Below are 272,729 nucleotides of genomic sequence, written 5' to 3'. Positions count from 1 at the left end.
CCGTCCTGTGAAGCCCCTCCCAGACCCCAGACCCACAGAAGCTGTGAGATGATAAAGGCTTGTCATTTTAAGCCCTTTGGGGTGACTATGTCTGGGGTGACTTGTCACGCAACAGCAGATAAGCACTCCTAGAACAGACAGACCCTGGTGGTATTGCAGGTTTGGGTCCTGACCTCCCCAATAAAGCAAATATTGCAAGAGAGTCACATGAACTCGTTTTGTTTTCCGGGGCATATGAAAGTCATGTTCACACTCTAGTCTGTGAAGTGTGCAGTAGTGTGATGTCTAAAATCAACGCACAGACCTTAATTCTAAAATCATGATGTTGGAAGAATAGCAGTGATGGGCTTCCTCGACAAAGGTTTGCCACAAACCTTCAATCTGCAAAAAACGCAGCGTCAAATTTGAAGCGAGGGTTTGTACAGGGACAGGAAGTCCAGGGCTGCACGCAAGGGGACTGCGGGAGGGCGTGCAGGGAAGACTGAGTGCCCAGGGTCGGAGGTCACTGCACGCGAGGCCTCTCGGCCCTGGCGGCCGGCTCGGCGCTCCAGTCTCACTGGGTTCCTCTCACCGCAGGGCTTGGTGGGGCTGCAAGGTGGAGACCCAGAGTGACAGGACACTTGTGCACATCACCTGCCCGGGAGGAGAAGAACCAGAAACGCCAGGGCACCAGTCCTGCCTGCCCGCCCCACTGTGTGGGTTTGGCTCATCTCCCTGGGTCCTTGCGAGCCTCTATCTCTTCCATAAGCTGGAGAACTTCCCGGGCGCTGGCCAGGCAGCGTGGGGACCCGGGCTCCGCCCTGCGAGCTGGGGGTCCCTCGCTTGGCGTCTGCCTCTCCGCCTGCTCCTTTTTCTCCCTCTGGAGCTCCGTAGCCTCCCCTGAATCTCTACCCAAGCATCTCATCTTCTCCCCTGTGACCTTCAAGACCGTCCTGCAGGTCTCCATGCTGATTGCCTGCTCTCGACGGGACCTTGAGTCCGAGGTCCAGAGTCATCCTGGGCCAGCGATGCCTGCCCCTCTCTGATCACGGGCTCTGCGGCCTGTCTGCCTGCAGCCGTGTCTCCTGGAGCAGGTGCTGCAGCGTCCTGACCAGGCCTCCCTCTGGACACCCAGCGCCCAGCGTCCCCCTGGGTGACTCTAACCCTGAGGAGGGCAACATTCGGGAGCTCAGGAGGCGGAGGTGCCGCCTCCTAGGGGGCCGTGTGTGGGGCAGGCTGTCTGCACCGGACCCGCAGCTCAATGAGCAGTCCTGCCCATGCGACGAGATATCCGCCCCACCCACCGCGTGCCCACCCACACCCAGAATCCGTTACCAGCCCCATCCTAGTTGGCGCTCAGGCTCAGGCACCGGTCAGGGGCCACCCTGGCCTCGCTGCTGACCCTGGTTCTGGCCGAAAGTCAGCAGGGCTCCAGTGGGCCCTCCCTCACCAGATGGTGGGCTTCCAGAATCTTCCAGGGCTGGGGGTTGGGGGAGAGGTGGCACAGACTGTTTCTCTTTCCTAGTGGCCTCCAGGCCCCTGCTATCAGCTGGAGACCCTCACGGATCCCAGACAGCCCAGCTCCTTGAAGACCTGGGTCTGGGGTCTGATGAGGGAGGGCCAGTGGGCTAGGTCCAAGAGAGTTGGGGTTGGGCCACACGAGGCCAAGGCCACAGGCCCACAGCCTGACCCGCAGGGGTTAATGGGCCTGGCCGCCTGGGGACAGCTGTGGGATCTCCTCCCCGCTCCCCGGGACCTGGTTTCTTCGGAGACTCGGCAGGCAGAACTGTCGCCAAGCAGAGCCAGTCCCCGGGGCCTGGTGCCGAGCAAGCAGCGGGCAGCCCCAGAGGTGGCTGCGGGAGGCCTGTATCCCAACCCCAGAGCCACTCTGCACCCGTGGCAGGCTGGCTGCCGGGACACAGGTCGGCATGTGGGGTCGGGACTCGGCCCTCGGTCCAGGCCCGGCACTGACGGGGCCCTGCTCCCAGCTCTGACCCCCCGGGATGAGGAGGTGGAGGAGGCCAGTCTGACCCCAGGCGGAAAGGGGGACCGCTCCCACAGAGCTGCGGACCTACAGCGACGGGCACTGCAGACTGGCCACTCTTCACCTGGTGGGCACAGGGCTCCCTGGGTGCCTGGCCTATGGAGGGAGTGCCCGCTGCCCAGGATGGGCCAGACCCCGCACGTCAGCCAGCACAGCCCCACCAGGCACCTGCCTGGGGCCTCAGACCCTCATCCAGGCTGCCCCTCCCCAGACTGGCACCTCAGCACACTTCCACCCCCCACCATCCTCTCTCGGCTGTGCAGCAGCAGGGACCTGGCCAGACCCGCAGCCTCTGCAGGCCTCAGCTGGAGCCAGTCCAAAGGTGCTGCCCGCTTTCCTCTCAGGGAGCCCCCAGCCTCCGAGCCCGCACCCCGAGCCCTGTGCTGCCTCCAAGCCTGCAGCCCCACAGACCCAGGGAGGCCCAGACCGTGTTTGGTGACCGGAGCCCGGAGGACAGTGAGGAGGCTCCCCTGGTGCCGTCAGGCTGGGTGGGGAGCAGGCGGGTGGGGGCGGGGGTTGCCGGGAGGGGCCAAAGCCTTGCTAGCGAGGAGGCTCGTTCAAGGCTGCTGCGGGGCCGGGGGGCCCTGGGCTGCTCCTGGACTTCACGTCCACTCCCCACCGGCCGAGGTGTGACGCTGCTCCACACCCGGGCCAGCAGAGGCACCGCGGCGGCCCAGCCGGTCTCGGGAGACGCAGGGCCCCCGCTGCGGCCCCCGTGAGCCTTCCTTAGTCTGAGCTTCCTCACCGCGTGGCTGACCCCTGATGGCCCACCTGGGAAAGGACCGGGTGCTGGTGGAGGCAGGCGGAGGGGCCTGGCAGGGCAAGGGCCACCCTGGGGCACAGGGGCCATGCCATCCGGGCTGCCCCTCGCAGCCCAACCAGGAGCAGCGGAGGCCACGCTGCAGGTGGAACGAGCCCCACCGTCCAGGAGGGGATGCTGGTGTGGCTGGCGGTGTAAGCTGGGCCTGGAGAGGCACGTGGACAGGCCTGTCCCTACCCAACCTGGCACCGGGCCACCCGGGCCAGGCCTGAGTGGGGAAGGGGGCTGGCAGCAGGTGGGGAGGGTGGGCAGGCTGCACACCCATGTTCACACGCGGGCGTGCAGTCTCCCCCGAGCCAGCAGTGTCCTGTGAGCTCCCCCCAGACCCCTCAAGGTCACGGGGTCCCCCCCAGAACGTGGGGGGGCCACTGGCACTGCCCACGGCCACGCCCTGACGGCCAGGAGGGGCCCGGTCCTCCCTGCTGCCGGCTCCTCTCTGCATGCCCACCTCTAGGGACACCCTGCCGGGCTCCACCCACCAGCCCCGCCCCACCAGTCACATGGCCTCACGCCACCCTGCCTCTGGTCTAAGTGCTTTGGGACCGTTCTCCCCCTGACCTTGTCGCAGCACAAGAGGCTTCTCCCCTGACCTCTTCTTTCTTCAGCAGCGTCAGAGTGGTGTTCAGGTCTCAGTTTGGAAGCGGCACTTTGTCATTTCTAGCAACCCCACTCGTTTCTCTTCAAATCCGCTCAGCAGGGTGAGCGGGCTTGCTCGAGCACATCCAGCAAACGGGCTTTGCGCTCTGGGTCCGGGAGTCCGAGGGGAGCCTGCAGCCGGCCAGGCCCCTGACAGCTCTGCTCCAGGGCCTAGGGCGCCCTGCAGGCCAGGGTCTAGACTGTGGTCTGTCCGCCGGCTTGGGCAATCACTCACAAGTAAAGCGCTCCAGGACAAAAGGCGCCGGTGTGGTTTCTCCCAGGCACCTGGAGTCCCAAGTTACATAAACACAGTGGAAAAGGAGCCTGGAAGCTGGCGATCTTCCTGGTGGCAGCAAGCGCTCCACGAGCATGAACTGGCGTAAACTGTGACACAGTGAGCAGCCTCACTGGCATGGAGCCAGCCCGGCCCACCGCCCCGAGGCCGCCGGGCTGAGGTCTGATTCGCCCAGCCTTAGGAGCCAGGAGCCACGCACGGCCTCGCCCTTGGGCTGTCAGGCTTTGACCTCATTCCTTGAAACCCTGACAGCGCTTCATTGCTAAGCGACTTGACGCTACTGACGAAGCTCCTTCCATGTGTTCTCAGCTCAGATCAGAGGCAAAGCGCCTCCCTCGCCCCATTTCCAAGAAGGCATCTGTCAGCCGCATGGACACCCACGTGTTCACAGACGTGGGGGACCCCAGGGGCATGGGTCCCCCGCGTGGCCCGCCCCCCGGTTCCCAGCCCCCATAACTCTGCGTAACACAGGAACAGCACCTGAAGAACAAGGGAGGCCAAAACGTTTAAGTTATTAAATCAAATATACAGAGTGATTCATTTAATATGTACATATGTACAGAAATGCACTTTCACGAGGAGGGGCAGCCAGGGCCGGCAGGTGGGCAGCAGCCAGGTGCCCGCGGCAGACGTTGACAGTCGCGAGGGAGAGGCTGTGAGAAGGCACTTGTCACAAGCGTCAGTACTGCCGCCGCCCCGGGGGACGGAGCAGTCAGGAAGGGCACTTCTGAAAGCACAGTTGCGAGACCTCTGGAGCGAGCGTTGCGGGCAGCGCAGGCGAGGACGGCAGGCCGGAGGGGCGGGTTGCCCGCTGTCTTGGGCTGTGCCGACTGCCACAGGCCCCACTGGCGACCTCCAGCCCCACTGCCACCACAGGCGCCCCCGACAGCCGCGGGCCACGCCAGAAGCCGTGGGTCCCACCGGCTCTTTGGCCTGGAGCCACGGCGAACCCAGATGAGGGATAAAGGAAGATTCTGTAAACAGCGCACCGCCTCCGGGACAAACGTCCACGGACCTGGGGAGGACGCACCCCTCGCTGTCTCCTGCTGCACGCACACGCGGCCCGCGGGAACGTTACAAAAATAGCAACTCTCCAAGAACACGCCACTGTTTTCCGCCTGACAGTTATCGAATAATTTATACAAGGCTAAAGAAATGTAGAAAATAAACATTTGTTTTTTTGCTTTTGGTGTTTTTTCTTTTTTACACAAAATAAACTATGCACACGGCCTCGGCCTCCTGTGGCCCAGCGGGTGGCCTGGCACCCAGCGAGGGGTCCCGAGCCCTGGCCCGGTGGGCGGCCGCCGTCCTACTCCCGGCTGGTGTGGTGGGCAGTGCCGATGCCACCAACCACGCGGTTGTCCACCTTGGGGCCTGAGGCCCAGCGGGCTGGCCGCCCGGGCGAACAGCCAGGGTCTTTGGTGAACTTGTGCGCGAGGAACTTCTCGGCCTCGGGGGACTCGTCGTCCCCACGGCCCGGCTCCTCGTCCTCCTCGTCCTCCCCGCCGCCCGCCGGCCCGGGCAGCGCCTCGCCCACCCTACGCGGGGGCGGCGTGAAGTTCTTGCAGGGGAACAGCATGTCCTTGGGGCCACCAGGGCCGCCTGGCCGCTCGATGGGGTTGCGGATGGGGTTGAGCGGGGCCCACTGGTTGTTGGGGCCCTCCTCCCGTGGCAGCCGGCTCCTCTCCCGCTCTTTCCTGCGCTTGCGGGTCCACCACACGCAGATGACCACACACGCCAGACACAGCATGCTGAACACGCCGCACAGCACCGTCACCAGCAGACCTGGGGCGGGGGCACCGTCAGGGGGCCAGATGCCTGGTCCCTCGGCTCGTTGGGATGGGCAGGGCCCCAGGATCGGGGCTGGGAGGTGGGGTGGGCTGGGAAAACTTCGCTGGCAGGTGCAGAGGAGCTGCCGCATCCCCTGGGGTGGACGGCCATGGGGCAGGGTGGGCAGAGGCCATAGCCCTGCCCCTCCGAGCCCAAAGGAACCCCACCCGCTGGCCCTGGACCCGCGCAGCACGCCCGTCTCACTCACCTGTGGCCGTCTCACTCACCTGTGGAGGACCTGCCCATGACGGCCGTCTCCACCTTGACCTCGGTGACAGCCAGCAGCAGCGAGCTATTCCCCCGCTGTGTGATGGCAGCCACAATGGCGTGCGCTGCACTCTGGATCAGGCTGCTGTCTGGCAGGTCTCGGGCTGGGCTAAAGGACTGCGGCAGAGAACAGTGCTGAGGAGCTGCCTGCGAACTCAGCTGGGGCCTGGGGGGCCTGGAGGAGACTCACTGGAGGAGGACTCTGGCAAAGGCTAGGGGTGCCCTACGCTGGGCAGGCCATGGGGATGTGGCCATGGGCTGGTCTGCACTCCCACAGACCCCGCTGCACCTTGGCCCTTCGGGGGGTCCCAGCCCCAGTCGGCCACGCCCAGAGCACTGAGGGGGCCACAAACCCTCAGCTGCCCTGATGCTGGCCCAACTCACCTCCACCAGGCAGCCCCTGCCAGGCCAACTCCAGCACCCAGGGAAACCACTCTGCCCATCCCCCTTCCCTCCCCACGCGTCCCGAGCCACAGCCTCGCCCAACCCCTGAGGTGCCGACTCACACCCCAGAGGAGCACGTTCACAGTGGGACCTGGGGAAGGTGGGGCGGAATAAAGGTAGCCGCCCACCGGCCACACTCACCAAGGCCACCTCTACCGCGCTGGCCTCTGAGGGCGGCCGGTCGCAGAGCAGCACGAGCAGGCGGTCCCGGGCTGCAGCCCTCGTGGCCGGCAAAGCACGGATCCCGGAGCAGATGGCGCCCACGGTGGTGCCCTGACAGACGGCGGCACGTGAGCAGGGGGCAGTTACCGCGGCCCCGAGGATATCCACCCCTCAATGTGCGGTGGGACGCCCCGATGGCCTGTCTGGGGGACCAGGGACCCTGGCTTCCCACGGCGGTCCTCAGCCCCACCCAGAACCCAGACGGCCTCCGTGGGCAGGGCCGGTACAGAGACCAGAAGGCCTTATGGGCAGAGATGAGGGCAGGGTGAGAATGCCCAGAGAGCCGCGGGCTGGCCCCAGCCTCCCAGGAAGGCTGCCTGCAGCCCAGGCCCTGGGAACGACTGGACGAGCGGGCATCTCGGCCCGGGCAAGCCCCTCCCGGCCATCCCCGAGCCCAACGCTCCATCTCATCCAACTACACGCAGGCCCCCAGCCTCCCTGACCCCACGGGGCTGGGCGGCCAGCAGGGGTCTCGAGCCATCTGAGTAGCCACAGGAAGGAGGCCAGCGATCAGGGCCCTGCTCCCTCCCCCTGGCGGTGTCCAGTGGGTGGGCCACTCACCTGGGGCACCTGATCGCGGTTGAAGCGCAGGGTGAGGCGGGCACAGTTGTTGTCCAGGTGGCTGGAGCGCGGCTGGCACGGGGTACTGGGCAGCACGGGCTCCTCTGCACCACACACCCCCCAGGCCGCACAGGGTGGCTGCAGGCACTGGCCCGGGGCCTTCTCCAGGCATCGCTGCCCCAGCGGGCACTGGGTGCTCAGGGCATCCGGCCGGCCAGCCAGCAGGCAGGGCCTCTGGCCACACCACACCTGGGGGCACACGGCCCCACGCGGGGAGAAACATGCCGCTGGTCACGAGTCCACGGGGAGAGAACACCCGCCCCCAGGGCCCCCACGGTGAAAGGCCCTAGCGGAGCAGACAGCTCACGTCCTCTGGGGCCAGGCTCACCCGTCCCCCTCCCCCTACACCATCCCAGGCTGAGCAACAAGGTCGGGGGTGAATGACAGGGACCGCAGGCCTGGGGCGTGGAGGCATCAGACCCGGCAGGGCGGTAGGGGCACGCAGGGTGGGCAGACAGACCCCACACCTTGCTGCAGTCCCGGTGGCCATCCAGGCAGCGGCAGCTGTTGCAGTCCTCCACCCAGGAGCTCCCGTGAGGGAAGGGCACGCCCTGCGACCAGCAGGACCTCCCGAACACGATCACTGCAAGCGGGAGAGGTGGGGGCACCGTGGAGGCCAGGCTCCCCCGGACTCCCCAGCCCGGGCGTGGCCTCGCTGGCGGCGTCCCCCACCTACCGTCCTGACACCGCAGGCCGGATCGGCCGGGCGGGCAGCTGCAGCGGTAGCCGTTGATTTCGTCCACACACGTGGCCCCATAGGCACAGGGTGAGGACTGGCACTCGTCGATGTCTGCGGGACAGGGGCCAGGCGCGGCGTCAGCGAGGCGGAGGCTCGGGCAGCAGGGCCTGAGCGGGAAGAGCAGCCCCGGCCAGCCTGGGCCCCATCGGGCCTCTGAGCTGCGCCTGAGACCGCCGTCACTGTCACCATCTGCCTCTGGGAGCCAACGGCCAACCCAACCTGGGTCTGCCCTGGCGGGGTGCCCCCCAGCTACTGCTGGCGGGAAACAGACAGTAGAACCGAGGCTCAGATTGAGGCGGGAAGAGGCTGTGACCACACTGTGCCCCGAGGTCCACGGACACGAACGAGCCCAACAGCTGCCAGAGTGGGGACCCTGCAGCCCTGCCCACCCGGGGTGGGGCCCCCAGCCCCTCACTGATGCGGCAGTCGGGACCCGCAAAGCCAGGCGCACACTCGCAGCGGAACCAGTTGACGCCGTCCACGCAGACGCCACCGTTGTAGCTGCAGGGAAGAGGGCGAGGGTCAGGGGGCCCGGAGCAGGCTAGCCCCTCAGCCAGCCCACCACCGGGGGTCGGGGGGCCCGGGTCAGGCCAGCCCCTCAGCCAGCCCACCACCGGGGGTCAGGGGGCCCGGGTCAGGCTAGCCCCTCAGCCAGCCCACCACCGGGGGTCAGGGGGCCTGGAGCAGGCTAGCCCCTCAGCCAGCCCACCACCGGGGGTCAGGGGGGCCCGGGTCAGGCCAGCCCCTCAGCCAGCCCACCACCGGGGGTCAGGGGGCCCGGGTCAGGCCAGCCCCTCAGCCAGCCCACCACCGGGGGTCAGGGGGGCCCGGGTCAGGCCAGCCCCTCAGCCAGCCCACCACCGGGGGTCAGGGGGGCCCGGGTCAGGCCAGCCCACCACCACCACTCACCAGGGCAGGGGGTTGCAGTCATTGGTATCTGCGTTTGAGGAGAGAGAGGACGGTGAGCCTGGCACTCCCCGCCCAGGCACCCGTCCGTGCTGGGTCGGGGGCGCCCCAGGTACGCAGGGAGAGCAGGCGGACACCGTGCTGTCTACACCAGTCTGCCGCGCCCAGGCTGGAGGCTGTGGGACCAGCGCTGCTCTGGGAGGACAGCCCGTCCTGGAGGCCTGCGCGGAGGGGGGCTGTGCAAGCAGGACAGTGGCTGGCAGGAGACAAGCAAGGGCCAGCCCCAGCAGGAGGAAGCTTGGGGGAGTCAGAGGGGTTCAACTGGGCTTCCGCGGCCAAGGAGTGGGTCGATGGGGCAGCGTCGGGGGGCAGGACCAGGAAGCAGGGAACAGGGTGGGCACCCCCCGAGCTCACTGTGGGTGCAGGTGCGGCCCTCCCAGCCGTCCCGGCAGATACAAGAGAAGGAGTCACCACTGCCCACACAGGTACCCCCATTCACGCAGGGGTTGGGCAGGCAGCTGCTGTTCTTGGCTGCAAAGGGATCAGAGAGGGGAAGCAGGAAGAGAAGGAAGCGCTCTCACCTGAGCCAGGTAGACCCAGGGTCCCCACCCCAGACCTCCGGTCCAGACAGTGGGGCAGACCCGGGGTCCCCACCCCACACCTCAGCCCGGACAGTGGGGCAGACCCGGGGTCCCCACGCCCCGGCCCAGACACTGAGGGCAGGCCCGGGGCCCCAGCCCAGGCCTCGGTCCAGGCAGCCTGGGCCTCCTCACCGACAGTGCAGGTGCTGCCCTTCCAGCCGGGGGCGCAGGCGCAGCGGAAGGTGTCCCCGCTGTCGTAGCACGTGCCGCCATTGCTGCAGGTGTAGGCGTCACACTGGAACTCACCTGTGGGCACAGAGCCACTCAGGGGGTGCCCGGAGAAGTGGGTGGCGCCCCGGCAGGCAGTACAGTCCCTAGTGCAGCCCCCAGGGTGGCAGGGCATTGCGGGCACTCACGCGAGTGGCAGGTCTTGCCCTTCCAGCCGTCGTCGCACACACAGTAGAAGTCGTTGACCAGGTCGAAGCAGCGACCGCGGCTGTGGCAGGGATCGGGGAGGCAGTCGTTGGGATCTGGGGGCGAGGACGCCGGTCAGCTGGGGGGTCCCCGGCGTTCAGGGAGGGCCAGGGAGAGAGAGAGCGGGGAGGGGGCAGAGAGGGAGCGTGCGTATCCCTCTGCCCTCCCCGCATGCCGCGTCCCAGCCAGCGGCTCAACACGTGGAGCCAGGAGGGCACGGCACATGGTGTGGCGCGCTCAGCTCCAGGAGGCACAGGCCCTACGGCCGAGGGCGGGGCAGCACGGCCCACTCACTGGTGTCACAGAGCTCGCCCTCCCAGCCGCTGGGGCAGAAGCAGCGGAAGGCGTCCACCTGGTCGATGCAGGTGCCCCCGTTGCGGCATGGCTGGCCAAGGCAGTCGTCGATGTCTGCGGGAGGCAAGCGTGAGCTAGGGCCCCGGGCGGCCGGCCCCCTCCCAGCCCTGGCCCACAGCCACTTACTCTCGTGGCAGTAGGTACCCGTGAAGCCACTGTCGCAGACACAGGAGAAGTTGCCCCCGGGCTGGCTGATGCAGTGTCCGTGGGGCCCGCACACGCCAGAGGGGCCCGCGCCGGCCACCCTGGTCCCTACCTCGAACCCGCAGCCATCGACCACTGCCACAGAGACAAAGGGGGTCAGCCCTGCCTCTCAAGGACACGGCCACCCCTTGCCCCACCTCTCGCCACAACCCAACTCCTTCGGACCCAGCCCACTCTGCATCCACCCACTTAGGCCCCGCCCCTGCTGCACCAACCCTCGCAGGCCCCGCCCACCGCCCACCACCCGAGGCCCCACCCACCACACTAGTCTCTGCAGGCCCCGCCCTCCACACCCACCCTTCCAGGCCCCGCCCACCGCACCCACCCATCCAGGCCCCGCCCACCGCACCCACCCCTGCAGGCCCCACCAGGACAGGGTGCCCGGGGCTCGGAGCAATTCTTGCCGCCCATGTCGTCGGGGCAGGCACAGTAGTAGTCCCCCTCCAGGTTGTAGCACCGGGCCCCGTTCTGGCAGGGGCTTGGCTCACAGAAGTCGATATCCACCTGTGGGGTGGGGGCAGCCATGAGGGTGCTGCTGGCACCAGACGATGGGCCAGGGCTCATGTCCCTCCGACCAGTCCCGAGACCCAGGCCCCACTCAGACCAGACAGCCAGGCCTCTGCAGCCGGAGCCTGGAGGACTGCCCAGCTCAGCCTGTCCGGACCCCTGGCTGGACGGAAACACCTGGGCGGGCCAGGCCCCGCCCCCGCCCCGCCCCGGGGCAGCCCTCTTCCGCGGCCTCCTGGGGCGGCATCCGGCCTTCGCCCCTCCCACTGGCAGGAAGGCCGGCTCCCGGCCACCCCTGCAGTCTCCAGCGACGCCTTGAGCCCCAGCTGTGGGTCCTTCTGAACTACCCCAGGCTCCAGGGCACAAAACAGGACCTGGCGCTCACACCCCGCAGCTCACTCCTCTCCCGGGTAAAGACAAAGCAGGTCAGCGGGGGTGGAAGCATGAGCCTCTCCTCGTCAGCACCCCCAGCCCACCCCAAGGCCCCTCTTTCAGGGGCCCGCAGACTCCACCCCATCAAGGCCACCTGCCCTGCATCCGCAGTGAGAATTAGCCAAGGCACAGGGTAGCCAGCGGACCTGCCAGGCCTCCCGGCCACCCCACCAGGAGGGGCTGGTCCTGACAAGCCGGGACCCTACGCCTCTCCCCCGGCCCTGCCCAGTCAGGCAGCCAGGACTCTGGGGCTGGGGTATCAGTCTAGTATTAAGCCTGGGACACGCTGCAGGGCCAACCCCCAGCGTGGCCCCTCCTTGTCACTCGATGGGCCACCTGTGGTAGCCGCTGGGACCGAGGGGCAGACAGCACATGCGGGCCTCACCTCGCAGAGTGGCCCTGAGAAGCCCTGGGGGCAGTGGCAGCGGAAACCGTCGACCAGGTCCTCACAGACGCCACCGTGGCAGGGGTCGCTGGCACACTCGTCCAGCTGATGCTCGCAATGCCGGCCCCCGAAGCCCCGTGGACACACGCACTGGTAGCCATTCACCAGGTCCTGGGGTGGGGGGGCAGGGCAGGGGGTGAACCCCCCATAGCCACCCTCAGGCACCTGCAGCCCAACGCCTGCCCGCCCGCTGAGTGTGCAGGCCCTTACCTTGCAGGTACCGCCGTGCTGGCACTGGCCCCGACAGTCGTTGATGTCTGCGGGCAGAGGCGCAGGTCACAGCAGGGCCTCCCTGCCCCCCAGCCCTGCCCCCTATGGCCCGCCCACCCATACTGACTGATGTGGCAGTTGGCGCCCTTCCAGCCCGGGAGGCAATCACAGTAATAGCCACCAATCAGGTTTTTGCAAGAAAAAGCATTAAGGCACGGCTTCCCTTCACACTCATTGGCGTCTGTGAACGAGACAAGGGGGGCGATGGGCCCGCAGCCCCGGCAGCACACGCAGCAGCCGCCACAAGCACAGCACACAGCCATGCACACGCGCCCCGGCCCGCGGGTCCCCTTACCCAGCTGGCAGGTGGCCCCCACCCACTGCTCCGGACACACGCACTCAAAGCCATCCACCTGGTCCACGCACGTGCCCCCCGCCGCACACGGGTTGGAGGCACACTCGTCGATGTCTGCAGACAATCAGGGGGAAGAGCAGGGGTGATCGCGGGGGCAGGAGGGGGCAGCCGGCCCCCGGGAAGGAGCATGTGCACCCGGTCTTCCCCTCTCTCCTCTGCAACCCAGCCCCACGGGGATGGGCCGCCCCACCCGCCCCGCCCTCCTGAGCCCCGGATGCAGGCTGGGCCCCCCAGACAGCCTGGGGCGGGCGCTCACCCAGTGCACAGGTGGGCCCGCTCCAGCCCGAAGGGCAGTGGCACTCGAAGCCCGAGGGCACCTCGTGGCAGGAGCCCCCATTGGCACACGGGTTGGAGGCGCAGGCGTGCTCGGCTGCATGGGGAACCACAGGGGTGGGTGTGGCAGCCAGGCCCCCTCCTTCCACAAGGGCTCCCCCGCGCCGGCCCCCATCGCGCTCAGGCCGGAGGAGTGGGCCCAGCTGTGGCCGCCCTGACATACCCCGCTCACAGTTCCTGCCCGAGTAGCCGTCAGGGCAGGCGCAGCGGTACTGGTCAGGCTCCGCATTGATGCACGTGCCCCCGTTGGTGCAGGGGTGGTGGCTGCCGCAGTAGTTCAGGTCTGGGGGCAGACGGGGTGCTCAGGGGACAGGCCTCAGCCCTCACGCCCACCCTCCTGCGGCAGCCCGCCGGCCCCGGCCCCCGGCCCCTAGCCCCAGCCCCCGGCGCACCTTTGTTGCACAGCAGGCCGCCCCAGTTGGTCTCACAGGTGCACTGCCAGGGCTCCACGCAGCTGCCATGCACACAACCCGGGTACGGGACGCACTCGTCACAGAACCTGCCCTGCCAGCCGTAGCTGCACCTGGGGAAGGCAGAGGGCCAGGAGGCCCCGCGTGTGACTGCAGACCCCGCGAGCGGGGGCCACGCCCAGGGTGGCGTGGGGACATGACGCAGCATCACATGGGCCCCCGGGGCCAGCGGCCACAGCCTTTGAACTGGAGCGGCCCCACCCGCACGTCACGGGCAGTCCCGGCCGCTGGCCACGCACGGTCAACTGCAGCTGTCCAGTCACTCCTCATGGAGCTATTTTGGGACACAGCGGAGCGGGGCCCCCAGAGAAGGCGCCAGGCAAGGAAGGCTCTGCTGGGACCCCGGGAATGAGAGGGCCAGGTGCTGCCAGGGCCGGCAGGATAGCGGGCACAGGCCTCTTGCCACTGGGAACCCTGGGCACAGACCTTGCCTGTGACTCAGAGGCAGTCACTCTCTCCCCACGAGGCCCCAGCAGGGGCGTGTCTCACAGACGGGGACTCTAAGGCCCGTGGGCTGTCCCAGGCCAGCCCCGTGAGAGGCCAGATCCAGGGCACTTCCTGACCCAGGAGGAATCACCCGCTCCCTGGCCTTGAGAGACCTCTGGGCTCTCAGGCTGTGACCCCGGGAGCCAGCCCTGCCCGTGCTGTGGGCCAGCATCCTCTCCGGGAAGTCCTTCAGGAGGAGGCACAGAGGGACGCTGTGGCCATCAGCACCGCCCCTCCAAGAGCCCAGAGCCCCAGGGAGAGAGAGAGGCCAGCGCCCTGTGCTCAACGCCCCGGGGCCCACCCGGACTGGACCCCCAGGGGACCCTCCCAGCACTCAAGGGTCCTGTGGGATGGGGTGACGTCCACACCATCACCCGTCATGTGGGTTTATTTTTGTAAAAGGGAAGAGGCACAGCCCTTCCTGGGCTGCCCCCGACCCCCCGGCACCCAGAAGGGACACTGGTTGTGCAGGACAGGGAACCAAGGCTGCCGAGAGGGACTCAGCCGGCTGGACGCACGCACAGGGCGGGGGGCACCGGCCTGGGCCCCACACACCCACCCGGGCCCCCCTCCAGGTGAGAGGGGTCCCCCGGGCGTGCTCTCAGCCCTGGGTGGGGCCACCTCTCCAGGCCCCCACGGCCCCAGCTTTCCTGGCCTGCAGCTCCAGCAGCTCGGGGAGGAGGCGGCAGGAAGGCACGGCCATCTCCGCAGCATCCGGTGGGGGTTGTCCTGAAACCTGAGCCCAGGGCCACCAGCAGCAGCTGGGCCTCACCCACGGGGCCAGAAGGAGGCGAGTGGGACTCACCTAGGGCCCTGTCTGGGGAGCCCTGTGTCCCCCACCGCCTTCCCGCAGGCAGTGGAGCACCAGCCTTCCCCCTACCGCGCCCCCCCAGCCCTAGTCACTGGCCACCCGGGGCCAACGGCTCGGCCCCAAGAGCTCAGTGCCTAGGGTCAGGCCGGGCCCCAGCCCTGCCACGCTCACAACCCGGCAGGGATAAGTCTGTCAGACCCTGGCGCTCACACCCAGGTCAGAGGGCAGGGCTGCAGGAGAGGCCTGCCCCAGGCAGAGAGCAGCCCTGCACCCTGTCTCCCACATGGAGGGTGCTCCTGGGGTGCCTGCCCCTCAAGACGGGAGCCCGCAGTGGGCCAGGCCCCCAGGCACCTCTCAGCCCCACTGCTCTGAGACCACCACTCAACTCAGCTCAAACCTGGCAGACGGAGTGGCCGGGCGGGTGAAGCCCTAGACACACCCCCCTCCCCATGCCGGGTCCTGGGGCAACCTGCCTGCTTCCCTACCCGGGACTGGAGGATTCGCTCCACTTACCCCTTCCCAGGCCACAGCCACCGTAGGACGAGCAGAGGGTGCCCCCATCCTGGCTCCCAAACACTGCCCTCCCGGCCAGAGTCAGCGGGGCAGTTACAGAACTTCCCTGCCCAGCGCCCTTATTGGAAAACGTACCCTGTCCCCCAAAGGGGATCCTGACCAGTCAGACCCAAAGTGCAAAGGAGGCTTCACACACACCCTGCTCCTCTGTCAACTGGCAGCCCCCCCGAAGGGCTTCACCCCCGAGGGCATCGCCTGGTCCCCGGGGCCCAGCTCCCAGGCCATCGGCGAGCACCCAGCACCCACCTGGCTCCCACTCTGTAGAGAGCCCCGCTGCCGGCCGTCCCCACCCTCCAGTTGCCCCCACCCCTTCTGGCCCCCGCTCCTCACCTCCCACCCCCTGATCCCGCCCAAGCCAGCGGCGATTCCACTGCCCCCTCAACCAAGGTCCGCTGCCCGGACCCCTGGCTCCCTGGTTCCCTCTGAACCCCTGCCAACCTGTCCAGGACCCCCTGCCCCTGCCAGTTCCTTGTTGTCCACCTGCAGAAGCAGGAGCCCCAACCGGCTCCCCGTGACCCGCCCGCCCTGCCTGTACGCACAGGGCCCATGTGCGTCTCGGGCCAGGCCTTCCCCCACAAACCCAGGCAGGGTGGGCAGCACTCCCACGTCAGCAGCCACTCTCTCCCGCCCACTGTGCCTGGGGCCGCCCCGTGTCAGTGGCTCAGGGTACCGAAGGCTCGGGGCCTTCGAGTCCCACTCTCCTACCCCAGGATGCCTGCGAAGGCGGCCCCCACACCCCCACCCGCACCGGAGAGCAGCTTCTGCCTCCTGGCCCAGCCCTGTGGGGCCTCCTGACTCCCCCATGCAGCAGCTGCTCCGGTCTTTGCACCCCACTGCACTCAGCTCCAAAGCTCACAGCAGCCCTCTTCTCTTCCTGAGGCTCCCCCCAGGCCCCCACCCGTGAGCACCGCCCTGCACTGCCTGTCCTGGGACGGCTCTCAGCCCAGACCAGCCCACCCAAGGTTCAGTATGTGAAGCGGCCCTGCCCACCAACACTGGCCTGTGCCCCGGGGCACACTCGGGCTCTAAGGGCACATGCGGCTTGCACCAACGGTGAGCCACACAGGAGCAGGGCCCGTCCCACTCACGACGGCTGTGTGCAGCCAACCCTGCGCGGGAGCGAGTGTGTGCACACTCAGGAGGCAGAGGAGCTGGTGCCAGGCACTCACCTGCACTCCCCAGGCACGGAGCATCCCCCGTGGAGCAGGTTGCATCCTTGTTTACAAATGGCTGCAAACAGAGAGAGCAAAGACACCCCTGCAGCGGCCACACACCACCCCGCGGCTGTGACCCAGGCCAGGGGGCAGCCGCCCCGCACCCACAACACCCACACGTGGCCCTCCTGGGCCCCCCGTGTGGCCCCCACCCTCCGCGCGGCACCGCGCACCCTCCTGGCCCCCCGTGTGGCCCCCACCCTCCACGCGGCACCGCGCACCCTCCTGGGCCCCTGTGTGGCCCCCACCCTCCGCGGGGCACCGCGCACCCTCCTGGGCCCCCGTGTGGCCCCCACCCTCCGCGGGGCACCGCGCACCCTCCTGGCCCCCCGTGTGGACCCCACCCTCCGCGGGGCACCGCGCACCCTCCTGGCCCCCCGTGTGGACCCCACCCTCCGCGGGGCACCGCGCACCCTCCAGGGCGCCCCCGTGTGGCCCCGCAGCCTCCGCGGGGCACCGCGCACCCTCCAGGGCGCCCCCGTGTGGCCCCCACCCTCCGCGGGGCACCGCGCACCCTCCTGGGCCCCGTGTGGCCCGCACCCTCCGCGGGGCACCGCGCACCCTCCAGGGCGCCCCCGTGTGGCCCGCACCCTCCGCGGGGCACCGCGCCCTCCAGGACGCCCCCGGCGCCCCCGCGGCCCCGCTGCTCACCCTGCTTGCACTCCCTGCCCATCCAGCCGTCCATGCAGGCCTTGTTGCCATACTGGTCACAGGTGTAGTGGCCAAAGAAGTCATTGCGGGGCCGGCAGAACTTGTTGCAGGTGGCGCTGTAGTAGTTCTCGTCACAGCGCACGCGGATCTTCAGCTCCAGGTGTGCCACGTGGCCGCTGAAGTGCAGGCTCTTCCAGCGGTCCTCGGGGTTGATCATGCCCGCGTGTGATACCCGATCGATCAGCAGCTCCTCTTGGAGGGGGAGCGGCAGTCAGCTGGCACAGCCGCCACCCCCCAGAGGCACACGGCCCGAGGAGCCAGCTGGCCCCGCGGCCTCAGGCCAGAGCTGGGACAGCAGGGCCTCGGCCGGCACTACAGGAAGCCCAGGACCCGGCGGGGGGGGGGGGGGGGGACCTCCCGCCTGCGCCCCGAAGCCAGCCTGTCCTGCCCCTCGCGGCCCCGCCCCGCCCCTGCTCCTGGCAGGAACCACAGCACTCACTGCTCCCCTGCCTCTAGACAAGCCTCCCTGGGCCCGAGACCACTGACCCGGCAACCCAAGGGCTGGGCCTCCCTTCAAGCCAAGCTGCCACGTGGCTGGAGCTGGCAACCACGGTCACGGGGTCTCCCTACACACATGTACCAGTTTAGGAGACGGTGCAATAAAAGGCTTAGGACCCTCACCCCGCAGCCGCAGAACAGCCAAGCCCCTCCCAAGGGCCTCGCTCTGGGGAACCTGCTGCCCAGGCAGCCTGGGCCCGCGCCCACCCGGCTCCACTGACTGCTGCTCCCCGCCCACCCCCCTGCGTTCCCACGGCATCTCCACCGCTGGGACCCAGGTTGGTCTAACCCAGTATCCAGCTGCCTACCTGACACTGCCCACACGCAGCGTGTCCTAACTGTGCTCCGGCCCGTCCCATAACGGCTTCTCCGCCCCGTGGCCACCCAGTCAATGGGCCCCGGGCCTCAACCTTTGGAGTGAGCAGAACCCCGCAGGCTGCCCCTGGTCCCAGCACCCCCAACTGCTACGCACAGCTCCCCACCTGTCTCCATCCTAGCCCTGCAACCCACCCTCCACACGGCAGGCTGAACAACCCGCCTCAGAGAAGAAGCCGGTGTCCTCACAGGGGCCACGCAGCCTCCACGAGCTGACCCTGGCCCGCTGACCTCCTGGCTTCCCCTCCCCCTGCCCATGGGCCCTGGGCTGTTGGCACTGGCTGCTCCCTACCTGTCCACAGGAAACCTCTGCCCACCACCACAGGCCCTGCGGACTCCGTGCAAGGCAGGCCAGCCAGCAGCTAAGCCTCCAGGGAGGCCCACTGAACCCTTCACCAGGGCAGAGAGGGGCCCCCACAGCCAGAGAGAGCTCTTGGCGCTGACCCACCCCACTGAGCCACGGCCGGCCCCCAGAACACCAGCCCTGGGCCTGGGTATCAGCAGGAGGTAACGGGAGCGCCAGGGACGGCCCAGGGGCGAGCCCTCGGGGAGGACGCAGGCCCCTCGTCAGAACACAGGTGAAGCGAGGGCAGCACGAGCAAGTCCTGAGTGCAGCAGAGCGTCCTGGCAGCCAGGGCGAGAGGGGGCCGCACAGAGACCCACAGGGCAGAGGCGGCTCCCTGCCCGCTGCGCGCCTTCTGCCCCAGCAAGCAGAGGACCAGAAGCCTGGTCCCTGTGAGGGGGGAGGCCCTGCAGGCAGCCCCCCGGGGACCCGCAGGGGCTGACTCACCATCCGGGGTGGTGTCGTTGTCCCAGTCCCAGGCCTCCACAATGAGGGTGAAGGAGCGCTGTGGACGTGGGGAGGGCGGGTCAGGCTCCTCCGCCCACCCCAGCTGGCCCAGCCCCCTCCTCCATCTCGGCCGAGACCCTGAGATGACCCCCCGGAGTGGGGATGCTGCCCCTTCCAGGTCACAGAGGCTCAGGGGCCTGGACTCCTGGCTCCTGCAGCCTGCCGGCCAGCCAGACCAGGCCAGGATGGAGGTCAAGCCACAGAGGAGACACAGCGACCAGCTCGGGGCAGCAGGCAGAAGGTGGGCATAGCCGAGCGGCCTCAGCCTGAGGTCCCCGGGTGGGCTGGGGCCAGAGGGGGTCGTGTGGGAGCCCAGGGTCCTCCGAGCCCGCTGGGAGGGTCAATGCCCAGTCACCAGGCCACAGGGGTGACCTGGGTGGCCCAAGCACTGGAGCTGCCCACGGGACATGGTGAGCTCACAGCGAAAGGGAGCTCAGTTGTGTCCGAATCCTTGTGACCCCATGGACTAGACAGTCCATGGAAGTCTCCAGGTCAGAATACTGGAATGAGTAGCCTTTCCTTTCTTCAGGAGATCTTCCCAAACCAGGGATCGAATCCACGTCTCCCACATTGCACGTGGACTCTTTACCAGCTGAGCCACCAGGGAAGCTCACAGTGAAGGTCCAGGAAAAGCGGCCCACTTCACAGATGGGGAAACTGAGGCCCAGGGACGGCCTGAGGCAGCCTCAGCAGTGCTTGCTGTGCCCCAGGCAAGGGATACGGTGAGTGACAGGGTGACATCACTGAGCAGCCCAGGACCACCGTCTGCCCTCCCCCACCCCACGAAGACCACCAGGCACGTGCAGCGCCTCCCCTACCGACACCCACCCTGCCCGGGTCTGCCTCCGCCCAGTCCAGGAGCCCCCGTGGCTCCGCACCCTCCCTGCAGGGGACCAGCCGTGTGCGCCCTGACCACCAGCCCCAGCCTGAGCCACACTGGCCTGGGGCCCCCAGGATGGCCTGCTTCCTCCCTGAAGGGGCTGCGCGGGGGACTCTTCGCACCCTCCGTGCCCCGTCTCCCCAGCCCTGTGGCCTCCTGCCAGCGCCCAAGCCCAGCACCCACCCCGTCCACCCCCGCCCTGCCTTCCCCCAGTCCTACCTGGGGCTGCCAGGCACACCCAGCCCCCCCAGAGCCCCACTGTCCATGCACGGCCCCTCGGGGACCCTCCTCTCACCCCGGCCCACGCTGCCGGTTGTGCTCGCTTCCTGCCCCCCCAGTGACCAGCCTCAGGGCCCAAGGCACACGTGCCCTCTGCACCTCTGCAGCTGCCCCTGCCCAGAGCCGCCCACCCCAGCAGCTGCCTCCCAGCACCCCCGGGTGACCCCAGCACCTCACCCCCACCAGAGAAGATGGGCAGGAAAGAGAACGCCATCATCCAACCCTTCTAAACCCCATCCCCATGGAGCCGACCCCAGGCTCTGAATCCCACCCCCGAGGGTCCCTGAAACCCCTGCCTCCCTGCTGTCAGCACCCGCTGCCAGGCCAGTTGGCCCAGTCCAGGCTGCTCGCCTCCTTCAAGGGTCCCCAGCAGCCACCAGGGCCTCCGCTCCCCCGTCCACAGGAGCCCTGAGGACCCTCAGAGCTCTGTTCATGTCTCCCCCACTACTCAGAGCCTTCCTGGGGCTGTCCATGGCTCCTGCACTCCCCACAGGCACCCAGCACACCCCTGCCACCGAGCCCTTGCACACACAACGCCCTCCCTCTGCCTGGAATGACCCCTCAGGCCAGCCTTCCCTGGTCAGTCCACTCCCGGGTGCAGCTGGAGTACCCAGCTCCTCCCCAGCAAGCACTCACTTCACTCATCCACCCATCCACCATCCACCCATCCACCATCCACCCATCCAGCATGCACCAGGTACAGGCCTGCCTCTGGGGCAGTGGATGGGTGTGAAGCTGCTGCAGGAAATGGGGTCAGGGTAGGCTTTGTGGAGGGGGCTTGGGAGGAAGCATCTGAGGCAGGGGGACCACAGGCAGGGCCTTTGGCTGGAAGAGCAGCGATGCGGGGAACAGGTCTCAGGGTCAGACTGCAGGGCCGCTGGCCCCTGTGCCAACTGTGGTGCCAGCACTGAGCAGAGTGGGTAGCTGCCAGGTGGGTGTGACTGAGGCCAGGGGTTCCTGTGGCTTCAGCGGGCATCCTGGCCAAACGGGCCATGAGGGAGAGTGTGGGAGGTGGCGGGGCAGGGCCCAGGGCTGGAGTCCCCGCAAGGCAGGCCGAGGAGCGCCCCAGCCCCAGGGTGCCCAGCCCACAAGGCGTCAGAGCCCACCTCCCGGCACCTGTGCTTCGGGAAGCAGGGAGCTCCTCCCGGCTCCCAGGAAACCCCACGCCAGCCACCCAGGTAGGGTTACCGCCACCTTCGCCAGCACCCGGGGCTCCGGTTACCTGCCCCTGGGGGGACGTGCACCCGCCCGCCCGCCCACCCACAAGGGCCCCGCCGCCCGCCAGCTGGGCTCCTGCACCTGGGCGGCAGGGAGGCACCGGGGTGGGGGTGGGGGAACCTGAGCTGGGGGGTGGGGCGCCAGGCCTCTGCCTCCTCCCGGCTGGCCTCCAGGACTCAGTCTCCTCTCTGGAAAGAGCAGCCTTCCTTCCCAAGGTCGAGCCTCGTGGGCCACAGGCCGGCCGGGCTCTGTTACCCAAGACCCTACAGAACAGGAGGCCCCCTGGCCAAGTGCAGCTGGGCTGCCAGCCTGCCCAACCTTGAGAGGCCCCCCAGCCTGCTGGCCTTCGTCCCTCTTACAGAAAGCCCACCCCACCCTGCCTGCGCCAGAACTCCATCCCAACCACGGCTCCTCCTGGCCCACCCCCAAGGCCAGGTCCTGACCCGCGGTCTGACCCTCGGAAAGGCAGCCCCAATGGCATAGGGCGAACACGGGGCCCGAGGCAGCCCGGCCCAGGGGGCAGCACTGACTGCAGAGCCCGGGACCGCGGGCCCCACCTGCTTCCTCTCCCGCAGACCCCGTATCCGAGCCTGGCCCCCCGTGGAGCAGAGCGGGGACGCGGCGCCAGGAGCTCTCAGTGAAGATACGTTTCCTGAAACCTGAGCTTTGTAGAGGCCCAGGTCTCTGCCTCCACTGTCACCGTGGGGGATTGGGGGGGCACCTCCCCGCAAGCTGCTGGGCCCGGGGGGGCACCACGGCAGGAGGACTGGACCGCAGGCCTTCCCCACGGGAACCCGGACACCCATGCTCCGCACCGGGGACTGGCCAGGCTGTGCCTGAGCGTGCCCAACCAGTCCACTGCAGCCAGCAGCCCACGGCCGGCCAGCACATCACACACACTGGACGGGACCGCAAAGTCGAAGATCAGACAGACCCCAGTCACACCGGGGTGTGTGACGGGGCCTGGGGTCACAGACCCTGGCTCAGGCCTGAGGATTACAAGCGTTTGTCTCCACCAAGAAGCCCCTCGCTGGCCCAGGCTGCCCTCACCCAGACACGGCCCCTGGGAGGGTCCCCGGAAGCCAAAACCCCTCCAGAAGCCTGGACCCCCCCAGTGACCTCCCTCTCGCCACTCTCAGCTCCGCCCTCGGGGCCCAGGGACAAAGCCCCAGCCTGTGTCTGAGTGCCCACTGGCTGGCACTGCCCATCTGGGGCCCCTCTTGGCTCAAGAGCCCCACCCTGCAGCCCCAGTACCAATGCCTGGGCCAAGACCCCTGACATCCGAGGCAGGTGAGCCCCCCCTGAGCAGGACCCTGGCCCCTGGCACAGGAGGGAAGGGAAGGTGAAACCCCATACCCCGTACAAAAGAGGCAGCAGCCCTAGGCACGGCGTGGGGAAGGGGCCGGGGCCACCTTCTCCCCACACCAGCCGCAGCTCCTCAGGGGGCAGGGAGCACATGGAACACACCGTCTCACACCGTCAAGGGCAGCCCCCAGGGTAGACCCTGGCCCAGGCCACTGTGAGAGGGAGCTCACGCCAGTGTTCGCATCCCACCAGGCCTCACCCTTGGACATGCAGGTCCTTGACTGGCCCAACTCCCCTCCCAATCCCTGACTGCAGCGCACCTCCTAAGGGGCTCTGGCCTGGCCTTCCACGAGCCGCCGCAGCCTGCCCGGGCCACCAGTCACCCCGCAAACCCACAGTGCACACACCAGGATGGGGCCTGAGACCCAGGGGCCAGGTCCTGGGGTCTTGGAACCAGAATGTGAGCCAAGGAGGCAGGCATGGCCTCCGGCTGGGCAGCAGGCCCTCAGTCAGCGGGAGGCCCCCAGGGCCACACTGCACCTCCATTGGCCAGGCCCCCCAGACCCTCCCGGGCCGGTGTAAATCCCCAGTAGCCACTGACACACCCAAGGAGGGCACACACACACGTGATCAAACATGGCCTCCACTCTGTTGGCTACGAGCCAGCCGCCAGGGCCAACCGGGTATCATCCACCTCCTGGGGGACCAGTAGGACACGTGGGGGCATCCGCGGGGGGATCAGGAGAGGAGGGGAAGCCCCACACCCAGTATTCCCTCACCTCCCCTCACCCAAGACCCTGGACACACCTCTGTCCAGAAAGCTGAGCCCAAGTCCAACTCAAAGCCACAGAGAACAGACAACATAGGGAGTCCGGAGCCTGTGCGGCCAAGTACGGGGTGCAGAGGGTCACCCAGCCTTGCATGGGGCAGCGGGATGCAATGAGCAGGCAGCGGGGGTGGGGGTCAGGCCTGGCTGAGAGTCGCTGGAAGGGCTAGAGAGCGCAGAGCCCAAACTAGGTCCTGCTCCGCCCTCTCCAAGGCCAGGGCCAGGCACAGGCCGGCTCCCTGCACTCCTGGATCCCCAGCCGTTTCCAAGGCCCTGCTCACACAACCTGCTCCAGGGTCCTGGACAGCAGCCCCCGTGCCCTGCCCTCTCACATGAAGCCCCTGAGGCAGGGCCCAGCCCCCTCCTGGGTCCCCAAGGCCATAGTGGGCACACCATGTTCCACACTCGCTCCAGCTCACGGGATGGAGCTGGACTTGCAAGGGGCAGAGGAGGTGCAGCCACAGGGCCGCTGCCGGCTGAGCGGAAATACCATGGCACTGGCATCACCGCATGGGCCACAGGCCCGGCAGCCAGGCCACGCTACCCGTGGGGAGGGGGCAGACAGGAGCGGCCCCCCAAACGCACAGCTACCCCGCTGTCCCACCCCTACCATGGGCTGGGCAGAGGGCGGGGACCTGGCCCAGCACCTGATCCCCGGTCTACAGGCCCCTGCCTAGGAGACTCGGGCCTGCCCCGTCCCATTCCACGGCTGGCCGGCCGGTGGGACCAAAAGCACGAGGGACACGCGTCGGCCCGCCACATTCCTGCAAGGCCTCCCTACCCCCACGCCCACGGTTGCCAACTTGAGCAGAAAACACATCCTCAGGTAGCGATTTCGAACTGCGCTGGCCTGAGCCCAAGCGCAGATGACAGGCTGCGGGCCCTGCTCAGACCTGCCTGCAGCCCGCTGCGGGGGCGAGGGGGCTGGGCTCATCCCAGCGCCTGGGGCCTCCCAGCCTGCCCCTGCCTCCTGCCTGTTCCACCCCAGGGACACACTCCCCACCTGCGGCCTGGGGGTCCAGGGAGACCGCAGAGGCCCCAGGTACGTGGGGGCAGGGCTGTGGCCGGGGGTCAGGAAGCAGGGGGAGGGGATAGCAGGTAAGGCCTCCTGGCCCAGGATACTGAGAAGGTGCCAGCACGGGGCTCAGAGCTGGGGGGGTGGGGGTGGGGTAAGAGGCCAACCTCAGCCTGGTTTCAACCCCCAGTCTCTTTTAGAACCACGGCACCAGGTGGACATGTTCTTGTGGGCTCCCAGTGGTTGGTCCAGCCAGAGGTCCTTGGTCAGAAGGACAGTCTCTCAGTCACAGCCTGGCACCCTGCTCTGGGCACTGTCCACACACAGACACACCCGAGCTGCCCGGACCTGCCCCTGCACCCTGAGACCCCACTTAGCAGGGGCCTCTCTCCTCCCTGCCCCCACCCAACTCCCTGCACGCAGCACAAAGACCCGAGAGGCCAGGCTTTGGGCCACAATGGGCAGCAGGAGGCCTGGCCTGCCGCAGCCCCCACCCACCGGGGCCCAGGACAGCCCACTGAGACGGACCGCATCCCTGCCAGCATTCCCAGGCCCAGGGCTCCTGTCTGACAGGCGGGCCTCAAGCTCCTTCTCCAGATAGAACAAAACCCAAAACGCAAGACAGGAAGGTGCTTAACTGAGAATCACAGCACCAAGGACCCTCGAGGCTGGCCCCCAGGGTCTGGACCAGGGGCAAAGGCTGCCACCAACTCACGAGCACGAGGTCCCTCGGTCCCCCGCCCGAGCAGCCCCCCACCCCCACCCCCCGGGCATCCAGGAAACGGCAGGGCGGGCGCAGGCTGGCCGCTGTCCCGGGCGGCTCCGCCGGGGCCTGCCCCGGACCAGCCCCAGCACGCGCGGCGCACATGCCTGCGCGGCCTGCCCCGGCCCGAGGCGCCCGGCCGCGCCTCCGCGCCCAGACAGACACGCGCAGGGCGACGCAGGCACACGCCGCGGGCCGCCCCGCACGCGGGCCCTGCTCACCCCGCCGCGCCGCGACCCCCGTGCGCCCACGTGGCCGGGCGCGGACCCCGGGGGCAGGCGCCCCCTGCCGGCCCCGCCCCGCCGGGCCCGGGCGCGCGCGGCTCGCCCGCGGAGCCGGGGCCGCAGGTGCCCGGGGGCCGGGGGGCCCTGGAGGCCGGGGGCCGGGGGGCGGCGGGCAGGGCGGGGCCGGGGGCCGGGCGCCCGGGGAGGGCAGCGCGGGAGGAGCAGCACCTACCGGCCAGGCGAACTGGAACGGGATGACGACGAGCCCGGGGTCCTGGTCGCCGCCGGCCCGGGCCCGCGCCCGCGCCCGGTCCCCAGCGGCGCCCGCCGGCGGCAGGTAGAAGGAGTTGCCGCCCAGCACGGGCGTGGCGCCGTGGCCGTAGCTGCAGGGCCCCGTGGGCGTCACCTTGGCCTGGTACTCCTTGAGGCACACGCGCACGTACGTGTCGCACTCGTCGTGGCCGCAGCCCCCCGCGCGCGTCGTCCGGCCGCCGCCGTCGCAGCAGGCGCCGCTCAGCAGCTCCCCGTTGGCGTTCCGCAGCGCGCTCAGCTGCAGCTCGAAATAGCCCATGGGCCGCGCCGCCTAAAAATAAGGCGGAGGGACAGCGCGGGGAGGCGCGGGCCGGGGTCGCCCGCCGCGCGCCCCGCCCCCGCCCGCCGCGCCGCCCCGAGGGCTTCCGAACCGCGGCGCCCGCGGGCGGTGCCGCCGCCCCCGAGGGCGGCGCGGGGCGCCCCGTCCGCGCCCCTGCTCACCTGCACGCAGAGCGCCAGCAGCAGCAGCAGCCGCCGGGGCAGGCGCCCCCGGCCCCGCGCCCGCATCGCCGCCGCGACCCCGCCCGCCGGCCCGCCGCCGCCGCCGCCCCTGCGCGCCGGGCCCCGGCCTCCCAGCGCCCGCGCGCCCGCCCGCCCTCCGAGCGCCGGCGGCAGCGGCAGCAGCAGAGGCGGCGGCGGCGGCGGGCGGGGTCGAGGCGGCGCCGCGCGGGCGCGGGCGGCGGGCGCGCGGGGGCGGCGGGCGCGCGGGGGCGGCGGCGCTCGGGCTCGCAGGCGGCGGCGCTCGGGCCCGACCCGGCTCCCTCCCGGCGGCGGCGGCGGCGGCGGCGGCGGCAGCGGCGCTCCGGGCCTCGGCTCTGCGCGCCCGCGCTGCGCTCGCCCGCAGCCGACAAGTTCGGGCCGAGACTGACAGCTCGCTCGCCCATTCGTCACCCGCGCACCTGCATATGCATGAGGGGCGGCGCCGCGCCCCGGGGCGGGGCGGGGGGGCCGGGGCGCCCGGGATTTAAAGGCGGCGGAGGGCGCCTCCTGTCAGCGCCCCGGCCCGGCGCGCGCCTCGCGGGGCGCTCGGCCGGAGCCAGGAGCGCGGGGCCCGGCGCCGCGACGCGGCCGCGCCTCGCCGGAGCCCCGCCGGGTCTCCGGAGCCAGGGGGTGGGGCGCCCCCTGAGGTCACCGCCGCGGTCCCCTCCCACCGGTGCGCCGCCGCCGCGCTCCTCGCGGTCCCGGAGGAGAGGCTGCCTCCTGCACAAATCGGGGCTCTACCCTACTTGCGGCGGGCGCGGCCCTACTACGCTCCCCCGCCCCCGGGAACGCCCCCCCCGCCACTCCTGCCGCAGCGGGCGCTGCTTCCCCCGGACTCCCGCCCCCGCCCCACTGCCCGCAGGTCGGAAGCCACAAAACTAACGCTCTTCTGCGCGGCCCGTGTCCACCTCTACTCTGGTGGCGGGGTCGCCAGGCCGTACTTTCGAGGAACGCCCGGGATGGGGGTCGTGGTTTGGGCGCGGCCGAGGAGGGTGCGAATAAAGGACGGTGGTGCAGGCCCCAGAGGACACAGTGAAGGCCGCCCAGAGAGGCTGCGGCCGCTGTCCTGGTCGCCAGGCCCCCGCGTCCCACGCCTGTCTTCGCCTTATTGCCCTCTGCTGGAATAACCTCGCCTCACCTCCACGCAGTCATGCCAAGGCTCCGGGTCTCCAAACACCCCCTCCTCTCCGCCAAACAGGGTCCCGTCCAAGGCTGGAGATCACCTTGGCCGTTAGGGATACCGCTTTGGTCCAAAGGGGTTTTCCCGCCCAACCCCGGTGGCAACTGGGCTTTCTTCCATCTCTGTCTCCTCCCGCAAATTTGCCCGCCGCACTGGTTTCACTGCCCAGCCCGGGGGGTCCAGCCCCCAGGAGCCTAAAGAGCTGGGCCTGACTGCTCCCTCCAAACACCCATCCCAGCCTCTCTAGGCTGGAAGGGGGCAGGACACAAGCCAGGCCCTGCCATGCACAGCGACCCCCACCAAATAAGGGAATGTGAGCGCTGTTCAGAGCCTTCCAGTTGCTTCCAGGGCAGCGGTTACCGCCTGTGGGGGCAGGGGGTTCATGGAGAGAGGCTCCCCCCACCCCACCCCCTGCTCTGGCCCAAGGGCAGGGACGGAGTCCTGCAGGCCCCAACAGGGACGAGCAGCCCCCAGCACCATCCCAGGGACAAAGCTCCATCCTGGCCCTTGCCCGCTGCCTTACCACCCACTGCCCTCTAGCACTCACTCAAACCGTGAGCAAGGTGGACACAGCCCCTGCCCACCCACCGTGAGGGGTTCCCAGTGGGGCTGGTGGAGTGGGCAGAGAACTTAAGTAACACAGAACAGCGAAGTGTACTGAGTGTGGCACGTGGGGTACTGCCCAGTAGGCCTGCCGAGACCCTGTGGGCAGGCCAGGGCTGGCCAGGCATAGTGGCTGCAAACAGCACATGCAAAGGCCCTGGGGCTGAGGGGGAGGACTTGTGGCCTCAACAGAGCAGGTGAGGGGCCTGGGGAGGCTGGAAGGGGTGGTGAGCGCTGGCTGTGCTGGGCCGGCCTGGCGAGCCTTCCTGCGAAGACTGACGGGAAGTCACAGAAAGCAGCTAAGCGGGGTTGGGCTGCACATTTGTGACTTACATTGTCACAAAGATCCCTGGCTGTAGGGGGGAAGGGCAGCATGGGGTGAGGTCAGACAGGGAGGCCATAAGCAAATGACAGGCGCCGGTGGCCTGGCAGGGTCCTGGCCATAGAGGGGCCGAGGGGGCAATTCCGGCCCAAGTGAGCAGTGGAATCCAGAGAACAGCACCCCCTCCTGCCCTCTGTGCCCCTCCCTTGTCCACCTCGAAGCTTCCTGCCAGCGGCCAGCTGCAGGAGAAGCGGACGGCCGGGATGCGACCCGGGGCGCCGTGGCTGACCCTGGCGGCCAGGCCGAGGTTCCCAGGAGCTGCTGCTCTAGGCAGAGGCCCTGCCCTGCTCGGGGCTGTCTTGGCTCGAAGGTGGCAGTGAGGGACGCTTAGCCCACCTCCAGATTCCAGCTCAACCTGCCAGGGTGCGGGGCTGCCCCGGGGCCCAGGGAGACCCCACCCGCCCTGCAACACAGGGAGACAGGGGTCTGGCCACTTCTGCTTCCACCCAGGCCCTTTGGGAGCAAAGCGGGCTCCCTGCCTCCCTACCCGGGGTACCCCCTGCAGGCCACAGACGCCCTTCATGGTCCCCTCCCCTCACCCCCTGCCTCCCAGGAGCCACAGCCTGGACATAATGGACCCAGGAGAGGCTGAAGGCAGGACGCTGGCCGCTTGAGGGAAGGGGCCAGGACTGGGGCTGCGGGGTGGGCTATCCTCCTACAGGGGTCCCCTCCTATGGTGGCGGGGAGAGCCAGAGATCTGAGACCCAGAGACAGCCAGGCTCCCGCCTCTTCCAGGAAGACCCCGGCATAGTTTGGGGCTCCCTGGGTCACACTCCTCTCAGTGTCCCAGCCCCACCCGCCCCCTAACCCAAGGGTTCCGTCTCTGAGCCCCCTGCCCCAGGGGCCCTCCAGGCAGACTCTGGGGTGGGCGTCACTCTGCACCAGACAAGGCGCGTGTGGAGGGGGCGCGGCTCAGCCTGGCCAGGCTGCTCAGGACCAGGCTGGGCACCGGCTGCCGGGCATGTGGACAGAGCCGGTGGGGCTGAGTGAGCTACTTCCGCCCGTGTTTTGCGGTGCTAAATATAGTGGCCAGGGAGGGGAGTTTCCGGTTACAGCCCCCCCCACTGCCGGGAAATCGATGCCAGCTCCATTAGGCCTGGCGGTGCCTGCTGACCTGCCTCAACGGGCTGCCGAGCAGAGTGCGGGGCTGGACCGCACCCAAGGCCAGGGCCCTGTCCTGCCAGGCTGAAGCCTACGTGCTCCCCAGGGCAGAGGGCCCCCAACCCCACCCAGGGTCCAGCAGAGGCCCCTCTGAGTGGGCAGGTAGTGGAGCTCAGGAGGTGGGCAGCGGCGGATGGAAGTTGTGGGCAGGGTGGGGCAGCCCCAGGCTGGGCAGATGCCCTGCCTCAGACTCTCCAGATGTCCTGGCCCAGGGCCGCCCTCAGGGCCCCTCTGACAGGGCGGTACTGGCGCTTGGGACCCCAGCATGGCACCACCCCACCGGCCCCACACCCAGGCCTGAGCACCCCCACACAGCACCCCGCTGCTGGGCTGGGCTCTTGGGAGACCCCACCCGGGTCACCCCACCTGGATCACAGCCGGCATTTGCATATAGGTGGTGCTGCCTGAGTGGGCCTCCTGGGTGCAGCCACCCCAGGGCGGCCCCAAGGGCCAGACTCGGGGGCCACGGGCTCTGAGCTGCTCCTGGAGGGGCTCAGCCAGACACGACCCCCAGACCAGCAGGAAAGAAAGTGCCCGCTGCGCAGGGCGGGCAGGGAGCACAGGAAGGCAGGGGGACCTCAGCTCGGGAGCTGTCTGCTCCTGACAGCAGGGTCTCAGCAGAAGCCAGAGGCAGCGTGTCCCCACTTAGCGTCCCCTCCCATTCCAGCCAGGGCCCAGTCCCCGGTGACACTGGGCACAGGGCATGCAGGTTCGGAGCAAAAGTTCCTGGTCACCCGGGCCCCCAGTCCCGACCTGTCTGTCCGGAAGGATCTCCTGGACACTGACCTCTGCAGGGTCAGTGGACCATGACCCACGCTGCCCCCATCATGTCCTAGGGCATCACCCAAGGGGCTGACCAGAGCATTTGGGGGCCTCTGGGGAAGGGCCAGGCCAGGCCACCACCCTCACAAAGGGGCGAGCCAGCCTCCCTCTAGGAAACCTCCCTGGCCCTCTTTCCCAACTGACTGCCCCGCCACGCCCGCACACGCCCACGCCCACGCCCACAATGACCACACACTCCTCACAGAGGCCCCAGTGCATGCCGGAGGCCCTGCTGCGACCCCAGGCGCTCAAGGGCAGCTTACGTCATCCCTGACCCCCGGGTGGGGGTTCTATGGGGCCTGCAGGCCAGCCTGCACACAGGTCAGCAGGTGCAGCGAAACTCATCACCAGGGCCACAGAGCTACTGAGGGGGGTACCGGCCCAGTCCCGCTCAGGGAGGGAGGACCCAGGAGCAGGGAGCACGCACCTCCGGGCCTGTCCACAGCCTCTCCTGACGTGACAGCCGCTGCCCCCCAGGGCCACAGCTCCATCCACGGCCTGGTGCCCAGTGGGCCCTGAGTGCTCGGCCTGGCTAACCCTTCCCTGCCCCCAAGGGACGGCCTGACCCGACACCGTCTTCCCGCCTCCCCCCACCAGCCAACGGCACTGCCCAGGCCTGGCCTAGCCCTCTGCCAGTGGCCAGCTCCCAACCGCCCCCCGCACAGCCTGCAGCCGATGCCTCTGCTCGGGGAGCTGAGGGGCTTTCATGGAGACCTCGCCCTGCCCTGCCCCCCAGCCCAGCCCGGTCACAGCTCAGAGTCGGTGGACAGAGACGAGGGCGATGCCAGCCTTTATTGGGTCTGCGGGGCTCTCACTGGGCACCCAGCCCAGGGGCCACACAGCTGAAGAACCACCAGATGCCAAAGATCACGCCGAGGGTCTTGGGAACATCTGGGTCGTCCGCAAAGGCCCGGGCGCCATCCAGGGGTAGGTGCACCACCTCAATGAGCTCTCCCTCCTCAGCCAGGCCCCCACCCGGGCCGCCCTGCTGGGCGTCCGTCACCTCCGTGTAGAACACGTTCTGGCTGGAGCCCGGCAGTCCCACGCCAGACCTGCAGGTTGAGACAGCATGTGCTGAGGGGTCCACTCCGGCCCCGCTGGCCACCCCTGCCCCTTCCACAGTCCTCTCCCATCCACCCCTTCCAGCCCCTGGCATTCAGGGTTCCAGGAGGCGCCCGGGCCCCCAGATCCCCATGCAGTACTCCCTCGAGTGTGGGGGAGACCTGGGGACACGCTGGATGTGAGGAAGCTGTGACTAAGGTTGTGACTTGCAGCTGGTTGCATTAGGTCAGGTGATGAAGGGGGGATTCTGCAGACGCAACTAAGGGGCCCAACCAGGGGGATTTAAGTTCATAAAGAGGGGGATGATCCTGGGCGGTTGTGACCTAATCAGGAGAGTTTAGGGATCAGTGATGGGAAAACTCAGAGAGACACCTGAAGACAAAGCAAGCTGCCTCGCTGCTGCGGGAGGGCCATGGACCAGGGTGTGTGGGGGCCTCTGAGAGGCCGAGAGCCAGCCAGGAGACAGAACCCACAGGAACGGCCACGAGGAGCTGCAAGAGGACGCAGAGCCCCGGACCAGACTGCAGAGTCCAGCTGATGCCTGGCCTCAGCTCGTCAAGTCCCCGAGTGGTGGGCCAGGTCCCCGGCAGGCAAACGGCTGACCCCAGGCAACCACGCGGTAAGGATGTGAGTGCTTGACAGGTGGCCCCCGCCCTCCCACGGGCCCTGCCGCTCTGCCCAGGCTGGACCAAGCCGGTCCTCTCCCCACCCGGAAGAGCCGGTCCACGCCCAGGGCTCCGGCCGTGAGCTTGCGTCTGTGAGCACTCGCAGGGTGGGGTGTCCACTCCAGGCTGGGGCTCACGGTGGGGGTGGGGGGGTGAGGTCCCCAGGACCAGAGCTGATAGGCTGGGGGGGTCGTCAAGGACTCCCCTTCCTTCCTGGGTGGCGGCCAGGAGGGGGTTGCTGGCCCCAGGGAGGGGGATGGGCAAGGCAGAAGGCAGGGGCGCAGACCGGGCCAGCAGAGAACAGCAGTGGGTAGCCATGGTGACTGCCGGCCTTGAGGACTGGGTGACGGACAGGCTGGCCTGGACTCCAGAGGGAAAGGGCCCAGCACAGTGTGCAGGGGAGAGGGCAACCAGCGGGTGTCTGCGAAGTCCAGGGGATGAGGCGGACCCTGGGTCCCACTGAGGCTAGGCTGAGGCCAGCCAAGGCCTGCAGGGTGGAAGAGCTCCTGGGACACAGGGGCAAGGAGCAGAGGGGCTTCCGTCCCCTCCCCAGCTGTCCCACCCCTGCTGGGGCCACGCCCAGACTGACCTCACCCAGCTGCTTCCTCCGCCCTCCAGCCCCTTATCTCCCCCGGACCCTTCCTGAAGCCCATTTCCGCCGGCGGCCACAGCCTGGGCTTTGATGGAAGTCGCCGTCTGCGGGGTTTCCAGGCCCCGTTTCCGCCGGTGTGTGGAGACCGGCGCCAAGAAGAGTGTGCCCTGCCAGGCCAGCAAGGCCTCCCCCTGCGCATTCAATCACTCCCCCAGCCGCGAGACCTCAGGCAAGCGCCGGGCTGCTTCACCCGGGATGGGCAGGGATGCGGCCAGGGTCACAGACGGAAGCCGTGGGCCTGGCCACGGGGCTGTGTGAGCTCAGTTCTGGCTCGTCTGGCTGCCGTCCGGCTCCTGGGGTGAGGAGCTGCTCTGGCCTCCTCTCCCCCACCCAGGCCTGCCTCCCCACATCCCTAAAATGCAGTCTGAGTTGACCAGCTGCTGTCCAGAACCCTCCGTGGCTCCCCAGTAACGTCGGATCATGGCTCAGAGGCTGGGCTGCTCGTCCCCCGCTTTTCCATGAAGCGCCCCTGCCAGGCGTCCACGCAGACTCAGCCCTTCTGGGGACCCCCACCCTGCCCCCAGGGCATGTCCATGTGCCTTCCTCCTGGCCTGCCCGCTGGTTCAATCCCTACCTGAAGTCAGGGCCCCTAGATTCTCTCAGCCCCTAGACCGCCAGCCCAAAGGCTCAGAGACCAAGTGGCCACTGGCCAGGCGCACAGAGGATGCCTGCAGATAACTGAGGCATCACCCAGCACGTCTGACCCTGGGGTGCAGAAACCCCGCCTAGAGCGTGGAGGCGCCAGGCCCTGCTCCATCTCCTTCCCAAGACTGAAGGCCAGGGACTCCTGGCTGGGCCGAGGCCCCACCCCTTTGGAACAGGCAACCGGGGGCTGGGGCTCAGCTGGAGACCCTGCAGGCTGCACTGCGACCCCTCCCCGGGAGTGCAGAGCTCCAACCCTGGCCCAGGACTCAGCCCTGCCCTCACTCCTGAGCCACTGTCAGAGCCCTCTGTGACTTACCCCCACCCCCGGCCCCGGTCGCCTAATCCCACAGGAAGCAGGGGCATCTGTGAGCAGCAGCTGCCACTGGAGCCGGCCACACGGGGGGGCCACAGGGTGCCGCAGCAGGGGCTGGGGGCCACAGGGGTCCAGCGGGGCCACAGTGGGGCCGGGGCCTCGGGCACTGGTCAACCTTCCCCCAGCCCAGAGCTGCAGAACAAGGTGAACTCACTCTGCTTGCACAGCCCTGGGGACGAAGCGCTTGCCGCCCTCCGGTGGCCTGTCCCAGCCTGCCTCCAGGGCTGTCCGACCACCGGCCACGCTCCCAACCCCACTCACTTGTACGAGGTCACCTGGCGCAGGTCAGAGGGCGCCAGGCGGTAGCCGCACTACTCCCAGGCCTCTTTGCAGGCCACCTCCTCCAGCGAGAGCCTGGGCTGGTCCAGGAGGCCGGCGCACAGCTCGTAGGTGACCCCCGCTGAGCCAGGCAGAGCCACCTGCAGTGCCCGGGGGCCGTCCTGCTCCACAGCGGCCAGGGACCCTGGGAAGAGACGCTCCACCTCACCAGCGTACATGGCTGGTGGGGAAAGGCAACCACGTCACGGCCTTTGGCAGCCGGCTCCACAGGACCAGCTCCGGCCAGACCCCCTGGCAGGGCTTTCTCCCAGAGCCCCTTCCCAGGTCTGCATGCTGACACCAGGACCCCAAGGGACTGAACGTGAGCCCGCCAGCCTCCCCGCCCCCAACCTCACCTGGCGGGAACTGCTTCACCAACACCAGGCTCCTCCGGGAAGAGTTGAACACGAGGATGGTCACACTGGGGGCGGGGGTACCGAGCTCAGCACAGAAGCACGCCCTCACCTCGCCGCCCTCCTCCAGAGCACTGGAGGGTTGGGTCCCTTGCTCAGATGGGCAGACTGAGGCCCAGGCCAGGTCAGAGCTCGCCAGGGTCACACCGCCAGATGAGGACGTGGGCCTCCTGTGTGTGCAGGTGGCAGGAGTGGGAAGGACACACTGGGCAGCTGGACAGGCTGCGGGTGGCAGCAGCTGAGGGTGCGGGAATGAAGGGACACATGGACCCTGCTGGCCAGTTATTGCAGCCACACTCCCAAAGCCCTGCTGCCCCCGGCCCACGCTCCCAGCGCTCCAGGGCGAGGGCGCCTAGGCGGCCCGCCCGGGGCCCCTCGGTGAAAGGCAGGGAGAGCGGGGGCGCTCAGAAATACACAGGGGGCTGCGGCTCCATGCCCCTGGGTCCCATGTCCCTGCCAGCCTGGGGCTTCCCTGGTGCCAGCCAGTCAAGGCCCTCACCTATCGTGAGTCTTCACGAAGTCCCACGACTTCTGGGTGCCATTCTGGAAGAGACCGGGCAGCAGTCAGGGAGTGCTCCAGGGAGCAAGGAGGCCCCGGGGACCCACTGAAGAGGCTCCTCCCAGGGAGACCAGCAGTGGCCTAGGCCCCCCAGGAGCCAGGAGGTGCAGCGGGTGGGCATGGGGGTCCAGGGCAGCCGGGTGCTCCCCAGGAGTGACGAGAAAACTGGAGTAAGCAGTGGGGAGCTGCGGAGACGCTCGCTGTCACCCAGGCCGGGAAGGTCCACGGGGTGTGGCGGGCCCTGGACGGGGGAGTCCCGAGTGAGTAGAGCAGAGATCAAGTCTTCACGGCTGAAGCTCCCTTGGGCGCCTGGACAAAGGGCCACGGGAGGGCTGGGGGGCCACAGGAGCAGTTGGGGGATGTGCCGGCGTCCGGCAGGAGCTCGCCCTGTGGATGGGATGACTCGGGGACTGGACTGGACGAGGGACCACCCTCTCCCCAGCCTGGTTTCAGCCCTGGGCTGCCTTTCCCACGGCCTGTGGTCCTGCTGCCCTGTCCCTCCCTTCCGCCGCCCTGCTCCCCTGTCCTGGGCGCCCTGCCCCGTTGGCTCACAGGGCTCCAGGCGGCACCCGGTGAACAGAAGGCAGTGCAGAGCCGGGGCCCGGGCCGCCAGGGGCAGCCAGAACTGACGCCAACGCAGTCCCAGCCGGCAGGAGGCATGAGGGGCTAGGACCTTGCCAGCTGGGCCGTTCCCCCTGTCCCTCAGCCCTCCTCAAAGAGGTCTCTGAGGATGGGGCCGGCCCTGGAGCCCGACAGCCCAGCCCTATGGATACCCGTCACCAGCTTGCTTAGCCCACTGCCCTTCAGCCACTGGTCCAGCCTTTGCCCCCTGTCCAAACCACGAAGTGGACATGAGCCTGAGCACCAGAGACAGAAAGTACAGCCAGGGCTGCAAAAGACAGAAGACACTGAGGAGCAGCCTTTGTGAGGACTTCCTGGAGGAGGTGGCACTGCACCAGGACGAAGGACTTCCTGGAGGAGGTGGCACTGCACCAGGACGAAGGACTTCCTGGAGGAGGTGACACTGCACCAGCACGCACAGAGAAAAAAGGGCCTTCCCTGCAGGGGGACCTGACAGGCAGAGGCCCACACGCTGGTCTGAGGGGAGATGGGGAAACTGGGCTGAGCTTGGCCTGGAGGCAGGAGCGTCCTGACGGGGCAGCAGCTTTGGTTTCTGGGGGGAAGGAGAGTTGACGTCCCGTGCTGTGCTGGCCGGGCTGCCCGGGAGGCCGTTGTGAGGCACCACCCTCAAGGGGCAGGCCTGGGCCTGCCTGCAGCCTGGCCACCCCAGGGCCGGCCACCTACCAGGAGGGGTTCCAGGGAAGGCCTGTCCCCAAGTCTGCCAAGTGCAGGGCTGTTCCCTGCCTCCCTCAGGGTAAGTGTCACCCTGCGTTGGTTTCAGGTACTCTCTTGGATTAAGAGCAGAACATCGGTCAAACCTGAGATCCAGGCAGGGTGGAGGGGAGGGTTTAGAGAGGTTCACGGAGGCCCGGGCAGCCCCTCATGCAGGACCCCCACCCAGGTAGTCTGGACCCAGGCTGGGCTCATCTTCATGGCACTGGGAGGGAGGAACAAGACTGGAGTGTAAACACAGCCCCCTCCCCCTCAGAACCACAGGGGTGCCCTGCCTCTGGATGATCAATCTATCCTTCCATCAGATCTCCCCTGGCATAGCGGCTACTGAGCAGTTGCAGAAGCCCCTTGATGACATTCACCGCCCAGCCCAGTATCCCATGGCCCCCTGCCTGTGCCCACTGCAGCCCACCACCCACATGGGCTCAGCTTTGGCTACCAGCACCCATCCACCTTTCACAGGAAGTGGGGGAGGGTGACACAGCCAGATGTCACAGCGGTCAGGTGCCTGGACCACCCTGTGCCCACCTGCTGCCCCCAGAGCCCTGGCCCCTGGGAGCTGTGTGGCCACAATCAGGCATCCTGGTGCCAGGCCAGCACCAGGGACAGGGCGGCAGCCTCCATGTCCCTGGACTCTGCCCTCACCCCACCCCAGCTTGTGCCCCAGGCCGGTGCTGCCAGCCTGGGTCCAGCCTCAGGACAGGACTCCCTGTCCCCTAGGGCCAATGGGACAACAGCAACGGGCGGGGCGTGCTGCAGCCTGTCTCAGGCTGGGGGTCAAGAGGGCGTCATAGTTTGGAGAGAGGAATGGGCCTGGACAGGATGCTGCAGGCCAAGGGCAGTCAGGCAGAGAGGGGGCACCAAAGACCCACCTGTCCTGACAGGGGCACCGATGGGCCGCACAGACCACGCTATGGCGTGCAGTCCTCACCTGGATGGCACGGTGGACTCCAGGGGAGCTGCGAGCAAAGGGTGGGGACCAAAACTGGACAAACATGTGCTTCCTGTGAACCTACTCCATGCACGGCGCCAAGGGCGGCAGCCGTGGTACCACACTGCCTCCCGGGGAACGGGGAACGGCAGGAGGAGGTGATGCCCTGGGGGGGAGCCTGCAAGGACTGCAGGTGGAGACACGGAGGCGGCGTCCTGGGGAGGAAGCCCACCTGGAGAGGCTCTCCAGTGCTCACCCCCGTCCTCACTCCATTCGCCTTCTTCTGCCCAGAATGGAGAACAGCACCTCCAGGAAGCTTGCCGCAATATGTCCCACCGCAAAAAGGGCCGGGGCTCAGCAAAGCCTCTTTGGAGGAATGAGTGGTGCGTCGAGGTGTCCCTGCCCAGACCCTCCCCGACCCCGACACTCAACTGGGGTGTGAACCTGGACTCCACAAAGCGCTCCGCGGGGAGGCGAGGCCTGCGGGGCGGGACCACGAGACTCGGGGCGGGGCTCCTGCGCCCGGAGGCGGGAGCCGGGCTCCGGGCGGGGGCGGGGCCTTGGACGGGGGGCGGGGCTCCGGGCTCGAGAGCGGGAGGGGCTCCGGGCCGCAGGCTTCGGGCGGGGGCGGGGCCGCAGGCTGGGGGCGGGGCTCCGGGCGGGGCGGGGCCGCAGGCTGGGGGCGGGGCCCCGGGGCGTCGTCGGGCCGCGGGGGGACGGAAGGCGCGCGCACCTGGCGGTGGTGCAGCGTGAGCGGCAGCGGGTACGGCGAGGCTGCGCAGCGACCCACGGCCGCCCCCTCGATGCGCCCCATGGCGGCGCGCGGGCGCGTCCCCGGCTCTGCGCAAGCCCAGTGCGAGCGGGGCGGGCCCGCTGGCCCCTGCCCGGGTCGCTGCCGGTGGGACGGCGGACGCGGGCCGCTCCCGGAGCCTGGAGGCTGGGAGGCGGCAAGAGGCGCGCCCGCCGCAAGGCGCAGTCGGCCGAGCGTGCGGCCGGCGGGGCGGGCGCGGCTGCCCGCTGCCCGGGGGACTTGGGCATCTGGATCGCGAGAGAGCGACGCAGCGCAGCTTGCGGGACGGGCCCCGAGCCTAGCAGGTGTCTGCCCCCTGGGGTTGCCCAAACCCGGGGGCGGGGAGAGAAGCCGGCGCCGCCGCCGCGCCCCCCAGAGAGCAGCGTTGGGGCCCGCGCGAAGGGTCATCCTGTGGGCGGTGGTGGCAAGAATGTAGACACCCCGAGGCCCCTGGTGGAGGGAGAGAAGGCTCTGGAAAGAGGGCAGGGCGAGAGGAGCCTGAACCTGCCCCTCAGGGAGGAGCTGCCACTCATGTCTGGGGCTGCTACCCCCCCCCGCCCCTCCGCTGTGAGGGCCCCTCCTTCCTTGGCTGTGGACCGCCAAGACCCGCTTCAAATGCCCCAGTAAGTGTTAGCCGTTCAGTCGTGTCCGACTCTTTGCGACCCCATGGACTGCAGCACGCCAGGTCTCCCTGTCCATCGCCAACTCCAGGAGTTCACTCAAACTCATGTCCATCGAGTCGGTGATGCCATCCAGCCATCTTATCCTCTGTCATCCCCTTCTCCCGCCTTCAGTCCTTCGCAGCTTCAGGGTCTTTTCAAATGAGTCAGTTCTTTGCATCAGGTGGCCAAAGTATTGAAGTTTCAGCTTCAGCATACGTCCTTCCAATGAATATTCAGGACTGATTTCCTTTAGGATGGTCTGGTTGGATCTCCTTGCAGTCCAAGGGACTCTCAGAGTCTTCTCCAACACCACAGTTCAAAAGCATCAATTCTTCGGCGATCAGCTTTCTTCACAGTCCAACTCTCACATCCATACATGACCACGGGAAAAACCATAGCCTTGACTAGACGGACCTTGGTTGGCAAGGTAATGTCGCTGCTTTTTAATATGCTGTCTAGGTTGGTGATAACTTTTCTTCCAGGAGTAAGCATCTTTTAATTTCATGGCTGCAACCACCATCTGCAGTGATTTTGGAGCCCCCCAAAATAAAGCAGCCACTGTTTCCCCATCTATTTGCCATGAAGTGATGGGACCAGATCTTAGTTTTCTGAATGTTGAGCTTTAAACCAACTTTTTCACTCTTCTCTTTCACTTTCATCAAGAAGCTTTTTAGTTCCTCCTCACTTTCTGCCGTAAGGGTGGTGTCATCTGCATTTCTGAGGTTATTGATATTTTTCCTGGCAATCTTGAGTCCAGCTTGTGCTTCTTCCAGCCCAGCGTTTCTCATGATGTACTCTGCATACAAGTTAAATAAGCAGGGTGACAATATACAGCCACGACGTACTCCTTTTCCTATATGGAACCAGTCTGTTGTTCCATGTCCAGTTCTAACTGTTGCTTCCTGACCTGCATACAGGTTTCTCAAGAGGCAGGTAAGGTGGTCTGGTATTCCCATCTCTCAGAATTTTCCACAGTTTACTGTGATCCACACAGTCAAAGGCTTTGGCATAATCAATAAAGCAGAAATAGATGTTTTTCTGGAACTCTCTTGCTTTTTCGATGATCCAATGGATGTTGGCAATTTGATCTCTGGTTCCTCTTTCTTTTCTAAATCCAGCTTGAACATCTGGAAGTTCACGGCCCACGTACTGTTGAAGCCTGGCTTGGAGGATTTTGAGCATGACTTTTGAGTGTGTGAGATGCGTGCAATTGTGTGGTAGTTTGAGCATTCTTTGGGATTGCCTTTCTATGGGATTGGAATGTAAGCTGACCTTTACCACTCCTGTGGCCACTGCTGAGTTTTCAAAATTTGCTGGAGTATTGAGTGCAGCACTTTCACAGCATCATCTTTTAGGATTTGAAATAGCTCAACTGGAATTCCATCACCTCCACTAGCTTTGTTCGTAGTGATGCTTCCTCAGGCCCACTTGACTTCACATTCCAGGATGTCTGGCTCTAGGTTGGTGATCACACCATCATGATTATCTGGGTGGTGAAGATCTTTTTTGTACAGTTCTTCTGTGTATTCTTGCCACCTCTTCTTAATATTTTCTGCTTCTGTTAGGTCCCTACCATTTCTGCCCTTTATTGAGCCCTTCTTTGCATGAAATGTTCCCTTGTTATCTCTAATTTTCTTGAAGAGATCTCTAGTCTTTTCCATTCTATTGTTTTCCTCTGTTTCTTTGCATTGATCGCTGAGGAAGGCTTTCTGATCTCTCCTTGCTATTCTTTGGAACTCTGCATTCAAATGGGTATATCTTTCCTTTTCTCCTTCGTTTTTTGCTTCTCTTCTATTCACAGCTATTTGTAAGGCCTCCTCAGACAACCATTTTGCTGTTTTGCATTTCTTTTTCTTGGGGATGGTCTTGATCCCTGCCTCCTGTACAAAGTCACAAACCTCCATCCATAGTTCTTCAGGCACTCTGTCAGATCTAATCCCTTGAATCTATTTGTCATTTCTGCTGTATAATCGTAAGGGATTTGATTTAGGTCATACCTGAATGGTCTAGTGGTATTCCCTACTTTCTTCAATTTAAGTCTGAATTTGGCAATAAGGAGTTCATGATCTGAGCCACAGTCAGCTCCTGGTCTTGTTTTTGCTGACTGTATAGAGTTTCTCCATCTTTGGCTGCAAAGAATATAATCAATCTGATTTCGGTGTTGACCATCTGGCGATGTCCATGTGTAGAGTCTTCTCTTGTGTTGTTGGAAGAGGGTTTTTGCTATGACCAGTGCATTCTCTTGGCAAAACTCTATTAGCCTTTGCCCTGATTCACTCTGTACTCCAAGGCCAAATTTGCCTGTTACCCCAGGTGTTTCCTGATGGACTGTTACTCAGTCATAAAAAAGAACAAAAGATTGTCGATTGCAGCAAGGTAGACCTAGCGATCATTATACTGAGTGCAGTAAGCCAGACAGAGAAGGTCAGATACTCTATGACATCACTTATATGTGGGCTCTGAAATATGGTGCAAGTATACTTATCCACCAATGTAGAAGCCAGACTTATGGTTATCAGGAGAGGAAGCAGGGAGGGATAAGCTGGGAGACTGGGACTGACAGATACACACTGTTACATATAAAAGAGATAACTGGTAAGAACCTAAGATATAGCACACAGAAGTCTACTCAATACTCTGCCATGGCCTATTCAAGAAAAGAATCTAAAACAGAGTGGATATATGTATACATAGAACGGAGCCACTTTTCTCTACACCTGAGATTAACACAACATTGTAAATCGGCTATACTCCAATAAAAATTTTAAAAAAAGGAATGAAATTCTGACACGTGCTATCACACGGAACAGCCTTGAAGATGTTCTGATGAGTGAAAAGGCAAACAGAAGGTCCCGTGTGATATGAAATAAACGTACTGGGGTTGCTGAGGCTGGGGGAGGGGAGAACAGGGACAGTGTCCTTTCTGGGTGACAGAATGTTCTGGAACTTGGGAGACAACATTGAGAATGTGCTAATTGCCAGTGAAGTGCAAAGGTGAGATGGTTAATGTGATGTGATTTTCAGTTCCGTTTTCTTAAGGAAAAGTACATCAGGGACTTCCCTGGTGGTCTCGTGGTTAAGGATTCGCCTTCCAGTTCAGCGGATGTGGGGTCGATCCCCGGTCAGGGAACAAGACCCCGCGTGCACAACTAGAGAGCCCGCACAGAAAAACACGTCCGTGAGACTGGTCAGGAGCTTTCCACGCTGGCTGCAGCACCCCGGGGCCCATGGGGGTGGGTCCGGACCAGGTCCCTGCAGGCTGCTGTGGCCCAGGGGGCAGAAGAGGGGTCTGGAGCGAGACTGGAGACCTGCTTCTGGGGGCCTACTGTGCGCAGGCAGCTGGGAACTGGGGCTTGGTGCACTGGGACGCGAACACCGAGGGCAGCAACGGGCTGGACTGGGGGCCCTGGTGACGAGGCACTGTCCGCAGGGACCTGGAGGCGCAGGAGGAGGGGCTGTCGTGGCTCCCAGGGGAGCCTGCTGGGCCAGGCTGGGGATCCTGGGAGGGGTCCAGGCAGGGGCGTCAGGGGTTGCCATAGCCACCTGTGGGGAGGGCGGGAGACCAGTGCGAGGGGCCTCGGCCGCTGTCCAGAGCAGAGGCCATGCAGGCAAGTGGCCTGGTCCCCGTGGGAGTGGGTGCGGGAGGAGGAGGGAGTGGAGAACAGCGGGTGAAGGCCAGGGGACGCGGGTCACGCCCCGGGGAGCCTGCCGGAAAGCCCCCTGGGGGCCTAAGAGACCCGGTCAAGCTGTTCTCAGAGTGGCCGTGGAGACCCCCCACACACACACACACACGCTGTGGTGAGCATGAGCCTTAGTGGCCTAGACGGCAGGGACTAGTTATGCTGAGCCTTGAAGGCAGGCCTCCCTGCACTGAGGCAAGGGGAGGGCAGGCTGCCTCCTGGGCTCCAGGGGTAAATGGACACTGGCCTATCCTGGCTTCTAGAAGCTGCCGCACTTTTGGCTCCTGGCCTTTGCCTTCTCCCTCTTCACAGCCAGCGGCGCAGCAACCCTGTTCCCATCTGGACTCCAATCCCCCAGCTTCCCCTCGAGACGACCCCGGGCCGTTCGAGAAAACGCCAGCCGCTCTGTAGCCCAGGACACCCCCCAGGGTCTTTCACTTAACCATGTCTTTGCCTTGTGAGGTTCCACATGGGCGGGTTCTGGGAATACCGTGTGGACATGGGAGCCAGGTCAGGATCCCAGGTGGGATTCAGCCTGCTGGGCCCCTGGCAGGACTCGGGGGGCTCCTGCTGGCCCCTGCCTCGTCTTTCTCTCTAAGAGGCGGGGTCAGGGTTGTCTGCCACAACAGGGGTGGGAGGAGAGGGTGGCTGCACACGGTCCCATGGGACTGGGGGCCCGGAGTCCCTGTGGCCTGGTGAGGGGTTTCCTGGTGGCCCCAGTCTGGGGGATGCCCTGGGCAGCGCCTAGCAGTCAGGGAAGTGGATGGGTGGACGTCGGCTTCCTCCAGCGCTCAGCCTTTTCCCAGAGCAGGTGACGGGCAGCCCGGGGGTCCAGAGGTCAGGCTGCTGGTTGGGGGGTTCCTGATGAGGGGTGTTCCTCCCGGGGGTGCCGTGGGGGCTGGTGGGCCGTGCGAAGCCCGAGACTTGGGGTGCGGTTTCAAAGCAGGTGAGGAGCTCAGGCCTGGACACGGGTGGAGCCAGACGGGTCGTGGAGGGCCAAGGTCGGGGGCGCGGGGCTCCAGGGATGCCCGCCTCCATCTTGTTCTCCTCCTCGGCAGCGCGCCCCCACCTGCCAGTGTCTCCCCATCGGAGGACCGGTGGGCTCCCCTGCGACCTCTGCACTCTCGCCCTGACCCCACTCCTACTCAGGCTTGGAGCCCCTACCCTCCCTCTGGTCTCATCCCTCCTGCCCTGCCTGGCTGGGTGCCCAGGTTCCACCGTGGACTCGTGGAGCTGGGGGAGATATGCTCAGGCCCTGGCAGGGCCTCACCCCCTACCCGCCCTGAGCCCCCAGTCCCTCTCCATGCTGTCCAGCCCCTGCCCCGCCCGCCCCCCACCGGTGCAGGTCGAACCTGGGTCCTGCGTCTCCTGCTGTAGCGGCCCCCCACCTGCACCTCCAGGTGCCCAGCCCCCCGAGCCTCCCAGGATGTCAGGGGGGTGCCTGCTACCCTCTGCCCTCTCCGGGGTCGCTCAGCACTCCTGTGGCTGACGGGCAGCTGTCGTCCTCAAGGACGGCTGAGCTGGGGGTGGGTGACACAGCGCCCTTTACCACTCGGGCTCCTCGCTCGCAGGGGGACGCTGTGGGCCTGGGGCGGGGGTGGGCTGCCTGGCCAGGCGGGGGTCCCTGAGGGCGGCCTGCCCCCTTCCCCTGGCACGACCTAGTTGGATTCCGGGCCCCCAACCCCTGCGGGATCTCCCAAGACAGAGTGGCCCGAGAGGGTAGAGTAGGACGGAGAGGAGGCAGCGGGACAGCACCTGGCCCATGGGCCAGAGTCCCCGGGCGGGTCTGGAGGGCCCCAGGGGTGTGGGGTGGGGCTGGGGCCTCGTGGGGGGTGGGGGGCGTGTGTGTGGGCCCCCGGATCTGACCTCACTCTGACCCCGCTCAGCATGGGCTCCTGGATGTGCACAGGCCTGGACGTGTGGGAGTAGCCCTGGGCCAGGGACGGGCGAGGCCCCGCGATCCCAACCCCCAGGCGCCCCGGGGTCTCGAAGGGAAACAGCGCAGCCAGGAGCCCCAGGAACGCGCGTGCCCAACTGCAGCCGGGCCCGCCCGGAAGGCACGAGCCCGGGAACAATGCCCTTCGTGTGACAGACTTTCCCTCCGTGGGAGAAAATAGAGCTTGATAGAATGGCGATTTCCTGCATTTGTGCTATGGCAGAGAGTAGTTCACACAGGGACCTCCCACAAAGAGGAACTCCTCGCCAAGTCAGCCGGCCTGGGGCCCAGCAAGGGTCCACCCCCGTTGTCCAGGCCCCTGCCCTCCTCCCAAGCCTCAGCTCCAACCCTAGCAACTTGTTTACATGCAGAGGGGCTGGCACTGTTCAGGCAGCAGCAGGGCTGGGAGGAGGCATGGGGGGTTTCGTGGAGAAGGGGGCCTTGGACAGAGTGGCCCATGAAGACAGCTTCTCAGGGGACAGAGGGTCCAGGGCAGAGCAGATGGGGGTGCCACAGTGAGGGCAGGCCGTGGGCACTGCCATGGATGGAGAGCAGAGGTTCCAGGGAGGCGTGGCAGTAGCAGAGCCTGGGCCTCCTCCCGCGTTCTGGGTGAGGAGGGGCCCCTGGATATGGCGGTGCTTGTGGCCCATGGGGGCCACCACAGGCTGAAGGTCCCAGTTTCTCTGCCCGCGGGGACTGGCTGGCCCCCTGGCCAGCCCACTGGCCTGCTGAGGTAGGGGCAGGATCCTGAGGGCACCCCAGGGTCTTTCCTGTCCCAGAAGAGGTTTGTGGTTAGAGCCTGGGAAGGGGGGTTGAGGTGGAGCAGGGCACCTGTGGCCGGGACAGAGCGCCAGGCCCAGCCTCACACTGCGGGGTTCTCGGGCCTCATGCTGAGGACGCCATTTCCATCCAACTCTTCCCAGGACAGGCTGCCGGCCGGCCCTCCTGCCCAGCAACTCCAGCGCTGATGCACTCTCCAGGGCACACAGCGGGGCAGGGTGTCTCGACTTCTGTGTTTCAACCTTTCTCTGTTCCTGGGCACAGGGACTCAAGTGAGCTACGAGCCGCCACCACACCCCAGCCCTGGGGGCCACCCTGTGGCCACTGGCCTCTTGGTCTCTCCTGGGGGAAGCCCTGGCTGACCCCCCTGCCTTCTCCTAAGGCTTCGGCCACTCCCACACCCAAAGCCCACCATGGCCACACCTATCCTTGGAGCTCAGGCCTCACCCCCCATTCAGGGCCCAAAGCACAGAGGTGGAGGGACCCGCCGCCTTGCCCTGGGGACACAGGGCCCTTCTCTGCAGTGCTGACAGCACTGCAGGGCAGGGCCTCATGGCTGAGATGAGGCTTCCCTAGGACACCCTGCCTTTTCATTCTGCTCATGGCGTTCTCAAGGAGAGAATACTTAAGTTTCAAAAAACTAAGACCATGGCATCCAGTCCCATCACTTCATGGCAAATAGATGGGGAAACAATGGAAACAGTGACAGACTTTTATTTTCTTGGGCTCCAAAATCACTGCAGATCATGACTGCAGCCATGAAATTAAACGATGCTTGCTCCTAGAAAGAAAGGCTATGACAAACCTAGACAGTGTATTAAAAGGCAGAGAGGCATCCGTTTGCTGACAAAGTTTCATATAGTTAAAGCTATGGTTTTTCCAGTAGTCGTGTATGGGTGTGAGAGTTGGACCATAATGAAGTGCTGAAGAATTGATGCTTTCGAACTGTGCTGTTGGAGAAGACTCTTGGACTTGCAAGGAGAAAAAACCAGTCCATCCTAAAGGAAATCAACCCTGAATATTCACTGGAAGGACTGATGGTGAGGCTTCAATACTTTTGTACCTGATGCGAAGAAGTGACTCATTGGAAAAGACCCTGATGCTGGGAAAGATTGAAGGCAGGAAGCGAAGGGGACCACAGAGGATGAGATGGTTGGATGGCACCACTGACTCAACGGACATGAGTTTGAGCAAACTCAGGGAGATGGTGAAGGACAGGGAAGCCCGGCATGCTGCAGTCCAGGGGCCACAAAGAGTCGGACACAACTGAGCGACTGGACAATAGGATATCCAGTTTCAAGGCTGGTGGACAGCGGCCCCACTGCTCCCCCCACCACCCCAGCCCCAATGCACCGGGCTGCCCTGCCCACGGCTGCTGCCGGCCTCCAAGGGTGCCGTGGAGCACCACAGGGGTGGGGAGGTCCCTCCTGCCCACTGCCCCTGCCTTCCCTGGGGCAGGCACCCTGCATGGGGTCTGGCCCCCACTCCTCACCACCGCCCCAATTTTTCACAGGCGTTCCCCCAAATCTCATCCACATCAGCGCCCCACTTGGTCTTTCAGATGGGATCAAGTTCGAGCCGCCACCCCCTGTCCGGGAGCTTGTGGCCTCCGGGGTGGCACGGCCCCCTCTTGCTCTGACGGGTGCCCCGGCCGCTCGCATGAGCTCACGGCCTTTTGTGAAGCCCTGGCACTGTCCTGGTGCTGCAGGGTGTTCTCCGCCTGAAACCTGGTGTCTCTGCACAAACCCTGGCGTTACAGCTGAGCTCAGAGCAGGTCAAGGCTGCAGAGGCCCAGCCCTGCGGGGATGCACCCATGGTGGGGTCTGGGTGACAACTCTCCCCTGGGCTCCTCTGGCCTCAGGCAATGGCGTCCAGCACTCCTAAGACCTCTGGGACCAACTCCTCATATTAAATCCCGCCATTGGAAATAACCACAGTGATATGGCAACCCACTCCAGTGTTCTTGCCTGGAGAATCCCAGGGACGGGGGAGCCTGGTGGGCTTCCATCTATGGGGTCGCACAGAGTCGGACACGACTGAAGCGACTTAGCAGCAGCAGCAGCAGCCATGATGATTTTTTCTGGTTGAGTTGGATTGAGTCAGGGAGGGCTTTGCAGGGTGGAACACGGTGTGTGTGGGGTGAGGGGGATACTCAGAGAAAGGCTCTACAATCCCAGGGCTCTAGGGAGGGGAGGCAGACCAGGGCCGGCCCAGAGAGGTCTGTCCTGTGTGGTGGGAAGGGGACAGAGGTTGGGTAGGGACAGGGGAGCGGTGTCTCCCATCTCCTTTTGCAGGCGCCACTCTCAGCTGTGGGTGAGCATGTGAATGAGGCCGGGGCCTGTTGAGCGGGCAGTCTTGGAGCAGGGACAGATGAGGACTGCTGTGGCCCCAGTGGACCGCCTGTCCAGGATGGGCAGGACTGCGTAGCAGAACCCAGTGAAGGAGCAACAGGAGGTCTGGCCCAGGTGGGGAAGCACTGGGAGCCCCGTCTCCCTCTCCCTCCGCCAGGCCACAGTCCGGCCCAGCCTGGAGCCCCAGGGGGCTCCTCCTTCTGCTGAGGCAGTGGGAGCTGGGTTCCACCCTCTGGGACTTGAGTTCTGCCTGCTGCTGTTCTTAATTCGTCGAGCCTGTCACCCCTGACAAGAATCAGAGGAGGAGCACAGGCCTGCGAGGGGCACCCCTCTGCCCAAGGGTCGCTTCCTCCTTCCCCACCCCTCCCGCAGCTCTATGGGATCTGATCTCATGAACACAGCCCCCACCAGCCTTCCCCGGAGCGGCTGTTCTGGCTCCTCCGTCCACCCTGCAGACAGGCACACGGAGCTCCAGAGGAAAGGGCTGAGCTGAGCCCAGCCTCGCCCCTGGTCTGGCTCGCAGCCCCCGGCCCAAGGCCCAGGGTGGCCCCGGGCAGGTGGCCGTCACCTCTGACCCCGGGCCGGGGTGGCCTCGGCGTCTGGGCCTCAGCTCCGAGCGTTTCCTGCCTGCCCGCCCCAGCCCAGCGCCGCAGGAAGTGACCGCCTCCTGAACAAAGGGGCCGGCGGACAATGGCCATTGAATTGGGCCGGGGCGCTCGCGCACGGAGAGGCCACCAGCTGCCCGCACTGATAAGACCGCTCAGCGGACTCCACCGGCTCCTGGACCCCAGGCGGGGGCTCGCGGCCGGCGCGGCGCGGCCCGCGGACGGACTGCCGATGGGGCGCCAACCCGGGCGGCCCCGCCCCCAGCAGGCTCCTCCCCATCTGGCCCCGCCCCGCCGGCCAATGAGGAGCCAACCCTGGCGGCCCCGCCCCAACAGGCTCCTCCCCCAACTGGCCCCGCCCAGCGGCCCGCCGGCCAATTGGGAGCCAACCCGGGCGGCCCCGCCCCAGCAGGCTCCTCCCCCACTAGGCCCCGCCCCGGGGGGCACGCCGGCTGGACCTGTCGAGGGCTGCAGAAGCCGCGCTTGGGGAAGTGTCCCCTCGGAAAGCGGAGGAAGTTAGCGGCTCTTGCGTTTCCTGCGCCTACTGGGAAAGTCGGGGAGGGCGGCCCTGGCTCTCTGTGAGGGTCACGCGCGGCTCGCTGTGCTCTGAGGGTGGAGCGGGAAGCCTGGTCCTCCCGCCTGCCTGGGGCAGTCCTCCGGAGGCGCCCGGACACGTGGTGAACACGGTCAGCTCTCTGTACAGAGGCTCAGCGCCGAGAGCCAGCTCCAAGAGAGAGCAATGGGGTTGAGATCAGGAGTCGGCCCTGGGCTGGTTCTGCAGGACCCAGGTCATCACCCCTAGTCTGGGAGGCTCTGAATGTGGCAGGGGATGTTCACATCCGGGAAGGCATCGCCTGGAACCTGTGGGGAGGACGGGACTGAGAGGGACAAGACCTAGCGGTCTAGGAGAACCGAGAGCAGGCTCCTTCTTCCCAGTGGGATGACAGCCCACTTCCGGGCCTGGCACGCACCAGGCAGGGCAGGGGTCTGGGAAGCTCAGGCCTACAGCAGCCCTGTCCTGTCTGTCCAGCCATTATGGTGGCAGTGGCTGTGGCTAAGGTGACCATCGGAGTGTTTGCATGGTGACTCTGCCAAGGTCCCAGGGGTGGGGTCCGGTGGAGCTGGGTGGGGAGTGATGGTGATGGGGCTGGTGGTGGGCGAGGCGCTTGTGGCCACATGCAGAGCCGCATGGCGGAGCGCTGAGGCTGCAGTCACCGGGGGTCGTGCTCTCAGGAGCCTACATAGCTCCAGGCGCCTCAGTGAGGCTTCAGACTGCCACTCAGTGGCCTGGGGCCATGCCCTCTAAGGAGCCAGATGACACCTGCCAACTCCTCTAGCCCCTCCTGCTCACGTGCTGTGCTGTGAGCACCCCATCTCCTGAGTAACTGAGGTCACTGAGCAGGTAGACACACCTGACCTTCTGGTGGACGCAGCCGGACCCTCTCATGGACTCACGCCAACCCTGGCCTGCCTGCCACGTTCCCCACCCTGTGCTGGCCCTGTCTGTGTCCTGACCTGACCACCTTCTCCACTCCACCCTTTGATCCAAAGCCTCAGAACTGTGGCCGCCTTCTGGCCAGAGGCCACGTGGGACCCCATGCCCACCTCGATCTCCGCAAGCATGGCCAGGTTCTCACGGGTCACATGGTGTTCTGGGAGCCGTCCAGGCTGGGCCACAGACCCCCCAGCCTGGGTGAGCAGCCGCCTGCCCAGCCTCCACCCAGCACCAAGCCCGCTGCTCTGAATGCAGGAAGTGGAAGGCCCAGCGGCTTCTGACTCCCGTCCTTTATCAGCCCACAACGCTTCCTGCGTCCCACACAGCCTGGGCCCATGGCGCCGGGACACCAGGTCATCAGTAACTCGATAGCCTGCCCTGGGGACGCCCAGGACCATGCCCCCCAACTCTTGCAAACGTGAACTCCTGCCCTCAGCCCAGCCCACACCTGGCTGGCAGGGCCACTCACTGGCATGTCCTCATCTTTTAGTCCGTCCCTCCCTCCCCCATCCACAACCAGAGGGGCTGAGGTGCCCCTACCTCTTTGTGCCCCCCAGTCCCCAGTGCCCATAGCCAGTAAGGTGGGCAGCCAGGACTGCAGGGCCCACGGGGCTGAACACAAGCTCCTGCTCTGAGCACAAGATCCTCTGTGGCCACACGCTTGCTCCCTCCCACGGGCCCTGCTGTCCCCCAACCCCAAGAAGCACCAACACCACCACCTCTGGGGACCCCCAGTTCTCACCTCTCTCAGTGCAGTCACCCAACCCCAGGCGGGTAGCCCACCTTCCTCCTCTGGGCCCCAACGCGGCATGTCCAGTTCCTCCCTCTTCTGGTCTCAGTGTGGACCCCTCTTCCTCCAGGAAGTCTTCTGGCCCAACCCCTACACCTCTCCCATCCTGGAGCCTCCCAGGGGATGCCTCCTCTATGGAACTTGTCTCTGACCTTTACTGGACCCCCAGCGGGGACCCAGACTCTGTCGCTCATGGGCAGACCCCTCCTCCCTCACCGCAGGGCACCAGGGACACCGTGTGGGTCAGGATGGGAACCAAAGTGAGCATGGGATGGGCACAGAGGGCACTGGGAGGCTCATCTTGGTCTGCACTCGCAGGGCACACACTGGGCCAGATGTAAATGCTAAAGGAACCACCAGCTGTGGGGTGGGCCCTTCCCAAACAAATGCGGACCCCTCCCTGGAGCCAGGTCCTTGTGGCACTGACCCTCACACATGCACAAGCGTGCACACGCGGTCACATACCCTGCAGGCTGGCCAAGCAGAAACCCATGCCACTTGCCACACCTTGTGGGGCTCTGCTCAGGGTGTGCCCACATGTGCACAGCACTCCTTTGCATGCTGTGGCCTGGCCCGTGACCACCACACCACCTCCCCGGGATTCACATTCCCAGGCTGGGCCAGAGACCGTCATTGGGAAAGTCTCTCTACCCAAGGCCAGGCTGGGGTCCACCAACAGGGGGAGGAGTTGAGTGCCGTCCACAGGCTGGTGAGCTCGGCGCCCAGCCCTCAAGCCGCCTCTCCACCACTGCAGGCCCCTCCGCCTGCTCCCCGGTGACAGCCACAGGGCCCTCCTGCTCAGCCCTGCCCAGCGCCCTGTACCCCCGTGGCTCCCTCGCCTCTGCCCTACACAGTGGCTCTGCTCACGCCCACCCCTGCCGCTGCAATTGCCCGCAGCAGAGGGGCCGTTCCCCCAAGGGATTGTCCCCGTCCCCACGGCCGACCGCAGATCCTCAGCTTCGGCGAGGTCTGATTAAGTAAACCCATGAACCGATGAACAGGGACTGTGTTTTCCAGAGCCCTGTGTATGGCTGGAAGGGACACCTGGCAGGGGCTTGTGGGGAGGGAAAGCCAGAGGTGCAAGACCCCGGGAGGTCTGTCCAGGATCCCCACACCTGCCTTCAGGTACTACCAGTGTGACCCCCACTGACCCAAGCCCTCCCACCCCGGGGATGTCCCCCCAGCCACTGAGGCTGGCAGCAGGGCCCACAGCAGCCAGGCCCCTGCTGAGCCATGCACGGGTGTTCTCCCAAGCCCCACCAAGGTGGTCACCTGGCAATGTTCTTATTCACTGTGACCTCTGGGTGGGGGAAGCAGTTACTCAGTCTGCATGGGGTGAAGGGCCCTCGTCTCCAAGGAAAGGACAGTCCCCACGCTGTCTGGCAGGACGGCGCTGCCTCCAGCCAGCTAGGCCTCCGGGGCTCAGCTGAGTCTGCGTGGCATCTGCAGTTGCCCCTGTGATGTGTGGCAGCCCACCTACCTGGCACCTGCCCCACCGCGGCCTTCCACTGGCCTCACCGGGGCCGAGGTGGTGGTGACGGTCAGGTCCCACCATTCTGGCCCCCTGCCCTCCCAGGACCCAGGTGGACCCTTGTGTGATGGCTTCCTGAACCAGGCTCCTCTTGCGGCAGGAAGGCCAGAGTGCCTTGCCTCTGCCACCGCCCACAGTCCCTGGGAAGGGCCCAGACAGTCAGGGCCTGAGGCCCACAGCCTTGGAGCCTGACCCTCGGATCCCACCCCTTGCCAGCCTGGCTGGGGCCCAGGCCTCCCTGGGGACCAGCCGGCCCTCCAGGCACGTAGGCCAGGATGACGCAGGTAGGCGCCAATCAGCCGGGGCAGCTGCCGCCTGCCCGCGGGCAACCCTGACTCAGGAGCCCCCGCCCCCAGGAGGTAATGGCCTGTCAGTGCCCCCAGCGGGCCGGTGTGCACGACCAGGGAGCCGGCTGTCTTGTGGATGAGGCCACAGGGAACCAAGAGAGTGTCAGGACCCTGGGCGGGGGTGGGGGCCCAGAACCCAAGGCCATGAGGCAGACAGCCACCCGCCGTGGGACGGACAAGCAGGAGTTGTCCTGGAGCCTGGACGGCCAGACCTCCCTGCCGGCCCTGCTGGTCCTGGGGCGCCCCCTGCTGCTCGGGGCCGGCCCCGCAGTGCAGCAGCGGCGGGGGCTCTCCGGAGGCACAGGCAGCTGGGCTGAGGGTCTGGACCCAGGGGGTCCACTGGGCCCTGAGGCTGAGATGAGAGGTGGCTGGAGCCCTGGCAGCGGAGCCTGGGGTGACACGCGGGCCCACGGCTGGGCACGGCCGTTTTCTGTCCACACTGATTCCCACGGTCTTGCTGGGTAAGGGGTCCTCAGCCCAGGAAAACAGGGCAGGCGTGGGAGGACGACGAGCCGGGGGCGCCCACGCCAGTGGGGGTGGCACTGAGCGGGGGTCCCGGGGGCAGAGCCGTGCTGGCCCACCAGTCACTGGACGGTGAGTCAGAGAACGAAGACCCTGAGTGGGGCTCGCGGCTTCAAAGGCAGCCTTTACTGTGCAGGGAGCAGCGTCCCCAGGGTCTGTGCTGGACCCTACCTGGGGCCTGGGAGGTGGAAGCAGGACACTGGCCTGGCACCCTGAGGGCGGCTGGGCAGAGGTGGCCATGGGGCTGGACCCCTTGAGGCAGGGTGGGCGAGCCCGCCCCCCTGGTGACCTGGGGCCTTCAGGGCAGCCCCAGCCCAGGGACTGGGAAAGCCCTCACCCTCCCAGGGACCCCCTCAGCCCAGGAGGGACAGGAGCCCCTCTCCTGGTCCCTCACTCAGTCAGCACTCCAGTCCGCCGAGGAACGGAGGACCAGGGTGTGGAGACAGCAGAGGGGCTCGGGGAAGGTGAGCGATGGACGGGAGGAGGGCATCGGCCCAGGGTGGCAAGGCAGGGGGTTAGTCTGCACCTCATCCAGCGCTGAGCCGCAGGAGCAGCATTTGTGGGGCTGCCAGTGGGCAGGGCATAGTGGGTGCTCAGTGGGCTCTACCAGAGGGGGTGTCAGGGACCCTGGTTCTCAGGGGCCCCCCAGAAGCCGCCCCTCCCTCAGAGAGACCCCCTAGGGCTCACAGAGGCCATGGGGCAGAAGGTGGCCACCAGCCCTGCTGCCCATCTGGAGGCCTGACACACCTGGACACAACCATGAGAGCCAGGAGAGCGTGGGGAGCTGCAGGGAGGGGAGCAGGTGTGCAGGCTGGGGCCCGGGCTAGCCGGCTTGGGATGGGGCTCCCTGCCACCTGCGGGCATTGGGGGCGTCTCGGGCCTGCTTCCCCTTCTTGGGGGGCCTGAGACAGCGAGTGGCACAACGCTGTGGCCCATCCAGTCCTGCCAGGAAGGTTGCCTGTGGTCCCGACTCCGTGGCCCAGAGGGGCAGGAAGGGCACGAGGTCACAGAGCACAGCGTGGGCCGGTGCCAGCAGGTGCCGCATCCTCTGTAGACACACCGCAGCACCGGGGAGGGTGCCCAAGGCACCGTCAGGCCTCAGGCCCCAGAGCTCAGCCCTGCTGGCGGTGGATCTGGGTCTCGTCAGGGCCCGGGAACCAGGGTCCTGATGGTGGCCCCAGGGACACGGGTGGAGCGGCGTGAGCAGCACTGGCCTGTCTGTGCACAGCTGTGCAGGCCCTGCAGGCCTCTCCCACCCGGCCCTCCTCCGCCCCCCAGGCCGCTGGGGGTTGAGCTGGGAAAGTGAGACTGACGGGGAGAGCAAGACGCCCTGGAGGAGGAGCAGGCAGGGGACCTGGAGAGCCCTGGCTTCATGCTGGAGAAGAGGCAGGGCACGTGGTGGGGACAGGCCGCCCTGGGCCCCAGTGGACACAAGCCGCCTCCCCCAGCCTCTCCCAGCACCGTGCGGAGCCCGGTGGCCAGCTGCATGCCCTGCTCGGGCAAGCGCCCACAGAAGACCCTGCTGACATCACCCTGAGTGGGTGCGGCGAGGGACCCAGCCTCCGCACCCTGTGCCTCCTCCCGCAGCTGCCCCGCGTGTTCGTCCTGGACGTGCTCGGCCCCCTCCCCCGCCCCCGGCTCAGCAGCCTCTCCTGGGCAGGCCGGCATGACCACCCACCCCACCCCACAGGGCCATCAGCGCCTCCTCTGTGAAGAGAGCTCCAGGGCAGGGGCCTGCAGCCAGCCTCCTGTCCACCTCCCAGGGAAGTGTCCAGCCAGCCCTGTGTCTGGAACACAGCACATGCAGCCCAGGCGCCCCCCCGCCACAGCCGCCAGCACCCCCCCACCCGGAGGCTCCTGCCCAGCGCAGCACCTACTCCCCATGCAGGGCAGGGCACCCCATACCACGAGGCCCCTCGAAGAGCCTCTGGCAGGGGCCCAGGGCCTTTCTGTGAGGGGGGCATGTCACCGGTTCCCCAGCTGACAACCGGGTGCCTGTGGAGCCTGGAGACCCAGCACCCCTGCCTGACCTCTCTCCTCCAAGGAGCCAGACGGGGCTGCAGACCACACACTCAGTGGGTTTCAGTTCAAGCAACGATCTTTGTGTTTCACCAGCCAACCTTCCACTCCAGCCTGCCAGGCACCCTGGGGACCTGGCCGAGGGGCACAGCAAGGGCCTGAAAATCCCCCTGTGAGCCATGGTGCCCGTTGGTGTGGACGCCACGAGGCCTGCCCACCCGGGGTGGGGGGCTGAGCCCCCGGAGGCAGGCTGCGTGGCTCTGCCACTGTGAGGGGCGGGTGGCCGAGGCTGGCCTGGAGGGGCGGAAGCCTCTGGGGACCCCTTGTGCCCCCTGCGCAGCCATGCCCAAGGCCAGGACAAGTGCTCTGGGCCTTTCAGCACCAAGGCTGGCCCAGGAGGCTCCAAGTGCCGCCAACAGAGGGCCTGTGCCCGCCACGCCTCTGAGGACAGGGACCCAGGCGCAGCGCGGGTGGGAGGCGCCCGGACAGCTGCGCACGCACCTGCTGAGTGGTGCCGGCCGCCCCGCGGGGCCGCGCAGACTCTGGGCTCCTGGGCACGTCTACGGGTCCCCAGGCCCGGGCATAGCAGGGAGGGCCTGGCTGGGGGTCAGCCGGACGCAAAGCGCTGCTCAGATGCGGCAAGGAGGTGAGGGCGCAGGCACCCGGCCCCCGGGGCAGAGCAGGGTCCAGCCCCCGCCGGGCCTCCACGGGCCTGGACACGCGGCCGGGCCTCCCTGGGCCACAGTTTCTCTCCACAGGATGCGGCAGAGCCACCGGCGAGGGTTCCTGGGCCATGAGACCCAGCCCTGCCGAGAAACAGGCACGCTCCTCACGCTGCTCAGATCAGGATCCCAACAGTGACGGCTGTGAGGTCGCGGGCAGCTGGGTGCAAGGGCCACCGGGGTGCCTATCTCGTCACCGAGTCTTGCTGCTCACCCGGGGCTCACCCAAGGCCGTCAGACCCTCGGGAGCCAGTGGCGGGGCTGTCAGCGGACGCGCCGGGCGTGACGTCGTCTCAGTAGCCCTCATCATCGTCCCCGTCACAGCCGTAATCTGCAGAGCGGCAGACGGTGACCACAGGGACTGAGGCCTGCTGCCCCACACCGCGGCCCCACTGCCCACCGCCAGCCCCGCGGGCCCAGCCCCCTCCGACGTGGCCCCACCCAGCGCCTGAGGCACGGGGCGGGGTCGGACCTTCCTCAGGCCAGCCGGTTGGCCGGCGAGACCCTCCGCCCCTGTGCACAGCAAGCAGGGCCTAGACAGCTCCTTCCACAAAACCCACACGGCTGACCAAGAACGCCGGCGAGAGCCCGCGCCCCGCCGCCCCCCCGCCTGCACACACCGTTGCCGCCCATCATCTGCAGGGCGCTGACGCAGGGCTCCCCGTCCTCCTCCTCCGCGTCCTCCTCCTCTGCATCCTCCTCCGCGTGGTACGACACAGGCCCACTCTCCACGACGACTGCTGCGGGCCTGACACGCTCAGCCTCCAGGGAGCGGGCACTTGGGAGTGAGGCCTGCAGGCGAGGCGAGGGGCTGGGCAGGCGTGGGCAGGCTCTGGGCCGCTGGGGCAGGGCCACCCCCGCTGCTGGGCCCCGACTCCCAGGGCCCGGCCCCTCTGCCTGGGTGGGCGTGTCCTCCGGACACCGAGTGGGCACCCTCTTCCCCAAGACCCCCGTCCTGGCCCCGGCCCTTCCCCGCACCCACCAACGCACCTCTCCAAGTGCCACCTTCTTCGCCGGCTGTGTCGACACCAATGGCCTCAACCTGGAACAGGGCACAGCGAGGCGGCCTCAGCGCAGGCCGCGCCTGCGCCCAGGAGGACACGGCCTGGAGAGGCCTGCCTCTGACTGCAGCTGGCTGGGTGTGGAAGCCAGCGACACTGGTCCTGTCCCCAGGGGTCTCAAGTGCTGGCCTCTCACCCCTGGAGCGTCCCACAGCCGCCTCCTGCACCCAGACCTGGCTGCCCTCCACCTGCCCCGAGCCCGCGGGCTGGGCAGGTTGCTGGACAGGCGGGCTGCCCCCTCGGCCTGCTCGTGTTCGCAGGGCACAGCGGGGAGCGGCTGGGACCCTCAGGCTTCAGCCACCGTCATCCTGCCTGCACTGTGCTGGACACACCCACAACAGACCCCAAAATAGCCTCCAGCGGTGGACACCTGACAGTGGGGGCCTCCAGCTGGGCCGCGGGCAGCCTGCCCCATCAGCAGCAGGGGCTCTGGGCTCTCACAGGGGCCCTTGCTCCCGAGGCAGCAGGTGAAGGCACAGCTGTGCCCAGGCTGAGTCAGTCCCTCCCGTAGGATGGCTCTCCGGGGAAACGGGTGTGCAGGGCCGCGGCAGCAGTGACCCCAGGCCAGGCAGAGCAGCCCAGAGTCCCAGAACCAAGAGGCGGGAGACAGCGGCACGCTCCTTAGCAAGGGCCGCCCCATGGGCAGGGCACGTCAGCGAGGCGGGAGGAAGGCCAGAAGGGCAGGTCTGTATCTCAGGCCCTTCTCTTGACGTGCCCCACAGTCGTTCACACGCTGCCCCGCGGCAGCCAGGCCTCCAGCAGGGCCTGGAGCAGCGGGGATACTGACGGGGGAGGGGGAGGGTGGGTCAGCCCCACGGAGCTCAGCACTGCCCGCCCCCACTCAGAGCAGCCAGGCGGGAGGCACGCCCACCAGTCTCGGGCCTGACGGGAGCCCAGGGGGCGGGCATGCGGAGCTGCCTGGACCTGTCCACGCGAGGCGGCCCACCAGCCCCAACGAGGAGGGCCCCACGCCGCGCTCCCGTCTTCCCCCAGCCCCGCCAGCCCCATCAGTGGTCTCCTCTCCCAGGATGGGGAGGTGCGGGGGCTTCCAGGAGCCCCTGGGTAGGGAACAGGTTAGGGCCCCCCGTTCCTCCAGTCAGGACCATCTTTGATGCGGCGGGCGCTGTCCAAGACTGGAGCCCCACTCAGCTCCCCCCCAGGGTGGCAGGGGCTCCGGACACAGACACTGGTTTCTGGCACGTGGGTGGTGAGTGACCCCAGCCTTCCCCCCCAGGCCATTCTGGCATGGTACCTCTTGCCCACGCTGGTCGAGGGGTCAGGCCGGCTTCTCCTGGAGGGCGTCTTCCGCCGGGACAGCCTCCGGGCACTGGTCCGCTCCGGAGGCTGGGCGGCCTCCCCTGGGGGGGCTGTGTCCTCCCTGGGCGGGGGGCCGTGCTCCCGGGGCAGGGGGCCATCCTCCCCAGGCGGGCCACCCCCGTCCAGGCCCCGCAGCACGCTGTAGTTGATCTTGCTGGAGATTTTCTTCTGCTCCAGCATCTTCTCGATGGCCTCCCCAGCCGTGCTGGCCTGGATTGGCTCCCGACGCTTGCAGGACTTCTTGGGCTTGAGGGAAACACAGAAGTTACGCTACCTGTGGGCCTCGGTTCTACGAACCGGCCAGGTGCCAGTCAGGATGTGGGGGGCACCAGCCGGACTTGTGGGACGGAGACTCACACCGTCAGGGCTGGCTGGGGCCTCTCACCCTCCCCAGAGAGACGGGCCCCTGGGTGGCCAGCGCTGCCCTTTGCCCACGGCACTCCGACCAGCCCCCAGCCGTCCTGCGCCTCAAGCGGGACCAGCCAGGGCAGGTGGCGGCCGTCTGCAGGTGAGAGGCTGACAGTACAGCCTGGAGGCGCGCACTCGGGCCCCGGGTCGGGGGGGCACCCACCTTGTGCTCCTTGTAGATGCCCAGCTCCCTCTCCTTCGCAATTCTCGCTTCTTTCTCTGAAAAACCAAGCAGCAGGGTCAGCGAGGCCCACGTCCCGGGCACCCGGGTGGGCACTGGGCGGGCACTCACCCTTCTGCTCCCGCAGGTACTCGGCATTCTCCCGCATCCACAGCTCAGCCTTCACGCGGGCTTCTGCTTCATTCAGGATGTACTGGGGCAGAGCACAGGGTCACTCAGAGGGCAGGCCCAGACCTCAGCCACAAGCGTGCCCGCTTCGTGCGTGCCAGTCAGGAAGCAGGCCTCCGACCCGAGAAGGAACGTGTTCAGAGTCTGGGCTGACAGCTAACCATCCCCTGCCCTCCCCAGCAGCTTTCAGGCCCCAGGCACAGGAGCCAGGCCAGCCAGACTGCAGGCTCGAGGGTCCCAGAGAAGGAGCTGCGCCACGACACCAGCTGAAGAATTGGTGGTGGCCGCAGGCCTGAGGCGACTGGTGACAAATCATGGGGAAGAATTCCTGCTGCCCATGGACAGGCACTGCCAGGCAGCCTGCTCAGAGCCCACCAGCATAACAGGCCTGGGACCTGGGACGTGGAGGTGCAGCCCCAGCCCACGGGCCCCCCAGGTGTGTGGCCCCGGCGCCCGCCTGAGAGGCCCCGCAAGCAGGCAGCGCCTACCCGGTCAATCTCGAGGTCGTCGATACCGCTCAGGTCCAGCTCGCCGTCCCCGCAGGCATCCTCTGAAGGGAAGCACAGGTTGGATTCAGGCTCGGCCTCCCGTGAAAAGGCACACAGCTCACTCCGGCTGCCTCGGTGCCCGAGGTGGGGCCAGGGTGGCTCCAAGCCGCTCCCCCCAGGGCCTTGTGAAGGAAGCAGCTCTGACCGGAGAAGACCCTGTCCTCACGCTCCTTACAGAGGAGCTTCTCAACAACGGTCCTGGGAGGGGAACCCAGAGAGCCTCCATGACCACGCTAAGGACTCCCCAGACCTGGGGGCCACCACCCTCCCGCCCCAGCTGGGCCAACGTAGCCCTCCTGTCGGCTGCCTGTGCCTCACCGCCTGCAGCGGGGGCCCAGCTCTCAGCTCCAGCCAGGATGGCCTCTTTCTGTCCCCAGGCCCTGGTGCCCTCGCACAGCAGCCCTGGGGATTGCGGCCTGCTCATGACCAGCAGGTGGGCCAGGTCTGCGCCAGGCCCCCGTCCGCCCCCAGGGCAGGGGCACTCACAGGGCACAGCGGGGGCATCGAGCAGTGTCCCGCTCACAAGGGCTCCTCAAACAGAGGCCGAGCCCTCGGTGCCCAGGGAGGAGACAAGGCCATGCTCGCGTGAGACGCGAGGGAACCCGACCTGCCTTCTTCGTGGGGAGGGCCCCACGGGCACTGAAGCCCCTCAAGCAGTACCCGTCTGTCCAGTGGAGAGGCTGCCTTTGGCCAACACATCCCCACCAGGCCAATGCAGGGGACGGGCAGGGGGTGCCAGTCTGCCCCTGTGGGCCCCCCGTGACGCGTGGCTTTGGCTTCCTGCACTGAGGGCCAGGAGGGACACTGGCCACAGCCAACCACACCGTGGGCTTGGGCTGGTGCAGGAGGGCCGCGGAGGCACTGCCAAGTGCTGCAGACACCCAGCTGTCGGCACAGCCCCTCCCGAACCTGCCCTCACACAAGGCTGCCCCTCAGCAGCTCCCAGGGCAGGGGGCGGGGGGGGCACGACCCAGCCAGGAACACCCCCATCCCCGCCCGCCCCCCAGCCCCCGGCACTCACTGGGCTCGTGGCTCGGGGAGGAGATGCACTCTCGGATGGAGTCTGAGATGCCCAGGCTGGCCGCCGTGGGCAGAGGCCCGAGCAGAGACTCCAGCGCTGGGGGCCTCCCGCCCTCCTCAGGGCCTCCCACCGCCTCCGAGTCGCCAGGGACGCTGCCTCCGAGCAGCTCCCGGTAGAAGTCCTTGTTCAGGTGGCTGGCCGCAGCCTCTAGCTCCTCATCCTCGGTGTCCTCCTCCCCGAACAAGCTGGACGTGGTATCCTCAACGGAGCCTAGGACACAAGTGCACATGCCCCCTGTCAACCAGGCAGGAGGCCGGAGCGCCCGCCCGGGGAAGAACGTTTCTGCGCAGCTGCACACATTCCCGACAGCGGGCCTGTCCCCAGGGCGCCCACACCACACACGCAACAGGAAAGCCGACTGATCAGACACGAACCTAAAAGCTGTGAGTATAAACGTTTCTGAGAAAAGATGCAAGATGGGAAGAAATGCTGACTCCAGCATTGATAAATCAGATTTCCTCAAAGATGAGAACTCTGCTTTGAAAGACACTATTTAGGAAGACAAAAAGACAAGCTGCAGACTCATCTGCAGATCACACGTTTGACAAGAACTTGCCTCTGGAATGTCTGAACAACCCTGAAAACACAGCCCCGTCACAGCCGGGCAAACGATGCGAGCAGAGAGCAGCAGAGGCGTCGCGGGCGGGCACAGGCGCGTCACCCGTCACGACAGGCACCTGCAGCACAGCAAGCCCACGGGTGCCTCCCCTCCATGGCCACAGCGCGATGGTGGACACCACGTGCCTGGGGCTGCCACGTCAGGAAGCAGCTTCTGAACCAACCGACCATGTCTCCCCGACCCAGCAACGCCGCTCCCTGCATTTACCCTCGAGAAAAGGAAGCGAAGGCGACACGGATGCTCACAGAAGTTTACATTCAACAGTCCAAGACTGCAGATGACCCGGGTCCCCTGACTGCAGATCACAGCAGACTGTGGAGAATTCTTAAAGAGACAGGAATACCAGACCACCTGACCTGCCTCCTGAGAAACCTGCGTGCAGTTCAGGAAGCAACAGTTAGAATGGGACATGGAACGACAGACTGCTTCCAAATAGGTGGAGGAGTATGTCAAGGCTGCGTATTGTCACCCTGCTTATTTAGCTTATACACACAGTACGTCATGAGAAATGCTGGGCTGATGAAGCACAAACAAATCAAGACTGCTGGGAGACATATCCATAACCTCAGATATGCAGATGACACCACCCTTATGGCATCAAGTGAAGAGGAACTAAAGAGCCTCTTGATGAAAGTCAAAGAAGAGAATGAAAACGTTGGCCTAAAACTCAACATTCAGAAAACTGAGATGATGGCGTCTGGTCCCATCACTTCATGGCAAAAAGATGGGGAAACAGTGGAAACAGTGAGAGACTTTATTTTCTTGGGCTCCAAAATCACTGCAGGTGGTGACTGCAGCCATGAAATTAAAAGATATTTGCTCCTTGGAAGAAAAGTTATGACCAGCCTAGACAGCATATGAAAGAGCAGAGACGTTACTTTGCCAGCAAAGGTCCATCTAGTCAAGGCTATGATTTTTCCAGGAGTCATGTATGGATGTGAGAGTTGGACCATAAAGAAAGCTGAGCACTGAAGAATTGATGCTTTTGAACTGTGGTGTTGGAAAAGACTCTTGAGAGTCCTTTGGACTTGAAGGAGATCCAACCAGTCCATCCTACAGGAGATCAGTCCTGAAATATTCATTGGGAGGATGGATGCTGAAGCTCAAACTCCAAATCTTTGGCCACGTCTTGCAAAGAACCAACTCATTTGAAAAGACCCTGATGCTGGGAAAGATTGAAGGCAGGAGGAGAAGGGGACAACAGAGGATGAGATTGCTGGATGGCATCCCCCACTCAATGGACATGAGTTTGGGTAGGCTCTGGGAGTAGTTGATGATGGACAGGGAGGCCTGGCATGCTGCAATACATGGGGTCGCAAAGAGTCGGACATAACTGAGCAACTGAACTGAATGACTGACTTCCATCCAGGACTGAACACTCGGGATCCCTGCTCCAGAGAGGACTGACAGGCGACAGACCTCTCAGGGTAACCACACTGAGTGAAAAAGCCAGAGAAGAAACGATCCCTCTCACAGAAAACTCTACACACAACTAACTTCCAGCTGCATGAGGCAGCTGCACGCTGGCCTGGGCACCCGCCGGCCCCTGACCACATGCACAGCCCCCTCACGCCCTTGCCTGGAAGCCCACGCTGTCACCGCGTGTGTCGCCAACAGCCCGTGGGAGGGTCAGCAGAGCTAGGACACTGGCCACCCACTCGGCCCGTCGCGGGGTCCCAGAGCTCAGGGCCCTGCACACACGCAGCGTGGCCTCTGGAGGGACAGACTCGACGGCGTGTGCGGCCCTTCCTCCCCGCCGTCCCCCAGCACCCGGCCTCCTCCTCCTCACTGCAGAGTTGCGGCTTCCCCAGGCTGGCCATCCAGCGACAGGGCGGCGCCGCTTGGAGGCCAGGGGTCAGAGGAACGAGTCCACACCAAGGAGGGCGGACCAGGAGCAAGGGTGGGATGGGACGTGGAGACAGTCCCGGTAACCAGCGGCGGGCGTGGAGGAGGACACGTTCCCAGCGCTCTGGTCAGGAGCAGCTGTGAGAAGCTGGACCTGGAGCAGATGGACGGTCCCTCAACAGCACTCGGTAAGCATGGGCAGGGACAACGAGCCCAGCCCTGTGGCTGGGCGGCTGCAAGCAGATGCTGGCCCAGAATCAGAGGGGACAGAACACATGCTTCCCGAGGCCTAGGAAGCGCCTCTCAAAAGGCGCGCGAGTAGACACAGGGGAGCCGGGTCCTCGTCGAGGGAGAGGTCCAGGCTGGGTCAGAGAGCAGAGCCCCGCTGCATCCAGAGGGGGCCACGGGCGGGGAGGCAGGCTGCCAGGGCAGAGACCACCAGGCGTGCATGCAGGCCCACGGGGGGCGCCCGGCACCAAAAACCAGCCAGCCTCAGCCGAGACCACCTCTGCCTGTGGGCAGGTCGCAGAGCTGACAGAGTGGACGGGGGGATACCTCAGCGGACACGGAGCCCCAGGCCAGCCTCAGCCAGAACACTGGGACGACCTCTGCCTGTGGGCAGGTCGCAGAGCTGACAGCATGGACAGGGGGTCACCCTGGTGGACACGGAGCCCCAGGCCAGCCTCAGCCAGAACACTGGGACGACCTCTGCCTAATGGGCGGGTCGCAGAGCTGACAGCATGGACGGGGGGTCACCCTGGTGGACACGGAGCCCACCCCTGGTGGATGGAGCCCAGGGGGCCTGTTCCCCAAGCACCACAGGCATCTCCAACCAATGGACCTGTGGCCCCAACACAGTGGCGCCAAGGAGGGACAGTGTCAGCAAAACACCCGGTCACCTCGCGGCACGAGTGTGGGGCGCCCCCCTCCCACTGCTGGAGGAAAGCGGCAGGGCAGCACCCGCAGGTCAGGACAAGGGGAGACACAGCGGAGATCAGAACCGAGGGTGGACATGCAGAGCACAGAGAGGTCGCAGGGCGCAGGAATCAGCGCAAGAGCTGCTTCAGTGGGAAATGGGTAAGACGGCCGGGAAAACGAGGATGAAACACAGGAGACACCACAGGTAACACAGGAAGCCACCAGAGAGGCAGCACCGCCCCAAGTGCCCCGAGGCACGCCGCATTCACGCCCACGGACAGGGCGGGTTGAGGTGTCCTGGGGGCACTGAGGCTGGGTGCGGGCACGGAGGCCAGGGTGACCCCAGGCGGGTGGGAGGCTGGCAGCGGGAAGGGCCGGGCACAGGCAGACTGAGGGGCAGCTGCGGACACAGCTGGACTCACCGTCCTTCGTCAGGTTGGCAAGCGCCCCCTTGGCCTTGGGCCGGCTGTTTTCTAGCTCAATCTCAATAGCATCCTGGTAGGTGGTTATTTCACCTAAAGCAATAAGTTAAAAGCAAAAAGCTATCAAGAACTCCATCCTGTAAGGCCCTACAGCCTCTGCCCAGGGAGACGGGCGGTTACCTTCCACATCCTCCAGCTGTTTCGACAGGACTTGTTCAAGCTGGAAAGGAAGGGCACGAGCGTTTAGTGATGGGTGAGACCAGGCTGCGGGCACCGCAGGCCTCTCGGCCCTGGGCAGGGCCCCGCCCCGACAGGAGGGACGCGGCTTCAGGCCAGACAGACGCTGGGCCCTGCAGGAAGGAAGCTTTCCTGAGAAACTGCTGGAGCACTCAGGCAGCCTGGGGAGACCCCACAAAGGGATGAGCGGACCTGGGGCCCAGGAGGGACTGTGCCCAGTGCAGCCCAGCCCACCACCCACCCCCAACATGGGGCTCAGCTCCCCATCCGCCCCTCCCGGGGCTGTGCACGGACACACGCCCTCGTCAGTCTTTGCAACAAAGCCACTGTCTTGAAGAAAGAACAGGGAATGGAGAGGGCAGAGGCCACGTGCGGGGCCCACCTGCTTCAGCCGCAGCTTCCTCTGCCCAGCCGTGTAGGATGGGGGGTCGCACTCCTCCTCCAAGTCAATCTTCATGAACTCGTCCACGGTCAACTGACTGGTGGGTGTATCTTCAAACTCTGTGAGCCTGAGACGCACAGAAGGAAGGGAATCTGGCACCCCCGAGCAGCGTATTAACCAGCACCCAGTTAGTGAAACATCCCCCGGGGGTCGTGGGCCCCTGGCCCAGCGCCTGCACACGCAGCCGAGCACACAGGGCCCAGGCCTGCTCAACAGCCTCTCGGTCCTTCTGGACTGTGAAGGCTGGCTTCCCTGGGAGCCAAGGGCAGGGCCCCCAGGAAGACCCCGGGAAGGAGGCCCCCAGTCCCAGGCCGTCACTGCACACAGGGCTCCTGTGTGGCAGTGAGCCCAACCATGATCAATTCTTGCCCATTTCCCACGTCCCACACGATCTTCCAAGTGTTTAACAGGAGAATTTATAGAGAGAACTGGAGGTCAAATAAGCAAACCAAACTCCCTCTGCTTTGAAGCTGCCACAGGACACGATCTCAGCGGAAGCACAGCCATCAGGGGCCCCCGACCTGGGGTCAGCGGCTGCAGAGACAGGCCTGCCAGCGACTCGCTCACCCCAGGCTGAGTGGCGCTCTGGCCAGAGCTGCCGCGATGACCCTGGGAACTCGCTGCCCAAGAAGCAGCTCCCGGCCGCTCCAGGAAGGGACAGCAGCCACCTCCACGGGTCACGCTGGCTGCGCCGGCTAGGGGATGGGCACGGGCGCTCTCAGCACCGATTCCTGACCTGCGAGTCAGGGCGACCTCACAAGCCACTGGCCCCCTCAACCCCAGGTGGAAGAAAGAGGCCGCCACACGGACAGAAACGCTGCGGAGGCCGGCGGGCGCAACCCCAGGCGGGACCAGAGCCACGCACCTCTTGCGCAGAGTGGACTCGCACACCTTGACCACGCTGATGACCTCCTTGACAGTTCTCCGGAAATCATGCATCCTGGCTGCAACCAGAAGCGCTGGGAAGAAACAGGGAATTCAGAGAGGGGACAATCCAGCGACACCAGGAGTGTCCCTGGGCGCGGAGGGCTGTGACCCGCTGCCCGACACCAGGAGCGTCCCTGGGCAGACGGCTGTGACCCACTACGGGGGATCCAGGAGCCGGGGCGACACCAACGTGCTCTCCTCCTGTGGGAGGTGCTGCAGGCCCGTGACTGTGAGAACACCTAGGAGCACTCGCTGCACTGCAGGTGGTCACACAACAGTTTTAAAGACACAGAAGGTGCTGCATCACAGGCGCCTTTTTTAAACGTAATAATTAAAATATACTTTTTGAGAATTTTGTGTAACTTCTCAAAGCAAACATGTGAACTCTGAGCTAACTCATATGGGAACGTTGCAGAGAGACAGAGTGGGCCCTGGTGTGTGCTGCCCTGAGGAAAGGCCCAGGTCTGGGCTGCTATCTGGGGACACAGGCTCAGAGATGGAGGTGCCCCTATGCAACACAGACCCTGTGGGGCTGGGAGGGAGAGTGAGGGCCGGGGCAGGGACTCTAGGTCCCGGGGTGTTGGGAACAGTAGGAGGGTCATCTGTGGGCAGCTGCCAGCTGGAGGGGAGCCCAGGGCACAGTCCTGAGGGGAACAGGGAGCGGCCCAGAAGGGAGGGGGGGCGCTACAGCCACAACTCAGCACTGCTGCGCCTCCAGTCAGGCCTCGGGTCAGGGCTGGGAAGCCTGGAGTCCCCTTGGCTCGAGGGTCCTGCCCGCTCCCCAAGGCCGAGGAGGCCAACAGGGAGCAGGCAGAGTCCTTGAGGGCTGGATTAGAATCAGGCAGGGGTAGCTGGGAGGCAGCTCTGGGGAGAACCCACACACAGCAGCCCGGCCCGCTAAAGGGCAAGCACAGAACGCACTCGCACACGGCTGTGGGGCCCCGCCCGCCCTGCCCCACACGCCCGTACCTGCCCCGCAGAGCCCCGAGGGGCGGCGGCCCGTGTGCATCCAATCCCTCTTCATCCTCTGCAGCAGCCTCAGGGCCGTCATGGACACCTCATGGTTCTTTTCGCCGAACTCCAGCAGGTGGGCAAAGCGTGGGATGTACAGGCACGGGTCTGCGGAAGACACGCACCTCAGCGCGGCCCTGGGGAGACGCGCCCCTCTGCCCCCAGCTGGGGCCTCTCTCACCCACCCGTCTGCCGCACGAGCTCCCAGGGGCCCCTTTTCCCTAACATGAACCCCCCTGGACAGGCAGCGTCAGGAGCAGCTGAGGACACTGCAGCTGGCAGGCAGGACAGGCGTGCCCTGCTGCGGGAGGTGGGGCCCGGCCTGCATGCGCGCCGCTCAGGCCCCGGCAGAAGCACACACGCCTGTGGGCTGCTTCCTGGGCGTTTTGTGGACTTCCAGGGAGGCTGAGCAAATTCTTACACGTTCACTTTCTGCATTTACTCTTGTGGAACAACAGCTTAGACCTTCTATCTCTCGTCTGCAAGTGTGTGTGTGTGCACGTCTTGAGTGAGCGTCTCCCTCTCGCTAAGGGAGGCCAGCCTGGCTGGGCAGGATGGGAGCCACTTGCACACACACCCTCTCCGTGCTCATCAGCACCTTCCCCGCGCTGCTCTGGGCTCCAAGCATCACAGAGCAGACAGAACCAGCTGAGCAGTCAACCCGGCGAGCTGTCCGGCCTGCCACAGATAACGAGGGGACCGTCCGGGGTTCTGTGACGGAGTCCTGGGCTGAGACCTCCTTCGGACACAACCACGAAGCAAGGCTGTGCTCCTCGGGGCATGGTGGAGGCCTGAGGAGCAGGCTCCGGGAGGGAGGCCCAGCAGAGAAGGGGCTGGTTGGCTCCCCTCACGCGTCCAACAGCAGTGCAAGCAGCAGTGGCAGAGACCCCGGCCCCGGCCAGCACCCAGCACCGTCCTCCTGGGCTCAGCTGCGTCTGTGAGGGCCTTGGGGACGGCTCTGGCCCCTGGAGGCCTGCAAGATCCTACAGGCAGCTCTTACATCCCGTCAGCCTTAGCTCGCGGAAAGGACAGGGGAAGGTTTCTGAGGCCGCAGACTGGCCACCCAGAAGCAGCCTGCGTCCCCCAAGGCCCATGGGATCCAGGCAGGCCCGCTCTGCTCTGATGGCCCAGACTGGCGGGAGCGGCACCTCCAGCCAATCCCAACAGCCGACAGTGCAGCCGAGCGTGCAAATGAGCAGGGGAGCCGGATGAGTCGGAGTCCCACAGGGGCACTCTCCCGCACGCTTGCTTTACACCCTGGGCACGGAGGCACTGGCCCCGCAGCCCCACGACGAGGAAGGGAGCCCGGCCAAGGGGAAGGCTCAAAGCGGAGCCCTCAAAGCACCCAATCTCCTCCTCCGGTCTGTCTGGTAAGGCTCCTCTCCCCTGCCTGCAGGACACGCCTACAGCTGGCCGGCCACAGCTTGCGTGTCCTCTGCCACTCTTGCTTTGCTGATGAGAGATCTGGCTGGTTTAGGCTGACAGCAGGCAGCTATGACCACTGAACCCCTTCCAAAGACACTGCGGGACCAGCACGGCAGTCATGGGGTCTAGGCAGTCTGGAGCTTCACCCACTGCCACTGTGGGTATGTTGGTTTGAAGTTTTGGGGGTGATTTGATTATGGGGAAAAGACATATATCTTAAAAGTATAACTGCTAACATTTGTAACTATTTTTCAATAAAACAAAACATACCAGAACTGAAGATTAAATTACATGCATATTAAAAGATCTTATCTTGATTTGGGTGGACTTTGACACTGAGGCACTGATTAGTTCCTAAAATAGAAAACCTTAACCCTAAACGTACTTGTAGAAATTTCAAGACAAACATGCCAGCAGTCTGGGGTAGGTGTGAAGTGGACTGGGGCATTTAATGTAGGGAAAATAAGAAAAACTAGGAGAAAACGAGAAACCTCAAGTATAGATCACATGACGGAAGTTAAATTCCCTAGTGCTCGGACGCTCAGTTGTGTCCGACTCTTTGCGACCCCATGGACTGTAGTCCACCAGGCTCCTCTGTCCATGGGATTTTCCAGGCAATAATACTGGAGTGGGTTGTCATTACCTACTCCAGAAATTCCCTAGTGGGCTAAATTCCCATCCTGGGCTAAATCCAGGATCCAGCGTTCATAAGAGGCAGTTACAAGTAACGCAAAAGGTCAAGATCAAAAGGCCGTTCTGGGCCCCTGAAGCAGGGTCACCAGGAGAAGAGCAGCTGTGAAGAGCACAGCAACACAGGACCCAAGGCAAGAGAGGTATGGAGGCCAGGGCGAATGTGCTATGACGGAAAGGCCGCAACATCTTAAAGGACACAAGACAGCACACACCTGTAACACACATGGACTCAGAAAGTACTAAATAAAGCAAAAACGGCTAGAAACAGAAATTTCCACACTTGATGTAAGATTTTAACTACAATGATGTGGGATTTTTAACACAACTCTCTCAAATTTGACAGTCTGGCTGGTAGGGGAAATACCAAATGGGAAACTGGATGCCACCACAGGTTCAACTTAACAACTCACTTTTAAAGTCAACACCCTATAAAGAGTAATCATCCTTTTCCAAAGTCTGCAGAACAGTTATAAAAACTGACCATGTATTAAAGAAACTCCCTACATCTAAGAACGGAAATGTCACAGGACATGTCCTTTGATCTGAAATGCAAGAAAACTAAACATTAGCAAGAAAAAGACACACAGCTCCCTCACCTCTAAACAATCAGTAAACAAAAGAACAACTTACTAACTGTTCTTAGAATGGGTCAGACTAGAGAATGGGAAAGACTAGAGATCTCAAGAAAATCAGAGACGCCAAGGGAACATTTCATGCAAAGATGGGCTTGGTAAAGGACAGAAATGGTATGGACCCAACACAAGCAGAAGATATTAAGAAGAGGTGGCAAGAATACACAGAAGAGCTGTACAAAAAAGATCTTCATGACCCAGATAATCACGATGGTGTGATCACTCACCTAGAGCCAGACATCCTGGAATGTGAAGTCAAGTGGGCCTTAGAAAGCATCACTACTAACAAAGCTAGTGGAGGTGATGGAATTCCAGTTGAGCTATTTCAAATCCTGAAAGATGATGCTGTGAAAGTGCTGCACTCAATATGCCAGCAAATTTGGAAAACTCAGCAGTGGCCACAGGACTGGAAAAGGTCAGTTTTCATTCCAATCAAAAAAAAAGGGCAATGCCAAAGAATGTTCAAACTACTGCACATGGTAGCAAAGTAATGCTCAAAATTCTCCAAGGTAGGCTTCAACAATACATAAACAGAGAACTTTCAGATTTCAAGCTGGATGTTGAAAAGGCACAGGAACCAGAATCAAATTTCCAACATTCACTGGACCATAGAAAAAGCAAGAGAATTCTAGAAAAACATCTACTTCTATTTCACTAACTAAAGTCTTTGTGTGGATCACAAAAAACTGGAAAATTATTAAAAGAGATGGGAATACCAGACCACCTAACCTGCCTCCTGCGAAACCCGTATGCAGGTCAAGAAGCAACGGTTAGAACAGGACATGGAACAATGGACCAGTTCAAAATTGGGAAAGGAGTACGTCAAGGCTGCACGTCACCCTGCTTATTTAACTTACATGCAGAATACATCATGAGAAATGCCAGGCTGGATGAAGCACAAGCTGGAATCAAGATTGCAGGGAGAAATATCAATAACCTCAGATATGCAGATGACACCACCCTTATGGCAGAAAGCGAAGAGGAACTAAAGAGCCTCTTGATGAAGGTGAAAGAGGAGAGCGGAAAATCTTGCTTACAACTTAAATGATAAATATATACATACATCAAATCATAACACTGTACACCTTAAATTTACTCAATGTCATATGTCAATTATATCCAAGTAGAGACCGTAAAGACAAAATAATGAACTACACGTAGTTAACTAAAAAACTAAAAATAAAGTTCCTATTATATTTAAAATAGGCAAAAAAGATCTAAATAGATGTTTCTCCAAAGAAAGCATGAAGATGGCCAGTGGGCCCATGTAAAAATGCTCAACATCTCTAATTATTAGAGAAATGCAAGTCAAAACTACAGGGAGAGAACACCTTACACCAGTCAGAACAGCCATCATTAAGAAGTCTACAAATAAACTCTGGACAAGATGTGGAGAAAAGGGAACCCTAATACACTGCTGCTGGAAAGGTAAACGGGTACAGCCACCATGGAGGACAGTATGGAGGCTCCTTAAAAAACTAAAAAGAGAATTTGATCCATATGATCCCACAATCCCACTTCTGGGAATATATCCAGGAAAGATACATGCACCTCAATGTTCATAAGTATTCACAGTAGCCAAGACATGGAAGCAGCCTAGATGTCCACCAATACATAAACAGATAAAGATGCGATACCTACGTACAATGGAATACTACTCCTCCATAAAAAAGGATGAGACAATACATTTGCTGCAACATGGCTGGATCTGGAGATGATCAAACCAAGTGAAGTAACTGCTTTGCTTATATGTGGAATATTTTTCTTAAACAAACATACAAATGAACTTATTTACAAAAGAGAGACTCACAGAGATAGAAAACTTAAGGTTAGCAAAGGAGAAGGGGCAGCAGGGAAGGGATAAATTAGAAACTTGAAATTAACACACACACACACTACCATATCTATAAAATACAAACCCAATAGGAACCCGTTGTGCAAAGCTCAGGGACCTACACTCAGCACTGGCACTTGTGCGGGTGTGCGCGTGTCTGCGCATGCACGCTCAGTCGCCTCTGACTCTTTGCAACCCCATGGATCGGAGTCCATCAGGCTCCTCTGACAATGGGATTTCCCAGGCAGGAATACTGGAATGGGGTGCCACTTCCTACTCCACGAGATTTGTACCTATAAGGGAAAAGAATCTGAAAAAGTATAGAGATGTATATACATATACAATAAACTGACTCATGGAGCTGTATACCTGAGTCACACAATACTGTAAATTAATGATACTTTGTTCATTAACAGTATTAAATTTACAAGAAAGCTAATTTAAAAAACCCCAGAGACTTCCTTGGCGGTCCAGTTGTTAAGACTACGTACTTCCAATGCAGGGGGATGCAGGGTTCAATCCCTGGTTGGGAAACTAAGCTCCCTTCTGCCAACCAGTGTGGAAAAACAGCGTCAACAGACTCTGGAAGTGCTGTCAAGAGGGCCAGAAAAGGGAGACGGAAATGTTTCTTCTAAATAAAAAATACAGATGAAAAGCGGCAATAAAGTAACGAAAAAAATAAACGTTACCTTCACCAGGAAAGAATTCCAGAAGATAAAATGGAAAACAGATTGGTGCTGGAACAAAAACAGGCACACACATACAGTGTCACACAGTCTCTGACAAGAATGTCAGGACTGCACAATGGGGACAGGACAATGTCTTCAACACATGGTGCTGGGAAAACCAGATGCCCATAAACAACGGAAAAAGATGGACCTCCACCTTACACATCACATACACACATCAGCTCCAAACGGACTAAAGACCTAACCGGAGGTCATGAAACCGTCAATCTCCTAGAAGAAAACAGAGGAAGAGCATCATGTTGGAATGCAGGTGATTTCTTGAATATGACAGCAAAAGAGAAAACAGACAATTACAGGACTGGAACAAACCTAAGACCCTCCGTGAAGCAAAGGAAACCGTTAAGAAAGTGAAAAATGCAACGTACAAAAACGGGAGAAAGCATCTGCGCATCACAGACTTCTCTTGTGGGTCAGAGGTGAGAGAGTCCGCCTGCAACGCGCGAGACGCGGGTCCGATCGCAGGGTCGGGACGACCCCCTTGAGGAGGGAGTGTCAACCCGCTCCAGGGCTCTTCCCTGGAGAGTCCCACGACAGACCAGCCTGGGGCGCTGCGGTCCGTGCGGCCGCAACAAGCCGGACAGCACTGAGCGAGCACAGGGCAACAGCAAGCCCGCAAACCTCGGAAGAGGCCGAGAACGGGCGAGCCTCAGCACTGACTAAACCACCCGCCGCGGAAACGGACAGAGCAGCCGGGGAGACTCTCCTGCAGAGGCCCAGAGAGGACCCACCGGCTGCCGGGCTGCGCCGCACCGCCGACCACCAGGCGCTGGAGGCCCCCGCGAGGCAGCGCCGCACAGCACGGTCAGGACGGCCGCCCGGGGGGTGGTCGCGGGGCCCCCGCCCAGGACCGCCCAGCGGAGCGCGGACGGCTCAGGTGCCGAGGCTGTGCGCACGGCGGGCCTGGTAGGCGCCCGGCCCCCACGAGACTGTCCGCGCTGAGACCAGCGGCGCCCGGGCCCGCGGCCTCACCCCCGACCCGGACCGCAAGGCCCGGGACCTGCGAGCTCCCGGGCGGGGCGGGGCGGGGCCCGGGAGGCGAGGGGCGGGGCCCGGGAGGCGAGGGGCGGGGCCCCGGGCACGCCGGCCGCGCGGGGCGGGGCCGGGACCTGGGAGGGGCGGGGCCCCGGGCACGTCGGCCGCGCGGGGCGGGGCCGTGGCGCGACGTGACGCGCGGTGGCCGCGGCGGTGCGGGCTGGAGGCTCCGGCCGGCGGGCGGGGCGGCCCAAGGGAGCAGGGCCCGCCGCCCCGGGCAGGCCGGCACCCCGCGCGCGCGGCCGCCGCGGCCCCATGCTGCTGCCCCTGGCCTGCCTGCACGGCCGAGTGGCGCAGTGCCTCACCGCGCTCCTGGTGCTCGCAGAGCCGCCCCCGAGGCCCCGGCGCGGCGCGAGGGCGCACGGCGCGCCGCCCCCGCGCGCGGAGGCCGCCCTTCCCGCGAAGATGGCTGCGGAGCTCTACGCGCCCGCCAGCGCCGCGGCCGCGGCCGCCGCCACCGCCACGGACATCGCCAACAGCAACGCCGCCGCCGCCGCCGCAGGCAGGAAGGGCCGGCCCAGCGCCCCGCTGCCCGCGCCGCCGCCGCCCGCGCCCGCGCCGCCGCCGCCCGACAACAACAACCCGGAGAGCCCCAACTGGCAGTCCTTCCACCCGACCCTGCGCGAGAGGTGAGCCCGGGCCCGCCCGCCCCGCCCCGCCCGCGCGGCCCGAGCCCGAGTGTCCTGTGCCTCTGCCCTTTGCAGGAACGCGCTGATGTTCAACAACGAGCTCATGGCCGACGTGCATTTCGTCGTGGGGCCCCCGGGCGCGGCCCGCAGGGTGCCTGCCCACAAGGTTGGTAGAGGCTCGGCTCTGGGCGCTCCCAAAGGCGACGGGCCGCCTCCGGAGGACGGACGGACCTCTTCTGGGTGTGGCACCCGCTGGGGGCAGGGAGGGCCCAGGGCTCAGGGCCGCACTTTGTCTCTCTCGTCCACAGTATGTCTTGGCTGTGGGCAGCTCTGTCTTCTATGCCATGTTTTATGGGGACCTGGCAGAAGTCAAGTCAGAAATCCACATCCCTGATGTGGAACCTGCAGCTTTTCTGATCTTGTTGAAGTAAGTCTACCTCATGAGGGTGGGAGGATGGGGCGGTTCCTTGCTGTCTGGTTCTTCCAGCCAGCCGCCTGGAGCTTCCTGAGAGTCAACAAGGATGGACGGGCTTCTCTGCCCGGCCCTTGGTGCCCGGAGTGCCCCATGCTGCCCATGACTCAGTCCCCATCCTGCCTAGGTACATGTACAGTGACGAGATTGACCTGGAAGCCGACACGGTGCTGGCTACCCTCTACGCTGCCAAGAAGTATATTGTCCCCGCCTTAGCAAAAGCCTGTGTCAACTTTCTGGAGACGAGTCTGGAAGCCAAAAATGCCTGTGTCCTGCTGTCACAGAGCCGACTGTTTGAGGAGCCCGAGCTGACCCAGCGCTGCTGGGAGGTCATCGATGCGCAGGCTGAGATGGCCCTGAGGTCCGAAGGCTTCTGTGAGATTGACTGGCAGACGCTGGAGATCATTGTCACGCGGGAGGCCCTCAACACCAAGGAGGCTGTAGTTTTCGAGGCGGTCCTGAGCTGGGCAGAGGCCGAGTGCAAGAGGCAGGGCCTGCCCGTCACCCCTCGCAACAAGAGGCACGTGCTGGGGCCAGCCCTCTACCTGGTCCGGATTCCGACCATGACCCTGGAGGAGTTTGCCAATGGCGCCGCCCAGTCAGACATCCTGACGCTGGAGGAGACCCACAACATTTTCCTGTGGTACACAGCGGCCAACAAGCCCCTGCTCGAGTTCCCCCTGACCAAGAGGAAGGGCCTTGCGCCCCAGCGGTGCCACCGTTTTCAGTCCTCCGCCTACCGCAGCAACCAGTGGCGCTACCGCGGACGCTGCGACAGCATCCAGTTTGCCGCAGACAGGAGGGTCTTTGTTGCTGGGCTGGGCTTGTATGGCTCTAGCTCTGGGAAAGCCGAGTACAGCGTGAAGATCGAACTCAAGCGGCTGGGGGTGGTCCTGGCGCAGAACTTGACCAAGTTTGTCTCTGACGGCTCCAGCAACACCTTCTCAGTCTGGTTTGAACACCCCGTGCAGGTGGAGCAGGACACCTTCTACACAGCCAGCGCTGTCCTGGATGGAAGCGAGCTCAGCTACTTTGGGCAGGAGGGCATGACGGAGGTGCAGTGCGGCAAGGTGACCTTCCAGTTCCAGTGCTCCTCAGACAGCACCAACGGGACCGGGGTCCAGGGCGGGCAGATCCCCGAGCTCATCTTCTACGCCTGAGGCGCCTGGGGGCTGGCCTCGCTGTGAGGGGTGGGCCCTGTCTCTGCAAGCCAGCCCAGGACGGGGAGTGCAGGGAGGCGGGGGGTGCTCTGCTCTGGCCAGGCTGCACTCGCCGCCTGTCTCCTGTGTGCGGTCAGCCAGGGCCTGGGGTGTGACGCGGACGCTCCCCTCCCCAGCCAGAGCCTTGATCCCTGAGCCGTGGCTGCTGGGCTGGCCTCACAGGCACCTCCCGTACAGTGGGGTGTGCATCTCAGGTGGAGGGCGGGTTTGGGGGTGCAAGGCAGGCCCCAGGTGCCCCCCAGTGTCGCCTCCCACCTGCTTTGAGGGCTCTGCCCTCTCTCCCGTCCTCTTGGATTCTATTCTAAGTGGTTCTAAGCTTAAGACCTTATCTTCAAATTCAAAATGGGAAAAGTCACTTCAAGTAGTTCACCTATTTAAGTGGATTTTCATAATAAAGTTTTAACAAAACAAGAGCCACACACATGTGAATGACTGTGAGTCTCATGGGCCTGACAGCACGAACTGGTCAGCAGGCAGTCCCGTGGACCCACCTGCCCGGGGTGTGCCCTCTGCCGGCAGCCAGGCCTCCACCCAGGAAGGTTTGCTTTCTGGACTGCAGCCAGACTGCCCTGGAGAAAGGCATCAGGTCGTGTCTACCTTCCAAACTGTCACTCGCTGCTCAAAGTCATCCTGTCAGGCTCCAATGTGGGGGTGTGGGGGGGTTCTCTGCAGGACTTGGGACTCCAGCCCCCAAGGACAGACCTGCCACCTCAGGCTCCCGGGCAGCCTGCACGGGCCCACTGTGGGCTCAGGCAGGCCCCTCAGGCCACTTGCCTCTGTGGTCCCATGCCACAAACTCCAGGCCGGCTGCTCTGTCCCTGGAAAACCTCAGCTTGACCCCAGAGGGATGCGCCGTATCCCTTGGCACAAGGATACAGCCCCATCAGAGGAGAATGCCCTGACCCAGTGCATCTCTGCTGCCACTGCCCTCGCCCCCCAGCTCCAGGGAGCCATCCTGTGTGGGGAGCCAGGATTACAGCCCCTGCCCAACCCCCCCGGCTCCACATGCTGCCTCCTTAGTACAAGAAAACATGCTTCTAGACGCCTGTGGGCAACAGAGCAGTCCCTCCAGCTGACAGTAAAAGTGGTCCCCGGTGAAGTTCCTGTAGAGGCCCACCCTGACAGAAGGGCTAGCTTCATCTGCGGAGCCTTGCATCCCCGAGGCCCTTGTTACCAGGGTCCCGCTTGCACCTGCTGGGGGCTGACCATGGCATTCTGCTTTCACGGGAGGTGGCTTCCAGGCTCCCGTGGCCCCCTGCAGGTCCTCGTCCCGTGTGCCGCCCTCCCGCCCCACGGGCCCCACGGTACCTATGGCCGGCGCGTTGATGCAGAGCTCTCTCGCCAGGAGGAGGAACGTCTTGCCCAGCACGTAAACGTTCACCTGTGAAGAAACACAACTCAGAGCGGCCCTTGGCAGCGGGAGAGTGCGCTCCTCCGCCAGCACTCAGGGCCCTCGGCAGCGGGAGAGTGCGCTCCTCCGCCAGCACTCAGGGCCCTCGGCAGCGGGAGAGTGTGCTCCTCCATCAGCAGAGGGGCTCTGCTGCCCCCACAGCAGCCTGGGGTGACCCCACCCCTCGTCCAGGTGGCTCTTTAAGACTCACTGTCTCAGCGGCGGCTGACTTTGCTGAGAAGAAAAGCTGCCTGCAGGACAGCTGGCTCAGCAGAACCCTCCAGAGCCCAAGGCACCCCTCCACTGGCTCCCCGGGCTGTCCTTGTTGCGTCCCCGCGGGCCAGGGCAGGCACGGCAGTGGGTCTGCAGACCTGAGTGCCCTGCCTGCTCGCCCCTCGAGGGCCAAACCCTGCCAAGGCCCATGCCAGGCTTCACCACCCCAGCTTAAGGGAACAAAGCCCCCCATCTCCAGCTGTCCAACCCACAGGACAGGCCTCAAGGAGTGCTGACTCTGACCCTCCGCTCTGACTCCCTAGAGGGAACCCTCCCTGATCAAGCCTGGCCTGTAGGCCCCTTGGCAAGCCCCCAGGAGGACGCCAGGCACGGTGCCAAGGTGGCCGAGTTGAGGGCCCGACAGGCCTCCCATCACAGGGCCCGCGGACGGCACACAGGGGCACCTGGAATCGGGCCCTGAGCCCCCTTAGGAGAGGCAATGGGGGTCCCTGTGGGCACTGGTCGGGGCCAGACCGCCCTGCTCACCCCACAGGCAGCTACTCTCTGCCCTCATCTGACCCCACCCGAAGGGCTGTGGCTCCCAGAGGGGCCTCCTGAGGGCACCCCGCCCGGGCCAGCCTCCAGCGTGTCAGTGCGTCCCTCTGCCGGGTCCCTGCCCTGCTGACCGCCGCCTCCCCTCAGGCTGGGACAGGGCTGACCGGCCTGCGTCCATCCCTGCACTCCCCGCAGGACGTCTCTGACACTGCCCTCCCATCACAGCCCTGCACCCAGTCCCGCGATTCAGGTAGATAAAGCCTGAGTGCTGTAGGAAAGGGTGCCCTGAACAACTTCAAGTGGAGGATGAAATTTTTAAAAGGATATGTGTGTAAAACGTGTGGTTACTGTCAAGAGATGCTCACTGCCATTAGTATTCTTTAGAAATCATGACACGGACACTTTGAGGGTTACTTCTGAGTCTGCAGCTGGCTGTGGGTGGCCCCGGGTCCGCCTCACTATGGGGTGGGGGGAGGGACAGAGAGACCTCCTCCCAGGGTCCTCAGGGCACAGCAGCTGCCCCGGCTCCTGCCAGTGGCCTCAGCTCTGAGCTCAGCCCCGCGGCGCTCACCTGGGCGCGTGTGGGGGTTGAGGATGGACGAGTCCTGAGCCTCCCCGCGCACCCGCTGAGCGGTTGGCCCTGGGCAGTGGGAGCCCTCCGGGCAGGACCTCCCTCACCGCGTGCGCACGACACCCACGGTCAAGTGCAGACTTGTGTCCCGAGCCTGTCCCAGCCTCTCACCCTGGAGGGGCCGGGCTCATGATTGCCAGGTCGCCTCCCACCGTCCTAGTGCCCGAGGCCCGCCCTCCCCCTGAGCTGTGCGAACTGTGTGGGTGCAGCCTGCATGCACCGGGCCCCACTGGCCCTGACCCAGCCCCAGGGGAGAGGAGCTCTGCTCTGTTATCTCTCCACCTCAGCCCTGACTGTGTCTCCCTCCCCACGGTGTGAAGCAGGAAGCACCGGAACACCTCCCTCTACCTTCCAAGTGGTGCCCAAGCACTTCCGGAGTGCTGTCCTGAGGAATGGCCAGGAAGGAAACCCGGCCACATGGACTTGCCCTGACCAAACACAGTACGTGGAGAACTGGATTTTCATGATCCCAGGAATTCTTTCCAGGGTGACCCCAGGTTTCAGGAGGGCTGCTGCGAGATGCCGTTTATACAGGCAGTCTCTGAGGTCAGTGCATGTCTGTCTGCCCGCCCTGGGCCAGTTTCCCTTGGGAGCGGGAATCCCTGGGCCCTTTGCATGCATCCTCACACTGGTCATATGTGCTTTCTCTGACATAGTTAGGGAAAGTTAGTTTCCTTCCAAGTCCTCAGAGGCTAGACCACCACGGAGCCCAAGCTCACCCAGCGCCATGACCAGGGCACGTGCAGACCACAGTGGCCCCAACAGGGAGGGGGCCCCTCCCACGAGCCTCCCGTCCATACCGGTGTCCCTCCTGGTGGCCTTGCCATTACCATCAGTCATTCGGAAATGAACCCAGAAAGCAAGTTTCTCTAAATAGACTGCAAGTATTAACATAAGCTGTTACACTGTTTACGTGTAAGCATATGAGTCCATTTTGTTCTTTGAAGAACCTCCCTCGCCTTGGACAAAGGTCACCTGGGTCTCTCCTGTGGTTCTACAACCAGCCCCTGGGGCGACACCACCACCCTGTGTCCACTGTCTCCCTACCCATTCCGTTTGCCAGTCTCCAAACGCAGACCTAGGCCCTCCACGTCTTTCGCCTGCGGCCGGGAGGGGCCTGAGCAGGGGCGGGGCCTGCCTGGGCGGGGGCGGGGTCTGCAGGGGCGGGGCCTGAGCGGGGGCGGGGTGGGGACGGGGTGGGGGCGGGGGAGGGTGCGTCTACCTGGAGCAGGTCGCTGAGGTCGAGGAGCATGTCTGCGCGGGAGTCAAGGAGCAACCAGCAGGCCCACAGGTGCCGGCCACCGGACGGTCTCCGGGAGGCGGACCCTGGCTGTAGATCTAAGCTCCGCACGGGATCGCGATCCAGAGTGAGGCGGCCACGTCGCAGGGAGCAGTGAGTCTCCACCGGGACGGGAGCTACAACGTGGCCCCTGGAGCACAGCCGCCTGCGCGGGCCAGCCCGGCATCTTCACGGGCCCTGCCCGGCCTGCCCCACGAGCACAGGCACACTCGCGACTGTGCCCCGCGAGCACCCACTGAGCACCTGCCGGGCACCAGGCAGGGGGCAGGCAGACACACACACACACACACACACACACACACAGGACCTCAGGGTGGCTGACACACACACACACATACACGGGACCCCAGGGTGGCTGACACACACACACACACACACACACACACAGGACGCCAGGGTGGCTGACACACACACACACACACACACACAGGACGCCAGGGTGGCTGACACACACACACACACACACACACACGGGACCCCAGGGTGGCTCACACACACACACACACACAGGACCCCAGGGTGGCTCACACACACACAGACACACACACACACGACCCCAGGGTGGCTGGCAGGCAATGCCACAGTCCTGGTCCGCAGGGGATGGCTGTATGGACTCTGGCACCAGCCCTGTCCTCGCTCTCAGTACACGAGTAAGGATAATCAGAATACGCCCTCAGCGAGTCAAAACCTAGCCATCCACACACACAGAAGTATATATAAGACATGCTGCTGCTGCTGCTGCTAAGTCACTTCAGTCGTGTCCGACTCTGTGTGACCCCATAGACGGAAGCCCACCAGGCTCCCCCGTCCCTGGGATTCTCCAGGCAAGAACACTGGAGTGGGTTGCCATTTCCTTCTCCAATGTGTGAAAGTGGAAAGTGAAAAGTGAAAGTGAAGTTGCTCAGTCGTGTCCAACCCTGAGCGACCCCACGGACTGCAGCCTACCAGGCTCCTCCATCCATGGGATTTTCTAGGCAATAGTACTGGAGTGGCTTGCCATTGCCTTCTCCGATACAAGACATGAGCCCCTGAGAAAAGCAGCTTGTCGAATGAAGTGAAGTTAGTGTTATTCATGCTGAGGCTTTGAGAAGTAACTGAGAAAGGATCCGGTGACACTGAACCAGAGCCCGGAGCGGGCGTCCAGAGGGAAAGAGGGAAGGAAGCCCTGAAGACATAGCCTCATTCCAGCAGGTGGCGAGCTCTGAGCACGACCGCCAAGGTCCTTGAATAAAAGGCACCTTGTTTCTCAGTCACTGAAGACAGGCCCTTCATCAGGGAGTGCAGCGAGACAGGTAAGACTGCAGTGCAGACCAGCACCAGTGAGAACTCGGAAAACAGAACAGTTAGATAACGAGAAATGAAAGGAAGGCCGCAGTGAATACACGAGCAGGAACCGTGACTACAGAGCAGCCAGCACAGCCAAGAGGCCAGGGGCCGTCAGGCCCCAACATCACACCAAGGCAAGGACAGCAGAGGCCTGGGGCTGCCAAGGGCTGGCAGGCTGGGCGGGTGGGGAGGGGAGCGGCTATACGCCTGCACCACGGACACACAGCCTCTCTCACTGGTCACGCCCAGGAGTGTGGCCACCAAGTGTGGTGGGCGGCTGTGGGAATTGGCTAACAGAAACGACCAATGTGTGTCCACCGAACACAGAGCTCTCTGTGCAAGCAGGTAACAGGGAAGCTCTGCGTGGGGCGGAGACCGCGGCGCTCAGCACGTCATAGACCCGACGCTGCTCACAAAGTGAAGTCTATTTTTGAAATGATACAGATAAAGTGAATGCCCCAAAAATGGGCAAAAAAGGTTTGAACAGGTGTGTCACAAAGAGAAACAAAGAGCCCCCACAGGAGCTCAAAGTGGCCCCCACACTGACAGCGGGGACAGCGGCTCTGCAGGAGGGCCTTCTGGCTCTCAGGACAAGGAATGGTCGAGTCCACGTCCACGCCCAGGAGGGTGAAGTCACAGACCTTCAAGCACAAGAGCAAAGGCGGGGAGCAGCGGGACCAGCTGTCACACACACTCCAGAGATGGGCCTGGGGAGACAGCACACACCCACTTCCCGGGCAGGGGACTCCAGAACAAGCAAAGCAAACCCATGGGGTCCCGGGGAGCCTGGGCGCCTCGGGGTGGGCTGCTGCTGCTGCCCTGCTCTCTGGAGGAGAAGCTGGTCACACAGACCGGTGTGCTCATCAGAACTCATCCGAGGGCACAATTAAGGCTTGTGCATTTCATTTCATGCCAATTTTGCCTTAAAAAGAAAGAAGAACCATAAACAAAAACTGGGATCTAGTCAGTTAATCGGAGAAGGCAATGGCAAGCCACTCCAGTACTCTTGCCTAGAAAATCGCATGGACAGAGGAGCCTGGTGGGCTGCAGTCCATGGGGTCGCTACTAGTCGGACACAACTGAGCGACTTCACTTTCACTTTTCACTTTCACGCATTGGAGAAGGAAATGGCAACCCACTCCAGTGTTCTTGCCTGGAGAATCCCAGGGACGGCGGAGCCTGGTGGGCTTCCATCTATGGGGTCTCATGGAGTCGGACACGACTGAAGTGACTCAGCAGCAGCAGCAGCAGTCAGTTAATAACCTGCCTGCTGAAGGGCTTGGGGACAGCAGGCAGATGTCTGCACCTTACTTTGAAAAATGCCAAGAAGACAGGCCAAGGGACCAGCAGGTGGGAGCAGAGGAGCGCAGATGGGGTGTGTGTGTGAGGTGTGTGTGCAAGGTGTGGTCGGGGCTTCCCACTGTATCGTCAACCCTCTCAACTTACCCATGTGTTTGAGTATTCATAATAAAATGATGGGGAGTGGGATGTGTGTATTTTATAAAAGAAATTGGGATTCAGCTTTTAACCAAGTTAAAATGAAATGGCATTTGCGGTCCTTGAACAGCAGTACCATCAGCACCAAAGAGTAGCCCCCAGGGCCCCGCCCCTGCCACCGCGACGCCCCGCCCCTGCCACCGCGAGGCCCCCTGGTCAGTGAGCCCGACCCCAGGCAGCTGGCACCAGCGGGCAGTTACTCACAAGCTGGCGCTCAGCTCTGTTGAGAGCAGCAGCTCACAGCCACGCCCTGCCAAGGACAGAGGCCGCTGGACACCACACCCTGGCGTCCTGCCGCATCAGTTCTAGCGGGTGGGGACGCCTGGCCCTGCAGGAAGTCCAGAAGTCGTTCAGGAGAGTGCAGCAAGGACCAGCTGCACCCAGACACCAGCTGGCAGTGGGTGAGCGGGAAGCAGCAGTCTGCTTTGGCAACTTTACCTCCAGCCACAATGAAACAGGAGAGCGACCATGCTGTGGAAAGCAGGTCTAAAAGCCAGATAAAGCACAGGGAAGCAACCAGGAGCCGCACCCAAGGGCACCCAAGGGCATGAGCCTAGAAATCTGGAAAGGCCAGGGGCCTGCTGGTGGCTCCGGCTCCGGCTCAGGCCGCTGGATGCCCCAAGGGCAGAAGGCCAAGGCTCAGGCCGCATCCTGGAGCTCACACAGCCTCACCAGGACTTCTAAGGTAGCCAGCCTCAAGGGACCCAACTGTCAAGAAGTGGGCCCAACGCCACGCACACAGCTCCTCCCACCTGGTCAGCTCCTTCTCCGCATGGGCACGAGGGCGCACAGGCTCCACGCCACAGCCAGCAGCAGTCAGCTCCCAGGGGCGAGAGCGGGCAGAGACCCCCCCGAGGCCCCAGCAGGTCCTGCACCAAGCACCCTGAGATGCACAGTGAGGCCCAGACAGGCGGCCCTGGCTCCCTGCCTGCCAGAGCAAACGACAGCCCTTCTGGGCGAGAAATAGCCACAGCTGCCACAAGTTTTCAAATACTATATCCAGCAACTCTATAAAAACTTTTTCCCTGGTGCCTCAGACGGTAAAAGAATCCACCTGCAATGCAGGAGACCTGCATTTGATCCCTGGGTTGGGAAGGTCCCCAGGAGGAGGGAATGGCTACCCACTCCAGTATTCTTGCCTGGAGGATTCCATGGACGAAGGAGCCTGGCGGGCTAGGGCCATGGGGTCACAAAGAGTCAGACACAAGTCAGCAACTGACACACACATAAGCGTGATAACAGACAGAAACAGGTCTTCAAAACCAAAAAAAAACTCAGACGACAAAAGCAGATCCCTCAGGGGTCCCACTGTTGGAGTTACTATTAAAGACTTTCATATAACTCCAGAGATAGAAGACCTTACCAAAGAACTGGAATCTAATCAAAGAATCTAATGGAAAGTAATCACTAAAGGTAGGAAGTTAACAGACTGGTTTAACATCCAGTGACACAGAGCAACCGAAAGGATGGAAGGACTCGATATGCGACAGGGACAGCGTTCAAGGAGAGGAGTAGAGAGGGAAAAACACGAGACTGCAAAGCACACCCTGGGGTGCGAGGAAAGGGCCCCACGCGCACGTAACTGCAGTCCTCGCTCCCTGGGAGAAAGCTACGATAAGCCGAGACAGCATGCTAAAACGCAGAGACAGCTTTTGCCAGCAAGGTCTGCACAGTCAAAGCTACAGTTTTTCTAGTGGTCATGTGTGGATGTGAGAAAAAAAACTGCGCAAGCAGATCCCTAGGGTCCCCCTTTTGAGTTCTATTTAAGACTCTTTATATAACTCCAGAGATAGAAGCCTTACCAAAAAACTCCCCTCATCAAAGGGAAACTCCAGGAAAGAACACTAAAGGGGGGTTGCTGGTTTACATCCTCCAAGAACCGAAAGGTGGAAAGTTGGGAAAAGGTTGGGGAAAGTGAAGTCGCACGAGACTGCCACACCCTTAGGAAACCCACGGAAATGCAGCCCCCACCCAGGCTCGATCCAGACCATTGGGAATTTTCCCAAGGGCAAGAAAATACTTTTTGAGTGGCTTGTGGATTGGGCTTCTCCTAAAGAAGGCTGAGCACCAAAGAATTGCTGCTTTCAAACTCTGGAGCTGGAGAACTCTTGAGAGTCTCTTGGACTGAAAAGAGATCAAACCAGTCAATCCTAGAGGAAACCAGTGCTCAATACTCATTGGAAGGACTGATGCTGATGCTGAATCTCCAACACCTTGGCCACCTGATGCGAAGAGACAACTCGTTGGAAAAGACCCTGATGTTGGGAAAGATGAAGGCAGGAGGAGAAGGGGACGACAGAGGATGAGATGGCTGGATGGCATCACCGACTCGATGGAACATGGGTTTGAGCAAACTCCGGGAGATAGGGAAGGACAGGGAAGCCTGGCCTGCCGTACTCCACGAGGTCACAGAGAGTCGGACAGGACTGAGCGACTGAGCCACCACCACCTGAGTCCTAGAAAGGGAACACGGTAAGCATGGGGGAGAAACTCCGCTTAAAAAGACGCCTCCCAAGCTTCTCCCCAAACAGACAAAAGTCACAAATTCCAGGAGCCAGACAAGTACAAGAGAAACCACATCTAAGTACATCAGATTCAGACCCTGAAACAGAAACAGAAGTGGCAGTGACACAGGATGACACCCATCACACACGGACAGGAGGCTGCAAAGCCCAACCCCGCCCTTTCCTTCCCCACCGCCGGGGGCCGTGGGGGGCTGTACCGCGCACGGGCAAGGGGACCCGAGTCCGCTTCAGTAACAGACAATTACATGCTGCTTGTAACCGACTTACCTTAAACATAGCAAGGACTGAATTTTAAAATATGGGAAAAGACAGACTATGTACATCCTCAGCAAAAGTGGGTTTAGTTACACCAACTCCGGACACAGAAGAGCTTAAGGGGAAAAGTGATAAAGACAGACGTTTCCTAATGTTGAGCGTCATTCACACCAGGAAGATACAGGACCCTGAATCTGTACCCTCTAAACAGGGACCCAGCGAGATAAAAGGAGGGGTTTCAAACTCTCCCTTTAGAGCAAGGGGACAGGAAAACCAGCAAGGCTGATCTGAGCACGACTAGCCAACCTGACTGAGAGCACATTTACAGACCGCTCTGCCCGACAGGCGCACATACCCACTCCTTTGAAGTGCCAGTGGCACGGCCACCGAAACAGACGGCACGCTGAGCCGGAAGCCGGGCCTCAGACCCGGGAAGGGGCCCGTCAGGGCCTGCCATCTGGCCACACGGGGCCCGCATGACAGTGACAGCACAGACAGAGCCAGCAGACCCGCAGCTGTCTTCAGAGCAAGGGGCACACTTGTAAATGTGACGCAATGTCCACTTAAAGAGATGAAAATGGAAAGCAGAAAATATTTTGAACTGATCATGAAACACATCAAAACGGTGCGATGTCACTAAACCCTGCCTAGAGAGAAATTTAGTCTCAAATGTTTATAGTAGGAGATGCAGAAAAATGAAAACTAAGAACCTGAGGAAGCTGGAAAACAGCAAATTAAATCCAAAGAAATAATAAGATAAAAATAAAATAAAAATAATAATAAGGAAAGAAATAATAAGAAATCAATGAAATAAAAAACAAACGTACGCTACAGGTAAACAAAGCCAAAGTGTGGCTCTTCTGAGAAGACCAAGAGCGCGCTGGTGAGGCTGCAGAGACGCAGCACGTCCAGCGCCTGGAAAAGAGGCTGGCAGTGCCTCGCAAGCTAAACACGGCCCCAGTGGCGGCTTGCAGGATCCCACATGCGTGAAAAGTCGACAGGCAAACGGAGAGCAACAGGAGCAGGCTGCTGCCTGCCGAGGCCCAAGTGCTTTCTGAGGGGACGGCAGTATTCTGACACTGCCCGTGGTGACGGCTGCATACCGCCTGAGTGTGACCCAACACCACTGACTTACACAACTTACTGCGTGGATTTCATCTCAACAAAGCCGTTACCAAGAAAGACTAAGAAAACTGGCAAGCCCCTAGCAACATAGATCAAAGAAGAAAAACGGCAAAATCACAAATGTAAGACGTGACAGAGGGGCCATCACTACAAGCGCTGCAGACAGAGGGAAATGGGGTGTCAAGGGTGCCCCGACTCCTGTACTCTGGTCTCTGAAGTAACCGGACAAAGGCCTTGCAAAGAACAACCAAGCAAAGCTGGAAGGGAACTAAGATCCCAAACACCGCAAGGCATGGCCGAAAAATAAATCAGTGTAATTCACCTCAGTGCAGATTAAGGGAAAAAAATTAAGGCACAAGATGCCCATACCGAAAAATACATAGACGAGCCAGCACCCTTCACAATAAGAGCTCTCAGTAAACAGGAAAAAGGAGACACCCCAACCTGTTATCTGATAAAGGCACACAAAGGCATCGACAGGAAGCCTAGAGCAGGCATCTGCGGCAAAGTGCTGGAAACGCCTCCGGAGGCGACGCCCCCTCATGCCACCACGGGGCACCGAGGCGGGCCTCAGACAGCTGTGGGACCAGAGAAGCCCAGCAGCGGCAGACACAGCTGAGCACACCAAGAAAACAAGAGCTCCCGAAGCTCAACGCATGAGACGCACCAGAGTTCTGTATGTTCAACACGCCACGATACTCCCATACACCGGGAGCAAAAGATTCCGCTCACCGTAGCTCAGCACACAAACACCAGAGTGAAGCTAACGAACAAAGCGTAAGACCGCCTCAGGAGCGACAGAAGTAGGGAACGCCCGCGAAGCTAACGAACAAAGCGTAAGACCGCCTCAGGAATGACAGCAAGTAGGGAACGCCCGCGAAGCTAACGAACAAAGCGTAAGACCGCCTTAGGAGCGACAGAAAGTAGGGAACGCCCGCGAAGCTAACGAACAAAGCGTAAGACCGCCTCAGGAATGACAGCAAGTAGGGAACGACCGCAGAGAGTAAGGGACACTCACCGACTGGAAGACTCAGTGCTGTCAGCCAATGTCAGATTTACCCAGGTTGATTCGCAAACCCCAATCGGAACCCCAGAAGTTCTTTACTTTTTTCCCACAGAAATGCACGATCTGACTCAAAAATGTATACAGAGAAACAGCACCGAGGACGGCCAGACACCTCCGAGGCAGAAGAACAGCTGGGATTCAAGGTCTCATGCTGCAGGTTCTGAGACGGGTCATAAACCTGCCATGGAAAGTAGTCTGGTCTTGGCACCAAAAGACCCACACAAGGGATCCGTGATGGCAGCAACAGACCCCACATGAGCTGGAAATGGTGCCACCACTGTGCGGGGAGGGCTGGCCTGCAGCAGACGGCACTCTCACTGGACACCCGGGGAAAGCAGCAAACTCTGACCCTCTCGTCACAGCAGACACGGACCAAAGGTCCTCAGCTCCAGCAGGCAACGTAGAACCAAGAGCTGCCAGAAGGAAGCGGGCCCAGGACTGGGGCAAAGCTCTTCGACGGACACAAACCGTTAATCTTTAAGGAGAAGATGGATGGATGGGACATGACTGGAATGGAGAAGACGACGCCTAGGGAGCTCCCTGCAAGCTCGGCGGCCAGGACTCCACGCGCTCACTGCCGCAGCCCGGGGCCGGTCCTTGCTCGGGGGCCCGGGGTCAACGTCTGCTCAGGGGACTGAAAGACGCCACCGAGAGGCAGACAGTAGCAGGACGGGAGGTTCTTTTCCAGCCGACACCCAGCCCAGGACGTGCCTGCTGGGCCCCAGGGAGCGGCCCCACTCGGCACCATCGGATGCGGGCAGGCAGGACACACCGAGCAGCAGGTCTGAGTGCCAAGGCCCCCGGGCGGCGAGCACTGGGCTGTGCCCTCCTCTCAGCTCAACGTGCAGCTCCGCATGCCGAGCGCCTCCTGACAAACGCTCCCCAGCCACTGAGGCCCTGTCTCGGCACCCTCTCTCTGTGTGACGCTGTGATGACAGACACATACCACTGTGTGTCTGCCGAATACACAGGACGTGAGCCCTGGCGGAGACCACGTGGTCTGGGAGGCAGTGAGGTGTCGCGACGGGCTCACCCTGGTGAGGAGCGGCCGCCTTGGTGGGGCCGCCCTCACCGGGGAGGCTGCGCGCGCCGGAGGGTCTTTGGCAAGTCTACACTCTCTCCTCTCGGTTTTGCTGCTGCCCTAAAAATCAAGTTATTTAAAATCTTTAAAATTCTTTGGTTCTCCTTGGGGAGGCAAGTGGTTGAGGGGCGGGGGGCGGGCAGAGGGAAGCAGGCAATGGTGGGCTGGAGACTTCACGGGACTGTCCTCTGAGACAGAGGATCCCAGGGAGCCCGGGGAGGGGCTGAGGCTCAGCGTGGAAGCACCCCACCCCAGGTCTACAGATTGGAAGACCCCTGAGCAAGACCCGGGGTCGGAAGCCTGGTGGAGAAGGTCTAAAGGCCGAGGTGGGCGCACGCGACACAGCATGGGGGACGGGGCCAGCAGTCTCGGGACCGAGGGTACTGGGCTCGCCTGCTCACACACAGGCCTGCTGGCCGCTCAGCTGCAGCCCAGTGAACACCAAGGACTACACACCTCCCGTGGATACGCATCACAAAAGCCGGGCTGGCGTCTGACACACAGCTTCGGGAGTTGGTGGCCGGGCTGCCTGGGCTCGGGGCGGGGTGTCTGCTGACAGCCTGGGTGGGAGAGCGAGTGGGAGTGGCTCAGTCACATCTGACTCCTTGCGACCCCATGGACTACACCATAACACAACATTCTCCAGGCCAGAACACTGGAGTGGGTGGCCTATCGCTTTCTCCAGGGGATCGTCCTGACCCAGGAGTCAAACTGGGGTCTCCTGCATTGCACGTGGATTCTTTACCAGCTAAGCTACCAGGGAAGCCCTTAGAGCCTGGAAGTTTCTGCCAAACATGCCTACCCAAGGACAGACAGTCTAGAAAGCAGGTCAGAGAGAGGGAGTTGGGGGAGCGTGGAGGGCAGTCTGGGGCGAGGAGAGGAGAGGGAAGCTCCAGGGGCTTGGAATTCGCCTGGAAGGCAAGGTGGCCGCACCAGGCAGGGCAGAGCAAGCCGGCGGCAGGGCTGGGGGACCGCAGGGGTGGGGAGCCGAGGCCTGTCCAGGGTGCCAGGACACCGGCTGGAGGATGGGGCCCGGAGTGCCAGCCACCGGGGAAGCTCAGGGGGCCAGCCACACCTGTGCCCTCCGGCTGCCCCCAAAGTGGCCCTCCCGAGGGGACCGAGGGCAGGCAGAGGGGCTGAAGTGCTGCCCCCACACACTGCAGTCCACTGTGCTGAGGTGAACAGGCTTCAAGGCCAAGGGTAGGGCCAAAAATGCACATGTGCAAGGTTCTTGGTCTATTTACAGAGTTGCCACCCATCACCATGATCTAAGACATTTTCATCACCTCACAAAGAGCCCCTCCCCAACCTTGGTCAGCACCCGCCTCCCTGGCAGCCACGCTCAGCTCTCAGCCTCTGGTTGGCCTGTCTGCACAGTGTGGGCTCCAGTGCGGCCCCTCCGCCGGGCAGCGCTCCCAGGTGCCCGGGCCTCTGGCCCATCCTCTGTGGGCCCGCCAGGCTCCGCCCCCGCCGGGAAGGAGGGGGGGGTGCACCCAGGAGGCTGGTCGGCTGGTGACCTCGGCCAGCTCCGCTGCACCACCTGTGGGCCTCCGGGTGCCGAGCTTCATCCTTTCCAGCAACAAGGGTTCTTTCACGCTGCAGTGATAAACCCCCAAGATTCAAAGACATTTTAACGAGAGGCTCTGATACTGAGGGTCGCCCCCCCTCCACACACAGTCTCCAGGACCCCTCAAACAGTCCCGGCACAGGGCCGGGGCCGCAGTCGGGCCACCTGCCAGCAGGGAAGGCCTGCGGTGACCACACGGAAGGAAACAGCGTGCGAGCAGGGGCAGAGAGGCTACCGCTCTACACATGACGCGGGGGAGCCGCGCCCCAGGAAGGACCCGGGGACACAGCGCTGCCCCAGCTCCCACCAGGAAAGCAGAGGCAGAGGCCTGGCTGGGAGATAAACTCTCCCAGAGCAAAAGGGAAGTAAGTGGACAATGGGCAAGAAGAGACCATTAGACAGGTCAGCGGGGCAGCAGATGAGCAGAGAGGACACAGCGGGGGGCCTGCGGGACTCCGGAGACCCAGGCAGCTGGAAGGGCCGCCGGGCACCACACGCGGGCCTCTGAGCCTGGAGACACAGGGGGTGCCACAGCCCGAGCACACGCAGCTGTCCACACACACCACTGAGAACCAGGGCCTGCAGCCAGGGCGCACCCCTGCTCCACAGGATGCAGGAAAACCACCAGCACCCCTGCCCAAATCCCGGGGAGACCAATGTGCCCGGAATCCTGCCAGGCTGTCCCCAGAGTGCAGAAGAGAGACCGCGGGCGGTCAGATGCTCACGGCACCCGCTCTCAGAAGCCGTGGAGGACACAGGGCCAGCAGTAAGATCTGCGCGGGAGAGGCAAGGAGCCCAGCAGGACGGGAAAGGAGACACGAGACACGGGGGGGCGCACGGGCACAGAGCCCCAGAGGACGTCCTCATGGAGACATGATGGGCAGGCCCGCACCCACGACGAGCCCGCCGTCCAGGCGCCGGGAGGCCGCACACCGTCCCCTCCGAGAAGCCACAGGGCTGGGAGCAGGTGAGCCCAGTAGGCCTGCACAACCGCCCGCCGGGCCCCGGGACCGGCCTGGCCACAGCCTGCCCAGCACAGGGGGATGCTGCAGAGCCCTCGGGGTGGTGGCCGACAACGCCCAGCGGCCCCGCCCCTCAGCCTGTGCGCCTCACCTCCCTCCAGACGGTTACTCCCAGGCGCCCCAGCAAACACAGGCACTCAGGACAGGGGAGTCCGAGAGCACGGGGGCCCGCAGGCGCCGGGCGGCGAAGGATACGCGGGGTGCCCTCCGTGCGGCACACCAGGTAGAGGCAGGCCGCGACCACGTGCGCCGTCCGCCGGCCCCGGGTCAGGTGCTTGCTCACGGCCATCTTGAAGAAGTTGAACGCGGTGTCCAGGCAGTGCTGGTTCAGCTGCAGCTGGTTCCCCAGGTGGTGGATCTGACGCCTCCCTAGGACACAACACGACACGTTACCACGGGTCCCAAGAGGCCAGCTGGCCACTCGTGAACACTGTCAGCGTCGCGTGACTGCCTCGGCAACTTAAGATGGAGAGGCAAGGTTGACCCGTTTCCTCTCACGCCTTGTAAAATGTTCAGTTTTCACAGGGGTTCCAGTAAAATCATATGTGTGGACACAGGGTGCGAGTTTCCTCCAGCGTCACGTGCCCCGAGGCGCCCTCCTCCCGGGTGGAGTGGGTCAGGTCAGCCCGGGGGCAGAGCCCTTCCCAAGGCACGGCACTCAGTGAGTCTGGGAAGGGTTCCGGGTAAGCCGGCTGCCTGGCGCTGAACACTAAACATGGGCCCCAAGTCCATATGCTCCACCGCAAAGGTCCCTTCCGTGCCTGAGCACCCAGGTCCTGCCTCCCGCGCCCATCCAGCCTTCCCCACAGGCCCCACGCCAGCCTCTGTCCAGGCTGGTGTGTACAGGCTGGCTGGGACAAGTCTGCACGCACACCTCCACCCGGAGCATGGCCATCCCGGGAGCCACGGGAGCAGGCCGCAGGGGCACCGAGGGGGAGGCAGACATGCCCCGTGCAACCGGCCGAGCCTCACAGGAGCCAGGGGCTGGGGTGCCCGCAGCCCGCCCAGCGTCCTCCCACCCCCGGGCCCACTCTCCTCTGGCAAAGACCACTCTACACTGGACCAGGGGCCTGCACTTCCCCACAAAGAGCTAAGAGCCAATTCCACTGCCCCTGTGCCAAGGACCATGGGCTCAGACTGATTCCTGGCCGAAGGGGGGCGCCCAGGGAGCAAGCGCCCAGGGGAACAGGCATGCGGGCTGGCACCTAGCAGTCGGCATGTCCCGTAAGTGCCCTGGCCCCTGTGGCCCTGCCCCCTCAACCTCCAACAGAGCCTTCCCGGAGCCACGCAGCTCCAAGGCCTCTGGTCAGGCTGAACTGAGGCAGGATCATGGTCACAGCCAACATCCTGACCATCTGCAGAGAGAGCAGGGTGGGTCGCTGCTCCCCATCATAGCGCGTGCGCCCAGGAGGTCAGGTGGATAAGCATGGTCTGCCCCGCAGCCCAGCCAACCTCGGGGCAGACAGAGCGGTTGACGAGAGACTGCTCAGGCCGGAGGCTCGCTCCACACCAACTCCTCAGTGCGCGCGGGGGCTCCGGTAACACAGGGAGAAGAAGGTCCTTTCCAGAGGGTGCTCACTGAACCCGGGACCCAGCTCAGCCCCACACAGCACAGGCCAGAGTCCCCCAGCAGTTGGGTGGGGGCTTGCAGTTACCGCAGCAAGTTATCTCATCACATCATTTCTCTGTAGTCCACACACTGTAAAACTTACCCACTTACACCGTCCCATGGAGTGGCTAGTATATTCACAAGAGTCGTGTGACCATTACCACTTTGGTACATTCCATCATCCAAAAAAGAAGCCCTGTAGCCAGGAGAAGTTACTCCCAGCCCCCCAGGTGAGTTTCTAATTCACACACATTGGGCAAGCACAATCGGCACACTGAACAAATCACATGACAGAGGCGTGTGCGCGATCTTTAAAAGCACAAAGGCATTAGTAAATGCAAACTTATGCAAATCAAACTCCCAATTAACCAACCACAGCTACTCTCCTAAGAATAATTAATGAATGCAGAACGCCAACTCACTAGCACACAGGTGTCTTCAGATTTTTGACATTTTGTGAAACTAAGGCCTCTCCCTTCAAGACAGCACCAGACCAGCATCCTCCCAGGACCGTGGACACAGCAGAGAGCACAGGATGAACACAGCACGGGGACCGGCTCGCGCCCTGGGAGCACACGGTGGGTGGGCCTAACCCAGCAGCTTAAGAAGCGAAACTGTGACGCTACAGGGCTTGGCCCCGAGGCCTCCTCTCGCCCGGAGGACCTTCACAGTGCCAGCCGGGCCTGTTCAGCACCCAAATCAGGGTGCACAGCATGTCACAGCCGTCCCCATGTGGCACACACGAGAAACCACGCCCGTGATCAGATCCAGGGGCACCAAGAAGCCAATGGGTGCCCTGGGTGGGCTACAGGTGTAAAAAGGTCAGCTTAAGACCCACATTCGTAAAAACATGAACCAACAACTGAGAATCCCCCAACCTGTGTACAAAACGCCCACGTGGAGAGAGGAAGGAGCACCAGGCTCCACAGGCAGGCTGACAGGAGAAGAGTGTCCCAAGCTCCACTATGATCTCAGAGTATTGGGAAGACGTCAACAGACAGCAAAGTACCAACACGCTGCAATCAAAAAGACACAGTCCCTGAAAAGTTGAAGCTGTGATCACTGAGCATTTGGTAAAAACTCAGAAATAACCAAACCACAGAATGGGCACCACAGGTGAAGATTTAAAAAGAGAGCTAGGAGCTGCAGAAAGGGCTTCCCCCAGAGAAGAAGGGCGGCTTCCAGGGGGCAGACCCCAGAGGGAGGCATGCAGCTGGCCAGACAGGCAGACGTCCAGGCACGAAGGATCACCCAGGTGAAGAGGGCCTGTGATTAGGACAGACGACACCACAGAAAGAGCTAACAGTCCCACCAAGCGTGCAAATGAGCAGGGGAGCAGCGGGGAATGAGTCAGAGCCCGCAGTGGGCACTCTCCCGCACACGCCGCCCACACGCTCGTTTTACACCCCGGGCAGGAAGGCGCTGGCCCCACGGCCCCGCGACGACGAGGAAGGGAGCTTGGCGAAGGGCAAGCAGCCTTCACACGACCCTTGCTGTCTCAGCGGAGCCCTCAAAGCGCCCAACCTCCTCCTCCAGTCTGTCCAGTCAGGCTCCTCTCCCCTGCGTGCAGGACCCGCTCACGGCCAGCCGGCCACAGCGTGTCCTCTGCCACTCCTGAGTACACTTGCTTTGCTGATGAGAGAGCTGGATGGTTTATTTGAAGACTGACAACAGTATGGGCTTAATACCATAGATTCAAATCATACCGAATAAAACCTGATGGAACTGACAGCAAAGGGACAATACTGCCTGATGTAATTCCAGAGACTAGAGTCATGCAGATATGCAAGTTGGGTTTAGAAAAGGCAGAGGAACCAGAGATAAAACTGCCAATATCTGCTGGATCATAGAAAAAGCAAGGGAATTCCAGAAAAACATCTGCTTCTGCTTCACTGACTATGCTAAAGCCTTTGTGTGGATCACAACACGCTGTGGAAAATTCTTCATGAGATGGGAATACCAGATCACCTTACCTGCCTCCTGAGAAACCTATAGAGCCAGGCAGTGAACAATGGATTGGTTCAAAATTGGGAAAGGAGTATGACAAGGCTGGATATTGTCACCCTGCTTATTTAACTTATATGCAGAGTACATCATGGGAAATGCCAGGCTGCATGACTCACAAGCTGGAATCAAGATTGCTGGGAGAAGTATTAACAACCTCAGATATGCAGAGGATACCACTCTAAATGGCAAAAAGTGAAGTGGAACTAAAGAGCCTCTTTATGAAAGTGAAAGAAGTGAAAAAGCTGGCTTAAAACTCAGTATTCAAAAAACTAAGATCATGGCATCCAGTCCCATTACTTCATGGCAAATAGAAGGTGAAAAAGTGGAACAGCGACAGATTTTATTTTCCTGGGCTCCAAAATCACTGTGGACGGACCGTGAGTGCACCCGTGAAATTACGACACTTGCTCCCTGGAAGGAGAGCCATGACAAACCTACACAACGCATTGAAAGGCAGAGACGTCATATCACTCTGCTGACAAAGATCTGTATAGTTAAAGCTATGGTTTTTCCAGTAGTCATGTCCAGAAATAAGAGTTGGACCATAAAGAAGGCTAAGCACCAAAGAATTGATGCTTTTGAACTGTGGTGCTAGAGAAGACTCTTGAGAGTCCCGTGGACTGCAAGGAGATCCAACCAGTCCATCCTAAAAGAGATCAGTCCTGGGTGTTCATTGGAAGGACTGATGTTGAAGCTGAAATTCCAATACTTTGGCCACCTGATGCGAAGAGCTGACTCATTTGAAAAAACCCTGATGCTGGGAGGGATTGGGGGCAGGAGGAGAAGGGGACGACAGAAAATGAGATGGCTGGATGGCATTACCGAGTTGATGGACATGAGTTTGGATAAACTCCAGCAGTTGGTGATGGACAGGGAGGCCTGGCGTGCTGCGGTTCATGGGGTCGCAGAGAGTCGGACACGACTGAGCGACTGAACAGAACTGAACAGATGTAAAGGAGCAATGGGGACACAATGACAGCAGAAGGCTTTAACAGTCCACTGACACCAATGGGCAGATCTTCCAGAGAATCAGGAAGGTGACAGGGACCCTAAACGATACCAAAGAACAGCGAGACTTAACTGATATGTTCATGACATTACATCCAAAAAAAAACCCAGAATACACATATTTTCAAGCACACAAGGAACATTCTCTCAGACTAACCACATACTAGGGCACGAAACTAACCTCAACAAACGTAAGAGCGCAGAAATTATCGCAGGCATCGTCTCTGACTACAATGGCAGGAAACTGGAAATCAGTCACGAGACAAGAAATGAGGAAACACAAGTGCGTGGAGACTAACAGCTGCAAACACCCGGAGACAAACGGCAACCCCGAAGCCACAAACACGGGGAACCTACTGCTGCACAGCCACTGAGGCAACCCCGAAGCTACAAACACGGGGAACCTACTGCTGCACAGCCACTGAGGCACGTCTGACTCTTTGTGACCTCATGGCCAGCAGCCTGCCAAGCTCCTATGTCCATGGGACCTCCTGGGGAAGAATACTGGAGTGGGTTGCCATTTCGTTCTCCAGGGGATCTTCCCGACCCAGGGATCGAACACAAAATCTAGGGGATGCAGCGAAGGCGACTCTAAGAGGGAAGCTCATAGGGATGTAGGCCTTCATCAAAAACAAGAAAAATCCCAAGCGGACAGCCTAACTTACTACCTCAAACAGAAAAAGAACTAATAAAACCTGGAGGGGGAAGGAAGGAAATAAATAAAATAGACATTTGTAAAAAAACAGAAAAAGAAAAATCAATAAAACCAGGAGATGATTCTTGGTTTGAAAGAGTAAACAAAATTGGCAAACCTTTGGCTAGGCTCACCAAGAAGAAAAGATAACCCAAATAAAGAAATAAGAAATGAAAAAGGAGAACTCTCACCTGATACTGCAAAAATACAAAAAACCAGAACAGAATACTACGTACAATTACATGCCGACAAATCTGACAACCTAGAAGAAATGAACAACTTTCTAGAAACACACAGCCCACCAAAACTGAATCAAGAAGAAATAGATGATTTGAACAGACTCGATCAAGTGAAGTGAAACAAAATCTATAAAACAAACAAACAACAAAAAAAACCCTCCCTACAAACAGAAGTCCAGGACCAGATGGCTTCACAGGTGAATTCTATCAAACATACAAAAAAGAACTTACTACACTGATTTGTCTCAAACTCATCCAAAAGACTGAAGAGCAGGGAACACTCCCAAAGACATTCTATGAAGCCAGCATCACCCTAATACCAAAATCAGACAGACACCACCAAAAAAGAAACTCACAGGCCGATATCTTTGAATATAGATGCAAAAATTCTCAACAAAATATTAGCAAACCAAATTCAACAACACAGATAAAAGATCATACAGCACAACCAAGTGGGGTCCATCCCAGTTCACAAGGATGGCTCAACATTTGCAAATCCACTGATGGAATAAACCACATTAACAGAAGAAAAGTAAAAAACCACACGATTATCTCAGTAGAAAAAGCATCTGACAAAAGTCAATATTCACTCATGATAAAAAATTGTTACCAAAGGGGGAATAGCGGGAACATATCTCAACATAATAAAGGCCATTTATGAAAACCCACAGCCTATATAATACTCAATGGTGAAAAGCTAAGAGCCTTCCTACTAAAACCGAACACGACAAGGGTACCCACTCTCACCACGTCCATTCATCATCGTACTGGAAGTTTCAGCCACAGCAATCAGACAAGAAAAAGGAGTAAAAAGTATTCAAATTGGAAGGTAAAAGGTGAAACTGTGACTATATGCAGATGACACGATACCATATATGTTAACAGAAAACCCTGAGGACGCCACACAAAAGCTACCAGGTCTGATAAATGAATTTAGTACAGCAGCAGGACACAATATTAACATTCAAACATCAGTCGCATTTCTTTACACTAACAATGAAATATCAGAAAGGGAATGTAAAAAGACCAATATCTTTAAAACAGCACCAAACATATATACCTAGGAATAAACCTGGCCAAGGTGAAAGACTTGTACGTTGAGAATTATAAAACATTAATAAAGTAAGTTAAAGATGATTCAAAGAAATGGGAAGATATCACATGCTTTTGGATTTGAAGAATATTGTTAAAATGGCAACATCCAAGGCAATCCGCAGATTCAATGCAATCCCTATGAAAATACCCATGACATTTTTCACAGAACTAGATGTTCTAATAATACAAAATTTTATAAGGAATCGTAAAAGACCCAGAATTGCCAAAGCAATCCTCAGCTGGTGGAGGAGGAGACCATACAGGAGGCATAACTCTCTCACCAGACTTCAGACAATATGACAAAGCTACAGCAATCAAAATGGTGTGGCACTGCCACAAAAAACAGACACGCAGATCAATGAAACAGAACAGAGGGCCCAAAAATAAACCCACACACTCACGGGCAATTAATCTCCAACTAAGGAGGCAAGAACATGAAATGGGAAAAAAGACAGTCTCTTCTGCAAGGGGTGCTGGGAAAGTTGGACAGCCACATGTAAATCAATGCCGTTAGAACACACCCTCACATCATGCAAAAACCAAATCTCACCAATGTCCTCTTAGGTCAGTCTCCCAAGGCAATAGAAGTAAAAATACACAAATGGGACCTAATCAAATTCAAAAGCTTTTGCACAGAAAGGAAACCATAAAAAAAAAAAAAGACAACCTGCAGAACAGGAGGATATACCGGATCACACTGCTCTACCGCAGAGGTCAGCACACACTGTACGTCAGCTACACTTCAACAAAGAAATAATAAACTTGGAAGATGCAAACCTCAACCTCCGCTTCACACCATATATAAAAAATTGATCTGAGGCAGATCACAAACTTAAATGCAAAATATACAACAATAAACCTCCTACATGAAAACACAGAAGAGAATCCTCAGACCTTAGGATAGATAAGAATTAAGATCTTTTTAAATTGCATAATTATTTATTTAGCTGCGTCCAATCTTAGTGGCAGCATGTACGATCTTAGTTCTGTGACGAAGGATCGAACCCAGGTTCCCTGCATTGGGAGCCCGGAGACTTAGCCATTGGACCATCAGGGAAGTCCCAAGAATTAAGATCTCAGGTCACAAAAACCCCTAACTATAAAAATGGATCTATTGGGACTCCATTAAAATTAAGAAATTTCTGTTCATCAGAAGACATTAAGAAAGTGAAAAGACAAGCCGTCTACTGGGAGAGAGATGCAAACTATGCACACGCACCAGAAGACCTGAATTCCAAATGTATAAGGAAGTTTACAAATCAGTAAGAAAAAGATAACTCAGTTAAAAAAACAAAACAAACTTGTACAAAAGATGCAACGGACAGTCAGCTCAGAGAGGACCGAGCAAAAGCAGCCAATCTCATTGCTCGCCAGGGGGAGCAGACCAGGGTCCCTGAGTGCTGTGCGCCCCCAGGAAGGCCAGTGAGCACATGCCCTCTGCAGACCGACACGCACGCCAGATGTCCCCGCAGCCCACCGGCAGCAGCAGCCCGATAGACAGGTCCACCGGAGGGCAGTGTGCAAGAACACACACGGCCGCCACACAGGACCGCCAGGCGTCCGCGGCAGGGAGAGGACATGGGCACATTCACAAATGAGACCCCACAGGCAGTGAGCAAGTCGCTGACACACACACAGAGGACATTGTTTGTGTGACTCCAGTTGTCTGCAGCAGAAAAACTAGTAAAATCAACCGGCAGGAGGGAGCTTTCTGGGGCACAAGGAACACGCTGGACCATGCTCTGTGCTCAGACCTGAAGTCACCCACGCTAATCCAGGAGTTCACTTAAGGTTGGTACACTTATGTATTTCACATACACTATGCCAAGAAAAACAGAAAAACAGAAAGAAAGAATACAATAAAACTTCCCCTGAGAAATGTCTCCCACGTGAAAGGGTTCATCAGGTCAGTAACAAAAGCTCCAGCCTAGAGGCATTTGAGAATTCCAAGGAGAGAGAGAAAACCCCAAGGTCCAAGTTAAGAAACAAAGAGTTGGGCGGTGACTCAGACGGGACCACATCCCCGTGCTGGCCGCCCAGCACACCTCGGCCCACCCTCCGTGGGCACCCACCCCAGCCCTGCCAGGCTCCCGGAGGGAAGACGGGGGTGCAGGGCTTCTCTCCTGCTGAGCCGCACTCAACGGGGGCCTCAGCATGTTCCCAGCAAAACTGGAGGCGAGCCCACAAGAGGGCCTGGGGCACCAGCCTCCGGGGTGGGGGCAGAAGGCATAGACCCCGAGTGACCAGGACCGCAACCCAGACAGTCTGTTCCTCCACCAATTCTCTCTTGTTTTCTAAGAAAGGCACCGAAAACTGAACATAAAGAGCAACAACTGAAGGTATATCCATAGGTTTCAACCCAACCCAACAGGCTGGGGGCAGGTGGCGGGAAGCGAGAGTGCAGGACACCCCCGTGGGAGGACAGAGCAGCTGCAGCGGAGAGAAAAGGGGGCGCCCGACCACGAGGGGGACGGCGGGGGAACGACCACGAGGGGGACGGCGGGGGAGAGCCGCCAGAGCCTGGGCAGAGGAGGCGCCGGGCAGACTGAGAGACAGGCGCAGGGTGAAGTCAGCAAACAGCCGTAAATGCTGCTCACACAGGTGAACACAATGTGAAACGGGAGTGAAGCTAACCGACAGCAGGGAGCTTCCTGTGGTCCACGCAGCTTCACCCTGGTGGGTGTGCAGGCCTTCAGGCACCCACGCGGCCCTGACGCCTCAGAAACACACCAATCATGTTTCTTACAGAACGTCTGGGAAACACACAGAATCTGCCTTTATCTCTCCTCCAAAAGCGACAGAAGATGACAGTAAGGACATACAATCAGCATGAACTCACCAGGACAAAAGAAAAAGCACAGAAAATCTCCGGGGACAGGCAAGGCCGGCACACGGCGGGCGCGCTGAGGGGCAGGACAGCGCAGGTCGCCAGGAAGAAGCCGGTCTGGACAAGAGCAGCAGAGTTGGGGCTGGAGCTCACGGCCACCCTCGGCCCCCACAGCCCCGTCCAGCAGGGACAGGATGCTGACGCCAGAGGGGACAGCTGCCCGGGCGGGCGGAGGCAGAGCCCGCTCCTCCCCGGGCGCTGACTCGGGCAGAAGCCCCAGGGAAGGGGCGAGGGCGACCACCGGCGAGCGGGCTCACCAGCCTCAGACGGCGCTGACCCCGTTCCCAGCAGCCCGCAAGCTCCACTTTGACTTCTGAAACTAAGCCGCGTCTAACATTAGATGGGGCATTTCTCTCTCTGCACTGCTGGTTTACCATCTTACCTCCATGTATACATCTGCATGGACGCTACTGTTTATACCTGATTGGGTCCGACGGACAACCTGTTTCGGGCTTTTGGAAATAGATCCATTCTCTACTGGGAATAAAGTTCTTCATATGAAGATGATCTTAAAGGTGGGTGCAGAGAAGAAGAAAGATTACAGGACAGTACCACCCAGAAGACAGCTGGCGGGGCTGGGTGTGAGGCCCGAGCATGCCCCAGCAGCGGAGGCACAGGCCACCCATAGGAAGAACTCTGCTCTGGAAGCACTAGGGAGCCCCCGAAAGACACAGTGGTCAGGACTGCAGGCTTCCAACACCATGCATGCTAATTCAGTCCAACGCTTTGTGACCCCAAGGACTGTAGCCCACCAGGCTCCTCTATCCACCGGATCCTCCAGGCAAGGATACTGGAGTGGGTTGCCTTGCCCTCCTCCAGGGGATCTTCCCCACCCAGAGCTCGAACCCGTATCTCACGTCTCCTGAATCGGCAGGCGGGTTCTTTACCACTAGCACCACCTGGGAAGTCCTCCAACACCAATCCCTGGTCAGAGAACTAAGATCCTTATATATAAGGATATATCTGGATATAAGATCTGGGTTCAATCCCTGGTCAGAGAACCAAGATCCTTCAAGCCACGCGATGTGGCCTACATAAATAAATAAATTTGTGTGCCCTAAACTTGTATACACATAGTCTATACAGGCAAAACAAAAGACCAACAGAACTGTAGGTAGAAAGGGACAAATCCACAGCCATCAGGGAGACTTTAATATGCTCCTGCAGCGACAGGCAGACAAGCAGAGCCAGGGTCAGTGAGCCCTGGGAGGAAGTCTGACCCCAGTGACGCACACAACACCCCACCCCCTGCAGAAACATGTTCTTTTCACGTGTCCACAATGACTGTCACTGACCAGACAGACGTTGGGCCGTGACGTCCGGTCATTCAGAAGACTGACATCCTGCAGAATACTGTCTCCAAACACAGAAGAATCAAGCTGGATGTACGAACAGAGCCAGCAACACTAACACTCCAGGCATCAGAGGGAACGGCTCACCGGAAAACCCGACGCATTCTGACGCGAGTCACAGTTAGCAGCCCACCGCCTGCCCTCTTGGTCGTCAACAACACAGGCGTCACGCCTGGCTGGACCGGGGAGCAGCTGGCCAAGGGTGTGCTGGCCGCCCCCGTCCACAGCGGCAGTGGGCAGCCAGGTGGGTCCCCGAGAGCCGTGGAGAACGAGACCAGGCTGCAGGGAAGGGTGCTCCATCTCAGCCAGTGTGAGGGTGAGGGCTGCAGGGAAGGGTGCTCCATCTCAGCCAGTGTGAGGGTGAGGGCTGCAGGGAAGGGTGCTCCATCTCACCCAGTGTGAGGGTGAGGGCTGCAGGGAAGGGTGCTCCATCTCACCCAGTGTGAGGGTGAGGGCTGCAGGGAAGGGTGCTCCATCTCACCCAGTGTGAGGGTGAGGGCTGCAGGGAAGGGTGCTCCATCTCACCCAGTGTGAGGGTGAGGGCTGCAGGGAAGGGTGCTCCATCTCACCCAGTGTGAGGGTGAGGGCTGCAAGGGGGGCCCTTGGGGGGGCAAAACCCCCCCCTTTTTCCCCGGGGAAGGAGGGGTGCTCACGGAGGCCTGAGGTGCCCCAGCAGGGGTTCGCTGCCTGAGCGACCACAGCCAACATTGTGCCCAGCCGTGAGAGCACAGTGCGTCCCCCGAAATCAGCAATGAGACACCTGGATGTGGTGTGGTGCTGGAGGTTCTCGACAGCACTGTCGGGGAAAGGAAATTCAAAAGGTGCCTAGATTAGACAGTAAAGCAAAGCTATATCTATTTTCAGATGTCATGATCTCATACATAGAAGAGTCTCAGGAATCCATTAAAAAACTATTAAATGGGATTTTCAAGGGTTGCAGGATACAAGATCAATACACAAATATCTATCGGATTTCTATACAGTGGCAACAATCAATCAAAAAATGAAATAAAGAAAGCAATTCCACTTACAATAGCATCAAAAAGACGAAATATTTAAAATAAATTAGCAAAGATGTAAAACTTATACTCTGAAAACCACAAAGATTGTTTGAACAAGTTAAGGAAGATCTGAACCAATAGAAAGGCACTCTGCGCCAGGGGTGAGCCGAGTCCACCTTGTTAAGAGCAACACTCCCCAGACTCATCGACAGAAGGGCCTGCTCCCCGTCCCCAGACTGATCTTCAGAGGGGCCCCCCCCCGCCTCCCCCGTCCCCCCAGACTCATCGACAGAGGCGCCTGCTCCCCGTCCCCAGGCTCATCTTCAGAGGCGCCTGCTCCCCGTCCCCAGACTCATCTTCAGAGGCGCCTGCTCCCCGTCCCCAGACTCATCTTCAGAGGCGCCTGCTCCCCGTCCCCAGACTCATCGACAGAAGGGCCCGCTCCCCGTCCCCAGACTCATCTTCAGAGGCGCCCGCTCCCCGTCCCCAGACTCATCGACAGAGGCGCCTGCTCCCCGTCCCCAGACTCATCTTCAGAGGCGCCCGCTCCCCGTCCCCAGACTCATCTTCAGAGGCGCCTGCTCCCCGTCCCCAGACTCATTGACAGAAGGGCCTGCTCCCCGTCCCCAGACTCATCGACAGAAGGGCCTGCTCCCCGTCCCCAGACTCATCGACAGAGGCGCCTGCTCCCCGTCCCCAGACTCATCGACAGAAGGGCCTGCTCCCCATCCCCAGACTGATCTTCAGAGGCGCCTGCTCCCCGTCCCCAGACTGATCTTCAGAGGCGCCTGCTCCCCGTCCCCAGACTGATCTTCAGAGGCGCCTGCTCCCCGTCCCCAGACTCATCGACAGAGGCGCCTGCTCCCCGTCCCCAGGCTCATCTTCAGAGGCGCCTGCTCCCCGTCCCCAGACTCATCTTCAGAGGCGCCTGCTCCCCGTCCCCAGACTCATCTTCAGAGGCGCCTGCTCCCCGTCCCCAGACTCATCGACAGAAGGGCCCGCTCCCCGTCCCCAGACTCATCTTCAGAGGCGCCCACTCCCCGTCCCCAGACTCATCTTCAGAGGCGCCCGCTCCCCGTCCCCAGACTCATCTTCAGAGGCGCCTGCTCCCCGTCCCCAAACTCATCTTCAGAGGCGCCTGCTCCCCGTCCCCAGACTCATCTTCAAAAGGGCCTGCTCCCCGTCCCCAGACTGATCTTCAGAGGCGCCTGCTCCCCGTCCCCAGACTCATCGACAGAAGGGCCTGCTCCCCGTCCCCAGACTCATCGACAGAAGGGCCTGCTCCCCGTCCCCAGACTGATCTTCAGAGGCGCCTGCTCCCCGTCCCCAGACTGATCTTCAGAGGCGCCTGCTCCCCGTCCCCAGACTCATCGACAGAGGCGCCTGCTCCCCGTCCCCAGACTCATCGACAGAGGCGCCTGCTCCCCGTCCCCAGACTCATCTTCAGAGGCCACTGGTCCCTGGTCCTGGCCTCATCGACAGAGGCCACTGGTCTCTGTCCAATTATCAGTGGGCTCTTTGCAGAAACTGACAAACTCAACCTAAAACTCGTCTGTAAATTCAAGGGACTCAAAACAGGCAACAAAACAGCATTAAAAATGAACAAATCGGGAGGAGTCAAACTTCCCGATTCCAAAACGTGCTACTAAGATGCAACAAACACAACAGTGTGACGCCAGCAAAAGGACAGACGCGAGCCTGCGGGACGGAGGTGAGAACCCGAACCCCACACCGTCGCCGCCTCCCGACAAGGGTGCCATGAATGAGCAGCTGCCTCAGCAGTGGCACTGGGAAAATGGGCACCCATGTGGACACTGACCTGAACACCAGACGCAAACACAAACTCAAAGTGACCAAAACCTCAGCCTTAGAGCTAAAATCATAAAACTCGGGACGGCAACGCCAGCGTTATAAGCCTCTGCTATTTGGGCTGCATCGGGCACTCTCTCTAACGACACAGACGCACAGGTGACAAAGGAGTAAACAGACCACATGGCTTCAAAAGTAACCCCTTTGTGCTTCACAGGTCACCATCAACCCACAGAATGGGTGGGCATTTTCTGCAAATCACAGAACTGATGAAAGACTTATGTATGAAATACATAAAGAACTTTTACCACTTAATAAGAAGACAAATAAGCCAATTAAAAACAGGCCAAGCTTAGAACAGACATCTCTTCCATCTGTTGTGGGCTGGCACTGTCACAAAACACAACGGCAGTGGTCACACTGCAGGTCAAAGTGCTGTCACCGCGCCCTCTCTGTGCTCCCCAAGACTGGCCGGCTTCAGAAGGTGCGGCCCCCTGGGTCCTGAGGGCACACGGGGCAGCCCCATAATGAGTGCAGCAAGCCCAGGGTGCCCAGCCCGGGCCCGACGGCTGGGGAGGGGCCTCCTTGAACAGTCCCTCCCAGCAGGCGTGCTGGCCACTGCAGGCCGCCCACGCTCACCCTTCACCCCGCACCCTGTCCCGCCTGGGAAGCCGCCCCTGCAGCCCCGCACCCCGTCCCGCCTGGGAAGCCGCCCGCCCCTGCAGCCCCCGGGGAAATACCGTTCTGCAAGGTCTGTGCTCGTGACTCCTTTCCCAGGCTCACGTGGAAGCCGCCGCCCAGGGTTGGGGTTTTGCCAGCACCTAGAAACAGATCAGACGGATGAGCTGAAGCCTGGCAGGGATCCGTGTCAACAGTGTTTTTCGTCGCCTCTGGTGTTTCTGGAGCAGACCAGGAGTCCGCAGTGAGTGACCCCCACCCCACCGCCTCCTCTGCCCTGCCCTGCCTGGAGCCCAGAGGAGACCGTCACACAGCCCGCCTCCCCAGGCTGCAGCGCAGGCCCGGCCCCTCACTCGGCCCTGCAGCCCTGGGCCAGCCCCTCCCGTGGTCACCACGGCCATCTAAGGGGGGGGGGGGCTCCTGGAGGGGGGCCTCGCCCGTGGGGCCAGCTGTCTGCAGGAGGCATCCATGCATGCACGCCTCTGTGCACTGCACTCGCTCCCCGCCCGCCCACCCACAGCAGTGATCTAAGGACCCTGCTCCCAGAGCGTGGCCGCGGCTGCACTCACAAGCACTCCATCTTGAATCTCCCACCAACTCCCAGCCACCCCAGGAAGTCTCAGATACTCTGCTCCGCAGGGCTTCAGGGCTGGACTTCTGCCCTGATAGCCTCCTCTGGAGACAGCCAGGTGGGCATCCGATGGTTCACCAGACTTAACAAGCCCCAGCCCTGAAGCGTGATCCTCAAAGGAGCCCCAAGCCAAAGGGAGGGCCTGGGCAGCAGAGCACAGCAGTGGGGCGGGAGGAGCTGCCCGACCAGACTCCAGCATGTCTGTCACAAAGCACAGACCACAGGACTAGAAGGTCCTCAAGTCAGGGGACATGACCGCACACTGTCAGTCACAGCCCCTGTGGGAGGACCAAGTGGAGGCTCCCGTGACCGGAAGCGGAGAAGCCAGATCTCTGAAATCTGAGAGCAGGTCCCTGAGGAAAATGCACGGCCCAAGTCCTGGGGCCGGTAGGCTCCTCTGGGTCGTCCATGAGTGGCCACAAATGCAGACAGTAGGAGAACAAGCTGGCCTTTGGCTTATCTGTGACTGTACCCAAACCCCAAACCCAAACTAATAAGATCCTTTAAAGAGCAGCTGCGGTCTTTTAGGTCGCTTAGATCTTTGAGAAGCCACTCAAGAAGCCGCCCGTCCAGGGCCGCCACGTTGTGGCCTGTGTGCAGTGTCCCAGTGCTGCCCAACTTTCATTTCAGAAGGAAAAAAATTCACTGTACTGTTTTAACTGAAATGAGTCTGTGTCTTAAATAAACTATTACAAGAATTCTGCATTAGAGGACCGACAGGGAAGCAGTCTAAACCCGCTGAAGCCCCAGGTTCCAGAAGCACAGACTCTGGGGGCCTCCCTCCCAGCCACCTCCACCTGCCTGCCTGCCTGGACAGACAGGGCGACCAGCACGGACCGCACAGAGATGCTGCCAGATCAGCGTGGAGGCGGTTTCCGTGCGTGTTCAATGCCCCGCAAGGCCTGAAGGCCAGGCCAGGCCGCCCCACCACTCCGGCTCTCCCCCATCCCCTCCAGCAGGCTGCCAGTCCCCGCCCCGGCTTTCCAGTGCCCCCAGCACCCGTCCTGGGGCTGCCCAGCCGCATCTGCTCCGGAAGCTGGCTCCTGACTCGCTCTCCCCAGGCACACCCGCAAACACACTCACCCTCGCACACACATTTGCACACCCTCACACCTGCACACACTTGCACACACAGTCACTCACACTCGCACACACTCGCACGCACACATTCACACATACACACACACGCGTGCACACACTCGCACGCACACACGCACGCACACATACACACACTCACACGTGCGCGCACACATTCACACATACACACACGTGCGCACACACTCGCACACACACACACATACACACGTGCGTGCACACTCACACATACACACTCACAGGCGTGCACACACACGCACGCACACACACTCATCACACATACACACTCACGTGCGCGCACACTCACGCGCGCACACACTAGCATGCACACACGCATGCACACATACACACTCACACGTGCGTGCACACATACACACATTCACACACGCTCGCATGCACACACACGCGCGCACACTCGCACGCACACCACTAGTGCTCTCCAAGCTGCCTGGGTACAGCCTCAGTCCCCCGCGTGCCGAGGAGACACGGACGGAGTTCTGGCAAGGAAGGAGCCTCCCTGGGCCCGGCCAGCAAGGGAGGGGAGGGGGCAAAACCTGCTTGCCAAGTGGACGAAGGTTCTTTCATCCGACGGACACCAGCCCCCGAGGACACGGCTGCAGCAGACACACAAGGAGAGCAGTGGTGGAAGGTATGAAAAGTGCTTATTCAGGAAACCTCAGACCACTCCCACCGCGGGCTGGGCTCCCCTGAAGCGTGGAGGGAAGTCTGAGCTCCGCCTCTGGCCAAAACCGCCAGTGCATGCTGCGCTAGTCCTTCAGAGGCACTTCACGCTGTTCCCTCTACTAAAAACATCTGATATTTCCTATAACAAGATCCTGTAACAAACAAGATACAACCAGCTAAAATTATCAAGTAGAAGGTGCCGTTTCCATCACCCCAGGTGAGCCAAGAGCGCCCCCGTGTGGACAGCATGGGCGCGGCCAGAAACTGCACCCAGGGCCCCTGGCCCCTGGGGTTGGGGTCTGCAAAGGCAAGACGGTCCAAGACCCGACCCTTGTGACTCCGCAGGGGCAGAGGGGAGACTGCGGGCCCTGCTCAGCCACTCTGGGTGTGGAGGACAAGCGGAAACAACAACGCCCCAAGAGCAGACAGAGAAAAGCTGCACTGTCCTCCGGCTCACTCACAGGCCCGTCCAGCACGGACAGGCCAGGCCCTTCCTAGGCCTGTACTCACCATTCAAAGTGAGGGGTTCCTGTCGCTGCTGTGAAACCCCTTTTAAGGGGGGACGACTGCATGAGGTCCAGCTGGGCAATTCCAGGACAGAAGGGAAACCCAGTGGCCCCTCAGCCTGAGCTCGGACGTGGGGATAATGCTTCTAAAGCACCCGAAAGGTCCTGGGAAGTGTGCACTGAGCCCGGGTGTGGGCTTGTGGATGGACACAGACCTTGGATGCTGGTGAAGAAACAGCTAACTGGGGCAGCTGCCTAAACATCTTTCAACCAAAGAGCTTCTCGTCACAGCTGCAGGTGACCCGGTCAGCACGAGCAGTTTTAGGACCAAGGTCCTCTCACCCAGGTGCCTCCAGGACAGAACTCAGCCACTTCCTGGGAGCAGGTCCCTTCCACCCGGACCTCAGGGGGGGCCACAGGATAGAAACAGGGAAGCAGAACCTTCAAAACTCCAGGACTAGAGCTTGACTGGGACACAAGGCAGCTGTGCCTGAGAGAGCGCCCCAGGGGCCACGCACCAGGGAGGGGGTGGGAGGGCTGGCCGCCCCTCGGGGCCCAGGGAACTCCACATGTGCCAGGGCCTCCACCTGGCATCACCACGGCCAGCACCTCACTCCTCGAAAGTGCGAGAACATGGGCACCTGCAGGCACCACGGCTTCGGGGACAAACCCTGCAGCAGTTAAGAGCTATGAGTATGGAACCCCGGGGAGGCGCGCCCCAGAAGAGGGAGGGCAGGACCGAGGAAGCTGGAGGAAGGGTTGCGCGGTGCCGGCGTCTGCATCCAGGCCGCGTCCTCTGGGAGCACCGGCCCGGCTCCCGGGGGTCCCCGCGGGGGCGCTAGGCACCATCAGGCAGACAGCCCGGGGGAGAGGCCTGATGTCCCTGAGGCCTTCAGCCCGCGCCGGAAGCCCTCCCCTGCCCCGAGCCCTCGGCACACAGGCCCCGTCCCCAGGACTCGGAGGCCCGGCACCCTGCACTCCTCACATCCACCCCTCCCCAGCTGCCCGTCCCCGGAAAGACAGCCCTGAGGTCCCGCACCGCCCCCGCAGCCATCACTGGGGATGCCCACACACGGCGCTGCTCCTCAAACGTCTCCCGCCACGTGTGCTGCAGAAAACAAGAGGAAAGAGCAACGAAACCCAGGACTGCGTCTCTGAAAAGATCAATAAAACCGACAAACTTCCAGCAAGAGAAACAAAGTGAAAAAGAGGGAAGGCAGAAAACACCGGAATCGGAGAGGACGAGGAGGCACCGCCACAGACCCCGCGGAGCCGGAAGGAAGCGGCGCCGCGCCAGCAGCGCGGTGCGCAAAGGCGGCGCGGAGGCCAGACGGCCAAGTCCTCGAACAAGCTCACCCAAGAGCAAAGAGACGGTCTAAAACAAGCAAGGCCGCTAACCGTCAAAGAAATTCAGCCTGTGATTTAAAACTTCTGAAAAAGAAGCCTCCAGGCCCAGAGAGCCACACTGATGGATTCCACCAAACGGTCAACGGAGAAGTAATACTCATTCTACACACTCACTTCCAGAAAACAGAAGGGAAGGGAACATTTCCCAACTCATTCCATGAGGCACATTACCTTGGTATCAAAACCAGACAAAGACATCACAAGAAAACTGCATACTGACTTTCACATGAACATAAACATAAATTTCCCCAACAAAATATTAAGAAATCTCATCCAGCAACACCTACAAAGCATACTGCGCCATGATCAGGTGGGTCTACCCCAGGAAAGAACAGTACGTGCAATGTTCAAAAACCAGCCACACTGAGACACCCAAGGAGGAAAACTAAACTCATCACCCGGGGACTTCACTAGTGGTCCAGTGGACAAGACTCTGAGTGGAGGGGAGCCAGGTTCAATGTCCGGCCAGGAAACTAGATCTCGCATGCTACAGCCAAAGACCCTGCGAGCCACAGTGAAGACTGAAGGCCCTGTGCGCCACAGCTGAGGTCTGGTGCAGCCGGACGGACGAATAAAGAAAACACACTAAAAAAAAGACATTTCGCCATCCACTTATGATAAAAACTTGACAGCAAACAAGGATTAGAAAGATAACGTCCTCAATGTTACTGATAGAGTACAGGTACCACAAAGGTACAGCCAACATCACGCTGAGCGGGAGAAGAGTTAATGCTCCCCACTAAGACTGGGAAGAGGCAAGCATGTCTGCTGAAAAGCAAGAAGAATCATGTCTGTTTATAAACAACAGGATTATCTGCATCAAGAATCCCGAGGAACCTATTTTTGTAAAACCTCTAGAACTAGTAAGTTCAGCAAGGTCACAGGACACAGGGCAATGAAAGAAATCAACCGTATTTCTATATTCTAGCAGTGAACAATTGGAAGCTGAATTTTTTAAAAATACTATTTACAAAAGCTCCATTTGGATTTTAGATAAACATCTAAAACATGTACAGGAGCTGTATGCTGAAAACTATGACACATGATGAAAAAACAAAGAAAACGAAATGAATGGAGAGACCTACCTGCGCTCAGGGATTGGAAGACGCAATACAGTAAAAAGTGAAAGTGAAAGCCGCTCAGTTGTGTCCGACTCTTTGCGGTTCTCCAGGCCAGAATACTGGAGTGGGTAGCCTTTTCCTTCTCCAGGGGATCTTCCCAACCCATGGATGGAATCCTGCATTGCAGGTGGATTTTTTACCAGCTGAGCCACAAGGGAAGCCCCAAAACTTCAAATCTCCCCCAAATTTATCGAGAGATTTAATACAATTCCAATCAAAATCCCAGTAGGATTTTTTTTTTGTAAATATACACAAACTTATTCTAAAATCGAATGACTGGAAAGGGAAAGGAATTACATACTATAACTGAAGGAATTCTGAAAAGGAAAACCACAGCTGGAGGAATCATGATGTCTGATTTCAAGACTTACTATAAACATGCAGGAGGGAACGTGCTGTAGACAGACTGACACTCTCACCAATGGCATGGGGCAGAGAGTCCAGAAACAGACCCACACAAACACAGCCCAGTGATGCACTCCAAAGGAGCAAAGGCAATTCGAGAAAGGACAGTGTTTCAACACATGGTGCTGAGGGAGTTCCCTGGTGGCCTAGTGGTTAGGATTCTGGGCTTTCACTGCCAAGGCCAAGGGTCAATGCCTGGCCAGGTGGCGCGTGGCCAAAAAGAAAAACAACACAGTGCTGGAGCAACCGGACATACACCGCAAAAAACAAACCTCAACCTACACACCACACCTTACATGAAACTTAAAATGGTCATACGTCTAAATATAAAACATCAAAAAATAAAACTTAGAAGAACAGTGTGTCTCGGGCTTAGAAAATTTCTTAGAATGACAGAAAAAATACAATCTGGAGGCGAAGGGGACGACAGAGGATAAGATGGTTGGATGGCATCACCGACTCAATGGACGTGAGTTTGAGCAAATTCAGGGAGTTAGTGAAGGACAGGGAAGCCTAGAGTGCTGCAGTCCAGGCGGTCCCAAAGAGTAGAACACAGCTTAGCAACTAAACAATAAAAGAAAAATCAATAAAGGGGACTGCATCTAATTTTAAAGCTTTTAATCAAAATTTTAAACTTCTGCAAATAACCTGTCTAGCAAAAGACTAAGAGAAGGAAATGGCAACCTACTCCAGTGTTCTTGCCTGGAGAATCCCAGGGACGGGGGAGCCTGGTGGGCTTCCATCTGTGGGGTCGCACAGAGTCGTACACGACTGAAGCGACTTAGCAGCAGCTAGGACTTGTAACTACAATATTTAAAGAGCACTCAAAACTCAACCTGTATAAAAACAGTAAGAAAACCACCTGCATAAAAACTGCAGAAAACGACCTGAACAGACATTTCAACAAGGGGGATTAACAGCTGTTTAACGTCACTGTGCCCTAGGGGAAAGCCTCAGCATGGAGAGGAGGCACCACAACACACTAGGAACACACGGAACATTCAGGTAAAGGTACGGACAACACCAAGCCCTGGGCAGGCAGCTTGTAAGAATGCAAAATGGTGCTGCCACACTGGACACTCAGTTTGGTGGCCTGTTACCCCGTTAAACACACAGCTACCATCCGGTCCCGGGTGACCTGCGGCCGTGGCAGGAGCCACCCACCAAGTTCCCGCAGCTCTCTCCGGGTCGCCTCGGACTCGCCGTGGGGCCAGGAAGGAGCCCCGCTGCGCGCAGCACCCCAGGTGCGTCTCCGGGGTCCCGGGCTGAGGGACGGAAGCGGGTCCCCAAGGGTGGCTCCGGGCCCCGCAGAACCAGTCGCGGGCGCCGGGGGGCGCGGAGCTCCGTCCTCAGGGCGCGGCGACTGAGTCCCGAGGCGCGGAGATCCCTGCCCCGGAGCCGCGGGGCTAAGCCGACCGCCGCGGGGAGCGGAAGGCCGACGTCCTCGACCCCCGACAACCGGCCGCGAGGGGCCAGGCGACTGCGGGCGGACCACGGCTGGAGCCCGGGCCGCGCTCCGCTACGGAGCGGCTCCCGCCCGCCCCCCGGGGTCCCCGCCGCCCCCGGCGCCCGGCCCCCGGCGTCCCCGAGAAGCCCGCCGCCCTCCGGGACGCACCGTCCAGGGACACGAACTGGCCCACGGCCGACGAGCCGCCGCCGCTGTTCTCCACGAACTGCACCTCGGACACGATGATGCTGTCCTCGAGCACCGAGCCGCAGCCGGTGCACACGGCGTCGCCGCGCGCCGCGTCCAGCTCGATGTCGCTGCCGCCGCAGCCGCGGCACACGCGGCCCGTCATGCCGGCGGCTCCGGGCGCCCGGCCCGCGCCCCAGGGCCGCCGCCGCCGCCGCCGCGCCGCTCAGACTCTCGCGAGGCCGCCGCCGCCGCCGCCGCCGCGCCCGCCGATTCGCAGCGGCAGATTCGCCGCGCGCGCCCCGGGACGGAGCCTCCCGCCGCGGCCGTGCCGGGCTGGAGGGCCGCGGGCTCCTGGGCCGAGGACGCGAACCTGCCGCCCCGCGCCGCGAACGCAGCCGCCGGGCCCGCGACCCGGACCCGCAGGCAGCAACGGCGGGCGCCGGCTGGAGGGGGCGGTGCGGGGCCCGAGCGGGGCGGGGCCACTGCGCGGGGCGGGGCCTGGGCCGGTCGTCGTGGGCGGGGCCTGGCGGGCTGGCGGGCGAATCGCGGGTCGCGGGCGGCGCTCTGGTGGGCGGGGCCTGGAAAGGGGCGCTGAGGACTGGTCGGCTCAGGTCGAGGCTGGAGACCCGGCGGCGGCGGCCCGCCCCGCTCGGTGCCCACAGGCCCGGCCTCCGCCCGCGGGCGCCCCCGCGCTCCGCTCCCGCGCGCTCCGCCGGCAGCCCTACCGCATAACAGCCGCTCGTCCCGCCCGTGCTCACCCACGGCAGGCACGTTCCTGTGTCCCCCTCACCGTCTGCAGATGCCGTTGGGTCCCCAGAAATGGGCCTGAAAAGAAATGCACAAGACCGTATTTCCTCTTTTTCTCAGCCGCGTGGCCTGACCTCAGTTCCCCAACCAGGGATTGAACCCGGCGCGCCACAGTGAAAGTCCAGAGCCTTAACCACTAAGCCAGCAGGGAACTTCCAAGACCACGTTTCTTAAAAATCTTAAACCTTAACTATAAAACTATGGGAGATCTTACTAAATCCGAAAATGCCCCGTTCACACATGAAAGCAATGCTGTAAATACTTAAACTCTTCATGAGTCACTGTGTAAATTCGATTTAATCCCAGCCATAATGTCAACAGGATTTTCACATAACTCAATAAGCTGATCCTAAAGTCATCTCAATGACATACTCCACAAGAACAGTCAAGAAAATTCTAAAAAAAAAAAAAAAGAAGATGAAAATTGAAAGAAAGAAAGCTCAAGGAGAGGGAAACTGCCCTTCTGTATATGAAAATATTGTATCCGATTGTATCCAGTAAGCCACATAGTATTTGTACAGGGACAAATGGACAAACAGACTAAAACCCAGAGTCCAGACACAAACCCAACTGTATGTGGAAATTTAGGGGTCTTGAACCATTGTGGAATTCCCATTGAGAGGAGGGGAAGGGTTAATTGAACCCCAACCTCACACTGTTCTAAAACTAAATCCCAAGTGTCACTGCATGGTGAAGGTAGAAACAGGCTCCCACAGTCTGGTACAGGAGGGCTGAGCAAACTCCAGGAGACAGTGAAGGACAGGGAAGCCACACAGCAGTCCATGGGGTCGCCAAGAGTTGGATGCTACTAAGTGACAGCTTACAGACCAGGAGGGAACTGTAAGTCAGCCGTGGGTCTCAGTCTTGGGGGAGGGTGGCCTGAGCCCGCCCTGCTCATCAGCATCTCATCCTCCAGGGCATCCTCACCACAGGGCGTGGCGACCTAGCCAGTTAAGCTTGATGACAGGCGGGACAGCTCGTCTTTGCTGGGAAGAGCAGAGTTTCTGTCCCACACCTCACACTGAGGACACAGGTTGCTGCCGTGACGAGACTCGTCTTCGTGCACATGTACTGGTTCCTCAGGGAGGACCCCAGAGTCTTTCTACCCTCAACAGCCTTCACATGGGCACCTTGATCCCCAAAATTGTACTATGAAATTACTACCTCGTGATCCGATATTTCGTTGGCCATATTTCAGTATGTTAGTCATCAATTGTTGCCTAACAAATAACCGCAGAAGTTAGCAGCTTAAAATGACAAGCCTTTATCATCTCATAGCTTCTGTGGGTCTGGGGTCTGGGAGGGGCTTCACAGGACGGTTCTGACCCGGGGTCTCCAGAGGCTGTGGTCACACTTTTGACCAGGGCTTGTCCTCTGAAGACTGGGCTGGACTGGGGAGGGGGAGCCTGCCTCCAAGCTCCCTCACGTGACTCTTGGTGGGCCCTGAGCCTCCCCCAGGGGCCCTGCAGTGTCCTCACGTGGGGGCGGCTGGCTTCCCCACGGCCAGGGGCCAGGAACCACAGGACAGAAGCTGTGAGGTTTTGATGACTGACCCACTGTCACCGCACCAGCTCCACCTGGGCGTCAAGCCCACACCCGACGGAGGAGGACTTGGGACATATTTGAAAGCACCTCCAGCTGGCCCCCCGCCCCTCCCTGTCACGCGCACGGGGCCCAGAGGTCCGGGCTGGCCCCCAACTCCAAGCCTGCTGCAGGCTTCTGAGAGAGGGCGCCAGCGTGGGGACTGCGAGGGGGCCGGCGAGAGAGAGACCTACGATCCGGGGCGCTGAGAGCGTTTCCCGCCCCACGCAGCGGAGAAAAGGGTCCCAGGACAGAGAGCCAGGCCAGCCCCAGAGCAGCAGCTGTGCAGGACGCTGGACGCGGGACGGCTGTCTCCCTCCTGCACCTGTCACTGGGTGGAGCGGAGGAGGAGAGGCCGCCCGGGCACGGTGTGGGCCCCCCGCCCAGCTGGGTCTGGAGTCAGAGCAGAGGTCTCCCAGCCCCCACCCAGAGCCAGGCTGGACCGGCCCCTCCCTCCCGCAGCTGAGGCTATGGGTGCAGATGTAATCTGGGGGTTGGGGGTGGAGGGGACGGGGGTTGAGGAGACACCTGCCTTCCTGCAGGGAGTCCTGGGAGCAGGAGGCTTCTCTCTTCCCCATCCAGTGGGGAGAAGGGCAGGGGTCGTCCCTGGACCTCAGGAGGGGCGATGGGGGACCTGGGGAGGGAGCCCAGGGAGCCCGCCCCTCCCCCTCGCTGGAGGCTGCCCAGCTGCAGGACTCCAGGCATCATGTGTGGACCCCGGAGGTGGGGACCTGGGCTGGGCTTGATGAGTGTCCTGGAGCGTGGGGCGCTCGAGGGACCCTGCGGCCTGGCCACTGCCCTGCCTCAGGGACACAAATAGGAGCGGCCAGGCGACTGGAGAGGGGACAGGGCCTGTAGGAGGGGCTGCTCACGTCCAAATTACAGCTTGAAGCCGCCAGTCAGTGCCCTGCAGCATTTTCAAGGCACATTCAAGGCATGGTCTTCTTTGCTTGCGTCATTTCTGTGGAAAAATTCTGGGTTCTTTGTATTTTGTTGCACTTCAAAGGCAAGGTATAGTTTTTTTCCTGAATTCTTTAAACATTTTAAATCTCTTTCTAGGCTTCCAGTTACACCCGTGTGGGACTTTTACTGTGTCCTCTGTGCCTGCGTGTTTGTATACTTGTTTTTTTCTCCTTGTTCCCATCTGGGTATTTTCTACTTACATAATTTCCATTTCACTAATCCTCTCTTCTGCTGTGTGTGATCTGCTTTTAAAACCATCTATTCAGTTGTTCACAGGTCTTATTCTATGTATTTTTACCTCTTTTTTCCCCCTTCCTGTTTCCAACTGAGTGTTTTCTGCTTCCATAATTTCCATTTCACTAATCCTCTCTTCTGCTCTGTGCAATCAGCTTTTAAAACCATCTATTCTGTTATTTATTTCAGCCATTTTATATTTCAGTTCTAGAATTTCCAAATGATTATTCTTTTACTTTAGATTTCAATTCTCTGATGAAATTCTCCATTTTTTTTCCATTGATTTTCTCAAACATATTAATCAGATGTTAAGGTTCATTCTAATCATTCCAGTATTGGTGACCTATGGATTTACAGCCATGATTTTTCTTGGCTTGTGTGAAACTGTTTTCTGGCGCACCTGGTAATTCTGGAATAAATGGTGACTACTCTGGAGAGCAACTGGGAGGTTCTGGGAGATGCTTTTGTCATTTAGAGAGACTGTCCTGTGTCGGTTGCGCGGGTGGCCGCACTCGGCGGAGCTCCGCGCCTTAGCGCAGGCCCCGCGCGGCTCTGTCTTCCTCTTCTCGGCGCCTCCGGCAGAGGCGGTGGTTTCAGCGCATCATCTCCTCACACCGCATTGAGACAAGCCTCAGTGTCAGCAGGTGGATGGGGACACTCTGCTGCAGGGCTCCACCTGGACAGACGTCTCGTCCAGCAACAGAACACAAAGTAACATGAGGGACTGAAAATAACTGCGTGCAGGCACAGTTAAGCCAATTTAGGGACAAGAAGACACAAAAAGACCTAAAAGCCCAAGCGCTACTTCAGAAGAGCCAGCAGCAAAAGCCGGGTGTCAGGAACAAAGGCCAGGAACGACACACAACCCTGCACGGGCGCCCATGCTCAGCTGCTCAGTCGTGTCCAACTCCTTGCGACCCCAAGGACTATAGTCCACCAGGCTCCTCTATCCATGGGATGCTCCAGGCAAGAACACTGGAGTGGGTTGCCATGCCCTCCTCCAGGGGATCTTCCTGACCCAGGCGTCGAACCTGTGTCTCCTGTAGCTCCTGCATGGCAGGCAGATTCTTTACCACTGAGTCACCAGGGAAGCCCCAAGCTCCCTGACCAGGGAGCAAATCCAAACCCAGGCCCACCACAGTGAAAGTGTCAAGTCCTAAACACTGGACCCTCAGGGAATTGCCCCAGCTTCTAACTGGACACATGTGTTAGGGCTGACTGTAGTCCTGTCCAGAGGCCTGGGGGGCAGGTGCTGACTCTGTGCCCTCCCTCAGTCTCCCTCCAGGCAGCCCGCATCTCCCGCAGTGGAGCTTGTGCACACACTCCTGGCCTGAATTTCTTGTCTGGCCTCTAATAATTTCTATTGATTAAGGAGGCCAAGAGCCCGGGTGGGTCACACCCAGGTCACACTTCCCCACGTGCGGCAGTCAGCCCAGGTGAGAGGACCGGGCTGGGCACCAGGCTTTCGTCACCTCACCTGAAAATCACCAGCTCCGAGCCTGTGGGCAGGGTCTCCCAGTTTCGGTCTCGTCCTCTGCATAGCAGAGGCGATGGGGCCTGCATCCCAGCACCGCGGCAGGCAGGCAGTGACGACAGCAGACCCACGTCAGGCAGGCAGACCCATCAGGCCCACTGGGGGTGGGGCAGTCCGTCGTCCACCACAGAAGCCACGGGCCAGCACCCACATGTCCCACCTCCTGGGTTCCACCCCGCCACCACCACGGGCAGAAGGAGGTCCCTTGTGCGGCAGGCTAGCTGATCAGCGGTCACCTGCTCGCTCTGGATCTCTCTGGCCTCTCCTGGGGATGGGGTGGACAGCAGCCTGACCCCTTTCTACAGCTCCTTGCAGGCCTGAGCTCTGCAGCACGCTGGTCAGCTCCTGAGCCCCAGGCCCCTGGGATGGTCTCAGACACAGCGAGCATCAGCAGAAGCAGGAGCGAGGCTGTGGCTGCTGCCTTTGGGGACAGAGCCTTTCCAGGTACCGTCTGCTCCACTGCCGGCAGGACCTTCCTATGGGACGTGCTGAGGGGCCAGAGAGAGGAACGGCCAGCAGCTCAGCAACCTAGGAGTCACCCGGCCTCACCAGGGAAAGCAGTCAGCATGACGCGATTCCTCCCCTGGAGGAATTGGACTTGGCACAGAGAGTCTAAGAGCACCAGGGCTGCCACACAGTTCGGCTTCGAGGCCGCTGAGCACCCCGAGGCCCCACTGAAGGCTTGGTCAGGTGTCACACTCAGGGTCCAGAGCTCCCAAGAGAGGAGCACGGGCTGCCCTGTGTGGCCCCCTGGATGTCCTCATGTCTCGAAGCCTCGGTTGACCCCCATGACCCCAATATGTGTCTCAAGAAGGAAAGGGCCTGGGGAGGGGACCGTGGTCCCGGGTAAGAGCGGTCAACATGCAATGTGACTAGAATACCTGGACCTTCTTTTTTTTTTTTTTTTTAGATGAACCTGTTTCTCCAAACCCCTGGTCTACTGCAAACCTTAGTATTATGTACAAACACATAATCCTCCCCGAGGGGGAAGATACCAAGTAGGTATGATTACAGAAAAGCACAGCATGGCCAAATAATCAAATAAATAAACAGTTCTAAAAAGTGCAGCAACACAGCGCCGCCGCTCACAGCCTGCCGGGCCTCACTGGCCTGCGGTGCTGGCTTCTGTGGGCGTCCAGACACTCTCCTGTTTCTCCTCTGTGTTTGTCTGGCTTTCTGTCTGTGGCTCCCCCTCAGGAGTTTTGCCTTTTCTCCTGGGAGACTGTCGGTTTCCACACCTGAGCTAGCGTTCCCTTCTCTCTTCGTATCCACCCCAAACCCGAGGGGTCACCAGGTCACTCTGGTCATCCTCCTGCGGCTCTCAGCGGCCAGCCAGCCCACCCCCCGCCCCCCGGGCAGCAGCAGCACACTCCTGGTGCCCCAGATGTCCCTCTGCCATGTCCATGCCACTGACACCAATCTCAGAAAAACGCTGTGTCTCTCAGGTGTCTTTTGGCTCAAAACTGCACAGAGCCTGCCATTTGGGGCCTACCTCCACTGCCCTGACTTTATTTCTTCTGTTTGGAAAATAATATTGCTTTTCAGTACCGAAATCACGTTTACTAACTGTGAAACATTATAAAAACAAAAACAAATAAAATGCTAAGGAAACCCAGAAGTCATCCCCAGATTAATCCGGACAGCACTGAGTTGAGGCGGATTCGTGGGCACGGCCACTGCTGCGTCCCACGCTTCGTGAATTATCCTGGAACGTCCGCTGTTGGCTTCTGTATTAAGGCCTTGGTATTTACTTTCCTTTTCCAGCATTTAACTCCTTTTTTTTTTTAATTTTTGGTTGTGCTCGGTCTTCACTGCTGGGCACAGGCTTTCTCCACTTGCAGAAAGCAGGGGCTCCTCTCTGTCACACTGTGCTGACTTCTCATTGCGGCGGCATCCCTTTTCTACAGAGCACCGGTCCGGGAGGCACAGGCTTCAGCAGTCATGGCTCACAGACTTAACTGCCCCATAGCACGTGGAGTCTTCCTGGACCAGGAATCAAATCTGTGTCCCCTGCACTGACAGGCGGATTCTTAACCACTGGACCGCCAGCGAAGTCCCACCAACATGAAAGTCTTGTACTGGTTTATTGTGACACAGTTTCCATCGTGGGAACACAGGCAAGTACCAAAATTTAACTACAGAGGTTCCCTTTATTCTCAGGGCCCAGAACAACCCCTGGTAAGCATGGGAGGGCTCCTAGGCGTTATCCTGACCCCAGGTGAGCTGTCTGTTCAGCTACACAACCTGGTTTTCCAAGAATCATATGTGCAAGCTTTCCCCATGCTGTTATAGATACACAACCACCCGTTTCACTGGAGCCTCTATGTTCAACAGGCTGCAAATGCCGTTTGAACTGCAGACGCTGCCATTATTTTCCTTGCACAATTAACACATATTCACCATAAAGAAAATATGAGATAAAGAGAAACAGAAAAGCAAAGCTCAGTCAACTGAATTCTCTCCAAAGAGATAATTTCTTAACACTTCAGAGTCACTTCTAACCTTCCATGTTTTCCTTGTACATTGAGAGATCTTTTACATGTATAATCACTTACATGTAAATACATATTTTACATGTACATGCATTTACACACGTTTTGTTAACCAAATAGGATTGTATTACGCACTCTCTTTTAAGCCATGTTTTAAGTGACCGTTTCGCACATCTGTGTGTTCCAAGGGGTAGCTGCCACCCTGGACTTGACTCTAGGCTTCACTCTCAGAAGCCCCGCTGGCCGGGTGCCCAGCATTCAGACTCCACAGGTCAGAGGTGACCCAGGAACCGCTCACCTAGGCGGCTGCAGGGCAGTGCCACTTGCAGTGTCCTGGGCTCCTGCTCCCTCCCCGGGGTCCCCCCAGAGCCAGCCTGATGCAGCCCTCTGGGGCAGGGCACCCATTCCTGCCCGCACCAACACAGTGTCCCGAGGTCCGCTCCTTTAACTCTCTGCGCAGAGTAGGCTTCTCTGTACGGGATTCCAGGGATGCCAGCCAACCTGCCCCCATCTTCTGGAACACCTTCTCTGTCTGCATGGCGATTTGCACGTGTAGGTGGCGATTATGTACCCAGGGTACCACCCTGGGCCTACTGTATACACAACAGACGTTCTTCTCCCGTTTGCCTTTTGACTTTGCAGACAGCGGAATTTTGGCTTTGGAGGCAGTGTCCATCTCCAGTACTGCCCAGCTGCCAGCAAGCGACTTCTTCAGAGTCTCTGTTCTCAGAGAGTCCCCGCAAGCCTAGAAGTTGCTCTGCCATATTCGATGCTTTTCACTTTGTTGCCCACCCGGGTTAATCCCAGGGACGGGGGAGCCTGGTGGGCTTCCGTCTATGGGGTCACACAGGGTCGGACACGACTGAAGTGACTTAGCAGCAGCAGCAGCATGTTTATTTATTCGGCTGCACCAGATCTTATTGCATCTTCACTGTGGCATAGGAGCTCTTAGCTGCCGTGTGTGAGATCTCGTTCCCTGACCTGGATCGAACCCCCGCATTGGAGTGTGGTGCCTTAGCCACTGGCCCACCAGGGAAGTCCTCACATTGGCGTTTTGCACAGGGGAGGCTCACACCTGATGGTCTAGCAAACGGCCGTGAGAAGAGCCATCCTCCGCCCGCTCTGGGCTACCGGTTGCCTCTTGGACCCTCGCCGTGACAGGCGTGGCTCTGACCACGGCCATCACACGAGACCCTGAAATACTGGCTAGGACAGCAACCCTCCTTCCAAAGCCTGCTAGTCGTAGGCCCGCAGCCTTGCCCTCCTCTCCGGTGCCTTCTGGGCAGCAGCTCCGAGGTTTATAAGCGCCCCTGCGGCTGACCCGCGACAGGGCAGAGCGGCCCCCGTAGTCACCCCGACTTCCACGTGAGAAGACCCAGGACCGTGTCTCAGGCACAAGCTCGTGTCTGTTCTTCCAGCTGAAGTTCAGCGTCAGTTTTTTAACCTCTGTAGCAGTCAGAGGTCTCCAGAGACACGGACCACGGGCAGGTGCACCCCCAGGGAGGTTTACTATGAGGACTTGGCTCCTGTGATGACGGAGGCTGAGAAGTCCCACGAGCTGCCGCTGCAGGCTGGGACCCAGGAAGCAGGTGGTGTGAGTCATCCCAAGTCCGGAGGCCTGAGGACCCAGCAGATGGGATGACACCAGCTTAAGGCTGAGGCAGGTGCAGAAGGGCAAATCCCGCCTTCCTCCACCTTCTGTTCCATCCAGACCCTGGATGGATGAGCCCACCCGCCCTGGGGAGGCACCCGCCCTGAGGAAGCCCACCCACAGTGGAGGGGCACTCCCTGGGGAGGCACCCGCCCTGGGGAGGCCCACCTGCACTGGGGGGGCATCTGTCCTGGGGAAGCTCACCCGCACTGGGGGACACTTGGCATGGGGAGGCCCACCCGCACTGGGGGGGCACCTGTGTTACTGAGACCACCTGTTCCACTGCTGAGCTCACCAGAAACCCCCTCACACTCACCTAGGAACTGCTTAACCTGGGCACCTGTGGCCAGTTGGGTGGACACAAAATTACCCGTAGGTCCTTGCAGTGACCGTCTGGGGCCTGTCCATTTGTGGGGAGCACTTGATAAGCCCCTCCCAAAGAAGACTTCCCCCCGGCATCACAGTCCACACATGCAGATATCCCTTTAGAGCAGCAGGCCCCAACTTTTCAGGCACCAGGGACCGATTTTGTGGGAAGTAATTTTTCCACAGACCAGGATGAGCAGGGATGGTTTCAGGACGACTCAAAGACATCATGCATTTACCATGCTCTTTATTTCTAATCTAATGTTGCCGCTGATCCGACAAGAAGTACTGGTCCATGGCCTGGAGGTCCACAACCAAGCCTCATGCTCCGAGCTCCTGCTGGAAGGCAGGGAAACGGGCTCTCTCCTCTGGGGGCCGCATGTCCAGCCACAGACAGAGCTCTGCCCCTCTGGAAGAGGAGAGGAGAGGTTCACGTCATTTTATTGTTGGCTGTTTCTGGGGATGAACAACACACACCTCTGCATCCTACAGCCTGTAACAGTCTCAGTTCTGCTGAGCTATAGCGCTTTTCCTGGCTCTTCTCTCACATTTTCTCAGGATATAACCAAGTTCTATTAATAATGAGGGCATAACTTCTTCCTCCCTTCCTCTAAAACATGAGGTCTTATGAACGTCTTAAGGGCTAATCTGACCACTTTAATGGGTTGCCACTGATGCTTTCCCACATACATGATGTTGGCCTAAACCCCCACCGTAAATGGATACCTACGTAAACAGGTTGTGCTATATCCAAATCACAGAAGGCTTATGCATGCTTAGTTGCCCAGTTGTGTCCGACTATTTGGGACCCCATGGGTGCAGCCCACCAGGGTCCTCCGTCTGTTGGATTCTCCAGGCAAGAATACTGTAGTGGATTGCCATTCCCTTCTCCAGAGGATCTTCCCAACCCAGGTCTCCTGCATTGCATCTATAACCATCTGTCCTGATGGTTAGATAGCATCACAGACTCAATGAGCAAACTCCGGGAGATGGTGAAGGCCAGGGAAGCGTGGCAGGCTGCAGTTCACGGGGTCACAAAGTCAGACACGACTGAGCGACTGAAAAGCAACTCAGGGGATAGATGCTGGGCGCCACCCTGGCTCACGAAGCTCAGCCGGGAGGGCATCTTGTGTCTGAATCTCCACCCCTATGTTGAATACCAACGGCTGGAGGGCCAGGGCTGCCCTCGAGCTGAGTCCCCCGCCCCTGCGGCTCTTGGGCCAGGGAGGGGCCGTCCCACCTGCCTGGAGCGCCTCAGACAGGCCTCCCCTTCAGGGGTCCCAGCACCGTGGCCCTGCGGGGTGAGGTCGCGCCTCCCTGGCCATCCTGTCCTCTGCCCAACCCACTGTGTAGTTCCCATCCTATCCCAGTGATGGGACCTCTGCCCCACCACGACTTCCACCCACAGGCCTGGATGGGACACAGGTCACGTCAAGGGGGTTCTGCCCGGAGCTTGGGCCGACCAGGGTCTTGTTCCCTCTGTGAGCAGCTTCCCAGCACCGCCCAGGGGAGAGGAGATGCCACCAAGCTGTGGCTGGAGCGGGAGGGAGCTGTCCAGCTGAGCAGGTGCCCGGGTCCAGGAGGAGGTGCTGGCCGCTCACCTGACCAGCTGGAGCCGCTCCAAAGACCACTAGGCTGAGGAGCATGCCTGCCTCCTCCGAATCCACGCTCCCGGGTTTGCGGCTCCAGGCTCAAGAAGACACGCCACGGGGCTCCCGCGGGAGAGGAACGCCGCAGGGTCTGCACGCGGAGGGGAGCTTCTTGCCGGCAGGGGCCGTGAGGCCTCCCACGCCTGGGGCAATTCATTTTAACTCAGAGTGAACTGACGGATGTGTTTGCAAGAGCCAGCAGCCTAGAGGTCCCCATAGAAAAGCAAGAGCTGGGGCTGGCCGGCGCAGGGCTGCCCAGCGGGTGGGATCGCACGAAGGTGGGTGGGCTGCCAGCTGCTCTGTGATCTCCTCTTCCTGCATCGGGGCTTCCAGCCTGCGGGCATCCTAGCACGCCCTTTGGAAAGCCGAGGCCTTGCCGTGTTTGAAAACCGTGGCAGGCAGGTGGCGCACTGTCAGGGTCTCAGCATAGGAGTTCAGGGCGCCCTCCTGGGACCTCAGAGCTCTGGACAACCCCGCCCGCCAGCGGCCTCCCGAGCAACGCCTCCCCACTTGTCCAGAATGGTTCCTCTTTAGCCAAATTCCTGTTTCACAGAAACAGCCATCCGAAAGGAGAGTGGTGCTCCCAACATTACTGTGTGTGTTGGGGGTGGGGAGTGTGTCAGGCTGCGCCACCCTGAGGGGCGTCCTCCCAGCCTTTGCGGCACTCACCCTGTGGCACACGGTCCAGTCATTTTCAGATACAGGGAATGGCGATGCATGGGACAGGTTCTGACGAGGAAGTGACTCTGACCCCAAAGTGAGGTGTCCGCTTCACTGCACCACCACCACCACCACCATTTTGGTGTCCATACGGTCCCACCGTTTATAAACAGAAAATGTAGACAGAGCCACAGGTACACAGCACACAGCGCCCTTCTAGGAGGAGTTAAGCATTTCCCTGTCATGGTTATCAGGGCAGCTCTGGACCAGACTGTGTGAACCCACAACCTGGCTCCTCCCACCAGGGACTGCATATCCATGTGTGCCTCAGTGTCCCCATCTGTAAAATGGGGATTGACACAGCTGGTCCATGAAGGGCTCCCAGTGGTGCTTGGTACAGACGGAGGGCACAGCTGATCTTGAGCCCCCTCACCTATGGTTTAGTCACCCCAAACTTCCTCCCTTGGCCCCCAGGTGTATCTCCTAGGTGCGATGTCACTGCACTCAGACACAAAGTGTCAGGTGGCCCCTCATTTCAGGCCACGGCGCCTCTCACTGCCTGGCACCACTGCAGGCTGAACACTGAGGTCAGCAGGCCCCTGTCCTCATAGGGGGCTGCTATGTGGTCCCTGGATGTCCCCTCCCCCACCTCGGAGGTATGAGACCCGCAGGCACTCTGCCTGGCAGGAGCTGCGATGTAAGACAACACCCAGTCAGCCGGCCAGGGACAGCCAGCCCCGCGTGGCTCTCAGCTGCACCCCACCAAAGGCGCAGGAACATGTGGGGAACACAGGTTCTCTTGTTCTCTCCGAAGTGCCACCCCGGCTTTAAGCAGCCACAGCTGTTTGCAGCTTCAGAGAGGGAGTCAGAGCTGGAGGCAAGCTCTTACAAAGGGCCAGGGCGGGGGGTGGGGGTGGGGGAGCCAGCGTGGGGCCCACTGTAGGAGAAAGAGCTGACAGGGGCGCTGGAGGGTAAACCCCAAGGGCGAGTCGGTTTGCTGGGGCTGGGCTTGTTTCAGTAGACAAGGAGACACAGACAGGAGCAGAGAGGAAAGCAGCTGTGCGTACTGTGGCTACAAAGAATTAGAAGAGATGCCAGAACAGCTTTTCCTAAATCTCAGCAGCAGGATCTGGTGACTGACCAGAACCGCGGCCAAGAGGTGGGGGGAGAGGACCCCTCCTTGGGCCCCCAAAACGAGATGCTCTTTTCGAGGACCTTTCCTGAGCTCCGCTGCCCCGTTGGCCCAGTGGGCAGCTCTGGTCACTGCCTGCTTGTCTGGGTCCCCGAGTTCACTGGGAGCCCCACACCAAGGGCCACCGCTGCTCCCAGACATGCGTTCTCCAGTGTCATCTGTAAAAACCGCAGAAAGGGCACTGATGGATAATAGGGAGACTGAGGCAAAAGAGGGGATTTGTGGAGGAGCACACCGCGCCCCTGGGCGCCCCAGTGCGCCCGCGGGCAGGAGCTCGGGGTGGGGGGGGCGATGCAGCTGGCCCCCGCAACCCCAGGGCTCCGGCTCCACGTCCCGCCCCGGCGATCCGCCGCGGGGGTCAGGGCGGGGGGACGGCGCGAGGGGGCGCCGGGGGCACAAGGCGGGGTCGCGGGGTGGGCGAGCCTCGGGAGGACGCCAGGGCCGCGCGGGCCTGGCGGGTGGTCCAGCAGTCGGGGCCGAGGCCTCGGGGCGCGGCAGGGAAAGGGGGGCATCAGGGGGCGCGGGGCGCGCGGGAGCGGGCAGGCTCGCGGATGCGCGGCTCTGGGGCTGCGGGGCGCGGGGCGCGGGGCCCCGGGGTCTCTCCGGCCCCGCCCTGCCGCTCCCGGGGGGCGGGGCGCGGCGCTCTGGGCGGGGCCTGAGCGCAGGCGCGGGGGCGCGCTCCCGCGGGCCGCGGGCGGGGGCGCCTCCTGGGTCGCCGGCGGGAGGGGGAGCGCGAAACCTCACTTCCGGTGAGCCCTCCGCGCTCCGGGATTGGGCGCGAGTCGGCGAGCGCGCGCCCGCCCAGCCAATGGGCGGCGGCGGCGGCGGGCGCGCGCGGCGGCGGCGCGCGCGGGCGGGGCGGGGCGGGGCGGCCGCAGCCTGGTCGCCGCCCGCGGGCCTGTCCGACGCCCGCCCGGCCGGCCCCGCCGCCTGGCAGCCATGTGACCGCGCCGTCGCCCTCCGCGCGCCCGGCCCGTCCGCCCGCCCGCCGCGCGTCCGCGGCCCGGCCGCAGCCCAGGCCGCCGAGGGAGCGGCGGGGGCCGGCGCCATGGCCGAGCGGGGCCGCCTGGGCCTGGCCGGCGCGCCCGCCGCGCTCAACACGCCGGTGCCCATGAACCTGTTCGCCACCTGGGAGGTGGACGGCTCCAGCCCCAGCTGCGTGCCCAGGTACGCCGCCCGGCCGCCGCCGTGTTCCCGCGCGCACCTGCCGGCCCCCGGGACCGGCCCCCGGGCCCCCGCCCGGGCCTGCGCCCGCGCCCGGCCTCCCGGGACCTGCGCACCGGGCCCCGCTGCGGGCCGCGCGCCGGGACCGACCACCTCGGGACCGACCACCCCGGGATCCCCGCCCCGGGCCGTGGCCTTGGCGCCCCACGTCGGGCGCGCGCCTTCTCTGCGCGCGAGCCCAGGCGCGTGGATGGTCCTCGAGGTCTCGGTCCAGTGCAGCCGAGGAAGCGGCGCCGGCTCTCCCAGGCCCCGCGCGGTCCCCGGGCTCTCGCGGGCGCTCACCTGGCTCGCGCACGTCCGGCATCCTTGCACCTGCCTACCAGTGCGGTGCCGGTGGAGTTGACTTAGGGTGTGGTGTCTCCTCTCTGCACCGGGTACCATAGATTTCCTTTTGCGTCCGGTCATACTGTCACGCCTGAGTGGCCTGGGAGTCACTCTCGGGGCACGCAGTGTCCAGAGGACACACATATCTGGGGCCACAGCTGTACTGCTTCATTCTTCCTCCTTCTGAGGGTCTGGCCCTACCCCTGTGCCCTGCTGGCCGGAGTGTCCGCCCTTTCTCTGTTTGCACTGTGCTTTGTAATTTGGGGACTTCCCTGGACATAAGCACTGCTCCTTACATCATGCCATCGCCAGAGATGCTGCCTTCTTCACTTGGTGGGGAAGCGTACTGTCCCCAGCAGTACAGCTGGAGGAGGCTCACCCATGGGGCAGCGCTGTGTCCATCCCCTGCTTCTCCTGCCAGCTGGAAGCTCTGTGGGTTTTTTCCCAATCAGTGGTCCTTCCTGAGGAAGCTCCTAGGCTGAGGGGGAGAGAGACAAGAGTCATGCCAGGGCCTGGTTCTGCAGTGGACGCCAGGCCACGAGGGCTGCAGGCAGGCAGCCAGGAAGAGCTCTCCCTGGGGAGACCTCCCGGCGGAACCGGAGAATGTGGCCGTGTGTGTGGAGGGGGCGCGCTCTGCCGTGGCTCCTTCAACAGGTGGGCAGGGCGGGTGCTGGGCACGCAGAGGTGCCGGGGTGCCCTCCCAAACGCGGGGCCCGCAGCTCAGGGTGTGGCTGTGCCCAGTGGAAGGCTGGATGCTCCCCGGCCTCTGTGGGCCCCTGGGAGAGTGGGGTGTTCGCAGGACGTCTGCCTGCTTGCCTGCTCTCTGGGAGGCCTCACCTGCCCAAGCCTGGTCTCTGCCCTCCTCTCTGCGGTCTTGGCATTGGACCCAGAGTCGGGTCATGCTGGACAACCCCCCCCGCCCAGTGCGCCTTTTCTCTGCCACCCCGTCCTCATCAACACCCCCCCAGCCAGACTTCTTTTCTCCCTGGGGGCTCAGATGCCCCCCTCCTGGTGAGTACATACACCCTCCCGCGCCCCCCTCCCCGAGCTAGGAGTGCAGCCTGCCTTTTCTGCACCTTTCAGCAGCCTCCTGGGGCTCTGAAAAGACCACAGATTTTAACCAGAGTGAGGAGGGGGAGGTGGCGGGGGTCCGGGGCGTGGAACTGGTCTAGGACGCCCACTCTGCTGTGTGTGCATGGGGAGGGGTGGGGGCTAGGCAGCGCCAGCACAGCTCTGTCCCGGGTGGGGGCACGGGGGGCAGGGCAGGCAGGTTGCTCTGTGGGCGTGGGGCCCAGCGGCTGTAGGGTGGGCAGGCGCAGAGCACCCCTGCCCGTCCCGGCGCAGCCATCCCCACGGGTGCTGCTGGCCCCACTGCCCCCCCGGAGCAGGCCCCCGGGCAGGCTGTCCACCCTGCCTGATTGGAGACTGTCCATGTGCTCGGCGCGCACCCAGCTCTAACCGCTGGAGCTGCTGGCTGTGGTCCCCATGAGACAGCGGTGCGTCTTCACTCTGGGCACTGTGGCCGGCCCCCAGTTTGGATTAGTGACGAACCCACCCCTGAGCCTTCTCGCACTGGCAGTAGCGTTTTGGGGGGGGCGTGTGCTCGGTGTTACTACCAGGAGGCTTCCTGGAGCGGCTATGCCAGCTCACCCCCACTGGCGTCCCCACTGCTCTGCATTCTTGCCAACACTGCCTGACTTTTAATCACTGCCAATCTGGTGGGTGTGAAATGGTATTGTGGTTTTAATTTGAATTTCTCTGATTACTGATGTAGGCCACTTGTACTTCACCGTCAGCGAAATTCTTGTTCATCTCTCTTGCCAGTTTTTTTTTTCCTGTTTTATCCCCCGACTTGAGCCTCAGTGGGTTTTTAAGGGCCAGTAATTCCTTTTCAGCGCTTTTCAACACCCTCTTCTCTGCAAGGCCATGATGCCATCCAAGGTGCACCTGGTGTTGGCCTTGGTCTTGTCCTGTGGTCTGTCCTCCCCAGGGCTGTTGGGAGAGCTCTCTGTTCTCCCCCAGAGTTGGTGCCAGGCCTGCGGGGCTGTGACAGAGGCAGGCTCAGTTTCCTGGATTTCCTTGGGGGAACAGACCGCAGCCCCTGCAGTGACCCACTGTCCCCGCCCCCTGCGGGGATTCCCTGAGCAGCCTCCTGTCGCACCCCCACCCACCCCTCAACCTGCTTCAGTGGGGTCTGGGGCACTTTGAACCCTTGTCCTCGCCCCCTAGTTTCCGTCCTGTTCAGGTTTGTGAATTAACGTCGCAGGGTCAGATATCTCTCTGCAGGCTCACTGAGCGCGCACGTCCCTGTGCAGCCTCCTGTCAGCGTCCTCTGCCTGGCGCAGCCCCCGCAGGCGCGTGCTGATTGCCCGGGCTGCAGGTGTCGCCCACCTGGGCTTCTGTGCAGGTCCTATGTTCCCCCGTCTTTCCAGGTTCAGCCACTTTGGGACCTGCGCTGGGGTTTCTCCGTGGGGGCTCGCTGGGCACTTGTAGTGTGTGGGCGCTGGGTGTGATCAAACTCTCAGAGCTGGATGTTGTCCTGCTCCTTTCCCTGCCGATGTGGCTCTTCCAGCATTAAATGTGCCTCTCCCTCTTGGAAACAGAGCAGTTTGCCAGCGTGGTGGTGCCCTGGTCCCCTTCCCGCAGGTAGGTAGATGGGATCAAACTTTGCTCAGGACCTCCCATCTCTGTCTGGGGTCTGTAATCTGCTCATCCGCTGTACTTACCCGATTTTGATGCCAAGATACCTGCAGAGTGAGCTGCCCCACAGCGTGTCTGTGTGAAGCAGGAGTTGTTTGTTTCCTGAATGTCTGGGCAATGGTGAGACTGCCTGTCAGGGGACCTGACTCCAGGTTGCTTTGGGCCAGGGGTAACTCCTGACTTGACTGCTTAAATGGTTGTAGGACCCCCATCCCTGTCTTTCAGTTAGCTTTAGAAATACATTATTCTGTGAATTTGTCTATTTTCTCCCAATTTTCAACTTGATTGGCAAAAAGTTGTTCCTGCTATTCTTTATCTAAAAAATCCCTGCAGGACATGTAGAGCTGTCCCCTTCTGATTCCTTCCGTTGACCATGTGGGTGGGCATCCACACGCTGATCTGTCTCACCAAGAGTTCATCAGTTTGTTTTTCTTTAAATGAATATTCACATCTTCCTTTACGTTTATGCTCTTTATTTTTGTCATGTGTTCTGATCTCTTAAGATACAGACATAGATTCTTCTTTCTCCTCTTTTCCTTCCGTGTTGGGTTTTTTAATTACTCGTGTATTTATTTGCCTTTGGCCGTGCTGGGTCCTCGTGGCCGTGTGGGTTTCCCTAGTTGGGGTGTGCGGGGCGCCTCTGCACTGCGGCGCATGGGCTTCTCTCTGCTGTGGCCCCTCCTGGCACCGAGCACGGGCTCAGAAGCTGACGTGCTCAGGCTTAGCTGACCCGCAGCACATGACATCTCCCCGACCAGAGCTCAAACCTGTGTCCCCTGCATTGGTAGGTGGGCTCCGGATAACCAGGGAAGTCCCTCTTGTAAGATTTTAAAGCTGCAAAATAAGTAATGTTTTGACTGCATTTCACAAGCTTTTATGCGTAGAGTTGTTGAGTTTAAAATCTTTTTGAAAAAAAATAAATAAATAAAATCTTTTTGAAAAATTTCCCTTTTTCCTTCTTTAGCATGGTGGGATATTTCAAAGTTTCTTCATATCCAAACTTTTTTCTCTTATTTTTCCATTGTTGGAATTCATTTCTCCTTTTTTTGTTGTTTTCTAACTTAGTTGTATTGTGGTCACAGAGGGTGGTCAGTGTGACGCCAGGTCCTCAGGATGTTTTAGGGCTTGCTCTGGGGCTCCGTCTGAAAGCCAGGGTCCATGCCTGTCCTGCTTGTCCGGGAAAGGGCCAGGGTGTGTTTGGCACCTGGTGGTGCTGAGTTTGATGCCTGTCCCTTTGGGTCATGCTTGGCTTATCATGTCTTCAGGCTTGTTACCTTTCTTGTCTACTTAGGAAGCAGGAAGAGTCTCCGAGCCTGGAGGGGGTCGTCCGTTTCCCCTGGAGCTCTGTCCTCAGGTCACACCCCTGCGGGGTCACAGGCCCTGAGTGCTCAGGGCTGACCCCGCACCGCGGCGCTTTTCCTCATGACCAACTTGGTAGCAGCGTAGTGCTCAGCTCTCTGTTGGAAATATCTGCCTGCTCTATCTTTTCCCACCTTGTTTCTTTACGTTTTCCTGTGTCCTTACATGTTGGCTGTGTTTTTTATTTGGCACCATCTAGATTTCATTTTCATTTAATCCGACAGTCTTTATTTTTTAACCAGGACATTCAGTCCATTGTTATTTGTCTAAATTACTGATAGTTGGGTTCATGTCTACCACTTTATTTTTGTTCTTAGTATCCTTTTTTTTCTCTAAGTTGCTCTTTTTCATTGTACCTTATCGTGCATGGGTTTATTTCTTATTCCATTTTTTATTAGTTTGAAACTTGTCACTATTTCTATTTCTTTCATGGTTACCATGTAAATTGCTTGCTTGTAAATTGCTGTTGTGTTTCAGACTTAACTGTAAATTCTTTTCCTGAACAACAGAGGGACCTTAGACCATGTTATTCTGACATGTCACTTCACGTTTGCGTGCTTTTGTTTAGAGTATTTTAATATTCTTTTTAAGCCCACGTGGGATTATTGTTATTGCTTTCTATTGTTAATACTTGATTAATCTCAAAACTCACCACTTTTTTTATTCTTTTTGCATCTCAGAAGTGTGAAGTGAAAGGTGCTCAGTTGTGTCTGACTCTTTCCAACCTCATGGACTATACAGTCCATGGAATTCTCCAGGCCAGAATACTGGAGTGGGTACCCTTTCCCTTCATCAGGGGATCTTCCCAACCCAGGGATCGAACCCAGGTTTCCCGCATTGCAGGCAAATTCTTTACCAGCTGAGCCACAAGGGAAGCCCAAAAACACTGGAGTGGGTGACCTATCCTTTCTCCAGTGGGTCTTCCAGACCAAGGAATAGAATCGGGGTCTCCTGCATTGTAGGCCAGTTCTTTACCAGCTGAGCTGCCAGGGAGTCCCCATTTCTCCTCCCACTTCTGTCTGGAAATGCATCTCTAGGGTTTTCTTTAGTGAGGATCTGCAGTAACATCATTTAGTGTCTCTGAGATGTTTACTGTTGTCCCAGAGGGTGTCTTGCTGGTTGTGGGGTCCTGTGCAGCGTCTCCCAAATGTGGCTCTCAGTTTGGCTCTTGTGAGGTCAGCGTCAGTCAGGTGTGACTAGCTTGAAGGTCTGTCCTTTCTCCCCGGTAGCTGTGTGGTCACCTCTGTGGTGTCCGGGGAGGGGAGTTTCTCTTGTGTGCCTGAGTTGGGGTCACTGGGCTCTGGGCGGGAGGTTCTCCTGAGTTGGGCTCACTGGGTTCGAGTTGGGGTCACTGGGCTCTGGGCGGGAGGTTCTCCTGAGTTGGGGTCACTGGGCTCTGGGCGGGAGGTTCTCCTGAGTTGGGGTCACTGGGCTCTGGGCGGGAGGTTCTCCTGAGTTGGGGTCACTGGGCTCTGGGCGGGAGGTTCTCCTGAGTTGGGGTCACTGGGCTCTGGGCGGGAGGTTCTCCTGAGTTGGGGTCACTGGGCTCTGGGCGGGAGGTTCTCCTGAGTTGGGGTCACTGGGCTCTGGGCGGGAGGTTCTCCTGAGTTGGGGTCACTGGGCTCTGGGCGGGAGGTTCTCCTGAGTTGGGGTCACTGGGCTCTGGGCGGGAGGTTCTCCTGAGTTGGGGTCACTGGGCTCTGGGCGGGAGGTTCTCCTGAGTTGGGGTCACTGGGCTCTGGGCGGGAGGTTCTCCTGAGTTGGGGTCACTGGGCTCTGGGCGGGAGGTTCTCCTGAGTTGGGGTCACTGGGCTCTGGGCGGGTGGTTCCACGAGTCCCGGGAAGTCCTCAGGCACTCTCCTCTCCCCGGCTCTTTCCTTGCCTCTGGACCCCATGGACGCAGTTGCCCTTTCCTCTGGTGTCACAGACTGGCTGCCGGGCAGGCTCTGCTCTTCCCTGTTTGAGTGGCCAGTCCTCAGCCTTCCTCCCTGTGGAGAAGTGTCCATGCCGCTCGGCACCCCAGCCTGCAGGAGGGCCTGCGAGCGGGTGGGATGGGCCGTTCCCGCCGCGGGCAGAGCCGTGATGGAGCGGTGCTGGGCAGGTGCCTGTGGCTGAGCATGAGGCTGTGTTTGGCGTTCGGGGGAGGCCGTGGATCTGTTTGGCAGGCGTGGGTTTAGCTGGAGGCTGAGGGGGGTTGGATGTGGGTGGGGTGGGAGGGTAGGTCGGGGTTGAGAGTTGGCTGGGCTTTTGGGGCTCTCAAGAGGTGGGAGCTGAGGGAGAGACCAGGGCATCTGACATCAGCCATCTAGGCCTGCGGACCGGGGTCTCGGGGGAGGCCTGACCCCTTGCTGCCCCCATGATGGCAGTGCCAGGCCCCAGCGCACACCTGGGTGGTGGGCTGCTCCTCCAGCAGGTAGCAAGGTGGGCTCAGTGCCGTGAAGTGCTGCCTTCGAGGGTGAGTGTGGAAGGAGGCAGCTGCTTGGGGCAGGGGGTGTCTCCCATGACGCTTTGCGATGGGCAGTCAGCTGCGTGGGCCCCGCTCATGGGCACACCTGCCCTTCCTGTCTTCCCAGGATCCGGGCACCAACTCTGGCTCCCCCTCCCCCCAGTGCCCCGCCCCAGGAGGGTGGGTGAGGGGGGCCTCGGTGCGGGTGGGCGGGGCCAGGGTCCCCCCAGAGAGCAGTCTGGAGAGTCAGGGGCCCTGCACGTGGAGGCTCCGGATTGGGTCTTGGGGCTCCCTTGGGAGCCCGAGCGTCACTTGCTGTGGCCGGAGTGACCCATGGCCGCCAAGGTTGGGGTGCTCGGGCAGGTGGGCGGCGGGACGGGACCCTCTGAGGCCATGTCCTGGCACCGCTGCCCACCCAGACCCCACCGACCATCGTGGCTCCTGCGGGCATGGCCTGGGCCCGTCAGACGTTGCAGTCCGGCCCCTGGGCTTCCGGCCTTGGTGGGAATTGGCTTGCAGTTGTTCCTGCCGGTGCTGGGTATTTTGGGCTCCAGGATACGGAGGGCGGTGAGTGCATGAGCCGCTGGCTCCTCCCAGCACCTGTGCCTGGTGCTTGACAGTGGCTGAGCATGGCCCCAAAATAGCGCGGGTGTCTCTGGAAGCTGAGTCCCCTTCTGCCCTGCAGTGGGTCTCGGACGCAGCCTCAGCCGGGGGGCTTTGCAGAGGGCCAGGACACATCGCGAGGACCTCCCTGCCTGTGAAATAGGGTTTCTAGTGAAGCTCTGTGTATTCCATGTGGCCCTCACCCGCTGCTGTGTCCACGGGGTGAGAGGTGCGTGTCCTCCGGGAGCCCCTCAGCGCAGTGGGCATGCAGCAGCCGCTCTGCTGAGCTGGTCTTTCTCCCCTTTGGAGGTCAAGGCCGAGGTCCAGGGTCTCCTGCACGGTCAGGCCAGCTTGGGTCCTGGCGGCACCTGGAACTGCGTGGTGACGGGGACGCTGTGCACTGGGTGTGTCTGCCCTTTTTCCCGTCGGGCCCATGGCAGCTGGTTGATCCCCGCTGCCCCACCGGCCTTCTGTCCTCTCCCCAGCCAGGCCACGACGCCTCCTTGCTGCGGGGCTGCCCCCAGCTCCGTTCTCAGGAGAGGTGCTCCTGGTGGCCTTCACCTTTGTCCCACTGGCGGGGCATGGGAGGGGGTGGAGGGGCTGGGACAGGCGAGGTCTGCAGGAGGGGCTCAGGTCTCCAGCAGCGAGGGCCCGCAGTGGGCAGCACAGAGTGGGGCACCCGGGGTCGTTGTGAGGCGCCTGGCCTGGCCTCTTCTGCTCGGGCAGACGTGCTGGTCTCTCAGCCGAGTGGCCTCATGTGTTCGGTCTCCCACCCCGGCTCTGTTTCCAGCATTCATGGCGTGATTCGCGCCCCCAGCATGGGCATCCCTGTGTGTGCATGAGGCCTGAGCAGAGTCATGTGGACTTAGGCGTTGCTGCCCCCAAAGGCAGAGCGCTGTAGGTGGGGGTGCCCTTCAGAGGCACTGCCCTTTGCCCAGACCTGGCCATGACCTTCCGTGCCCTGGGTTCTGGCTGCCTCTGCCCCAAGCCACCTGAACAGGCTGCGTGCCGCCTCCTGTTGACACTGGGCTCCTTTGTCCCTGCCTGCTTTGTCTGTGGGGTGTGCGTCCCCATCCTGACAGTGGTGACGCCCCCACGGGGATGCCCTTAGTGAGGAGCTGTGGGCCCACAGCAGCTGGGACCTCGGCCCCACCCCTTCCCAGAGCCTCACTGCCCAGCCCTGCAGCTGCCCTAGCGAAAGTTCTGTTGGGCGGTGGCTAGTCTGGACCTTTCTGCCTTTGCATGCACAGGGATGGGATGGGCTTTTCCGTCACAGTTTGCACTCCGGGGCCTCAGCATGGGCTCCAGATGTTCTGCTCCGTCTGGTTGCGATGTGGTTTAAGGGCTGTCACGCTTTGGCAGGTTAGCAGGGAACCACAGTCGCCACCCTGAGCCGTGTGCCTCCCGCCGGCCCGGGTCTGGTGGGAGATGAGCTGAGTGTGGAGCGCATTTACAAATACCGTGGTTGTCCACGTGGTGCCAAGGCGTGCGCCAGCCAGCCCCCCGAGAGGAGTGAGGGTGGGGCGGGGCTCATCTGGCAGCTGATGGGGGGGATCCACTCTGAATGAGCCCCCGGGAGGCTTCCCAAAGTGGGGGGCTCAGGAAAGGCCGAGGGTCCGGCACTGATGCCTGAGACGGCAGGAGGGTGTCTGGGCCCGTTACTGCCGGCCAAGGCCTGCCCGGGGTGGGGGTATCATGGAAGGCTTCAGGGGTCTGTTAATGAGTGGCTGAGTTGCGGGGGGCTGCTGCACCCTCGGGGCTGTGCTGGGGTCACCACAGCCGGAGTGTTGTACCAGCTTTGGGGTGATGGTGAAGGTCGTTCCAGGGGAGAAGCTAGCTCAGAGGGAGGAACCCGCTCCCCCCCCCACCCCCCGCCTCTGTGGGCAGAGGAGCAAGTCTGTAGGGAAACCACGCTGAGCCCGGCTTTCCTGACCTCGGTCCCCTTTCACAGCCTCCTCCTGGGAACCAGCTCCCCGGAGAGAAGGCCGGCTGCCCTCCCCAGGGCCTCGGGCCTGGCTCAGCCGACAGCCAGTGCTCCATCTGCAGAGGCCACACCAGCCGCTGCTTGGAACGGTCGCTGGGGGCTGGGCGCCCTGTCCTGCATGTGCTCTGGGCGCGATGGGAGCCTGGAGCCACCGTCCTCACGGGCAGGTGGACGGCTCCGGCAGCCCCGCCAGGCCTTCCTGCTGGAGACGGCTCCTTGGGGGGCCCAGTGGTGTTTCCCGTTAGGTTATTTGCGTTGGGAATAAAGAGATGTGTCAGGTCAAACCTTTGAGAGTGCTTTCCAGTTCCCTTTCAGAGGAGAGCGAACGCAGAGTCTTCCTCAGGGAGCGACGCGGCCCCGGCAACTCGGGTCACTGAGGCTTGGTGCAGCGGGCTCCTCCAGGCCTCAGCCCGGGAGTCTGCAGGCTGACCCCCACCCACCCCCATCAGGCGACCATGGCACCGGGCCTGCGCGCAGCTGCAGAGCAGCAGGGTGATGGCCAGGCCTCTGGGAGGCGCCATGGTTTGTGGGGGGCCCAGCACGGCTGTGGGCTGCACCCCCCCTGCTCTGACGTGACCCTCTCCCCCCCACATGCCCCTGTGGCTGGCGCGGCAACTCCATCGACGTTCAAGGTTTGCCCACGGCGTCTGGACGTCCTGGAACTGGGTTGGCAGGTGGTCCAGGAGGGACGCTGGGCATCCAGGGGCGTCAAGGGCATGTGGACCCCCCTGCTGGGCCTGTGTGATGCAGACCGCTGGGTCTCCAGGGCCTGGGCACCCCCTGGGGACCGCTGCAGGGCATTCGAGCCGCCAGAACCTTCCGGTCGCCACAGAGCCCGCGCTTGCCCCGAGGGCTTCTCCGTGGCTGCATGAGGTCCAGGTGGGCCGGGGGGACACCCTGCGGTGCCTCTCCACACCTGTGGCCAAGGTGACCAGCGAGGCCTGGCGTGCCTCGCTGAGAGGGAGCCTGCAGGTCCGTGGTGCGTTCTCTGGGTTCATTCCCCAGGAGCAGGCGCACCTGGTGCCCCATCTCAGGGGGAGACTCCGGCTCATGGAGCAGGGTGGGGGCCCCTGCAGTTGGAAGAGGGAACTTGGCATGAAGCACCCCGGGGTCCCAGGGCCCCTCTGTGGAGGACAGGGGCCCACGAGCAGGTAACAGTGGTGGCTTCACACCAGGTGAGCGGGGGTCCCAGGCTGACCCTGGTTCTGTGGTGAGAAGCAGCCGAGCCTGGGGCTGGCCCCCCTCAGTGACCCTGCTATCCCCTGGCTCATCCCTGACAGGCCGTCCCCTTCCCAGATGGAGGGCAGCGGTGTGGCTGAGAAGGGGGATCTGGGGTGCCAGGACATGTGGGGGCAGAGGGCAGATGGTGCCGCATGCATGGTGGGCCGAGTGGTTCCAGGAGGGCGGGTGTGGTGGACTGTGCGGGGGGCGGGGCAGGAGCGGCCGGGGAAGGGGTCCTGTGATGGGTGCCCTGGGTGAGGAGCAGTGGGAGGTGTGCACTGTGATGGGGGCGCTGGGAACCTCTTGTGAGAAGCCGCTCTCCTCGGGTGGCCCTGCTTCCCAGCAGTGATGGAGCGAGGCTGGGGCAGTGAGGTGTTGGCCCAGGGAGGAGGGGGTCCCTGGGAAACTGGGGGAGCTGGACGTCTGTGTCTCAGACCTACATGGCCAGTTGGTGCCAGGGGTTCTGTGGGGCTGTGCCCCACGTCTCAGGTGCAGAGTCCGGGTGAGTGGGAGCCCCAGGAGAGGCCTGAGGAGGGCACGTGGTCTGACAACGGGTCCAGTGCGGGGGGTCTGAGCAGAGGTGCAGGCACGGCGCCTCCTGAGGCTGGGCAGCGTGGGGCGCTCGCAGACATCTGTGGGGCCGTGGGCCCCCACCGCGTGGGCGTCACTCCGGCTCGGGTCACGGTGGGGATGGGCCTCCCCCCGCCTGCCTCCGACTCCCCATTGGCCGCTGGGTGGGAGCCCTTCCTCTCCCGCTGGTCCCTCCTGAGCACATGGGGACCTCACAGTGTGGGACCCTGCCCCCCCGGCCTGGTCCCAGACCCCCCCTCACAAGGGATTGGCCTCCACACGCCTGCCCCCTCCAGGTGACGTGCTCTGGCCCCGCACCCTGAGACGGGGGACCCTGGGGCTCTGTCTGCCGGCCTCTGGTGGCTCTGAGGTGTTTGTGATAAGCCGCCCACCAGTGGCTCCCCCGTGGGCAGTCTGTGCTCTGGTTGCTGGGAAGTGCCTTTCCTGAGTCTGGCTGTCTGGGGGTTGCTATCACCGTGTTGCTTCCTCCTCCTTAGGACCCGGTGTCTGCCTGGCTCCTGTCGGCGGAACACTCGTCTGAGGGCTGCTTGGATGCCCTGCTTCCTTCCCTCCTCTGCCTCCAGTCCCCTTCCTGGATGGGGCCGCGCCCCATGGTGTCCAGTGCCGGCCCTGACTGCACCCCCAGGGTCCAGGGGTGCCCCTGAGTGGAAGCCCTGCCTTTGCCGAGCCCCGCTGGGTGGCTGTGGGGGGCCCAGTGGATGCTGCGCCCAGCCCTTGGTGGGGGCCTACTGGGCCCCCTGGGGGAGGCGTTCTGCAGGAGCCTTGGGGCACAGGCTGGAGGAGGTGTGGGTAGAGGAGCCCTGGGCGTGGGTTCCGGGCTCAGCATCCTGCTGGACCACAGCCCGGTGACACCCCCCGGCCCCGCCCCCACCAAGCTGGGGCCGTGACTCCTGAGTGAGTTCAGTCCTGGGCGCACCTGCCTGCTTGGGGCAGAGGGGAAGTCCTCCCAGGAGACTGGCGCCCCGTGTGCACCGTCAGCTCAGCGAAGAACCCTGACGTGTGGCTTGGACCCCAGGCCCCTAGTTCTCAGGCTCTGGGGGTGGAGGCCCAAGGCCACGGTGTCCGCAGGTTGGTTCAGTGTGTCTCTCTGTGGTGTCCTCACCTGGGGCGGGGGGAGGCTCGAGGGAGCCGCCTGCGGTCCTTCTACAAGGGCGCTGACCCCCTTCACCAGGGCCCCACCGTCCGCCCTCATCATCCCAGAAGTCCCTTCTCCTGACAGCGTCATGTAGCCTCCCGTGGATTTGGGGGGAGCCGGAGTCTGCAGCCCCGCTGTGCCCAGTGTCCTGGCGGCGCCTGTGTGTGCTGGGCAGGGGGCCGTAGCGGTGTGTGCTGGGAGGAGCCGGGTGTGCCCCCAGCCTGGACCCGCGCCTGTCGGGTGTGAGGACCAGCTGCTGTGAGAGTCAGGGAGCCCCAGGCCCCCGCCCTGCCTTCTGGCTCCCGGACCCCTTCTCATCTGACCTGGAGCCCCCTGACCACCCCAGACAGCCACGCCCCACAGCCGGCAGGGCAGGGCCTCGCCTCCCGGGAGCCGGCCTGAGGCGGGGGCGGGGCCCGAGGCGGTGGGGCGGGACCTGGGCAGGGCTGAGGCGGTGGGGGCGGGGCCTGGGCAGGGCTGAGGCGGTGGGGGTGGGGCCCGAGGCGGTGGGGCGGGGCCTGTGCAGGGCTGAGGCGGTGGGGGCGGGGCCTGGCAGGGCTGAGGCGGTGGGGCGGGGCCTGGGCAGGGCTGAGGCGGTGGGGGCGGGGCCTGGGCAGGGCTGAGGCGGTGGGGGCGGGGCCCGTTGCGGGGCGTGGTGCTGATACGGGGGCGGGGCCTGAGGCGGGGCGGGGCCCACAGCGGCTGCACACGCGGCGGTCCTAGCCTGTCACACGCAGCCCCCTGAACTTGGGGTCCCCAGAGCTGGCTGTGGCTCCCCGATGGAGTGGCCTGGGTCGTGTCTGGTCGGTGGGGCAGCCCAGGGCTCTGAGCCCTGGGGAAGCCTGGTGCTGAAGGGGCTGGGACGCGGGCCCCCCCTTCCCCGACCCCATGGGAGGTCCCGCTGGGGCCCGGTACAGGCACGTTCTGAGCTGGAGGCAGCCGTTGGCTTCAGCCCGTGCAGGCAGCGCTCCCGGCCCTCTGGGCTCGCGGTCCCCACGTGAGTCTTCCTGCCTGGAGGGGGCCGCCTGCGCCACTGATCCGGCCCTGAGGTGCCTGAGGCGCCCGGCCGGCCTCCGCGCGCCACGTCCCTTGCTAACCGTGCCTTCCCCCCGGAGTAACGCTGCTCGCCTGCCGGGCCGTGCTGGGCGCGGGCTCTTCCTGACAGGGCCCCTTTGCCCTCACGCCCGGGACCGCGTGGGGTCTCCTCCGGCGGTGGGTGGGGGAGGCCCTCACGCCCCGGGCCTCTGGTCGTCATGGCCCGCGGAGGAGTCCCGATGGCCTTGTTGCTCGCTGGGCGCAGGCCCCGTGCTGAGACGGCGCTCTGGTGTCTGTCCAACCCCTTGGGGGCCTCCCTGCTGTGGACACGGGTGATCTCTCTGGGCCGCTGGGCCCACGTGGCTTCTGCGCAGCACCCATGCCTGTCTGGACCATCCTGCCAGGGCCCGCTTCTCCTGTGCGTGGCTCCTCTGACTTTACACCCACCGCCTGGTGCTCCGGCCCCCAGCCCCCATGGGGGCAGCTTGTGCTGGGGCAGGAAGTGGGGTTTATGGTGGCCCCTGCCAAGGCCCTGGCTTTGGTGCCGAGGCGCCTGCCTGCCCCTTGCTTCCTGCATGGCCATCCTAGCCTCACGGCAGCTGGCAAGGAAGCAGAGAAAGCACCTCTGATCTTCTCTCTTGATTAGCAGGAAGCAGCCGTGTCCTGGGGCCTGGACACTGGAGACAATCAAGCTGGGCCAGCTGGAGTTGGCATCTGCCTCCAGCTGGAGCGGGCAACTGGAGTTCGGGGTGTGGAGGGAGCTGGACACTGCCTGAGCTTTTTGGCCCCGGCCCCGCCCCGGACTGCCCTGAAAGCGAGTGCCTGGGGGCACCCATGCCACCTGGCTGCCCCAGCTGAGCTGTGTGCGCCTGCAGCCTGATCCCCCAGGGCGCTGCCTGTGGGCCTGCCCCACCCCACCCTGTCCTGCCCCCAGGCTGGCCAGTCCTAGGGCTCAGGCCGGGCCTATGGTTGCTGGTTACCGCAGGGCCCCAGCCCCCACTGGGGCGGACAGTGACCATGCAGACAGGCTCAGCCCCTGGGGACGAAAGGCCCCCTAGTTTTCCCTCCCACCTATGCCGTCAGTCCGTTTGGGGCCACAGAGGTAGCCCCCCAAGTGGCTGCGGTTTGACTGATGTGGTCTGAGTTCCTGAGGCTGAGTTCTCCTGGGAGGCCAGCCTGGCACCGGCGTTTCTTGGAAGCCCAGGAAGCACTGTCCTTGTCCTTCATGGGCTGCACACTGTGGGGGCTGGACTCACCAGCCCTGGGGACCCAAATGGTCTACCCTGCGCCAAAGCCCAGCGCTGCTGGCGGGACACGGTGGGGCAGGCTTTCAGAGACCCGATGCAGGGTTCGGTGGTTAAGAATCCACCTTGCAGTGCACGGGTCACAGATTTTATCCCTGTTCAGAGAACTAAGGTCCTACAGGCCATGGGGCATGAGAAGACTCCTGAGAGTCCCGTAGACAGCAAGGAGATCAAAGCAGTCCATCCTGAAGGAAATCAACCCTGAATATTCATCAGAAGGACTGATGCTTAAGCTCTAATATTTTGGCCACCTGATGCAAAGAGTGATTCATGGAAAAAAAATCCTGATGGTGGGAAAGATTAAAGGCAGGAGGAGAAGGGGGCGACAGAGGATGAGATGGTTGGATGGCATCACAGCTCAGTGGACATGGGTTTGAGGAAACTCTGGGAGATGATGAAGGAAGGGTGGGGAGGCCTGGCGCGCTGCGGTCCATGGGGTCACAACAGTGAGACCTGAGAGAGCGACTGAACATCCAAATTCCGCAGGACAAATAAGCCCGCCCTCTGGGACTCCTGGGCCCACGCACTGCAGTGAGGACCCATCTCAGCCAAAAACTCAAAAAAAGAGAGGCCTGATGCAGCAACCCCACGTGGCCAGCAGATCTCTCTTTGAGAGGAGGAACTGGGCTGGAGCCACGCTTGCACACACGTGTTTGTGGCGGCTGCCCAGTCTGCCAAGTGTGTCCTGACACCTGCCAGGTGGGTGAACGCAGGGCGCGCCACCCGGCAGAGGAGCTGACCCCCAAGGCCACGTGTGTGATCCCTTGTACAGAGTGTCAGACCAGGCACAGCCACCAGGAGAGACCTGCCACCACTGTGCTGTCGGGGTGGTGGGGAAGGGGAGGGACTGTGGGCTGGTGAAGTGGTCCTGGAATTAGAAGTGATGGTCGCTCAGCACCGGGAGTGGGCTGAGTGCCACTGGCTTTGCGCCCTTGGACGTGGTTAGTCTGGCCGACTACACATTGTATGTGTTTGACTTCAGCAGAGAGTGTAATGAGGGCACCGGGACGTTCCGGACCCAAGGAGACCAGGCGGGCAGGCAGACAGGGTGCCGGGCTCGGGTGTGGCGCGGGTGCCTTGGGAGACAGCCCCTTGCTAGTGGGCAGCGCCCCCTTACTTAGAGTCCTGATGCCCCAGCTTGCTCTGCACCAGGTTGCTCCCAAATCCCACTGGGAGGGGTCCCTGGTGGCTGCGGGGGGGCTGTCTGCTGAGCTCTTGTTACTTTCTGTGGAGCTCTAGCTTTTCCACTTGAACACCGGGGCGACAGGCAGGGTGGTCAGCGCGGGCCCAGCCGGCCCTGGAGGCAGGGTGCTGCGGGCGGGGGCCTTGGCTCCCCGCAGAGCCGCCTGGGCACTGTGGCCGGCCTCTGTGGGCCGACTGTCTCCCGGCGGCGCCTCTGTGGGCGCCTTTGTGCTGGGACATCAGTCCTTTGTCCGCCGTCAGCACCGCGCCGCATCTCGTGGCTGTGTTGGTTTCTCTCTGCTCGCTGTAACATCTGCGTTTCCGATCTCAGGAAGGGTTAGAGTCCCAAGGAACAGGGCAGCCCCTGGGTTGGGTGCCTGGCCCCTGTCCTGCAAAGACCTGGGTGCGCCTGGCGCTTTCCTCGGCCTGGGCCTGGAATGTCTCCTGTGGAAATTGGCGGGCAGAACGGCCCCCAGCCCCACTGTCCCACACTGGGATGAAGGTCCTGAGGGAATGAAAGCAGTGTGTTCTCGAGTATTCCCTCCCTGGGTTCCTCATGGCACAGGTCACAGGAGCTGAGAGCGGACGGCCGCCCAGGCTGCGTTGCCGTGTGAAGGGATAAGCGAAGATGCCAAGTGCACACGGGACACTGACCCGGCCACGTGCTCGGTCCCCACGGGACACTGACCCGGCCTCGAAAAGGAAGGCAAGCCTGACAGGCCGCAGCTCGGATGCACGTGCTGAGTGACACGGCCAGTCGCGGAGGCCGGTTGTGTGCGATCCTCTCTCAAGGTCCTTAGCGCAGTCGGATTCGTAGACCGGAAGCAGAATGGGGGGCTGGGGGCTGGGGGGCGGAGAGCGAGTGTAGGGTGGGGACGCAAAGGGAAAGAAGCGCAGGGTGGTGACGGGGGCGTTGCAGCGTCCGTGTGCCTGAAGCCGCCGGGGCCGGCCGCTGGGAGGCGGGAAGTTTCACGTTACATATGTTTTACCGCCGAGGAGAGAGGTGGACGCTGGCAGACTCCCACACGCGGCTGCAGCTGTTACGCCCTCCAAGGGTGAGGAAGCATTAAACGCGGACGCCTGGGGGCTCACCAGCCTGGATCCTCTCCACTGCCCGGCTGGACTCCCAGTGGGGACCCCGCACGGGGCTTGGGCACGTCTGCCTGGGGTCCTGTCCAGGGTGGAAGTAGCTTCCAGAACCCCAGGCCTGCCGAGCCCCCCTGGGGAAGTTTTCTTGCTCCGCCCCTCGCCCCCCTGGGCCCGCGGACCCTGCGGAGCTCCGCCCAGACCCCGCCCCTCCTGTCTCCCTCAGCGGAATGCAGCCCAGGCATGGGGAACTTGGTCTAAAGGAGGTGCACAGCATGCTTCGTGGGCTCGCCCGTGCCCCTGGGCGGCTGGGCCACAGGCTCCTGTGTCTGCTTGGCGCCCACACGCAGGACGGGGGGTGGCCGGTCTTCTAGGGAGGACTGGCTTTGTGCCCTCTGCAGAGCCCACTGCCCTGGCACTCAGAGCCCAGGCTCCGAAGCGGGTGGGCTAGGACTCTGTGCTGGGACTGGATGCGGGTGCTGGCCAGGTTTGGGGGGCCTCGGGGGACCCTCAGCCTCCTCCCTGCTGCGGGTTACTAGGGGAGGGCTGGACAGACTGGCCTCCCCTCGCCCCTGGGGAGGGTTAACCACGCCCGTTATTGTCCTTGGAAACGTCCCATGGACCTGGGTATAAAAACATCTGCAAAGCCAGGTTTCCCTGAACTTCACTAGTTTTGTAACACACAGAAACCAAGGGTGTCCGGACATGGGGTCCTCTCCTCACCCCTCCCCAACATGCCTTCCCTGACCTCGGGGACCCATGTAGCCTGAACCCCTGGGCAGAGCCCTGCTTCCCCAGCGGTCCGTGCCCTGATCCGCGTGGGCCTTGTCGAGTGACCCGAGGTCCTTGCTGCCCTGCTTTCCCATCCCAGGGCGCTCTGTGCATCTTCTCTCATCGGCCTGCCTGCCTTCTGTCCCAGGGCCTGGTGTCCGTCCACCCTGGCCCTAAGACTGAGCTCAGTGACTCCCCCCCATGCCCAGGCCCGGCACCCTGTGTGCCAGGTCCCATGCGAGTCCTCCTCGAGTCAGCTCCAGAGAGGACGTGCCTGACCCTCCCCCAGAGTGCCCCCTTCCCAGCCCCTTCCTCTTCTCTCCCTCCACTCCCCCTCCACTGGCACCTCCCTCTTCCTCCGGAGTCTGTCTAACGCCCAGGCAGGCCCTTGTCCTGGGCACGGGCGGCTCCATCTGGCAGAGTAGCCAGCCCTCCAGCTGAATGGGCACCAAGCAGCAGCCCAGGAGCCCCATTCTGTGAGAACGCACTCCACGGGGCCCACTGACCTGAGGGCACATGGAAGCCTGAGCCCCAAGCGTGGCCTGCAGAGACAGAGACCCCCAGGGTCAGGGCTTGGCACTGCCCCCTGGGACCCACCTGGTGGTGGGCGGTGCTCTGAGGGGCCGCGCTGCCTTCAGCCCAGTTGGAGCCCAGCCTGTCCGGGTGTCCAGGCTGTGGGCAGCGCTGCAGCCTGCTGACTCCTGCATGCATGCCTCGGTTTCTGCTTTGCTAGGGCCGAGAGCCGTGTGTCGTCCCCTGGGTCCCTCCATGCTGGCAGTGGTCCCGCAGGCTCAGCTCTGCCTGCACAGCCAGAAATAAAGACCCTGGGGTTGGAGTGTGTGTCGGGGGCCCTTTCATGCTCAAGATGGGCGTCCCCTTGTCGTGGGCAGAGGTGTCTTCCACACCTGTCTTTAAGGTGGTCCCTGCTGGCTCAGACGGTAAAGACGCCACCTGCAGTGCCAGTTACCTGGGTTCGTTCCCTGGGTTGGGACGATCCCCTGGAGGAGGGCATGACAACCCACTCCAGTGTTCTTGCCTGGAGAATCCCCATGGACGGAGGAGCCTGGTGGGCTCCAGTCCATGGGGTAAGAATGAGTCAGACACGACAGAGCGATGAAGCACCCCAGACATAGAGGCTCCCCCAACACCGAGCAAAGCCTGCCAGCTGGACAGCCTAGTGAGATGCTGCAGGAAGGGGCGAGTCTGATGTCCATCAGCCAGCTGTGAGTCTACCAAACGCAGAAAGACGGAGCAGAAACAGTTCTTTTCGGCATCCACACTCGGACGGAAGAAGGGTCAGTCCTTCTTGGGACCCTCTGGATGAGGAGGAGCCCGGGCCAGACGGGCCAGGGAGGGGCCTGGGGGTGGGTAGCCTCAGAGCATGTCTGTGGTGGGGCTTGTGAGATCAGAGTGCTGGGTGGGTGTTGGGGACCGCCCTTCCTGGAAGTTAGGGAACCCCAGCATGACAGTGTGGCTGCCCTGTGTGGACGGTGGCAGTGGCCCTGTGCTGTCGAAACCAGCTGAGTTGGTGTCATGTGTGGATTTGATGCTAAACACTGAGACGCCTCATTTTAAATGCAGGTGTTAGAGAGGGAGAGACTAAGCCTTCTGCCGTGGGAGCACCCAGCTCAAGCTGTATAGAGATCAGGGCAAAGCTTAGGATGAAAACAGGAGTGGAGGTCACAAGGACCAAAACTTAATGAAATAAAAGCAATATTAAATATTAGCAAAAGCTGGAAGTCGACTGCTTGGAGAGACTAATAATATAGCAAACTGGCAAAAGTAGTGAAAAGCGAAAGCACACACGTAAACGATTCTGGAATGAAATGATATAGATAAAGTTGAACACCATAAGCATTGTCAGTAAATATGAAAAATAAGTAGGAGGTTTTTCTAGAAAGAATATGAATTACTTAGTAACTGGCTTAGTAAAATAGAAAATGTGTAGAGACCAGTTATATTAAAATCCCTTTTCTTCTCCAGAGAGCACCAGATGGTTTTATTTGTAAATTTTACCAGGTCTTCCAAGAATTAAGTTCTGTCTCATATGAAGTGTTCCAGAGATTGAAAAGATGTTTTTAAAAAAGGTGACACTGTCCATTTTATGAGGGCAATAGAAGCATGGAAACCCCCAGGGGAAGCGCAAGAGTGGGGACCTCATGGACATACACGCGAAAACCCTAAAGAAAATGACAGAAAAAAAAAACACAAAACCCCTACAAGATAAAAAAGACAGAATTATCTCATGAAGTAGAAATTATCTCAGGAGTGTGTGAATGATTTATTTAACCTTAGAGTACTAGTTATTTTTATCAACATTCAGAGTGAAGAGAAAATTCATATGATGTATCCAGAAAAAGCATTTGATGGAATTTAAGAGACATTGTTAGGAGAAGGCAATGGCACCCCACTCCAGTACTCCTGCCTGGAAAATCCCATGGATGGAGGAGCCTGGTAGGCTTCAGTCCATGGGGTCGCTAAGAGTTAGACACGGCTGAGCGACTTCACTTTCACTTTTCACTTTCATGCATTGGGGAAGGAAATGGCAACACACTCCAGTGTTCTTGCCTGGAGAATCCCAAGGACGGTGGAAACTGGTGGGCTGCCATCTATGGGGTCGCGCAGAGTCGGACATGACTGAAGTGACTTAGCAGCAGCAGCAAGAGACTTTACTGGGGATGTGGGCTTCCCAGGCGCAGTGGTAAAGAATCCACCTGCCAATGCAGGAGATGCAGGAGACCCAGGTTCGATCCCTGGATTGGGACCACTTCAGTACACTTGCCTTGAGAACCCCACGAACAGTATCAAAGGGCAAAATGATAGGATAGTGAACGAGGAATTCCCCAGGTCGGTAGGTGCCCAGTATGCTACTGGAGATCAGTGGAGAAATAACTCCAGAAAGAATGAAGGGATGGAGCCAAAGCGAAACAAATACCCAGTTGTGGATGTGACTGGTGATAGAAGCAAGGTCCGGTGCTGTAAGGAGCAATATTGCATAGGAACCTGGAATGTTAGGTCCATGAATCAAGGCAAATTGGAAGTGGTCAAACAGGAGATGGCAAGAGTGAACGTCGACATTCTAGGAATCAGTGAACTAAAATGGACCGGAATGGGTGAATTTAACTCAGATGACCATTATATCTACTACTGTGGGCAGGAATCCCTTAGAAGAAATGGAGTAGCCATCACGGTCAACAGAAGAGTCCGAAATGCAGTACTTGGATGCAATCTCAAAAATGACAGAATGATTTCTGTTCGTTTCCAAGGCAAACCATTCAATATTACAGTAATCCAGGTCTATGCCCCAACCAGTAATGCTGAAGAAGCCAAAGTTGAACAGTTCTATGAAGACCTACAAGACCTTTTAGCACTAACACCCAAAAAAGATGTCCTTTTCATTATAGGGGACTGGAATGCAAAAGTAGGAAGTCAAGAAACACCTGGAGTAACAGGCAAATTTGGCCTTGGAGCACGAAATAAAGCAGGGCAAAGACTAATAGAGTTTTGCCAAGAGAACGCACTGGTTATAGCAAACACCCTCTTCCAACAACACAAGAGAAGACTCTACACATGGACAGCACCAGATGGTCAATACCGAAATCAGATTGATTATATTCTTTGCAGCCAAAAATGGAGAAGCTGTATACAGTTAGCAAAAACAAGACCAGGAGCTGACTGTGGCTCAGATCATGAACTCCTTATTGCCAAATTCAGACTTAAATTGAAGAAAGTAGGGAAAACCACTAGACCATTCAGATATGACCTAAATCAAATCCCTTATGATTATACAGTGGAAGTGAGAAATAGATTTAAGGGACTAGATCTGATAGAGTGCCTGATGAACTCTGGACGGAGGTTCGTGACATTGTACAGGAGACAGGGACCAAGACCATCCCAATGGAAAAGAAATGCAAAAAAGCAAAATGGCTGTCTGAGGAGGCCTTACAGATAGCTGTGAAAAGAAGAGAAGCAAAAAGTAAAGGAGGAAAGGAAAGATATAAGCATCTGAATGCAGAGTTCCAAAGAATAGCAAGAAGAGATAAGAAAGCCTTCCTCAGCAATCAATGCAAAGAAATAGAGGAAAACAACAGAATAGGAAAAACAAGAGATCTTTTCAAGAAAATTATAGAGATTCCAAGGGAACATTTCATGAAAAGATGGGCTCGATAAAGGACAGAAATGGTATGGACCTAACAGAAGCAGAAGATATTAAGAAGAGGTGGCAAGAATACACAGAAGAACTGTACAAAAAAGATCTTCACAACGAAGATAATCATGATGGCGTGATCACTCACCTGGAACTAGACATCTTGGAATGTGAAGTCAAGTGGGCCTTAGAGAGCATCACGACGAACAAAGCTAGTGGAGGTGATGGAATTCCAGTTGAGCTATTTCAAATCCTGAAAGATGATGCTGTGAAAGTGCTGCACTCAATATGCCAGCAAATTTGGAAAACTCAGCAGTGGCCACAGGACTGGAAAAGGTCAGTCTTCAGTCCAATCCCAAAGAAAGGCAATGCCAAAGAATGCTCAAACTACTGCACAATTGCACTCATCTCACACGCTAGTAAAGTCATGCTCAAAATTCTCCAAGCCAGGCTTCAGCAATATGTGAATCGTGAACTTCCAGATGTTCAAGCAGGTTTTAGAAAAGGCAGAGGCACCAGAGATCAAATTGCCAACATCCGCTGGATTATGGAGAAAGCAAGAGAGTTCCAGAAAAACATCTATTTCTGCTTCATTGACTATGCCAAAGCCTTTGACTGTGTCGATCACAATAAACTGTGGAAAATTCTGAAAGAGATGGGAATACCAGACCACCTGACCTGCCTCTTGAGAAACCTGTATGCAGGTCAGGAAGCAACAGTTAGAACTGGACATGGAACAACAGACTGGTTCCAAATAGGAAAAGGAGTACGTCAAGGTTGTATATTGTCACCCTGCCTATTAACTTATATGCAGAGTACATCATGAGGAACGCTGGGCTGGAAGAAGCACAAGCTGGAATCAAGATTGCTGGGAGAAATATCAATAACCTCAGATATGCAGATGACACCACCCTTATGGCAGAAAGTGAAGAGGAACTCAAAGGCCTCTTGATGAAAGTGAAAGAGGAGAGTGAAAAGTTTGGCTTGAAGCTCAACATTCAGAAAACGAAGATCATGGCATCTGGTCCCATCACTTCATGGGAAATAGATGGAGAAACAGTGGAAACAGTGTCAGACTTTATTTTTTGGGCTCCAAAATCACTGCAGATGCTGATTGCAGCCATGAAATTAAAAGACGCTTACTCCTTGGAAGGAAAGTTATGACCAGCCTAGATAGCATATTAAAAAGCAGAGACATTACTTTGCCGACCAAGGTCCATCTAGTCAAGGCTATGGTTTTTCCCGTGGTCATGTATGGATGTGAGAGTTGGACTGTGAAGAAAGCTGATCACCGAAGAATTGATGCTTTTGAACTGTGGTGCTGGAGAAGACTCTTGAGAGTCCCTTGGGCTGCAAGGAGATCCAACCAGTCCATTCTAGAGGAGATCAATCCTGGGTGTTCATTGGAAGGACTTATGCTAAAGCTGAAACTCCGATACTTTGGCCCCCTCATGCGACGAGTTGACTCACTGGAAAAGACTCTGATGCTGGGAGGGATTGGGCGTAGGAGGAGACAGGGACGGCAGAGAATGAGATGGCTGGATGGCATCACCGACTTGATGGACATGATTTTGAGTGAACTCTGGGAGTTGGTGATGGACAGGGAGGCCTGGTGTGCTGTGGTTCATGGGGTCGCTAAGAGTCGGACACGACTGAGCGACTCAACTGAACTGAACTGATTAGGAATACAGAAATAGATAGGAAGTTTAACTTGTCATTGGCTTCCCTGGTAGCTCAGATGGTAAAGAATCTGCCTGCAAGGTGGGAGACCCAGGTTCGATCCCTGAGTTGGGAAGATCCCCTGGAGAAGGAAATGGCAACCCACAGTATTGCCTAGAGAATTCCGTGGACTAAGGGGCCTGGAGGACTGCAGTCCATGGGGTCACAAAGAGTCAGACGTGACTGAGTGACTTACACTTGTTATAGGTTACCTACTAAAAATCTGCAGACCTGCACTAATTTTAATATATTAGCTTTCATTTGGTTGTTGATTAATCCATGCATCCACATTAAAATGTATAATTCAGTTCTGTACTTGCACCAGCCGTATTTCAGGTGGTAACTCCTGACTACCACGTTAAACAGTGCAGTTGTAGAAGATTTCCCTCATTGCAGAAAGGTAACGGGACTTTACTGCTGTACACTCACCATTCTTAAACACTAGAAATATTCTCTCTAAAACCAAGAAGAAAGGTAACCGTTATCCTTGAGGTACTGGACAATGCATCATGACATGAAAAGCAGATCGGGTTGTGTCGAAAGAAACAGCGTTGCCGCTTGCGATGGCGTTGTTCACCTGGACGATGTGAGAGCCCGTGGAAGGTGTGTGAGCCAGTGACGGTCCTGGGAGGCCGACTGACACGAGATCAGCACACGGAACCGGCGGCGCTGAAGCAGCTGCAGTCTGCTTCCCCCGGAGTTTCCATGAGTCTGTTCCCCTCATAAAAGGGACAGTGTCACCTTTTTTAAAAACATTTTTTCAGTCTCTGGAACACTTCATATGAGATACGACTTAATTGTTGGAAGACGTGGTAAAGTTTACAAACATTTGAAAAGAAGAAAAACAGTGTTACTCATAAAAGTAGCTAATAGCTTATCCATGAGTAAGTTGGAGAAAGGGCATTCACAACTCTCACCAGAGAAAGGGCTGCCCACTTACTCAAGGACATAAAGCACCCGAGTAAGGAGGCACCAAGGCTCTGTGATGACCTGAAGTTACCAGTTCCCCCTAAATATAATTCAGTTTTATAAAATTCCACGAAGGAATTGAACGTGGCAAGTTATGACGTTTATGTGAAGCAGACAAGCACTTTCAAGAAAAAGGAGGTGTGTTTATGTTTAGGAAGTGTTTTGCTTAGCAGATACATGTTTAAGTAAGCTGTACTCATTAAAACAATATGCAGTTGGCAGAAATATAGACAGATTGACCCCTGGGACACAAAGAAGGACAGAGAAACACACGCATCTTCAGAGACAGCCTTTAGTCCGTAAGGAAGGGGTTTGCACTTGCAGAACTGGTTGGGGAAAAGGTGGGCATCCATAGAGAAAATCATAAAGTCATGTCCCTACCTCACACCATAGACAGAACAGCTCCATGTAGATTAATGACCTCAGTGAAAAGAGTGGAAAAAAAAAAACTTAGGGAGGAGCGGTGTGAAATTGAAGAATATGGTATCCAAGAACCACAAATCATAAGACATTTAAACGTTTCCTAGAAGCCCACTCAGATGACGGCCTCCTCCTAGGAGATGACGGGGGTGATGCGTGCCAGCCCGTGACTGCCCCTGGAATAAAGGAGGTGCATTAGGGAGATGGGCAAGACTGTGGCGTCCCTCACGGCAGCAGACCCCCGCGAAGCCGCGCCGCCTCCCTGGGAGCCAGGGCAGAGCCCAAACAGACCAGTGCGGGAGCCCCTGGGCCTGGGGGTTCTGTCCATCGCATTCGAGTCTGAGCCGGGTGCCCCAGCCCACCCCAGTTCACACGCCGGATTCCTTACTCTCCCAGGACGTCAGGAGGTGACTGTCTTTGGGTTCCAAGAGACCTTTGGGTTTAGACGAAGGACCGTCCGTCCGTCCGTTCCGTCGCTCAGTCGTGTCCGACTCTATGCGACCCCGTGGACTGTAGCCTACCAGGCTTCTCCATCCATGGGATTCTCCAGGCAAGAATACTGGAGTGGGTTACCATTTCCTTCTCCAGGGGATCTTCCCGACCCAGGGATCGAACCCAGGTCTCCCGCATTGGAGGCAGACGCTTTAACCTCTGAGCCACCAGGGAAGCCCAGTGCCGTTAAAACGAGGAGGTCTGGACGTACAGCGATGCCGGGGGTGGGGGGCGCGGAGACGAGAGGCCGCGAGACGAGGCTGTGACGGGACAGCCAGGGGGAGCAGCCCGCGCGCTCCAGGCCCGTGGGAAGCAGGCGTCGTGTCTGAGCTGCCTGAGGACGCAGACCAACCCCCCCGCCCCGGGCCTCCAGGAGGGCACGTTGACCCCACGGCTTGGGAGACCGGCTTGACGCAGCCCCCCAGGTTCCGAGTGCCCGGAGCGGCCCCGGCAGCCCCTTGCAGGCTGAAGGTGCCGTGTGTCAGGTGAAGGCATGGCCAGGGCGGGTAGTGTCTGCTCACAGCAGCAGCCCGGACGGCCATCAGGGGCGTGGGGGTCATGACACCATGTGCCCCTGCAGTGAGCAGGTCCACGCAGACGTGGGAGCTGCACGCAAGTCACGGGCCACGGCTCTCCAGAGGAGGGAGGTCCAGACGCAAGGGCACACGCAGGGCGGCCAGTGTGACTTGAGACACCTGACTGGGGGCCGCCTCATCCGTGCAGATGGCGTGAGCCTGGGACCTGCCGGGTAGGGCACAGCTGACGTCTCTGATGGAGTTAGAGGGCAGAGCCACCCGCGCCGGGCTGACGGCTGGTCCAGGGCTGGCTGCCCCTCTGCCCTCCTTGGCGTGTGGTTGCCTGGGCCCTGCTATTGCACCTAGCGGAGACAGTGAGCAAAGGGCCTGCCACCCGGAACAATATCCCTTGGCCCCTGCGGCTCTGGGACCTGGCCCACCCTCCTGAGGCAGGTCCCAGGTCTCTGGCCAGGAGGCCCATGCCCAGCTGACGTGGGGTGTGGGGGGCTCTCATCACGGGGACAGCTGGCAGCCTCCTGGAGGGAGACCCTTTCTCCAGGTGGCGGGTAGGTAGGGAGAGCACACTTGGTTTCCGTGGTAATGGGTGCCTTATTAATACTTCTCTAAGGAGGTCTGCAGCTCAGAGAAGGCAATGGCAACCTACTCCAGTACTCTTGCTGGAAAATCCCACGGACGGAGGAGCCTGGTAGGCTGCAGTCCATGGGGTCGCTAAGAGTCGGACACGACTGAGCGACTTACCTTTCACTTTTCACTTCCATGTATTGGAGCAGGAAATTGCAACCCACTCCAGTGGGTTGAATCCCAGGGACAGGGGAGCCTGGTGGGCTTCTGTCTATGGGGTCGCACAGAGTCGGACATGACTGAAGCGACTTAAACAGCAGCAGCAGCAGCAAGGCGGTCTGCAGCTACCGTGGAGCATTGGTTCGTCTCTCTTGGTGTGGGTTTTGTGGCATCACTGTAGTTTTTCTCTGATTTAGAAGACAGACCAGAACGTTGCTTCCCTAGGTCAGGTGTGGAGCTTGGCTGTGCACAGGCAGCGGAGAGGGAACTCTGGCTGTGAGCAAGGTCCCCCTCACGTGGAAGGACCCGGTTTTCACGTTTTACAGCAGGAGTTCCCAACTTCCGGGATCTCATGCCTGGTGATGTGAGATGGAGCTGATGTAATAATAGAAAGTGCATGATAAATACAATGTGCTTGAATCAGCCTGAAACCATCCCCCACCCCAGTCTGTGAAAAAAGTGGTCTTCCAGGAAACCAGTGCCTGGTGCCAAAAAGACTGGGGACTGCTGTCTGCAGGGACTTTGTGTGAGACCCGCTGGGCTCCCTTTGCGTCCTTATTGAACATATTGTTAACAATGCAGAGTGCTTTACGGAGTAACGGTCCTAGGTTATGATGAGTCACTGTTTGGGGGATTTCTCGGTGTTTGTTCATGATTTCCTTGAGGGCCAAGCCTTATGCAATAAATCTCGTCCTGGGCCGCCTGTAATCCGGCCCTCAGGCCTGTCTCTCAGAGCCGACCTCGGATAAAAAACAAGCAGCGTTTGTTCTGTTGGTCTGGCTCTGCTCGGTGCAGCTCATCCTTTGGGTTCTTTTACTGTTGTTTGCACGGATCCATCAGTGTGCACGTGCCTTGGAACACACACGTGGCACACGTACGCGTGCGCGTGCACACAGAATCCTAGACGGCTGCAGGTCACAGGCACCTGGGAGCCTCACAGGAAGTGAGTCCGTCCCGGGTTGAGACAGGCTCCCTGCAGACCACGGTGCTCGAGCCCCGTGAGCCGTTTTTGTGAGAGAGAGACGGTCTCGTGGGCGCCCGGCTCTGCTTTCTGGAGGGTCACCTCCACTCTGGTCTCTAAGCATGGGATTCGCCCCCTCCCCAGCCACAGACGGCATGAGGGATGTCGGCTTCTAGAAACAGGAGTTACGAAAGCCCTGAAAGAAAGAGATCCTGAGACAGACCCCCACCCCCAGAAAAGGGCTAGGAAGTAATTTTTAATGATTAATTTATTGAAAGCAGGATCCGAATAAGGTGCTTAGTTTGGTCCTGGACGCTATATCCTTTAGGTCTTATGGGTTTTTCTAACTCTTGAAAAGGTACTTTAAAAAGCATACGTGCAGTATAATTCAACCCCTGCCTCCTTTTCTGTCTAAACTGACTCCCGTCACCGTCTCAGGCAGGTCAGAACAGCCAAACCCAACCTCGGGGCACCCCTCTCCCCTCTGCCCTGCACCCTCCACCTGACTCCCCTGGGAGCCACACCCCTGGCAGATGCAGGGCGGGACCTCTGCGCTCCAGCGCCTCCGGCTTCCCGCCCACACCGTGCGTGCGGGGGTGTGCGGGGCGTGTCCGCGCGCGCGCGCGTGTGGGTGTGCGTGTGCGTGCGTGTGCGGGGGCGCGCGCCGGGGGGCGGGGTGCGCGTGCGTGTGTGTGTCCCAGCACTCTAGTGCCCTTGGCGGTGCCTGGTCCCCAGTTCTCCAGGGGCACTCCCCGGTGTGGATGACCCAGTGGCTTTGAGGGATGTCTCAGTTTCCAGTTTGAGGTGATCGTGATGTTCACGTGGAAGCTGCTGTGGGTGTTCATGTCCGAGTCCGTGGGTGGATTCCCAGCAGTGGGGTTGGGGGTCCTGGGAGTCGATGGCTCCAGGCCCTCCACCTGCAGGGTCACGGCCCGCCTCTCCGCTGACTCCCCAGCGGCGGGCCTTTGGATCTTGTTTCCCTGCCATAACGGGCATGTGGCGTCTCACTCTGGCTTTAATTTGCCTTTCCCTGATAACTAACAGGGGCTTCCTGGGTGGCGCAGGGGTAAAGAATCCACTTGCCACACAGGAGATGCGAGTTCAACCCCTGGGTTGGGAAGATCCCCTGGAGAAGGAAATGGCAACCCACTCCATTCTTTACAATTGCCAAGTGTTCTTGCCTGGAGACAGAGGAGGCTGGAGGGCTATAGTCCATGAGATCGCAGAGGAGCCAGGCACAGCCTAGCGACTAAACAGCAGCAACTGCTAAGGCAGAGCGTCTTCTCATGCGCCTGTTTATTAGCCACGTGTCTTTTTTGGTGAACAGTCTGTTACAATCTTTTGCCCGTTTTCACTGGGTTATTTTCATATTACTGAGATTTGAGAATCCTTTACACACTCCAGATAAAACCCTTTGTCGAGTCTGTGACCTGCAAGTATTGTCTCCCACTCTTAGCTTGTCTTCTCACCCCTTCGGAGGGTTTTTCACAGAGCAGAGGTTTACACGTTGACGCGTCCTGTTTACGGACTCTGTTGCTCCACGTGCCTGCCCTTGGCCAGAAGCACGTTGTCTTGATGGCTGTCGGCTTAGAGCAAGCCTCCGTGTCGGGTGAGACGTGCCCGACTGCGTTTTCCTTTTTCAAAGTTACTGTATTTTCTATTGAAGTACAGCTGACTTACGTTATTGTATTCGTTTTAGCGATTGAATAGTTTGACGGGGTAAACTCCGTTTAAAGTTGCTGTAAGACACTGGCTCTGTTCCCCGCTGTGCGGTACAGCCCTGTAACTTGCCTGCTTTATGCCTGCTGGTTTGTGCCTCTTAACCCCTCACCTGTCTAACCCCCCTCCGTCTCCCCACTGGTAACCGCTGGTTTGTTCTAGCTGAGTCTGTTTCTGTTCTGTGCACTCATTTGTGTTATTTTTTAGCTTTCGCACGTATGTGACATATGGAGTATTTTTTTGCTGCCTGACTTACTCTAGGTCCACCCGTGTTGTGAACGGCAGAGTTTCATTCTTTTTTACGGCCTGGTAACGCTTCATTTTATACACACACACCCCAGGTCGTCTTTAAGAATTCATCTGCTGACGGCCACCTGCGTTGCTTTCATGCCTTAGCAGTTGTCAGGAACGCTGCCATGAAAATTGGGATACATGTATCGTTTCAAGTTAGTAGCTTTGTCTCTGACCGATATGTGCCCGGGAGTGGGTTTGATGGCTCACGCGATAGCTCTCGTTTTGTTTTTTTGAGGAACCTCCATTGCATTTTCCTTGGTGACGTCACCAGCTTTCATTCCCACCACCAGTGCAGGCGGGCTCCCTTTCTCCATGTCCTCTCCAGCGTTTCTGATCTGTAGATGTTCTGATGGCGGCCTTTCAGACGGCTGTGAGGCGATGCCTCATCCTGGTTTAGACTTGCGTTTCCCTGGTGGTTGGGGCCATTGAGTCTCCTCATGTGGCTGTCGTCCATCTGGATGTCTTCTTTGGAGAAATGTCTATTCAGGTCTTCTGCTCATTTTTAAATCAGATTGGTTGTTTTTTCAACGTTGAGTTGTCTGAGCTGTTTATGTACTTTGGAAATTAAGCCCTTCTTGGTCGCATCATTTGTGAATATTTTCTGCCATTCCATAGGCTGTCCTTTGCCTTGTCTGTGGTTCCCTTTGCTGTGCAAGAGCTTTTAAGTTTAATCAGGCTCCATTTGTTTGTTTTTGCTTTTCTTTTTCTAAACTATTTCGATTGTTTTAGTTCCTTCACCTTTCCATATACATTTAAAAGTCACTTAACTAATAATTATAAAAAAGCCTCACTGGGATTTCATTGGAATTGCACCTGAATCCAAATCTTAGCTCTAGTTTGGGGAGATTTAATGTCCATAAGCCTGGCAGTGGTTGCGACAGCAGTCGGGAGTTCCTAACATGCAGACCCTGCATTTTATCAGATTTAGGTTTTTTTTTTTAATGCAAGATGTTTTTACTCATCGACTTCAGTTGTTCGTTGCTCATACACAGAGCTGTGGCTGCGTTCAGTCTTGCGAAGGTCAGCAGTTCTTGGAGCTCGTTTCCACACTCTCCTGCGTTCCTCGGGACGTCCCGCATCGCGACCCTCTTGTCTGCAGTGAGAAGAGCTTCACTCCGTCCTTCCCTCTGCCTCTGCCTCTTCTCCTTTGCCCTGGGCAGGCCTTCAGTGCTGTGCTGAATGGCAGTGCTGCGAGGATGTGCTTGGCCTTGCTCCCAACCTTAGGGGAGAATATTCCATCTCTCACTGTCCAGCGTGATGTTTGCTGGGGGCCTTTGGACATGTTCTTTATCAGGTGGAGGGGGTTGTCATCTATTCCTGGTTCACAGATCCAGCTCAGTCATGTCCAACACTTTGCGACCACATGGACTGCAGCATGCCAGGCCTCCCTGTCCATCACCAACTCCCGGAGCTTGCGCAAACTCCTGTCCATCCAACCATCTCATCCTCTGGCATCCCCTTCTCCTCCTGCCTTCAGTCATTCCCAGCATCTGGGTTTTTTCCAATGAGTCAGTTCTTTGCATCAGGTGGCCAAAGAGCTTCATTTTCAGCATCAGCCCTTCCAATGAATATTCAGGACTGATTTCCTTTAGGATGGACTGGTTGGATCTCCTTGGTGTCCAGGGGACTCTCAAGAGTCTTCACCAACACCACAGTTCAAAAACATCACTTCTTTGGCGCTCAGCTTTCTTTATAGTCCAACTCTCACATCCATAAATGACCACTGGAAAAACCAAAGCTTTGACTAGACAGACATTTGTTGGCAAAATAATGTCTCTTCTTTTTAATATGCTGTCTAGGTTGGTCATAGCTTTTCTTCCAAGGAGCAAGCGTCTTTTACTTTCATGGCTGCAGTCACCATCTGCAGTGATTTTGGAGCCCCCAAAATAAAGTCTGTCACTGTTTCCACTGTTTCCCCGTCTATTTGCCATGAAGTGATGGAACTGGATGCCATGAGCTTAGTTTTCTGAGTGTTGAGTTTTAAGCCATTTTTTCATTCTCTCTTTCACTTTCATCAAGAAGCTTTTTAGTTCCTCTTTGCTTTCTGCCATTAGGGTGGTGTCATCTGCGTATGTGAGGTTATTGGTATTTCTCCTGGCAATCTTGATTCCAGCTTGTGCTTCCTCCAGCCCGGCGTTTCTCATGATACACTCTATAAGCAGGGTAACGATATACAGCCTTGATGTACTCCTTTCCCGATTTGGAACCAGTCTATTGTTTCATGTCCAGGTCTAACTGTTGCTTCTTGACCTGCATACAGATTTCTCAGGAGGCAGGTCAGGTAGTCAGGTATTCCCATCTCTTGAAGAATTTTCTAGAGTTTGTTGTGAACCACACAGTCAAAGGCTTTGGCATAGTCAATGAAGCAGAAGTAGATTTTTTTCTGGAACTCTCTTGCTTTTTCCATGATCCAGCGGATGTTGGCAATTTGATCTCTGGTTCCTCTGTCTTTTCTAAATCCAGCTTGAACATCTGGAAGTTCACGGTTCACGTACTGTTGAAGCCTGGCTTGGAGGATTTTTTGGGCATTACTTTGCTAGCATGTGAGATGAGTGCAGTTGTGAGGTAGTTTGAGCAGTCTTTGGGATTGGAATGAAAACTGAGATTGTCCAGTCCTGTGACCACTGTTGAGTTTTTCAAATTTTCTGGCATATTGAATGCAACAGTTTCACAACATCATCTTTAAGGGTTTCTAATAGCTAAACTGGAGCCCCATCACCTCCCCTAGCTTTGTTTGTGGTGATGCTTCCTAAGGCCCACTTGACTTCGCATTCCAGGATGTCTGGCTCTAGGTGAGTGATCATAATATTGTGTTTATCTGGGTCATGAAGCTCTTTTTTATATAGTTCTTCTGTGTATTCTTGCCACCTCTTCTTAATATCCTCTGCTTCTGTTAGGTCCATACCATTTCTGTCCTTTAGCGAGCCCATCTTTGTGTGAAATGTTCCCTTGGTGTCTCTAATTTTCTTGAAGAGATCTCTATTCTTCCCCTTTCTATTGTTTTCCTTTATTTCTTTGCACTGATCACTGAGGAAGGCTTCCTTATCTCTCCTTGCTATTCTTTGGAACTCTGCATTCAAATGGGCATATCTTTCCTTTTCTCCTTTGCCTTTAGCCTCTCTTCTTTTCACAGCTACTTGTAAGGCCTTCTCGGACAACTGTTTTGCCTTTTTGCATTTCTTTTTCTTGAGAATGATCTTGATCCCTGCCTCCTGTACAATGGCACAAACCTCCATCCATAGTTCTTCAGGCACTCTATCAGATCTAATCCCTTGAATCTTTTAATCAATGTGACTTCGGTGTTGACTGCCTGGTGATGTCCATGTGTAGAGTCTTCTCTTGTGTTATTGGAAGAGGGTGCTTACTATGACCAGTGCATTCTCTTGGCAAAACTGTTAGCCTTTGCCCTGCTTCATTTTGTACTCCAAGGCCAGACTTGCCTGTTACTCCAGGTAGCTCTTGACTTCCTACTTTGCATTTCCATCTCCTGTAATGAAAAGGACATCTTTTTTGGGTGTTAGTTCCAGAAGGTCTTGTAGGTCTTCATAGAACCGTTGAACTTCAGCTTCTTCAGCATTACTGGTTGGGGCATAGACTTGGATTACTGTGATATTGAATGGTTTGCTTTGGAAACAGACAGAGATCATTCTGTCATTTTTGAGATTGCACCAAGTACTGCATTTCAGACCCTTTTGTTGACTCTTGTTGACTGAGGGCTGCACCATATCTTGTAAGGGATTCTTGCCCACAGTAGTAGATAAAATGGTCACGTGAATTAAATTTACCCATTCCAGTCCGTTTTAGCTCACTGATTCATAAAGTGTCAATCTTCTCTCTTGCCATCTCCTATTTGACCACTTCCAATTTACCTTGACTCACGGATCTAATATTCCAGGTTCCAGTACAGCGTTGCTCTTTCCAGCATCGAACTTTGCTTCCATCACCAGGCACATCCACAACTTGATGTTGTTGTTTGGCTCTGTCTCTCCATTCTCTCTGGAGTTATTTCTCCACTGATCTCCAGTAGCATACTGGGCACCTACCGACCTGGGGAGTTCATCTTTCAGTGTCCTATCTTTTTGCCTTTTCATACTGTTCACGGGGTTCTCAAGGCAAGAATGCTGAAGTGGTTTGCCATTCCCTTCTCCAGTAGATCACGTTTCGTCAGACCTCTCCACCGTGACCCGTCTGTCTTGGGTGGCCCCACAGGGCATGGCTCATAGTTTCACTGAGTCAGACAAGGCTGTGGTCCATTGATCAGATTGGTTAGTTTTATGTGAATGTGCTTTTCATTCTGTCTGCCCTCTGATGGAGAAGGATAAGAGGCTTATAGACTCTTTGTGACCCCATGAACTATACAGTCCGTGGAATTCTCCAGGCCAGAATACTGGCGTGGGTAGCCTTTCCCTTCTCTAGGATATCTTCCCAACCCAGGGATTGAACCCAGGTCTCCTGCATTGCAGGCGGATTCTTTACCAGCTGAGCCACAAACGAAGCTATTCCTGGTTCACACAGAGTTTTTAACCATGAAAGCATATTGAATTTTATCAGAAGTTCTTCTGAATCAGTTGAGGTCTTCCGGTTTTCGTATTTAGTCTGTTGACATGTATTACGCTGATTGCAAATATTGAACCAACCTTGCAAACCAACCCCCTTTGGTTATGGCATATTGTTCATTATTCCTTTAATATATGTCTGAGTTCACCTTGCTAATGCTTTGTTGAAGCTGTTTACATGAAGGAATACTGGTCTGCAGTTCCCTTTTTGTGCTGCTTTGTCTGTTTCTGGTGCTGGTATCGGGGTATTTACTAACTGCATAAAATTAGTTGAGAAATATTCTTTTCTGTTTCCTGGACGATATTTTGTAGGGTTGGTGTTATTGGAGTTTTCTTTTTCACACGTTTTTAGTCGTTAGTTCTGCTTCTTTTTATCGTCTGTTTTATGATGATGATGACGACTCTTGTCTGCGGCGGGTCTCCGTGGCTGCACTGACCCTCTCTAGCCTGGCGCTCAGGCTTCTCCCCTGGACGGCCTCTCTTGTTGCGGAACGCGGGCTCTGGGCCTGGGGGCTCAGTAGCTGCTGCCCACGAGCTTAGTCACCCAGCGGTATGTGGATGTTCCTGCAGCGGAGACTGAACCTGTGGTCCCTGAATGGGCAGGTGAATTCCTGTTCCCCGGGCCGCCCGGGAAGCCCTCAGTTTCTTTAGTAGGTCAGGCTGTTGTTCATCTGGTGAGTTTGGGCAGATCGTGACTGTCAGGGAGTTGACCCTTACCGTCTCAGTTCGCGGATTTTGTGTTCCTCGGGCTACCTGTGGGCTCCCTCATCATGCTCTCCCGTCCCCGCGAGCTCTGGAGTGGCGTTCCTTCTGATTCGGGCCATTTTTGCCCTCTGTCTCTTTTTTCTTTTGTGTTCCTGGAGTTTTTAATCAAGTCTATTGCTCTTTCCAAAGGACCGGATTTGGGTTTTATATTTTTCTAATTGTGTCTTTGTTTTCAGTTTCATTGTTCTGCTTTTATTCTCCTTAATTCCTGCCTTCTCACTTTGGGCTTAATTTGCTCTTTTCCTGGTGTCTTAAGGTCAAGCTTAGGTCATGCGCTGGAGAGTCTTCCTTTTCTGCTGTAAGATCTAACGCTGCGGACTGTCCTTTCAGCACCGCTTCAGCTGCACCCCGCCATTCTTGACGCCGTGTTTGCCCCGTTTGTTGCTTTCATTGCACAGAGAGTGTCATGTCCTTCCAACCTCCTCTGTGTCCTGCTGGTGATTTAGCAGGGTGTGATTGAGTGCCCCAGGTGGGTGATGTTTTCCAGCCGTCTTCCCATCACTGATTTCTAGCTGACTCCACTCTCGTCAGAGGCCATAGAGTATGTGATTCCGGTTCTTCAGTGTGTGTGGAGCATTGCTTCATTGCCCAGGATGTGGTCCATCCTGGTGAACATGAACTCGGGCTGGGCTAGGGGCTGCGAGGGGGGCCCTGCCATGGGAGGGGTCCTGCCGGGGTCCCCGCCTCACTGCGGAGAGTCAGGGACTGTCGGGGCACACTGTGTCTCCACGCTGGAGTGGACAGTTGGAGCATTTCCTGCCTGGGGGAGGCCTCATGTCTGTCTCCTGGCGCCTGTGGACCAGGTGGAGGGCGGATGCATCTCCGTGCAGACAGATGGGGCAGGCGGGACCCTGCAGAGGAGAGGGTGGGGCCCCAGGTGAGCCCTGAGGGCAGGGTCCCTGGAACCCTGCAGCTGGGAGTGGGTCCCTGGGGCCTCCCCAGTCTGCGTCTTGGCCGGCTCTCTGCCCTGCCCGTCCGTGGACCCTCTGCAGGGGGGGCTTGGTCCAGCAGCCTCGGCAGCCTGGCTGGGTCTGGGCAGGGGCCCCAGGAGCCGCCGCAAGTGACCAGGGTGCCAGGGCCAACGGAGGCCTGGGCTCTGCAGGGTGGGACATGGGGGCATCCGAGCGCTCGGCCGCCGCTGAGCCTGTCTGTGCTCTGGCAGGTTATGCAGCCTGACCTTGAAGAAGCTGGTGGTCTTCAAGGAGCTGGAGAAGGAGCTCATCTCCGTGGTGATTGCTGTCAAGATGCAGGTGAGGGTTCCCTCTGGCGCCCTCTGGGGCCCTGCAGGTGTGCGTCCTGCCCGGGGACCAGACGGGGCCCTCCCCCGTGCAGACAACCCCCCCAACCCCCAGCACGGTGAAGGGCAGGCCATGCGGGTCCCAGGACGGGAGGAGAGTGTGTGCGCTGACTGTAGCTGTGAAGGCCAGGCCAGACCCCTGCTCCCTCACCCTGATCCCCCCACCACCACCACGGCCAAGCCCTCCCCCCGGCTGGCTGCGCCACACTCCCAGGCCCTGATGCTCCGTGTCCCTCGGGCCTCAGAGGCTCCCCTTCTGCCTTTGAGCAAATGTTGTGTCTCGAGGGGCCGGGACCCCAGGCCTCAGCGCCCCCTGCGCCCAGCTGCCCTGGAGGAGGGGTCCTGTTAGCCCCATGGGGCCCCTGGCCCTCTGGGGGGCCGGGTCCCGCGTCCACTCTTGGGGCGGCCCTCGGCCCTTTGCAGACCCTGTGGCGAAGGCCGTGCTAGGCCCACCACTGCAGCCCCTCCCACCCTAGCGTGGCTCACAGGTGCCCATGGGCAGCTCCTTGAAGGGGGCATGTCCCTGGTGGGGCCTGTCCTCTGAGGACCCCGGAGGGTCAGCCCTGCAGGGTGGAGTCCGGCCTCACCCCCCGCCCCAGGCTGCTGGCGCCTGCGTTTGCAGCTGGTCTGAGCGCTCTGACCCTGAGGGTTCACAGGGCCTCCTGACGGCACCTTCAGAAGCAGCTCGGGGCTCGGGGCCGGGCTACCCTCTCAACCGGAGGTCAAAATGGAGCCCAGGGCCTAGGGAGGAGAGCCTGGCATCCGAGGAAGGGCTCCTAGCCCGAGGGGCGGCGGCACTCCCCGCTCACGGGACGGCGCCCACTCAGGAGCTGGCCCTGCCGGACCGTGGGCGGCCCTCTCTGCTCGGGGCCCCAGCCCGGGAACCTCTCCGGGTCAGAGCAAGGGGGTGGACCCTCCCAGGCCCCAGATACCCGCGCCGTTGACCTCTGACACAGCCAGCCCCCCACTGGGGCCCCGTCCCTCCAGCTGCCCTTCCCACGGTCCTGCCTGGACCCCGTCCCTATGGAGCATTCGGCCCCTGACGGGCCCAGGCCCCCTCGCAGCCACCCCGCCCATCCGGCCAGCTCACCTCGGCTCCCGCGTCACCAGCCTGCCCCCCATGTGGCCTCCTGGCCGGCTCATCCTCAGGCCTCCCGTCCCGCTGGGTCTCCTGCCTTTCAGTCCACTCCCAGCTCCTCCGTCGCCCCCAGGCCCTCATAGCAGATGAGCTGGCCCCCCGGCTGACCCTGTGGTCGCTGCTGCCCCTGCCCGCATCCTTGCTGGGACCCCCCTTCACCTGGCACAGGCCTGTCCATTGAGGGCCTGACCCAGGCGGGCTCAGGGGTGCAGGGAGCTTGGCATGGCTGTGATGGTACAGGGGCGAGGCCAGGGATGGGGAGCGCCAGGCCGCAGGGGTGTCCGCCCTCTGGGCGTGCGGGGGCTCCGGCCCGTGTGCATCCAGAGGGCGCTGTCGTCCCTGCGGGCCCAGAGCGGTGCCCTCCCTGCCGCGGCGCCATCAGTGTCTTCTCCGGCCGCACCTGCTACGCCCTCAACCGTCTCTGGCCCCTCGTCCTGGTCGCACGCTGGGGCGCCCCGCCAGCGGGTGGCCTCTGCTCGCCCGCCCGGCCTGTGAGCCTGGCTCCTCCCGGCGCTCCCTGGACGCGGGGCTGCGCTGGCCCCACTGTGTCTGCTCCCTGCACTCGGTGGAGCAAGTTCTGAGGCTGGCTGTGTGGGGACAGCTGCTTTTAGGATGATGGTGGTGACCATCTTTAATCCATTTGGAACTTCTTCTGGGCCAAGGTTTGAGGTCAGGACTGGGTGTTTTCTACGGACCATCTGTCCACGTATCATGGCCATTTAGTGAGTAGCTTTTCCTGTCAGGGCCCTCTCTGGTATCTCAGCTGGTAAAGAATCCGCCTGCAATGCGGGAGACCTGGATTCGATCCCTCGGTTGGGAAGATCTCCTGGAAAAGGGAAAGGCTACCCATGACAGTCCATGAGGTCGCAAAGAGTCGGACACGACTGAGCGACTTTCACTTTTCCTGCCAGCCTGCAGGCTCCTTAGTACGTTCCACACTGGGTCTGTCTTTACCCCCGTCCCTGTGTTCCCCGGGTCTGGTTTGGGCTGGTGCTGCCCTCCCCGTCCTGCGGCCGTGCTGCTGGGCTTCAGTCACTGGCCGCCTCAGCCATTCTGCTGCGGGCAGGGAGGGGGGACACCCGTCATCGTCCTGCCTTCCTGGGGACATGCGGCCTCTGCACGTCTGCTCACCACCTTCATCTTCGTCCCGTGAGTGCAGGGAGCTTGGCCGTGACCCATCTCAGTCTCCTCTTCAGGTCCTGAGACGGACCGCTAGAGGAGGTTGTCCAGTCGCTCAGTCGTGTCCGACTCTTTGTGACCCAATGGACTGCAGCACCCCAGGCCTCCCTGTCCGTCACCAACTCCCGGAGCTTGTCCATCGAGTCGGTGATGCCGTCCCACCGTCTCACCCTCTGTCGCCCCCTTCTCCTCCTGCCCTCAGTCTTTCCCAGCATCAGGGTCTTTTCTAATGAGTCAGCTCTTCACATCAGGTGGCCAAAGTATTGGAGCTTCAGCTTCAGCATCAGTCCTTCCAATGAACATTCAGGGCTGATCTCCTTTAGGATGGACTGTTGGATTTCCTTGATGTCCAAGGGACTCTCCAGAGTCTTCTGCAACACCACAGTTCAAAGCAGAAGCCCCGGTGGTGCCTCTGGGAACCCCACGCTCAGGCCTCCCGCCCCCTCCCCGTCTGCAGCTCTTCAGCTGACAGTTTGAAACGGACCGAGTCGCTCGCTGGTCTTTGCTGTTTCACTGCAACGTGCCCTCTTCTGAGTCCCGCTGCCTTGTTCTGTGCCAGGGCTCCAAGCGGATCCTGCGGTCCCACGAGATCGTGCTGCCCCCTAGTGGACAAGTGGAGACCGACCTGGCGCTCACCTTCTCTCTGCAGGTGGGTCCGCCCTCGCCGGGTGCCCCTTGCCCAGTGCCCGCATGGCCGGCCCCTCTCCCACGGGGCGGGCTCTCCAGGGTTGGAATCCTGCTTGGGGTGTCAGGTCGAGTCTTTCCTCCCGTTCCCACGATGAAGAGAGGGTGGTGAGGCCAAAACTCAGGTGCTCAGGTTCGGTCGTCTCTTCCGTGTTTAGAAGAGATGCGGGCTGGGGCGGGGCGGAAAGCGACTGCCTTTTCAGACTGAAGGAGAGGCAGGGGGAAGGGGCCGCGGAAAGCCGGTGCTGTAGGCTCAACCCCTCGATGTTCCGGGCTGCACTGCTGCTGGGCCTTAGACTGGGACCCCCCACCGAGTGTGAAGCGGGTCTCCCGGTGTTGGGGGTGGGCAGACCAGCATCCCCCAGGCTCCTTCTCCCCCCACTTCTCTTTTCATAATTAAGACCCGAGTTGTTTTGATTCAGCCCGTGCAGTTCTGGCTGAGCACACCTGCTGTATTAGCATCAGTGCCTCCAAACCCCAGAAACCAGTCGCTGTGAGCACATAAGATGGGGCTGTGCTGCAGCCAGTCTGCAAGAGCCCTGCCATCCTCCCCTCCCAGACCGGCCCCCAGGCCACCTCACTGCCCCAGCCCTGTGGCAGCTTGAGTTTTGTGTTGACTTTTCTTTCGGGGGGTGGGGGCTGGTGAGGAGAATCAGGTTCTCAGCTCCCCAACCAGGGACTGAACACAGGCCCTTGGCAGTGAGAGCCAGAGTCCCAACTGCTGGACCGCCAGGGAATACCCCAGGAATCAGGTCTATTGAGTGTAATTTCCAAAGCATGCAGTTCACTGTTTTTGAGTCTGTGGCTCCTTGGGCGTGGACACAGGTGTGTCACCTCTGCCTCAGCCCAGGAGGAGCATAGCCTGTGGTCCCCCGGCTTTTAAAGTAGGTTCCTAGCTGTGACCCTTGAGGAAGCATGCCCGTCTGCTCTGTCCACACGAGAGTGCCAGTGTGCACAGGCACCCGGCCCTGGGAGCGGGCGTGGCCGCCTGGACCCGGAGTGCTGGGTGGGCACGGCGCCCTGGCCCGCCAGGCAGGTGCCCCGCTGAGCAGTTACCATAGACGTGCGGGCCCCTCCCGAGGGCCTGACCACGTGGCACACGCCTGCCACCAGTGGCCGTTCTTGTGACCGGGGCCTGCGATGACCAGCGGGCAGGGAGCCCCCGGGCTCAGGTGTGTGATCCGTGGCTGTCGAGGGGCATGGCCGTCTGTGTCACTGTAGCCTCCCTCCCCCGCAGTACCCCCACTTCCTGAAAAGAGAAGGCAACAAGCTTCAGATCATGCTGCAGCGAAGAAAGAGGTACAAGAACCGAACCATCCTGGGCTACAAGACACTGGCGGCCGGCTCCATCAACATGGCTGAGGTGAGAGTGGCGGCCAGACAGCCTCCTGCGCCTCCTGGTGGGTGGAGCAGGTGGGGGGGCGTCCCTGCAAGCACCCTGCCCTCACCGCCCCCTGAACCTCCTGCCCAGCGGGAAGGAGGCTGCCTGGGTGGGTGGTGGACCGGGCTGCTGCCAGCCAGCCCCCTCTGTTAACACGGCTTCTTCAGTGACAGCGATAGGAGGCACTGCTGTTCTGAAAAGTCTCATTTTCTTCCTTGAGTAAAGAGCTGGCTGTCCCAGCTGAGCCCCCCAGATTAAAAAAGAATCTGGTCCGTAAAACTCCAGGCTGCATTTGATCAAATGACCCCAAACACAGCTTCTGAAATGCGGAGGCATTCGTTTGCTGGCTTGTCATGACAAGGCCCGTCCAGTGAACTGCTTGGGCACCTGGGATCCTGGTGGGGCACAGGCCGGTGCCAGGCGCGGGCTGGGGGGCTCTGCTGTTCAGAGAGGTCTGCTTGATTCTCTCGTGATCAGAGTGTCCCCAGGGCTTCCCCGTCCTGTTGGGCCAAACCCAGGGGGTGTCCGCGCTGTGGCACCAGAGCGCCGGCTCGCACAGGGGCCTGTCCTCTTTGTCTCTCCGGGGCCTGGTCCCTGGCGTTGAGTCCTGAGGCTCGGGCCCTGTCCTGGCTGGTCCCTGGGGCTTCACACACTGCCCGCTGCCACGCTGCTCCTCCTCGACAGCCTTCAGTGCTCGGGGGCTGGGCCTGGCACTGACCTCGCCGCTTGGTGTAGCAGGCCCCCTCGCGGCCTGGCCACCAGCTCCGCGTCCTCCTGTCCTCCCGCCCCGTGCACCCCCTGCCCCCCCACGCTTGCCCGGCTGACCGCAGCCCTGCTGGTCACTGCCGAGAGGAAGGACCAGTGGACCCCCGCGTGTGCCCCCTGGTGTGGGCTGGCAGGGTCTCCAGAGCTGTGCCCCCGCAGGTGTTGCAGCAGCCGGCAGAGGGCGGACAGGTGCTGAGCCTCTGCAGCAACATCAAGGAGGCCGCAGTCAAGGTGGCTGAGATCTGGATCTTCTCGCTGTCCAGCCAGCCCATCGACCACGAGGACAGTGCCATGCAGGCTGGCCCCAAGGCCAAGTCCACCGGTGAGTGCTGCCTCGGGCCGCCTCTCTGCCGCAGACGCCGCCTCCCGGCTATGAGCCTGCGGGTGGGAGGAGCTGGGGAGGGGACATGAGGGTCTGCAGGCGGCCCTCGGGTGGTGGGTGTCCCAGCCCTGCCCCAAACTGGGACCCAGCCACTGAGCAAGTCATGGGATGCCGTGGTGCCTTCTCAGGTCTGGCACTGTCCTGGGCCATCTCTTCTATCACAGCTGGGGTCACTGTCTCCCCTGAGGCGGGGGTGGGCAGGCAGGGACCAGTCCAGCCGAAGATCCAGGACCCTGTGGTGGGCAGGAAGGGCCAGAGCACGTGGGGGGGCATGTGGGGGTGAGCCCTGTGAGGGGCAGAAGACCGCCGGAGGGACACGTGGGGGCCGAGTCCTCGCGGCTCCCTGCGCACCGGGGTCGGAATCTCAGGGTGTGCTCCCCTGTGTGTGCTCATTCTGCAGGGAACTACTCGGAGGAGGAGTACGAGAGCTTCTCCTCCGAGCAGGAGGCCAGCGACGATGCCGCGCAGGGGCAGGTAGGGGGCTGAGGGGGGAGTGGGGGGGCAGGTCGGGGAGTCAGGGGAGAGTAGCCAGTGGATGCTGTGGGCAGTAGGGGGCTGGGGGTGGGTAACCGGGGTTGGGGTCACTGGAGCCATGTGGGGCCCCTGAGGGGACGCCAGGACCCTCGGAGCCGCCAGCACAGGGTATCCTTGGGCCTGGGCGCCACCAGCAGGCACTCTGATGCCCGGAGTACGTGTGGGGAAGGTCCCCGGGCCGCACGTTGGGCTCAGGCGTGGCGTGTCTCTGCAGGATTTGGATGAGGACGACTTTGATGTGGGGAAGCCCAAGAAGCAGCGGCGATCGATAGTAAGAACGCCGTCCATGACCAGGGTCGGTGGAGACTGGTTTTACTAACCTGGGGAAGCGGGGGGGCGGGGGCCTGGGGTGGGGGTCGAGGGGCTGGGCAGGGTGAGGGGCGGCCCCTCCAATTGCTGCTGCCCCGGAAGTCCGGCTCTGCAGCTTCTCCGGAGGTCCAGCCTCCCCCGTGAAGGTGGGCGGCCCCATGCCATGGCCTCGCCTTGGGAGGAGGGCCTCCAGGACACCAGCGTGCCAGCCCCAGTCTGTGGGCCATAGGCCCGGAGGCAGCGGATGAGGCCAGTCCCCGAGCAAGCCTGCCTTTTGGCCCGGACACACCCAGTGTGAGGCTGGCCCCCATCTCGGCTCTGGGCAGGCAGGCCGGGGCTCAGAAGGGCTGCAGGCCCCTCCTCCAGAAGGGAGGTCCCAGCGGAGTGGAGGCGCATCCCAGAGCGTCCACCCCTGGTGCCCGCGCTCCTAGGTGAGCTCCCAGTGCTGGGCCTCGGCCCTAGGCAAGGCCAGTGTGGAGGGTGGCCCAGGAGGCCCCAGCGCTGACCCCCTGCCCCAGAGCCTGCCATCCCCGGCCAGGCCAGGAGGCCACAGGCTGGTTCCTGAGCACTGAGTGAGCTGGCTGTCTGGACCGCGGTGCATCCAGAACTGCTGGGACAGCTTCCGTGTGAGCCTCGGGCCCAGGTCCCGACGCCCGGCTTCTGTGGAGGGAGCCGGGGTTCTTCCTGTAGGGTTGGTGCCCCGAGGTGAGCCCTGTGGCCACGGCTACACTGGGAGCAGATGGGCCCCCACACACTGGCCGCTACCGCGGTCCCGGAGGCAGGGCGGAGCCTCACACGTGGAGGTTTCTGGAAGAGCCATAGATCCCCCTCTGTCCCTGCGTTTGGCCCAGACCACCAGCCCGTCTGTGGGCCCGTTTCCAAGTGTGAGCACAAGTGTGGTTTCACGCGTTGAAAACTCCTGCCGCTGCTGAAGTGCAGGCAGCTGGAGGTCACGGGTCTCCGTTGTCTGAGCCGCCCCCACCCACTGCCGCGCCGCTGCCATTGCTGGGGAGCAGCGCTGCATGCTCTGACCACGCCCCGCTTGTCTTGCAGCAGCAAAACTTCAAGCAGAAAGTGGTGGCCCTGCTGCGGAGGTTTAAAGTCTCCGACGAGGTGAGGGGGTGGCCCCCGGCAGCTGGGGCCCTGGTGGGAGGGCCTGGAGGCCAGCTCTGGGCGGGTCTCCAGACAGCGCCGTCTTCGTCCAGGAGTGTGGACGGTGGGGCCCACCCCCAGGGCCTCTCAGGGGCGGGCAGAGGCCCAGGCAGTGCCCACGGTGCTTCCTGAATGACATATCGCTGGACAGACCTGGAGGAAAGCGGGATGTCGTCTTTGGGGGGCTGTGACCACGGGCTTTTGTGTCTTGTGGTGTTTTTTAAGTCGGCTTTATTTTTCAGGGGAGTTTTAAGTTCACAGCGAAACTGAGCACAGTCTCCACGTACCCTGTCACCACACACAGGCTCCCCGACTATCAGACCGTGCGCTTTAAAATTCCTTTTTTTCGCTTTTTTCTAATCTCCAAATGATGAGTTTGTAGAACTTTGATAACCAGAAGAAAAATGCCCGGTTTTTCTTTAAATGTGATCAGATCAGAGGACAGTTCGTCCCCAGGCTCTGGACCCACCCAGGGTGTGTGGCATGTAAGTGTCTGAGCCCCAAGGCCTTGTCAGCACGTGGATCCCAGCAGTGAGGGGCTACTGCTGAGCCATGAGCGATGCTGGGGTTCTCTGCCTCCGGAGCACAGGAATTCAACGTGGGGCCAGTGACGAGGCTTGATCGCTCAGAGCTTTTGTGTGATGAAGATTTATTAAAATATAAAAGAGAGACAGCTTCTGACATAGACATCAGAAGGGGGCAGAAAGAGGGCCCTCCTGCTAGTCTTTAGGAATATGTTACATGTCTATTAGGAGGCTGTTAATGAGAGAAAGGAAATGTCTCAAAACTCAGAGACTGGCACCTGGCCCCTCACCCACAGCGTGCATTTTGAGATAACGTTGACACAAAGTGAGTCGTCCCAGGCCGTAAAATGATTGACATGAATCTTGAAGAAAGGCAGGTTTCCAAGCAAATACATGCTCTGGATAACATAGCTTAAGAGAACACTTGCATGGGTAAAATATACTGGTTTGTCAAGTCTGTTCTGAGTCTGGTGGAACCGCCTTGAAGACAGAACCTAGAGTAAATACATAATTCATTAACAGTCATTAACTTAAGGAAAACATTTCCATAAGAAAAACACATTAGTTAGCTCAAGGTTTGAGAAAAGTTCAGTTGGAACCTGAACATAGCAACACAGAATTTTAAAAGAAACCTTTTAAATTTGTATAGAGAAGGGGAAAAAAAATCTGACACTTGTAGTCTGTTTCCTTCTGCCGCATAAGAGAGAGAAAATGTCTGACACTTGCAGCCCGTTTCGCCTGTGTGGAGACCCTGGCCTTCCTGCCTGTTGCCCTGCCAGCAGCTCGCGTGACACGAGCGTGCGGTGTGTGTGTGCTGCCCGGCAGCGGCAGCACGTGTCTGCACGCGGGGTGGGCGCCGTCCCCTCACAGCAGCTCCGCACGTGAGCCGCGGTCCTCCCCACAGTGGCCTCCAGGTCAACATGATTCCCAGCAGACCTCCAGCTACCCTTTTGCGGAAACCAACCACCTAGGGCTGAAACTTACACATAAATGCAAGGGACCCAGAATCAACAAGACAGTCGTTGAGGAAGAACAGACTTGGAGGACTCACACTGTCTGTCTTCAGAACTTAGCAAAAGCTGCCATCCTCAGCGGATCAGTGAAGTGAGGTTAAGTCGTTCTATTAATGGTCAGTTGATTTCCAAGCAGACCATTCGACGGTGGGGGGGAAATAGCCTTTTCAGCAAGTAATGCTGGAACAGCGGGATGTCTGGGCACAGAAGAGCCCCCTCCTCATGGCGCACACGGAAATTAGCTCCAGGTGACTCACAGACGTAAATGCATGGGCCAAGACTATAGACGTCTCAGAAGAAAACAGGAGCATTTGTGAGCTTGGGTCAGGCAGTGGTTTTTCAGATATGACACCAAAAGCATGAGCAAACAAAGAAAAAACAGGTAAGTTGGACTCCATCAAAATATAAGGCTCAGTGCTCCAAACAGTACCATCAAGAAAATGAAACAACAGCTCACAGGATAATATATTTTGCAAATCATGTATCTGATAAGAGACCTGTAATCCAGAGCATATAAAGAACATTTACAACTCAGAACACCACAGTGAAATAACTGTCCGCTTCAAAAACTGGGCAAAGGATCTGACGAGATACTCCTCCAGAGAAGAAATAGAAAGAAGCCAGTAAGCACTTGAAGAGATGCTTGGCATCACTAGTCATCGGGGAGCGCAGATCAGAACCGTAGACACCTCTTGATAGCCACTGGGCTGGCTGTCCCCAGGGACACGGAAGATACGTGTTGATGGGGATACGTGACCATCGGAACCCTCACGTGCCACTTGCTGAACGGGTTAACCAGGCACGCAGCAGTGCCCCGTGTTTCCCCGTAAGGAGCAAACATGTCCACACAGGCCCATGGCGTTACGGGAGCTTCCCCGTAGCCACGGAAGCGGGGAGCATCGCCCCGTCCCTGCCGGCCGACGGCAGACACGCTGTGACACGTCGTGAAGACCTGCTGGTGAGGAGGAGCCGACTGCGGGCGCGCACTCACACGCTGACACTCAGACTCTGTTGCGCTCAGGAGGGGAGACTGCATGCCAGGTGGTTCCGGGCACATGCCCTCTGGGGAAGGGGCCGGTGCACGGGGCTGCCGGGGGGCAGGGATGCCCGGATCCTGGTGATGCTGCAGCACAGCTTCTGTTGTCGGAGTGCTGCCGAGTGCTCTAAAGGCTGTGCTGGCGGTGCAGGCTTCCCAGGCTGGGGAGGAGAGCTGAACCAAGTGCCCAGGTGACCGGAGGCCTCCGCCGGACGACCAGGACCCGCAGGGACCGGCTGGAGGAAGGGTGCCGGGCGGCCGAGCAGCCTCCTCCCGTCTGTCCCGCAGCCTCACACCTCTGGCCTCACGCAGGTCCTGGACTCGGAGCAGGACCCCGCAGAGCACGTCCCCGAGGCCGAGGAAGATCTGGACCTGCTGTACGACACGCTGGACGCGGAGAACGCCAGCGACAGCGGCCCCGACATGGAGGACGACGACAGCGTCCTCAGCACCCCCAAGCCGAAGCTCAGGTGGGTCCGGACGCGGGCACGGCTACCTGCCTTCAGAGCCGGCGGTCGGCAGGGGTGAGCCACGAGGCGGCCCATCGGGTGGTCGTTGGGGCTGGAAGGGAAGGCAGTGTGCGGGGCAGCAGGCCCTCTGGGGTGTGGGCTCTGGGGAGGGGGTGGACAGGAGGCACAGACCCCGAGGGCGCCCTGGGTCTGCAGGGCTTGCAGAGGTGCGGCGTGGCGAACGGAGAGTCCAGGCTGGAGCCGGCCACGGTCAGCCCCACAGGAGGCCGTGTCTGGGAAGGAGGGGCGGCTGGGACGTGGACCCGGAGGGACCAGTGGGTGCCCCGAGGCTGTCCGTCCCACAGGGAGCCGGGGGGGGGCACCGGGGGCCCCCCAGGGGCAGGGGTGCGGGACGGCGCTGATGGCAGGGGGACAGGGGGAGGTGAGGGGCTGCGGCCTGGTCTGGGGCTGGGGGAGTGTGCAGGTCTCAGTCCAGGAGCCCAAGTCAGAGGCAGGAAGGTCTGTGGCCTGGCTGATCGTTAGACGTTTAACAGGCACAAGTCAGAGCCCAGGGAGCACCCAGGAGGGGGCTGCTGTGTTGTCACCTGCCCCCCGCAACCTTGCAGACCTCTCACGGCAGGACACCCCCCACGGCAGGACACCCCCCACGGCGGGACCGCCCCCAGGGCAGACTCCCCCATGGCGGGAAACCCCCCACGGTGGGACAGCCCCCCCCCGTATGCCCCCCTCCCACGGTGGGCCTGAGTCCGGACCAGCGAGTGACTGCTGGCTCGGCCCGTCTCCTCCTCCTGGGGGGGTGACTCAGGTCAGGAGTCCCGCTTTCTTTCTGCCCGTGCCTCCACTTCCAAGGCCAGCATGGTGGCCCCCCGACCCCTCTCTGCCTTCATGGGCTCAGGTCTCCGCTTGTGTCAGCTGCCGAGGTTACCTCCGCTGCCCGGCTGACAGGCGCTGTCCCCGCTGGAAGCTGCAGGGCGAGCCCCCGGCTGGTCCCAGTCCTGGGACACAGGTGTGGCATCTCGGGCCTCATCTGCCGCCATGCACTGCGCTCCAGCCTCACGTCTCCACGCCCGTGTGGCTTCATCACCAGAGGCTGCAGGGGCCCCGCCCCTCGCTAACTTGACTTTCAGCCCCTGCAGTCTGGCCCAGGGGGCCCAGGCCCCCCACCCGTCAGGCCTCCAGGTGTCCCTGCGGCTGTCTCGAGTGCCCCAGGCCGCGCCCCAGGGTTGGGGGACTTTGGGGCACAGGCCTGCTGGGTGCTCTCGGGCCCACTGTGTCCTCGCCTGTGCTGTGGCCCTCAAGGGCAGGGCCTGCTCTGTGCTCGACGCTGCCGGGCCTGGTGGGGGGTATGCCAGAGGACAACACATTCTCTGTCCCCACCTCTCAGGCCATACTTTGAAGGCCTGTCGCACTCCAGCTCGCAGACAGAGATTGGGAGCATCCACAGCGCCCGCAGCCAGAGGGAGCCCCCCAGCCCGGTGAGAAGCGCCCGCTGGGGTCCTTGGGCGGGCGGGGGCACCCTAATCCTCCCGTCTGAGTCACTGGAGCCTCTGGCAAGCCCAAGGCTTAGTGCCTCCTGGTTTGTGGTGTGGTCTGAGTACCCTGCCCAGTGACTGTTGTGGGGTGGCCCTGAGCCCACGATCCAGGAAACGCTGGCCAGTCTCCCCAGGCTGCCTCCAAGCCCAGAAGCACCTGCCCAAAGGTGAGCCAGCCTGGGCACCACTGCCGGACACCTCCTGATTCCCTCCCGTCTCATCCACACAGGCTGACGTGCCCGAGAAGACGCGGGTCCTCGGAGGCAAGCAGCCCAGTGACAGCATGTCTGATTCGGTGGCCCACGTAAGCAAGCGTGGGGTTACCTTCACAGAGCCCACTTATGTGTTACTTTTTGGTGTCTGACCCGTGACCTGGAGGTCCTCTTGCTCCCACCGTCCAGAACCTGTGCAAAAAAACATGATGAGGGCCCCCAGGACTCTCCCCACCCCCGGGGACGGTCAGGGTCCCCTGGATTCAGCCCACCCCCGGGGGATGGTCAGGGTTCCTGGATTCACTCCACCCCCGGGGGACGGTCAGGGTCCCCCTGGACTCACCCCACCCCCGAGGGACAGTCAGGGTCCCCTGGACTCACCCCACCCCCAGGGGACGGTCAGGGTTCCTGGATTCACCCTAACCTCAAGGGGCAGTCAGGGTCCCCTGGACTCACCCCACCCCCGGGGGACGGTCAGGGCCCTCCCGCTTCCCTGTCAGCACAGACCACCATGGCTGCCTCCTGCTGCTCTCATGCAGGTTCTCGAGGAAGGGCGGGGCAGGGGTGCTGCGGGTCTCCCCACGGCAGGCAGGACTGGGAGCCCTGTGGTTGGAGGTGGAGGTCAGCTGGCTTCCCAGGGCAGCATGTGGCTGTGTTCACATGCACGGAGTCACCAGCTCAGGAGAGGCCTGAGCGCCCTCACCAAAACCAAGGCCACTTGGGCACCGGAGCACAGCGCTGGGAGGAGGCCCCGCGGGTGTGTGTTCCCCACGGCTCCATCTTCTGCCTGCAGAGCACACCCACCCCCGGAGAGCAGCCAGCACCGCCCGAGGAAAGCCCCGAGGTGGAGACCTCTGCCCTGGACCTGTTCACCGAGAAGCTGCCACCCAGCGGGCGGATCACCAAGACTGAGTCCCTGGTCATCCCCTCTACCAGGTGACCGGCCACCCCAGGGAGGCCGTGGCCCAGGCAGTGTCCCCATGGGCCGGTGTGGAGCATGTGTGGGCGCCCTGTCGGGGGGGTCCCTGTCTGGCTGGATGAGCATCACTCGGGGGGCCCCGTGGGACCCTCACTCGCCCCCATCTGCAGCTGGCTGTCTGCTTCAAGGGCAGGGGAGGCCAGCCATCCTGGTCTCCCCTTTCCTGGGCCTGGTGGTGCCATCCGGGCTGGAGCAGGCTTACGCTCGGCTCCCGTGATTCCAGGGCGCCTGGTACCAGGGTGGGCGGGGTGTGCCCGCTGGGCGTGGGCCCTGCAAACAAGCAGAGCAGCCCTCACACAGCCCACAGTCCAGAGCAGGGCCTCTGCAGGGTGAGGGGCAGCTGGCCGGGGTCCCATGAACACGGGAGCAGCCTCAAATGGTGGGGCCGGGTGCCCTCCTGGCAAAGGACGAACCCTCTGGGTCCTCCACGCGCCCCCTCCGCCGCCCCCCACCATGGTCAGCCCAGCTGCACCACACCTTCCTGAGCACTGGCCCCGGCGCTCTGAGCCTTCTGCGTGGTCCCCCCGCCGAGGTCGTCCCCAGGCCCACCACTGCTGCAGGGCCTCAGACCCGACTCCGCGGCTCACTGTTCCACCCTCTCCCAGCGTCCGGGTCCCGTGTGGCAGACACTCAATGCGTTCCTCCCCGATTTTCATCCTGCAGTCAGCCATCACTGCCTCCCTGTGCACGTCTCATCCTAGAAACGGGAAGGGAGGTGACATGCACATGGCCTTTGGGACCGAACCTCCCGATCCAGGCCGCGCCCGACGGGAGCCAGCAGACAGGCGTGTCGGCCGCTGGCCTCCGTGAAGCCTTGGCTTTGTGTTTCTGGCGCGGGAGTCTTTCAGGAGCAGGGCTTTGATCCTGGCACTACCTGGGGGGGGGCACAGGGGCCTGTGTCAGGCCTGGGAGGGGCACCCTGAGCTCCAGGACACAGGCGCGGCCTGTGCCAGGCTCACCTGACTGGGGAGGAGCTGGGATCTCCGTCCTCGCGGCCTGTGGCCCAGCTGCCCGACCGCCCCCACCGCAGCTGCCTCACTGCAGAGTGGCCAGGCCCCCAGGGCAGTGAGTGCCTGTGGCTGCCCCACAGGTCTGAGGGGAAGCAGGCGGGCCGCCGGGGCCGGAGCACGTCCCTGAAGGAGCGGCAGCCAGCACGCCCACAGAATGAGCGGGCCAACAGCCTGGACAACGAGCGCTGCCCCGACACACGGAGCCAGCTGCAGGTGCCTGCGGGCAGGGGGGTGCGGGGCTGCCGAGGGTGGGGTCCCACCGGAGCGCCCTGCTCCTGCCGCCCGGGGGCTGCCCTGGCCCCGCGGTGCCTCCTGCCCCACGGTCTCTGTCCAGCGGAGGCTGTGCGTCTGCCTGCATCTCCCGCCTGCTTCCAGCTGGCTGCTGGGGGTCAGGTGGGCAGGCGAGGGGCTGGGCACAGCTCGCCCTCAGGGCAGCTGCAGACCAGTGCTGTCTCTCCAGATCCCCAGGAAGACTGTGTACGACCAGTTAAATCACATCCTCATCTCCGACGACCAGCTTCCGGAAAACATCATTCTCGTGAACACCTCAGACTGGCAGGGGCAGGTGGGGTGGGGTGGGGAGGGGGCGGTGTGTCCTCTCTGGGGCCCTGGCCAGCCCTGCCCGCCGTGGACCCGAGCGGGCGGCGTGGCTGAGGCTCACTCCCGCCCCCCAGTTCCTCTCAGAGGTGCTGCAGCGGCACACGCTCCCCGTGGTCTGCACCTGCTCCGCGGCCGATGTCCAGGCGGCCTTCAGCACCATCGTGTCTCGGATTCAGAGATAGTGAGTCCGGGGCTGGGGGTCTCTGCTCCGCAGCGGCTCGGGATGGAGTGGGGGCCGCTGTCGGGGCGGCCGGACGCGAGGGGCCGGGGCGCCCGGGGGTCGCCCTCCTGAGGCTCTGCCCTTCGTCCGCCCGCAGCTGCAACTGCAATTCGCAGCCGCCGACGCCCGTGAAGATAGCGGTGGCGGGCGCGCAGCACTACCTCAGCGCCGTGCTGCGGCTCTTCGTGGAGCAGCTGTCGCACAAGACCCCCGACTGGCTGGGTTACATGCGCTTCCTCGTCATCCCGCTGGGTGAGGGGGTCTCCCGCCCTGGGGCCGCCCCCGGGGCCGCGCGGCTGCGCAGGGGCGCCGGCCGACTGGGGTCTCCCGTCAGCAGGGCCCGGCGGGGGCTTGCTTATTAACCCTTAAAAGTTCTAGAGACCAAAACCCCCGCCTTTGGCTTGCCGACTGTCTGTCTGCGCTGGAAGGGGGCGGAGTCGTCAGGGAGCCCCCGCCCCGGGGCCGCGCCTGATGTCCGCCTCGGCCCCCAGGCTCCCACCCCGTGGCCCGCTACCTGGGCTCCGTGGACTACAGGTACAACAACTTCTTCCAGGACCTGGCTTGGAGGGACCTGTTCAACAAGCTGGAGGCGCAGAGCGCCGGTGAGGCCCGGGCGCGCGCGCCCCTCCCATCCCCGGCCCCTCCGGCCTCCCCCGACCCCGCGTCCCCCGCCCCTGCAACCCCCAGCCCCCCCCACCCCCGCGACCCGCCGCTTGCGCCCTTCCCCTCCGCCCCTCTCGCCCACACCCCACCTGCCACCTGCAGGCAGCCCCTACCCCCTCCGCGCCCCTCCTCCGCCGGCCCTTCCCCGCGCCCCCGCCCTGCCGCCCAGCCCAGCACACCTCGTTTAGAAAGTCAGTGGTTCGCTTTGCCCTGAGACACGCTTGTATGTATTGGGCCTGAGCGCCGCGCAGGTAGCTGGGATCAGCGGGCATGGTCAGTGGAGTCTGGGCCAGGATGTTTCTCTTTGCCCGTGAGCCGCAAAGGTCTTTGGTGACCGACCCCGGGAGGGCTTTTCAGGATTTGGAGAGGCCTCAGTGCCCTCCCCAGGACCCCGCGAGGGCGGCAGCCAGAGGAGTCTCTCAGCCGTGCCCAGCCTGGCTGCCTGGAGTCTGGGTGCTGGGGTGAGCCATGCCCATGGACCCCTCCTGGTCTTCTGCAGTGCAGGACACACCGGACATCGTGTCGAGAATCACCCAATACATTTCGGGGGCCAACTGCGCCCACCAGCTGCCCATCGCGGAGGCCATGCTGACCTACAAGCAGAAGAGGTACCTCCCCGGGCCTATGCAGGCATGGGGTAGAGACGCCGTATGTCTGCGGTCTTGGCTGGGCGGCCTGCGTCCTCACTGTCCCTGCTCCTTTGGTCACTCACGGGCCCACGGGATGGAAAGAGATCTGGGATGAGGGAAGCCCCCAGTTCTCCTGACCTCTGCTCCTTTTCCCGACGCAAATCGGAGTTAGGATCTCTTTGGCCACGCTGGGGTTTCCTGTAATTGGAGCCACAAGAGCAGCAGTCCCGGTGCTGGCCCAGCAGGGCCCTGCCTCCTCCAACAGCCAGTCTCCAGCGGGAGACCCGGTCCTCACCCACCCAGTGCAGGATGGTGGTCAGGGGCTGGGCTGATGCCCGCTCGCATGGGGTGGGGCCTTGTGCAATCTGAGGGGGTCGAGCGGTCCCCCCGCCCGGCTGTGAGCAGAGGTGCTGTCAGGGTGTTGCAGGAAGAGGCAGCTGCTCTGAGAAGCTCAGCTGTCCTCCCTGCAGCTCTGTGAGGGACCCCCAGCGGGCGCCTCACCACCCTGAGCGCCTAACAGCTTCCTGTCTCTCTTTTTGGCGGCTCTCTGAAAAGGAGAAAGAACTTCCACTTTGACTTTGCCCTCAGGTACCACTGTCCTTGGGCCCGGCCCCCTTCCACCCACTGGCTGGTCTTTAGGGCTGTTTGGCAGCGTCAGCGGGTGGGGTGGTCTTCAGGTCTCTGTATGGGGGTCAGGAGGCGCAACTTCCATCAGGCAGGCTCCTGGCGCTGCCCGAGCCAGCTGCCCGGTCCCTCTCAGGCGCCCACCCAGCCTCAGGGACAAAGTCTGCCGCCTGGCAGCGTTTCAGTCCTGAGTGCGGGTTGGGAAGTGGCCGGCGGAACTCCTCTCTGAGTTGCTGCATCTCTGAAGCCTGGCAGTGCCACCCCTCAGTTAGCCACAGGGACTGGTTCCACCCCGTGAGCCACCAAGCAAGCACTGGCACCACTCGGCGCGGGCTTTGCTCCCAGTTCCTGCTGCCAGCAGCCAGGGAGAGCAGCTCGGGGCAGTTTCCCAGCTCAGTTTTGGGGTTTACCTGGATGGTGGCCAGACCACTGGGACCCCTGCACAAGCAAGGCTTTTTTTTTGCCCCCAAGGTGGCGGCTCCTCTGTTTGACTGTATGTCAGAGCCGAACCCCAGACGGCCCTGCCTGCCAGGCATCTGGCACTGGGCCCCTCGGGGTGCTTCTCTGCCTGAGTCTCAGGGCATTTGCTCTGGGGAAGCCCCAGGACAAGTCTTTGGGTCCCAGGTCGCTTCTGTGCTGGGCCCTGGGATGGATCAGGAGGAGGGGTGTGAGCCGGTTCAGCTGTCCTGCTAAACAAGCCTCAGGGTCTAGAGAAAGACCAGCCGTGGTGTGCTCTACTGACACCGAGCTGTCTTGTGGGCCTGCGCCCGCTCCCATCCCCGCCCACCCCGGTTAGCTGCGCCGGGAGCGCGGCCTGCTTTGCTGCCTGGGCCGCAGCCTCTGTTTGTGTCAGGGTGGGCTCCTGTGAGCCGCGCCTGGGGCCGGGGCCTGGGAGACCCCGAGCCTCCTCCATGCTCAGCCCCACCCCCGCGTTACAGTGGTGACACCGGCCCCGGGGGGCAGGGTCCCGATGTTCCGGCTGGGGCCCCATGAAACCCAGTGTGCCATCCAGGCTCAAAGCCCAGGGCCAGAAGGGCAGCGGGCCAGCCTTTGTCTGCGGTGACACAGAACAGGCTGCTGTCCACTCGGAGGGGTCAGGAGACCTGGGAGATGGTGGGCAATGGGCATGGCCGTCCCAGGCCTCCTCCAGCCCAGCCCCGCAAGGGTGTCTGCAGAGAGGCTCCCGTCTGCTCAGCACCAGCTCCCGGCCTGAGGTCAGACCCATCGGTGGTCCTCCAGGCCTCTGTGCAGGCTGCCCAGCACCCCCACCCTGGCCTCTTGTCTGGAGTGGGCTCTCCTCAGCTTCCGTGCCACCGATGCCACTTGGAGGCACCTCCCCCACACACAGGTCTCATGAGCCATGCCCAGGGGCCTTGGCACGGAGCCGTGGGCTCAAGCTCTAGGAGTCCCGATCTCTGTCCCTACCAGGAGCACGCGTGCCCTTCGCACGCAGGGTCCAGGGTGAGGGGTCCCCATGGAAGCCGGTGTCACCCCTGTCTCATGGGCACGTGTGTGCTGGATGTCGTCTGCATGGCCCAGGGGCACAGCTTGGCTTTGACGCTTGTGTTGTGGAGTCTCCAAGTCCCCTTTCTTGGGGTTCTCCTTTGTCTGCCTCCTTGCGTGCTGATTGTGGAGGGGTGGGCATGCGTGGCGGGCAGTGACTCACTGAGGTGGGGCCCTGTGGGTCGAAGGCCCCTGTGCACTGAGCCCGGGATGCCCCCAGACGTCCTGCCTCCTAGCATGCAGGAGGAGGTCCAGGCACAAGATTCGGGTTGTTTCATTACATGAACCAGAATGAATGGAGATTTTCTTTTTCGACCATTTTCTTCTTAAAATGGGAAGAAAGCCTGGGATTTTGGTAATCTTCAGTTGGAGGGGCTGAACCTGTAGGCTGTTTCATCCAAAGTCACTTGCCAGGTCTTTTGCGGAGATGGGGTGGGTGGTGCTGGATGGGTCAGTGGTTCACGGATGCACACGTCTAGGGGTGTCCATGGGAGGGTGGCTCCTGCCAGCTGCTGTCCCCTCACGTAGGTGGCGTGTTGGGCATGGGGCAGCACCTCCTGCCAGGACTGGGGTCTGCATTCTGTACTGACCCCCAAGCCAGGGGTGCTTGTCCAGCTGGTGACCACACTTCACGGGGGCACCCCCAGCCTCAGGCCTCCATCCACCACAGGGACAGGGAGGGGAGAGCCTCCTGCCAAGCTCTGGTGCCTTGGGACTCCTGGTCCTGAGAGCTGGTGCCCAGTGAGCTGGCTGAGCTGGGCCTGGGTCCCCACTGGCTGGCCTGCCAGGTGCAGAGGCTTCTCCCTGGGTGGCACCCCCGGGCTGCTGCCCTGCTGGGTGTGCGTGTGTGGACTGCCCTGCGGAAGAGTCGCTCTGTGACTTAAAGCTCAGGTTTGGGAGGATGGCTTGGAGAGGGTGCCGGCCCAGAAAGCAGGGTCAGTGTCACCTGTCTGCCCTGCGACTGGGGGAGGGACCACACATGGCCCAGGACCAGTCCTGCCCTGGGGACCCAGGTGAAGGCAAGAAGGGGGTGCTCTCCCAGCCGCTGGTGGAGCCCAGGCCAAGGTGGACACCAGAGGGTGGAGCGGCGCCAGCTGAGCTGCAGGACCAGCCCTGGCCCAGGAGGAGTGGGTAGAAGAGATGCCCCCACCCAGGCCCGGGGACTCTGGGTGCCTTCCCCTCCAGCGGTCGTGACGGGTGATCTTGGAGAGGCTGGGCTCTGCCAGAAGCTGTGCAGGGCCTGTGGGCGAAGTACAGCAGCATGCCCTCAGAGCCTCAGCCTTGCCTTCAGTCTGCTCTTGGGACGTCGTTCTGTTAGAACCCATGCCCCCCGTCATGAAGGTCTTAGAAACGCCCCGCAGTGGGCACCAACTTCATCCAGACTGTCTGGGGGGATGTCTCAGCCTGATGCGATGGTCACCCCCACCCCCTGGAGGCAGGCCCAGCTGCTCCCGGGGCGTCCTGGGGGCACAGGCAGCCCACCCTATCCTGGGGTCCCGAGGGGCCAGCAGAGCGGCTCCAGGCTGGGCCAGCTGCCCATGCGCCAGACACCCCAGAGGGAGGAGCAGATGGCCTTGGGCCGCCCCACGGGGCTCTGGACCTTGTGTGGAGAGGTCCTTCCTGCAGGTCGGCGGGCCCTGCGGTCAGAGGTCCAGGCCGGTGCCTGCAAGAGAGCGGGCACTAGTCTGGGTGGGCTGGATGCTGCAGGGGGCGGCCCTGCCCCTCCGGGAGGCTGACTGTGTTTTTCCCTGTCTCAGCCCCGATGAGGAGTCCTCCCAGAAATTCATTCCCTTCGTCGGGGTGAGTACTGCCCAGGCAGCCGTCGCCTTGCCTGCCGTCCTGCCGCCTGGCTGCTCCATTGCGGGGCGGCTGTGATCCACCGACGTGATCAGCGTGTCGTCTTCATGCGACATGGTCCAGAACCTTCTTCAGTTGCAGTGGACGACTTGCCTTCGGATCCTTCCTGCCCTAAAGTCTCTCTTTCCTGCATTGAGTGGGGAGTGAGCCCAGCTGCTAGGATTGCACTTGTGGAAGCGGCCTGCCTGAGGGCGCGGGGCCGGTCCTCAGCTCTGTCCTAGGCAGTGGGGGTCAGCGTCAGGCTTGGCTCTTCAGGGACCACCCAGGGCTGGCCGTCCTCAGGACAGGCCCCTTCTGGGGTATGGGGCAGAGGGCTACCTCTGTCCTCTGGGAGCCTCAGGGCAGGCTTGCTTGGCTGGAGCATGGCCTGTAAGTTGGAAGGTTTTACTTTGTCTCTTGACCAAGGAACCAGGGCTGCTGCCCAACGGCTGGCTGTGTGTCCACAGCCTGTGGCCCCACTGGGGTCTCCAGCCAGGGCATCTGCTGGGAGAGGTGCGCGGCAGCCAGGCAGGGCCTCGAGGCTGCTCACTCTGCTCAGACGAGGGGTGGCTGCTGGCTGTGCTGGGAGGGAGCACGTCTGGAGCTGTCCTGTGGAAGCTGCTGTGGTGACCGCAGGGTCTGTCATGCTGGCTGCACGTGAAACACCACCGTGTGACCAAGGCCGGGGTCGTTGTCATGATCTCTTTCACTTGACACAGCTCCCACCCTGGGCAGCGTGGGCTGGGACCCCCGGCAGCCTGCGGGGACTTGGCACAAGCCCTGTGGCCACCTTGGTGCTCCACAGGGCCGGGCTCCCTCACTCCAGCACCTGACTCCCCACTGCCTGTGCCCGACCAGTCGCATGCGCACGTGTTCTGCTGAGGACAGGGTGTGAGACCTCAGATGCTCACTCGAGGGGAGAGGGCTCCTCTCCTGCTGGAGGCCACATGCATCCTGAACGCTGGTTACAGGCCAGGGGCCAGCCGGCCGGAAGCCCAGAGCCTCTGGGACCTGTGCCTTCATCCCGGGAGTGCAGGATGGCCAAAGCAGGCTGTGTCTCGAGGGCATCTCCCAAAAACACCACCTGCAGAGGGAGGGTCCTTCACCAGAGCCTGTGGCACAACTGACCACGTGGACAGTGGCTCCCCTGAGCCCAGCTCTGCCTCTCACACTGAGGGACCTGGCTCGGTCCCAGGAGTTCTGGGGGGCGAGGGGACATGGCGAGTGGGCAGCTGCAGGGAATAGGTCCCTACCCGGGTATGGAGCTCCCCTCAGCAGCGTTCTGTTGCCTCCTAGGTGGTGAAGGTGGGAATAGTGGAGCCGTCTTCGGCCACGTCAGGTGATTGCATTCTCCAAGCCCTGGGCTGGGCTGGGGGGGGGGTTGTGGCAGGGGTGGGGGTGTGGTGGGCGGCAGCCTGGGTGCTTGTCTGCTGTGGGGCTTGTGTTCACCAGGAATGGGCCTCCCTTGTCCCTGGTGGCCTGACAGCGCCTGCTTAGCTTTGGGGGAGGGGGGTCCTCTGGCTTCCCACATGTGCTCCCCCAGCCCACAGCTGCCTGGCCTCCCTGTCACGTTTGGGTGCAGAGAGCCGTGAGCTGCCCAGGCAGAGGCTTGGGGGAAGCTCAGTGCCGCCCCCAACTCCTCCCCTAAGGTGACTCAGATGACGCGGCCCCCTCGGGCTCCAGCGTGCTCTCATCCACCCCGCCGTCCACGTCCCCTGCGGCCAAGGAGGCCTCGCCCACCCCGCCCTCCTCCCCATCAGTGAGCGGAGGCCTGTCCTCCCCCAGGTAAACGCAGCCGTGTGGAAGTGCTGCCCCCAGTACAGCAGGGATGGGGCTGAGAACCAGGTGGTTCCTTGGGGTCCCTGACCGCACCCCAGGCTGCCTGGAAGCAGAGGGTCAGGGTGGCCTTGCGGGGTACACAGTGGTGTTGACAAGGGCTCACTCAGACAAGTGAGTGGGGGTGCCCTACTGTTCAGTCCTGGCCTCATGTCTCCCTCCCTGGCCCCCTGCATTCCTGGGGCCGGAATTACAGAGTCTATAAATACAGGGTGCTCTGGACACGGGGTTTTGGAAACTTGGATGTGAGTAGCAGGCCTGGGATACAGTGGGTGTGGTTATTGGCAGCCCCTCTCGGGTGCCCTCAGGGCTCTCCCAAGCAGAACCCACCCACAGGACTGCCACAGGATTGGGGAGGCCCACTGTAGAACCCCCTAGGGCCTGCACCTGAGGGACGGCTGGCCTGGGCCCTCGAAACAGAGGTGGTCCCCGAGGTCGGGCAGCACAGGCACTAGAGGGGACCCGTTTGCTCATGCCGGCCCGGGGTGCTGCCGTCCCCTGCTGAGGACGGAGGGGTGAGCCTCCCTCGTCTTTCACAGCCAGGGCGTCGGCGCCGAGCTCATGGGGCTGCAGGTGGATTACTGGACGGCAGCTCAGCCCGCAGACAGGAAGAGAGACGCGGAGAAGAAGGACTCGCCCACCACCAAAAACACACTCAAGTGCACCTTCCGGTCTCTCCAGGTCAGCAGGCTGCCCAGCAGCGGCGAGGCCGCGGCCACGCCCACCATGTCCATGACCGTGGTCACCAAGGAGAAGAACAAGAAGGGTGAGGTGGGGAGGCGGGCTGACTGTCGGGACGGAGGGGCCGGCGCGCAGGCCCCGGGCGTGCCCTGGGCCTGGGGGCCACTTTGTTCCCACACCCCTGGGCGAGGGCCTGCTGGCGGGCGGGTGGTGGTCAGGGTGAGCGTGGAAGGAGGGCCAGAGGAGCGGGGTCCGGGGCCGGCAGAGCGTACACCCCGCGCTTCCCTCGGCCCTGAAGGAGCAGCAGGAGCACAGCACGGCCCCCTTTCCTCCTAGTGATGTTTTTGCCCAAGAAAACCAAGGACAAGGACGTGGAGTCCAAAAGCCAGTGCATCGAGGGCATCAGCCGCCTGATCTGCACGGCCAAGCACCAGCAGAACATGCTGCGGGGTGAGCCGAGGCGCCCTTGCGCGGGCGGAGCGGGGCCTGCGGCCAACCGGAAGCGGAAGTGGGGCGGGGCCTGCGGCCAACCGGAGGCGGAAGTGGGCGGGACGGGCGGGGCCGCTTCTGGAGGTTCACCGCCGGAAATGCTTGTTTGGCCGTGACGTCATGTAGTCAGCTCGGAGCGCACTTGGGAGAGCCCACGTGTGTGTGTGGCGTGGCTTTTCAAATTCTGAGCAGTAATTTGTCAGTCCTTTCCGCTTTACCTCAGAATCTTTACAGACGATATTCTGCGCCTGAGTGGTTGAGAGCACGGAGCTCTCTCTTCCGTGGGCTTGGCCTGAGCACGGCGGCCAAGTGCGGCCCTTCTGTGTTGACTTTCTGGCTAAGTGGAAGGTGCTGCAGGCCCCGTCTGCAGGCCCCTCCGGGGCGGACAGGCTGTGGACACCGGCTCCCCTGAGGTGGCTGGGCAGAGGCTCTCCGGCCGTGGGGACGGGGTGGCGGCGGGACGGCCAGGAGGGGGCTGGGGGTCCCGGACCTCCTCCCTCAGGGCCGGTGAGAGCCAGCGAGTGTCTCCCGGGGCCACGGGTGTCCGCACCCGCAGCCTTGTTCTCGGCCGCGGCCCGGAGCTGGGGGCCGGCGGGTCAGGCGCTCTTGTCCCCACAGTCCTCATCGACGGCGTGGAGTGGAACGACGTCAAGTTCTTTCAGCTGGCGGCCCAGTGGTCCTCCCACGTCAAGCACTTCCCCATCTGCATCTTCGGACACTCCAAGTCCACCTTCTAGCCCCGCCTGCCGGCGGCCGTGCCAGTTTCCGCCCTGCAGCCCCGCGATGGCCGCGGCCGCCGGGGCCCGGCTGCTTTTCTGTTGACACTTCAGTTTACCACAGACAGACCCTTAACACCCCGGAGAGAAGCAGTCTTAAGTGTGATCGCGCTCACAACCTGGAGACTAACGGGGCGGCCCCCACCGGGAGCCCGTAACTGCTCTGCTTATTAACCAGAATGTCCCGGCGCGGGTGGGAGGGCAGGCGGGATCACGGAAGCTGTGTTTTGGCCTCAGGATCTCGCCCCCCCACCCAGTCCTCCCAACAGGAAGGGTTCTTGCCTTCGTGTCCTGTCCTTTCTGAAAGCCAGGACTACTCTGCTTCCTCAGCGAGCTGGGGGCCAGGGGCCAGCCGTCTGTCAGGGACGTCCTGAGCTGAACACAGAGGCCAGTCAGCCGCGCCCTGGGCCCCCTGCCCACCAGCCGAGAGGGCCCCAGCGCCGCCCACTCTGGATCCCAGTGAACTCCAGCCGCCGGGGGCAGTGGATGTTTTATAGTAGCGGATATTTTTAATGCTTTTAAATACATGTTATAATGTAGCTGCCAAACAGACGTTGCTCTTCTGAAGTCCCAGCAGCCCCTGAGGACTGAGGCAGAGTCAGCCGTGCTGCCCCGGTCCCAGCCCCCGCTCCCCGGCCCTTCGCCGCCCGCGAGGCACCGCTTTGCTTCTGCAAGTCATCTTGCCCGGAACACAGTTGCCGCCTCAGTTCCACCGCCTGCCCCCACCCCGGCCTCGCCTGCTGACTGGGGGTGTCTGGGCTAGGCAGTCAGGTGTCTGTCACCTGCACCACTAATGTGGCGAGTGAGGCTCAAGCAAGTGGCCAAACGTAGGCGTCCGAGCCCCATTGGAGCCATGGGTGCAGCTGGGGCCCTGCCTGTCTAGTCTAGGCTCCTCAGAGCAAGGCACTTGGGGTTTGGGTCCCCGAGGGGGGCACCCTGCCCTCCCCCTCCCTGTGCAGTAGGCAGTGGGTGCCCTGACCCGAGGCCGGGGTCCCTTCCAGTTGTCCTGCTCAGCCCCAGCCTTGTCCCCCAGGAATCCCCAGGAAGAGCCCACCTGCTCCTCCTGGCCACTGTGGCTGCAAGCCTGGGGGGCCCACCCAGGGGCTCTGAGCCCAGTTTTCTAGGGCTGAGAACCACACAGGCTGTGCTTAGAAAAACAGTGCCAAACGCCAGACAGGCTGCAGGTCTTCCCCGCTTTGTTGGAGGACAGGACTCCCAACAGCCCGTGGCAAGAAAGGGTCCCACTGCGGGGTGGAAGACGGTCCATTTTTCTTACCTGTGACCTACCTGCTTACCTCCTTCCCCAGGTGGCTGTTCAGGGTCCGAGTGTCCACGGCCAAGAGCCTTGGGCCTAGCAGGTGGACAGATCTGAGCATGCCCTTGGACCAGGGCCCTTGGACGGGAAGTGCCTGGGTGAGGGTGTAGGTCCCTGAGCTGAGGACCCCTTGGGCAGCTTGTGCAGTGTCCACCTGTGGCTATACCCAGCAGCTGCCTGGGAAACTCATGTTTCCCTGCCCTCGTTCCCACCACTGGCTTCAGGGCCCTGGGTACTGCTCCTTGAGTTTCCTTTTCAGAGGTCACACTCAAAGGAGGTGTGGTTGACACGCCCTTGACTTAGCTTTCCAGCTGCAGAGCTAGTTTGAGAGGAAGGGGCCAAAAGGGGCTGTCCCGTCCCACCCAGCTGTGAGCTGTCCTGCTACCCACAAGGAGAAGACACCCAGCACCTCCACCCTGGGCTGGCCACACTGTTCCTGGGCCCTGGAGGTCATACAGACAGCCCCAGCCACCATGACTCATTTAGAGACCTGGGCTCTGCTCACGCCAGTGCCTCGGTTTCCCCATCATCTGATCGGGGACAGTCAACACTTCCCCTGCCTACCTCATGGAGCTGTTTTGAGGACACAGATAAAAGCACTTTGTCCTTCGAAGGAAGATGACTCATGCCAAAGCTGCCTGTGACTGAGGTGCAGCCGTGAGCACAAGGAGGGCAGTGTGGGGCCAGCTTGTGAGGAGCGCAGGGCCCAGACCGTGACCCCCAGGACAGGAGCAGCCCCTGCAGAGCAGGGGTCCTCTGCCCACTGGGTGACTAGAGGTCACTGGGACTCCAAGGCTAAGACACTCGTCACATTTGGGCAAGGCCAGGCTCCTCATGGGCTTGTGGCACAGTATGGGCAGGCTCCACCCTCACTCAGGCCAGATGGGAAGTCAGCTCCAGCCCTGTATTCAGGCCACTGCTTTCTCCCTCTTTGCGTCAAGTCTCCAGGGTCACCGTCTCCTCAGGGCACGCAGGCCAGTGTCCTGAGGGTCATGGCCGCAGCTCAGGGAGGAGAGGGGTGGCAGGATTAGAGCGGCCAGGGCCAGCTGTGCTGTGCTGTCCTCGCTGGCAGATACCAAGACCTGCCTGGCCTTCATCCCAGGACGCGTTCCTCCTGACAGGACTGCGCCGCTTGCTCCCAAAGGCCAGTTGCCTGACCCCCTACGTGTGTCCCTTGATCCCCTTCTAGAGACCCCTTCTATCCTGTGGCGGAGAGGAAGCTGAGTTCCTGGCAGGGGCCTGAGGGGCCAGGCTTGGGGGCTCTTTCCCTGGGGTCTGATGCTGCAGGCCAAGGGGTGCCACTGTGCGTTCCTGCAGACCCCGTCCAGTTCTTTGTGCGTTGTTTGGTTTCTAGGATGCAAGTGTTGCTAGCTTTTTTTTTTTTTTTTAATGGAAAACAGGATTAATGTAAATAGCGTTTTTGGGAAACAGATTCTAATCTGTCACGTATGTGACCACGTGGACTATTTTAAGGTGCTGATGCGACACTAATAAACCCGGGGAGCACTCCCAGGCCCTCCCTCGCCTGCTGTGTGATTCCTCTGGAGCAGCCTCGCCCCTCCATCCATCCGGGCACCGCGGGCCCCCACACGCCGCGGGGACCCAAGGGGACCGGGGGGGTCGGGGCGCGGGCAGCTGAGGGGCAGCCCCGAGGCGTGCCCCTCCGGGCAACGCGGGTCCGGGGACCCTCGAGGTCCCGAGATGAAGCTCCGGGTCACGGACGCCGGGAACAGGACAGCGGAAGCCCGCGCGGCCTCTGACGACTGAGGCCAGGGCGCAGGCGCGCCACGAGCCGGAAGCGGAAGCGGCCGGGCGGAAGCTGTCGAGCGGAAGTCTCAGGTTCGGCGGCGCCTTCCGGAAGCGCTGCGGGCCCACCCTCCGGCGCGCCCGCCCCTCCCGTCCCCTGCCCCGCGCACCCCGCTGTGCCCCGCGGGCCGGCCCGCCCGCCCGCCGTGTGCGCACCCCACTTCTCCCCGTCCTCGTGCCCCCGGGGTGTCCCGCGCCTCCCCGACGGCCGCTGCGCCCCACGACTCCCTCCCCGTGACCCTCTGTCCCGTCCCCTGAGCCCTGCCACCCCTCCGCGGAGTGGAGACGGGCGGGCTGCCGTCTGCTGCGGCCCCTTCACGCGTGGTCGTTCAGGTGACGGGCACGGACCCTGGGCCCTGGGGTGTGGCCGGGCGTCGAGCTGAGGTCACAGGGGTCCGGAGGAACCAGGCGGGGAGAGCTGCGGGGGGTGCCTCTCCTTTCTCCGTGGTCGTTCTGCCCTCAGGCAGAGTCTCGAGAAGCTGCCCATCCGGGGAGCTGGAGCCACGGTGGGAGAGGGGGTGTTCCTGGGGGAGCCTGAGGCGGGTAGGGGCAGGCCGGTGGCTGCAGCTGCCCTGGCCTGGGGTGACCCTGTGAAGAAAAATGGATGCAGGAGCAGGGAGACCCAGGACACCCAAGGGGATGGACCCTTTTGGGACTCATTGGCTGAGGCCCACCCAGCACTGTCTGGCCAATGGCTGGAAGCTGAGCCCAGTAGACCCTAATGTGACCTTCCTTTGCCTGAGGAGTCCAGGTAGCTGTGGGGACTTCGCCCCAGAGGTGCAGGCCTGCCGCCCAGGGGGCTGCGGATGGACAGCAGGGAGTGTTCACTTAAGGTTCCCTTGAGGAAGAAGGCAGAGTTGCAGTCTTCCCAGGAGAAGAGGCAGCCCTCGGGGCCACCAAGCCCAGTGATGGCCTGGGGACCGCCAGGTCCCCAGAGCAGCAGTCAGCAGGAGCCGCAGACTCAGGACTGGGTAAGCTAGATGGGGCTCCTCTCTGGAAACCTGGGTCCTGGTGGGGGAGTGTGGGTGGAGAAGGGGGCCTCTGGAGCTGGGGGAGGGCCAGAGGGCATCTGATAACAAGCAGGTGCTGGACTGGGGGCCACACAGAGTGTCAGTATTCTCTCCCCCAGAGCCCTGGGTGGGCACCAAGGTGGGCGTGCCCTTTCCAGCCTCCCACAGCTCTGGGCAGTTCACCTCTGCCGGATACCCCAACCCTGGGTGCCGCCAGGTGGAGGGCGCCCAGTCAAGGGAGGCTCTGCGCACAGCCAGGACGGTGTCCTACTGACCAGGTATGCGGGCGGTCAGCAGGAAACCTGTCAACCAAAGTCATGACCGAAATATTCCTGGAGGCCCTGTTTTGTGCTGGCTTTAACGTGGAGGAATCTGTCTTATCCCAGCCGGCTGGGTAGGCCGCTGTTCGGTCACCGTGCAGCCCCGAGTGCACAGGCCACAGCTCCCCTGACCCCGGGGCAGCTTACCAAGCAAAGGAAGCCAGGTCCCTAGAAGTTCTGGACGGTTCCCTGGGCGTCAGGGTCAAAGCCAGGCCTGATGGATCTGGGCTGAGGCAGGCCAGGCCCAGTGGAGCTCGTGCAGCCGTGTGCTTGGACCCGTCTGCGGGAATGTCTTCAAGGTCCTGGGTTTCTGTGGAAAGGCGGTGGAGGAGGGAAGCGGGCTCTGGGTGTCCTACCAGCTGCACCCCTGCCCAAAGCCAGCTGCCGCTTGGCTTCCATGAGGCCAGCCCTCAGGACAGGCCATCCAAGACATAGACACACAAGTGTGTTGCCTGTCGGGGCGAGGGCTCCTTGGGAGGGGCCGGAGTGGGGCTTCTGTCTGGACAAGGGTCCTGTGGACGGAGGGGCCGGGCGGCGCCTAGACAAGGATGACGTGCTGCATTTGCAGTTCCAAGAGGTGGGGGTGGCTGTGGGGGAGCGGTGCGTGGGGACGAGGCCGGGAGGCGGCACAGCGGAGGGGGTCCTGGGGAGGCAGGGAAGGGGTGCAGACCCCTCCTCAGACTGCCAGTTTTCTGACTTGGGGGCAGGGAGCCCGCGGGCCCCAGCCTTGGCCGCTCTGTCGTACCCTCTGCCTCCTCCCTCTGCTGCATTCCCCCTCCGGCCGCGTCAGCGCGCGCTCACTCTGACTGTCCTGCTGCGTCCATCCTCTCTGTCCCTCTCTGCTGAGTCCTCGGCAGGGAGGCTCCTTCTCCAGTCTCCCCACGTCGGGACCTCATCGTCTTTCAGCCCGGCTGACAGAGGTCGGCCCCCCAGTCCCTTCTTCCACGGCCTTCCCAGCCCGAGCCACATGAGAGTCCCCCTGTCCCGCCCCACGCCGGGGTACACGTGCTCACAGGGTGGCCTCCTCGGGCTGAGGCCCAGGTCTGAGGAGACAGTCCCCCCCAGCGAGGGTCCCCAGACAGAGGGTCTCGCACAGAGGGCCAGGCACACCTGTGCCTGTCCGCCTCCCGGCAGGCCCACCAACATAGCTGCAGAGGACCCTGAGAAAGTCAAGAACCCACGGCACAGGATTGGGCGGGAGGACCGGCTCACAGGAGATGGCAACCCCTGTCCAGTGAGCGGCCGTGGGGCGGGCCGATCAGAGAGGTCAGCTCCCAGCTGCGTGGTAGGGGGCGGCCAAAACAGGAAGCTGCCCTAACGGCCAGGCCCCAGCCCGGCAATGTTGCTATCAGCTCAGTCCCTGCGGTAAACACGAGTGAACAGCCGAGGGCTCCAGACATTCTGAGAAGATCTCTATTGTGAAAGAGAGCAAGACATCTGGGAAAAAAAGAAGTCAGAAGAGCCACAGTGCCAGGCGGGTCAGAGCAAAGCTGGAGGTGGGTCACCGTCCCCAGTGTGGCCCGCGCCATCTAAGAAGCGTTGGCCCAGCAGCCGAGCAGCGGGTACAGAGGGTGAACGCGGGGGAGGCGCTGGCGCCAGCACCGTGGGAGACATGCGCCTGCACCCCGTCGGTGCAGGGGTTGCATTGGAGCCCGTCCACAGCAGAGGGTCCAGGAAGGGGGTGCAGGCGACTGCTTGGAAATCAGCAGCCCTCACAGACAGATGCTGGGAGACAAATGAGTGAAAAAGGCACCTTTGGCAACAGGAATAGACTTAGCAGGAAATAACACAAACCTGTCTGAAACTTTAAAACACCACACAGCGTTACCAAGAGACTTGGCAGTGGGAAGACACCGTGTTCTTGGAGAGCATGGAGGGTTCTCCCCGGCGTTTCACAGCCCACTCTCAGTAACGGTACAAACTGGTCAGCATCCCTTTCCTCAGCTGGGCAAACTGGTCACGTGGAAGAATAAGCATGGGTGCAGCTCTGACAGGTGTGAATCCCTGTCACAGAGCTTCAGTTATCAAACTACGGTGTCCTGTCGTGTCACACGTAAAGCAGAGCCGAATAGGAAATCTAGAAACTCCAATGCGTGTAGACACTTAGTGTAAACTGAAGATGGCATCTCAAACCTGTCGGGGAAGGTGGGGGTGCCATGTGGGATCTCAGTCCCCTGACCTGGGGTGGGACTGGTGCCCCCTGCAGTGAAACCATGGTGTCTTAACCACTGGACCGCCAGGGGAGTCCCATGGATGTTTTGGTAAATGTTGAGACAGTGTGTAGCTGTCTAGAAGAAAGGAACTTGTAGTCATACCTCTCACTGAGTACCAGGATGAAGGTGTCAAAGTTTTAAAGGTACAAAAAATAAAACCATAAAAGTGCTGGGGACTTCCCTGGTGGTGCAGTGACTAAGACTCCGCGCTCCCGATGCGGGGGCCGGGTTTGATCCCTGGTCAGGGAGCTGGGTCCCACATGCTGCAACTAAGACCCAGTGCAGCCAAATAAATAAAAACAGTGACTTTTTAAAGTGGTTGAAGAAACTCTGGGCAGATCCCTCTGTGGCCATGCAGTGTTCGTCATCCAGCCGTGTCTGGCTCTTTGCGACCCCATGGCCTGTAGCCCTCCAGACTCATCTGTCCATGCAATTCTCCAGGCAAGAATACTGGAGTGGGTAGCCGTTCTCTTCCCCAGGGTATCATCCTCACCCAGAGACTGAACTTGATTCTCCTACACTGCAGGCAGATTCTTTACCCTCTGAGCCACCAGGGAAACCATGGAAGTGGGGGTAACTTTTCTAACCGAGCCTTTGTGACCCCATGGACTGCAGCGCACCAGGCTCCCCTGTCGTCTGTTAGATCTCCCGGAGCTTGCTCAGATTCTTGCCCACCGAGTCGATGAGGCCATCCGAGCATCTTACCCTCTGTTGCTCTTCTCGTGCCCTCAGTCTTTCCCAGCGTCAGGGGACTCTCAGTCTTCTCCAGCACCAGAGTTCAAAAGCATCAGTTCTTTGGCATTCAGCTTTCTTTCTGGACCAGCTCTTAAATCTGTGCATGACCACTGGAAAAACCGTAACTTTGACTATGTGGATCTTTGTCAGTATAGTGATATCTCTGCTTTGTAGTACGTTGTCTAAGTTTGTCATAGATTTCCTTCCAGGGAGCAAGCATCTTTGAATTTCCTGCTTTCGGTCACCATCCACACTGATTTTGGAGCCCAGGAAAATAAAATCTGTCACTGCTTCCACTTTTTCCTTCTATTTGTCGTGAAGTGATGGGATCAGATGCCATGATCTTAGTTTTTTGAATGTTGAGTTTCAAGCCAGCTTTTTAACTCCTTTTTCGCCCTCATCAAGAGACTCTAGTTCCTCTTCACTTTCTGCCATTAGAGTGATATCATCTGCATATCTGAGGTTATTACTTTTCCTGGCAATCTTGATTCAGCTTGTTATTCACCTGGCCCAGCATTTTGCATGATGTACTCTGCATATAAATTGAAGAACTTCTAAAACCCAACAACAACAAAAAACCAGGAGTTTGACTCAAAAATGGCCAAAGGGCTTGAATAGACACTTCTCCAAGGATGCGCAAATGGTCAGCAAGCACACGAAAAAACGCTCAGCGTCATTAGTCCCAGGGCAATGCAAATCAGAACTGCAGTGAGACACCACCTGTCTTGTTAGGCTGGCTATAGTGATTTTTGAAAAAGAACAAGTGCTGGCGACAGTGTGGGGAGACGGGAACCTCGTGCACTGGAGGGAGTGTGAGATGATGCAGTCGATGGGGTGCCCTCACAGAGTGGAGCACGGAAGTATGGTGTGATCCAGCAATTCCAGTTCTGGGTAAATAGCTGAAAAAAACCCAAGGCAGAGAAACAGATACCTGTATATCCATGTTCCCAGGGGGGATGCACTGGAGAATAACCCAAACCTAGAAGCAACCCAAGTGTCCTTGGACAGAGGAAGGCGGTAAAGACGTAGAGCAGAGCATAACTCGGCCCCCAGGAGGAGGCACGTTGTGACACACAACGTGGGTGGGCGTGGGGTCAGCGGACACAGGGCAGACACAGCAGGGCCCACCCTCGGGGCCCCTCGAGGGGTCGGCTTCAGAGAAGGAAAGCAGACAGCAGGGCGGGGGCTGGGGGAGGGTGGGAGCAAGGGTCTCTTGGGGAGAGGGAAAGTCCTGGACCTCTTGGCGACAGTCGCACAGCAGTTTGGATGTGCTCATGCCAGTGAGCTGTACACTTAAAAATGGTCAGAGTGGTCAATTTTGTGTTATGTGCATTTTATCACAGTAAAAAAAAACAAAAACCAAAACATAAAGGGAGGGCAAGCAAAGGAGCAAGAGGTCGTCTGATGGTGCATGATGTAGTCTAGCAGTCTGCAGGGAGCAGGGAGACGCCAAAGAAGCGCCCCCAGGCCCAGGGGTGGAGCTTCCTGGAGTCTGTCCCTGCCCAGGAGGAAGGGCTGGTAAACGGGACTGGCCACCGGGAGTTATCTGAGGACACAGCCCAGCGGCTCAGATGAATGGTGGGCGGGGAATTAGGGCTGGAGACCGAAGGGAACTTGAGCGGGAGTTCCAGGACAGGAGAAAGGCTGAGTGAGGCCGAGCTGACCCTGCAGGACTCAGGGCCAGTCTGGGATGGAGGGATGCCCTGGGCCGCCGGGGCCAGCAGGTTGCATAGGAAACGGCATGACGGCGAGGAAGCCCCAAGTCCATCCCTGCCCCGACACGTCCCCCCACCGCAGACAAAGGAACGGCATGAGGCTCAGAGGGGCACCTGACACAGCGGACAGCAAGCGGACCGTGGGCGCACACATCACGCGTGCGCACACGGCGCGCACACATGCCTGTGAGACAGGCAGGTGGTCCCCAGGATGCACAGGCCTTTTACAGAAAGGGAGCCAGAAAGAAAATGAAAAGATATTTGATATCAGGGAAATAAATTGATGAAGATGCGAGAGGCCAGAGTGGGCCAAGACGCGCGGGGAGCGGGCGCCCCTCTGGCGAGAGAGCCTTGGGGCGGCCCAGGCCGGGCCTGAAAAAGGCCAGATGCCAGCCGCCCCGCAGGAGCACGCACGCGGCCGAGACCCGCCCCTGTCCCTCCCTGGAGCGGCGGTGGCTCTGGTGAGGGCTCGCGGGAGGAGCCCCGGGAGCCCACGTGGCGATGTCTGGAAAGCAGGTTGCGGGAGCAGCGCGGAGGAGCACCCTGCCCTGAGGCTCCATTCATGGAGCCCAGCCTCTGTAGTGCGTGGGCTCTTCGAGGAGCCTGCCCAGGACCAGATGAACACGGTTTCTCTGGGGAAAGACCGGGAGCAAGTACAGCGCTGCTCATTTTGGATCATGGGTTCCCGGGTTTTAAAACACTTTCCTGTGCATGTTCTTATGTGCTTACCGTCCCAGTTTTGAACTAAACAGGTGCATGAGTCCAGACTGGGGCGGGTCGGCCCTTCCACTGGCAGGGCCTGGCAAGAGAGGCCTCCTTGCGGTGGGCACAGGCCTCCCCCGACTTGTGGCTACTCGGCTGCCCCAAGAACAGTCAAGGCCACCGGGACCTGAATGAAGCCCCAGGCCAGCTGCACGCACAGGGCAGGGGCGTCACCGTGCAGCCTCTCCACGTGGGGAGATAGCAGAGACCCTGAACCCTGCTGATCTGAATCCATGTTACAGAGGGGTTTTCAGATCCCTGAAGAGGCTAAGAGCAAAGGAAACTCTGAAGCGGGCCCGGATCTTCCCTAATGAGGGCTCGTGGATAGGTGTCCCCACGCCCGAGAAGCGGGTCCTCTGCGTCGACGTGGTCCTCGCGGCCCAGAGCATCACCCTGGCACCCGTGCTGGCTGACGAGGCGGGGAAGGGGGGGTGGGGCGATGCCCTCTGACCAAAGCACAGGTTGAAAAGTCAAGAAGTAAAGCCAACCGCGCGGCAAACTCCGCAACCACGGAGGGTAGCCCTGTATGGGACCGCAGGGCCTCCGCCCTCCTCAGCCCTGCCCCCGGCACCCAGGAGGGCACAGGGCACATAGGCTGAGTGAGTGTGCCCTGAGTAAACGGACCTGCACGAATTCAAGGAAGTGTGGCCCGTGGATGAAGTGATTGGAAATCTCCTAATTATGTTCACTGAGCTTCCCTGGAGGTCCAGTGGTTAAGACTCTGCACTTCCACTGCAGGAGGCGAGGGTTTGATCCCTGGTTGGGGAGTCAGATACCTGCTGCTGCTGCTGAGTCACTTCAGTCGTGTCCGACTCTGTGCGACCCCATAGACAGCAGCCCAGCAGGCTCCCCCGTCCCTGGGATTCTCCAGGCAAGAACACTGGAGTGGGTTGCCATTTCCTTCTCCAATGCATGAAATTGAAAAGTGAAAGTGAAGTCGCTCAGTCATGTCCGACCCTCAGCGACCCCATGGACTGCAGCCTTCCAGGCTCCTCTGTCCATGAGATTTTCCAGGCAAGAGTACTGTAGAGTGTGGCCAAAAAGATTTTTTTTTAAAGCAAAAAATATTTTCTTCATTAATAAAAGGAGGAAGATCACATGATTATTTCAATGGATATAGAAAAATAATGTTGATATATTCCACTCTCCTTCCTTGGCAGAAAAAAAACCTACCCATTCTTAATAGATAGGAAGAAATGGACATTTCTGTAACCTGGGGAAGGGGAGCCAGAGAGCCCACCGCAGTCGTGTTTCCCAAAGCGGCAGCTCGGCCGTCACCGTGATGCCACTGAGACCGCATGGGGCCTGCGCCAAAGTCAGGGGAGTGAAATGGGCCATGGAGACCCAAAGAGAAAAGATAAGCAGTTGTTTGTTGTTCTTCAGTTGCTAAATCATCTCTGACTCTTTGCGACCCCGTGAACTGCAGCACGCCAGGCTTTGCTGTCCTTCACCAACTCCTGGAGCTTGCTCAAACTCGTGTCCATTAAGTCGGTGATACCATCCAACCATCTCATCCTCTGTTGTCCCCTTCTACTCCTGCCTTCAATCTTTCCCAGCATCAGGGTCTTTTCCAGTGAGTCGGCTCTTTGCATCAGGTGGCCAAAGGATTGAAGCAGTCACTATCTGTAGCCAGTATACCGTCTACCTAGAAAGTCCATGCAGGTCAATTCAAATAAAAGATCACTAATCAAGAAGGCTGGATATATGATCATCATTCAAAGCTTACTAGTTTCCAGTACACTAAAAATAACCAGGAAATGTAGTCGAACGGAGGATCCATTCACTTTAGCAACAGGAACTAGGATTTGCAAATTCACCAGGAATAAGTCTTCGTGTTCTTGTTGGACGCCCCCGCAAAGGACACTGTAGAATGTGGCTCAGCGGTAGAGAACCCCTAAGGGAGAGTTGTTCCCGCTGAGTGGGAGGATCCAATGTTTCAAACGCAGACTGCCCCAAAGTAAATAATTCAGGGCAACCCTAACTTTAAAAGACAGTTTTCCTGAGTCTTGAAAATTGTATCTCAAAGGTAGGTAGTGTTTCTGGCAGTGTATTAGTTATCTGTTGCTGCATAACGAAAACCTCCAGGACCCAGCAGCTTCAGTTGGTTGAGTTCAGTCGCTCAGTTGTGTCCAACTCTGCGGCCCCATGGATGGCAGCTCGCCAGGCCTCCCTGTCCATCAGCGTCTCCTGGAGCTGCTCACACTCATGTCCATCGAGTCGGTGATGCCATCCAGCCATCTCATCCTCTGTCGTCCCCTTCTCCTCCTGCCTTCAATCTTTCCCAGCATTAGTAGCTTAGAACAGTAATAAATATTCTTATCCCAGTTTCTATAGGTCAGGAAACTGGGAGTTGCTTAGTTGGGTGGCTTTGGCTCAGGGCCTCTTGTGAGGTTATTCTAAGACATCAGTGAGAACTGCAGTCACCAGGAAGCTCGAGAAAGGCTGGAGAAGGTGCCTCCCCGGTCTGGCTGGCAAGTCAGTCCTCGATCCCTGGTGCTGGCTGAGCAGCCCGTGGAGACCCGGGTGATCGGGCATCACAAGTTCCAATGGCATCACAGGACTGGAAAGTGAGCTGCCTCTGAACAAGTGGAGGGGACGTGGGCTAGAAACAACACCCGATCGAGCCAGAGGAAGGGGGCAGAGAAAGGCCCTGACACAGGCAAGGTCAGCAAAGCTGGAGACACAGCGGCAGGAGGGGCTGCAGGTTAACTCGAGTCAGAGGCAGCCGTCATCAGAGTGGGCTGAAAACAACACGCCCCCCTCCCCTGACACACACACAAGGGTGCAGAGAGGAGTCCTCCGTGGGTGGAGGAGGCAGGCCGTGCACGGTCTGCATTAGTTCAGAGGCGCGTCGCTGCCAGGCTCAGCCAGCGACTGTGGGCTCTGGGGTCAGGGCGGGTGGGAAAGAAGCAGACGGTGGGGTGCCCACGTGAGGGGCTTCCTTTATTCAGAGCTCAGAAATGTGCAAAAGGAGACAGTATCACTGCAGAGTAACACCACCATTTGAAAAATTAGAGATTTTAAGTTTTTTTTTTACCTGGAACAGAAACCAGGCAAGAGCAGGGCCTGGCTCGCCTTCTCTGAGCAGAGACTGTCATGTGGCGCTGGGACGGAAACTGGCCAGGAGGCCCGCAGCCCGCACGGATTGTCCAGAAACGGACCCCAGGTTGAATCTGGGAGTTTAATTTCCCAGTGGGGAACACACTTTTCAGTGAATAGTATTGGGGTAACCGGCCATCCATCTAGAAGATCCCCTGACTCGTCAGACACACGAGCTGCAAGTTAAAACCAAATATAGAAGCGCTGGGAGAACGGGAGCCATGCTGAGAATCCAAGGGGGAAAGGCCCAAGCTAAAGTAAAACGCTGACAAACCTGACTGCTGTGTGTAAGGCCGTACAAAGACACAATGGTGGTGAAAGATGGTCTGGAAAAATACTTGTAACATTTAGAACGTACAAATGTTTACCAACCAAACCTGTGAAGAGATGCTTAAGAGCAAAGAGAAAACAGTTTTTAAAACTGAGGAGAAAAGTATATTGAGTCTGTGGACATACATAGTTCATAAAGAAGAAGCAAGGACTGCCCTGGTGGTCTCGCTCTGGCTGGGTGGCCTGGGCCCCTCCCTGCCTCTGGCAGCTCCTCAGAAGGCCCCAGTTCCGACTGGACGGTCCCTGCTTGAGTGGTACTTGGGCGGGGTGATGCTTCGGGCAGGAAGGTGCCTTCCTGCAGGGCCTTGGGGCGGGGGTTCTCCTCCGTCTCGCCTCTGGCGGGTCTGTGAGGCCTGGCCCTGGGGACCCTCCCCGCACACACGGGCCCGTTTCCCTCTGCCTGGTCCTCAGGTGCCCCACACTGTCCCCTCTCCCAGTCCCGGGGGAGCCCTGCCCCTGTGTGGGGCATGCACGTGTGTGTGTGTGTGTGTGCATGTGTCTGCGTGGCCTCTCTGTTCTCTCTGGAAACTGTTGCTGGCTGTTGGGCCTGCATGACTGATTCTCCCGTTTCCTCACGTTTCCTTACCTTGGCTTTTGGGGTTTGTTGCCGGTCCTGTTGTTAGACTTCGCTGTGATGATGCTCTGTGACGAGTGACTGCAGTGTCCGTGACACAACAGCAGACTTCTGTCAGCTCACAGGCTGAGGTCGGTGGGTTGGTGTGTCCCGTGCCTCTCACCCCCCGGAGGTCTCCCCAGGACGGCTGTGCTCGGGTGGACACACGGTCACAGGAGGCCCCCCTCGGGCCGCGTGGGCACCCCCCGTGTGCTGCCAGCATCCTCGGACCCGCCCCACATCAGAGGGAACCCCCGTGATGCCGCCTAAAGGCGCCGTGGGCGTCGGCCACAGGAGGGTGGGCGACGCAGGCCAGCAGACTGCCCCTAGCTTCTCCAGCAGCTTTGGCTCTGGTGCCACATGTTCGCGCTGGAGAGCTCAGCGCTGCGTGCAGCGGCCCCTCTCGCTCTGCCCTCTCCCTGCCTCATGGGCACCTGGGGTCCGGGAGGACGGCAGTAGCGGGGATGGCACGCTTCCTCCCACTCCCTGTGTTTCTCACCGTGGAGCAGCCCTCTCTGCACCCAGGAGTGGGCCCGCGGGCTGGCTGGAGGCTCCATGTGCCGGGGGCAGCCCCGCCAGCAGTCACGAACTTCGTGGGGTGATGGGGCAGGTCTCTGGCTGCTCTGCATTGGACGCCCCCGCTCTGTAGGGCCCTTCTCTGGGGCTGGTCTTTTTCCCCAGAAAGGACCCCTCCCCTCTCCTAGGTGGAGGGGGCTCTTCGCCAGGCTGCCAGGGTTCTTGGTGCAGAGTGGGAAGAGGGGCTAGGGACTTTGCTTTATTCTTTTCCTTTTTTTTTTTTTTTTTGCTTAAATAACAGAAATGTATTGTTTTGCAGCCTGGAGGCAAGAAGCGGGAAACTCGTGTCAGCAGGGCCGGCCCTCCCGCTGACCGAGCCTCCCTGTGTCACTCACGCTGCCTCCCTTTGGTGCGTGTTTTCTGGCTCCAGGCGTCCACTCCCCCACCACCTCCTGACCATTGTGAAGTGTATGGTTCAGTAGTGTGAAGCATTGGGTGGGCCAAGAAGTTCGTTTGGGTTTTTCTGTCTCATGGAGAACCCCAAATCAATGTCTGGGCCAGTCTGCTGTACTCACCTCGCTGTGAAGCCTGCAGCAGCTTCCATCCTGCAGATCTGAAGCTCTGTCCCTGTTAAACCGCACCCGCCCCTCCCCCAGCCCTGGCAGCCACGGTGCCGTGTTCTGACCCTGACTCTGGTGACTCCAGGTAGCTCATATGAGTGGACCACACAAGACCTGTGTTCTCTGTGCCCATGTTGCTGAGGTTCATCCGTGTTGCAGCTTGTGCAGAGTGTCTTTCCTTTTTAAGGCTGGACGATCCTCCGTCATATGGACGGGCCACAGGAGGCTGATTCATTCCTCCATTGATGGGCATTTGGGTTGCAGCCACTGGTTGGCTGCTGTGAACGGTGTGGCTCCAACATGAGTGCAGAAGTGTCTCTCTGACTTGCTTTCCGCTCCTTTGGGTGTATACCCAGAAGTTGGACTGTTGGGTCATATGGTAATTCTATTTTTAGCTTTTTGAGGAGTGGGGACTGAGTTTGTCTTAACCCTCCTTTTATTTTTAGCACCTACCCTGCCCCCCATGGCACTCCAGACGGTGACCTCTCGGACCCCTCAGGGAGGCAGCCGGCTGGCCCCTGGCTGGGCAGAGCGGGAGGGGCTCTGGAGCCCTTCAGGGACAGCCCACCTGGGCAGGAGGGGGCTGCGGGTCCTGCAGGATGCCTCCCGGCCCGGCCCGTGTGCCTGTGGAGCCCTGAGCGTCATCTACCCCAGTGCCTCTCTGTGGGCATTTCAGAGGGGCCTGGGAGGAGGCTGACCTTTGGGCCCATCTTTCTCGAGGCACCCACAGTCTGGCTGCCTGTTCCGGGTGCCTCCCCAGAGGGTGGGCCGACTGTGCCCAGCCAGGAACGGGCACTGGCCGAGGGCCACGGCCTCTGCTGTAATGGCCCAACATCCAGGGGACCAACGCAGGCACAGGAAAGCAGAGCAGGTGCTGGCCTGGGTGTCCAGGCGCTGAGCCACTGAGCAAAGCCATGCACAGCCCCAGAGCCACCTCCTGAAGCTCTGCCCGCCCGCCGGCACTGGGGTGGCTGAGCACACCACCCTTTGTGGGGCGCAGAAGGTTGGCGGGTGCGGGACCCCGGGTGCGGCCGGCGCAGACCCCTGCCTTGTACCCCCAGGTGTGCGAGCCGCAGGACAGCTGGTGCCGGAGCCGCCGCCGCTGGAGCGTCAGCATAGACGAGCGCCGGAGGCTGGCAGTGCTGGGCCGCGGCGAGAGGCCGGGCCTCGCGGGGGCGCCCCGCTCCTGCGGGGTGCGGGGAAGCGCGGGGGAGCGCCGGGCCCCGCCCCGCCCCGCAGCCCTGCCCCGCCCTCCCCGCAGGACCTCGCGCGGATCGTGGCCCAGCTGGTGTCCGAGGACGTGGGCAAGGACGTGCTCTTCCCCCACCCGCCGAGGTCCTCCGAGTCCACCAACGCCTTCCAAGCCTTCCTGGTCCGGAGCAAGCCTTTCTGGCACAACGTGACTCTGGAGGCCGCGGCCTCGAGGTCGCCGCCCTCCTAAGAACTGACTCAGCCCAGTGTTTTGTCTTCTGGCGCCTTTCCTGCGGGTGCTGGGGAGGCGGTCCCTGCGCCCTCCCTGTAACCCTCCAGACAGCCGTGACCAGCCCGGGGATAAGAAAACAGGCCTGGGAGGATGTCTGGCTGCCCCCTCCTCAGAACACTCACCCTTGGAGGTCACCTCTGGTTGGGGTGACTGGTCCCAGCCCAGCCTCCAAGAGGCCACCTGGAGGGCCTGGGGGACAGGGTCAAGTGGCCCTCCAGGATGGCCCCCTGGGCTGCCAGCAGAGGGTGCCCCCCCCCAGCAGGGCCGCCATCCTGGGACCAGCAGCAGTGGGTGGCCTGGGAGGGCGTGAGACTCTAGCAGCTCCCCTTCTGGGCCTGCTTCACGGACAGCTGTCAGCAGCCCAGGTGGAAGGGGTCTGGCCCCTGGGATGACTGGGCACCTGCTAGCTGGCAGGCTACAGTTCATAGGGTCGCAAAAAGTTGGATACGACTGAGCACACATGCACGCGGGCAGTGCGTGGAGCAGTGAGGTGGGACCACGCTCTTCCAGCAGGGGAGAGGTATGGATGTTTGAACTGCTCGGTGCTGGCGCCGCCTGGCCCAGGAGCACCAGGTCCTCGGCAGGCCCACGGGGAGGCGGCATGATGGGGAGAAGGCCAGAGGCCGTGGGGGCCAGGGTGGCTCCCACACAGAAGGAGGCTTCCTGGAGGAGGTGGCACTGTCCCTTCTCTGCACAGGGAGCTCATAGGTGGGCAGAGAGCCTGGGGTAGCTGTGAGGAGCTGGCCCTGGCTTGCCATGGTGTCTGCCTTTGCTTCAAGTTCGGGGGTGGACAGGAGGCTTCTGCACGTGACAGTGACATGGGGCTGCATTTGGGGAGACCAGGCTGGCATCAACGGGAGGTGGGAGGAGATGAACAGGGACGGGGTCACAGGAGCCCAGCCCCGGGGCGGCGGGAGGCTGGCATCGGGTGGGCCATCTCCTGCACTTGGTGACTGACTGACAGCTAGGGGCTGACAGAGGCAGTGGGTGGGAGGGGCGCTTTGGGCAAAATGAGGGGGTCCATTCCACCCCCAGGCCCTGGATGTGGCTAGTGCCCAAGTTCTGGCCTCGCTCGCTCAGAGAGCTGGCTGCTGAGATGACCCTAGCTGCCCATCCTGGCCTCCTGCTCTGCTTTACCTTAAAGCTCAGCACAGGTTCCTCCTCCAGGAAGCCGTCCAAGATCACACAACTAGCTCCCGAGGCCGCACTCTCTGAGGTCCCGAGTGTACCCTTGTTCCAGGCCTGCAGATTCCTCAGAATCCCCAGAGTGAGTGGAGGGGCCCAGGGATTGTGGGCGTGGTGAGTGGGACTAGGGGCGGTGTCCTAAGAGGCGGGAGAGGAGTGGGGTGAGGTCTAAACAGGGCCCTGGGGGGCCTCATGACTCTCCCCTCCTCCTCAAGGACCCCTGATAAAGTGGGGGGCAGGTGTCAGGGGCCAGAACCCGCTCTGGGCGTATCCATGCTGGCCGGGAGGACTCCCTCCAGCCCAAGCTGAAGTGTCAGCAGTTAAGGCAGCGGTGACGAGTGCTGTGAGTTCTTTGCCCCAGAGGCCTTACAGGATCCCACATCTTCACCGAAGACCTGGGCCTTGCTAGGCTCGCCCGGCCATGTCTCCCGGTCTCGCCTGGGGGCTCTTGGTAGGCCGTGGTCAGTGGCGTGGATCCAGCCCTGGGCTGGCTGGCCCGCTGCTCTGCAGGTGCTCTCAGGGCCTCTCCTCTGCACTGGTCTTCCTGTGACCACCCAGCGCTCCCCACCACAGCAGCAGCAGCCATGAGGGGCCTGGTGAGGACCAGCAGGCAGCCTGCGGCCCCCTCAGTAGGGCGTGGAGCCTGGGGATAGCTGACGGTGCCTGGAGACGGCTTTGTTGTCACCTTGGGTGTGTGGGTTTCCTATTGCCGCCCTAACAAGATTCCACAAACTTGGTGTCTTCACACAAATTCACAGACGGTAGATTCTACAGAAAGCTGGAATGGGCCTCACTGGGCTAAGAGTGGGGTGTGGGTAGGGCTGCCTTCCTCCTGGGGGCTCCAGCCTTTCCAGTTTCTTAGAAGCTGCCCACTTCCCTTGGCTCGTGGCCCCTTCCTCCGTCTTCAGAGCCGCAGAGGAGCCCTGCTCCTCCGCCACTTCCTCCACGTTCAAGGACCCGTGAAGACGTCGTGCCACCTGGATGACCCAGGATAGTGTTTCAATTTCACCTGGTTAGCCACCCTAACTCCTTCCTTGCCGTGTAGCCCAGTATGGTCACACGTTTGGGGGAAGATGTGGACATCTTTAAGGGCGGGGAACTCTGCCTTCCACAGGGGCTCCTGGCACTGAGTGGGGGCTGGGATCACTAACACCTCAGGCGCCCTGGACAGCCCCTCACTGCCGAGAACAATCAGGCCCCAGATACCACCAGGGACCTGTCTGGGAACCCCTGGGAGAGAGGGGCGTCTAAGGGAGCCTGGCAGCCTGGATGAGAGGAGGTGGCCTGGGAGCAGACAGTTCAGGCAGCACCCTCTGGTTGGGACGCCACCCGTCACCGCCGACAGTCGGCAGTGCAGGGAGCCTTTACTCTGCTTCCCTCCCTGAAGGCACCTCCCCAGACTCACGGGGACACCCCCAGGCAGAGAGGACGGCCCGCCCACTGCGTGTCCCCCTTGCACCCTGGCACCCATTTGTGCTCACAGGTCAGGGCGGCTCAGCAGGAGCACAGGCCCTACTCTGGACACCCCGAACAGAAAGGTGCGCCCCCCAGCCTAGTTGGCAGGGCGCGGGCCCCAGGGCCAGCAGGGCACCTAAGTGGTGTAGCCTCCCGAGGGCTGCAGACGCAGTGCCCAGTGTTGCCCACTGAGAGGAATGACTTCATTGGCTTTGCAAGAATACTTGCCCACTATTCAGCAATAAAATTAAAAAAAAAAATCTCGCCTGCAATTTCATCACCGAGAGGAATGCTGTCAACATTAGGTCAGGGTGGTTCCAATATTTCTAAGGGCCCAGGCAGAGATGAGAGGATATATGGAACTACAGAATAAATGTAGAATTCTTTCAAGTTTTTAAGAATTTAAGGGAAAACATGATGCTGAAATTAATGTTTCTTCATCCGAAGTTTACAAGATTCTCTTAAGATTATTTTTAGAAATTACAGCAAACATTGAGAGACGGGTGCTAACTGGGTTCGTGCGATACCCTTCCACTTGATGCCGGGTTTTGGACGGTGAAGGGCACTGGCAGCTCTGTGCCTGCCTGGCCAAGTGGCCAGTCACTCCTGTGTCCTGCCTGCCTCAAGGCTTTCCTGCAGCCCCCACTGGACCCCCTGCCCCCCGGCGGCGAGCTCCCCACCACCAGTACTGCCCTGCCTTTGTTTCCCTTACAGCCTTATTGGCTACTTTGACGGTCAGCTTTTACATTTTTAAAGAACCTTATTTCTCAGGTTCTTCTAGGTTTAAAAATGTTTGCCCAAGGCCTTTAGACTCTCACGGTGGGACCTCTTCACCCATTGTTAGGCTCCCAAGGGTGTCGAGACGCTTCACCAGTGCCCCCACTATGAGCGCCCTGTGCCCTGACCCTCATCACTGTCTTCAAGGCCTCAACTGTCCTGTTTATCACCTCTTCCCTGCTCCCCGCTGGACAGCACCCTCTGCAGGCCGGGGCAGGATTCTTTGGTTAAGTGTTCTTGGCCTCCTGACTTTGCCTTCAGGTCTCAAACGTTGCTGTGGAGAACAGGGCCAGCTTTTGTTCTTGCTGCACGTGACGTGGTTTTTCTGGACAACATCTCTCTTGTCTGTGAGGCTGAGTGAGCAGGCGAGGTGGGCTCCATGTGACTCACCCCGCTGTGGTCCTGGGGGCTCCCAGGTGATGCTGTGGAGACTGGCCTGTGGCGGATCTCTGAGCCGTTTTCCAGCCGCAGGCTTCTGTGCCCTGTGCCTCCCACTAGGGTCACTTGCCTCCACATGCTGCTGCTGTCCCCATCCCTCGGCATGTGGCCGCCAGGGCTAAAGGTCAGTTCAGGTCACCCGGAGCCCTGCAGGCCCTGCAGAGGGACGCTGCCCTGTCCAATGGCCTCTGGACGTCTTCACCCACCATTAGGCTCCCATGGGTCCCTCCCTCACCAGTGTCCCCGCCTCTCTAAACAGTGTCCCCACCATGAGGGCCTGTCCCCTGACCCTTCTCATCACTTTGTCTTCAAGGCCTGAACGACATGTCATATTTATCACTTCCCTGCTCCCTGCTGGACAGTGACTGCCCCTCCCTCCTCCCAGCATCTAAAGTGTGTGGCTTGAAGTGGGTGCTTAGCAAATGAATGACAAAACGATTGTTCTAATTGCTTGGTCTTGCCCTAGACCACCTCCAGGCCTCCCGTGTTAGTCACTGCCACCCTGGCCCCTTGGTTTCTTGTCCTAGCAACGGCGTGATCCTGACCTGTTTTCTCGGCTCTTAATCACACTGTCATTCTGCTGTCTTGCCTCCTAACTTCTGACCTCGGATCCTGGGGCTCCTGTGAAGGCGACTCCCATCGGCCCTCGCCCGATCCCCACTCTCTCTGCTGCCCTCGTGGTGTTGGACATGGCTGCCCCGTCCCACGTGGCACGCCCCCAGGGCTCTTTCCTGAATGTCTACTTGCTCTGCCACTAAATGCAAGAATTCCAAAGTCTTTTCTGCAAGGTGCCTGGGGTCTGTTGCCGTGCCTCTGAGCTGGTGTGAGGTCTGGGCCCTGCGTGCAATCCCCCTTTCTTGTTAGTCTGGAGAGGGGAAAGCAGTGTGAAGCCAGCAGAGGAGCGGGGTTTAGTAGACGTTCCTCTGCTTTGGGAGGGGGAGACCTGGAATTCCAGCAGCTTCTCTGAGACTTCCGGGGAAAGGCAGCCCTGCCTGCCACTCGCCCCCATCCCCCACCCCGGCTGGAGGAAGGTAGCCTCCGCCCTCTGTCGCTTCTCCCCGCGGCGGGCGGGCGGGCGGGCGGGCGGGCGGGTGGTGCTGCAGGTGGAGGCCACTCTCAGGGAGACAGGAGCAGGCACTTTACAGGCGGGAAGTGTGGGGCTCTCTGTGCTGCCTGGGCACACAGTAGTTCTTACTGTTTGGTCAGCTTGTTGGGTGCTGGTGGACAGAGGCTTCATGGTGCAGCTTCGCTGTCCAGAGGAGGTGGCGCAGGTCACTGAGTTAGGATGGGCAGTGGGGAGGGGGACGTTCCTGCTCCGTCCCCTTAGGGTGGGCCTGCCTGAATGGCCTCAGTGCTGAGCTCCTGCCTTCCAGCCGCCCTGTCTCCACGAGGTGCGGGGCCTGGGGCCTGTCCCGGGCTCTGTCCCGTCGCGTCCCACAGGGATGTCCCCAAGCAGACCGGGCAGCCACCCTGGGCCCCTCACCTCCCTCCCCTGGCTCCCCGAGCAGCGGGCTGGTCTAGAATCCCCGGCCAGCCGGGCCGCCCCCTCCACCGTCCGCTTTCCCCTGCGGGCAGCGCCCGGGCTACCGCCATCCTCGGACTTAAGCCCACACAGCGTGGCAGGTCCTGCCGGGCCTGCGGAGGGCAGGCCGGTGCCTCACCCAGGGCGCTTCCACCTCGCTGTCCTTGCACGGACCGCCAGCCCGCCCCCCACACTCCCCGTGAGTCCCCCAGCCCCCGCCGTCCGCGTCGGGTCCCCCGCTCCGGCGCCGCTCCCGGGCGGGGCCTCGCAGAGGGTACTCTGGGCACGGCCACCCGGTCCCTTGGCCGGCTCCTCGGGCCGCAGTCCAGGGAGGAGGTGCCCGCGCGGAGGTGGGATGGGGAGCCGCGGCGCCGCGGGCGGGGCCGGGGGCAGGGCCGGGACAAAGGCGCGGGGCGGGCGGGGGCGCGGGGCTGGGCCGGGGCGGGGGCTCGGCGCGGGGCTGGGCTCGGGCGCTGGGCCGGGGCGGGCGGCCGGGAGACGGCCCCGCGGCGCACAGGCCCCTCCCCGCGCCGCCCCGCCCCTTCCTCTCCCGCCCGCGCGGCCTCGGTCCCTGCGCGGCCTCGGCGGCCTCGGCGGCGGCGGCGGCGGCGGCGGAGCAGCGCGGCCCCTTTAAGCCGCCCGCGCCCGCGCCCGCGCCCGCGCCGCGTCCTCCCGGCCGCCCGCGCCGAGCCCCGCGCCCGCCCGGCCCAGCCCGCGGCCCCCGCCGCCGCCGCCGGACATGGCCGCCAACATGTACAGGGTCGGAGGTAAGGCCGCCGCCTGTGCCGCCGCCGCCGCCGCCTTTATGCGCCGCGGCCGGGCCCCCGCCGGACCCCCGCCCCGGGCCGCGGACGCCCGCCCCGCGCCCCGCGGGCCCCCGGCCGGCCCCGGGCCCGGCCCGCCGCCCCGGCCTCGCCGGCCCCGCCGGCCCCGCGCCGCGCTGCAGCCCGCCCCTCCCCCGCGGCGGGCCGGGCCCGGGCCGCCCTCCTCCCCGCGGCCGCCCGCGCCCCTCGTCGGCGCCGCAGCGCGCTTGGCCCCGCGCCGTCGTTTCTGAGCGGCCGGCCCTCCTCCCCCACCCCGGCCCGGCCACGCTCGCCGCGGCCCGGGAGGGCGCCTGCGGCCGCCCCGCTGCAGCCGGGGGCAGGGGGGCCGTGCCCACCTGTTGGGGGCGGCCTGTGGTCTGCGAGGAGCTGTGGGGGATGCCAGCACCCTCCTGTGCCGGGGTCTGGCCGGAGCCCCGCGCCCCCAGCAGAGAGACCACATGGTGCAGGAGGCCCCGGCTGCCCTCCGGGGGTGGGGGTGGGGGTGCTCTGGGGCGCAGGGGTGACGAGGGCCCACGCTTTGGCGGGGCTGGCTCAGATCCGGGGTGTGGGCCCCGTCCCCTCTGGAGCCCAGGGCCGCTGAGGGCTTGGGCCTGAAGTATGCTTAGGGGGCTGTGTTCTGGGGGATCCCCTCTCCAGGGCCTTAGCAGCCTGTGGTCACCCCGAGGCGTGCTTTCAACACACCCCAAACTTTTTGCTGCCTCCTGTTTCCCCACGGCGGCAGGGAGGTGCTTGGCAGGGGTGCGGATGAGCCAGGTGGTCCCTGCTCAGGATGCTGAGCTGGCGAAGGCCCTTGGGGCTGCCCTCCTGGGCTGTTCCTCCCTACCTTGGGCCCCGGGAAGCCCCTGGAGTTGGGTTTTGCCCCACTTTGTGGGGAGGGGGCTCCAGGAGACCGCACTGCTCCTTTTCCATGGGGTTCCTAGCTGGTCCATGAATTCACAGGGAGACGAGGTGCCCACTGTCTCAGATTCTGAGAGGCCCACTTGCCCAGCTTTGGTGGAGCGTGCCAGGCCTGAGAACAGCCCTGGCCTTACTGTCCGAGTCACTTCTGTGCACGGTCTGCCCTGTTGCTGGCCAGCTGACCCCGAGGGCCAGGCCAGCCTCGTGACCTTGGGCGCACACCCCCACCCGGGCAGTGGGTAGGCAGAACACCTGCCAGCCCGTCAGGCCCTCCCCTGCCCTCTCTGGCTCACAGGTGGTCGCGGGAATGGGGGCCCGGGCCCCCTGTAGCACAGGCCCTTGGTGGACACGTGGGGAGCGGACTGGGGTGCAGGGGCCCTTCAGGGAGGGGCCTGTTCGTTTCCCGCCCTTGTCGTCCAAGCAGGAGCTGGTCACCTGGAGGGCGGCAGGAGGTCCCCGGGACTGACTCGCACCCTCCGTGCCCTCCGTGCTGGCAGCCCCCAGCCTCCGCCCCTCGTGCAGGTCCCCTGGCCGCCCCCGTCGGCGCTCCTCCCACACCATGTCCTCTTGGACCACTTTTCTGCGTGTAGGCCCCCTCTTTCCTGGCATGAGACCCCTCCGGTGGGCCCACCCTTCTGGCTTGCCCAGTGCCCCTGAGGTTTACCTGGCCAGAAACCCCCTGCACCCGTGGTCTCCCCTGCCCTCCCGGGCTTCCGCCCTGGGGCCACACTGGGGTGTTGAATAAATGAATGGAAGGACGCGCCCAGCTCCCCGATGGAGACCGGAGGCGGGGCAGTGGGGCACTGGGCCCTCCGCTGGCCCCCACTGTGCGCCGTCCCTGCTCCTCCCAGGCTGTGGGCACTGCAGCCTGCACTTGCGTCCCTGCTTTGACTTGTGGGCTCCAGGCCTCCTGGCCGTGCAGCTGGCTGGGGCCTGGCCGCACCCAGGCCTTCCTGTGCCACAGACCCCCGTGTCCCCTGCGGGTCCCAGAGGCGCTCCCGGGGCCCGAGCTGGAGGGCCGCTTCCCCCTGGACTCCAGGTTGGTCCCCGCTGTTCCGTCCCCGCTCTGGACGGGATCCCAAGGCGCTGTCCCCCTGGGTCTGCAGGGCCGGCGGGCAGCGTGTCAGCAAGTCCTGTCCCGAGGAGCTGCTGGCTTGGGGTTGGGGGGCGCCGTTGGGACCTCTCAGGGCCCAGACAGGCAGATGCATGCCTCTCTCTGGGGATGGGCCCCGCCGGGCAGGCTCCCTGGCCTCAGCGTACCGCAGGGACAGAGCGCAGGGAAGCTGTCTCCACGCGGGACGCTCCACCAGAGCTGCTGGATTCAGCACGAAAAAGAACAGGATGCCTGTTAGGTTTACATCTCAGATACCACGTGTCTTGGTGTCCATGTGTCCCAAATGCCACATGGGGGGACACACCAGAAAGTGGTCTGTGGTGCCCAGCCTCTCCCGGCGGCCTGCGTCCTGCCTGGCAGGCTGTCCCGAGGCCCTGCCAGGGTGTCTAGGCGGGGCGAAGGCACGGCTGCAGCTTTGTGCCAACTGACCGGCTGGGTGGAGTGGGTCAGCTTGGGAGGGACTGGGCCTGGTTCTTCCCCAGGAAGTGGCCCGGCCTGGACAGAAGGCCTCTTGGGTGGCGGGTGGCGGGCGAGGCCTGGATGCCGGTGGCGGGGTCAGGATCTGCGCCCCGCCGCGGGGTCAGGGCTCTGCAGGAGGGCGGTGGGTGCCCATCTGGGGCGGCCCTGGGCAGCGGGCACCACAGACACCTCTTTCTGCCTCTCCGTGAAGGCAGAGCTGATCCGTCAGGCTCCAGGACAGACGGAAGACCAGCAGCCTGGAGCCGCAGGCGCCTCGGTCACCGGATGGTGGGCGGCTGTGGCCGGCTCCCGTTTGCTCTCCTCTTTCTCTCGTCCTGCGGTGTTAACACCTATTCTGGACAGCTCCTGGGCTTTTAAAAGTGCACTTTTCAAAGGTGACAGGAGCCCCCGGCCCTCTGGGCAGCTTGACGTGTCCCTGTCGCCCTTGCTGGCCTTTTCCCGGCTGTTCCGCCCTCTTGTGGGGAATGCGCTCGCATTTGTTTACCTTTTTACGAGGTAAGACGCTGCCAGTCGGGAAAGCTGCGCACACCTCGGGGGCGGCAGGGACACGCTGGGGACCGTGGTGAGGGGAGCGGCAGCCTTGGGCTCTGGGCGGGAAGCAGGTGGCCCGCTGTCACACGCACCCTGCGGCGTGCCCCCCTGTTGGGGATCTTTTGGGGCCTTCACGTTCCTCTGAGGGGAAAATGCGGTCGTTGCAGTCTGGGGTTAATTTGCGAGGAGCTGTGGCTCAGGGATGTCTGAGGCAGGTCCTGGGTTGGTGGCCTTGCTGGGCATCTAGCTGTGTGGGCGTTGGTGCTGGACTCACCAGGGCTGAGGATGGCTTGGTCAAGGTGGGCACAGGGCCCCCTTCTGGGGCTGAAGTTGGCTGTCACTGTGGATTTGGGGGACTGCCCTGAGGCCCTGGTCCAGGCCCCGCCCGCGACTCCACAGCCTGTCTTCTCTTGAGTCTGGCATCTTGCGCTGTCCTCTGCCTCGCGCCCCCAGCAACCGCCCGCCTGCCTGTCCTTGGGGAGCAGGTGGGCTGGGGTCTGATGGCAGCAGGCCCGCTCCCCTGGGTCTCCAGGGGCCCCACGTAGACGGAGGAGGCTGCTGGCACTGTCCCATCAGGGCGTCAGGGTGACATCGCAGTGTGGGGCCTGGGGAGGGCCTGGTGGGCAGGCTGGTGCTGTGTCCCGACAAGGGGTTGGGTTAACGTCAGGGTGCAGGACTTGGGAGCGCCTGCCTGCCTTGCCCCTACCCTTGTTCCCCTGCGGGCCTTGCTCCTGCCCTCCCTGGCCTTACAGCCCCTGACCCCCTCCCGGCCTCAGTCATGGGCGGCCTGAGGAGACAACCTTTCTGAGCAGCAGGCCTGCTGCGTCTTCCCCACTTCCAACTGCAGTGTCGACTCCCAGCGCCTCGGGGGCCCATCATCTGGCCCTGCCCCCAGCACGCCCCTCGCAGGCCCGGGTCTCTCTGGGTGACCCATGCGATGGTGACTGCCAGATGTGGGGGTGAGGGGCACAGGCGCAGCAAACCCGGGGGGCCCATGCCTGGCACCTGAGGGGACAGGCCCACTGCCTCCCGCCCTCTGCAGGGTGGGTGTCCAGGCGGGCCCCTGGGCCCCCGGAGCTCTGTCTGTGGACGTCGGGGCAGAGGGGGCTACTCTTGGGGACGGGGAGTTCACCCCTGAGAGGTGGCCACATCCCGTGTGAGGGGACTGGGGTCAGCACAGGGCTGCCGGGGCGGGTGTGCTCCAGTGGGCACCGTGTGAGCTCAGGCCTGCGGGTCCGTGCGTGGGCTCCACAGGGCCTTTTCTGGGGTCCAGGTGGGAACAGTTCTGTCCCTTCGTCCAGAGAGAGCATGGGGCATCTGAGCTCAGGCCTGGGGCCCGGCCCGACCCCCGTCACCTCCATTCTCTGACCCCCTGGACGGAGGCCGGCGCCTTGGTTGTCAGCCACTTCGGCTCCGGGCAGGGCCCGGCCTCCGTCCAGGGGGTGTGTGCTGGAGAGATGGCACGGCCAGTGCTGGGCCCGCAGGGGGTGTGCGAGCCGGGCCCCAGGCCCCCGAAGCTCAGCGGGCGAATGTGGAGGTGGGCCGGGGGTTGGGGCTGGGCTCCTGCAGATGCCCAGCTCCCCAGGCTGAGCCTCCGCACCCCACCGTCCCCCCACGGGGGTCTCAGGCCTGGGGCTAGTGGGAGGCCGTCCCCGAGGTGCTGACAACGCGGCCCTCCGGGGGTCGTGCCGCCTTCCTGGGGGCCTCCCTTCGTCCCACCCCGCCTCGTCGCTCCTGGCCGCTTGCCTTTGCGAGTCTGCAGGCCCCTCAGGGCAATGCTGACCAGCGGAGCCACGAGTGAGCAGTCCCCCGGCCTTAGGACTGTGCCATTGGAGGTTCCCTGCTTTTAGTTGGAGGTTCCCATGTTTCAGTGGGCCCAGCGATGCCCTGAGGCGTGTTCAGGGTCCCTCAGCGCCGGCAGGCTGCAGCCGTGAACCGGTGGTGTGATGTGAGCCAGGATGCGGCTGTCAGTCTCTGAGCTGGGCGTGGAGAGCAGGTGCTGTGTTGATCCCAGAAGACAGCCTGGCCTGAGGCTGCAGGAGCCTGACCCTGGCCCTGGCCCTGGCCCTGACCTTGCCCTGGGCGAGTGGGTCAGCTCAGGAGAATTCAGGGTTAGTGGTGACTTCAGAAACGCGATTATTGTGGCTGCGGGCGTCTCACCATCGAAAGCTAGGTCTGCCGAGGTGCACGCTCACACGCCCTTTGTGGTTTGGACGGGTGTGCACAGGTGTGCAGCTGTCACGCTGCCAGGCATGTGGTCTCAACAGGCCAGTGGGGGACCCCACCGGTCAGACGGCTGGCACGACCCGCCGGTTTCCCTCTTGCCTTGTGGTCAGCCCCTCACGCCCAGCCCAGCTCCGCAGCCCCGAGGGGACCCTGTTGTTCCTGACACCCCCCGACAGAGTGTCAGGCAGCGCGTCCAGGGCTCGCCCAGGTGTGGGGAACACCTTCCTCTGCCTGCCGAGTTGGTTCTGTCGAATGGACGTGTCGCAGTGGACTCAGCAACTGTGGGACGTTGGGTCTGGAGGCCTCAGCCTGGGGGCTGGTCAACAGCAGAGGCAGCTTCTTGCAGTTCTGGAGGCTGCGTGTTCCCAGATGCGGTCCCGGCCGCCTCCTGCAGACCTGATGTCTCAGGAGAGCCCATTTCCTGGCAGGGAGCTCCGGGGGTCTCCTGTAGGAGCACGAGCCCCCCTTCCGGGGCTCACCCTCAGCCCTTCGCAGAGGTCCTGTCTCCAGATAGCTGGCTTCAGGGTTGGGGTTGCAGCGTGACGTTTGAAGGGCATGTTCGCATCACCGCAGGGTCATCTCCAGCTTCTGGTGACTGCGCACTCCGCTCTGCTGTGAGTGTCACTTGTCGTGGTGAGGGTCCCAGGCCAGGGGGCCTGGCGGGCGCGGGGCCACCCCCTGTGCCCCGGGCCCTCCGCACCCTGGCCGGCTGGGTCTCGTCGGGCCAGCGTCTCTGCCGAGGGTGTGACAGGCGGGCAGGGGGCTCCAGTCTGCCTGCACCGAGGCACGGGGCGTCTTTCCACCTGTTGACTGTCCTCCTAGTGTCTGGCCAGGTGTCTGCACGAGCCCTCTGCCTGGTTTCTGAGATTGGGAGGAAGCTTGGCGCTGAGTTGTGACGCTTTGTTTTATGTTGTATATTTTAGTCTGTTACCAAATATGTGTTTTGCAGATTTTTTTTTTGTAATTTACATGTTTTGTGTATAAAATCCGCCAACCCTGAGGTCACAGAGCTCTTGTCCTGTGTTCCCGTGCAGCGCTTGTAGTCCAGGTTTTACTTGTAAGCATGTGACACGATTTGAGCTCACTTGTGTGTGCGGTGGAGGCGAAGGTCCTCGGCTTCTCCCTTGTGCGTGTGAGCCTGGGGCCCTTCTCCACCTCTTAGCATTCTGACCCCCCGTCTGGGGGTGTCCGGTCACAGCTGTTTGCCTCCCCGCCCCGTGTGGGTCACTGTGACTTCGCAGCAGGTCTGGGTCAGGTGGGCCGTCTCTGACTCGTCTTTTCTGTTTCAGCTGCGCTTGAGGCTCGCGAGGTCTCAGTTCCCCCGACAGGGGTCAGACCCTGGGCAGTGACGGCGCTGAGTGCTAACCGGTGGGCGGCCAGGGAGTCCCTGACTGCGTGCTGTTTCCAGATTGTTTCATCTGTTCGCTGTCTGGGACGTCCCACGTGAAGTGTAGGGTTGTCTTACTGACTTTTCTACAGAGAAAACTGTGGAGTTCTGATTGGGATGCTGTTGAAACTGTGGCTGGTATCAGTTTGGGGGAAGGTTGGCTTCTTTTCCAGGACTAGTCCCTCCTGCAGGGCCTGGCAGGCTGTGGCCCGCTGACTGTTCTCCTGTGACTCACGAGCTAAGAATGGTTCCTACATTTTTAAATGGTTGAGAGAAAAAAAAATGAAAAGAAGAATACTTTAGGACAAGTGAAAATTCCATGAAATTCAAATCTGAGTTCCTATAAATAAAGTCGTGTTGGAATGAGCCAGGCGGGTGTGTTTGCTTGTGTCTTCGGGCTGCTGTGGGGCCTTGATGAAGTTGAGCGGTGGATGGTGAGGTTGCCTGCCCACCTGTCTGCCCGCCTGTGGGGCTGTCACTTGAGTCACACGCCCACGTCGTAACGGCAGTGTCCTGGAGAGTGGAGCACTGGGCTCAGGAGGGTCCTTGCGGGGTGTGTGTGCCGGGACAGCGTGCGCGTGGGGACAGCGTGTGCAGGGACAGCCGCGGACCTTCCAGTTCAGAGAGGGCCCATCACAGCTGACCCTCTTCACCAAGTCCATGAAGACAACATGATGGGGTCTCCATGGAACCTTCGCCGGGCAGGAAAAGCCGGTCCCTGGTCGTGACGTCCCTGCGTCGTGCTGGTGGGCGGCTTCCCAGGCTAAGGGCCCAGAGCCCTGGGGTCAGGAGCCTGGCTCTGTGAAGAGTGTGCCTGCAGGCATAGTCAAGATGCTCAGAGACGTTGGGAAAACACCAGCCTGGTGTCCGCCCAGTCGGGCTCTGCTGGGGCGCTGTGTCCGCAGAAGCGGGCTCTGCTGGGGCGCTGTGTCCGCAGAAGCGGGCTCTGCTGGGGCGCTGTGTTCACCCAGTCGGGCTCAGGGTGGCTGGGGGTCGTCCTCCTGGGGTGTCCGCCAGGGTGCTTCGGGACAGGTCAGTGCTGGATCTGAGCCCTCCCCGCCCAGCTGCGGCGCTGAGGGTAGCGGCCAGCTCCTGTTCTTACCTGTGTATCCGTCTCCGCTGGCCCTCGGGCGGCTCAAGGGCTCCTGGGTCTCAGGCCATCAGACTCGGGCTGACCCTCACCCCCAGCCGTCCTGGCCTCCTGCTCGCAGACGGCACATCGTCTGACCTCTTGGCCTCCGTGTCCACATGAGCCAGCGGTGGGACAAACCGCTCCGTGTGAGTATGCACACACCCGTGTGTCATACACACATATGTTCCTTTCCTGCCGTTGGCTCTGCTTCCCTGGAGAACCCTGGCAGTGACAGACCTGTTACAGGTGATGGGTCGACAGAGCGGGGCATGGCCGGACACCTGGGCAAAGTGTGTGAACAGTCCAGGCAGCTGCTCAGCAGGCGCTTTGTGCAGAATGTGGGGTCTCCTGCTTTACCCCGCCTGTGTGTCCGTCGTGAGCCGCGTCTGCCTGTGGGCTCTGCCGTCGTCAGCTCTGAATCGTATCAGAAGTGGAGGCTGCATATCTTGCCCTGCCCAGAATGAGAGGCTCTCAAGCATTTCTCAACCATTTCAAACGCAGACTGCCTTTGGACGTTAGTTTTGCTGCAGCTTTGATAATGGTCCTCTATGAATTCATCTGAAGATGACATAAAATGGCACTTACTGCAAATTTACATGTTCGTTTTGGTGACGACTGATGTCTGAATCACCGACTGCTCCGTGCAGGTCCCTCCTGTCAGAAGGTGAAAAGGGACCTCCATTCGGACCCACATTTGCAGTGGGTGTGTTTTCTGAGCTCAGGCTGCCGTGCTGGGCGGTGGAGGTGTCCGGGTTTCAGAAGCCACTTCGCTGCCCACCTCTGAGGCGCGTCCCCTGCTGTGGCCCGGCCCGGCTTTGGGTTTGGTGCTTCGCCAACAGGACTCTGAGAACTTGGCGGAGCTGCACTCAAGCTTCAGCTTAGGACCCTTAAAGCAGAAGGATGCGGACCACAAGCAGCAGAGGAGCAAGGTCATGCTTCCTGCCTGTCTCTCCGGGGTTGCAGACAGTGTGACTACACGCATCTCGGCGTCCAGGGTGTTCCTCCCAGCTGGTCACGTAGCCAGGGCCTGCCTGGGGCCTGCTGTGCTGACCTTTCGCTGCACAGACGCTGGAAGGAAAGGTCAGAGAAGAAGCTCAGCAAGGCCCACACGGATGTGCTCGGTTCGGCTTTCGTGCCGGCAGACGGATACTGGTGTTCGGGTGCTTCCTGTGTGGAGAGACGCTGAGACCACAGCGAGGGTCGGTGTTCACAGGGACAGGGCCCTGGGTGTTCGTGATGAAGCACGTGAACTTCGAGCCCTGCTTAAATGAATTGTCCCCCTCCCAGTGGGATTTCGTGGTAGACCAGTATTTTATCACAAAAAGCGTATTCAGTTATTTTATTTTAGACTTCGTTGGCAGAACGTTTGTGGAGATGTATCATGTGAACAGATAACTAAAGCGGTGTTTCTGGTCTCGCTTCCGTCCCCGCGGCCTGCAGGCTTCACTGTTGGGCCCTTTTCCGGGAAAGGCTGATGGTCTGTGCTCTAGTGATGTCTCGTAAGTTCCCGCTTATTCAGACTTGGTTTTCTCACTAGTGTTGCAGCTTTCAGCGCACAGATCTTTGAGCAGGACTTTGGATCTTTAAAGATTCATAGATTGTTCAATTGGTACCTCAGTACTGAGGTATTAAGTGGTACTTATTTTTTTTATTAATTTACTGACTCTTGGCTGCGCCGGATCCTGACTGCAGCCAGCGGGGCTCTGCTGTGCTCTGCACCGTCTCACGGCGTGCCTTCTCCCGTGGCGCGTGAGCTCAGTTCTCGCGGCCCGTGGCCTTAGCCACCCCGTGACACATGCCGGCCTCCCAGAGCGGGGATGGACCCTGCGTCCGCTGCATTGGCCGGCAGATTCTTAATCACTGGACTGCCAGCGGAGTCCTGTGGATGGCGCTTCTGATAGATTTTTGTATCCTGTGAGCTTGCTAAACCCTCCCTCATGAGCTGCTTTCTTCTAAGAGAAAGCAGGTTTATGGAGTAGGCCGCCCTGGCCGTGGGCGGCTGAGGTCCCTCCAGCAGGCTGGGGTGGCCCCAGCCTCTCAATGTTGGCAGCTGTTTGGTCGACTGGGAATTTCTCTGTGGACAGCCACGTCGTCTGCATGAAGAGCATCTCTCCTTCCTTTCCAACCTGCACGCCTCGTGTATTTACTCTGTCTGCTCGTGGAGCCGGCTGGGTCCTGTGGGTGAGCAGCAGTGGGTGGCAGGCGCCTGGTCCCAGGTCCATCAGTAAAGGTGATGTTGCTGTAGATTTTGGAGAAGCCTGCCAGCAGGTGAGGATGTTGCCTGGACTCCTGGTTTGCATCTGAGTTTTATCAGGAGCTGTTCAGGTGTCGTCGGCTGAGGTGGCTGTGTGGCTTTTCGTCTTTATTCCGATGCTGTGACCCCTGGGCTCGGGGTGTGGCCCCATCCAGGCTGCTGGCCTGGCCATGCAGAGGTTGCGCCCTGGGTTGGCGGGCTCCACGCTGTCATCCCCGCAGTGCCAGTGGGAGTGTTGGGGCCTCCTGAGCTCCAGGCCCTTCCTCGAGTGCTGCGGGCCGAGTGTGCGTGGACCTGTGGTTAGTCTTCGCTCTGCATTTGGCAGGGGTGGGGAGGTTGTCTTTTCTGTCTCTGCGAGACTGTTGCTTCTCAATTCAGGTCCTTCGTGGGTGTCCCTACAGCCCCTGCCCCCCGTGACTGCCCAGGGTCAGGCCGCTGGGCCTACCCCTCTCCTGGCCACCTGTCCAGGGAGCTGGGCACTGCCCTGGACACACGGCGCCTGGGGGCATGTGGGCTGCTTCTGGTTCCTGACATGTGGGAGTGATTCTTTCAGGTTTAATCTGCTTATTATCTGGTTTCTTAGAGTGAAAGCTTAGATGGTTGATCTGAGGCCTTTTTGTAAAAATGGCTTTACTGAGCAAATCTACGTGTGATACAGCCTGCCCACCGCACGGCTAGCCCGCCCTGGGGCCCCTGCCCCATCAGCCTGGACGGGCACACCCCTGGTGTGACCCCTCTGGGGTTCTGTCTGCCGGGGGTCACCTGGGCCGCGTGCGAGCCTCAGCAGAGTCCAGCCGGGGTGGCCATCCCCTGCGGGCAGCGGGGGGCGGGTGAGAGGCAGGTGGGTGCCCAGTACCGGTGAGGTGTGCGAGGGCTGGCGGCCGGTGTCCTGCTGGCTGTGCTGGGCTTCCCTGGGCAGGCCCCCCGCTCCCGGGGCTTTGGGGAAACGAACTTGTGTGAGGGGCGTTTGCACTGACCTGAGGGCTGGGACCCCACTCCCCTGGGTGCCTGGCCTCCTCCCACCCCCGCGGGAATCCGGGACCCCGTCCAGTGCATCTGTCTTTGCAGGGATGGTGGTGGGTTGCCAGGGCTGGGACTGGTGTGCGTGGGGGTGGGGTCTGGCAGCTCCTCCCTGTGCTGCCGGCTCTGGGGCCCCTGCCCATGCGACCCAGCTGCACGCCCACCGCGATGATGTTGGGGGGGTGGACTCCTGCCTGGAGCGGCGACCCTTTCTCAGCTCACCCACCCCCATAGCAAGGACCCTGGGGCGGGTAGGGGCTGCGCACAGCTGACATACTCTCCCCACCCTTTGCAGACTACGTCTACTTCGAGAACTCCTCCAGCAACCCGTACCTGATCCGGAGGATCGAGGAGCTCAACAAGGTAGCGTGTGCCCGTCCCTGCGGGGGGTCCTCCTGGAGCCCCTTCCTCGGGGTCCCTGCTGGCCTCGCCGGGTGGGGGGATGCGGTGGGCAGGAAGACTCTGGGTAGGACGCTGCTGCCCGTCTTCCTGCCCGCCCCACACTGGCAGTGTCCTGGGCGGGCGCTCCTGAGCCCTTCTAGCCCCGGGGCTGCGGTGGGAGCGGACTCCCGGTCGGAGGAGGGGGCCCTGTCCCTGCAGAATGCCCCAGCCCCGGGAGCCGCCCCATCTCTCCTGCCGGCCGCCTGGTTGGCCACACGGGTGGGGGTACTGGGGGGACTGCCGAGCACGCCTCCTTCTTGGCTGCCGTGAAGCCGGGTCCACGGCCGTTGGGCCTGCTGCTTCTCCCTCCCGCGTTCCCGCAGGGGTGACTGCTGCCCCCTCCCCGGATCAGCCCTCTGAGAAGCATCAAGTTGCCTGTGCAGGCGAGGGGCCGCCTTGTGGGGCCTCCATGCTGAGACAGTCAGGGCACTTATCCCCCAAGGGTCATACTTGGCTGCAGCTGCACCCCAGCCCTGCGACCAAGCTTGCTGGGAGCAGGCATGGGCGGGAAGTTGGGGCCCCCAGAGCCCTGGCCCGGGCCTGGCTGCAGTGGGCCGGTGCTCCCGGATGGTCTCAGGCTGGGGCTGGGGCCTGGCCAGGACGTGCCGTGGGTTGGCCTTGCTGTTGGAGCCTGGGCCCTGGGGCGCCTCCCCTGCACCCTACTCACCTCCTGCTGGAGCCACAGGGCAAGAGGGCTTCCCTGTGCCTGCTGCTGCGACGGGAGCAGGCGGTCACCCCCACGTGTTGGGCACTGGCGCCGGTTGGGGGTGCGGCTCAGAGCCAGGCCTCTGCCCCCAGTGTCTCCTTGGCCAGTGGAGCCGCGGCGGCCGGGGTCTCAGGGCAGCCGTGGTGCCCTCGCTCTCTAGCTGTGGCCCTCCCCCTTGGTCTCCACCCGCGGCAGCCATGAGGCAGGCGGGCCCCGGGGGCTCTGTGGATGGGGCGGGGGGAAGACTGCTCCCAGGAGCCAGGGCGCGTGGCCGTCTGCCGCAGGGCGGCTGGTTCTCAGCCCTGTGCCCTGCCTGTCTCCCCGTGGGGCACGGGGCTCGGTCCCAGCTGGAGAGGCAGTCGCAGCCCAGGCAAGCGTGGCTCAGGCAGGTGCTGCAGACCGGTCAGCAGGAGGGCTCTCCCCTGACAGTGGCCAGGACCCCGCAGCCTTGAGTGCATGGGGAGGGGGAGAAGGGTGATGTCCAGGGTAAGACCAGAGCTGCTGTCCCCGCAAAAGGCCTGCTCTTGGCCGGTGTCCTGGTGGGCAGGAAGCCTGAAGGGCAGCTTCCTCATGAGGCTCGTCACGGTGGCTGGGGACAGGGCTGACGCAGGCGCAGCTGATGAGGGAGACGGGCCAGGTCCGCTGGGCACCGTTAGGGACACGGCTGCTGCTGTGGCTGGCGGGGCTGGGAGACTCGGTGAGAAGTAACCCCTGGAAGGTGCTCGTGGAAACTGGGAAGGAATCACAGGGAAGTCAGCCACATGGAGGCTCCTCCGGGGGCCTAGCGGCCAGCCAGCAGGGGTCAGAGGGACAGGGCCTTGCAGGCAGAGAAGCGACCGAGGAAATGCTCCCCCACCCCACCTGCCCCCATGGCCTTCCTCCCAGAGCTGCAGGCCTGCCCAGCCCCAGGACAGTGGATGCCCCCTCGGAAGGGCGCGCTGTAGGCTGCTGACCCGTCTCCATGCCGTCCCCCTGGATCGGCCTGGGGTGGTGCGGGGGTCTTAGCAGGTGGAGCAGAGCCTGGTGTGAACTGTGATGGGTGGGAGGGAAGTGGGGTGCGTGGCAGGCAGGGTCACCCCCATGCTTTGCCGCTTCTCTGTAAAGGAGAGTGAGCGGACAGTGAGCTTTTTTTAAGAAAATTGCAGTTGTCCTCCCGCGGGTTGGGGTCTGCGTCTCTGCGGGCTCGCCCCTCCCCCCCGCCTCGCTCAAAGCCTTGACTGCGCCTGCCACCCCCTCCCCTGACCTCCCGGGACTCGGGGCTTTCATGAGCTTGTGAGGGGTTGTTGAGTTTTCTCCTTGGAACCTTGATTGGGTTTGTATCGCATCTGCCTTGCCTTCATGGAAAGTTGTCTCTACGCTGCTGGAGCAGATGGCTGTTTTGGAAGGACAGGGAGAGGCCTGCTGTGGCGGTGGGGAGGGGTGGACCCTCGGAACGTGGGTGTAGGGGGCCTGCCCAGTGGGAGAGGCCAGAGAGGACCGGCGGGCTCCCTCCCAGGAGTTAGAGGCGGATTTCAGAGTGAGCTCAGAGCGTGGGTACGGGAATCTCCGCAGAGTCCAGCAAGGGGGATAGGTAGGTGCCGCCAAGCCTGACAGGACCTCCCCCGTGCGCTGCGCTGTCGTCCTGGCGGAGGACCCCGCAGGGTGTCTCCTCCCAGGCAGGGCCCCCAGGGGCATGCTCAGTGATGGAGCCCTGAAGACGTGAGCCTCGGTGCTCCACGGTTGGCCTCCCGGCTCTGCCTAATCGCTTCCGCCGTCCTGTTGAGGTGCTGGATCGTCTGCGTCTGTCAAAGGCCCCTCGTCCTCCCCAGCTCAGCGAATGGCCTCCAGACCGTTTCTAGGGGTGGCTTCTAGGTCTGGGAATCACAGCTTGCCAAACTCGGGATGCCTGTGAGTCCTGCAGACAGCGTTCCGACAGGCCATGCTCAGGATGGGCGCGCCACCTGCAAGCATTCTGGAGCGTAGTTTTCCCTGGTGACGTCTTGGTTCTCGTCATGTCCCTCGTAGGCTGGAGGGAGGCTGTGTGCCCTCCGAAGTCTCTGTGGCGACCTCGTAAAGCAGCAGAGGGGGTAACACTTAACTTTACGTCAGGAGCGTGAAAAGTTCTTAAGACTTTCTTGAAAGGTTCCTGGTCTAATGGAGTTGAATAACTAGAAGTTAAATGCTTTGTGTAAAGAGAGCTTAGTCTAATGTGATAGATGCTGCAATATTTTAAATTCTATGAATATTAAGATTGCAATACAGTCCTTGTATTATCGTTAAAAACGTTGTAAACGCTTGTTAGTTTAACAAACAGTTTTCTCTCTGTGAGGTGAGCTCCTCTGGTTTTGCTGCGTCCCAGCTGCTGTTCGGTCGGCGCCTCATGGCCCTTGGCAGCCTGACTGTCCCGGGTCGTGGTGGCCGCTCCTGCCCAGGTGCCCGCGTCCCTCGAGGCTTGGGTTCCGCTCACGGGGCGGCAGAGACTGGCACCCCGTCCTCAGTCATGCCCGTCTGGTGCCCACACACGGGGGTGCGGGTGGCTTTACGTCCGCTGTGTGTCCCTCCCAGCGCTGCCCCCAGCCGGGGCGCCCTGTCCCTTAGCTCTGGGCGCAGGCTCCATGTGCGCAGTCCCTGCTCCCGCCCGAGGCCCTGCGTGGGGCCGCCCCTGCGAGGGTGCTCAGAGCCCGCCTTGCTGTTGCAGACGGCCAGTGGGAACGTGGAGGCCAAGGTAGTGTGCTTCTACCGGCGCCGTGACATCTCCAGCAGCCTCATCGCCCTGGCTGACAAGCACGCCAGTGAGTCCCCCCGCCCGCACCGCCCCGGCCCACGGAGGGCCCGCTGCTCCCGTTCCTCGGGGCCTTCAGCTGGGGGCGGGAGGGTGGGCTGTCCGTGTCCTTGGTCGGACCGTCCCTGGCCCAGTGCAGGGCGTCAGGCCTGGGCTCAGGCCTGGGGATGGGCCGCGCAGGGTGGGTGCCGGGCCGCTCGTGTGCTGGCTGGTGCTGCCTCCGGTGGTGGTGGCTCCACCTGTGGGTTCCGGCCCTCACGCACACATGCGCACCACCTGTCAGTCCTTGTGGCACGAGCCTGTGCCACCAGCCCAGTACTGCCTGCGGCCTCCCGGTGCTGAGCAGAGGAGCCGGGTCCTGGGGGTGCGGTGTTAGTGGGCCGGGCCCCGTCCACACCATCCCAACAGTCAGGGCCGCGAGGCGGGCCTGGGCATAGCCAATGGCGGGCGATCTCCCGTGTCCATGCCCAGCCCTGAGTGACCGCAACACTGGCCCTCCACGCACAGTGGTGGCCATGTCCAGGGGCCCAGCTCTCCTGGTCTTGGGCCCCAGCGGAGCTTGTTGAGGGGTTAGGTCACAAGACGCGGGGAGTGGGTCCCCCCAAAAGCGGGAGCTGGCGGGGCTGGAGAGGCCCTCATGCCTGGGTCAGGGCAGGGCCTCCATCTCCCCAGGAGTCTCCGTCTTGTGGGGCTGGGCTCTGTGAGCCCACTGCGGCTGGGCCGGGGGGATACCGGTACACCCTGCTTCCTGGGACCTGGCCCAGTGCCAGGGGAGTGGGGAGGACACTTGGGGGCCCTTCTGGCAGGAGGAATGGAGGCTGGGTGGGCGCCCACTGCGTGGTCGGATCTGCTGCTAGAGCTGCTTCTGGGCCTGGAGCCCGAGGCACGAGCTCGTGCCCTGCCCTGCTAGCACAGATGCCCGGGCCGTGGGTCTCCCAAGAACAGGAGCACCCTCACCGGGTCTGCAGGCCTTGGGCTGCCCGCCCCGCCCCGCTAGCACAGAAGCCCGGGCCGTGGGCCTCTCCAGAGCAGGAGCACCCTCACCGGGTCTGCAGGCCTCGGGCTGCCCGCCCCGCCCCGCTAGCAGGTGTGTGGGCCTTCCGCAGAGCTGTCCTGACCTTGTCTGAGGAGCAGTGGGCATGGGACAGTTCCTTTCAGGAACCCCAGAGCAAGTGTGGGGCTCAGCGGAGCCAGTGGGGTGTGTGGGGTGAGGCCCCAGCTCTGAGCTCAAGGCCAGGACTCGCTGGATCCCGGAGGGAGGGGCTTTGGTCCCAGGGGCCACGTGCCCTTGGGTTCTTTGATGCTGGGCACTGCAGCCCACTCACGTCTGTGGGTCCTCGGGGAGCGGGCTCCGGAACCATGCAGAGACTCCTGGTCTCCTGGGGGCAGGAAGTTGGCCTGGCTGAAGCCCTGGCTGCCCCTGAGGCTGCAGTGTGGCTCCTGGCCACTCCTTGCGTTTCTGACGGTAGGGAGCCCTGGTGGCCCGGTGTCGCTGAGCCCCAGTGGGCCTGTGTCAGCGTGGGGAGGGCGAGGTCTGCGGCCGTGACGCAGGCCCCCAGGGCCTGTCTCTGGCCCCGGCTCCTTGCTGCTCTGCCAGGCTAGCGAGGCTGCCCCTGGATGGCGTGAGCACGATGAGTGTGGGCTGGAGGCCATGTCTGAGCGCGGGTGATGCTCTCACGTGGGGCTGCTCTGGGGTCCCCAGGGGTGGGCAGGGCATGATGCGGCCGCAGTGTGGGTGCCTAGGTCCCTGTGGCTCCCTCCCAGACAGCCCGGCCCGGCCTCCTCCCCAGCTGCCTTTGCCCTGGCCCAGCCAGCTGCCATGAGCTGTGGATGCATGGGGGGCGGTGCGGGTCCCTGCGTGGCTGCCACAGGGGGGCAGCAGAGGGCTGCAGGCCGCACAGGGGCATGAGTGTGCTCCACGCAGCCTCCTGTGGGCCTTGGGGTAGAGAGTGGTCTGGCTGCGGGCTTGCTTTCCCTGTCCCCCTGCGTAGCCCGGATCACCTCTGGCAAGGGCATCCCAGCCCCGGGCCTTCCTGTGCTGAGTCCACATCGTGAAGGTCCCCCGCTGCCCCCCATGTGCCAGACTTTCGGGCTCTCCCTGTGGGCACCAGTGACCCAGCCCTGGGGGGGTGGCTGAGGACCCTGGGCAGGAAGCGTGCACTGCTGATCTGGCTTGGGGACTCATCCCGCCCCCACCTGGCGCCCTGGGCCCGCTTCTCCAGAAGGTCTGGCTCCCTCCGACTTTGCCAGGACAGGCCAGCCCAGGCTGGTCTGGGGTTTTCTTGGAGGCATGGGCGGCATGGCGGTGGGCAGGGCCGAGGTCACTAGGTGGGACGTCCTCTGGCTTCGGCCGGGTGGTCTGCGGCCCCCTGTCCACCTTGCCTCCCAGCCTCACCCCCTCAGCCAGGCCAGGCGCTGAGGCTGACCCGCTGTCTGGGCGCTGTCTGTCTGTTGTATAGCCCTGTCAGTCTGCTATAAAACCGGATCGGGGGCCGACACCGGCGAGGAAGGTAAGTGCTGCCCTCGCGGGGGTCCCGGCGCCTGTGCACCGGACTGCATGCCCGCCCTTGTTTGCCTGCGGCGAGGTGGGCCCTTGGAGGCCCCTGCAGCTTGCCCCGAGGGGGTTCCCGTGCAGGGAGGGCTCGGGGCACGGCCATGGGGTCTCTGGCCCCCGGCCCTGGACGTGCAGCAGCGGCCGCCCCGTCTCCCCCGTGTCCCCCCGGCCAGCTCAGGACATGTCCTCCTTCCTGATGAGACACCCTGGCTGCGGGCGGCTGGGGCGGCTGGGCTCGAACCGGTGCTGCCCAAGCGCCTGCTGGGGCCCCCGGGTGGCGGGGGCCAGGGCAGCCAGTGGGTGGGTCTGTTCTGTGGCCTGAGCTCGTGTCCTCTCTGTCCTTCAGGAGAAATGGAGGAGGAGCTGGAGAACCCGGAGATGGTGGACCTGCCCGAGAAGCTGAAGCACCAGCTGCGGCATCGCGAGCTGTTCCTGTCGAGGCAGCTGGAGTCCCTGCCGGCCACGCACATCAGGTACGCGGGCCGGGGGGAAGCGCACAGCAGGTACGCGGGCCCGGAGGGAAGCGCACATCAGGTACGCCCGGAGGGAAGCGCACAGCAGAGCGCACAGCAGGTACTCGGGCCGGGGGAAGCACACAGCAGGTACTCGGGCCGGGGGGAGCGCACATCAGGTACGCGGGCCCCGGAGGGAAGCGCACATCAGGTACGAGGGCCCCGGAGGGAAGCGCACAGCAGGTACGCGGGCAGGGGGGAGCGCGGGCAGGGGGGAGCGCGGGCAGGGGGGAGCGCACAGCAGGTACGCAGGCAGGGGGGAGCGCGGGCAGGGGGGAGCGCACAGCAGGTACGCGGGCCAAGGGGAGCGCACATCAGGTACGGCGGGGCGGGGGGAGCGCACAGCAGGTACGCGGGCCAAGGGGAGCGCACAGCAGGTACGCGGGGCGGGGGGAGCGCACAGCAGGTACGCGGCCCCGGAGGGAAGTGCACATCAGGTACGCGGGCCGGGGGGAGCACACATCAGGTACGCGGGCCGGGGGGAGCGCACAGCAGGTACGCGGGCCCCGGAGGGAAGTGCACATCAGGTACGCGGGCGGGGGGTGCACAGCAGTTACCTCGGGCCCAGGAGGGAAGCACACAGCAGGTACTGCCGGCCGGGGGCGGGGGAAGCACAGCAGGTACCACAGGCCCCAGAGGGAAGCACACATCAGGTACGCGGGCCGGGGGGTGCACAGCAGGTACCGCGGGCCCCGGAGGGAAGCACACATCAGGTACGCGGGCCGGGGGCGGGGGAAGCACAGCAGGTACCACAGGCCCCGGAGAGAAGCACACATCAGGTACGCGGGCCGGGGGCGGGGGAAGCACAGCAGGTACCGCCGACCTGGGGTGGGGACCACACAGCAGGTACCGCGGGCCGGGGGGCGGGGAGCGCAGCAGGTACCGCGGGCCCCGGAGGGAAGCACACAGCAGGTATGCGGGCCCAGGAGGGAAGCACACAGCAGGTACCGCGGGCCGGGGGGTGCACAGCAGGTACCGCGGGCCCAGGAGGGAAGCACACATCAGGTACCGCTGGCCGGGGGTGGGGACCACACAGCAGGTACCGCGGGCCCAGGAGGGAAGCACACAGCAGGTACCGCGGGCCGGGGGGTGCACAGCAGGTACTACGGGCCCAGGAGGGAAGCATAGCAGGTACGCGGGCCGGGGGCGGGGAGCGCAGCAGGACCGCAGGCCCAGGAGGGAAGCACACATCAGGTACCGCGGGCCGGGGGCGGGGGAAGCACATCAGGTACCGCGGGCCGGGGGGTGCACAGCAGGTACCACGGGCCCAGGAGGGAAGCACACATCAGGTACCGCCGGCCGGGGGCGGGGGAAGCACAGCAGGTACTGCCGACCTGGGGTGGGGACCACACAGCAGGTACGAGGGCCAGGGGCGGGGAGCGCAGCAGGTACCGCAGGCCCAGGAGGGAAGCACACAACAGGTACCGCGGGCCGGGGGTGGGGAGCGCAGCTGGTACCGCAGGCCCGGGGGGAAGCACACATCAGGTACTGCCGGCCGGGGGTGGGGGACCACACATCAGGTACCGCAGGCCTGGGTGGGCGCGGGGGGCACCCGCCTCCCCTAATGCATGCCCTCCTGTGTCCTGCCTTGCAGAGGGAAGTGCAGTGTTACTTTGCTGAACGAGACCGAGTCCCTCAAGTCCTACCTGGAGCGGGAGGTGAGGCTCCCCTGCCCTCCAAGGGGCACGACTTGTCCTGCCAGGGGTGGGGAGGCCCGTGGCGGCTGCCCCAGCAGGCGGGTGCCCACCCCGCCGTCCTGGCCGCCGTGGCCCAGCCACACTGTGCCGACCCAGCACTGCTGGCCGGGTGACCGGAAGTGTCTGTGAAACAGGAATCGTCAGTGCCGCTGGGGCCAGGGGACCAGCCTCGTCGCACGGGTGGATGGGCCTCACGGTGACGCCCGAGCTCCTCACCGTGCTGCCGCTGTCCCTCCCGCCGTGACCCCCAGGGCAGGTGGTTCTGGTGGGCTTGCCTGTCCAAAACCCCTTCTCCCAGGAAACATGATGATCAGAGCCGTGTCCAGAGGACACATGCATGTCCCTGGAGCAGCAAGACTCCAGGGAAGACGGCCCGCAGGGGTCGCCGCAGCGGGGCTCGGGTGTTACCCTGCAAGGGCAGGTCAGGGCATGGCCAAGGAGCAGGGTCCCCTCCACGCGTGTCCCAGGGGACATGCCTAGGATCCCTGCATTTCCTGCAGGAGTGTCATCGCCTGCGGGCGGCACCCTCCCCAGGCAAGGCCAGGCTCTCCAGGGGCCCAGAGGAGTGAGCGGAGGGGGCGGCGTGGACTGGGAGCATAGGTGGCTGCCGGTGCCAGTGGTCCAGCAAGGACGGCCTCTCTGACGCCTGACTCAGGAGTTGGAGAACCACCAGGCAATGGCCTGGAGTCAACGCAGAGGAGCCGCCTGGGTAGCCCGGGCCCTGGGAGCCCCTGCCCGCCTGCCCGTGGGAGGCCTGGTGCGGCCTGGGAAGGCAGCGGTCCCAGGCAGCTTCCCCTGGGGAGTGGACGCGCCATCTGCAGTTTGGAAAGGTCCCCTGGTGGCAGCCACCCAAGCAGTGACATGGACGGCTGTCCCTGAGCAAAGGCGGCTGTGAAGAGCCTCTGGAGGCGTGTGGGCCCTACTCTGGCACCTGCATGCATCTCCAGGGTGCACAGCGGGTGTTTCCTGCTGGTCTCCTTCACCCCTCTGGAGAGTGGGTGCCTCTTAGGCGAGGGGGGATGGCCCAGGCGAGGGCAGCTGGCAGCACAGGCTCACAGCTACATTCCATGGCCCAGGAGCCCTCGGCCCTGACGCGGGAGCAGCCCCTGCCCGCTACCACCTGGTGGGTGAGGGCTGTGGAGGAATAGCCACAAGGGAGTCGAGAAAGGCACAGTGGAGGCTTGGGGCAGGGTAGACCCTGCGGGAGACGGTGAGGCCCCAGGGGAGCCCCAGGGTGGCAGGCTTGCTTCCAAGAAACGGCCCAGGCAGGCTCAATGTGGCTTCCTGGGGACCAAGGAGGGTGTGTCATGCCCACTCCCCCCAGGTGGGCCTGGAGCAGGCAGGAGGGTGCCCACAGGCTGGGAGCCGCCTGCTCTGGGCTCCGGGCCCAGGACGTTCTGTTAGTGGCCGCTCTGCGTGCGTCTCCTGTGACGACTGCACGGGAGCCCTGCTGTTTTCTCGGAGGCCGAGCCCAGAATCTGTCAAGATTTGTTCCCAGAGGTCTGCGGAGTTCCGTTGCTGTTAAGCGCTTCTATAAACTAAGTTTTCTGACTCGCTGCTGCTGGGCTCGAGGCAGTTTGGGGAGCTGCCTGCAGCCGCCTGGCTGTGGTGCTGGGTGCTGACGCCGCCCCTGCTGCTTTCCAGGACTTCTTCTTCTACTCTCTCGTCTACGACCCCCAGCAGAAGACCCTCCTGGCAGACAAGGGGGAGATCCGGGTGGGGAACCGGTACCAGGCGGACATCACCGACCTGCTGAAGGAAGGTGGGTGGGGGCGGCTCCCCGCTCGCCCTGTGTGTCCAGCTCCATCGCAGGCATCACCGACCTGCTGAAGGAAGGTGGGTGGGGCGGCTCTCCGCTCGCCCTGTGTGTCCAGCTCCATCGCAGGCATCACCGACCTGCTGAAGGAAGGTGGGTGGGGCGGCTCCCCGCTCGCCCTGTGTGTCCTGCTCCATCGCAGGCAGGCCTGGCCACCCCTCCCTCCAGCCCTGTGAGCACTCGCGTCATCCTGGGGGCCCCTGCGCTGCGTCTCCTGCTGGAACAGAGCCGGCCATTCTGGCCGCGGACCCCCTCCGGGGTCAGGCATCCTTTGGGTTCCCTGGGCGCCCCCAGGCCTGCGCTCCTGTGCGGTTGCTAAGGGGTCCTGGTGAGGCCTCTGGAGGATGCTGGTGGCTTGAGTGTCCGGAGCTCATGTTGCCAACTGCCTGGGTGCTCGGCAGGGTTGAGCTTCTGTTCTCAGGTGCCCTGGGCGAGCCCTACCCACAGCCCAGGCCTTTCCCGCTCCTGACTCGGGGGCCCTGGTGAAGGTCTCAGCCTGCTGTCTCTCCGCACCTCCCGGGGCGTGGACCCTGCCAGTGTGAACCTGTGCCCCGGCCGTGAGTGTGTGTGGCGGCCACAGAGCGTGCCGTGATGCTGTCTGCCAGTCTGCGTGGCACTGGGACGGGGGTGCCACTGTGCCCGGGGCTCTGGGCTTGGCTGCTTGGCCACGTCGCTGGGGCCTGGATCCAGGAGCAGGATCCCCGCCTTCTTCAGGGAGGGTCTCAGTGCCAAGGTGCTGCCAGGAGGGAGCCCACTGTGCCTGTCCTCCAGGCACCCCTTTGCATCCCGCAGCCCTGGCACCCCGGGCTCTTGGATCTCCGTGCCCCGTGCCTGGGTCAGCCCTGCATGTCTGTGGTGCTGGGCTTCCCCGCTGTGGGCCCCTGGCTCAGCGTGATCCTGGAGCCTGCCAGGGTGACCTCCCCAGGGCAAGTGGGCACGTGTCTCCCCAGTGACTTTCAGCCGTGCTGGCCCCGCTGGCCCGTGCCCACCCCAAGCTCCACAGGCTTCCCGAGTGTGTGGGGGTCCTGGGCCTTTAAGCGGGTTCCTGTAGAGAGTGACCACCACTGAGGGCGTCTGCAGACGTTGCGCCCGAGTTGAGTGTGGGTGTGACAGGTCCTCCATGCCAGCCCAGCTGCGCTGCGGTGGGCGTTCTTCAGAGCCTCCTTGTGGCCCATTCCCCCTGTTGACCAGAGCACACCGGCCCTTGGCACAGGTGCTGCCCAGGACAGTAGTTTCCACGGCTGGGCCCTGGGCACCCCACGCCCCCCGCAGGCTGAGGGGGAAGACGCCCCAGGACGAGGCCTCCAGCCTCAGGGCCCCGGGTGGCGGGCGAATGTCTGTGCTGAGCCGGCATCAGCGCGGTGGTGGTGAGGGACCGGGCGCGGTGGCACCTGACCCTGTGGTGTCTCGGGGTGAAGAGTTTGATCAGATACGAACCGCCTGCTCCTCACCCAGCGGCTGTGCTGCCAGCGCCCTCCTGGTGACTCCTCCAAGGGCCTGGGGGCCCACACCTGGACCCCACTCCAGGGGCGAAGGCTTGCCCTGTGCCACGCTCGCCCTGGAGCACCGACCTGACCACGTCCAAGTGTGCATGCTGGTGTGTGTGTGCTGGTGTGTGCGTGTGTGCTTCTTTGTGCATGCGTGCTGTGTCCCTGCCCCGCATTCACTCACCCTGTCCCTCCCTGCAGGAGGGGGTGCTCCACTCCTCACCCCAGTAGGCCAGGCCCTAAGGGGATCCCTGGCTCCAAGCTCTCACTAGAGCCTCGGGGCTCCTCCCGTGGCCCCGGTGGCCTCACCCCGTGGCACCCCTTCCCCACAGGCGAGGAGGACGGCCGAGACCAGTCCAAGCTGGAGACCAAGGTGTGGGAGGCCCGCAACCCGCTTGTGGACAAGCAGATTGACCAGTTCCTGGTGGTGGCCCGGTGAGTGCCGGGCAGGCGGGGCACCAGCGGCGCGGCCTTGACTGCTCGCCCACCCCGTGGTGGGACATCTTTCCCGCCGGGCATCCCCCAGCGAAGGGCACACGAGGCCAGCAGGGCAGGGCCTACTCTGTCGCGACCCCTTCCTGATCTCCAGAGGCCTGGCCCATCCTGCACGCGGAGCTGACTCTGAGGGGCTGCTCAGGGCCACCCCCTGACAGGCCGAGCGAGTTGGGCACTGGTGGGGCTCTTTCCGCAGACTGCGGGGTGGGATGGGGTGCCTGTTCATCTTTGGGACCGGGCAGAGGCCTCTGGGGTGGACGTGGCCGAGGCCAGGCCTCCTGGACATGAAGCGGCTGTGCTCTGTGGAGCTACCTCTGCTTAGGCCACTGCCCTGGCCCCCGCGGGGCAGCTCCAGTGAGCACTCAGGGCCATGTGCCCCCGCCGCCGGGCGCCATCCAGTGCTGGAACCCGAAGGCTGTCTTGTGAGAAGATCTCTGCGGAGAGTCAGTCCCCGAGCTCCAGAGCAGAGCACTCCTCGAGACAGCCGAGTCTGGGTCCCTCTGCATGTCCGGCTCAGCCTGCCCAGCCTCCTGCTTGTCTGCTCCAGCGGTCACCGTCTCTCCCCGCCACCCTCCCCCAGCTCCGTGGGCACCTTTGCCCGGGCCCTGGACTGCAGCAGCTCCGTCCGGCAGCCCAGCCTGCACATGAGTGCCGCGGCCGCCTCCCGGGACATCACCCTGGTAAGCGGGCGCCGGCCAAGCAAGGCCCAGCACGTCTGCTCAGGTCACCCCCCTGGGCATGGCCCCACCCAGGGCAGGGCTCTCGGTGCCCCCGCGTGGCAGCCCCGTCTCGGCACAGGCTCAGGCTGACCTGCACGTCCTGGGGCCACCCTGCTCCTTCCTCCCGCCCTGTCTCAGGCAGCACGTATCCCAGAAGGAGGCTCTCGTGCCCCAGACCGGCCCCGCCTGCCCACAGCTCTCTCCCTAGAGGCCTGAGTCTGTGGCTTTCCACATGTGACCCGGGTGTGTTCACCATCTGGGCTGGGGGTGGGTCCCAGCGCGGGGCCCAGGTCACCGTGCCTCCCGCCCCACACAGTTCCATGCCATGGACACGCTGCACAGGAGTGTGTATGATGTCGCCAAGGCCATCTCAGCCCTGGTGCCGCAGGGCGGACCCGTGCTCTGCAGGGACGAGATGGAGGAGTGGTCAGCCTCAGAGGCCAGCCTTTTCGAGGAGGCCCTGGAAAAGTACGGGAAGGACTTCACGGACATTCAGCAAGACTTTGTGAGTACCGCGGGGCGGGGTCAGGGCCGCACTGCTCCCCAGGCTTCCATGTTCCCGTCCCCTCGTCTGTTAGAGGCACCTGCTGCACCTCCAGGTCCAGCTCCTCGCTGGCCCTCAGGTCCTGGGTGTGTTAAGTCCGGTTGTTTTTAACCATCCGAGCCTCCGCATACATCCTTGGAAGTGTCCCCCACTGAGCCCGTGGGAATCAAGTCTGCAGGGACCCCTCCTGCTCTCACGGCCCCTAAAACACACTTGAGCTTGTCTAAAAGGAGGCGAAACACTGGCCACTCAGAGGAGCATGTCCATGCAGAGAGGGCAGCAGGGCAGCTGGCTGGCCTGACCATGAGCCCCGGGGAGAGGCCGGGATGCAGCTGCCTTGCCCGTGTCTGATGCCCAGCAGCATCTCCACTGGGACAGATGAAGCTGGTGCCAGGCTCACTGCCGGAGGTAGAAAAGTGGTGTGGCCCGGAGGCCCTCAGAGGGCCCTGCAGAGCTGTGGTGCCACGGGTGTAGGCTGAACCCCAAGCCAGCCCCTTGACCGACACACTGCTGCTGCTATTGCTGCTAAGTCACTTCAGTCGTGTCCGACTCTGTGGGACCCCATAGACGGCAGCCCACCAGGCTCCGCCGTCCCTGGGATTCTCTAGGCAAGAACGCTGGAGTAGGTTGCCATTTCCTTCTCCAATGCATGAAAGTGAAAAGTGAAAGTGAAGTCGTTCAGTCGTGTCTGACTCTTGGCGACCCCATGGACTGCAGCCCACCAGGCTCCTCCATCCATGGGATTTTCCAGGCAAGAGTACTGGAGTGGGGTGCCATTGCCTTCTCTGGACCGACACACTAGAATGTGCCAAAATCTCAGCAGGGCGGCAAGGCTTCCTCACCAGAAATAAACGGAGCGCGCCCCCCCACAGGTCCTGGGCCCCTCATGCTCCCGTGTGACGGCCCAGGTGCAGGAGACACATAGCCTGCGATCGACTCACTCCAACGGATGTTGTGGGTGAACGTGCTTACAGGAGGGAATGCCTGCAGGTGGCGGGAGCCCTGCTGTACTTGGGCTTGGCCTGTGAGCCCGGGGTGACACCAGAACAGCGGGAGCAGAGCGCGCAGCTGGCAGCCTGGAGGGAACGAGGGCCTGGGTGCCTCCTCCCTGTCCCCCCAACCCTGGCACTGTGCACCAGGGGCGGGAGCACCCACCCAGCCAGCCTGCCAGCAGGGCGCAGGCGCTCTGGCAGGAATGGAACCTGGGGGGAGCTTTGCTGTGTTGTCTGCCCAGGAGAGGGCGAACCTGGGCGGGGCCCAGCAGGCCCCGCCCCCGCTGACACGCCCCCTTCCGCAGCTCCCCTGGAAGTCGCTGACCAGCATCATCGAGTACTACTACATGTGGAAGACCACCGACAGATACGTGCAGCAGGTGAGGGCAGCCGCAGGTGAGGGCAGCCGGCGCGGCGCGGGCTCCCCTCTGCAGACCCAGCTGCCGGCCTCTGACCCTGTGTTCTTTGTTTTAAGAAACGCTTGAAAGCGGCTGAAGCGGAGAGCAAGTTAAAGCAAGTTTATATCCCCAACTAGTAAGTGCACCCGCAGAGCACTGCCCCTGTGCCTCCACGTCCCCGGGTGGGCCAGGCCCGCCGCTGGCCTCACGTGGCCAGGTAGTGCCTCCTTGACTCAGAGTCTGGGCGCGTCGGGGGCCTGTCCTCGAAGCCCAGGATGGCAGGGGTGGCAGGAGGGCAGGACCCGGCCCTGGCTCTCCCTTGGCCAGCCAGGCAGTACCGGGAGCGGAGGCTGGAAGCCGTCCCGCCTGGGGTCAGACTCTGACCGAAGCCCGCGGGGAGAGAGCTGGGGTTGGTGGCAGCCCTGCGGCCAGGCGGGTGAGGACGGGGATGCCAGGGTCCCAGAGCAGCGCGCCGGGGCTCCGTGCTCCCGTGACGCCCTCCCTCTCTCCCTTACCCAAGTAACAAGCCAAACCCGAACCAGATCAGCGTCAACAATGTCAAGGCGGGCGTGGTGAATGGTGCGGGGCCACCAGGCCAGAGCCCTGGGGCCGGCCGGGCCTGCGAGAGCTGTTATAGTAAGTCCCCCCCAGGCACACCCTAGTCCGCGGCCCTGGGCACCCCTGCACCATCCCGGGGACTGACCGGCCTGGGGGCGGGGGTCGCACTCTGCCTGGAGGAGCCCTGATGGGGGAGTGAGGGGAGAACGGTGCCCGGGTCCGGGGTGGTGTGGGCGGGCGACAGCTGTGGAATGCTCTTTGCCGTCACTGGTTCTGCTTAAGAATCCGTCTATTTTCAACTTTGTTGTCCGTAGCCACCCAGTCTTACCAGTGGTATTCTTGGGGTCCCCCTAACATGCAGTGTCGCCTCTGCGCGTCTTGTTGGACATATTGGAAGAAATATGGTGGCTTGAAAATGCCAACCCGGTTAGATGGAGAGAGGCCGGGACCCAACCGCAGTAACATGGTAAGCCCCGCCCGCGCGCCCCGCCCCACCCCGCCCGCCCGCGCGCCCTTCCGCTGCGACCCGGCCCGCGGTCATGGCGCTGTGTCGGGGCGGCGCGCCCCCTTCCGCAGAGCCCCCACGGCATCCCAGCGCGGAGCAGCGGGAGCCCCAAGTTCGCCATGAAGACGAGACAGGCCTTCTACCTGCACACCACCAAGCTCACGCGCATCGCCCGGCGCCTGTGCCGCGAGATCCTGCGCCCCTGGCACGCCGCCCGCCACCCCTACATGCCCATCAACAGCGCGGCCATCAAGGCCGAGTGTGAGTGTTTCCTGGGGCAGGCGGGCGGGCAGGCGGGGTGGTGGTGCTGCCGGGGGGCGAGCACACTGACCCTGGCCCCCCGCAGGCACGGCTCGGCTGCCGGAAGCCTCCCAGAGCCCGCTGGTGCTGAAGCAGGCCACGCGGAAGCCCTTGGAGGCCGTGCTGCGGTTCCTCGGTGAGCCTACCCTCCTGCCCCGCCCTCCGCAGGGTCGCCTCGCCCGCCCCCACTCCCCGCAGGCTCCTGTGAGGATTCGGAGTGGTCTTCCCCATGCTATTCCCTCCAGGGTGGGCTCCCGGCTGGGTGGGAGGCGTGCCCCGCTGGGAGGGATGCAAAGAAGGGCGGCCTGGGGCCTTGAGCACCCCGCTTGTCCGCTGCCCTCTGCTCTACTGGGCTGGGCTGGGATTCCGTCCCTCCCCCCGTGCCCGCATTCCCTTGTGAAGGACGCTGGGAGCTGGCGGGCTCCCAGGACACACAGGCGGCTATGGCCCCTCCTGCTGTCTGGGCTCTCGCCCCTGAGAGCTGCTGAGGGCTGGGGTGCTTGGCAGATGTGGACCTACGCCTCCTGGAGCAGGCTTGCTGACCTGTTTGCAGTCAGCTGACGGGGCCCTTAGTTCATCATCTGGCCAGTGGCCAGCCTGGGCTGTCAGCTTGGTGACTACTAAGGGGACCTGCTCGTTTATGGGGATTCAGAGCCTGTGGGCTGCTGGTGGTCGCCGGTGGGCCAGTCGGCTGGGCCGAGGGGCCTACCCCCATCCTCTGTCCCTGCCCTCAGGGTGCCCAGGGCGCCACACCGGCGTGCCCGCCGGGCCTGGGCTGCGCGCGCCCTCCCGGGTGGTGGGGCTGCAGCTGAGGAGCAGCCGTGTGCCCACTCGCCCGTGTTGGCCCTGCAGAGACGCACCCCCGCCCCCCCAAGCCCGACCCAGTGAAGAGCGTGTCCGGCGTGCTCAGCAGCCTGACCCCTGCCAAGTCGGCCCCCGTCATCAACAACGGCTCCCCCACCATCCTGGGCAAGAGAAGCTACGAGCAGCACAACGGGGTTGACGGTGAGTGGGGCGCCTGGGGGGCCGGCCCCGCCGTGCCCGCGCCCGCTGACCGTGTGTTCTCTCCTCTCTCCTGCCGCCGGGCGCTGCCAGGCAACGTGAAGAAGCGCCTCTTGATGCCCAGTAGGGGTAAGGCCCAGCCCTCCACGCCCGCCTGTGTGCTGTGCTCACGCGTGTGCGGCGGACGGCTCAGGGCACGTCCAGGGCAGTCCACGCGGGCTGGGCCGCGCCCCGCCACCCCCCGACCCACCTGCCACGGCAGAGACCCGGGAGCCACCCCGCCCCCCACCCGGGTGCCCCAGCTCACGAAGTGCCCCTCCGTTCAGGCCCAGCGCCGGTCAGTGGACTGTCCTCCGTCGGGCGGCCCTGGTGCCCCTGCTGCCCGCCCGCACTGGCTGCTGCCACGCTGTGCCCGCCCGCATGCTGTCAGCCTCAGCTCGTGTGGCCGCCTGCCCTGTGCTTGTGACCTTGCCCGCACCCTGCCTGGTGGGGGCTGTGGGACCCCGACCCCTCGGGCGCTAACGGGACAGAGCTGTGGAGTGGCTGGCATGGCTGGGTGGGGGTCTGCGAGGCCCAGGGAACGCCCAGGCCAGGGCCCCATGGGGAGGTGCAACCAGGCCTGAGACCGCGGGGCCCTGTCCCACTTGGGGGGGGCATGCGCCAGGGCAGGCCACTGTGGGGCCTTCCTGCCATCGGGTGCGACTGGCATTGGCCTCCGGAGTGTGACTCCCTCGCCTGCCCAGGGCTGGCTTTTGCTTTCTCAGTGGGGGAGGGGCTTTTGTGGTCCTGGGCTGTTCTAGTCAGGCTCACCACGGTGCCAGTGAGGGGCATTTCAGCCTTGTGGGGCCCAGTGCCCCCAACGGTCAGCCTGTGTTCACCGGTGAGGGGAAGGTGAACGGAAGGGGAACTTAGGGGAACGCACTCAGAGCTCCTCCTGCCAGCCCCTCCCAGCAGCAAGGTCAGGTCCGGCGTGGGTACCCCCACATCATGGGCAGCCAGCATGGACGTGGTCGGAACCCTCCCCAGTCTCAGGACTGGAGACCTGCCGGCCCAGGAGGCTGACCCGGGCTTGGTTCTTGGATCTCTGGGAGGTGGTGTAAGGCAGTGGCTATCTGGCCCAGCCCGGTCCCCTGGACACGCCCATCTCACTGTGTCTGGGAGCCCGGCAGGCACATGCTGAGGGTCTGCCAGTGGCACTGAGGTCAGGTCTTCTCACCCCATCTGGACACAGACTCTTCCCGTCCCAGCCCCCCTGCTGCCTTGCCTCTGACCCCTTAATGGGGCGTCAGCTCACTTTAGTCTCTCCCCCTCGCTGACCTCCCCCTTCCCCCAGAGCCATCCTTGGGGGGTTCCCACAGCCCCTGGTCTCTGCAGAGCGGCCAGTCCGGTTGTCTGCCTACATCCCACAGGAGGGGAAGCGGGTCTTATCAACAGGGCTTGGGGCTTAAGGCTTGACTTGTAAAGAGCTCTTGATAGCAGGGGGATAAACACTATTCACTTCCGTCACTTTTTCCAAAATCCACGTGTTCCCGTAGCTACTTCAGCCCCAGCCCTCGGTTCCGGGTGGGTGTCAGAGGCCGCACTCAGGCCTGCTAGGGTGCCGTGTGGCGGCCGGATCAGCAGCGGATGGCAGGAGCTGGCTCTCGGCCAGGGCCTTGACCCCAAGAGGCCTTAACTCCCTAGCCTGGCCCTCCGTGGCCTGTGGCTTCCTCCAGCCCAGGACCCCGCGTGTACCCCCCCCCGCAAGCTAACTGTGTGCTTTCTTCTCTCCGCCACCCGTCCCTCTGGTAGGCACCTACCTGGGTAAGTAGCACAGAGCCTTGAGTGCTGTGTACAGCTGTGGACAGCTCATGAGCGCTGCAGGCTGGGTGCTGGGGCCCTGGGTACCCCAAGTTAGGAGGTGCTGCAAAGCGGGGCTGGACAGCTGTTCCAGGCTCATCTAGAGACAGATCTTGGTCAGGAAGCACTTTTGGGAGGAGCTAGATGTGTGTGGCAGGATGCAGGTGATGGAGACTGTCTACGTGACCACGTAGATGCACACTGGCACGCTCACAGCCACATGCACACACCCCAACACGCTTGCGGGCCCGTGTACGCACTGACATGCTCGTGGGCCCGTGTACACACACCAACATGTGTTCACAGGTCACATACTCACCGACACACTCAGACCTGTGTACTCATACTGACGCTCTCATGGCCACGCGCGTAGACACACTACATGTGCATTTGTGAGTTGGGGTCATTTTGGTTCCCATTGAGGGTACAGCCTGTGACCTGGGACAGTGTCTTTTCTGAGCCACTGGTAGCAGCTTTCACCTCCAGAACCCCAACCACAGAGTGGATTGATCTCTCCTGGGCACTTCCATCAGCTTCCCACAGGGCACCTGGCCCCAGGTCCACGCTGGGGACTGGGAGCCCCTTGGGGGGAAGTCTGGTGAAGTCTGAGCCCAGGGAGTGGCTGTCCTGCAGAGGAGCTCCCTGTTGCCGTTGTATATATAGCTGTGCCAGGTGTCACTTGGCTGCTCTGTAAACCAGGCCGCAGTGATCCTGGTTCCTCAAGGGAGTGAGCTCAGATCCGAGGCTCCTGCACTCTCCTTCTGCCCCCCAGGGGCCCCTGAGAGCCACCTGGGCGAGGCCAGGACTTGGGAGCTGAGGCCCACCTGGGTGTGGGCTGCAGCTCTGGGGAGATGTAGCCCTGGGCTTCCTGCGTCTCCTCTGGGCCCTTGGCACTCGTGCGGGTGCGGCACGTCCCCGCGGGGGCCTCACGGCCTTTCCTCCTTCCTCCTGTCAGGTTTGGCGAACCACGGACAGACAAGGCACATGGTGAGCACAGGGCCCTGTCCACACGCTCGCACACACACGCTCCCGCGGGCCTCAGCGGGGAGGCGCCCAGCCCTGCCCGGCGCTGTGGGAGCGTCTGGGAGGCCCCTGGGGACCCGAGCAGGGGCAGGTGTCGGGGTCCTTACGGGGTCTTCGTGACCCTTCGGGTGCCCCTGCCCACACTGCCCCTGGGACGGTCACCGTGGGGCTTCTGGGTGCCATGTGGAGGCCCCGAGCTCCCCTCTCAGGCCTGCCCCTCCGCAGGGACCAAGCCGGAACCTCCTGCTCAACGGGAAGGCGTACCCCACCAAGGTGCGCCTCATCCGGGGGGGCTCACTGCCCCCCGTCAAGCGGCGGCGGATGAACTGGATCGACGCCCCCGATGACGTGTTCTACATGGCTACCGAGGAGACCAGGTGGGGAGCCGGGCGGGCAGGGCCTGCAGGGGTGGGGCTCCGTGCTGAGCTGCCCGCCCGCCTCACTGCCCGGCTCCACCACAGGAAGATCCGCAAGCTGCTCTCGTCCTCCGAGACCAAGCGCGCGGCCCGCAGGCCCTACAAGCCCATCGCCCTGCGCCCGAGCCAGGCCCTGCCGCTGCGGCCGCCCCCGCCCGCGCCCGTCAACGACGAGCCCATCGTCATCGAGGACTAGGCCGCCCAGCGGCCCTCTGGCCGCAGACCACGCCCGCCAGGTTTTGGTAGTGCCCCCGCCCGCCCTCACCCGCAGAGAAACTGCCCCTCGGCCACACGGGGGAGGAGCGCCCGACTTACTCCAGACCCGCCGGGGAGTCGTTTTTTTAGCTTTGTGTTTACTTTTTGGCCAGAGCGGAGCTGAGGAGCCGCCCGAGTGCCTGCCCCCCACGTGGGCTCAAGGGCCGGCCCGGAGTTTTGTTGTTTCTGTTGAAGGTGCCATTTTAAATTTTATTTTTATTACTTTTTTGTAGATGAACTTAAGCTCTGTAACTTACACCTGGAATGTTAGGATCGGCGTGGCCAGCGGCCGGCCGAGCTGCCTGGTGGGGTTGGCCCCTTGTCTTTTCAAGTAATTTTCATATTAAAAAAAACAAAGGAAAAAAAACTTATAAAAACAAAAATCCAGCCAGCCCTTCCTGTGTGTTTTGTCCTCAGTCCATCCCCCTGTCTCGGGCCTGCTGCACTCCCGTCACTTCAGAGGAGCCCAGTGCCCCCCACCTGCCCTCAGTGGGTCTGGAAGCCTCCCCTTGTCTGGGTCTGCCCGGTGTTGGGATGTCCAGGGAGAAGCCTGGGCAGCAGCATGTGGGCCCCGCAGGCTGGCCTGGGGGCTCCCCTGCTGCCTCACCTTGGGCCCGTGCCCACCACCTGACCCCTAGGAGCAGAGAAAGGTCCACTGGGGCTCAGGGCTCCCACGTGGGGAGCTGACACGCCGTGTCTGTCCAAGGCAGGGGTGGTCCAGGTCTGGCCTGGGACCCGGACTGGCAGGTGCCGACTCCCCTGCTGGGGCAGCCAGGGTAGCAGGGGCAGCCGGGCTGCTGGCTGGCCTGGCAGAGCCCGCTGCAGCTGTCTGCGGATGGCTGCCAGGAGCCTTGGGGCTGCCCAAAGCAGGTGTGCTGTTTCCTCCGGGAGAGTTTGCTCAGATTTCAGCAAGTCCGTTCTCAGAAACCCTGCCGTGGTCCGGCCCCCTGCACACCTGCTCCAAGCCCACTGGACAGGTGCATCCAGGCTAGATGCTGGAGGGAGGGGTCTGCAAGGCCCTCAGAGGGGCCCCTTCCTGAGCTCTGCCTGCTGTGCCTCCAGCCCCACTGTGATGTGTGGACATCTCGGCTGGAGAATTAAAATAGAAGCCACTCTGCTGCCTTACTGGGGACAGATAAGGGGTGTCCTGGTGTCCAAGGGCCTGCTGTGGGCCCCGCTGGGTGGCAGGCCAGGGTGTCAGGAAAGCTTGGGGCACGCCACCCACCACGGCTGGCCCCACACCCGCCCATCCCCCAGCTCCAGTGGTAGGGCTGGGAGGCCAGGCTGGTGACCTTGACGAAGACACTACCTTCCTCCCTTGTGGTGGGGAGGGGAGGGGAGGCCTCCCCAAAGCCGGGCCCTCCCCCTGCCCAGACAGGCAGGCCCTCAGGAGGGCTGGGGTCCCCTCCCCTGCCCCAGCACTGTTCCCGGCAGGGCCTGGACTGCGAGTCTGAGAGGTCTGTGCCGGGCCTAGAAGTGGGGTGGGAGGTGTGTGCTGGCGAGGGGGAGTGATTTCTTGAGAACCTGAGTGTTAGTCATCTGCCCGGCTCCTGTGGGCCCGGCAGGGGCCTGCAGCATCCAGCCCCCAGGGCCAAGGGCATCTCAGGTGGGCATGTCCCCACAAGGGACTCGGCATGCAAGCCTGCCCTGCCTGGGACCTCCCACTCCTCGCCACTGGGCACAGCCCTGGGGGCCCTGCAGGAGCGTGAGCCTGGCCTCTCATGTGCCATTTGCCAGTGCTGCAAGGACACTGCTCCACTGCAGCCTCGCGGGAGGGACCTGCCCCCACGCTGGCCAGCGCCCACTGTCCTCACTCAGCCCCATGGCCTGTGCCTGCCCAGCCTCGCTCTGAGACGGGGCTCTGTGTCCACTGATCAGTGCCCCTTCCCAGCTGGCCCCGCACAGCCCAGCGCATCAGCCCAAGCCCCGCAGCTGGGAGGCGGGGTGCCCGTGCTGCCCACCCCTGCCCAGGGCCTCTTCCAAGGCTGAATGCCATTCCTAGGCTCCACCCCTTCTCCAAGCAGGGCTGGGGCCCCCAGGTAGCCTCCTTGAGAGGGCTCCTGTGCTCAGCCTGCCCTCAACAGCAGTCCTGCAAATTTCAGGGCGGGGTGGAGTCGCACAGGCTGATACCCTGGGGTCCCGGGGGCTCCCAAGCTCAGAGCACCTGGTACGGGGTGCCGAGTAGGGGCCTGTGAATTATTCAGAGACACCGGACACCCAGCCTGAGCGGAGAGCGGGTTGGGAAGGGATGACCTGCAGGCCACCTTGCCCAGGAGGGGCCCACTGAGGCCTCCTCTCCAGTCTCCACCCCGGCTGGCTCAGGGCCAGAGCCGAGAGCAGGGAGAGGGCGCCCGCCCGCTGGCCGGCAGCTTGAGCGCTCTTGTCCTCAGTTATGGAAATAGCAGTGGCTGAAGGGTGTGAGTGTGGGGGGGGCACCTCAGGGAGTGGGGAGGAGGGTCACCTCAGGGAGCAGGGCAGGTGGGGCTGCCGTGAAATTGCCCTGCGAGACCAGTTCCCTCACCCATTCTGAACACACTGGCACCAGGGGCCAGAAGCAGGCCCTGGAGGCCGCCAGGGAGAGGAACTGGGCGTGGGGGGACCCAGCGTCCAGAACAGAGCCTCAGAGACACAGGGCAGGGGGTGAGGGAGCTGGAGCCCGCTGCCCAGACTGGACCCAGTCATCTGGGCTTAGGCGTCTGTCCATCTGCCAGACCTGAGGTTCAGCGGGGATGGAGGCCCAGGAAAGAGCTGATGAGAAGGCAGAACCCCTGGGAGATGACCGCTGCGACCTCCAGGTCCCCAGACCCTGGGTCTTGGGGGAGGGGGGTTCTGCATGGTGCCAGACAGAGGCAGGGAGGGGTGGGAAAGGCCAGGCAGTCATGCTGGCAGGGGCCAGAGGCCCCCTGGGGAGAGGCCCTGAGTGCTGGCAGACCCCTAGCTCCCCAGCCCTCCAGGAGGAGGCTCTGGGGCCAGCAGGCAGAGGTCAGAAGCCCTGGGCCCAACGCTACTGGGTCCGGAGGAGAGATGGGGCGGGCGTCCAGGGCGGGACAGCATGGAATGCAGGTGGCAGCGTCTGCCCACGTGGCCGCAGCGCCCGCAGAGGGGGCACCCCAGGGGCCCCACGCCTCCTGTCTCCCGGCTCCCCCACCATCGCCCTCGGGTGGGAGAGCTTGGGGAGGGCGCCTTCAGAGCCTGCTGCACACACCGCGGGCCCCCTCGCTGCCAGGCACACCCTCCCTCACCCCCTTCCAGCAGTTTCTCTCGCGCTGTTTTTGGAAGTGGCGGAGGCCCTGCCCTCCACCCGCTGAGCCTCCAGCACCACTGACAGTGTTAGGCGGGGCCGGGACCGGGCCTGGACCGGGTGGCGCTCCCGCCCGAATCCCGCTCCTGTCCCAGAGCTAGGCCGTTGCTATAGAAACCAAGCAACAAAGGGAAGCGGGCGGCGGCGCGCAGCAGGGTCGGGTGGGGTCCTCTGGGGACCCGGACGCCAGCACCGGGCCGGGCGGGCTGCTGCGCCGTCGGGGCGTCGGTCTGCGTGTCCCGACGTCGCCCTTCCGGGCCGAGGCCCCGCTGGCCAGGGCGCCCCCCGTCAGAGGCCGCGGAGTCCCAGCCCCGCCCGCGGCCCAGCCGGTTGCCCCGAAGTTGCCACGGAAACAGGCGAGGACCGAGGGGCCCGGTAGAGGCCCCCCCGCGCGCGAGGCCAAGGGGCGCCCGGCGGGTCGCGAAGGCCCCAGGCCGCCCGGCAGGTGCGCCCCTGCCCCCGCGGCGTCCCGGGCGGCCGGGCCCCGGGGGCGGGCTCCCGATGCCCCGCCCCGGCCGCAGACCAATGGGCGAGCGGACAGCCGGGCGGGCGGGGCGGGCGCGGCAGAGGCGGCGGCTGCGGCGGGCAGACGGGCGCGCGCGGAGGACGCGGGGCGACTGGGCGTGCGGACCATGGCCTCCAAGTGCCCAAAGTGCGACAAGACCGTGTACTTCGGTGAGTGCTCGGGCCCGGCCGCCGCCCCTGGGGTCAGCTCCCCGCTGCAGAGCCGCGAGCCCCCGGCGCTCGTCGGCCAGCGCCCGGCCGCCGCCCAGGATGCCCGGCCCGGATCCGGCTCGTCCGCTGCCCACGCGGGTGCGGCCGGAGGGTGGAGCGGCGGCGAGCTGGGGGCGGCCACGCCCGAACCCCCAAAGTGGCCGGCGGGGTCGAGGCGGGGGCCCGAGGCCGGGCGGGCGGGGGCGCGTGGACCCTACAGAAAGCGGCCGGGCTTGGGGGAGCGCTTCGCGCTCGCGGGGCGGTCGCGGTCCTGCCTGGCGGTGCCCAGCGGGGCGGGGTCGGGCGCAGCAGCAAGCTCTGCGCGCGTCTAGCGCGCTCCCGCCTTTCTCTGCCCTTTCGCTGGGACCCCAGTCGCGCCACCCACGGACACGTGGCCGGGCCGGCTGGCTTCATGACCCCCAACTCCAGCCCCAACCTCTGCCCACGCTGGGCCAGGTCTAGGCTCTGTCTGGATTCAGCCCATGCGGGGGCGACCTTGGCCTCCATCTCTTACACATTCCGACTGGCTCCTTTTCTTGGCGCAAGTTCCCCCTGGACTCTCCTGCGGTTGGGGTGAGGAGTGAACCCCCACAAGCAGGAGAGGACGCTGGAACCCAGGTGACCAGGCCCCCTACCTTTTCAAGGTCAGAACAGTGGCATCCAGGAGGAGGGAGTGGGGAGGAGAGCCTGTCTCTGCCTGGACGCTCCCTGGGTTGGCGGAGAGTGCCCCCCATGGGCGCACCCACTTGCTGGCACTCCTACCCTGGGGTCTGGCTCACTCCCCCACCCTCCCTCACCCTGGCTGGCCCTCTCCCCCACTTTGCCAGGGTCCCTGCCCACTGAGCCTCCCACCAGCGCTCACACAGACACTTGGTGGCACAAGCCAGAAGAGCAGGAGAGACAGGGACAGAGAGAAGACCCTTCTCTCATCATCCTCGGGGCGGTGGTCAGGGTCTGGGGTGGGGACTGGCTGAGGTGAAGATGGCCCCTTGGTTTCCCTGTGAATGGGTGGGAGGAGGAGGCGCAGGCCGTTGTTTGCTGTTCCCAGAGGGGAGGGACCGGATTTGGCCTGGAGTGCTTCTGGCCTGGCTGGAGGCCGCGGGGCTTCCGGCTGCTTGCTGGGGAGCCCGCCCAGCCCTTGGTCCCCATCCCGGACAGTGCTCACCCCTGTAAGGCTCAGGGTAGGGGCCAGCCCCAGGGCCATCCTGCCAGCCCCACAGCCCACATCTTTGCGCCGGGCCAGGCCAGCTCAGGGGTGGGCCAACAGCCCCGTGGACAACCCGGAAAAGTGCTTCTGCCTGCTTGGGCGGCTGCTGGCTCCCAGCAGAAAACAAAGGCTGGCTTCTCTCCTGGTCTGGAGGCCCTGGTGGAGGAAGGGGCGGGGCCAGGACGCTGCCACCCCAAGTCGGGCTGCACCCCAGTGGGCGCACAGAGGAGCCGGCCAGGGCCCCCCACAGTGACCGCAGGGTGCTGTCTTTGTGTCCCCGACAGCTGCAACCGGTGGGAGCTGGTCCCTTTCCAAGCCATTAGACTCGGTTGATTCTGCCTTCCCAACTTGGGCTGGTAATGTGTGGCCATTGACCTGCCCGGTGGGTCCGAGGGTCATTCCCCTGCCCCCGAGTGGCCACAGCCTAACAGCTAGCCAGAGCAGCATAGTTCTGGCAGCCCTGAGCTGCAGCTGCCTCGGCCACCACTGGCCAGCGGGAGATCTGGGAGAGGATGCCAGGCTGGCATGGGATCTGAGCCCGCCTTGGGCTCAGCCAGCTCCTGTCTGCCCTGGCATGGACCTGCGGGAGGCCTGGCCAGCCTGAGTCCCAGCCTCCTAGGGTGGAGTGGCCAGAAAGATCTATAAGCCTGCGGTGCCCCTGGGAAGGGGGTGGTGGGTGGGGGTCCCAGAGGCTGCCCCTGGCCAGGCCAGCAGGTGCCACCAGGGCCACTGGAGCCAGAACTCAGAGCCCCGAACCTGAGCCACCAGGAGCACGAGCTGTCCTCCAGGAGCCTCCACAGTCCTCCTGGGACTGGGGGTGTCCTGGTCCGGCCCCCACTCGCCGCCCTCCTGGTGCCCTGGGGGAGGCCTGACCCAAGCAGGGGCTGCTCTGGGAAGGAGTCCCCGCTCCCTGGTCAGGTCCTGCCCGAGCGGAAGGTCCCCAGCCCACCCACCCCTCTCCTCCCCTTGCCTCTGGCCAGGCCCCTTCCAGTCGGGAGGATTCCAGCTCGGCTCCAGCGGCTTCCTGCCCCGTCCTCCGCCCTTTTCCTGCTGTACTTCCCTGGGGAAGCCCCAGCTTCCGTCCACTGGGAGATGGCCCAGCAGCCCTGGAGTGGGAGGAGGCAGGGGGCAGGGAGGGCCCCCAACGTGACCCTTAGCAGCTGGCCTCAGACCTTGGGCGCCAAAGCCGGAGGCAGGAGGGGGCGGTGCTCTCGGAGCTTAGGGTGAGGAGGCCAAATATGGACAGTCAGCACCCTGCCCTGTCCCCTACGGGGCCACAGGGACTGGCCTCTCGACTGGGGATCTGGAGGCTTGGGGCCACTCCCCTCAGTAGGGCTGAGGCTCTGCCAGCTCCTGTAGGGCCCTCCTGGAGGGTCTGGGGCCATGTGAGGGGGCAGGTGTGTGCGGCATGTGTCAGGGAGGGGCAGGTTTGAGCTGGAAGCCCGTCCAGGTTGCCTGGTCCAAGCAGTGACCCAGGGTGATGAGGAGCGGATGGTGGGGGCGGCCACACGGCTCCTGGGGGGTGGAGGAGACCCAGGTGCCGAGGCTACCCGGGACCTGGGGGGCAGCGGGGGCTGAGCGTGGGGGGTGCTGCCCTGACACTGCCCTCCCGCCCAGCTGAGAAGGTGAGCTCCCTGGGCAAAGACTGGCACAGATTCTGCCTCCGGTGTGAGCACTGCAGCAAGACACTGACCCCTGGGGGCCACGCTGAGGTGAGTGGCTCCCCCAGGCAGGGAGGGCGTGGGGAGCCGGGCCAGACTCTGCCCTCAACCCCTGCCCTCTGCCTAGCATGATGGAAAGCCCTTCTGCCACAAGCCCTGCTATGCCACGCTGTTCGGACCCAAAGGTGAGGCTGGGCCCCCCATGGGCCGGGCCGGTGTGGACACCCTGCCCAGCTCAGATGGCCCGGGTCCCATTCTCCCCTTGCCCTGCCTCCTGGAAGGACAAGCACCCTCCGTGCCTTCCCCTCTGGGCGGGGGCTTCTGGCCTCCCCCACCCCCTCCACCCGTTGCTGAAGGAGCCTTCCTGGGAAGTTAGGGGTGGCTGAGAGGCACGGGGGTGGGGAGGGCCCTGGCTCCCGCGTCCAGTGCCTGCCGCCCCCAGGGGTGAACATCGGAGGGGCCGGCTCCTACATCTACGAGAAGCCCTCTGCCGAGAGACCCCAGGTCACCGGCCCCATCGAGGTCCCGGTGGCTCGAACCGAGGAGCGGAAAGCCAGCGGCCCCCCGAAGGGGCCCAGCAAAGGTGGGCGGGGTGAGTGTGGGGCGCGGGGGTGGGGTCGGGGCGCCGGCAGACCCTGACCCCTCCTCTCAGCCTCCAGCGTCACCACATTCACCGGGGAGCCCAACATGTGTCCTCGCTGCAACAAGAGGGTCTACTTCGGTGAGTGGCCGCACCCAGCCCGGGCCTGGGAGGTCTCCCCCGGGCGCCCCGGCGTCATCCTCTGTCCCCTCCCCAGCCGAGAAGGTGACGTCTCTGGGCAAGGACTGGCACCGGCCGTGCCTGCGCTGCGAGCGCTGCGGGAAGACGCTGACCCCGGGCGGGCACGCGGAGGTGAGAGGCGCGCGGCCCCGGATGGCGAGGCGGGCGGCGGGGGTCCGGGGGGCGGGGAGCGGGGGTCGGGGGGCGCTATGAGGGTCCGGGGGGCGGGGCCCGCGGGGCTGCGAGCCGGGAGGGGCGGCGCGCGCTGCCCCCTGGAGGCCGGCCTGGCGCCGTGTGCGCACGGACGGGACGCCGGGGCGGCGGCGGCTGCGGCGGCGCTGGCGCTGCGTCCTCCAGGTCCGCCCCGGGAACCGAGGGCTCAGGGAGCCGGGCGCCTGGACGCGGAGGAGGCCACCGGGGGCGGTGGGGTGGAGTCTGTGGCCCCCTTCTCACCACCCGCACCCTGTCCTTAGCACGATGGCCAGCCCTACTGCCACAAGCCCTGCTACGGAATACTCTTCGGACCCAAGGGTGAGTGTGGGCCGGAGTGTGGGCCGCGGGCCCCTCCCGCCCTCCCCTCCACCGAGCGGTCTTTCTCTGCAGGAGTGAACACGGGAGCCGTGGGCAGCTACATCTATGACAAGGACCCTGAAGGCAAAGCTCAGCCCTAGGCCCCCGGGCCCACTGCTTGGCTGCGCGGGGAGAGTGCCCGCTGCCCAGGCTGCCTCTGCAGCTGCAAGTCCAGGGCCCGAGAGCTGGGGGAGGAGGGAGCCCCTGCCCGCCCCCAGGCCCCTGCCCCGTCCCCGGGTGTATCCGCCTGTGCGTCTCCAACTGCCCGCTGCCCCTTCCGTCCTGGCCGCACATGTCCCCACGTCGCTGTCTCGTAGCCCCACGCACCCCTGATGTCTCCGTGGCCTGGGTGGCCATTCTGAGCTGGCGCCGCCCCGGTCCCGCCCACAGTGTTATTTATGCTCCCCTGACAGCCACAGCCACGCCCCCCCCGTTCCTCCCGCCTGCCTCGCCAGCGCCCTCCCACCACCCTCACGTGGCTCACACTCGAGTGCTGGGAGTTTTGCTACCAATAAAAGGTCTGGAAGGTCGAGGGGGCACGTGTCTGCGGCTCTGGGGTGGACTTGCAGCCAGGGGCCCATCTCTCAGTACAAGCGTCCCCAGCACCCCGGGCCCGGTTTCAGGTGGGGGCAGGGTCCTGTGCCCAAGGGTGGTGCCCATGGATGGGAGGCAGGGAAGCTCTGGTTTGGGCTGGTTTAGGCGAGTGGGGGGCTGGGCCCCTGGGAAGGACCGAACTAGATGGAGGTGGGGAGTGCGGGAGGGCTGGCGTCCTGGTGCCCAGACATGGGCATTAAAACCAGGTGGTGCCTCGGTCCAGCAGAGAGCCGGAGGAGGGGTCGGCCTCGGGAAGGGGAGCTGAGGGCACCTGGGGGAGGGAGGGAGAGACAGACGACCCCTCCTGCAGGGGAAGAGCCGCGAGGGGTGGACAGGACACCTGAGGCAGAATCCACGCCAGTCTTTGCCCAGGGAGCTCACCTCCTCAGCTGGGTAGGTGGGCGCCCAGGGACAGAATGCAGGCTGTCTGGAGGGCCTAGTGTACCTGCCTGAACAGAGTTTCTGCATCTGGTTTGCGGTGTTGATGGAGTCACCTCCTGCCTCTTCAGGCTGTCCCTAGCAACCGGGAACCCCCAGCAGCTGGAGGAGCCTCCTCCCAGACGCCCGCCCACGGGCCTGCCTTCCCTTTATCCGCGGCTCCCTAGCAGCCCGCCAGAGGGCGCCCCTTCTCTTCCGCGCTGAGGCAGAGCCCCTGGTAGACCCGCCTTCCACGGCTCAGAGCCTGCCCCTGCCTGCTCCCAGTACTGCATCCCCAGAGGCCTGGCCCTCCCGGAGCCAGGAGGTTCGGGGCCTGGTCATCTCTGGGCCTGTGCCCTCAGCACCGTAGGCAGCCGGCTCCATATGTGCCCTGCCCCCCTCTCCCCTGGGGCCAGCTCCCAGCACCCCAGCTCCTGGCACAGGCCCCTCCCTGGCCCGTCCTCCAGGACGCAGGCTGAGACAGCTGAGCCCGAAGGCCGGGCCCATTGTCCTTCGAGCAGCCATCCATGTCCCTCGGGTGGAGCGGCCGGCTCGGTGTCTGCAATGCCAAGCCCTCCCTCCTCCCGGCCAGTCCGGGCGCCCAGTGTGGGCAGCAGTGTCTCCTTGCACATGGCCGGCGCCGGGAACGCAGCCAGGATGTGCAAGGCGGGTTGGCCTGCCCAGGGGGTGGGAGGCCCTGGTGCAGGTACCCCAGGGGCGCCCCTCTTTCACCTCGGGCAGAGGTAAGGGGTGCACTCAGAGGAGCGACTGGGACCACTTTCCCCATTCCCGCCTCCCTCTTGCTAAGCCGAAGCTCCTCGGTTAGGGGGTCGTTGGGGGCACCGCCAGCACCCCCAGGCCCGCCCTTGCCGAGGGCTCCCCTTGCCGGATGGGAACTTCCTGCCGTGCAGCCGGTGGGGCTGCTGAGAGCACAGCTGGGCCCCTCCCCCTCTGTGAAGCTCCAGTGGAAACTACGCGAGGGAAACGCGATCTCCTGCGAGCCCTTCCCCCAGACCCGGGAGGAGGGGCGCCTATTGTGTGACTGCCGCCTTGCGGGCAGGGTGAGGGGCACCGGGTCCCCCCGAGGGCGGATCGGCGCAACCTGCCTGGCCCTAGTGCCTCCCACTGGCGGCGTCTGGCCAGGGAGGCCGCGTTCCGTTTCCTGCTCGCGGCGGTGTGCTGAGCCTCCGTGTTTGTTTCCCCGGGGTTGTCATGGGAACCGGGGCGGGGCAGCTCCCGCCGGGCTCCTCGCGGTCGCCGGGTGCCGCCTTGTGGGGGCCGCGGGGGCCCCGCGTTGCCGGAGCTCCCTCGGGGACCCCAGCTCTAGGGAGCCTCTCCACGAGCCAGGTGTTTGCTCGGGCACCCCCGCAAGATGCCGTGGAGGCCTGTGTGCGTGCTCCTGCCCCGCCCGGCCTCCACCCCACCCCGCTGGCCAGCGAGGCGGCCCTGAAATGCCATCTAAGCTCCTCTCTCTGCTCCATAGCCCCAGGGCTGGGCACAGCGGCCCGGCCTCCTCTGACACCCTGCTCCCCAGTCGCACCCCCCTCCTACCGGTCCAGTCTTCCCCACTTCCTCCACAGGGCCCTCCGAGCCCCCTTGCACCCCATCAGTCTCCCAGGCCCTGGCTGGTGTTCCCCTGCCCCCAACGCCAGACATCTCTTTGGCCTCCTCTGTCCCCACTTCCTGAGGCCCGGAATCCCCTGACCCCTGCCCTAGATCCCTAGCCCCTCTCCCTCCCAACCCCACCAGTTTCCCCTGGGCCAGTGACCCCCCCAGTGCCAACCCTGGGCTGCCCCTCTGCTGTGAAGGCTCCTTGGGGACCCTACCCTGCTCAGCTAGCCTCCCTGAGCCCCTCCAGGCCTGGAGGGGGCATGACCTTTCTCGAGCACCAGTGCACTGGTAGTGGTTCCAGGAGCTGAGGGTCAAGAAGTCACCAAGGGCCTGCGAGCCAGGCTCTGGGCCGCTGGGGGCTGGGCCAGGGAGGACTGCCGGGAGAGGCGGCCAGGTGCAGGCTGCACACTTTCTCAGGGCTGGGGCCGTGAACACGCCCAGCTGCCGGACTGGCGAGGCTGGAATCTGAGGCCGCTCTGCATGGCCTTTGGCTCCAGGATACAGAAATTCCTGGCACCAGGCTCATCCTGGGGGTGGGTAGGGAGGGAAGGGGCACCTGGCAGGGCTGGCTGAGGGGGCTCACGGTCGCAGGTGCCCCCAGCCCCTCTGCATCCCGGGCCTGCTTCCAAGAGAGGAGGGGAAGGACCCTCTCCTGCCTGGGCCGGTCTCAGGCCTGGAGGGACAGGGTCAGAGCCCTCCTGGGAAAGCACAGATTCCATCCCCCCGCCCCCACCTCAGGGCCACCTGGGGCAGGACCTTGGAGCAGACAGGGGGTCCTGGGAGACAAGCTGCTAAAAATAGGCCCTGGGAATGTCTGAATGCCTGTGACTCAGCCAGGCCTGGAGGAAGGGCAGGGAGGTGTGGACTCCGGGGGTAGGCAGCCGGCTCTGGCCCTGGCTCGGTAGTGGTCCCGGAGCACACACTGGCCCCGCAGGGCAATGCGTGCAGGAATGCCAGAGCAGTCCTGCCGGCCTCCAGCCTTCGCAGGGGACAGCCTTACTCCTGTCCACACTGAGGAGGGGGCCCAGAGACTGGGGCGCAGGGTAGAGGCTTCCGGAATGGCTGGCAAAGGCCAGGGGCAAGTGCCACAGTGTATGCTCTGGGATGGGGGTGGATCTGTGTAGGTCTGAGGGGCAAAACTTCCCTGGAAGATTCCTCAGCGGTCACTGGGGCCCAGCCTTGCTCCATAAGTTCTCCCAGCGCCTGGAGCCCAAGCGAGCCCGCCTTGGGGCCCCCGTCCACCCCCTCCATCCAGAATCCTGCTGCAGGGCGGGGTCCTGCCTGGTTCCCGTCTGGGTGGAACAAGAACAGGTGAGGGCATGGTGGTGGCCTTGGCCAGCAGCCAGAACCCCCAGTAGACTCCCCCAGGTCTCAGGGCCCTGGGTGCCCTCACGCTGGCAGAGTGTAGGGGGTGTAGTCTGGGCAGAGCAGCCTGGGGCAAGTGGCTGTGCTGGTCGCTCTGTCCCTCACACTCCAGATGCCCACAGCCCTGGGGCCAGTGCTGGGAGGGAGAGTGCGGGGCTGGGTGCTGGCAGCGCGGGGAGCCGCGTCTCGGGACGCCCCTGGTGCTTCACTGTGCCTTCCGTGTGTTCGTGCAGCAGACGCCACTAGTGCCCTCAAAGAGCCAGGCAGGGCAGGGCTGGGTCTTGAACTGGCCCGGTGGTCCTGAGTTTGGTTGACCTTGGGCCGGGTCAGTGCCCCGCCCCTCCAAGAGCTTCCTGGGACAGGTGAGCTGATGGGAGCAGGAAGCCTGCTCCTGGAGGGGCTGTTAGGGCCTGGCTGGCACCTCACAGGGAAGCCTCAAATGGGGCCATGCCTGGCCAGACAGTCTCGAGGCTGTGGGAGCTGTCCACTCTGCACACCCTGCTGATGGGGGACTGCAGCTTTGGGGGAGTCCCTAATTTCACAGACGGGCAGGACAGACAGGGAGCTGGGGGAGCTGAAGTTTTGGGAGGGTTCCAGGGAGAGAGAGTGTGTGTGTGGGGGGGCCGGCGGTGCGTGTCTGGAAAAACTGTGCTAAGTACCAACCCGAGGGCTACGCCCGTGGGCCTTGGCCCCTCTTGGCCTTCTCCCCACACCAGCCTGCACTGTGGCTATGGCAACGGCAATAACAGCCGGGCAGGCCAGGAAGAGACTCATCACCCTGGTTTGCAAGGCGGGGCTCTTGCTCCCCCACTCCCAGAGTCTGCGGGGCTTGGAGTCCAGTAGGGGGAGGGGTCATCCCCAGGGCCAAGTGTGCAGAAAGAAGCCGAGCCCAGCTCAGGGTGGCCCCCCCTGCCCCGGAGCCCCCCAGAGGCGCTCAGATGGGTGTGCCCACATAGGCGTGCCCGCAGGCCCTGGACACACGTGCGCATCCAGGCTGCCAGCCGTTCACTGCCCCCTCGGGTTCATCACGTCAGGGGAGCTGACCTCTGCCCAGCACACCTACTTGGGCGGTGTGCGCACTGCGTGTGGCCTGACCCTGGGGTCTGCCGTGACAGACGCCCACCTCCCCAGACGGTCCCGCCCGGCACCCTCACCCACCCGGCCCTCTCTGCCACCGAGGGTCTCACCCTTCCTCCCCTCTCTGCTACTGCCCGTCTGTTTGCGTGTCTGTTCCCAGCTGTGTCTGTCTGTGTGCCCGTCCCCCTCCGGCTGTCTCTCATTTCCACTTCTCTCTCGATCATGAAGCCAGGAGTGGAGAGAACCCGGGCCAACCCTCCTGTTCCTGGCCTGGCCTGGTGGACCAGTCACAGGCCAGGGAGACACCAAGGGCTGGGTGGGGGCAGGTGGGTGGCCACAGCTCCAGAAACCATGGAGGCACTCCTGTGCCCGGTGGGAGAGGGTGGTGAGGCTCGGAGCAGGGCAGGCTGGTGTAGTTCCTGCAGTGGAGGGTGGGCACCCCTCCTGAGGGCAGCGGGCAGCCAGCCACCTAGGGCTCCAGGGTAGGGCTGAAGCTTTGTGGACCCCAGGGCTTGCAGAGCCCCAGTGGGGGGCAGAACTGTAGCCTACCCTCGGCGGTGGGGGTGGGGAGGCCCAGGGAGGAGGGAGGACCAGAGTGGTGGGGGAGGGTGGGGTTCCGTGCGCTGACCTCCCTGACGCTGGGGCACTCCCCCGCCGGGGGGCCTGGCAGGGGCAGAAGACAGGTCGGGTCGGGGTGGGGGTACTGAGGTGCAGGTGGCCGTGGCTCCCCTCCTCCCAGCGACAGGCCCGGGGCGGGGCAGGGGGGAGAGTCGGGGTGGGGGGAGGGTGAGGGGATGCTGCCACTCAGGGCTGAGGGCCTCTCAGAGGATGGTCTCCAGCACCCTCCGTGGGGACAGGGCCTGGTCAGGCCCAGAGATGACGATTTGTTTTGAGAGACGGGTGTGTCGAGGGGAGCCAAGGCTGCTGGTGAAGATTTGGGGGTGGGGGGCAGGATGGAGAGAGGACTGAGCGCTGAGGCTCTGCTGAAGCCAGGGAGCTGGGTGTGGCTTGGGGTTCACGGTGGAGCAGAGAGGTGGAGGGTCCGCAGGGAGGGCAGCCTCTCCTGCAGCAGAGGGAGCGAGGGAGGTGCCCTGGGTGACACTGACCAGGAGGAGGGTGGGGCGGGGCCGTGTCCTCCGGGACGGGGAGCAGGGTGACCCCACTCAGGCCTCCCTGCCTCCTCCTGGACTGAGGGGCAACGAAGACCGGTCGAGCAGCCTCCCCCCAACCCTGGACCCTCCCATGAGGCCGCAGGCCTCTCCACTGGTCAGCGGAGGACGGCCTAGGGCCCTGCAGCCCGCCAGCGCCAGCCCTCTTGGCCTTCCCCCATTCCTGGAGCGGGTGGGGCCCGCAGTCTCCGCCTGGCACCAGAGAGGCTCCGGGCTGCCCCCCCCCCTTTCCCTGGACGATGGACTTGGACCGCTGGGCCCTCGGTGCTTCCTGCGGAGATAAGGACCCCTCCCCCGCCGCCGCGCAGCTCCACGGAGGCCAGGGCGTTGCCGCACAGACTCCCCCCACCCCCGACATCCCGCAGAATCCCCAGCCCCGCCGTCGATGGGTGTCCCCGCCTTGGGAGGGGATGTCCCCCGTCTCGGAGTCCCAGGGGAGTTCCACTGCGGTCCGACGGACGTCCAGGGGCGGGCCGAAAGGGGGCTAGGTGGAACTGGGATGTCCCTTGCGGGTAGGAGACTGGGGCGGGGCAACCTTCTGGCCTCACGCGTGATGAAGGCGGAGGGCAGTTCGTGGGGGAGGGTTACCAGGCTGAGAATGCCCTGGTAGGTGCCTCCCGCCCTGTATCTAGGGAAAGGCCTGGAAAGGTACGACACCCTCGTTTGCATCGATCTGCATTATAGCGGTTACCTTCCGGGCTCCAGCACTCTGGGGTGGGGGGTGGGGTGCTCCCTCCCGCTCTGGGGAGCCCCCGCCCAGAGTCCGGGGCGAGGGCGGGGCTCCTCCGGGGTTCCAGCCCCGTCCAGTCGGCGAGAGTGCCCACCGACCTCCCGCACCCCTCGGACCGCGCTCTGCCGTCGGCCCGGCCCGGGTCCTGCCCCAAGGCGAGGGTGGACCAGATGACCTTTCTCGGCCTGTCGGCTGGAATCCGAGGCCTCCGGGTCCAAGTCCAGGGCTCAGGGGGCGGGGCGCTGGGGGCGTGTCTCAAAGGGGCGGAGCCCAGGGGTCCTTGAAAGACGCGGACCCGGCGCGACCCACCCAGTCCAGCGCTCCGGTCTGCGCCCGCCTGGACACCTGCCCCGATCCGGCGCCACCATGCCCAAGTGCCCCAAGTGCAACAAGGAGGTGTACTTTGGTGAGCGCACCCCACCCTCGCCCTCCCCGGCTCGAGCTGAGGCTTCCCCCGCAGCCCCACGCGGAAGCGCGGCCCAGGGCTCATCCCGCGGGGCTGCTCGGGTGGGCCAGGGGCGCAGGGGGACCTCGGGCAGCGCCTCGGGGCGACACCTAGCTTTGCTGGTGGCCTCCTCGGTGTGCCCCCTGTGTCGGGCCGCCGTCCATCTCGGCCCCACTCTCTCTCCGGGTCTCACTGAGTCTCCTGTCTCTGAATCTCCCTGTCTCCGGGTCTCGCTGTCTCGCCCCTTCCCTGGCGCGCCCTGGGCGGGGACCCCGGGGGGTAGGAAGGAACGCGGGGCTCGGGCCGCCTCTCCCATCGTTAAGTAGAAACAGACGCGGAAACCCGCGCCCCGGGCGTCGCAACCCCGAGCGCCGCCTCCCGCCCCGCGCCCCGGGGCCCAGGGGAGGTCGGGGGGCGGGAGGAAGTGGGAGGTCCCTCCCGCCGCAGCACTGCGGTCGCCGGTGCAGAGGCGGGACGGCTCAGTCCGGGAGCCCGGCCCGGTCCTGCGCGAGACCCCCACCTCCTCCTTCTCCAGTCCCACCCAAGCCCTCGGGGCGCCCCGAGGACCAGCGCCCACTCCCGCTCGTTAGGCGGGAAGGTCTGGGGACTGGAGGTGCCCCACCCACGGGGGCACAGGTGCCGCTGAGCTGCTGAGCCCCCGGGGCGGGCCACGGGGTGCTGTGGGCGGGGCCTTGGCAGAGGCGTCTGGAGAGCGTGGGTGTGAGCTGTGTGCGTGTGCCCTGAGTCACGGGGTCCCGTCTGTGCCTCTGCAGCTGAGCGGGTGACTTCCCTGGGGAAGGACTGGCACCGGCCTTGCCTCAAGTGTGAGAAATGCGGGAAGACGCTGACCTCCGGGGGTCATGCCGAGGTCTGGGGCCTGGCGGGGGCAGCGGGGAGGCTGCGGGGCGAGGGCGGGGCGGGTGGGCAGACCCTCATGGCCGCTCCCCCTGCAGCATGAAGGCAAGCCCTACTGCAACCACCCCTGCTACGCGGCCATGTTCGGACCCAAAGGTATGCTCCCCAGCACCCCCCCACCCCCTCCATCCCCCCGACCCAGCCCTCCACAGCCCCTGGCCGCCCCTAACCTTCCCTCTACCGCTCTGCAGGCTTTGGGCGCGGTGGAGCCGAGAGCCACACTTTCAAGTAAACCCAGGTACCTCCCCACGCCTCACCCCTCCCCGCCCAGTGGCCCTGAGCATGCGTCCCCCGCAGTGAGGTCTGAGCGCGCCCTGGGCCTGCACTCACCTCTGTCCTTGTCTGTCTTTGCACAGGTTTTGGAGACCCATCTCCAGCTGCCCGCTGGGCCGCTGCCTCCAGGCCGATGGCAGGCCTTTCTCCACAGGCACCTGGGGCTCCCCTGTAGACCCCCACGCCCTCAATAAATGCGGCCACTTGGAAGACCTGCTTGTGTGTTTGCATCCCTGGAGCAATGGTGCAGGGGTGTGGCCGAGGTCCTGACGCCAGGCCACACTGGTCACTCCTGGGGGTCCCGACGCCAGGCCACGCTGGCACTCCCTCTTCCTGCTGCTGCCAGCCTTGCTGCCTGCTGCTCTGGTGGGGCAGGGGTACTCTCCGGGGAGCCACGCTGGACAGCCCCTTGTCCAGCTCTGCAGATGTGCAGCCCTCCTCCCTGGTTCTGGAACGGGTCAGCAGGAACAGAGGGCTGCAGGGTGAATCGCTGAGCTGGTTCCGCTTTTGAGAAGCTTTGGGGCGCTGTGGTGGGGAACCCTTGCCTGCCCTCCCCACTTCCTGTGGCTCCACCCTTGTCTCCAGTCCCTACCCCACCCCTCCAGATGGAGCCAGCCCCCTCCGTGCATCCACCCAGACACCACCGGCCTCATCTGCCCCCACCCTACGCCCAGGGGCTAGCACATGGCCACTGCCTGATGGAGGACTGTGAGGACCAGCTGGGGAGCGAAGGCTGGGGACTGTCTGGAAACTCTCACGTCAGCCTGAGCCTCCCTCAGAGCCCTCCCTGTTCCCCTTACTTGGTCACTGCTGCTCTGGCAGACTGCCCTGTCCCAGGACTTGATTTAAAGAGCCCAGAGGGTTCATCTCAGCCTTGCATGTGGCTTCCGCCCTGCCCATGGCTTGGCTGTGGGTCTGGCAGGCCAGCGCTGGACAGGCGTGGGGGGCCCCAGGGAGGTGTGTGGGGTCATGTGTGTGTGTGTATGAGAGAGAGATTTGGGTGGTTCAGAGGACTCCGAGGGGTGGGAGCTGGAGAGCCTCTGGGGATGGATGGGACCGGGGGCGGGGGGGGGCAGAGGATGCTGAGTGAGCCCGGGTTTCTCAGTGTGGGCGGCGGGAGTAGAGGTGTCCTGGGGGCCCAGGGACTGAGGGCTTGTGGGCAGAGCAAGCGCAGAGTGGGGAGTGCGTGCACAGGGAAGTCTGCCTTGAGCTGCTGGGAGGCAGTGCTGAAGAGGCAGCTGACTCCTGGCCCCACGGCGTGGCTCGCTGTCTGGGGGTGAGGGGTGGATGAGTGCTTAGAGCGCTGAGGCCTGCAGAAGAGTGGGTCAGCCAGGCCTCAGGCTGGGAAGGAGGGTAATCCATGCAGAAGGCCCAGCAGGTGCGAAGACCAAAGAGGGAAAAGGGCTCAGGAACCACTTTGGGCAGTCTGCCGGCACTATGGCTGGCAGGCCTAACCAGGGTGGTCTCCGAGCTTGGAGACAGAAGACAGCCAGACTGGGAGGCTGTGCTGGTCCCAGCCCTAGTTGAAGGAGGACCCTGGAGGGGCCTGAAGTTGGGGGTGAGGGGGCAGACAGCAATGCCCCCATGCCCGTGGCGGGAGGAGGACTCTTGGGAGGTAAGCTGCGTGTGGGTGGCCAGTGAAACAGCCTCCTGGGGTTGGGGTGCCTGGGTCAGAGGCCAAGTTCTAGAGAAAGAGGTCGCTTCTGCAGGGGACACAAGGGATGAGCAGCTGGCTGTGCCTGAGATGGGAGGCAGATGGGGCAGTCAGGTGTGACCACACTTCCTGTCGGCTTGGCCAAGGCTGGGGTTGTCTGGGGAGCACTTTCTCTGCCTTCTCTCCCTCCCCTGCTCCGTCCTCTTTGCAGCTTTATTGAGGCACAATTTCATGCCATAAAACTCACCTATGCACATTCCGTGCTTTTTAACCAGTTCACAGAGTTCTGCACCGTCAGCACAATCCAGCTATAGACCAGTCTCCTCGCCCACAAACATTCCCTCATGCCCATCTGCTGCCACACCCCGGTCCCAGCCTCTGTCCAGGTCACCTGCTTCCTGTCTCTGTACACTTGCTTTCTGGACACTTCCTGCAGATGAAAAGTAATATTCGTTGGAAGGACTGAGCTGAAGCTCTAATATTACAGCCACCTGATGCAAAAAGCCGGCTCGTTGGAAAAGACCCTGACGCTGGGAAAGATTGAAGGCAGGAGGAGGAGGGGGGCCACAGAGGATGAGATGGCTGGATGGCATCACCCACTCAATGGACATGAGTTTGAGCAAATTCTGGGAGATGGTGAAGGACAGGGAAGCCTGGCGTGCTGCAGTCCATGGGGTCGCAGAGTTGGATACGACTGAGCAACTGAACGATAACACACCACACATTGTTTTGTATCTGCCCTCCTCCATGTCTACGCGAGTCCGCCTAGATTTCCGGCACGTGCATTGTGGGGTCGTCTAGTAGACTGAAGGCTAGCTCTGAGATAACCCAAACTGCTTTCCAAAGCGGCCGTGCGGATCCCGCTCTTCAGTGGTAGGAAGAAGGCTGAAGAGGCAGGACAGAGGCAGGCAGGGGTGGGGCGGGGACGAGGTAAGGGGTAAAGGGGGCTGGCTAGGCAGAGGCTGGACTGGACAGGAAGGGCCGGGCGGGGCTCTGCAGGCGTAGGTTTGAAGGGGAGAGTCGCCGGCCGGTCGGGAGGAGCACCCGCCCGCGCGGCGCGGGGCTGATTGGTCGAGGGACGTCCCCCGGGGCCCGGGGCCCGGGAGCCCGCAGCGGCCTGGCCCGAGAGGGCTGGAGGAGGCCGAGGATCGCTCCCGCGGTTGTTGGCGCCCGGCAGCGCGGCCCTCCCAGCCGCCGGCGGTTACCCGACTGCCGTTTGGAGCAACGGGAGGTGCGGAGCTGACCGGTGGGACGGGGACAAGGCGTGTCGGCCCTTGAGTCGCGGGGGGCGGGCCCCCCGGAGCTCTCAACGCCGATTGGTGCTCGACGCACCGGAAGTGCCTCCGCACGGGGCGGCACAGACAGCACCCAATGCCGGGGACGCCGCTCATTGGGGGGGAGCTGGAGGCGTGTCCCGGCTTGCGCAGTGATTGGGCGCGGGGCCCAGCGGGGGCGGGACATGCGCGGCGATTGGGCGCGGGGATCGCGCGCTCGCGGCGATTGGACGCGCGAAGGCGGCGGCGCGCAGTCCGCGGGAGGCCAGTGGGAGCTCCATGGGGAGGCGGCGGCGGCGCCGACCAGACCCGGCCGACGCGGCCCGGGCTCTGCCCGAGGCTATCGCTGCGTTGAGCCGGGCGCTGCCCGCCGCGCCCAGCCCCGAGACCTTCCGCCGCGCCAAGTTCGACCGTCCGGAGGCGGTGAGGCCAGCAGGGCAGGCCGCTGGGCGCGGTGGGCCCGTGGGTGGACGAAGGGAGGTGGCCAGCTCCACTGGCCGTCGTTCTCTGATACCCGCAGGCCCCCGCGCTCTGGCGGCTGCTCTTCCGTGTGCTCTCGCCGCTGCCCGCCGATGGCGCCTCGGCCTCGCTCGCCCTGGGTAAGCCTTCCCGCCAGGCCCGCCGCGGCCGGCCCCGGCCCCGGCCACCGCGCAGGGCCCCGCCCACCGTCCACTCGCGGGGCCGCCCTCTGCAGAGCCCCGCCCCGCCCCCCGGCCCCCGCCGGACCCGCCGTGGGCGCCCCGCCTCCTGGCTAGGTCCCCGTGTCCCCACTGGACCCTTCCGAGCGTGCTCTCTGCTCTGGGGTCGCGCGTGGGGCCCTTCCTTAGGGTCTGGGTGAGTGTCGCCTCCAGTGGGTGGCCCCCCTGAGCTGGTGTCTCCTATCGCAGAGGCTCAAGCCCGCTGGGTGAAGTCGGCGCTGCGCTCCCAGGGCTACCCGAGGCAGGCGCTGGTGCAGCTCCCGGACGAGGGCTTCCAGGGTGGCCGCGAGCTGCTGCTGGCCCTGGCCTGGCTCCTGGCCCGCGGGCCCCTGCCCGAGCGGCTGCTGACCCAGAGCCGTGTGCGGCTGGGCGACGAGATGCCCCTGTGCGAGGTGGGTACAGGAACCCCAGCCTGGGCCGGAATCCGGGGTGCTGGATCAGCGGGGTCGGCCCTGTGGGGGTCAGCGTTGTCCTCCTGAATGCCTGGGCGAGCACACGGAGGCAGGGCAGGGCCCGGTGTGTCCACAGGGTCTGTCCACAACTCTTCCTGGTAGCCCTCAGACCTGGCGGTGGTCACTCCCATGGGCCTCCTTTCCCTTTCGGGGTCCCTGTGTGGGGTGCGGGGGCAGCGTGTAACCATTGCCCCCTCCGCAGTGTGAGGCCCTGGCCAGCCCTGGCCTGCCTGCTCCCAGTGTGGAAGCAGAAGGCTGTGTGGACATCCGCCGCCTGCAGTGGCTGATGGGTAAGCTGCGGCTCCGGTGGCGGAACCTGATGGCCGGTCAGCAGGAGCAGTGCGCCCTCCTGGGCCAGGTAGTGCCCCTTGTGCAGTGCCTCTCTGCTGCACAGGCCTGTCCAGCAGTCCCAGCTCAGGATGGGGCTGGCCTTTGGCTGGATGTGGGCCTTCCCAGGCCTGGCTGGGGACTGACTGGTTGGGGGTGGCCTGACGGTGGGATGCTAGGGCTCCGGATTGTCTAGGAGGGGCCTTGAGCTGGTGCTGCTGGGCATCTGTGGGGCAGGGAATCCGGGAAGCCAGGGGGGGAAGGCACTGGTCCTCCCATCATCTCTTGGGTGTGGGCTCACAGGCAATGGGCAGCTGTCTCGGGGGTCCAGAAGGCTTGTAGGGCTCAGCTGTGGGGACACAGGGGTCCCCCCACCGGCCCAGGGCATGTTCTGGGCTGAGAGGTGACTGGGCAGGTGGCCTGGGCTCCCTCCAGCACAGGACTCTTTGGTGCTAGAACCCCTGGCAGAGGGTCTTTTGCTCAGCTTGCGTTTCCTGGGACGCATTCACTCCCTCTTGTCTGGGCTCCAGCTGCTCCTGCTGTGTGGGACGTGTCCCCCTGCTGACCTCCCTGCTACCTTCAGGCCTCCCCTTGCTGGCGCACCTCCCTGCCCCCAGACCCAGGTGGTCTGTGTCCCTGCCATTGGCCTCACTGGAGCACCGAGCCTGTCTGGGGCTGTTTCTGCCGTCGCCCAGGCCTGCCACTTGATGAGCTGAGGAGGATACAGGGGTGCGGGAGCTGGATGGGCTGCTCCTTCCTCTGCAGGGCCTCCTGGTGGGCCCTGAGCCAGCCTCAGCAGCGCTGACTACTCTCCCTTGTCGGTCCCTCTCTGAGCCCCCTTTCACGGTCTGTACCTTGCCTAGTGCTGGGGGGCACCCGCATGCTCAGCCTGGGGTCTGCGCTGCATTTCAGATCCACGCGTACACCCGTGGCTGCCACAGTGACCGCAGCCTTGGCCACCTGTCTGTCACCGAAACGGAGCTGCTCAGAGACCCCGAGGGCGGCCGGCAGGTGAGGCTGGTGGGACTGAGGTGGGCGTGGCCCAAGGTGAGAAGGGGCCTGGGAGGGTGGCACACCCAGGCAGTGGATCGCCTGTGGGTGGTTGTCAGGCTTACCATCTGGCTTGCGTGGGGGATGGGCACGACCTCCGTCCCTGTCCTCGCCCGGGCCTGCCAGTGTCGCCATGGGTGTGTGTGTGGCTGGGTACGGTCTGGGCCGTGGGGTGAGCACAGGCGTCGGGTGGCTGGCAGCCAGCCGCGACGGTGGCAGGGGGACGCTGGGATTAAGGAAGACGCCCAGGGTCTGGGCTGATGGGTGTGGGTGCCTTGAGCCTGTGCAGGTGTCATCTGGTGATGGGCTGGGAGTGGCCCACTCTCTGCTGACCTTTTCAGGAGCCCCCTCCATCACTGTGCTTGTCCCGGGGCTCGCGTGGCCAGGGGCTCCTAGGACAGACCGGTGGCCGTGACTTGAGTGCTGGGCTCTGGCCGTCCAGAGTGAGGCCGGCACTGCCTGGCCTGAGGGCACTTGGCTGGGCAGAATGGCTAAGGCTCGGGACGGGCCCAGCAGGTCTTGGCTTTAGCGCTGCATGCCCCTGGGGGTCTGCTCCTTGATGTGGGTCAGGGTAGCCTGTGGGGCCCACCTGGCCGGTGTTCCTGGTGGCTGTCTGGCTGGCTCTGTGGACAGGACTGTGCTTGGCCCTTGTGCTGAGGCAGCAGCTGGGTGTGCTGAGATGCCCTTGGTCCCCTTTTGGGGTGACTCAGCGGGGCCTAGGCCTCCTGCCCTGGTCCCCTGGTCGGGAGAGCGCGGGGGCTGTGGCAGCCCCAGCCTGGTGCTGTCTGGGAACCCCAGCCTCTGTGGGTGCTAGGGGGGGCTGGTGTGAGTTGGTGCCATAGGACTGAAAATGGCATCGTGGCCAGGCGGAAGGGGATGTTGACTTCCTCCCAAGGTTTGTGGATGGTCTGTGGGTGGCAGCTGGGAGCAGCCTACTTGAAGGGCCTGTGCCCTCGGGATGGGTCCCAGAAGCTTCTGGAATGGTCTCTGGTTGCCGTCAGTGGCCAGGTGCGCTGTGGGGCGCTGGGCGTTGTCCTTGTCCCCCATCTGCTTCTGTATGGCCTGCGTGTGGGGGTACGGGCACCCCCAGGACTGTTTTTGGGAACCCATGAAGCTGCTTTTCTCACTCGCCAGCGGGTGCGTGTGGGTGTGCGTGTGCATGTGTGCGTGTGCGTGCACACGTGTGCGTGTGGGTGCGTGTGCGGGTGTGTGCATGCGTGCACATGTGTGTGTGCGTATGCTGTGGGCACGTGGCTCCACCCTCCCAGGTCCACAGCCCTCCCCCAGGTCATAGGGCGGTTCTCACTGCAGGTCAGCCTGGCTCTGCCCTGCTCCACTGGCTTTGGGCTGGGCCCTTGGCCTGGTGTTCAGGGCCCGCCCCCCGTCTAGCCAGCAGCGTCCAGCCCCCGGCGGCCTGGTGGGCACTGATGCTTGTGGCCTAGGGCTCCGCGCAGCTTCTGAGAGAGGAGGCCGGCAGGGCAGCCTCAGTGCCGGCTCTGGTTGCTTGTTGGGCCCCGGAGCACATTCTGGGCTCTCTTCTAGAAGCAGTGGCCTGGGCCTTCCCAGGGGACCAGAGGCCTGGGGGGCTGCGGAGGCCGATGTGTCTGTCGCTTGCCGTGGGCCCTTGGTGTGGACCATGCCTGGCCTCACCCCCTTCGGCTTCCCCAGGCTGTGGCAGCCTAGGCAGGCGGGTGGGGACTCAGCACAGGCGCTGCTTGGGCCCACGCGCACGGGTGCAGTGTCTAAGGGTGCGGGCGTGGGGGCCATGTGGCTTTGTTCTCCACGCTGGGCCCCTGGCCTATCCTCCGTCACCCTGAGCCGGGCACCGCGCAGCCCCTGCCCTGCCTTCGGGTTTAGGGGGTTACAAGGGAGGGGCTCCAGAGCCCAGAAGTCTCTGCTGTCCAGGACCCCCAGCTGCCCGAAGCCTCCAGTGTGCAACCCTCCGTCAGCGGGGATGTGGCTTGTTTTCCTGAGTGAGGGGCACGGGCACTCGGCCCCCACCTGCAGGACCCATGGGTGGGGCGGGCACAGGGGCTCCTAGGGAGGTCGAAGGCCTGGCGGGCCTGGCCTGGGGTTGCTGGAGGTGAGGCCGCCCTGCCCTGCCCGTCGGCCTGCTGTGAGAGGGCTCAGCCTGCGTGGGCCGACCAGGCTCGGAGGCGGGAGTGCGGTGAGCGTGATGGTAGGGCCCTGTGCTCGGCTATGACCCCCGGGGCTTGTGTTGCAGCTGCTGCTGCACCTGGAGACGGAGAATGCGCGGCTGGAGGCGGCCCTGGAGTGGCGGCGCAGGGAGCTGGTCTTCTGGCAGTGGATGGTCAGGAGACATGCCCCCACCCACTGCCTGTCCTGCCCCTCCCCTGCCCTGCCCTGCTATGGCAGCCCTGGGACTTGGTGGGTCTTCCCATTTTCCAGGCAAGAAAGAGGTGTTGGGGACGCCCCCTCGCCCAACCCTAAAGCCGGTTTTTCACCTGGGCCTTGGGTTTCGAGTGTGGGGCTCTTTTCAGACATCCGTCTGTCCCATCTCCACCCTTCCCACCTCCTGGGGAGACCCAGACTCCTCAGGGGGTCTCAGCCTTCTGGAATTTTGGCCTCTGTGTGTCCCTGGCGTCCAGGCCCCCCGGGCTGATGGTCGCTGTCCAACCCCCTCTGTGACTTCGGGGTGGGAGCTGAGTCCTGCTCGCTGTCCCTGCTGGCTGGGGAATCTGGCCCATGGTCGAGGCCCAGGCCTGCCACCCTCCTTCTCACTGAGGTCTCTCCCTGAAGGACACAGTCCTGGACGCCTGCCCCCCAGAGGCCTCACTGCCAACGTTTCTGCCCAGGATCCCCAAACTGGGGGCTGGAGCGGCGGGGCTGCTGGTGCGGGAGCTGCAGGCCTTGCAGGAGGAGCTGCGGGCCTTGCAGGAGGAGCTGCAGGAGGCGGTGGAGGCCCGGCGGGCCGCCTGGCAGGCTGCGGTGAGAGCTGGCTGCGGGCCTAGGCCACTTGACCGTGGACTTCCACACTGGGGTTGCTCCATTCGTTCTGTTTGGAAGGTGTGGGCTCACCTGCCAGACTCCCCGATGCCCCACCCCGGCCACCCTGTTGGACGTCTGAAGTGCTGGGTGGGGCTGGGGGTGGGTTCCCCGGGTCTGTGCCCTGAGCTCTGAGCAGGCCCCCGGGACTCGGCCTGCAGGCAGCAGCCAGGCCCAGTCCCCTGCCACACCTCAGGGAGGAGCTGGGCCCAAGGCAGGGTTGTCCTGAGGGCTCAGGGCTGTGGGGGTGCTCAGGCTGCGGGCCGCATCCCAGGCACCCACCCAGCGCCCCCGGCCTGGGGCTCAAGTGCTTGATGAGGGTGAGACAGCCTGGAGGGACCGGCCTCGGTGGACTCAGGGTCATCCCCCGCCCTGGGAGCAGTGATGTCTAGGCAACGGGAGGGGCTGCTGCGGGGCTGGGGGCGGGGGTCAGGCTCAGTGAGAGCCAAGGGGCCTGGGGCCGTGTCCTGGTAGACGGCTGACCCTTGGTTCACTTGCCAACGTCTCCTGTGCAGGTTGGTGGCCACGGGCCCGAGTGGAGAGCCGCGAGGCGGGCCCTGCAGACGGCCGTGGCGCAGGACCTGGCAGCCCTGCAGAGGGCCTGGGAGCAGGACGAGGGCCGGTCCCGGCCCCACGGGCCCTGCCGGCTGGTGAGGACCGAGGCCAGAGTGCCTGGCGGCCCAGGCCTGTGGGCTGCCGGGGTGACGGAGGCGCTCAGGGCCCGGGAGGCCTGCCTGGAGGCGGTGCTGAGCCAGCTACAGAGCCAATGTCGGCAGGAGCTGGCCAGGCTGGCAGGAGCGCGGCCCGGCCTCATCTGGATCCTGCCGCCCGCACACTGAGCACCTCAGGCACCCCCACGTCCGGACTGGGCCTCAGACGGGCAGGGTCTGTCCTCAGCAGAGCAGGCCCGGGCTGTGCCCCTGAGGAGGTTGTGACAGCCCACAATGGTGCCATGGGTGTCAGGCCTCGGTGAGGACTCGGAGGAATGCCGTGGAGGCCCGCTGCCAGAGCTGAGGCTGCAGCTGGCCTCTGTCTGGGGAGGCGGGCGCCCCTCAGGCCTGGGGAGGGCCCCTGGGCAGGGTGGTGGGGTGGGGCCGGCCTGGGGCTGCCCGGGTGCTGGACAGAGGGCAGGGCCTGCAGCGTGGGGCGGGTGTCCGGCAGTGTGCCCTGGTCTCCTCTGCACACCCCACTTGGGCCAGCCTGTGCCCGGGGCGGTTGTGGTTACACGTGAGTGTCAGATCGGGATGCCCGATGGGGGCCCTGGGTGGGGGGTTCTGCTCTGTCCCTGGGGGTGGTACCCAGGGGCCTCGGAGTGAGGGCAGTGCGTACAGAGCGGCTTTGTTTATGAGGCCACTTGGGAGCGGGGCCCGGCCTGACAAAGAGCCGTCTGTCCGGGGATGTCCTGCCAGTCCCGCCGGAGCCGGCCTGTCCGTGTCCAGGGAGCTCGGTTTCTCATGCCCGCGCCCTGCCCCCGTGGGCACAGCTGGGCCCCAGCCTCCTTGGCCAGGTGCCCTCTTTCCGATGCTTGACCCCAACCTGCTGCTGGTGGGCTCAGGCCCTAGGCCACTTCCAGCCCCTGAGTACCCGGGCCCCCCCAGAGTACGTTCTCATTGGTACTTTGCTGTCCGCCTGGGAAACGCTGGCCCATGCCTGGGGGCCCCAGCTGATCTGGGCCTTTGTCCTGGGTGGGGACACGCCCATGGCGCCTCTGCACTGGCCTCTGGAGCATTGACCAGACTCGGCAGAGTCGGCAGAGGTGAGCGGACGCCCCTGTGAGGACTGCCTGTCTGACCCTACCCTGCGGCAGGCCCCTGGGTTCCCTGCACCCCCTCCCTGGCCGGAGCCCTCCTGCCAAGGCTGTGGCTCCCTGCTGCCTACAGTTGGGTCCAGGCACCTGACCCAGGCCCTCTGCCTCGCGTGTTGAGGCCACTTCTCATCTTCCTGCTACCGCCCACCTGCCTGCCGGATGGGAACAAATCCACGGAAGGACTTCCTGCCTCCTGTGAACTCCCCGTGGCCGCGATGGCCTTCGGGAACCTGAGCTTTAGAAACGCAAGTGGAAACTCGGTGCCTTGGGGCTGTCAATCCCCCGCTCCCCCGCTGAGAGGCCAGGCTGGTGGGCAGTGGGGTCCCCTTTGGTGACCCTGAGTCAGGAGCTTCCCCAGGTTGCGGGGTGCAGGCCGGGCCCCTGAGGTTGGGCTCCTCCTGCTGCCGTAGTAAGTGAGCATGGTTGCGATCTGGCCACTCCGACGGGCTGAGGTCCAGAGGGCAGGCCAGAGGCCCTGGAGAATCTGCCCTGGGCCTCAGACCTCACGGTTCCTCCTCTGACCCTCCGCTGCCTCTCTGCCTCTGCACTCCCCCTGGCCTGCCGGCCACCAGAGTCCCCTTTTGTGTGTGGCATGACAGGTTCACAGGCTGGACCCCAGGGCTCAGACCCTGCCTGTGACCCCTGGCCTCGCGTGGGGCAGCGCAGGCCCACGTGTGCCCTGGAGCTGGCCTGGCCTACATGCAGACACAACCCTGCAGGAGGCGGGCACACCACGCCCCGCTCGGTGGGGACTCTGCATTGAGGCAGAGGCCTGGTCACTGAAAGAAGCCGGAACTGCAGCTTGTCTGGACACCTGCTGCGTGTCAAGGCTGGAGTGGAGGGGATGGAGCTGTCTGTCCAGGGGCCCCAGAGGAGAGGAAACAGGCGATCAGATGAATGACCAGATGCTTGCCTTCTCTGTAACAGGGGCCGACGGGCAGGGCTGCCTGTGGGTGAGGGTGGGGCTGGGGCATCTGGATTCGAGCCACGCCCCCCAAATCCCCCTCAGGCGCGTCTTTCGAATGGGGTGTCCCGCTGTCGCCAAGGGGAGAGGCAGTGAGTGAGGGTCACGGCACATGGGCCCCCTGCCGAGGCCTCCTGGGTCCAGGGTCCGAAGCTCCGAGTCTTCTAGAAAACAAGCATGTCGCAGAAGACATGCAGGAGACATGCAAGCAGAACAGCCGTGACTCAGGCAGGGAGGGCTCGCACCTTGTGGGGCCTCCCTGGCTGTCCCTACGTGAAGACCCCCTGCTTCCGCCGCAGGATGTGCTGGTTCCACCCCTAGTCAAAGACCTAAGATCCTCACGTGATGTGGCCATAAAAGTGCTGATCACGTGCGTGTGACCTTGGAGATGTGCGGCTCTGGGGTCCTACTCGCCCCCGGACCCCTGTCCTGGGTCACCTGTGGCCTCAGAAGGCAGGGCGAGGGCCCAGGTTCCCCCCCGCACCTGGACTCTTATCCCCGCCGCTCCATCTCCGTGGTCCTCCAGGCTCTGGACCTCCCTGCCCGCTGACTGGCCCCCTTCTCCCTCACCTTATTTGCACTGGTCGACCTTGATCTGGCCTTGGTCTGGGGGCGTGGCTGGCTAGTCAGGACCACAGTCCCCCCAGACGCCCTTCCTGGTGGCCTGAGGGTGACCCGCGTCCCGCTGAAGTCCAGGTACACGTGAGCAGGAGCATCTCTGAGCGGCATGTGGGAGACAGCCCCTGTCGGCAGGGCCCAGCTGGCCACTCGTGCCCTCCCTGTGGACGGGGCCACTGCCCACGAGGTGCCCGTGAGCTCTGGGGCCTCAGCTGGGTCCTGGCTGCCAAGTGCAGCCGGGCAGCGGGCTCTCCGCTTGGCGGGGCTGGGCTGACTCCACTCTTCTGGCAGCCAGGACCGCTGCGGTGCCTGTGCCTGCCATGGGGCTGGAGGTGGGCGGGGGCCACCCCTGGTGCCTGGGGGAGAGTGGACACCCAGACGAGCCTGCATAAGGGGTGGGGGCGCGCCATGCTGGCTGCAGAGGCCCGAGGTGACAGCAGTGGTCAGAGCAGCCCTGCCTGGGGGGGTGGGGACAGGGTGCTGAGCGTCCTGTCCAGGAGGGGGCTCAGGAAACGGGGTGCTTCTGGGGAGACTGTGTGGGAGGGGCACAGGCTGCAGGCTGTTGTGTCTCTGGTGGGGGGGTACCCTGCCCAGGGCCAGGTCCCATCTTGGTTCTGAACAGCCCCTCTGCCCCGGGTAGGGAGCATCAGGGGCTCAGTGAGCGGTGGGTGAGGGTCGGGCTGGCGCCTGGGGTCTGTTGCTCTTGGCTGTGGGGTGTGTCCGCTGGTGGCTTGTCTTTAAAGCTGTTTTTCTTGTTATAGCCTCTCTCTTTTTGGCAGCACGGTCTTCACTGCGGCCTGTCTAGTTGGGGCTCCAGGGCTGGATTGTGGCGTGTGGGACCTGAGATCCCCAGCGAAGGGTTGGATCGGCCCCCTGCACTGACGGTGTGGAGTCTCATCCACTCGGCCAATAGGGAGTTCCCTCTTCTAGTCTGTACAAGTCCCGTCTCTCCCCACTTAGGGACATTTTTAAGTTATGGTAATAAACACAACATTAAATTTGCCATCTTAATCTGCCTGCCAATGCAGCAGACACTGGAGGCATGGGTTCAACTCTTGGGTGGGGAAGATCCCTGGAAGAGGGCATGGCAACCCACTCCAGTGTTCTTGCCTGGAGAATCCCATGGACAGAGGAGCCCCGAGGGCTACAGTCCATGGGTTCGCAAAGAGTTGGACATGACTGAATGTGAACACAAAATCATTTTTAAAAAATTGAAATACAGTTGATTTACAATACTGTGTTTTGGATATACAGCAAAATGATTCAATGTATGCATATATATTTCAGATTCTTTTCCATTCAGTTCAGTTCAGTTCAGTCGCTCAGTCGTGTCCGACTCTCCGCGACCCCATGAATCACAGCACGCCAGGCCTCCCTGTCCATCACCAACTCCCGGAGTTCACTCAAACTCATGTCCACAGAGTCGGTGATGCCATCCAGCCATCTCATTCTCGGTCGTCCCCTTCTCCTCCCGCCCCCAACCTTTCCCAGCATCAGATTCTTTTCCAGTGAGTCAACTCTAGGTTATTATAAGATATTATATTTCCCTGTGTTATGCAGTAAATCTTGGTTGCCTGCCTGTTTCACGTTTAGCAGACTGTATCTTTAATGCCAGGGAAGTGAAAGTGTTAGTATCCTGGCCTGGGGAACCCCATGTACTGTTTGGACGGGGTCGCACTC

The 272,729-nt window shown here is 62.3% G+C and overlaps 10 protein-coding genes across 25 annotated transcripts; 7 read left to right on the top strand and 3 right to left on the bottom strand.

Moving 5' to 3' along the window:
• Positions 1–4,271: 4,271 nt before the first annotated feature.
• Positions 4,272–26,160, bottom strand: JAG2 (jagged canonical Notch ligand 2). 3 transcript variants are annotated; one of them, XM_055418667.2, is made up of 26 exons: positions 26,010–26,146; positions 25,489–25,839; positions 18,687–18,744; positions 16,964–17,215; positions 16,268–16,328; positions 13,151–13,281; positions 12,922–13,041; positions 12,682–12,795; positions 12,366–12,479; positions 12,138–12,251; positions 12,011–12,057; positions 11,741–11,911; positions 10,770–10,920; positions 10,339–10,491; positions 10,153–10,266; positions 9,801–9,914; positions 9,577–9,690; positions 9,218–9,334; positions 8,807–8,834; positions 8,313–8,398; positions 7,835–7,948; positions 7,626–7,741; positions 7,099–7,347; positions 6,457–6,588; positions 5,832–5,988; positions 4,272–5,559 (listed from the first exon to the last, which is right to left on the bottom strand). In XM_055418667.2, the coding sequence occupies exons 1-26, from the start codon at positions 26,073–26,075 to the stop codon at positions 5,084–5,086; spliced, it is 3,720 nt and encodes a 1,239-aa protein (XP_055274642.1). In that variant the 5' UTR covers positions 26,076–26,146; the 3' UTR covers positions 4,272–5,083. The 3 variants fall into 3 exon arrangements, with proteins under 3 accessions (XP_055274642.1, XP_055274643.1, XP_055274645.1); XM_055418668.2 differs by having other exon boundaries at positions 10,785–10,920; XM_055418670.2 differs by lacking the exon at positions 12,138–12,251 and having other exon boundaries at positions 26,010–26,160.
• Positions 26,161–31,007: 4,847 nt separating this feature from the next.
• Positions 31,008–37,981, bottom strand: NUDT14 (nudix hydrolase 14). Its single transcript, XM_055417654.1, is given in 5 exon segments — positions 31,008–31,248; positions 33,855–34,092; positions 34,268–34,332; positions 34,824–34,867; positions 37,901–37,981. Coding segments are annotated over 5 exon segments (669 nt in total).
• Positions 37,982–54,736: 16,755 nt separating this feature from the next.
• On the bottom strand, positions 54,737–112,935 carry BRF1 (BRF1 general transcription factor IIIB subunit). Of its 5 annotated transcripts, XM_088829809.1 has the most exons (20): positions 112,665–112,935; positions 105,204–105,343; positions 91,066–91,186; positions 85,968–85,986; positions 83,056–83,063; positions 79,280–79,311; positions 76,577–76,649; positions 66,541–66,690; positions 65,510–65,603; positions 64,585–64,711; positions 64,146–64,185; positions 63,966–64,058; positions 60,102–60,371; positions 59,021–59,082; positions 58,476–58,557; positions 58,347–58,402; positions 57,711–58,021; positions 56,388–56,439; positions 56,018–56,189; positions 54,737–55,728 (listed from the first exon to the last, which is right to left on the bottom strand). In XM_088829809.1, the coding sequence occupies exons 1-20, from the start codon at positions 112,846–112,848 to the stop codon at positions 55,691–55,693; spliced, it is 2,124 nt and encodes a 707-aa protein (XP_088685935.1). In that variant the 5' UTR covers positions 112,849–112,935; the 3' UTR covers positions 54,737–55,690. The 5 variants fall into 5 exon arrangements, with proteins under 5 accessions (XP_088685935.1, XP_055274653.1, XP_088685932.1 ...); XM_055418678.2 differs by lacking the exons at positions 83,056–83,063; positions 85,968–85,986 and having other exon boundaries at positions 91,017–91,190; positions 105,263–105,343; positions 112,665–112,932; XM_088829806.1 differs by lacking the exons at positions 83,056–83,063; positions 85,968–85,986; positions 112,665–112,935 and adding an exon at positions 107,481–107,499 and having other exon boundaries at positions 91,017–91,190; positions 105,263–105,343.
• On the top strand, positions 73,068–75,681 carry BTBD6 (BTB domain containing 6). Its single transcript, XM_055418679.2, has 4 exons — positions 73,068–73,576; positions 73,652–73,742; positions 73,885–74,003; positions 74,176–75,681. The coding sequence occupies exons 1-4, from the start codon at positions 73,203–73,205 to the stop codon at positions 75,206–75,208; spliced, it is 1,617 nt and encodes a 538-aa protein (XP_055274654.1). The 5' UTR covers positions 73,068–73,202; the 3' UTR covers positions 75,209–75,681.
• Positions 112,936–126,686: 13,751 nt separating the features above from the next.
• Positions 126,687–190,438, top strand: PACS2 (phosphofurin acidic cluster sorting protein 2). 4 transcript variants are annotated; one of them, XM_055418673.2, is made up of 24 exons: positions 126,687–126,981; positions 163,300–163,387; positions 166,311–166,400; positions 167,673–167,798; positions 168,741–168,903; positions 169,364–169,437; positions 169,712–169,768; positions 170,860–170,919; positions 173,844–174,001; positions 175,386–175,476; positions 175,763–175,837; positions 176,539–176,681; positions 177,815–177,947; positions 178,195–178,299; positions 178,409–178,515; positions 178,652–178,806; positions 179,046–179,156; positions 179,717–179,825; positions 183,731–183,773; positions 185,106–185,148; positions 185,459–185,594; positions 186,185–186,411; positions 186,663–186,776; positions 187,434–190,438. In XM_055418673.2, the coding sequence occupies exons 1-24, from the start codon at positions 126,863–126,865 to the stop codon at positions 187,550–187,552; spliced, it is 2,646 nt and encodes an 881-aa protein (XP_055274648.1). In that variant the 5' UTR covers positions 126,687–126,862; the 3' UTR covers positions 187,553–190,438. The 4 variants fall into 4 exon arrangements, with proteins under 4 accessions (XP_055274648.1, XP_055274647.1, XP_055274646.1 ...); XM_055418672.2 differs by having other exon boundaries at positions 169,712–169,792; positions 170,863–170,919; XM_055418671.2 differs by having other exon boundaries at positions 169,712–169,792.
• Positions 190,439–190,781: 343 nt separating this feature from the next.
• Positions 190,782–207,418, top strand: TEX22 (testis expressed 22). 4 transcript variants are annotated; one of them, XR_008684885.2, is made up of 3 exons: positions 190,782–191,683; positions 203,707–205,395; positions 205,529–207,418. XR_008684885.2 is itself a non-coding variant. In XM_055418688.2 (3 exons), exons 2-3 carry the CDS (start codon positions 191,519–191,521, stop codon positions 204,046–204,048), a joined length of 507 nt encoding a protein of 168 aa, XP_055274663.2. In that variant the 5' UTR covers positions 190,782–191,045; positions 191,464–191,518; the 3' UTR covers positions 204,049–207,418. The 4 variants fall into 4 exon arrangements, 3 of the variants coding, with proteins under 3 accessions (XP_055274663.2, XP_088685931.1, XP_055274662.1); XM_055418688.2 differs by having other exon boundaries at positions 190,782–191,045; positions 191,464–191,683; positions 203,707–207,418; XM_088829805.1 differs by having other exon boundaries at positions 203,707–203,838; positions 203,907–207,418.
• Positions 207,419–210,087: 2,669 nt separating this feature from the next.
• Positions 210,088–242,777, top strand: MTA1 (metastasis associated 1). Of its 3 annotated transcripts, XM_055418677.2 has the most exons (21): positions 210,095–210,272; positions 221,666–221,733; positions 225,195–225,288; positions 227,738–227,788; positions 228,179–228,305; positions 229,939–230,002; positions 231,686–231,803; positions 233,677–233,779; positions 234,420–234,519; positions 234,875–235,063; positions 236,400–236,474; positions 236,570–236,628; positions 237,013–237,128; positions 237,365–237,516; positions 237,627–237,816; positions 237,902–237,991; positions 238,708–238,860; positions 238,951–238,986; positions 241,652–241,683; positions 241,945–242,096; positions 242,181–242,777. In XM_055418677.2, exons 1-21 carry the CDS (start codon positions 210,245–210,247, stop codon positions 242,329–242,331), a joined length of 2,148 nt encoding a protein of 715 aa, XP_055274652.1. In that variant the 5' UTR covers positions 210,095–210,244; the 3' UTR covers positions 242,332–242,777. The 3 variants fall into 3 exon arrangements, with proteins under 3 accessions (XP_088685930.1, XP_055274651.1, XP_055274652.1); XM_055418676.2 differs by having other exon boundaries at positions 210,092–210,272; positions 238,708–238,986; XM_088829804.1 differs by lacking the exons at positions 237,902–237,991; positions 238,708–238,860; positions 238,951–238,986; ... (1 more) ...; positions 241,945–242,096; positions 242,181–242,777 and having other exon boundaries at positions 210,088–210,272; positions 237,412–237,516; positions 237,627–237,765.
• Positions 242,778–246,208: 3,431 nt separating this feature from the next.
• On the top strand, positions 246,209–250,899 carry CRIP2 (cysteine rich protein 2). Its single transcript, XM_055418689.2, has 8 exons — positions 246,209–246,366; positions 249,230–249,324; positions 249,401–249,458; positions 249,716–249,856; positions 249,926–249,994; positions 250,071–250,165; positions 250,507–250,564; positions 250,637–250,899. Exons 1-8 carry the CDS (start codon positions 246,324–246,326, stop codon positions 250,702–250,704), a joined length of 627 nt encoding a protein of 208 aa, XP_055274664.1. The 5' UTR covers positions 246,209–246,323; the 3' UTR covers positions 250,705–250,899.
• Positions 250,900–257,811: 6,912 nt separating this feature from the next.
• On the top strand, positions 257,812–259,411 carry CRIP1 (cysteine rich protein 1). Its single transcript, XM_055418690.1, has 5 exons — positions 257,812–257,972; positions 258,785–258,879; positions 258,965–259,022; positions 259,118–259,164; positions 259,283–259,411. The coding sequence occupies exons 1-4, from the start codon at positions 257,933–257,935 to the stop codon at positions 259,156–259,158; spliced, it is 234 nt and encodes a 77-aa protein (XP_055274665.1). The 5' UTR covers positions 257,812–257,932; the 3' UTR covers positions 259,159–259,164; positions 259,283–259,411.
• Positions 259,412–262,398: 2,987 nt separating this feature from the next.
• On the top strand, positions 262,399–270,371 carry TEDC1 (tubulin epsilon and delta complex 1). 2 transcript variants are annotated; one of them, XM_055418680.2, is made up of 8 exons: positions 262,399–262,550; positions 262,648–262,726; positions 263,015–263,217; positions 263,480–263,635; positions 264,517–264,615; positions 266,879–266,965; positions 267,415–267,603; positions 268,176–270,371. In XM_055418680.2, the coding sequence occupies exons 1-8, from the start codon at positions 262,407–262,409 to the stop codon at positions 268,497–268,499; spliced, it is 1,281 nt and encodes a 426-aa protein (XP_055274655.2). In that variant the 5' UTR covers positions 262,399–262,406; the 3' UTR covers positions 268,500–270,371. The 2 variants fall into 2 exon arrangements, with proteins under 2 accessions (XP_055274655.2, XP_055274658.2); XM_055418683.2 differs by lacking the exon at positions 263,480–263,635.
• The last annotated feature ends 2,358 nt before the right edge of the window (positions 270,372–272,729 follow it).

The sequence above is a fragment of the Moschus berezovskii genome, chromosome 21 (genome assembly GCF_049115385.1).
Source record: "Moschus berezovskii isolate FMDL1 chromosome 21, NW_MosBer_1.0, whole genome shotgun sequence".
Lineage (NCBI taxonomy): Eukaryota > Metazoa > Chordata > Mammalia > Artiodactyla > Moschidae > Moschus > Moschus berezovskii.
The sequence above is the reverse complement of the archived record's forward strand: the minus strand, read 5'-3'. Positions and strand labels throughout refer to the sequence as shown.

Bases quoted from the DNA above. Each gene is read 5' to 3' on its own strand.
- BTBD6 (XM_055418679.2), top strand. From the start codon at position 73,203: ATGCTGCTGCCCCTGGCCTGCCTGCACGGCCGAGTGGCGCAGTGCCTC. The intron at 73,577-73,651 runs GTGAGCCCGGGC...TGCCCTTTGCAG, and splicing joins CACCCGACCCTGCGCGAGAG to GAACGCGCTGATGTTCAACA. The intron at 74,004-74,175 runs GTAAGTCTACCT...CATCCTGCCTAG, and splicing joins GCTTTTCTGATCTTGTTGAA to GTACATGTACAGTGACGAGA.
- JAG2 (XM_055418667.2), bottom strand. From the start codon at position 26,075: ATGCGGGCGCGGGGCCGGGGGCGCCTGCCCCGGCGGCTGCTGCTGCTG. The intron at 10,492-10,769 runs GTGGGTGCGGTG...TCTCTGTGGCAG, and splicing joins TCCTGGTGGGGCCTGCAGGG to TGGTCGATGGCTGCGGGTTC. The intron at 7,949-8,312 runs GTGAGGGGCTGG...CCTGTCCCGCAG, and splicing joins GGGTCCCGACTGCCGCATCA to ACATCGACGAGTGCCAGTCC.
- TEDC1 (XM_055418680.2), top strand. From the start codon at position 262,407: ATGGGGAGGCGGCGGCGGCGCCGACCAGACCCGGCCGACGCGGCCCGG. The intron at 264,616-266,878 runs GTGAGGCTGGTG...CTTGTGTTGCAG, and splicing joins ACCCCGAGGGCGGCCGGCAG to CTGCTGCTGCACCTGGAGAC. The intron at 266,966-267,414 runs GTCAGGAGACAT...CTCTCCCTGAAG, and splicing joins TGGTCTTCTGGCAGTGGATG to GACACAGTCCTGGACGCCTG.
- TEX22 (XM_055418687.2), top strand. From the start codon at position 192,440: ATGAGGCCAGCCCTCAGGACAGGCCATCCAAGACATAGACACACAAGT.
- PACS2 (XM_055418671.2), top strand. From the start codon at position 126,863: ATGGCCGAGCGGGGCCGCCTGGGCCTGGCCGGCGCGCCCGCCGCGCTC. The intron at 163,388-166,310 runs GTGAGGGTTCCC...GTTCTGTGCCAG, and splicing joins TGATTGCTGTCAAGATGCAG to GGCTCCAAGCGGATCCTGCG. The intron at 178,807-179,045 runs GTGAGGGGGTCT...CTCGGCCCCCAG, and splicing joins CTTCCTCGTCATCCCGCTGG to GCTCCCACCCCGTGGCCCGC.
- CRIP2 (XM_055418689.2), top strand. From the start codon at position 246,324: ATGGCCTCCAAGTGCCCAAAGTGCGACAAGACCGTGTACTTCG. The intron at 249,995-250,070 runs GTGAGTGGCCGC...TCCCCTCCCCAG, and splicing joins CAACAAGAGGGTCTACTTCG to CCGAGAAGGTGACGTCTCTG. The intron at 250,565-250,636 runs GTGAGTGTGGGC...CTTTCTCTGCAG, and splicing joins AATACTCTTCGGACCCAAGG to GAGTGAACACGGGAGCCGTG.
- CRIP1 (XM_055418690.1), top strand. From the start codon at position 257,933: ATGCCCAAGTGCCCCAAGTGCAACAAGGAGGTGTACTTTG. The intron at 258,880-258,964 runs GTCTGGGGCCTG...CTCCCCCTGCAG, and splicing joins CCTCCGGGGGTCATGCCGAG to CATGAAGGCAAGCCCTACTG. The intron at 259,023-259,117 runs GTATGCTCCCCA...ACCGCTCTGCAG, and splicing joins GGCCATGTTCGGACCCAAAG to GCTTTGGGCGCGGTGGAGCC.
- MTA1 (XM_055418676.2), top strand. From the start codon at position 210,245: ATGGCCGCCAACATGTACAGGGTCGGAG. The intron at 234,520-234,874 runs GTAAGCGGGCGC...CGCCCCACACAG, and splicing joins CCTCCCGGGACATCACCCTG to TTCCATGCCATGGACACGCT. The intron at 236,475-236,569 runs GTGAGGGCAGCC...CTTTGTTTTAAG, and splicing joins CCGACAGATACGTGCAGCAG to AAACGCTTGAAAGCGGCTGA.
- BRF1 (XM_088829809.1), bottom strand. From the start codon at position 112,848: ATGACGGGCCGCGTGTGCCGCGGCTGCGGCGGCAGCGACATCGAGCTG. The intron at 59,083-60,101 runs GTGAGTGCCGGG...GCTTCCCTTCAG, and splicing joins CTCCCCGAGCCACGAGCCCA to AGGATGCCTGCGGGGACGGC. The intron at 56,440-57,710 runs GTACCATGCCAG...GCCCTGTTCCAG, and splicing joins TCGACCAGCGTGGGCAAGAG to GTTGAGGCCATTGGTGTCGA.